The 273556-nt window shown below is 48.2% G+C and overlaps 9 protein-coding genes and 1 long non-coding RNA gene across 26 annotated transcripts; 7 read left to right on the top strand and 3 right to left on the bottom strand.

The window, feature by feature from the left end:
- Positions 1-10802: 10802 nt before the first annotated feature.
- On the top strand, positions 10803-79934 carry PPFIA3 (PPFI scaffold protein A3). Of its 7 annotated transcripts, none has more exons than XM_077313694.1 (30): positions 10803-11072; positions 23833-24149; positions 39367-39468; positions 41554-41718; positions 42515-42589; positions 43067-43147; positions 44261-44479; positions 45698-45844; positions 46319-46453; positions 46769-46852; positions 47354-47485; positions 48194-48256; positions 48453-48532; positions 49750-49894; positions 52934-53118; positions 54363-54585; positions 55628-55791; positions 58589-58734; positions 59278-59371; positions 60707-60788; positions 62867-63067; positions 66319-66381; positions 67160-67186; positions 69564-69739; positions 71239-71336; positions 71781-71956; positions 73077-73145; positions 73240-73411; positions 75964-76038; positions 78165-79934. In XM_077313694.1, the coding sequence occupies exons 2-29, from the start codon at positions 23913-23915 to the stop codon at positions 76020-76022; spliced, it is 3600 nt and encodes a 1199-aa protein (XP_077169809.1). In that variant the 5' UTR covers positions 10803-11072; positions 23833-23912; the 3' UTR covers positions 76023-76038; positions 78165-79934. The 7 variants fall into 7 exon arrangements, with proteins under 7 accessions (XP_077169809.1, XP_077169808.1, XP_077169813.1 ...); XM_077313693.1 differs by lacking the exon at positions 78165-79934 and adding an exon at positions 76310-78132 and having other exon boundaries at positions 55625-55791; XM_077313698.1 differs by having other exon boundaries at positions 10804-11072; positions 49834-49894; positions 55625-55791.
- Positions 79935-83404: 3470 nt separating this feature from the next.
- On the bottom strand, positions 83405-94592 carry HRC (histidine rich calcium binding protein). Of its 2 annotated transcripts, none has more exons than XM_077314871.1 (6): positions 92877-94592; positions 92420-92490; positions 88382-88450; positions 87814-87865; positions 85978-86014; positions 83405-85190 (listed from the first exon to the last, which is right to left on the bottom strand). In XM_077314871.1, exons 1-6 carry the CDS (start codon positions 94411-94413, stop codon positions 85154-85156), a joined length of 1803 nt encoding a protein of 600 aa, XP_077170986.1. In that variant the 5' UTR covers positions 94414-94592; the 3' UTR covers positions 83405-85153. The 2 variants fall into 2 exon arrangements, with proteins under 2 accessions (XP_077170986.1, XP_077170985.1); XM_077314870.1 differs by having other exon boundaries at positions 92868-94588.
- Positions 94593-94763: 171 nt separating this feature from the next.
- Positions 94764-100106, top strand: LOC143825861 (uncharacterized). The gene is made up of 2 exons (XR_013226989.1): positions 94764-95694; positions 99712-100106. It is a non-coding gene; the product is annotated as an uncharacterized LOC143825861 (long non-coding RNA).
- Positions 100107-103760: 3654 nt separating this feature from the next.
- TRPM4 (transient receptor potential cation channel subfamily M member 4) lies at positions 103761-137247 on the top strand. 2 transcript variants are annotated; one of them, XM_077314240.1, is made up of 25 exons: positions 103761-103911; positions 104012-104079; positions 105886-106063; positions 106603-106783; positions 107839-108005; positions 108609-108786; positions 110173-110237; positions 110340-110522; positions 112159-112258; positions 114310-114425; positions 115459-115803; positions 118680-118808; positions 122779-122908; positions 124547-124692; positions 125794-125906; positions 126690-126788; positions 127453-127806; positions 129021-129153; positions 129670-129844; positions 130586-130754; positions 132481-132662; positions 133747-133879; positions 135358-135430; positions 135992-136088; positions 136623-137247. In XM_077314240.1, exons 1-25 carry the CDS (start codon positions 103885-103887, stop codon positions 136625-136627), a joined length of 3546 nt encoding a protein of 1181 aa, XP_077170355.1. In that variant the 5' UTR covers positions 103761-103884; the 3' UTR covers positions 136628-137247. The 2 variants fall into 2 exon arrangements, with proteins under 2 accessions (XP_077170355.1, XP_077170356.1); XM_077314241.1 differs by lacking the exon at positions 106603-106783 and having other exon boundaries at positions 103819-103911.
- A 1032-nt stretch (positions 137248-138279) lies between these two features.
- Positions 138280-150698, top strand: PNKP (polynucleotide kinase 3'-phosphatase). Of its 3 annotated transcripts, none has more exons than XM_077314267.1 (17): positions 138280-138524; positions 139501-139640; positions 140690-140736; positions 140948-141379; positions 142321-142400; positions 142856-142913; positions 143003-143110; positions 143584-143655; positions 143779-143827; positions 144085-144155; positions 144973-145065; positions 145662-145758; positions 148558-148619; positions 148707-148816; positions 149163-149250; positions 149876-149937; positions 150345-150698. In XM_077314267.1, exons 2-17 carry the CDS (start codon positions 139511-139513, stop codon positions 150463-150465), a joined length of 1680 nt encoding a protein of 559 aa, XP_077170382.1. In that variant the 5' UTR covers positions 138280-138524; positions 139501-139510; the 3' UTR covers positions 150466-150698. The 3 variants fall into 3 exon arrangements, with proteins under 3 accessions (XP_077170382.1, XP_077170381.1, XP_077170380.1); XM_077314266.1 differs by having other exon boundaries at positions 138523-138651; XM_077314265.1 differs by lacking the exon at positions 138280-138524 and adding an exon at positions 138726-138933.
- Positions 150699-152050: 1352 nt separating this feature from the next.
- On the bottom strand, positions 152051-161907 carry RUVBL2 (RuvB like AAA ATPase 2). Its single transcript, XM_077314397.1, has 15 exons — positions 161783-161907; positions 160364-160412; positions 160113-160168; positions 159123-159264; positions 158797-158926; positions 158278-158344; positions 158035-158141; positions 157851-157944; positions 156423-156546; positions 154841-154935; positions 154635-154753; positions 153557-153676; positions 153277-153406; positions 152468-152582; positions 152051-152183 (listed from the first exon to the last, which is right to left on the bottom strand). Exons 1-15 carry the CDS (start codon positions 161795-161797, stop codon positions 152158-152160), a joined length of 1389 nt encoding a protein of 462 aa, XP_077170512.1. The 5' UTR covers positions 161798-161907; the 3' UTR covers positions 152051-152157.
- Positions 161908-163701: 1794 nt separating this feature from the next.
- Positions 163702-176886, bottom strand: BCL2L12 (BCL2 like 12). Of its 3 annotated transcripts, none has more exons than XM_077313598.1 (7): positions 176403-176886; positions 174856-175020; positions 172925-173301; positions 171237-171398; positions 169166-169266; positions 166307-166462; positions 163702-164755 (listed from the first exon to the last, which is right to left on the bottom strand). In XM_077313598.1, the coding sequence occupies exons 1-7, from the start codon at positions 176504-176506 to the stop codon at positions 164708-164710; spliced, it is 1113 nt and encodes a 370-aa protein (XP_077169713.1). In that variant the 5' UTR covers positions 176507-176886; the 3' UTR covers positions 163702-164707. The 3 variants fall into 3 exon arrangements, with proteins under 3 accessions (XP_077169713.1, XP_077169712.1, XP_077169711.1); XM_077313597.1 differs by having other exon boundaries at positions 166211-166462; positions 174856-175075; positions 176403-176878; XM_077313596.1 differs by having other exon boundaries at positions 166211-166462; positions 176403-176876.
- Positions 176887-183801: 6915 nt separating this feature from the next.
- On the top strand, positions 183802-197618 carry NR1H2 (nuclear receptor subfamily 1 group H member 2). 2 transcript variants are annotated; one of them, XM_077313595.1, is made up of 10 exons: positions 183802-184259; positions 187320-187438; positions 187862-187940; positions 188048-188194; positions 189463-189732; positions 189829-190073; positions 191881-192060; positions 193623-193722; positions 195661-195869; positions 197037-197618. In XM_077313595.1, the coding sequence occupies exons 3-10, from the start codon at positions 187901-187903 to the stop codon at positions 197181-197183; spliced, it is 1338 nt and encodes a 445-aa protein (XP_077169710.1). In that variant the 5' UTR covers positions 183802-184259; positions 187320-187438; positions 187862-187900; the 3' UTR covers positions 197184-197618. The 2 variants fall into 2 exon arrangements, with proteins under 2 accessions (XP_077169710.1, XP_077169709.1); XM_077313594.1 differs by having other exon boundaries at positions 183805-184259; positions 188045-188194.
- Positions 197619-213900: 16282 nt separating this feature from the next.
- On the top strand, positions 213901-244726 carry POLD1 (DNA polymerase delta 1, catalytic subunit). 3 transcript variants are annotated; one of them, XM_077314044.1, is made up of 27 exons: positions 213901-213968; positions 214749-214963; positions 215195-215308; positions 215952-216092; positions 216181-216306; positions 217523-217691; positions 218119-218233; positions 219834-219963; positions 220660-220826; positions 221701-221805; positions 223110-223250; positions 223397-223507; positions 225063-225254; positions 226583-226671; positions 227273-227389; positions 229084-229197; positions 230078-230225; positions 232031-232126; positions 233166-233303; positions 235282-235457; positions 236540-236692; positions 237764-237866; positions 239441-239573; positions 240962-241075; positions 242903-242955; positions 243217-243314; positions 244372-244726. In XM_077314044.1, the coding sequence occupies exons 2-27, from the start codon at positions 214759-214761 to the stop codon at positions 244466-244468; spliced, it is 3345 nt and encodes a 1114-aa protein (XP_077170159.1). In that variant the 5' UTR covers positions 213901-213968; positions 214749-214758; the 3' UTR covers positions 244469-244726. The 3 variants fall into 3 exon arrangements, with proteins under 3 accessions (XP_077170159.1, XP_077170158.1, XP_077170160.1); XM_077314043.1 differs by lacking the exon at positions 213901-213968 and adding an exon at positions 214015-214033; XM_077314045.1 differs by lacking the exon at positions 213901-213968 and adding an exon at positions 214136-214151.
- Positions 244727-250392: 5666 nt separating this feature from the next.
- SPIB (Spi-B transcription factor) lies at positions 250393-270087 on the top strand. Of its 2 annotated transcripts, none has more exons than XM_077314046.1 (6): positions 250393-250528; positions 254314-254341; positions 254832-254919; positions 258056-258258; positions 263596-263734; positions 268989-270087. In XM_077314046.1, the coding sequence occupies exons 1-6, from the start codon at positions 250413-250415 to the stop codon at positions 269285-269287; spliced, it is 873 nt and encodes a 290-aa protein (XP_077170161.1). In that variant the 5' UTR covers positions 250393-250412; the 3' UTR covers positions 269288-270087. The 2 variants fall into 2 exon arrangements, with proteins under 2 accessions (XP_077170161.1, XP_077170162.1); XM_077314047.1 differs by lacking the exon at positions 250393-250528 and adding an exon at positions 252721-253953.
- The last annotated feature ends 3469 nt before the right edge of the window (positions 270088-273556 follow it).

Here is a 273556-nt window from a genome sequence, read left to right as displayed (position 1 = left end):
TCACGAGCCCATCACTTGGATCCCAAAGTGCCCTTCTTGATCATGCTTCTCTCTCATGAAAGCAGAACCTGTATCTTCATGCTACTTTTTGTTTCCTTGCATCTAATTTGCTCCTTACAACAGTTTAATGTTTTGCATGCAAAGCAATAAAAATTGAGGTGGGGACGCTGAGGAGCGATCACATCAATGGGGTTGACATCCAGCTATGCCAGTCACCGAGCAGTCCCTCCACTGAATCACCAGGAGGCCTCAGGTCCCACAGAGCATTCAGGAATCCATCTGGATCCATACCTCTCAACAGGTGGGCCCAAATGTGCCTGCCACCCACATAGCGAGGAGGTGGCATACAATGCCGGGCCTCCAAGGCATAATTGTCTGACCACAGCACAGCATTCCTCGCTACCAGGTCCACTCACGCCCCTGTACTGAAGATCAGATCCAGGATATGGCCTGCCTGATAGCTGAGGCCAGGGCAGGGGTAGTCAACCTGTGGTCCTCCAAATGTTCATGGACTACAATTCCCATGAGCCCCTGCCAGCAAATGCAATTCATGGGAATTGTAGTCCACAAACATCTGGAGGACCACAGACTGACTACCCCTGGGCCAGGGAACCTTGAACGGCCTCTGATAGAAACTAGGATTGGGGAATACCTAGAGATTTGGGGGGGGGAGGAGTCTGAGGAGGGCAGGGTTAGGAGAGGGGAGGGACTTCAGTGGGGTATAAAGCTATAGAGTCCACCTTCCAAAGTGGCCGTTTACTCCTGATAAAGTGATCTCTTTAGCCTGGAGATCAGTTGTAATCCCATCTACTGATGTTGGTAACCCTAAAACCGTTTATGCACTGGGAACTTCACTGCCCCGGCTTTCATGCGGGAGCACAAATTGGGTGCGAATGAGGTACACCAGGCCAAATGCTCTCCCATGTGGGTGCAGGAAGAGGTGGGTCTACCTGCCATGACTAAAACTCCAGCCTGCAGCCTGGCATGAAACCTCCAGTGCGTAAACGGTCTAATAGAAACAAAAAGCCCTCCTTTGCTGAGGACATTTATATGCTTAAAGGCATTCCATTATTTCTTCTAGCATGGAAATAGGTAGGTCATAGATGGACAATCCACAGCAGAAGGTCAGCAGATGACACACTGCATTGGCAGGTAGATTTTGGACTGAGAATAAATTCTTAGCAATTTATGAAAAACTCTACATCCCACCTTATAAGTGTACCAGCAGTTAAAACGCGCTACTCTAGTTTATTCATTTCCTTCCCCTCTTTAAAGCAGATACCCTCACCTGAACTTAGAGTGGAGAAAACTATAGGCTTTTGCTTGGAAAATAAAATGGGGAGTTGTGTGCTCTCGTGTATGTGGTTTGTTTTAACCAAAGCCAGCACAAGGTATGTTTCATCAGCAGGAAGAGCTATTTGCAAAGTTTTGCTCAGCCAGTTCTGCCAGACTGCCTACATCTCCTGAGTAACAATTGGGGTTTGGTGTGTCTGATGTGGACATCTGGATTATGGTGTATTCCTGTCATGGATTTGGCTCATGGAGCTGAACACTTGGTCCTAAAAATGATATAAATCTTAATCTAGGCAACATCTGTCTTTAAAAAGATTTCCTGCCATCCATCCTCCGTCCCTATATAATTTTTAATGTAGTGAAGTAGTAAGGTGATAGTAGTAAAGTGCAAGCTGTGAGGCCTGGGAAGAATCATGGTGGGGCAAGAAACAGTTTGAGCATTTTCTCCCCACCTAGCTGAACAGCTCAAGAGCCCCAACATTCCCTTCTCAATTCTCTTCAAGCTTAGCCCCTTTTGGTTGATTTGCCAACTCATATTTTTCTACATAGCAAGAAAGTCCCTGGATGTGTAGAAACACCTGCCCTGTCTGTGGGTGGCCCGATTCCGTGTCTTTTGTGACTGGTAGAAGCTTCCCATGTTCTTATCAGTTGAACGTCTGAGTGCTGATCATGTAATATTTTGTGTCAGAGTCGCAGAAACAGTCAAAGAAATTTAGACCAATAGAAACCAATGTATTCAAATAATGCTGCAAAGTCTTCTGGAACAAGAATTCATCTCCTAAAATCCTGAAGGAATGATCACATCCTACAGGTGTCCCTCTGAAAGAGATTTAAATAAGAATGGGGTTATCAAGGCCTAAGGGTAGTTCTAACCCCTCCTTCCCAGCCAAAAACAATCTAGTAATTCTAGATTTTGCTAAACCTGAGATCCTGTCAGATTGCAGATAAACTGATCTCACAGTGCTTTGCTTTGATCTCAGAAACTCAGGTATTGGGAAGTTTCATTTAATTGTCTGTGACATGATTTACATCCCCTCACCGAACACTGTGAAACGGACCATGAAAAAGCAACACCACCGAGAGATCTACCTTCAAACTGGGGCACGTCGTTCATTCCCATTTCACTCTAGCAGGATTATCACCAAGGTTTCAGGCTCTACACTCAAGCTTCAATTGGAAAAGAGAAAGAGCCTACTATAGTAGAGTTTGGTGCAATTATATTTAAAAATGTATTTATTTAGACACATATACTCTGCTTCTCTCTCCGGTAGGGACTCCAAAGCAGCTTACATTATCATTCTCACCTCCTCAGTTTTTATTCTACAATTAGCCCAACAACAAACCTCTTAAGTAAGTTAGGCTAAGGGCCTGTGGTCACCCAATGAGCTCCCATGACAGAGTGGAGATTTGAACCTGGGTCTCTCACATCCTTGTCTGACAGGCTAGCCACTATGGATCAGAATGACTGTAGTAGAATAATCAGTGCTGTTCAGGCATTCTCTTCTCTCCAGCTTTTTCAAGCAAGGGCTTTGTGCTTTTGACATGCATATTATGTGTCTATGTTTGTCTGTGGGAAGCCTGCCAACCCATGGCATCTCCAGCAAGGGACTTTCAAGACAAGTATGAAGCAGAGTGGTTTGCCATTGCCCTCCTCTGTACAGTCTTCCTTACTGGCCTCCCTTCCAAGTACCAACCTGCTTAACTTCCAAGATCTGGCTATACCATGTTGCCTTCCCTCCTATGCTTATTACATAGGGCTGAAAAATTCTTTATAATCTGTTAATTACTGTATAGAATCTATGAGATGAATTTGTGGACACTTCTCAAGTAAAATTTGAAGTGCCCCAGTGCATTAGACAATTGAAATGTGGACAATTGAAATGTGGGCAGTTTTTGGAACCCTCTTGCCTGACCTCAGAACTCTTCTCTAAAGAGTCACTTGTTTTCTTCTGAGGGTGTGTCTGAGAATGTCAGAATGGTCATGCTGATACCTTTTTATTCCATACCCAGGACAGCAAGTGGAAAGAGAGCTTGTCAGCTAGATACTACAGCATGTCTCTTTCAACGTCCTTATATGTGGCCATGAAGTTGTCCCTCAGAATGCTTCAAAATCCTGGCTCCACAGTAGCCTTGGCCTTTGAATTAGAGAAGGTGGCAGGAGTCCTTTGGGAATCAGCAGATTCCATAGTTCCACCAACTTGTCCTGCCACTCCTTGCTCCCTGTGAAAGAGGAAGGTCACTGGAGGCAAGTCCATGCTTGCCTGGTGGAACCTGTGCTATCTAAGAGATGCAAAAAAAAATAAAAAAATAAAAAAATTCCTGGTATCTGTGAGCCCAGAAGATCGTTCTCTGTTCTTTTACAAGGTCCCATTTCCCCCCCTTGTACCACAAGGGTGGTGGTGGGGAGGAGTGTAATGATCCCATTTTGTCTCTTGTCTTCCACCTGCATATTTCAGGCCTACCTTTCCAGAAAAGCTGCTGCTCCCTGCCCAGTGGGTGTGTGAGCAATCCGCTATCCAAGTCAGTTATACTGGTTAGGCTGCCCTTAGGAGGCTAGTAGAGGAGGCAGGGAAGAGGAATAACTGGCTACTATGCCTAATTCTCTAGCAAGTGAGAGGAACCCAAAAAGAATTCTGGGGATTCATAAAAACTAAGGAAATGTAGGTAAGGCTCCTAAGGTAGAATAGAAAGAAATAGGGATGGCAGATAATTCTCAAGAGAGCAGAGGAAAAATCCTATATCCCTAGCTTGAATTTGGGTGGTATGTAAATCGAATGAATAAATAAAATAAAGATGTTGCATCTGAGTTCTCTTTAAAGGGTAAAAAACCTGAATTCAGTTACGTTTACTGAACCTGATTGTCCTAAAGCTCATCAGCATGGATTTAACATTCATCACAGCCTGTCTCTCCTTGCTAAGCAGGCCCTGTGGACTGGCAAAGCTATCATTAATACTTTGGAGTCGGAGGGAAAGTTCCCCTTTTCTGTTGACTTCTGACTTCATGTGCAGAGTGCCTAACTTATTCAACATGGCTTTGCACTACATCCAATAACATTTTTGAAATTTTGAAAACTTGAAAGCAGCAAAAGGGGACACTGCAGGCGGACAGCAGGCCAAGAACTGCCCACCTGCCTGGCAAAGGACCTCAGAAAATGCGCACTGCCCACCAGAAGAAGAACTTTGGCACTGTTGAGGAATGATGTGGGGTCGACCTCCTGAGAATTTTACATCATTTACACCCCAATTTTATCCTCGGTAGGGACTCAAATAGTTTGAACATTCGCCCTCTTCTCCATTTTACCCTCACACCACCAAATGCACAAAACCAGTGTTCAAAACTAGTGTTCAAAAAGTGATATTGTTGTCAATGACTCTGACCCAGAAACTCTGTCTTCCGGTCACACTTTGAGGAGTTTGTTTTGAAAGGTTGTCTTCACACAACTTCTTTTCCAGGCAGAAAGGTAGGTGATCCAATGAAGGGGTGACAAGGGGATATTTGGAGCTTCTGAAATGTTTCTCCTCAGTGACAAGTTCTCATTATGAAATGAAATCATGGAATTTCTCTTCTAGCTGGCTAGGCTATACATCACATTCCCAAGGCGGAAGCCTGAGGAGTAGAGTCCATCCCGTTTCTCTCAGAGACAGGAGTTTGAAAGGGAACACGCCTTTCTTTCACAAACGTGATTATTTGATCCTACAAGGGTAATTACTTTCTTGCCTCTATGATTTCTTCCCTAGCGGATCAACACTGCTACCTAATTTTGACCTAAGCAGGGGATACATTTATATCCCAGCCACATTCCATTATATAAATCCAGCATCCTGCAGCTGAACGCCAGCTCTGATAACAGGTTTGAGAGTCAGCTCAATTTAAGGACCGAATGAGACGGATCTTCCTGGACATTCTTATCTACATCGCATACCAGACCTGACCAATATTTATTGATTAAAACAATTTATATCCTATCCTTACATACAGAGAAAAGACTGAGCCCTTATTATCAAGATAGCAATTTTCAAAAAGGAAATCCAAAATGAGTATTATCATTTCCATACTCATAAGTCCATGAGCATCTCTATTTCTTTAAGACCATGAAATCTGCACTTTAAAAAACAAGACAGTCCAACCTACAACTAATAATCAAACCCTTCTTTAAAATGACCCTCTTGAGCACATAGTGGAGCACCAGCAGCAATGGTATGAGGCCAGGAGGAGGCCATTTCAGGTCTGCAGTGCTGGTATAAGGAAGGTCCTTTCTCTAGCGGCCACACTGCATTTCAGAGAGTGGCAATTCTCTACTGGAGAAGGTTGTCCATAAGATACTATGGTCCCCAGGCCATTTACAGTTGTAAAGTTTACACCTGGCACTGAAGCTAAGTCACAGACTAGAGTGGACAAAGTAGGAATATTATGGGCTGGACCCAGCCAGCTTTTTCCAATTCTCCCTTTACAGCAGTCCCACATAGCTTTCAAGAGGATGGTCTCATGACCCACATATACCTTTTTTTAGGTGTACAAAGGAAACTCCTGCTTCTTTACCAGTGGAAGAGCTGGCTGGGCCCAAACCTATGGCTGCTGATGGCTTGTGCTAAGCAACAATTCCAAACACTCTTCAAAGGCAGCCCTGCACAGAATGTATTACAGTAGCCTAGTCTGGGGCTGGTAAGCTATTGGTGACCCTGGCCAGATGCCTTCTGTCTAGGAAGGGGCTCAGCTGGCAAATGACACCGGCCGGTGTCACGTGGTCCAATGATGTAGAAATGAAATCTTCATATTAAAGAATTTATTTTTTAATGAGCATTGTCTAAAATTAACATATTGCTGCTATGGAGATTGGTTTGGACTAAAAAGGAGATTTTAAAAAAATAACCAGACACAAAAGGAAACAATGCCAAACAAGGAGCGTCTGGAAGAAAGACTGGTTCATGCAGAAGAGGTTAGAAAGCGACAAGCGTCTGTACAAACAGAGAAGCCATTTCAGATTTCTGAGCAAGGAACTGAAGAGTTTTCAGTAGTGGGGGGCAAGGTCTGTAGCAACGGATAAAAGGCCCTCCCTCAGATATGCTGGGGCTGGGATAGGTGGGACAGCCCTTCAGTGGCTGCTCTGCTATCTACAGAACCGGATGCAGAGGGATGCTGTGGGGGAGGAAACAGCCTGCTTTATTTATTTATTTATTTATTTAGATTTCCATACCGCCCTTACCTACGGCTCTGGGCGGTTTACATTGAACGTTGCGGAATGCTTACATGGAATATTACAACAATGCAATAACAGTCATAACACAAGGTGGTGTAACATAGTCGTAACATAACATGGCAGCCTGAACACTATTATTAACAGAACCACAATGACAATGGCAGGTCAGATGGGTCGGTCATGGAAGGGCGTCTGAGGGGGGGCAGCAGATGTTTGAGCCGGTTGGCCTCACAAAAATGCCTGGTGGAAGAATTCCACAGCCAGTTGGAGGTGGCAAAGCGTAAGGCTCTTCTGGGGGTATAGGCAGGGAGGTGGTCTCTCAGATACACTGGGCCCAGACCATGTATGGCCTTAAAGGTGATTACCAGAACCTTAAGCTTAATCCAGAATTCAACTGGGAGCCAGCCAAGTTATTGCAGTGCCAGCTGGATCTGGGATCTCCATGATGTCTGATTGGGAATCCTGGCCGCAGTGTTGTGCACCAGTTGTAGTTTCTAGGTCAAGGACAAGGGCAGGTCTATGTAGAGCGAGTTGCAGAAGTCCAGTCTAGAGGTGACCATCGCATGGATCACTGTGGCTAGGTGTTCTGGGGCCAGGTAGGGAGCTAACAGCTTGGCTAGGTGAAGGTGGTAAAATGCCAGCTGTTCTACCTTTGTGACGTGGGCTTCCATTGTAAGGGAAGCATCCAGGATCACGCCCAGGTTCCTGGCAGAGTGAGTCACTGAGAGCTGCACACTGTCCTGGATGGGCAGATGCAGTTCCTCGCTTGGTCCCTTCCTAGCCAACCACAGGACCTCCAACTTATTGTTTATTCCAATTCCCTTGTGGAGTTCCAGCAGCTAGCAGGGGCTCATGGGAATTGTAGTCCATGGGCATCTGGAGGGCCGCAGTTTGACTACCCCTGCTCTATGTCCTGGTTTTTGGCCCTCCAAGGCAACTGGTTGGCTGCTGTGTGAAACAGGATGCTGAACTAGATGGACTACGGGTCTGACCCAGCAAGCTTGCGTTCTTATAATCACAGGGTGTGTATATATCACAAACTGACAGTCATTTCATACCATGTCTGGTTTCTCCCAGTTCGAGAGACCTAGCCTCAAACATAGAACTACATTCTTCCTCAGAGTTCTCAGGGAGAAAGGATAAAGCCACTGGAGATCTACATCAAGTTGGGCAGAAATAAGAGTGTTCCTGAGGAATCATCACGGATGGTCTTAAACATATGGCAGAAAAGACATATTCTTTAATTCGAGCAATAATAAAGAATCCATCTGCCTCTTCCTTAAAGTGCCTAAAAGGTAAATGACAAATTGTCTCCTTTTCCTTAAGCCCCGTCCACAAGCACCAGAACAGGGAATATGCATCCTGTTTAGCCAACAGTAGTAAGATATCGAATTCTGCCTAGCCACATTAACGATTAAAAAGCTTTGATAAATGGATCTCCGTGGACAGAGGCAGTATACCTCAGAGGACGGGGGAGAAGATCAGGCTTCTGGTTGTCGCTGTTGGGAACCACATGCCTACGTAAATGGAGCCTTGAACATATTACATAGAGTTGGATCACTGATCTCTGTGTCAGCATTGCCTGCTGTTCTCCAGGGACTCAGGAGGAATTCTTTTCCGAAGCGCACTACTTGATTCTTTAAAAGAGATGCCAGACATTGAGCTTGGGGCCTTCTGCATGCAAGGTGGGTGTCCTACCACTGAGCCCTGGCTCCCCTTCAACGCAGAAGGTGCCTGTACTGTGACCCATGGCCAAACTATCAGGATCAGACTTGCCTACCCTGGCTGGCAGCCTCTTTCCATCGTTTCATCCTTTTGAGCTCAGATGCCAGGGACTGAAGCTGGGACTTTCTACATGCACAGCCATCTCCCAAAGTATGATCTAGGAAAGCTATTCTTCTGGCTTTTACCTCCTCATTTGGGACATTTTGATCTTCCTTCAGCCGCATGTTTCTGATCAAGCACATACTTCTAAGAATGTGTACGGCTCCAGTGAATATTTTCTTGAATGAGAATGTACACCTCCCTAGTGGTTCTTTTTTCTGTTGACAGTATGAGGGAGTCCTACCACTTTGCCACAGTTGTAGAGTTTTGCTCAGATCCTGTTTCCTTCTATGCCACTGCATCCTTCAACATTCTAGATTGCGTGAGTGCTCGGGGAGGGCGGTATATAAATCTAAATAAATAAATAAATAAAATAAATTGTCTCTCACACGTAGTTGTGAGTTCCTACATTGTGCAGGGGGTTGGACTAGATGAGGCCCTTTCCAACTCTTATGACATGCGTGCATTATCCAGGTTGTATTATCTGGTATTAGATTCCTTGCCTGAATTTTATCTGAGCTGGAATACTGATCAATGTTTGTCAGTACTCTCTGTTAACATTCATATATTGCCTCTGCTTACACATGTTGGAGCTTCTTCAGGTTGTTCATAGAGTTATTTCATGTCTTCACTCTCCCAGATAATGTTTTTAATGGGCTAAATCATTACTCTTCAGCACATTCCCACAGGGGAAAATGCATTTTACCATCACTCTGAAAAGAAAGTATTTTGTCACAAGGAAAAGATAACCTTGGTTCTTTCTCATAGCTAGCACACCAATAGCAAATAGTGTAAAAGGCACAGGTGTTTATTGGCTAGTACCTGTGACATCATCAATTCATGATTTAATTTCTTAAGGCACTGAATGCTTGGGAAACCTCCTAACACCATAAAAAAGAGGGACCCAACCTCCTTCTTGTAATGATGTCCTGCAATTGTATGCACTCTTCCGCATCTTTTTCCTATTTAATTTTCTTTCAGTTGCATTATTCACAGACCGTGTACCCTCCTTCCCCCTCCAGCAAAGGAACTCATATTTGCCCTGTTTGTTAACGTGAGCCTTGCCCCTTGATTCCTCCAGTATATTTACACAAGGCCAGACTACGATTCCACTGATGTTGATTCAGAGCTAGCATTTCTACAACACCAAGCATAAAATGTTTTATTTTCCCCCTGCCACCTAGAAAGGCCCTTAATGATGCATAGTTTGCTGCTTCCCCCATGGATCCTCTTCTTGTGTTGCATTGATTTGCAGTTCTTGGGCTTCATGTATTGATTTTTTTTTTTTGCACCTTCCCATAGAGCATGTCATGATATATATTTCCATGTAATTTCCTGGAGTCTCTCCACTACCACACTTCCTCTACAGGGCCCAGCAACGAATGCGTGATTTTGCAGGGCTTTGTTTCATGCTTCTTCCCAGTACAAATGGATTTTCATAGGCTGTTGCATGAAGAGATACATTCCGTGAGGATGATGGATGTGTTTCTCTAGGCTACGTTGACTGACACGTTTTAAAAATGGATTGAAGCCTTTTCCACACCGGCTTGCACAAATTGGTGCATTTCTCAGCAGCACGTGGCTTAGTACGGTCTCTCTCTCCCCCCCCCCCCCTTTTCAGGTTCCCTTGAGGTGCATGTGTTGCTCTTTCCCTTGAGTAAAACTGACTGGTGCATCTCCTTGTAGTTGGTGACTTGAGACATTTTCTCTCTGGCGCATGGACTGGTGCATTTCCCTGGGCTGTTTCGTTCTCCCGGAGTCCACGGAAGAATCCTTTCCCGCGATGTACAAGGAGTTGTGCATCTGGGGGCAGTGGTGTATGTGTGTGTGTGTGGGGGGCATCCACACAGTATCCACATAGTGTTGGGGGCTCCCCTCCGGAGTCCTGCATTTTCTCAGGTGTAGATGCCTTTTCCAGGTGACACATGCATATCATCCCCCCCCCCCCCAAGCTGCATGAATCAGTGCATTTCTCTCCTCGCGCTCATTTGGTGCATTTTCCCCTCCAGTGGTGCAATGTCTCACCCGTCGTTTCCGGACTGTTGGGTGCCCTCAGATTATAACACAGATTTAGACGTTCCCCTGGATCGTTGCATTGATCTCATTCATTTTTGTTACTCTCCCCTGCCTCCCCCCCCCCTCCTTTTACCTGCGATGCATCTGATTTTTCTCCTCCTCCTCTTTCTTCCCCCCTCCTTTTCCCCGAAGAGCCACCGGATGACATCATCCTAAAACCCAGCCCCGCCCACCGGCGTCCCCAATTGGCTTCCCCAGGCCCTCCCCGCCCATCAGCCGGCCTAGCCATTGGCTGCGACTCTTTGCCACTCGGAGCCCGGCTTCCCCCTCCCTTCCCCACGCGTGGGCGGTGCCTCAGGGGCAGTCCCGGACCTTGCCGCGTAGTCGTTGGGCAAAAGCCTTGTCAGTCAGGGGTCTCTTAAAGGGGCAGGCGCGCCCAGGTCTGCGCGGAGCGGAGGGGCGGGATTTTCTCCTCTCTTCGCTCTCCGGAGCTGCCTGGGCGGGCGGGGGGCGCCAGGCGGTGGCCGACCGGCCGGCCGGGAGGGAGGGAGGGATGCCGAGGCTGGGGAGCGGGATCCCCTTGGAGGACCGGCATCGCCCCTGAAGGCCGCCGGGGGGGCCACGCTGTGGACAGCATCAGCCGCCCGGGTCCCTCCTGCATCCCTCCCGCATCAGCACCGCCGGCAGCCGCCGCCGCAGCAGCAGCACGAGCGCCGCCTCCCCCGCCTGCTGCAAAAGCAGGTAAGCGCCGGGCCGGCCAGCCCCAGCCCCGGGAACCCCGCGCCGGCCCCCGCTGCAGTCCTGCGCCCCGGAGGGTCCCCGGGGCCAGCGCCGCCTCCCCCCCCCGCCCGCCCCCGGTCTTCTGCATCCCTCCCTGCCTCCCTCCCTGCCTCCCCCAAAGGCAGCCCTGCCCGGCTCCCGCAGCTCCGGGGCGGCCGCTCCCGACGACGCCCGCGGCGTGGCTGCCCTCCTGGCCAAGCGGCCGCCTCCTGCCGCCCTCCACCGCCCCGCGGCACGCTTGTGGCATGCCAACCCCGGGCGCCCTCCTGCCTCGCCCGCACCCTTCCCCGGGGGGCTCCCCCCCCGCCCCCGCCTGCCCTGCCTCCTCGGGAGCCTCCCGACCTCCACCTGAGCGCCCCTCCCTGCACCCCACGGCCGGGGGGCGGGGGGGGGACGGAGTGCTGTTCCTCTGAGGGCCCAGTGGCAACGCCTCCAGTCCCCCGGCGTCTCAAGCAGTCCCCTTCCTGCTCTCCCCCATCAGATGTCCCACTGAGTGACCCCCCCCCCCAGACACACACACACAGGGGCACTCCCTGTGCTCACCCACCGCTTCCTTGAGGCCTGCCTTCCTGGCATCCAAGCCTGTCCCGCTTTCAGACGACCGTCTTCCAGTCCCTGAGAGCAAATGCCCTCTTCCCTGACGTGACCCAACGTGCCTATTTCCCCTTCTCCCCCCCCCCTTCCTCCTTCCTCCTTCCAGCCTGTTTGGTGCTCTGCTCTGCTGCCCCCACTTCCCTCTGAGCGGCCAGGTGTCCCCACTGCCCCCGAATGCCCCCGTGACAACCTGCCCCCCATCTATTCCCGGCCGTCTTCTCTCCTGCAGGTGTCCCTCGTCTAGAACTTCGGACCCCCCCCCCCGTTTTGCTGACCTTAATCCCCCATCCAGTTTTTCCCATAGTCCGCCTGCCCAAACCGGCCTGCCACAAGGTGTGCTGCATTTCCACACAGCTCCCTTCTCCAGCAAACCCTATTTCATCTCTTGTCGAGCCCCCCACCCCTTTTTTTTCCCTTTAGGTTCTGCTCCTCATTCATTCTCGCCAGGAAGCACTTCTCACCCGACCTAATTCCACCCCATTTGTTTTTTCCATCCCGGTTCCCTTTGGTTGGCCTAAACATGCAGTCCTGTCCCTTCCTGCTCTTTATTTCCAAGCCTGTCTACTTTGCTCCTTGTTTCTTTCTATGCTCCCCACCCTAGGAATGTTAAGGGTCCAGATCCTGCCTACTAACCTGCTTGGGAATCCTGCCTCCTGCCCCCCCCCCCCCCGACCGCCCTGTTCCCTCACTGATTCTGTTATCCCCCCATCAGGCAGGCCCAATATCCTGTTCTTCCCACTTCGTTTCTATTGAAACAACGTTTGCCTTTTCTCGTGATCACCTGGGTTGGATTCTTTTTAGCTTGCTTTCGCAGGCAATTGTCTGCTTCTAAGTCTCTTTCCTGTATCTTCCCACCCAGTAGTCCTGTCCCTTGGGTCATTTGTGTCTACCAAGACACCCTTGGTAAAATATATTAGTCCACCATTTCTTTATGGCATACAGAAACATAACATGTGCTGCCTTTGATAGCATGTCAAAACCGCTGGTTTCGGGTGTTGAGTGTCAAACCTCCAACTCTGGGTGGGGACCAATCAGCTTTTCTTTTAGGAAAGAGGGGAGAAGTTCTCATTGAGCACCCCTAAAGGCCATATTGGGGACTGTGGGATTTCCATGGACAAAACCCCATAGGGTACAAAGGCTGTAAGGAGGAGGAGACTTGAGTGAGATTGAGTGGGAAAGCTGGCTGGATCAAACCGTATACACGCAGCCCTCTGCTCCCAAGATAGGTTTCTTTATACACCCATTAACATTGGGAGGCTGCTTGCTGTGAATTTCCAGGGGGACACATCCCATTCCTATGCAGCTGTTCCACTGCATCTGAAGTACAGCTGGCTATTGCAGCGTTTCTTTACTGTCTATTTCCCACCTCCACATTTTCAAGCTTGTTCATTCTCCTTTGCTATCTTGCACACATGTGTAACTGTAGCACTGATGCAGGAGTGTACGGCAAGATTAACACGATGCCACTTCTTGTGTTATGGTTGGATACCATGTGAGAAGCATGACAAGTGTTCTGCATGCACAATCATCGTGTGGGCTGTTAGAAGGTGTTGATGTAAAAACATGTTTGTGCAAGTGGATTGAAAGTGATGTACTTCGCTGATACACATACTCAGTGATGTGTACTCATTCATTTGCACGCATGTTGCAATACAAAGAAAATGTGCGCCAATGCACCTGGGAACATGTGTAGGTCTTTCACATGTCCTCAAGTAGCAAGATGTGTCATCTCCGTTGTATCAGCATGACTGCTGGATGCACAGAAGTGTTGGAAGATACCAATAGGTGGTTCACAGCATCAGTGTGTGCATTGTATTACAGTGTGCAAATTCTGTTTGTACAGAGTGCACTGGAGCATGTGTGCTTCAGGTGTGTGTCATGTGCACTAAAGTAGCACCATTAGGCATGAAGTGTCTAGAGACATGATGCCAAGGTGAATGTGGCTGGGCATTATGCAATTCCGATTAGATTGGCCAAGCATAAAGACAGCTTCTTTTTTAACTCAGCACAGTTAAGCTACCTTCAAGTTGTACTGCAATGGTGCATACAGATGATTAAACCGACAAGTATGTTTGTTTGCACACTGTTGTAATGTGAAATCTCTTGTATCTGCACATGAGGACCAGTTATGAGTTGGATAGAGATTAAACTTTCCAGTGGCAAAATGGAACAAATTTACAAATTTATGCATGGGATGGAGAAGGTAGAAAAAGAAGTACTTTTCTCCCCTTCTCACAATACAAGAACTTGTGGTCATTCAATGAAATTAATGAACAGCAGGTTTAGAACAGATAAAAGGAAGCATTTCTTTACCCAAAGAGTTATTTACACCTGGAATTCACTGCCACAAGAAATGGAGGTGGCTACAAGCATAGCTTCAAGAGGGGACTGGATAAACATTCATAGCAGAAGTTCATCAGTGGTTTCTGGCCACATGGTATACTTGGAACGCTCTTCCTGGGGCAGTGATGCTTTGTATTCTTGGTGTTTAGGGGGCAACACTGGGAGGGCTTCTGGAGTTCTGACTCTGCTGGTGGACCTCCTGATGACGGCACCTGGACTTTGACGTCTTGGATTGGATGAGCCATTGGTCTGATCTGACATGGCTCCTCTTATGCTGTAAACGTTCCTGTCTCCCCCCTCCCATCACAGCTACTTCTGGGGGAAGACAAGACCCTGAGAAATGGCAAGGAGGAAGGAGGAACTGAAAGGATCTCCAAGTTCAGTCTAGACCCAACCAATGGGTGCTGACTTCTGCTTGCATAACATGGACATCTTTACTCGCTGCAAATTTCAGGGAATTCCTTTGATGTAAGCATGTGTCTGGGTCACTTGTCCATCTGGAGCCCTGGTGAGCAAAGCTGTTCATGTAAACAGCACCACTGCGTCTATGAGGCTGTCATGTACCGTCAGACCATCGGTCCAGGTAGCTTAGCTCTGTCTATTCTTGAGTGGCAGCTGCTCTCCAGGGTCTCTAGCAGGTGTTTCTCAGCCCAGGCCACCTGAGATGCTTTAGCTAGAGACAGGAGGGACTGAACCTGGAACTTCATGCATGCGATGCTTTGCTTCTGAGCCATAGCCCATTTCAACCCAAGGATCATGCATTGGCGGAGCAGACTGCACGCCTCAATGGATGCAGTGTTGTTGGAATGCCATGCCTTCTTCCCAAAAGATGAAGATTTTAAACACAGGCGGAACTAAGGGGAGAATTATGTGCTATGCATAGTTCCTTGATTATCCCCCCCCCCCAACTTCTTTTAACAGAATGCAGCTGCAGGGACTGCTATTTAAGGAGGAAGGTGTGTGTGTGCAGGGGGAAGGGAGTGCTATTTAACTCTTTCTCCTTGGGATCTGATGAAGGCAGCCTTGGCTCACAGAAATTTATGGTGGTAAAAAGTGCTGTCAAGTCATTACGGACTTAAGGCAGCCCCATAGGGGTTTTCAAGGCAGGAGATCTGCAGAAGTGGTTTGCCATTACCTGCTTCCGTGACATGATCCAGGTAATCCTTGGAGGTCTCCCATCCAACCCTAGCCTGCGCTGACCTTGCTAAGCTTATGAGATGTGATGAGTTTGGGCTAACCCTGGGCTATCCATGGAAACTTATGCCGTGGAATATTTTGTTGGTTTTTAAAGTGCTGATGGATTCCAGCATTGGTTCCCCATATGAAACTCTCTCCTTATGCAGTTTTCTTACCCAAACCTCATTCACAAGTTGCTTTTATACATGCTGGGGGTGAGGGTGGAGGAATCTCCCCTTATATCAGCCTCCTCTTTAAAACTGCTGAATTTTGTGGGGGAGAAATCACAAAGCTGTTCATAATGTTCCTTTTACTGATTTTGTTCATAATTCTGTTTGGAAATGAGGAGTCTTTTCAACTAACTTGGAGGGCTTGGCAGCAAAGGCCAAGCTGACAAGCAGAAAGGCTGAGTCAAGGGTGCTGCTGAAATACCTCTTGGTTTCTGAACTGTAACTCTGAGGACTAGGAACCTGATAACTTTGCTTTTAATCTGTGAGATCTTAAAAGTGTCTGCTCTTTTTGCTTGGAACTGGATTCAGTGTATTTGATGCATCTGCATCTTGTATTAAGTGTATGATTTGGGTGCCAGGGGCATTTATATTCAGCAGCGTTACTTTATGTGCATGAGAGACGGAACAAGAACCGCAGAGCATGTATATATGCATGCTTCTGCCTTAATATCTCTTTTAGGCTCGGGATCCATAGCTCTGTGCATTAATATCTCAGGATCTTGCCACCTCATCTGCAAGGGCATGTAAATGAGGCATGGGATTTAGTATAGGCTGGTCTGTGGTGTGCTTGCCCAGGAGACCCATCTGTTGCCTATATCTATGGCCCCCAAAGTTTGACTGTTTCATGTATAGTCCCATCTGCCCTGACTATTTCCAAGTGGTGGGCAGGATCCATGGTCCCCTTAGGTAAGGTTGCCAGCCTCCAGGTGGTGGCTGGAGATCTCCAGGGACTATAACTGATCTCCAGATCTGTTCCTGTGAAGAAAATGACTGCTGTAGATGATGGGCTCTGTGATTTTATACCCAACTGAAACGCCTCCACTCCCCAAATCTGCAGATATTTCCCCCCAGAACTGGCAACCCTGATTCCCTTTGACCACCTCAAAATGTGATGCTGGGGGAAACAGGGGACCTACATGGTCAAAACCATCTGTGTGGTGAAGACGGGATTGGGGAAGATAGAACCAAAAAGCTGGTTGGATCCTCCCTCTGTCTGTACCAGCTGCTACTTTGCCACAGATGGGTCTTGACACTTTCTGCAGATCAGAGAATCATAGAATCATAGAGCTGGAAGAGACCTCATGGGTCATCTAGTCCAACCCCCAGCACTATGCAGGACACTCAGATCCCATCGCTCATCTACTGCAACCTGCCACCCCCTTGAACCTTCACAGAGTCAGCCTCTCCATCAGATGGCTGTCCAGCCTCTGTTTAAAAATCTCCAAAGATGGAGAACCCACCACCTCCCGAGGAAGCCTGATGCAAGAGGGACTGTGTGCCTGCACAGACCTTTCAGTATGCAAAAATGTGAGGGTTTCCAATGTTTCCCATCATGCTTTGGGGGTCCAGTGATTTTCATTGCTTGGAAGAGGCACTAAGAGAGACATATATAAATCCTTTGACTTTTATGGATTTACATATGTCTCTATGCAGGGCTTAACTTAAGCCAGGATTCCTTAAAAGTTCAGCCCTACTGCTTATTATCCATCATAGGACCAAGCCCTCTAACAGGCAAGAGTTCTTTTATTCATTGCGCTGCATCACTCTAGAACAAGCAGGGCTGATTTCTTTCCCAGCCTCTGGAATTAATTTTTCTTGTGATTTCAGGATATAATCGGAGCGTGCCTAAGGCTTTGATCTGGTCACTGTCTGCATGAGAGACTTTCTGTGACCCTAAAAATGCCTCCTCCATCTCCATGTTGGAGAAAAGGTTTGATATGAATGAAATTATAATAATTCCTTTGGAACACCTTGGAATTCTGGGAGAAAGGAGCATCTCTGGCTTGGTTTAATGTGACTGTATGTGGCTGTAACCAAAGAGGGAGATTGCAGGGTTGGATCCTGAAGGCCAAATCTCATCCTGTTTCCTCCAGCTGGCTGTGTGAAAAGAGAGATTTATGGGAAAGGCCAGTAGCATGGTTTCTTGTGGCCATGATTTCTACCCAGCAACACTCTTTAAATATTCAGCCATGTCACTGTTTGCCTCTGTTCTCAGAAAAATCACTGTGCAATAACTTACCTGCTGCTCAGGGTTGTAATTCTTACTCACCTATGAAGCTGCCTACTGGCTAGCTCAATATTATCTTCTCAATATTATCTTCCCTTAAAGTCTCAGACAGAGGGCTTTCCCCAGCTCTGTTGCCGTTAACTGGAGATGCCAGGGACTGAACCTGAGAACTTCTGTATGGGCGTTGAGTGCTTTATCACTGAGTTATGGCTCTCCTCAAGTGTATTTGTTTAATTTTGATATTAGTGTATAGAAGGAGAGCAGATTGGAAGCCATGGGTGCTGTTTGTGGTTTCAAACTCCTGATAAGTATACTTTAGTTGCATATTAAGACTTAAGGGAGTTTAATGACAGAATATGGTGTTTGGGGAGTCCCATTCCCTGGAGGTGCTCTAGCAGAGAACCCATAGAATACTTTAGGTATAGGATAGCTTGCCATGGAACAGGTGAGATGAACAAGTGTTCATGTGGATGGTGTCTATGGACTGGGATAAATAATATTTGTGCTTGCACAAATATTTGCATAGGGTGATTGTAGGAAGACTATGTCTAGCAAAGCAGGGTCTGGATGGCTATCTCTGAGTAGGAGAGATCATGCAAATTTTTGTTCAGCAATTAATTTTCCCAAAAAGCATCTTGAAGAAACTGAGGGACGGGGCTGTAATGGGTATTTCAGGTAAGCATATAGGGGCTCTCAAGTTCAGATTATTTCAATACAACAGCAGCCCCTTAAGTCAAATCAGGAAAAACGAGAAAAACGAGTCTTCTAACCCCCTCCATTGCTAACCTTATGGGAGGGGAAGTGTCCAGAAAAAAAGCACCGGTGAGGTCAATTGGACATTATGTTAGAGTTGTTGCTCTAGGCTGGGAAATACCTGGAGATTTGGGGAGTGGTGCCTGGGGTGGGCAGAGTTTGTCCTTGGAAGGAACCCCAGCAGGGTACAATGCCATAGAGGCCACCTTCCGAAGCAGCCATTTTCTCCAGGGGAACTGGTTTCTGTCATCTGGAAATCAACTGTAACACCAGATCTTTCGGTGCCACCTTGAGGTTGACAACCCTACATTATGTCCCCCTTTTATGCCAACCTAGGGATTAGCTACCTCTGGTTATATAATGTATGCTGTTCCCAGTGATAGTTGTTATGTGAAAAACGAGGCATGCAGGTGTGTGATGGACTGTGACATGAGGGATTTCTCCTCAGACTGTTTTCCTGACATGGAATGGCAAACAGTCATTCCCCAAGGCCTTGAGACCCCCTTGCCTCATGGTCCACGTTGCCCATGTTGCCCTCACATAACTGATTTTTCAAGGGAGAATATGCTGAAAGTTCTGCTCGCAGCACTGATAGAACCATGTCCCAAACCCCAAGGTAGGGAGAAGAAGACACATTTTTTGTGGTCCTGGGTAGGCTAAGAGGCTTCCAGATGCAGCAAGCTTTGATATGAAAGCCATTAGAAGAACTGATTTTCTGTACCACACTTTTTATTACCCAAATGAGTCTCAGAGCAACTTACCATCATCTACTTTTCCTCTCCCCACAACACTCACCCTGTGAAGCAGGTGAGGCTGAGAGGGCTTTGTAAGAACAGTGACTGTCCCAAGGTCACCCAGCTGGTTTCATGTGGAGGAGGAGTGGGGAATCAAACGTGATCCCCCAGATTAGAGGCTGCTGCTCTTAACCACAACATTAAAATGGCCCTCATTAGACTGAAGCCTGGAGAAAACTAGAGGCTGACCTGAGGTATGATAACACAGAAGGATATGCCCTTTTTCCAAAGCTAAACACTCCTTAACTCTTTTCGTCTGTCACGGTTCTGTTGGGTCAGCATCCATAGGGGCGCACGCACATGTCTACGAAAGAGTTGTGCGTATATCTACCCATTATATAGGGGGTGTCAGTCAAATTGGGAGCCACCCAATTAGTGGTTGTGTTAGAACATTGAATTAGGACTACCTTCAGAGACCCACTCAGTTACAAAGCTCATTGGGTGACTTTGGACCAATCCATCTTTCTCAACCTAACCCCCTTTACAGGGGTGCTGTGATGATAAAATGCTATGATGATAACCCCCGTGAAGCAAGGGCAGGATAAAAAAAATATGTACTTATTTTGGTAATTCCAATCTTTCTCCACTTTTCATTTTATCTTCACAACAACAATCCTGTGAGGTTGGTAAGTATGAGATAGGGATTGGCCCAAGGTCACCTGACAAGCATCCTCGGCAGAGTATGGATTCAAACCTGGGTTTTCTGTCCTGATCACTATGCCATGATGGTATTGTGATAGATACATCGTTGTAGTGAGTCTTGAACCAGGAACTGTACTGTGGGCTGAGGGAGAATATGGCTGAGAAATATGATTCTGGTCTTCAGAATGAGCAGGTTCCAAGGGAGAAAAAGAGTTATATGCCGCTTTTCTCTACCCGAAGGAGTCTAAGAGAGGCTTACAATCGCCTTCCCTTTCCTCTCCCCACAACAGACACCCTGTGAGGTGGGTGAGGCTGAGAGAGCCCTGATATTACTGCTCGGTCAGAAAGAATATCACAGCCCTGACGAACCCAAGGTCATCCGGCTGGCTTCATGTGGAAAAGTGGGGAATCAAACCCGGCTTGCCAGATTAGAAGCTGCTGCTCTTAACCACTACACCTTGAGTGGTTGCAGAAAAGCTATTCTAAGCATGGGGAGCAGTCTGACTAAAGAGGCAGTGAGCCAGGAGAGGCAAGGTGGGGGAGGAGAAGTGCAACATGGTTAACCAAGTAGCATTGTAGGGTCATAGAATCATAGAATCATAGAGTTGGAAGGGTCCTCCTGGGTCATCTAGTCCAACCCTTTGCACTAGGCAGGACACTCACAACCCTATTGCTCATCCACTGTAACCTGCCACCCCCTTAAGCCTTCACAGAATCAGCCAAGTGCTACAGAAAGGATGGCAAGAATTCATTGAAGGAACTGCCAGCTACCCCGAGTTAGGAGCCCTGTGTCACATATGTACATTTGGTAGTACAAAAGAGCCAATGCGTAGACACATGACCAATGAAACCAGACTCTAGTTCATGGAAATGTTCAACTATATGTGCATTGAAGAAGAAGAAAAGTTGGGTTTTATACTCTGCTTTTCACTACACGAAGGAGTCTCAAAGCAGCTTACAATCATCTTCCCTTCCTTTCCCTGTAAGTTAGGCAGGTTGAGAGAGCTCTGAGAAACTGCTCTATGAGAACAGCTCTAACAGGACTGTGACTAGCTCAAATGACTAGCTCAGCTAGCTGCATGTGGAGGGGTGGGGAATCAAACCCTTCTCTCTGGATTAGAAGCCACTGCTCTTAATCACTGTACTAAGTGTAACAAGATTTACTGAATGCACATATTAAGAAAAATCAGTTTGCATAGATTGTGCATGGATGCACTTGTGCACAGGATTACTGAGGGAAGCCAGTTGACCATTTCAGACATGAATGTGGCTTTGGGCCAGACCTGGATAGGCCGTGCTAGCCCAATCCAAGACCAATTTTGAAGAGGGGCGGGCTAGAAATGCCTAAATAAATAAATAAATAAATAAATAAATATCAGAAGCTAAGCAGGGTCTTTGGGTTGGAGACCTCTGTCGAAGTCAAGGGTAATAGCAAATCACCTCTGAATTTGAAAACCCTACAGTCACCACAAGTCAGCTGTGACTTGTCAGCACTCTCCCCCCGCCCGCCCGCCCGCCATGTGTGTTTGGGTGAGAGGGAATCAGGGAGGAGATTTCACGGCCCCTAAGAGCTTCCCACTGCTGGCCCTCCCCGAGAACCATGCTCAAGTAGCCCTCCTGTCAAGCTCAGCCGGCCTGGCCTCCAGCAACGCCCTGCCCTTGTTTTGTCTGCTCTTGATTCTGTTCACTGTACGCCCTGTCAATCCTCGGCTTTGCCTCCCATGACTGAGGAGACGAAGAACGTGAGCCTCCTGGGCAGAGACTCTTACGTTGTTCTGTGCAGGGCCTGGCAGGTTGTCAAACAGGGAAAATGCTGAGTCCCAACAGAGGCTGCAAATGCAGCTGGCTCGAGGCCAAGTCGGCCCTGGTCCCTGCCCAAGTTCTTACTGCCCTTTTAAAATCTTGCTTGCCCTTTGCAAGGGTCCGTGGAAGTGTTTTGAATCCCTAAAAGTGCTATTCAAAGGTACAATACGAGACCAAGTTTATGGAGTTGACAAGCTGACTGGCATCCTAAGTGTCTAAAGCCACCCAGGTACTGTACCAGCAGGGGTTGCCAACTCCGGGTTGGGAAATACCTGGAGACTTTGAAGGTAGAGCCAGGAATGGGCAGGATTGGGGTGGGGGATGGATAATGCTATGGTGTCAAAAACAGCCATTTTCTCCAGGGGAACTGATCCCTGCCACCTGGGGATGAGCTGTAAAACCAGGGGATCCGCATGTCCCACCTGAGGACTGGCATCCCTAGATCCGGCTAAGCTGGGCGTTGAATCCCGGTTCAGCAGGCCCATGTCCTATACGTCTGAGGGTGGGAGCAGCACAGGGAATGAACTAAGCTTGAGGTTACCACCTTGGAGCTGAGAAATTCTTGGCGGTTTTGGGAGTGGAGCTTGGGGAGGGGGAGGGGCCTCAGTGGGGTATAATACCATAGAGCAGGGGTAGTCATCCTGTGGTCCTCCAGCGAATGCTGGCAGGGGCTCATGGGAATTGTAGTCCATGAACATCTGGAGGACCACAGGTTGACTATCCCTCCCAAAGCAGCCAATATCCCCAGTGGAACTGATTTCTGCAACCTGGAGACCAGTTGTAACTCTAGAAGATCTAACCTTGCTTCTAGGGTTGCCCCCCCCCGGAGGTGGGCATTCCTGCTACCAGGTGCTGCCCCCCAGGCAGTCTATCAGTTCGCCAGCAGGGGGCCTTTCCAGTAAAATAAAGGTGCTCTAGGCCAGTGGTCCCCAACCTATTTATCACCGGGGACCGGTCAACGCTTGACAATTTTACTGAGGCCCGGGCGTTAGTCTTTTGCCGAGGGACGTCACCACCGCCGCCTGAGCCCCTGCTCCACTTGCTTTCCCACCAGTGCCCCTGACTTCCCGCCGCCCACTGGGGGGCGCTGCCAGCAGCAGCTGCGCAGTGCCAGGCCGAGGGGGAGGCCCAGCCATGGTGGCTGCTGGAGAGCACCAAAGGTGAGCCAGCGGCAGAGTGGCAGGGCAGCCCCCGATGAAGCAGCCAGGGAGAAGGACGAGGAGGAGCCGTGGCCCGGTACCAACGGACTGGTACCGGACTGGTACCCGTCTCCGGACCGGGGGTTGGGGACCACTGCTCTAGGCGACATTGCTGCCATCTCACAGGAAGTGAAGTCATTGTACCAGCTACTTCTGGGTGATGCTCTGGTATTTGGGCAAAAATTCTATAGTGAAAGCAGGTTTTCTTTAGAGTTCTTGCCTAAATACCAGTGCATCACCTGAAAGTCTCTGGCATGTTAATGTTACTTCCCGTACAACATCATTAATGTGGCCTAAGCTGCCTTCTTTCTAATTTCCATCTCATTCAGGGCCAGGAGGGCCCTGTCAACTCTACAGGCTTCGTATGTCTTCCTCAGGACCATGAGGACCCCACCATGAGGACACCATCACATTTAACTTGGCTTCCTTCTATGTTTGCGGGGGAAGATCAGGGGCAGGAATTGTTTCTACCCAATGACCAACTGCATTGGTAACCCCGGTCAGATGGAACTGAGCCTACATGAGGAAGTAGGGAAGATGCTGTTCTAGGAAGTCAGTTCCCCCAAAGAAGGGAAAGGAAGTGAAAGGGAGGGTGGGGTTGGGATGGTGTCTGGCAGCTCTAGTTCCCTAACCGGTTGAACCTCATGCCTGCTCTGTGACTGTGCTTACTTAACCTATCCACCCAAAAATTTAATCTCAAGCTGTTGCTTCCTCTGAATTTTCTTCCTCTGGAACACCCCGCTGCTGTGCCAACGTTTTTGCTTGGAGGGGTGGTAGCAAGAATTTAATATTTACTATCATTGGCATCTCTTGATTCTGTAATCTGCAGCCGTAGCAAGTGTCTGCATGTGCCCTCAAGTCACCTGCTCCCATGAATCCTTGCTGTGAGTGTCTCCTGCCACTAGCCTACTTCCCCAGTGCAGCCTTTCTGTGATGGAGAGTCCAAGAGTTCCAGGCTTCTGGTGGGTCAAGGTTCAGTCTGTCTTTGGCTGCCCTTCCCACTCAGGGATTTGGGTTGCCTTTTGTTTTCCATGTTCTTCCATGTTCTTGGAATCACCAGTTCCAGTTCCCATTTACCTACATCCTGTGTTCCACTGCCATTTCTTCACTCTCTCTCCAGAGAACTCTTGGGGTTCCAGTTCTGTGGGTTGTTTGATGGATATTTCTAATTCTCTGCAGGACCAGGGACTAAGTTCCCCTCACCACCGCCTTCTCCTTCCTGAGGAGCCCCCTGGGAGGCCCTCCCCACCCAACTTGGCATGATGATGTGCGAAGTGATGCCAACCATCAATGAGGACAACCGCCGCGGCTCGGCCTACGGGGCTGACGATGCCAACTTTGAGCAGCTTATGGTCAACATGCTGAATGAGCGCGAGAGGTTACTGGAGACGCTGCGCGACACACAGGAAAGCCTGGCCACCTCGCAGCTCCGCCTACGTGAACTGGGCCATGAGAAGGAGTCCCTCCAGCGCCAGCTGAACATTGCCCTCCCACAGGTCAGGATCGGGGACAGTGGGGAGGGGCTAACATGTTGTGGGGCTGTTGGTTGGAACCTGAAAGCATTGATAGCTGTGATAAGTCTGAGGGCACTTTTCGCTGTGTGGAGAGTTTGCCTTCCAGAGGAATTTGGCTGCTCTTCTGGCACAACTTCAGAACTGCATCCGAGAAATACTATGTTTGCATTGCTCCCCAGTGGGTGTGAATAGCTTGGCCCATAGTGGCCACATGTGAGTAACAACAAGACAGGAAAGTAGCTCAATAAACTCGTTGGCCACAGGTGAGACGGGATGCTGGACTAGATGGACCACTGCTTGGATACAGGGCTTTTATGTCCTTACAGGGAAAGGGGGATTTTTGGATTGAAGGGAAGCAGTTGCAACTGCTATGTCATGCTGGGTTTCAGTGGAGGAAAGGGAGAAGAGCAGGGATGCAGGCCAGCAGCCTCGGTGGACAATGTGGGAGCAAGTATATGTGTGGACCCTGGGTTCGTCTGTTCCTTTCCGACTTGCTGCCGCCTCTGTAGCCGGGTCAGTTTTTCATGCTCTCGTGTTGATGCACTGGTTGATATGCATGTGTCCCAAATGTGGCGTTCTTTTCCGCTTCATGCTGGGGCAAATGCATAATTGGAGGGGTTATTTTAATGCTATGGGGAAAGAGCTTATCTTCCCATTACCTGATGATGGGTCTCTTGCACCTTATTTAGTCTGGCATTGTTACTGGTCTAGTACTGTAATAATAATAAAGAGATGTCTGGCATTAAATATGCCGGGGGTGGGGGGTGGGGGGTGGGGGCTTTGGCCTCAAAGTTGTCATGCAGAATGAATGAGACTCATGTTGTCTCATTTGTTTTGCATGGTTATTTTTGCCACCAAAACAGAGATGGGACTGCAACGACCGGGTCATCTGAGCGTTAACCTCAACTCAGTTGTTGGATCTCCCTTCCACTGGCCCGTTTCCCCCAGATTTTATGCTCACCGGTGTGAGAAGAAACCCTATTACTCACAAATCACAAGTTATTTTTAATATATCCTTTAGATATTGACAACTTATAAATTGAGATATATACTATAGACATAGGAGGTAGTATCTTGTATGGCTTTTAAATCCTGACGTGTTATCTGTGGCAGGTGGAGCTGGCCTCTCAACATTTCATGGAACCAGGGGTCAGAGAGAACAAGGCATGCCCAGTTAGAGGACAAAGTGGGGTAGGGGGGAGGACACAATGGCTGAATTACCACGAGGCTGTTGCTTTGCATTGGTGCTACGTTTTGGGAAATGTTGACATGCTCCCAGCCTCCGTAGTGGAAGATCCATTTTTTTCTTTGCTGTCCATTCTTGAACAAGATAAGTTTTTGTGGTTCATACTTGTGGTGTATCTGCTGACATCCAAAACCAGGGTGGGAGCCAAAAACATCATGAGTCCAGTGGCACTTTTAAGACCAACAAAGTTTTCTTTTGAATTTCTTTTGAATTTAAGCTTTCAAGTCCATGCACACTTCTTCAGATTCATTGAAGAAGTGTGCATACACACAAAAGCTTATATCCAAGATAAAACGTTGTTGGTCTTAAAGGTGCCAGTGGATTCAGGCTTTGTTTTGCTGCTTCAGAGCAGCCCAGCTACCCACCTGATCCTGTGATAGAAGTGTGTGTTTCATGACTGTCATGGGCACCTACTGGATAATGTCCATGGCCTCAGTACAGATATTACTTTTTTTCTCCTTGCCTTTGTGATTGTGGGATCCTTTTAAGGGAGTTTTGTTTCAATCTGCGGAAACTTGAGTGAGTTAATTTGAGTGGATAAATTTGAATTGTGGGGATATACGGTAGTTAAGAGTTGAAAGTATGCTGCTAACAACATTTGAAGCTGTTTTGTTCCTGGCATGTTACTGTGTAATTAAATGAAAATATCTCAGATGGACTTTCCATGGGAAATTTATGAACAGATCTACCATTTTTTTTTCATCTTAAAAAGCAGTGATGGGTTCTATTGGGGATCAAAAAAGCTCCCTACTACTAGGTCAACATCCGGGATCCAAATCCTCCCCTGAACTGCTTTCTTTTAATGTAAAAGAAGGTGTTGAGTGAGCCAATCATGGATCACCCATGTAAAAAATGGCTTGTTCCTTATTTAGCACTCACAATTACAATGAGTAATTTCTCATTTCCTTCTGATGTAAAAACTAGAACATCTCAGGCAGATGTGATACTGGGTGTTATGTGAACTTTGATTTTTTTAGGGGGGAAGACACTGGGATCTCTGTTCACCTCTGAAGGTGATTACCAAGACCATAAGCCTGATCCGGAATTCAACTGGTAGCCAGTGCAGCTTTTGGAGAGTGGGCTGGATATGGGCCCTCCAGGGTGTTTCTGTGAGGACCTTGGCTGCTGCATTCTGGACCAGCTAGAGTTTCCGGAGCTGGGATAAGGGTAGGCCTGCGCAGAGCAAGTTGCAGAAATCTATTATAGAGGTGACTGTCTCATGGATTACTGTGATTAGGTGTTCTGGGCCCAGGTAGGGTGCTAGTAGTTTAGCTTGACACAGGTGGAAGAATGCCAGCTTTGTTACTCTTGTGATCTGTGCCTTCATGGAGAGGGAGGTGGTAAAGATCACACCCAAGTCCCTGGCTGAGTGTGCCATTGATAGTTGCATCCCAACTAGGCAGGGTAATAATGCTTCCTCTCTGGGACCCTTCCTACCTAAGATTAGGACCTCCATCTTTGAAAAATTGAGTGTAAGAGAACTCTGCTTCCAGACATCTGTCTAATGAGTCTGGGGGTGAATCAGGGCAGCCATCCATCAGGAGGAAGAGCTGGTGTCATTGTCATGGTGATGACATCCCAACCTGAACTTCTGTACCAGCTGGCCAAGAGGGTCCATGAAGATATTGAATAGAATTGGGGAGAGAATCATTTCTGTGGCACCCCACATGGGAGTTCGCAACAATGAGATTGGTTTTTTCCAATTGTTATCCTCTGTTCTTGACCATGAAGAAAGGAGATCTACCACTGAAGGGCTGCCCTGCGTATCCCAGCACTGGTGAGGCAGTGAGCTAGCAGCTCATGATCAACTGTCAAGCGCTACTGAGAGGTCTAGTGATATGAGCAGTGCCAACCTGCCTTGGTCCAGCTGGCAACAGAGGACATCTATCAGGGCGACTAAGTGTTAAACTTTGTCAAACAGTCTGTTATGATAGATTCAATGAGTAGCTGTGTTGGTCTGAAGTAGCACAATAAAATAAGAGTCCAGTAGCACCTTTAAGACCAACAAAGATTTATTCAAGGCGTGAGCTTTCGAGTGCCAGCACCCTTCCCTGTCATGTAAGAAGATCATAGTCTGACGATCATAGTCTGATGAAGGGTACTTGCACTCGAAAGCTCACGCCTTGAATAAATCTTTGTTGGTCTTAAAGGTGCTACTGGACTCTTATTTTATTGAGTCAGTTATGAGTGATTCATGAGTCAAGTAGTAGCATATTACCTGGGAGTTGCTGGTGGGTGTGGGCCTGGGCCTGGTGAGCTCTCCCTCAAAGGTCAAAAGAGTCCTGGAAAGGGGCCTGCCCCTTTCCTTTTGCTGACAGAGACCAAGGCTTCAAATGGCAGGAGTATTGTAGTTGCCTAGCAACTGCCACAGAGGACATTTGTTTCTTAAAGATACAGCTTATGATTGCTACTTCTACTATGGGTGGTGGGGGTGGGGGTTTAACCCTGCAGTGTTCTCTGTTAGATTTCATCTTTCTTTGCAAACCTCTCTCTTTCTCAGGGTTGTAGAAAGATTTGTCTTATATATGACTACTGTTTCCACCTTTAAGTATCTACAGAGATTCAGCCACATTGAGAATTGCTTCTGATTATGTTGAGCTGTCTTTCTGTGAAGTTTTGTTTTAGAGATTAGCATTTAATAGTGGTATGCCCCATTCCACCACCTCATTCAGCCGCACACGTTGGCCCAGCCTTCTCTGTTCATCTGTGCTACCTTGGATGTAATCACCGTGGACAAGCTGTGTTGCATTTTTAAAGTGAAACAGTTCTATCTTGGGCCAAAAGTAATGATAAAATCATTCCAATTTCTAAAGATACCACTAGGGTTGGGTGCTTCAGCGCCCAAAGTGGCCGTTCACTCTCGATGTAGCCAGTGGTGATGGCTGCGTCGGGAGCAAACAGCCTCAGCGGGTGCCGAAGCACCCAACCCTAGATACCACCCATGTTCCTGGAAAATGGGGCAGACTCCGTGGGGTAGACGGTGCTCAGAAGAGCTACAGGTGGCATGTCAAAGAGCACCTGAGCCACTGAGTGTCGGTGCTGGGGTACTAAGCAGGATATTGCTGCCTGTGTTCCCAACAAGTGATCATTTGTGAAGTCCAGCAGGAGACTGTGTAGCACCCCTGTGTAGCACCTCTGAAAACAAAGCAGTTTATAGTCTGAAGTTATTAGTAAGATCCATGGTGACGTATTATGTGGGTTAGGGCAATTTGCTAGAAAGCTGCAGTGTCCCAAATGGACCCATTATGCATGGCGGCATCCATGTTGGGCTGCTGCCGTTCTGTTGCAAAAGGCGCCGCTGTCCCCTGATTATACACGGGGGCGGAGCTTCCCCAGCGCACGCTGGCTGCCCTGGTGCAATGGACCTGCGCATGCAGCGCGGGGCTGGAAGCGCCAGGAGTGCTCTGAAGTGGCAGCAGCGGTGGGGAGATCGGTGGCATGGCCCCCACTGCACCATGGTGAGGGTGGGGGGATGCCCCTGTCAGCTCCGCGGAGCTGGCAGAAACGAGAGGCATCCCTGGAGGTCAGGAAGCCCGGCCCCTCTGATTATACACAGGGCTGGCCTGACCCAGCCCTTGGCTGCGCCCACTGCGCTCCCAGGCCCACAGAAGAATCAGCGTTTGTTTAACACGGGTCTACCGATGGCCTGAGTCGGGCCAGGCCTCGGATGGTGGCGATGTCGGGCATAATCGGGGATTTTCCGTGAAGCCATTTTGGGTGTTCTCTGGTCATGGTTTTGTAAAGGGAACACGGAACAGTCACAGTTTGCTTTGAGACAGGAGAAGAGTTGACTAACCTTTAGAAAGCAAGATAAATACCTCTCCATCTATATTCTGTCTTGGAGGACCCTCTACCTTTAATTAAGAATTAAAAAGATAAAGACCTTAGGAGGGCAGTAAAATTAGATGGCCTCATGTGTGCCCGGCCTGGACCACAGTCTAATACAGGGCTCAGCTGGTCGATTAGAATTTTGTGGCTGTCATTTTGGTTCTCCCACCCTTGCTTCTGAGTAAGTTCTAAACCCCCGAGTATGAAGATCCTGAAAAATGTGTTGGCAGTTTTTTGCTAAAAATAAGCCTCAGACAATCTGGATGGTTGGGGTGATAGTACTGAAGCACCAGTTTGCACAGTATGTGTGTTTTAAATCGCTTTTTAGCAAATTATACAATTTTAAAAACATGTATGAACAAAATAAGGCATTTATTTCTGGATTGACTTTTTAAATATACTTACACTTAAAAACACAAATGAAGATTTCCATATGAATTCCCCTGTTCTTTGACCCTGGTAGAACAGAGCTGAGGATTTTGTAGCACAGCTGAAGATGACTGAATATGGTAGATGTACCATATTCTGGCATATTTATTTTCAGATTTGTGGTATAACAAGTGGGCTTGGTGAGTGGTATAACAAGGGCTGGATAAGAGGGGCAGTTTCCCCTGGCATAGCCTGGAGGGGAACATCAGAGATCTCCTTGTAAGTGACCTGATGGCACAACAGCATTGCTGGCACACCCAAATGTAAGCACAGATGAATCAGAAGTGGGTCAGGAATGGGGTGCCACTCCCCTGGGGGAGTCCTGACAGGGTTGTAACAGAGCTGGGTCACCTGCCTGCAAGACATGGTGACCTGATGGGAGAAAACTGCTGGTAGTACGCTTCATGGCAGTGGCCTTTGACTACCAGAGCCCAAGATCTGGTTAGGCTTCTTCCTAATGTAAACAAATCGTATTCTGATCCTAATTGGACTCTGTATATTGCTGAGAATGGGACTACCTGCCAGATTATGGGTTTGGCATGGAATTCAATACCGCACCGCTGCCCCAGAACTGAATGGAGAAAGGCGTGCCAACAAAGGATAAATGCAAAGAGATATGCTTGAACCTGAGCCTGCTCACAACAAAGTGAAATTCAGCCATAACAAACGCAGAATGACAAGGAATAGCCACATAGACAAGTATAAAGACGAGAGAGTTCTGGTTAGGGAATTGCTGGAGGAGTCTGAAGTTACAGCAGTTTATTAGACAAGCTGAATTGGAAATCTGGTCTATACACACAGAAGAACATGATCATTCCACTTTGTATAGGTGGGGGGAGACTGTTGTATGGCACAGTAGAAAGGTGCAGGGTGATCAGTGGCTCCCTGATATGCGAAGGGGACACTGGTTTGCAGGGAGATTTTTAAAAAGATTTTTTGAAGGAAAGCACTAAAGATGGTGTCCCCCTACCTCCAGACTGGATTGGTATAGTCTCCTTATCAGACCTTTTTCTGTTGTATTCATAGATATCACTGCAGTGCTGGGGCACAAATGACCTTAGCGAGGGTTAACAACCTAAAGGTGGAACCTGGAGTTATATGCGATCTCCAGAGTTCGGTTTCCCTGGAGAAAATGGCAGCTTTGGAGACCGACTCTATGACAAGGGTGGCCAAACTGTGGCTCTCCAGAAGTCATAGAATCATGGAATAATAGAGTTCTTCATACGTCTTGGTCTCCAAACCTCTCACCATGTTTGTTGCCCTCCTCTGGACACGTTCCAGTTTGTCAACATCTCTCTTCAACTGGGGTGCCCAAAACTGAACACAGTTTGACTACCCCTGATCTAGGGGAATATGTCAGTGTTGTTGAATTGTGACCACAATGCCATGAAATTGAAGAAAATTGCCCAGAAAGTCCAACCTAGTCATTTAATTTCAAAAGGCAACATTTCTTAAGAGGTAGGACTGGTTCAAAGGAAGCTGGAAGTACAATTTAGAGAAGCCTCATATCTCTTCAAGAAGCTTGGAGGTTATTTAAAACCAACACAGATTAGAAGAATAATGTACAAACAAGCCCTGAAGGATGCCAGTGTGGTTAAACAGCAGAGACTAGAACCTCTGTACCTGCATTTCAGGGCCAAGTGGCTCCATGCTAGGGTTACCAAGTCTGACCTGGGAAATTCCGGGAGTTGGGGGGGGGGGTCCCTGGGAATGACAGAAACTGGGGAAGAAAAAGCTCAGTGAAGCCTTTGAGTCTGCTGTCCAAAGCTCCTTTCTTCAGAGGAAGTGATCTCTGTAGCCTGAAGATAACCCTCCTTAGGGTGGCCAGCTCCAGACTGGAACATACAGGAGTTTTGGGAGATGGAGCCTAAGGAGTGCAGGGCTTGGGAAGGGAGGGGACTTCAGTGGGGCATAATGCTATAGAGTCCACCTTTGAAGTGGCCATTTTCTGCCATTGAACTGATCTCTGTTGGCTGAAGATCAGTTGTACTCAGGGCTGCCAGTCTCCAGGTGGTAGCTGGAGATCTCCTGGGATTACAGCTGATCTCCAGGTGACAGAGATGGAGAAAACAGTTGCTCTGGAAGGTGGATTCTATGGCAGGGGGTGGCCAAACTGTGGCTCTCCAGATGTCCATGGACTGCAAGGTCTGTGGCCCCTGCCAGCTGCCATGGAGGCTCATGGTAACTGTGGTCCATGGACATCTGGAGAGCATAGTTTGGCCACCTGTGACATTATATCCTCCTCCAAAACCCTGCCCTCTTCTTGCTCCACAGCCAAAATCTCCATGTATTTCCCAACCCAGAGCTGGCAACCCTAGCTGTAGTCTCTGAAGCTCTCCAGGCCCCACCTGGAGGTTGGTAACTCTAATCCATGCTGAAACCTTTATTGTACAGACATCTAGATTTTAAAACTGAAACCACCTGAGAAGGAATTAGTCTGTCCTTGCTGGGGGGTAAACGGTAATGCCTGGGGAAGGCACTGGCAAGGCCACCCTGTACTGAGTCTGCCAAGAAAACGCTGGAAGGCGTCCCCAAGGGCCAGACATGACTCGGTGCTTGCACAGGCGATGCCTTTACCTTTTCCTTCCAGAAGAAGCTCTGTGTGCAGAGCACTTTGTAACAAAGAGCAAATCTCCTTTCCAACCTGTTGTGCTAAGCATGGATTGGCTGTCCCTTGTGACAATCACAGGTTCTGCTCCCCCTTCACCCTGACCAACCTATTAAAGCTCTTGTCTTTTTCCCCCTCAGAGGAAAACGGGGGCGGGGGACAACTTTAAATGGATAGCTATAACTAGACTCTTGAATGTAAAAGGTATTATTTATTTATGAAACAAAAGGTGCCCAAATAATAGGAAGGGAGAGGACAAAACTTTGCACTGAAGCCAACGAAGCAGGGTAGGTGGAAGAACTTGGGCCGTTGCAGAAGAGTCCACACCCGATCTTAGAGGGAGGTACACCTGTCTTCACCCTTGGAAGCCTCATAGAAGTCTTGAAAACAAATCTTTATGAGAAAAGCCTGAAGGAGTAGGGCATGCTCAGACTTGGATGAAGATTAAACTTTGACTGAGATAAGGGGCGGTGGAGGAGATTTCTTCTTCCACTGCCCTACTCCAAAAATAATGGATGTTGGAAACTAGTGGAAGAAGTTTTGTTTACCTCCTGAAATGAGTTCTGCTTTGCTTCTTGCTGTTTCTTCACACCCCCTTCAGGACAGATCCTTTTGCCTCTTCGTGGCTGCTTTGAAAAAGGAGACAATTGTCTAATTGTACACCTAAACACCATTTGCCATTTCCATTTCCTGGGTGTATCCTGGAGGGAGAGCAACAAGCAGTAGGTTTAAGATGAGGGGGATTCTATTTAGGCTGAAACGTTAGCATGCTGAACTGTAAGGAAGCATGCAGACGCGCATGATTTGAGCTGTGGGGCTGCTCGTAGAAGGTATTCATCTTTTATTCAAACAGACAACCGTCACTCCAGGATCCAGCACAGGAAAAACTAGTTCTGCTTGTTTGCTGTAGAAGTCGGCTGTATACAGCATGGATTGACTGACACTTGTGATGTAACAATACACAGTCCCCCCAGGCATTTATTCAACCTTTTAGAAGGTTTTTTTTTTAAGGCAACGTATAAATGTTCAGTCGAAAGGAGTAACAAGTGGTGCTTAACCAAAGAGCTGACAGTCTACCTGAAGGATGTGTGCATTTGTGCGTGCACATGTGTGCAAAGCAAATATTGATTGGTATGTCTGTTAAATGCTTTGGGAAGGCAGAAGGAACATGGTCTCACCTGTGGCAGGAAAATCCACAGAAAGTCCTTTGTTTAGCTACCTTTTACACAGCATAAGGAGAGGAATGGGAAGGCGACTGTAAGCCGCTTTGAGCCTCCTTCGGGTAGGGAAAAGCGGCATATAAGAACCAACTCTTCTTCTTCTTCATAAGAGAACTGAGCTGCACAAGCGATCAGTTGCCCAAGATGCTTATAGAATATGGTTGGGAAGCATAGCTGTGTACCTGCCCACCCTCTCCCTACCTCCTCTAGGCCTATCATTGGACATCTGAGGGGGTGGGTGGAAGTCGACATGACCATATATATCAGCGGTCCGCAAGCTTCCACTTGCTGCGGACCGCTGCGGCGTAGTGGGCGGAGAGGGCAGCCCAGGGTCCCACGCATGCGCGGCAGCCCCAGCGCATGCGCGTTTGCGCCGCCGCCATGCCGGCGGCCGCAGCTTCCCCTCCCGGCCCATCTGGGCCACGAGCAAATCGGCCGCTAAAGCTAAAGCGGCCGATTAGCTTGCGGCTCGGCAAGCTTCTCTTCCCTCCCTTCCCGAAGCGAGAAGCTTGCCGGGCCGTGAGCTAATCGGCTGCTTTGGCGGCCAATTTGCTCGCGGCCTGGCGAGCTTCTCGCTTCGGGGGGGGAGGGAAGAAGGAGCCACGGCCCGCGGGTTGGGGACCACTGATATATATCACCCGATAAATGTTTAACAATTTTTATATCAGCTCCCACACATTTGGGAAATGCTTCCAGTGCGGTAAAGAAACCCTTGGGTTTTATGAAACCCTGGTTGAGAAAGCCTGATAAAAGCCGATTCCGCACGGGGATGATGCCCTGACATACCGTTCGTCCGGAGGCCCACCGTCAGCCCAACCCAGGCACCCGGAAGCCACGGAAGCAAGGGACCCTGGGCATCTCCAGTAGGCAGCCAGGGCACCAATGGGGCCTCTGCCAGTGCATGGCCCTGTGTCAGGAGACAATCCAGGTTCCGCAGCAGGAACAGTGATGGGCCTTCCCAATGTACAGCTACCCTGCACCCTCACGTGTCTGCAGTGTTGTGGGCCGTGTTGGGGAAACGTCAGCGGAACATATACCATGTTACGAAACTCCGGACCACTTCCTCCCAGCGGAAACGCCAGGGGGCAGCCCGATGCTATGCCCTCTGTGTGGAATCGGCCCTAGAGGATCTTTTTCAACCCTGATTTTAGGACAAAGTTAATTCAATAAGAGATAACTCTTTGCATCAAATTTGCCAGCATATCTGGATCTCTTCTTTGTGTTTGGGACTGGTAGATTAATATTCTCCTCTAGTGTGTGGGTAGATACTATTGAAATGTTATGTGCTGTGGTACCTTGTTCTGGGCTACTCAACTGATGGATCGTTTTGACTGTGTAAAGTGCTGTTAAGTCACAGTCATGGCAACCCCAGCTAGGGGCTTGCAAGAGGTGGTTTGCCATGGCCTTCCTCAGCAGAGTCTTTGTTGGTGGTCTCCCTTCCAAATACGGACCCTGCTTAACTTCTGAAATCTGCTGAGATTGGATTATACCGTGCTGGCTTCCCTCCTGATGGATCATATTAGCAGCATCAAAATCACATTTTGGAAGGGGAAAGAAATGGGAAGGGAAAGGTAGTTTCATGGGGGCGGGGTGGAGATTTTTGAGGGAAAATTATAAGCTGCTTTGTGTTTTCTTGAAAGGAAAAGCAGGATATAAAGTCCCTAAATAAGAATGAGCCAAACTTGCGTTATCTAAGTGGCTCTCTTTCTCCCTCTAGTGGATGGCTCCCACATTGTTCTAAGTGGAAATTTCACTGCAGCCAAAGTTAGGTTCAAATGATGCGTTTGAAAAGGCCACATTTCCACTTCTCCATGCCATTTTATAGGCACAGAAAGCAATGTGCCAATGCATTTAATAAAACTAAGTCATCCCCACTCCCTAAAGTGCTCTATTCAGATCTAATTCAAATTAGACAGAAATGCTGCCCTAGGATTCTAGCTCAGGGCTGCATGATCCAGGACTATTCTACAACTGTTATTAGTTGATGTGGGTCAAGCAGTGTATTCTTATTTTGTTAAGTACTTCCTAAGTACCTCTTGCATTTCTGTCCCCATCAAGTATAAGGAATGCAGCTCACCAACTGATAGCCAATGGGCCAGATTGGTTCCCTCCCCCTCTGCTGCATCCCCACCCCCACCCCCAGGTAAGCAGTTGGGATTGTCCCTTGAGAACCTGCTTAAGTCTGAAATATGACTGGCAGGGGAGTCTCTCATTCAGAAAGCAAAGTTGCCACTGCCTCTAAACTATGACAGGTTTTTAAAAAAAAGAAATCTAAAAGGTCTTTGAACTACCTCTTTATGTATAAACTTTTAAAACCTTGCTCTCTAGGAATCTTCCTGATGCAGCTTGCAATGTAAGTATATAAATACACATATTAAATAAGATCCAGCATTGGGGGAAAACCTGGCCCATTATATAAACAGAACACAGACAGCTTAAAATAAAAGTTCCTGAACTAAAATAGTGCTGGGTGAAAAAGGAGGTTTTGGCTTAGGGCCTAAAAGAAAGCAGTGAAGGCAACAGGTGAGCCCCCACACCCTCAGCATTACACTCGACAGGGGCCACTCCTGAAACAGGCCTGCCTTGGGTTGCCTCTGAAGGTGGGGGTAGAGAGGGCAGGACTTGTGCGCAACGGGTCCCTCTGATTTCCACTCTCCTGAGCGGAGCAGTTCACATCTTGAGCAGAATAGAATTGTTCTACAAGTGTGAGACCCCGCAGGGCTACACAGACTGCTGCTGAGTGGATCTTAGAATCACAGAATCATAGCGTTGGAAGGGACCTGATGGGTCATCTAGTCCAACCCTTTGCAGGACACTCACAACCCTATCGCTCCTCCACTGTAACCTGCCACCCCCTTGAGACTTCACAGAATCAGCCTCTCCTTGGGGTAATGAAAGCCTCCCCCCCCACGCTCGGTTTTGAGGGAATGGTGCTTGTGAGGCAGTTCTTAACTGGTAGGCAGGCCAAATGAGCAGAGGCAGAGATGGCTTTAAAATTGTGTGGCATTATTCTTTGTTTTTGGTTTTTATGATGCTCATGCTTATTTTATGTGTTGGAACCTGACTTGAGCCTGGTTTGAGGTAGAAAGTCTGTCTCAAAGTGAACAGAATACACATGAAAGAGGGTAGTTCAGATGCTTCCATGGCAATGGGGTGATAGGTGCGGGCAGTGAAGTGCTTACTCTGGAGTAAGGGTGCATAGGAATTACAGCCTCACAACACTACTCCTTTGCCCCAGTGAGATGCTGGTAAGGTGCTTTGGCACCAGTGACTTGCCATACAGTCCATCCTGTTTCCCCTCCTCTGGATACTCTTTTTTTAAAGCCAGCCTTTCTTTGGGGAAGCCCTGGGGACTGGGCAGGGCCTGGGAGACACCCCACTGACGCTCCCAAATCCAGTCAAAGCTTTCTCTCCTCACTTCCTCCTTTGCTGGAGACTCCTGCCTCTCTAATGGCCCTGATCTTGTGTGTGTTTACTCTCAAGAAAGCCCCACTGTGTATCCCCCCAGGGGCTCATATATGGTGGGTAGTTTTAATGTTGCTGGCCACTTTAACTGTCTGGCAACTAGGGTTGTGTGCGGCGGCGTCCAAATCAGCCGCTCCAGGCTGCCGCATACAGCACCTCACCATGGGGGGGGGGGAGTGCGCACCTCCCCCCCCCCCCCCGGTGTGGTGAGGCGCTGGCTGCGGCGGTCTGGAGCGGCTGATTTGGATACCACGGCACACAACCCTAGTGGCAACTGAGCTTTCCCTTGGTAGATTTCCCTGCATGTTCCCCACCTTAGCCCCACAGCCAGCAGACCCCCTTGGCCAACACTGGTGGGAGGTTCTGTTTGTGTTTTAATTGACGTATCATTACAATATTGTGACTGTCATATTCTGTCACATCTTAAAATGAAAGGTAAGTCTCTGGCACCTTTCATTATGGAGATACAAGGGGGAAGGTGTTCTTTTTTTTTAAATGAAAGCTGGAAATTCAGAGAACCTGACAGATTGTTAGAATGTTATAGCCATGTGCCAATTGCTTTTTTTTAAAATGGTGGTGGATGGGAAATTGCATTTGCAGGGGACTGAGCCTGGGGAAATGGAAATGATATAGACAGGACCAGGGAGATGCAGATTTTCTGTCCATGTGGGAACCACCCGGATTTCGCTATGGTCATTCCTAAAAGATCACAGCTAAGCAGGTTTGGGGAGGATCACAAGAAAGATAGAGAAAACCCAGGATGCCCATGGAGGCACCAATAGTATCCAAATCTGGGGAAATAACCTATGTGGAAGTGAACTTAGGTACTGCCTGTAGAGATTTGTCTAATTTTGGCTCTGCTCCTGGCTGTTGGGCACCCCCAGGCTGGGGTAGGGTCAAAAGGTCAGTCTCTGGTCTCTGGGTAATCATGAGAAAGACAGGGTTTCTGCAAGTAGCTGATCTCCAGAAACCTTCCTGGGTGAAGATAAACTGGATAACAATGGGAGGTGTACATAACTAAGCTTCTGCAAACCTTTGTGTCTGTGGATGTGTATTGTATTTTCTGAGCTGAAAAACTGCATAAAAACCTTCACCTGCTGAAGGAGCAAAAACAACACAGAGAGAAACAACCCGCTCTGGAGCAGGCAAGGAGAGAGAGAGAGAGAGAGAGAGAGAGGGGGGGGGAAGCCTCCTGCCTGTCATTACTTGAACTGACCAGGGGCTGTTTTACCAGTCACCAGAGCTTGCTGCAGTGTTCCACAGCCCAGAGATGTGCTCCAGCAGCCCTTCTCCTTCTGCTGTGTCCCTTTACCCCCAACAACCAGGGTGAAGCCAAAAAAGGCTCAGAGGTGCCTGTCAGGGTCCCCCACATCCTCAGCCATTTTGTTTTGTACTGAAGTTGGATGCAGGCCATGAGCCAAAGGTCTTGCTTAAACGTCCCAAATGCCTCTGTTTTGATGGGAAAGCACCACTGGCAAAATAAGTAAATTTCATGATTGAAAATCCATGATTGAAAATCTGTTCCACTATATATTTCTGGTAAGGGCTTGAAGGAGGAGCTGGTCTCATGGCTTAAGTGCCACTCAGTGCTTAGCACCCACTCAGGGTGGCTGTCCCACCCCTCAGTGCCTCCTCCTCCAACCAACTTGCCTGTCCGTCCAGCGGCCAGCCAATCGCCTTCCATCCCCCACCCCTGACCACCCCCTCCTCCTTCCACTTCCCTCTAATGCTTGGAAGCTACAGATCCCTGCCGCATGAGAGCTGCCCCGGTCAGTGAGTTCCCTAACATCTGCCTGCAGCCTTTCCAGGTCCGGGGGGGGGGCGTCTGCAGAGTTCTTCAATCCATCTTTCTAATCTAGCGCCCGTTGTATTCCTAAATGCAATGGGCTTGGCCCATGGTAACTTAATGTTTTGTTTTACAAATGCTAGCTCAGATGGCTTGAAGCAGATAACAAGAAGTAGTAATTTAGGAGTTTTCTTACCAGTACTCTATCCTGGCCCATGCACATTGACTTTCACCCCTACCCATAATCCTTTTGTTGTTGTTGTTGTCATGTGACCTGATAACTTATGGTGACCTGGTAGGGTTTTCAGGACAAGAGACTTCAGAGGTGGTTTGATATCATTGCTGACCTCCAGGTCATGATCCAGGTATTCATTGCAGGTCTCCCATCCAAATACTAGCTGGGGCTGACCCTGCTTAGCTTTCAAGAGTTCACGAGATCAGACTATCCTGAGCTATCCAGGTCAGGGATCCTTACTCCAGGGAAAGCACATTATCTACTCAGTTTTGCCTTTGAAAATACGTAGGTTCTCCAAAGTCAGGGACTTTGATATGCAGAAGAGCATCAGCACGGCAGGGGAAACAATATTTTGACTGTCCCCTTCATAAATGCCCTCTAGGAATTTGCTGCACTCACGAAGGAGCTGAACTTGTGTCGGGAGCAACTCTCTGAGCGCGAGGAGGAGATCTCGGAGCTGAAAGCCGAACGGAACAACACACGGGTGAGCAGGGCAAGGGCTAGGGTTGCCGGGTCCTCCTCCCCTTGTGTCAAAAGATTATAAAGATAGAAAGATAACCAGCCAACCTGAGGGCTGTGAACGGAGGGGGTATTGTGCTCCCCTTCTTCTTGAGAACCCGTCTGTAGGCTGTTCTAGGATGGAACCTCAGTAGTAATCCCTAGAACAGGGGTAGTCAAACTGCGGCCCTCCAGATGTCCATGGACTACAATTCCCAAGAGCCCCCTGCCAGCATTCGCTGGCAGGGGGCTCTTGGGAATTGTAGTCCATGGACATCTGGAGGGCCGCAGTTTGACTACCCCTGCCCTAGAAAAATGTACTTGCAGAGGCTTGGAAATGACTTCTTTGAAGCAGAGGACATCAGTGCAAATGAGCAGATGCCTTACTTGCCAGAGCTTAGTTCTGGTTTTGAAATCACATCCCTGAGCTACTCTACATCAAGTTCTTACCCAGAGGATAGAAGCTGGTCTCAGATTTGGGGTCTGGTCATAGTTCAACCATAATGATCTGCATGTTGCTGTCTCTAGGATCCTGTTCTCTGACCTTCCTGAAGTTCTGGTAATGAGACAGTTTTTAATTCATTACAGTAGTGCCGCGGAAACAGCAGAGGCTCTGATTTAGACCTTAGGGCTGCCATCCTAAGCGTTCTTACTAACAAATGCTACTACATTTCTGAGTGTGATTTTATTTGTTTATTTCACATATCCCCCACTTTTCCCCCAATGGGGACCGAAAATGACGGACAACATTCTCCCCTGTCTCCATTCTGTCCTTACAACAGCCCTTTGTGGTAGGTTAGGCTAAGCATATGTGAATGACCCAAAGTCACCCAGCAAGCTCCATAGCAGAGTGGAGATTTCAAGATGGGTCTCTCAGGTCCTACCACCCAGGCTATCCACCTCTCCACGTGCTGAGGAACCTTAAGTGAGTCCATAAGAAACCCTTGGGGGTCAGATATCTTGGGGCTCAACCACTTGTCCATCATCATCATTTTGTTTTTATGGCCCGCCCTTCCCAACTGGCTCAGGCACATAAAAGCACAAGCATTTAAAACTTTAGTGCCTTGATGAGGCACATGCCTGTGTATGACTCACAGAGATAAAGCAGAGTTAAAGCTCTTCTAAGGCATAGTCTAAGACAAGGGCGGGCAAACTGTGGCCCTCCAGATGTCCATGGACTACAATCCCCATGAGCCCCTGCCAGCGAATGCTGGCAGGGGCTCATGGGAATTGTAGTCCATGGACATCTGGAGGGCCACAGTTTGCGCACCCCTGGTCTAAGACATAGAAAGGCGTAACCCTGCATTGTTAGTGTGTTTTCTGTTCTTTGAAATTGTTTATGTCTGAACGATTCACTTGGTCTGCCTGTCTCCTGCTAGAATGCCTAATGGACGCATACATCTTCTGTGGTAGGAAAGAGCTATCTTCTGCCCCTCAATGCTGAATTTTAACATATCTTTATAATGTGTGGATTCATTGTTTTGTTTTTGTGGGTTTATTAGATTTCTGCAGGCATCATTTTAATGTTCCTCAAGGGTTCTCTTTCCTGCTCTTGGGAGTATTCCTTCCCCACTGTCCTGATACAGCCCATGTAGGGATGCCGGGTCCCCCCCCCCCCAACATTCCTAGGAGCAGCAGGTTAAAATGCCTACAATTGACAGCATGTCCCTCTAGGAATCATTGGAGACTCTATGGTTTTACCCAGAGTGACATGATATCACTTCCAATTTCCCCAAAAGTCACCTCCCAATGCATATGATGCCAGTGCCCCTCCATGTCCCAGCCCCCTGATCTCTTTGCTGTTGCCACGAATGGCCTGGCAAATCTGATCCCACTTTTGCGTGAGTTGACAACATTCTCTTGTACATCCCCCAGAATATTTACTGTTCATGGGGCGGGTAGCCAATTGGAAGAGAGCAGGAGAAGCCATTTTAGGGGGGGAACATCTAGATGGTGTTGCAGGAGCTGTCGAAGTTGAGTTGTCTGATCTCCTTCTTCAGCTACTTGCCACTCTATCATCTCTCTATCAACCCTTGAACTCCTTTGTCTTGTGCGTCTCTCTCTCTCTCAGCTACTTCTAGAACATTTGGAATGTTTGGTGTCTCGACACGAACGCTCCCTCCGCATGACGGTGGTAAAGCGCCAGGCCCAGTCACCAGCTGGTGTCTCAAGTGAAGTCGAAGTACTGAAAGCCCTCAAGTCTCTCTTTGAACACCACAAAGCCCTAGATGAAAAGGTGAGGGAAGGGTGGGAAGACTGATGTCAAGACAAGGGTCTCAGATCCTAGTCCTCTGGGGGGAAAAACCCATACAACACTGAAGTCCCCAAATGCACCTGTTCTCTCAACATCTGCTGGTTTTGCTGCTGGGAAGGGGGGAATTCAGGAGCCAATTCTGAGCTTTGCGTCTGGTATTGGGGAACTGGACAACATGTGAGGGGCACGAAAATCCTGAGGCCTGTTGCCACAGATACTAAAGAGTCAAGACACCGAAATGCCAACCAGTTTTTCTACTGAGGCAAAAGGGCTCCATCTGGTTCTGAAAACAACTATGCTTGGGAATCATAGACAAAATCCTATGCAGGACTGGATGGCAGTGAAAAGAAGAACTGGGGAGAATCACCTTCTTCTCACAGCACAACAGTTGGTGAGGATCCAATCCAATCACATGGAATTCGTACAGCCTGCGAAGAAACAGAATCGGTGTCAGGAACCCTCCCCAGTTGATGGGCTGCATGTGAGGATAGTACAGGGCTTTCTCAAGAAGGTGGTGAAGCTTTGGTTGTGCTAAACCAGGGGTAGTCAAACTGCAGCCCTCCAGATGTCCATGGACTACAATTCCCATGAGCGAATGCTGGCAGGGGCTCCTGGGAATTGTAGTCCACGGACAACTGGAGGGCCGCAGTTTGACTACCCCTGTGCTAAACAAACACATGTACCACCCTGCCAACAGACACACCCCCGGAGAGGCAGTGATTGTGCGGCTAAAGAACTTGGCTGTTCCTGATGCTGACTCCTCTCTGTTACGTGGCAGGTTCGAGAGCGGCTGCGTGTGGCTTTGGAGCGGGTTGCTGTATTGGAGGAGGAGCTGGAGATGTCCAATCAGGAGGTATGTAGCGGATCACGTGGGTCTGAGATGTGCAAAGCTGTGTGCAAACATGCACATGAACCTTAGGCAAGAGAGTTCAAACAGGGCAGGCCAGTGACTTCTAACTGATTAGCAGGTGAGGTCAACATGTGGGGCTTAGGGGCCAGGTGTAGGATTGGTGCGAGGCCAAATTCTATCAGAGGGTTGCCACAGTACAGAAACGAATGTGTGGCTGCAAGTCCACACCAGTTCCGTGACCCTTGAATTAAACTGTGGTGTGGTCGGAAGGGATTGCTGGACTAAAGAAAATACGGGACCCTCCATGTCATTTGCTAATGGATCTTGTGATCCCACAGACTGTAAAGGTTTCTCAGTGCTTCTGAACTAACTATTTTGACCCAAGTCCATGGCCACCTGCCTCTCTCATTCCATGATGTCCTTTCTGGTTTAAAATATTTGTGTGAGTTCTTTCTTTATGTCTCCCCTTCTCGTGTGCAGTCTCTGACTCTTCGAGAGCAGCTTGCTCGACGTCGCTCCGGCTTAGACGATGGTAGCAAAGAGGGTGATGCCCAGATTTGTGTAAGCAATGCTTTATTTGTTTGTTAGATTTTTAGGCCACCCTTCTCCAACAGTCGTCTCAGGGCAGCTAACTACATTTAAAAGATCATGCATAAAATTATAAAATAATTTACAGTTAAAACTAATCAGTTAAAACCCCATGCTCCATCACTACTCCCAAAAGAGCCTAGGAGCAAATCAATCTAAAATTCAGTTTACCTTCCCAGGCTCGGATGGGGGGACTTGGGGGGAGGCATTCTGAGGTCAATGAGTGTTCGCCTTGGCCTCAACCATATGCCCAATGGAAGAGTGCCATTTTGCAGGCCTCTTAGAACTTTGACAGCTCTGATGAGGCCTGGATCTCTACTGGCAGCTCATTCCACTAGGCTGGAAGGGAAACTGGAGAGCAAGGCTTTTGGCATGGCGGAATCATAGAATCAGAGTTGGAAGGGACCAACCCCCTGCACAATGCAGGAATTCACAACTACCTGCCTATCCACAGTGACCGCAATTTCATGCCCAAGTGATCCCTCCCACCAAAAATCTCCAGAATCTAGCCTGGCCTGGAGGAAAGGGTTGAGATCAGATTTGGAAGGTTGCTTGTCTTTCCAAAAAAGGATGAGTAGAGAACTATAGCAGGCTGAACCTCCCCAAATATAATCTGGGGGCACCTACTGAACCAACAGGTTTATAAGCTAGAATAGAATCAACCCATTTGTGTTTCAGTTTCCATGTCATGTGGTTGCCAGTTATGAAGAACCCAGAAGATGTTTTTGTAGAATTGGGGGTATCCAACTAACTCCAGACCATTGTGGTTTGCATGAGGAAGTAGGAACAGATCACATGGTTGTGGGTCAGATGCATGGGAAGGAAAGCATGGGTGATATTTGTGACCTATGACCACACGTGAAGCTGCCGTGTTTTGAATCAGACCATCATTCCACCAAAGTCAGTATTGCATCCTCAGACTGGCAGTGGCTCTCCAGGGTTTCAGGTGGAGGTCTCTCACATCGCCTACTATCTCATCCTTGAATGGGAGAGGCCGGGGATTGAACCTGGGACCTTCTGCATATAAAGCCGATGCTCTACCACTAAGCCACGGTCCTTCCCTATAATACTATCTTTCCTCTCCAGGCCAATGGATCAGGCTCCCTTGACTTGGGGCGCGGCGGACGTGAATCTGAGCTCGAAGAGGTTCTGGAGCGCCAGAGAGGAGAGCTGTCCCAGCTGAAGGAACGACTGACCATGTTGTGCCGGCAGATGGCTGAGCTTGAGGAGGAGTTAGCCACAGCCCAGCGGGACCTCATCAAGTCTGAGGAGATCAACGCCAAATTGCAACGAGACCTCAAGGAGGTAATGGCAAAGCCTAAGTCCAGTTTCCTGCAAACAAACATCTTTTGAAATCTCATTTGCTATCAAAACAACTCTCCTTCCAGCAGCTTTGCCATTGTAAAAACTTCTAGAGAACAGTCCAAGAAAGGTCATTAGAAAAGGTAACCCAGGGCGAAATGAGATGTGATGGAAAAGATTTGGATTTTATTTTAAGCTAATTAGCAGCTCTGTGCAGCTCCTTAAAAGACTGAGGAGGGGTCTCTGTGAGAGAAATTTAACCCTTTCCTCTCGTGCCTCTTCCACAATTTTCTGTGTAGATACAGATTAAGTGGGTGGGGTCATTGAAATTATGGAAAAGACATAAAAAAGGAAGGGGTAAAAATTCTCTCCCACAAATACCTGCCCCTAATCATCAACTGCACAGGCCTACTAATTAGCTTTCTGGTTGCCCCATTATGATAAAGACACATCCAATTATGTGAATAGAAAGAAAGAAATTATTATTCTCCATGAACTGTAGAACTGCAGATATGTTGATGTCATCTAAATAAAATTGACTGAAAATAGGTCTGGGGAAAACAAAAGAAAGCATTTGAATGATCTATTTAGCATATCATGTCTTGCCTTTCGGCTGTAGGCTTTACAGAGGACTGGCCCTGCAATAGTAACAACAGTAAGTAACACAAAACACCAGCAGATAAAACTAGAAGCAGATTAGCCAGGTGTCCTGGAAGTTGCTGAAAGCCGGAAGAATCTCTTCCCATGTCTTCCTCAAAGTCTCCACTGTATGGGCCATCTGAACAGGGAGGAAGTCTCACGGATCAGGAGATAGTGCAGAAAAGGAACTAAGCCTGTGCACCATCTGTCTCGTCTTCGAAGGCCTCCAGTGAGGACCTTAACAGCTGGCCAGGTTCATATGGGAGCCAGTGGCCCAGCATGCAGCAGCCATTTCCATGTCACCAGAGTATCACCTTGCGCACACTCAGCCCACTCTATCATAGAATCATAGAGTTGGAAGGGGCCATGCAGGCCATCTAGTCCAATGCCCTGCTCAACGCAGGATCAGCCCTATCTTAGGGGTGTGTGTGGCACTCGACATGCTGTTTCCTTCACCAATGAGCAAGTGAGGGATCTGCACTGGGGTTTCTCGTGTTTCGTTATAGTAGGGAGAGGAAGAATTGGTGCCTGCCCTGTTTCACGTCTTCATTGTTCCCTTCTTCCACGTGGTGGGGATGACAGGCGTTAGCCCAGCGGGAGGACATGGAAGAGCGGATCACCACGCTGGAGAAACGCTACCTGAGTGCCCAGCGGGAGGCAACTTCTCTTCATGATGTCAATGACAAATTGGAGAATGAGCTGGCCAGTAAAGAATCCCTGTACAGACAAGTGAGTCTCGACTGCTTTTCCCTTCCTGTAGTGCATAGACAGATAACCTTGGCTGCTCCCAGCACCTCCCTGCTCTCATCTGGCTGTTCCAAGCACCCTCCCTCAGACTTGCCGTTGGACAGCAGCCATCTTAGCTGGAGTTTCATCTTTCTGGCATCGTGTCCTTTGAACTTATACAATGCTCAGCATGTGGCTGCCAGTGGCTGTCTCCAGTCGAGCTGTTTCCCGGTCGCTTGCCAGCTCTTCCCACAGCTTTCTTTAGTAATCTTCACTGATCTGGGCTTGGGAAGTCTACTTCCTGCTTGTTCTAATATACTCCTTAGTTGCACAGGAGATTAAGACTGGCTTATCCCCCCTGCACCCATGTTACCCCTGGTTTTTAGTTCCCCATACTGAAATTCACTGTTGGAAGGTGGTTTGTGGCCAGGGCCTAGAGTTGCTCCTTGACAAGTGCATTTCCCTCCCTCTGAGCAGAGTGAAGAAAAGAACAGGCAGCTACAAGACTGGCTGGAAGACGCCAAGCAGAAACTCCAGCAGACCCTGCAGAAAGCTGAAACCTTGCCGGAGATAGAGGCCCAGCTGGCCCAGCGAGTGGCTGCCCTCAACAAGGTGCTGTGCAAAATGGGAGGCCATTCAGTGTGCAAGTAGGAGATGTCTGTCAAAGTCAGAAATAGGGATGAACATAAGTAGAGCCTGCTGGATCATTTGGTCCAGCTCCCTGTTTTACACAGAGCCAACCAATTACCTTGAAAGAGGCTGAGGAGCTTCAACTGATGTTGTGTCCTGGGATTCGGAGGTTTGCTGCTGCTCTGAATACAGAGAATCCCTTTATTCACCATGGATTTATAAATCTGTCTAACCCCCACAAGGCTCTGTCAGACAAAAAGTGGCCAGACTTAAAATTGTCATTCTTCCCCTCTCTAGGCAGAAGAGCGGCATGGGAATTTCGAGGAGCGCCTGCGTCAACTTGAGGCCCAGTTGGAAGAGAAAAACCAAGAGCTCCAACGGGTGAGGGCCTGATGGGAAATGAGAATGGCGATAGGTGGGCAGCAGGAGGTATTGTTTAAGGGAATGGGTGTCTCCAGTTGGGCCTCACAGTGTGCCTGGGAGAAAGAGAAGCTTCTCTCGGAGGTGAGCTGATGGGAACAGCCAAGAAGATAGATGGCAGGTGTGATCTGTTAGCTAGTGAAGTGGGTCTTTGGGTTGGAGACTAAGGTTCAGATTCTTGCTGAGTCATAGTGGAGAGGGAGGCTTGGACCCATCTGTAGGCCTGCTCATCTGTACCATAGTACTCTATTTCACATAGTGCTTAGGTATATGAAGTTAGCACAACACAATAGCAGGAGGAGAGGAAAGAGGAAATGGAACGTGAGCAGCACGAGATGCTGGTACAGCGGGGAATGTTTCTGACCGCTGAGTGGGAAAAGCAAAGCAAGGGAAATCCATGTGCCGGAGAAAAGATTTCCTCTATAGCTATTCACGTTTTCTGTACCCTCCCCTGAAAAACAGGCACGTCAGAGAGAGAAAATGAATGATGAACACAACAAGCGGCTCTCGGAGACGGTGGACAAACTGCTGTCGGAATCAAATGAGCGTCTCCAGTTGCATCTCAAGGAGCGAATGGGGGCCCTGGAAGAGAAGGTAGGGATGTGGGTGTGGGGTGTGTTTATGCATGCTGATGAGAGTAAGTCAGGGTTTGGGGTGAGATGTCCTTCAGAGCATGTGTGGGTCCCTGCGGCCCCCCATGCCGGTCAGCAGGGGAGAGCCCTGATTGCGGCCAAGAATTTCTTGGAGGAAGTTGAGATAAAAATGCATTAGATGAGAGGAGGAATAAGAGGCAGAAGGGGGCCTTACAGGAAGTGCTACCTTGTCTGTGGGCTGGAGGGAAAAGAGAGAGTGAGAACAGATGCCTCTTGCATTCTAGGGGAGGCCTTGGGGGCAGGTGGGCTGTTTGAGACCCACCCAAGCAAGTGCAGAGAAAGGAAGGCAGATGGCCCTTCATTCTCACCTGTGTCAGACCCAGTCAGATTTGACTCACAGAAGCTGGGAATGTTGTTGGTTTTCAAGGGGCTGCTGGATTCAAATTTTGTTCCACAGAGAAGAAAGAGGTAGATGTGTAAAGCAAGCAGAGGAAATGGGATAAGGCAGGACTGTGTTCTTTCTATGCCAGCCTACTCTGTCATGTGGCTGTGTTCACTTAGCAGAGGAAAGTGAGCCTGGCTTGACCCCATTGAGGGTTGGGGGAGTTTGAAGGGAAGGAAATACAAATTTGCAGGCTTTCGGGAGCATCCTGTCGGGAGTCTAGTGGCCTTGCTCTCATTCAACTGTTCTCTTTCCTTCCCTGGCAAGAATACGCTGAGTGAGGAAATTGCCAACATGAAGAAAGTCCAGGATGAACTTCTGGCGAACAAGGTGAGGCCAGGGGCAGGCGGCTGGGGGTGAGTTAGGGACTCTGAAAAGAGGGGGCTGTGCTGGTTTGTGGGGGAGGGGAAAGAAGGTGCAGAGATAGGGAAGCTTCAAAAACAGGCAGAGTTATGATGTGTGGAGGGGGGGGGGCTTGGAGAGCTGGGTTCTGCTTCTGACAGTCTCCTTTCTGCGTGGGTGCCAGGAACAACTACTGGCAGAGATTGAGAGGATGCAAATGGAAATTGACCAGCTACGTGGACGCCCGGTTTCCACTTACTCTCGGTAAGAAAGCTTCATCCACCCCTTAATAATAAATAACTAGTTTAGGATCGCCTCTTCCCTCTGGTATATGAATTTCTCAGGAAGCAGTAGACCAGGGGTGGCCAAACTATGGCTCTCCAGATGTTCATGTACTACAAATCATGAGCCCCTGCCAGCATAGACATCTGGAGAGCCACAGTTCGGCCGCCCTTGCAGTAGACAAAATGTTTAGGACACCCCTGTCATGTAGATCACCCCTGCTCCCTGCTACGTGTGGCTTCCTTTCCCACTCTGCATGTGTGTCAGGAGTCCAGCAAAGAGGCATTTTGAATGCCTCTTTGGCTTTTTCAGTGCAGAGCTGAGGTCCCTAAACTTTTTGCGCCCAAGGGCACATTTGGAATCCTGATACAGCATGGTGGACGCAGCCACAGAATGGTGGTCTCAAAATGGCCTCCACAGAGGGCGGAGCCAGCCACAAAATGGCTGCTGCAACTTACCTTCAGTTACACAGTGAAAATCATTGTGTTGTGGTGACAGCTGCTTCCAGGAAACATTTTGTAAATCTGCACAAGCAACCAGAACTAGGATTGTGTGCTTCAGTGCGGTTCGGCCGCCTCGGCAATCACCGAAGCCTGAAGCGGCACATAGGAGGCCAGTGTGGAGAGGAGGGGCGGCGGCACACCGGCTGGCAGCCACATTCAGGCACACTCTGCACCTGCGTGCAGCCACCACCACCTCCTTTCTTCTCTGCACCACAGTGCTGGCCGCCTCTGGCTTCGGTGATCGCCGAGGCTGATTCAGAACTCCAGTGGCCAATTCCAGGGGCCTTACTAGCCCCACTTTCCAAAATACTTGGTGGGCACCAGAACGCATGTCAGCGAAGGCTATGGCACCCGTGGGCAGCGTGTTGTGAACCCCTAGCACAGCAGGCCTGTGGTGGGAGCAGATAGTGCTTGCTTGGAGCAGAGCAGGACGAGTAGGAGAGAGTCCCTTGACCACTTGTCATAGAGGTTACATTGTTGGATGCGGATTGGGGAGAATCGGGTTCAGATCTAGAGGACTTTGGGCTCGTCGCCATCCCTCAGCCTTAACTGTTTCATGGGGTCGTCAGGATGGAGGAAGAGAAAAATCCTGTACACTTGAGCTCCTTGGAGGAAGGACAGAACAAAACAGATATTTCCTCCCCTCCTCTACCTGATCACTCTTGCTCACGATCTTGTTTTTCCTGCTCCACGGAGGTCTCTGCCGGGCAGCGTGCTGGAGCTGCGTTACTCCCAGGCGCCAACGCTGCCCGTGGGGGCCCACGTGGACCATTACAGCAGTGCTGGCGTGGCAAGACGTTCAAAGAAGGGTCGCTGGTCTGTCAAGGATGAGGCCACCAAGGTATGAGATTGCTGTGTTTGGGCTTGATATGGCGGTAGAAGGGAGAGAGAGCAATGGGGATGAGACTTGTCATGTCAAGATAGTATTGCATTATTTCAGCATTCATAGAATCATAGAGTTGGAAGGGACCTCCTAGTCCAACCCCCTGCACAATACAGGAACTCACAGCTACCTGCCTAACCACAGTGACCCCAATTTCATGCCCAAATGCCCCCCCCCCCAATCCAGAATCCAGCTTGGCCTGGAGGACATTCACCTACCAACCCACAGCAGCAATTAGCAATTCCTTGGGATGCATGGAAGGGCCACAAGAGCCAAGCACTGACACAGTCCCTTCTGCCCACCCACTCACAATCTATCTAAGTTCACAGAATCAGCATTTCTGTGTGGTGGCGATCTATACTCTGCTTTAAAATATTCCAAAGGAGGACAACCCACCACTTCCCAAGGAAACCTGTTCCACTGAGGAAGTGCTCTTACTGTCAGGAACTTGTTCCAGATGTTTAGCCAAAAATCCTTTTGAATTAATTTCAACCCCTTGGTTCTGGTCCGACCCTCTGGGGCAACAAAAAACAGCTCCGTTCCATCTTCTATATGACATCTTTTCAAGTACTTGGACATGGCTATCATGTCACCCCCTTAGTCACCTTCCCCATTCCTATCCAAAAGTACTATCCTTTTCATGTTGTGCTGCTTTATTATTATAATTTTTAAAAGAGGTAATGGGGTTTGAGCTTTGCAGTAAGTGTGGAGATTAACTATAAACTATTTGCTTTAGTTTATCATGCCCTTCTTAATTTTGGAGGTGCTTATGCAGAAAACAGGGGTGTCGATAGCCATTGTGGGTTTGCATAGAAGGACCAGAAGATTTTGGATTATTTGGACATTTATAGTGGGATGGGGAAGCAAAAAAGGAGGGGGGATTCTCCATGGCCGACTTGCACATCTTGAAAAATGCTGGAAGGATAAAAATAAGTAATTAAAATTAAAAACTCCAGAAAAACCCCAGCAGCTGCCAATTAATCACAGCTGTTGTAGACTTGAATACACACCACTGCTTGTGCCACACATTGCAAAGATTTTTAAAATGTTGTGGAGGAAGAGGTGCCTGAGTGCCCACCTTTATTTGCCTCTTTCTAGCTCTTTGGTTGTTGGGAAAGAAGTGTGTGGGGGGGTGGGGGTGGGGCGTTAAAAGGAATAAGATTGCTTTGGTAGGTCATAGGAACAAAAGCAAGTGCAGTGGATTATAAGCATACAGCATGTGGGGATGCTAAAGGACTCCAGCATGGAAGCGCACTAGGATACTCCTAGGATGTGGCAAGCCAACACAACACAAAGTTAAACCTCTCTGTTAAACCATGCAACAAAAATGAAGACATACAAGCAACGTAGCATTCTTGTACGCACATAGTTCACAATTTATTTTTACTGAAGAATGTCAAACCCAGGGAGCTTGTGGGCGCAGATAGGCATGCCTTGGTAACAAGACTGGGAGAGAGGAAGTGTAGCAGGGGGCTACTGGAAAGTGTAAGTGATGCCATGGATCATGGGAAGGTGCAGGGATTCACAGGAAGTGATAGAGTGTGGTTAAGGATGCAGTGGGTTGAGTACGAGGGACACTGGGGAGGGAGGAGGGTATACATAACTAGCCTGATCATAGATTTGCAGTTGTCTGTGTTTGTTGGATGGGAATGACAAGCTGAAGGTGGGGGAGGCTGTTGAAGCCAGTCATAGAATAGAATCATAGAATCATAGAGTTGGAAGGGGCCATGCAGGCCATCTAGTCCAACCCCCTGCTCAACGCAGGATCAGCCCAAAGCATCCTAAAGCATCCAAGAAAAGTGTGCATCCAACCTTTGCTTGAAGACTGCCAGTGAGGGGGAGCTCACCACCTCCTTAGGCAGCCTATTCCACTGCTGAACTACTCTGACTGTGAAAAATTTTTTCCTGATATCTGGCCTATATCGTTGTACTTGTAGTTTAATCCCATTACTGCGTGTCCTCTCCTCTGCAGCCAGCAGAAACAGCATCCTGCCCTCCTCCAAGTGACAACCTTTCAAATACTTAAAGAGGGCTATCATGTCCCCTCTCAACCTCCTTTTCTCCAGGCTGAACATTCCCAAGTCCCTCAGCCTATCTTCATAGGGCTTGGTGAAAGTCAAAAGAAAGTCAAAAGAAAACCAAGGTTTTTAAAAAAGGAGTGGGGATGACTGTAGTTCTGAAAAAGGACTGAATGGGTCAGGAGTGTCTAGTGCAGGGGTAGTCAAACTGTGGCCCTCCAGATGTCCATGGACTACAATTCCCATGAGCCCCTAGGAATTGCAGTCCATGGACATCTGGAGGGCTGCAGTTTGACTACCCCTGGTCTAGTGAGAAACAAAGTTGAATTCAGCCAGTTTTCCAGATTGGTCTTACCTATATGGTCCTGTTACTACAACCACCTCCCACATGGCTTTTGTTTATGCAGGCACCATGATCCCCACATGGTGGTCAAAGGAGACTCCTTCCTCTCTTTTCACCAGCTCTCTTTAACCCATTGCCAGGATCTATCCCAACCCACCATCTTCCTCCTCCAACACAGATGAGTCAGGGCAGACCCTGGGAGACACAAAGGCAGTTCCCAGGCAGTGATGGGTTCCTTCGGCAAAATGGGCTGGATATTTGGGAGGTCACATCTGAGGGGTGGAAAAGGTTGTAATGTGGTGGGTGGAATGCTTTAGTGGTTATTTCTCTTACCTATTCACACATTCTCCCACACACAGTAATTTTTTGTCTCTCTTTTTTCCTCCCCCGTTCCTGTTGGACATCCTCTTGGTGAGTCTTGATGTCACTTTTGGGGGGACTGAGGCTCCCCCAAAGCAAAGTAATGCTGGGTGTCAGAGACAGGGGAGGGGGAGGTGGTCACAGGCTCTGCTATAAGCCTCTTCCTGCCCCTTTAGTAGTCGCAAGGTGTTTCTTTTGTGGAAGACCCTTAGCAACTGGGCCTCACTCCCTCTGTTGTCTTTCCCCTGTGGCTCCTGACAGGTGATACCCATCCAGGAGTGGGAACGGGCCCAGCAAGCAGCTGGAGACCCTTTTGAAGGCGGGTTGGATGGCTCAGACGAAGATGAGCGAGACCCCCTGTTCAGCTCGGCTGACCTGCTGTCCCCCAGCGGGCAGGCAGATGTGCAGACCCTGGCCATCATGCTACAGGAGCAGCTGGAGGCCATCAATAAGGAGATCAAGTGAGTTATTCTGACCAGGCCTAGAGGAGCCTTTCTGCCACAGGCTTGTGTGCCAGGATAATGATTCTTATATCCTGCCCTTCTCAATAGACTCAGGGAGGGTAACATCAGATATATCACAATATTATACAAATTTATTATTATCATCATCATCATCATCATCATCATCATTAATACAAGGACATGCTCTTGGTCTTTTTGGCTCTGGCTCCAACCTGGTCACATGGGTTGCCAGCTGAGATTGAGGCCCTGATGGAGCTGTCGGATTTCCACAGGGCACGCAAGGCAGCAGTCTTCCACCAGGCTGATAGTTGAGGCCAGGGCAGCCCAGGGTTATATCAGCCTCCCTCCACCTCCTCTTTCTTGGCTCCCCCTGCTTTTTGTATCATCCTCAACCAGGGGTAGCTGGCAGAGGGCGTAAGGGGATGGGGGTGGGGGGTAGGAATGGGATTTTAAATGGGATTTTATGTATCTTACCATATTTTATTTAAATAAACTGAGTTTATTGAATGTTTTTTATTGGGAGAGGTGGGATCCAAATTTTATTATTATACAATATAGAGAGTATTACTTAAATTAAATACTTGTTCTTTTAAATCATTAAAACCATTGTTAAAGATCATCCACCTTATGGTTTTATCTAAATGGGGGTGGGGCGATGTTTACCCAGTGGAGGTCTGGTGGGCTCTCAAGCAGGGAGGACGGCATCTTCATGACGACATTTCTTGGCTCACCCATCGGCCTGATGGAACTGCTGTGTCTTACAGGCCCTCTGGAATTGTTTAAGGTCCCGGAGAGCCCTGATCTCATTGGAGAGTGTCCCACCAGGCCAGGCCTTTTCAGCCCTGGCAGAGGCCAGTTTTACTTCTTTGGGACTGGGGATCCCACACTCTCTGTTCCTGCCCAGTCTTCTATATCCTGGTTTGAGGTTTTCCAAAACATTCCAATGCTTCAAGACTCCCCCCCCACACACTTTAGCTTGTAAAGCCTTCTGGGACTGTGTTGGAGCCTTCCTCCAAAGTGCTCAGCCACAGCACATCACCTCTGGTAAACATCAGTTTTCAGCCTGACGGGCTGCATGGCGTGGCTTGTAGATGGCCTTCAACTATCTCCCCAACTACACTCCTTCCTGACCATCCCTGAACCCTCCCAGCGCACAGCAAATGCATGTCTCTGGTTGTCTCTGGTTGTTTTATAATTGCTGACACTTTTTTCTCCCCCCCCCCCCCTGAACTTTCTGTAAGATTGATCCAGGAAGAAAAGGAATCCACCGAACAGCGGGCAGAGGAGATAGAAAGCCGGGTGACCAGTGCCAGCTTGGATGGCTCCTTGGGCCGATACCGCTCGGGCGCTTCCATTCCCCCCTCAGTCACCAGCTCCACTCTGGCCAGCCCCTCTCCTCCCAGCAGTGGCCATTCCACTCCTCGCCTGGCTCCCCACAGTCCTGCTCGCGATGGAGAAAAAATGGTATGTTGTGAATGGGAATGGGCCTGGACCTTAGGCCAGTCCCACTGGTAGTGCCCAAACTCGGACGGGATGCCATGCCTCAGCAGTGAAGCATCTGCAGAAGGTCCCAGGCTCAACGCCAGGGCCTCCAGTTAAGAGGACCAGGTATCAGGTGAAGTGTAAGGCTTCTGAATCTGAATCCCTGGAAAGCAGCTGTCGGTCAGTCAGACTAGACTGTCCTGACTGTGGTAGACCAGCGGTGTAAGGTGTCAGTCATGTGAATCCTACGGAGTGCATTGAAAGTTCTCAGAAATTTCTGAAGTTCTCAGAAATTCTGAAAGCTGCTCCATACTGAATCAGACCATTTTTTGCATCCAGTTTGGCTTTGAGGCTGGTCCTCCCCAGCAGTCCTCTGGAGACCATTTATCTCTAGATGGCAGGGACTGAATCGGGGACCCTGCCCAGCCCAGAAAGTGCAAAATCATGGTTTGTTTTTCTCGGAGCTTAGTCTGTGAAACCAACATGTGGGTTGTGCATGATCCCTGACATCTGAGTGTGCTGGTGTCATTGCCTTTGCTCTGACTAGCTTTCATTGTAGATGGGGAGTGCTCAAGGGCAGTGCTAGGGAACAAGCCAGGATTACTTCAGGCTCCTTGCATTTGTACAGCATGTGAAACTATGGGACCCTCCCACTGACCCAGCAAGGCTTGTGCTGTTATTCTCCCATGGCGTGTCCTTCCCAGAGGATGTGGCTTGTCTTTGTTGTTTGAACCAAACTGTCTCCGGCACGAGACCCCCTTTTCACTCTAATCTGACTGTGGCACACAATAATCTGTTGTAATCTGGTGTTGTGTGGGAGCAGTATTATGCGCAGGGCCCCGTTTTAGGAACAAAGCATTGAATTAACCCGCTTTTAAGTACAATCCCGCTTTATGGGTCCACCTTTGGGCTGCAAATTTCCACCCAACTTTCATATCACATCCCCCTCAAGCCTGAGTTGATCCCAGGTCTGTGAGTGTCCCCCTAGTGAAGCCTCTCTGTATCCTTCTGTCTTCCTCAGCAGAATCATGTTGTCAAGGAAGAGGGGCGAGGGGCTGAGGAGAAGGCCCTAGCTCTGTGCGAACCCCCAGCTCCCTCCACCCCCCGCACAATGCGCTTAGAGCGCATGACCCAGGCCTTAGCGCTGCAGGCTGGATCGCTGGAAGACGGGCGGGAGCTGAGGACCAGGTAGGTTGTAAGTAGCCATCACTTAGAAGTTAAGGTAAAGCTTATAAATACTCTAGATTGATTGTTTGGTTTTGCCTCTAACACTGCCCACAATTCTGGCATTCTAGGTAGAATTCTGGCATTCTAGGCATGACTCTTCCTCTCTGAGAGGAATAATTTTTTTTAAAGCCACTGAGCATATTCAGATCCCTTTTCCTGTTCTTCATGACTGTGCTTCCCTTCAGATGAATGAAGGTTTTTTTTTTAAGAACCATAGGCATGCAGATTGCTTTACCTTTTAACATGGAACCATCTTCCCTTTTCCTTCTTTTTCCATAGATTCATCTATCTATTTTATAGAGGGAGGGTTTTAAAAGTAGCACGGGTGGTTGTGTTGGGGTTTTCTTAGGGACTTAGCTTTCCACATTCCTTGAAAGCAGCAAAGGGGATCATGGATCATAGTTGGAGGTGTGCTATAAAGCAGGGGTAGTCAACCTGTGGTCCTCCAGATGTCCATGGACTACAATTCCCATTGGCTCATGGGAATTGTAGTCCATGGACATCTGGAGGACCACAGGTTGACTACCCCTGCTATAAAGGTTATGATATGGACTTATGAAGTGTAACAAATACACTGTCAAAATTAACCAAAGTGATACAATTAAGAGATGGGAGAATGGGGAAATTATCCTTTTTTTAAAAGCTGGGACCATTTTTGAATTCTGGGCATGAGAATCACAATTACTATTGGATTAGTCTAATTTTTAATAATTTCCTTTGGGTTAGTATTTTACTGCTAATTGCCTTCTGGTTTTCTGTTTTCCTGATAATGTAAATTAAAAATGAATAAACATTTATCTTTCTAAAATGCTTATTGCCATGAGCATAGCCAGAGTGTGCCCTTCTTTTGAGAGGAATAATTTTTTTAAAGACCCATTTAGACCAAAAAGACCCATTTTAATTTTTTTTAAATAAGATATTTTTAAGATAGAAAATACGTGTGCAGCTCTGTGCTCCGAGCTGCATAATGTGTCCTTTGATGCAGCTAGCATAAAACACAGGGACACTGCCAGGTAGGAACTGCATCCAAGAGGGAATTTCTGCCTGGCGCAGCGCCTCCTGACTCTCACAGGGGCATAAAGGTTGCAAAAGCTGAGGTGAAGGGTAGCTTCTGAAACTGAGGTGACGGAGTGGGCTGGGTGTATAAAGGAAAGCAGGTAGCCACACACAGGAGGCTTGTGTTCAGGAAAAAAGGGTGGCAGCCATCTTATAAAGAACAGTCGCTGGCAGTAACCTCTGCCCCCTGGTCAGGCACACTGAGAGCAAAAACTCACATGAAGTCAAAAACAAATGTGTGTGTGTGTGTGTGAGAGAGAGAGAGAGAGAGAGGACAGGTGTGCCAATTGCGGTATAATGATTTAAATAATATCTTAGACACCCAGGTTCAAATCTACCACGCACCTCCATAAATCTTGAGTGACCTCAGGCAAGCCGACCTTTCTTAGCATAGCCTACCTCACTGTGTTATGAGTATGAATAGAGGGAGTGGAGAACAGTATATGCTGCCCTGAGCTCTGTAGAGGAAGGGCAGGATAAAAAATATAGGGGTACTCAAACTACGACCCTCCAGATGTCCATGGACTACAATTCCCATGAGCCCCTGCCAGTGTTCTCTGGTAGGGGCTCATGGGAATTGTAGCCCATGGACATCTGGAGGGGTGCAGTTTGACTATGCCTGGATTAGAGAATCTGTTTTAGCTACCAGAATACAAGGCACATTTTTCTGGCTTGTGTTCGAGGATATTCAGCTATACCGACCGGCTCCTGCGGCCCCAGCTGATCTTCTCAGTAAAAGAGACCTCCTCAGGGCAACATATTCTGGGGAGCGAAATTCATTGCTTGAGTGGCTCAGAGCCTTATTAGCCTAACAACCTGTCGGTTCCGCCCATCAATTGTTAGGTTTAAATGACAGTCAGTCATTTAGACAGTCCATTTTGCTCCTCCCCATTCCAAGTGAAGGGAAGTGAATGGATGTTTTGAATGGCTGCCTGCCATTTAAAACACCCATTTTGCTTCCCCCTACTTCAAAGTGAGAGAAAGTAAAAATGAGCCAGCCCAGGATCAGTGAGGCTGGTAGTGAGCCAGTTTGGTGTAGTGGTTAAGAATGGCAGCTTCTAAACTGGAGAGCCAGGTTTGATTCCCCACTCCTTCACATGCAGCCAGCTGGGTGACCATGGACTAGTCACAGTCGTGATAGAAGCTGTTTTTACAGAGCAGTTTCTCTCAGAGCTCTCTCAGCCTCACCTACTTCTGTGATGGGGAGAGGAAGGGAAGATGATTGTAAGCCACTCTGAGACTCCTTTGGATAGTGAAAGGCTGGGTATAACAATAAACTCTTCTTCTAGAAGCTCAGCTGCCTGCTCTGTGTTCAGATTATTTCCAAAGCCATTCTATTTTTGGGATTCGAGAATATCAGGAAATGCTGTTATTTTTTGGGTTTGGTATACTTAAACTTGAAAAATACTGTCTGGAGTATGTTTTCTGCACACTTGTGTTCACCTCCTTGTAGACCATGATTGAGTGGAAAAGTGGCATACAAATGCTTTCAGGTTTTATTTATTTATTTATTTAGTTAGTTAGTTGAGAACTGGGACACTGGGAGTTTGTGAGGTTGGCACTGGGTTTTGTTTAGAAATTGTTTGGGGGGGAAAAACAACATGGGAACGAAAGACACGCTTTTAGGGTTTGGGGTCACTGTGAGCAAAGGAACATGTTTTCAATCCCTGTCTTCTCCCTTCTGTACCTTCTGTTGACACAGCATGGGGTCAGAAATCACCAACAGCAGCCAGGATTCTTTGCACAAATCCACCAAGAAGAAAAGTATCAAATCCTCCATTGGGCGCCTCTTCGGCAAGAAAGAGAAAGGAAGGCTGGGACAGTTGGGCCGTGAGTCCCCTTCACTTGGTATGCTTCTCCCACCCAGAGCTGTGGCTGTATTTCTGCTTCTTTTCCCTCAACATCATTTTCTACCTTAAAAAGAAATGCTGGACAAAACCCAACTGCTCAGTCTCCTGGCAAAACACCATTAGTGAACAGGTGCTATACCCTTTCCCCGACGTACATCCCCCCACCCCGAATCCTGCACTACCCGTTCTTTTTGTGCTATCTGCTGTCTTCACAATCTCATTAGATTCCTCTAGGTCAGGGGTAGTCAAACTGCGGCCCTCCAGATGTCCATGGACTACAATTCCCAGGAGCCCCTGCCAGCGAATGCTGGCAGGGGGCTCCTGGGAATTGTAGTCCATGAACATCTGGAGGGCCACAGTTTGACTACCCCTGATCTAGGTGGCCATTATGGTTGGCAAGGACAACAGGAGCCATAGGAGTAGCATGGCCTGGCTCCTTATACTTCTGCTTTGCCTTCTACTCAGAAACACTATTTTGATTATGGAAAAGATTAGCAGAGTTGAGTGTCGGGGTGCATACCTTCTCTCTCTTTCTTTACAGCTGGGACACCATCAGATGAGATGTCACCTGGAGATCCCCTGGGCCTTTCTAAGCTTTCTGGACCTGTGGATAAAGACCGGAGGAACAAAAAGAAGTGAGAAGGAAGGGGGGGCAGGGCAAGGGGGATAGAAAGGGTCACCAACCCAAGGTGGGATGTCTGTACTTGATGTTTCCTGAAGAAACCGGGAAGTGTTCTGCACGTGATTAGGGAGGCTCAGAAATGGGGGGGAGGCAAATGGAGACTCTTTCTTTGTTTTCTTGAAGGGGGGAGAGGATCAAAGAAGTCAGAGGAGGAAGGAAAAAATCTTTTCTTTTCTTGAAGGGGGGGGGGATCGAAGAAGGCAGAAAAAAAATCCAAGATGGACATAAGTTAAGAGAAATTAGGGGCTTCTCCTTTAAGGCAAGTTTGTCACTTGACCACCTGTGGCTAATCATGGGTCCTCGGAGGAGAGCCCAGATTCAGAACAGGCTTTAAATATTGAGGGTTAAAAGCACTCTAAGATAGTGCACAATAAAGGTAAGGTCACTCCAGATCAATCTTCTTGCTGCAGAAGGAAAATTTAAATCGCCCCAAATCCAAACGGAAATCGCATTGTGTAGAGGGCAGGGACTGAATCGACCTGGGATTGGAATAAAAGCTTGGTGCAGATTACACCCAGAAGAAAGCCTGCTAGCACAGGATGGGCTTCACTTATCCAGGTTGGAAGGGACCTGGGGAATTCATCAGGAGAGCTTTAAACTGAAGCCACAAGGGGAAGGAGACATCCAACATAGGTGTTCTAATGGAGGAGAGCAAATAGCAGTACAAAATACAAAACAGTAAAACACTATATAAGATTGATTAAAAGTTCCCAAATACTTCCAGTGTTCAATAGATCCGTCCTAACCCTTATACATATTTAGCCAGGGACTTCTGCAGCGGCCAGAGCAGGAGAGTGCACTGGGACCATGGGGGAGCTGAACGGCTGCCCCCGTGGTTTCCCATTTGGCCAAGAAGCCCGCTTGCCGCCTTGCAGAGGGGGCTTCTCAGCCCAACGGGAATGGAGGCCCCCACCCCTAGGGCACTTACATGTGTCCTGGGGAGCGTCCAGGGGCAAACTGCCAGCAATGGCGGCAGAGAGCCCCTGGCCAGCTAGGTGGGCGGGAGTGGGCGAAGCGCGTGTCAATTGGGCCCTTCCTCAGACAGACCATGCCCACTCTCTGCCCACTTAGCTCTTAGCTAGTTATTATAACAGCAAGCCCACTGTTAAAGATGAGCAGGAATATAAAATTGAAACTTTTAAAATGCATTAATGCTGACCAGAAAACCCGGAGCAGCAGGCCAAGGAAAGATGAAAGAGAAAGGAAGTGTTTGCTCAGATGGAAGTCACAGGTTTTGAGATCATCGCCTCTTTGCTTTCTTTCTGAGTTTGTGTCTGTTTCTTCTCAGGCACGAGTTATTGGAAGAAGCTTGCCGACAGGGCTTGCCTTTCGCTGCCTGGGATGGTCCCACCGTTGTGTCGTGGCTGGAGGTAAGGAGGGTGGAGGGAGAGGTTTGAATGATGGGCTGTGAGGCAGAACTGACACGAGGGAGGGGAAGAAAATGACACCAGTTATGTCAGAGCAGAGCTTCATGGGCAGCTGAGAAGAACACAGCTGCAAGCCAGTTCACACATTGTGCAGGGACAAACTTTGGTTGGCCATTCACAGCATATTTCTAGGCAGAGTGATTCCGGTCTAAACCCAATGACATTTAGCTGGCTTAGACTGGAGTAATTTTGCACAGGATTTCCACAAGAAACCGCAGCCAGTCCTGACTAGTGTTTTCATATGCGTTTGAGTGGGGGTTTTGCATGTACTTAAAACAATCGGACACAATAAACACACTTGAAAGCTCCGTGTGTTTAAGAGGCCTTGAGTGCACCAGTTGTGTAGAATAAATGGACATGAAGGTGAGGTCAGACTAGTGAAACAGGACTGATTTGAGTTCTGGATGAGAAGACAGTTACTTTGCAAGCGGCTACAAAGGGGGCTGCCTCCTACATAGCATTTAGATATCCTGGTGTAGATGATACATAAATCCTGGGTTTTGGGGTGAGAAAGGAGGTTGGAAAGATATACCTTGGTAAGTGGCAGCATGTAGTACCTGGGCATCCAGGAACTAACTCTTGCATAGCCCATATAAGCTCAAGACACTGGCTACAGGAAAGATACATGCACCCAAAGGAGTGTTGCTGCTCCAGCACTGAGGCATAGTCCCCTGCACCGGATATGGAAAGTGACTGGAGGGAGAGGCCAGGGACAGGTTTAACTTGCCAGTTCCTGGTGGCCTGCCCTGGAGGGACACTGGTAACTGGGGGCAAGCTGAGTCTTGTGTCCACTGGCAGTGCAGGGGCCAATGGCCTCCACTTGCTTCCGGGCTGGTCACACATCCTAATCTGCCCCAGGGAAAAAGGAAATAGGAATTATATGTTTGCTCCAGTTCTTGAAGCTGTCAGTTCAGCTTTCTGCTGCTGCCAGTTTACTTTTCCTCTACTTCTTTTAAAAACTGAAAGATGCCAGAGTGAGGACAGAAGACATTGCCCTCACTAACAGGCATCTTATATCTTTTATGCTGGGATAATGCACTTTGAATATGCAGCTGGATTTTCCTGTGCGGTACAGGAAATCCCCTTCTAAAGTACATTGAAAGTGCATTATCTAACATGGGCAGAATGGGCCCAGGGTCACAACAGCTGATGTTGTTCTCCTTCCTTCCCTTGTATCTCCGCAACAACCCTGTGAGGCATAGGTTAGGCTGAGAGTGATTGCGTCAGGCTCAAGGTCGCCCTGTCAGCAGTCTTCTCCCACTGCCCCTTCTCCCACTGAGGGGCAGCTTAAGGCAAAATCACCCCTCTGTACATTGCCTTAAGCGGAGGGCACTGCTTGTGCCAAAGTGAGCCAAAATGGATACAGTCAGGCAGCAGTTCCCATGGCGGCGTAGAGATTAGAACCTTGGCCTCTCAGATCCTAAGTCTGAGACTATAACCACTGTGCCACCCTGGCTTTCTTCTGATTTGCAGAACTGCCCTCCCTCAGACTCTCCACCATACAGAAGAAATGTCTATTGGAGATGAATACAATTCAGCCATATTGAAAGAGCCTTAGATGAGCCTTTGTTCGATTTTGTGCCTTAGATCAGGGGTAGTCAACCTGTGGTCCTCCAGATGTCCATGGACTCCAATTCCCATGAGCCCCAGGGGCTCATGGGAATTGGAGCCCATGGACATCTGGAGGGCCACAGTTTGACTACCCCTGCCTTAGATGAGTCAGAACAGCACAGAGTTATGCCCTTTTACGTCCAATGATGTCAGTGGGCTTGGCAGGAATAGCTCTATTTAGGATAGCACTTTGAAATTTCCTCAAAGCTACAACAAAAGCTTTCCATGATGGTTTCACTCAGCAGGTCTACTATGTCCCCCTAATTACTTGAAGAATGGGAATCAGAAGCTTATTCTGCAGGGCTCTCAAATAAGACAAAGTAAGAAATAACTGTTTTTTCCCGAGCTATGAAAGCACAGCTTCTGCTTAAACGCATGTGTCTCCCCCCCCCCCCATTTGTCTCTGTCAGCTATGGGTTGGCATGCCAGCCTGGTACGTGGCTGCCTGCCGTGCCAATGTCAAGAGCGGGGCCATAATGGCCAACCTGTCAGACACGGAAATCCAGCGGGAGATCGGCATCAGCAACCCCCTGCACCGGCTCAAACTGCGCCTTGCCATTCAGGAGATGGTGTCGCTCACCAGTCCCTCCGCCCCGGCCACTTCCCGCACGGTAAGCCAGGAACCACTTCTATCATGACTCCCAGAGGGGGCTGCAGGAGCCAAGAGCTTATTTATTTATACTTTAACTTTTAGACCGCCCCTCCCCACAAGCAGGCTCAGAGCGATTCACAACATACACATACAACAAAACCACTTTGAAATATAATAATAATAATAATGCATTTCACCATTTCTGCTTCCACTATTGTCTTGGTGGCCATTCTGTCTTCACGCCAACGTGGGGTGATCTCCAAGTGCAGTGGGGAGGCTGGAGTAGGAAAAGGACCTGAGAAGGGGAGGCAAAGAGAGGCCCATGGCTGATCTTCAGTCATCACCATCATACTGGCCTCAACCAGTATCCACTCACATTTCTGTTTGTTTGTTCAGTTAAATATTTCTAAACTTTTCTTTCTGGAACCCAGGGTAGGTTACAATGTGGAATAAGGGAACTTCAAAACAAAAGAAGAACACAGTTGAGGACCAAAAAGCAAAACAAAAAAGCTCACAGTTCCCTCTGGAAAACAGATTATTATTATTAATAATAATAATTAGATTAATTAGATTAATTAGATAACAAACGCATTGAAAGAAATTCTGTCTAAACATCTAGAAGAGGTTCCTGACCGTCAGAGCGGTTTCTCAGTGGAACAGGCTTCCTCGGGAGGGGGTGGGTTCTCCATCTTTGGACATTTTTAAACAGAGGCTAGATAGCCATCTGACAGAGAGGCTGATTCTGTGAAGGTTCAAGGAGGTGGCAGGTGACAGTGGGTGAGCAAGAGGGTTGGGAGTGTCCTGTATAGTGCAGGGGGTTGGACTAGATTGGGGGTCATGAACTCCTGGTCTGCAGCCCGGTGCCGGGCCGCGAGAGCCTCGCCAGTGGGCCGCGCTACTCTCTCCCCGCCCACCCCCCGCAGCGAGAAGCTCACCAGGCTGAGAGCAAATAGGCTGCCAAAGCGGCCGATTAGCTCACGGCCCGTCAAGCTTTTTGCTGCGGGAGGGAGGGAGAGAGAAGCGCGGTTGCCGGCATGCCGGCGGCGTAAACGTGCATGTGCTCGCCCTCTCCCCCCCACCCCTTGGCAACGGGCTGCAACCTCAAAAAGGTTCCGGACCACTGGACGAGATGCCCCAGGAGGTCCCTTCCAACTCTATGATTCTGTGATTCTGTATTCTATCTACACATTTGCTGATTTATTTGAAATACTTATATCTTGATTTTCTCCCAGTCAGCAGAACTCAAAGCGGTTTACTTTAGTGTTCAAAACAAATACATTGCAATCTTATGGCAGCAGAAATATTAACAAAAGGAAGCAAAGCATAACTTCCCTTCTGGGGTCACCAGAAGCACACTGGAAAAGCTCTGCTTTAGAGAACGTATGAAATCTCTACACGGGCAGAGTTTTCTCAGGAAGCCCTTCCAAGATCCCAGGGGAAGCCACTGAAAAGCTCTGAGCCCCAGCAGCAGCTGCACTTACTGACCCAAGAAGAGGAACTGCTAAGAAACCTTAGACCAGGGGTAGTCAAACTGCGGCCCTCCAGATGTCCATGGACTACAATCCCCAGGAGCCCCTGCCAGCATTCGCTGGCAGGGGCTTCTGGGAATTGTAGTCCATGGACATCTGGAGGGCCGCAGTTTGACTACCCCTGCCCTAGACTGATGATCGGAGTTCCCTTCTGAACACTGATGGGTGGGTGTGGCCTGCAGATGGATGCCCTTCAAACCCTCATGGAGGGCTTTTACTCACATGTCATTTCCTCTTGTGGGCCCCTACTGCCCCCCCCCCCTTTTCCCTCTAGTGGTTGCTTTGATATTTTGTATCTCCAAGTGCTCCGGAAAAGTGAGAGATACAGCAATGAAATATTGAAGTGACCACCAAAGGCAGCAAAACATGTGCAGAAAAGGAAAGAAATTCCCCATACAGTATGGCATGTGAACAATGGAAATAAAACACGCAGAAAAGCATTGAAATAATTCTGTTTTACAGTCCTTCCAGAAAACTTGCTAATAAATTTTCCAAGGCGCTACTAGAAGATGGTGGATGCTTTAAAAAACAAAAACAAAAATTTTACAAAATAGTGAAGGCTAGCGAAAAGGAATTTACCTACCCTAGTCTAATTCAAGCAGCATGTTTAGCACAGTTGAGTCTGAGCTCATCTGGGCTTGGGAGCTAAGCAGGGCTTATTTTATTTATTAACTTATTCTGCTCTCTCAGCAGACTCCGGGCCAATCACAGCATAATTAAGATCACATATCATTCTAAAATACAATATAAAATCTAGTTAGGTTAAAATTTCTAGTACAAATTAAACTGTAATATTGCCCATAACATTCCTAGCATGTGGTTGGGGAAGCAGCACGATCTGAACCTCCCTACGGCAGCCTTTCTCAATTTTTTAACCACTGAGAAACCCCTGAAACATTCTTCAGGTTTCAAGAAGCCTCAGAAGTGGTGCGATCATGCTGAATATGGTTGGGGAGCAGAGCTGTGGACACGCCCACCTGGGGCCCCTCCCCTTCCCAACTCCTCCAGGCCCATCATTGGCCATTTGGGGAGGGGGGTCAACATGACCATATATGGTCATATCACCCAATAGCAAATTTAAAATGTATGTCTATAGAATCAATTCACTCCCACCCATTCAGAAAACCCTTCCAGGGCTATTAAGAAAGCTCTGCTCTAAGGAGTATAGTCTGGCAGATGTAGAGTCAGGTGAAGAGGCCTATGAGATCAGTTGTTGGTTTGCCACAGTCAGTCCTTGAATGGAAGACAACCAAAGAAGAGAGTGTTGCTACACAGTGGACCAATTGATGGAGGAAGCTCAATGACCTTGGGGGTGAGGATGTGGTTTAGTGGTAAAGCATCTGGTTGACATGCCAAAGAGCTCAAGTTCAATCCCAAGCCCCTCTAGTTAGGCAACGAGTGATGGGAAGACCCTAGAGCAGGGGTAGTCAAACTGCGGCCCTCCAGATGTCCATGGACTACAATTCCCATGAGCCCCTGCCAGTGAACGTTGGCAGAGGCTCATGGAAATTGGAGTCCATGGACATCTGGAGGGCTGCAGTTTGACTACCCCTGCCCTAGAGAGCTACTTCCATTCAGAGTTGGCATTACTCATCTTGACATAACAACGGCCTGCAGCTTCACGTGTTCATTGGAACTGTAGTACAGGTTCTTAATGGCGGAGGCAAGCCTTCAAATCTGCGAGGCTGGAATGTTTTAAAATATTCATAGTGTCTTTCACTTTCATTGCTCCCCTGGCCAGTCTACCGGAAACGTGTGGATGACGCATGAAGAGATGGAATCTCTGACAGCCACAACAAAACCAGTAAGTGATAGAACTGTGTTGTCTCCATGCCTGTTGCATTCCCCTTTTGTAACGATTTTCAAGCTATCACCTTGCAGTTGCCGGTGTCCAACTTCTATATGCATAATGATCTGCACATAGGAAGATGCAAAGATGCCACTATCTGTCAGCTTTATACCTCTTCCTATTACTATTTCTGCTGTGGAAGACTGAAATTGTTGATCCTGATGCTGTCAGTGGAGTTTCCAGACTGAAATTCCATAATAAGGTGGCCTTCTCTGGAATTCGAAATAAGGATCTACTATTCTGGAAGTGGAAAAGATAGGTTAAGGAAATAATAACATCCTTTAAAGTAAGGAATTTCTGTACCTTCCCTTGCTTTCTTTTTTAACTGTTTGGTTTTTCTAAAAATAATAATTCTGATTGTTTGGTGCCAAGTCAGTTTGCTTTGACAATGAAGGAGTTCAACTGGAGATATGTAGTAGGAACAGGTTCTGGTGGGTCACCTCTTGGTCTGAAGCAGAAGAACAAAGTTGGATTCCATTGGCACCTTTAAGACCAACAAAATGTCATTCAAGGTATAACCTTTCATGTGCAAGCACACTTCTTCAGATATTGGAAGCAGCTTACACCTTGAATGAAACTTTGTGGGTCTTAAAGGTGCCCCTGGACTCAAACTGTTCAGTGGTAGGAGCACTTCCCTTTTTACTTCCGGCATTACCAATAGAATGTGAGAACAGTGTGTGTCTAATCCTGCCTTTCTGCTTTCTTTTCTGCTTCACATTTAACCTCTACCCAGGAAACAAAGGAGATCAGCTGGGAGCAGGTAGGGGAGGGATGTGTACTGCGGCCTTCTCTTTTCTTGCATGCCTCTCTGTGTGTATGTGTGTGTATGGGGGAACAAAGGAGATCAGCTGGGAGCAGGTAGGGGAGGGATGTGTACTGTGGCCTTCTCTCTTTTTGCATGCCTCTCTGTGTGTATGTGTGTGGGGGGGGGGAAGAGGGGAATGTTTAACAGCAGGGAGTAGGCTGAGAAGCCGGGACACCCACTCATGGCCGCCTAGTGAGTCAGTCCCATGCAAGGCAACATGTGAACTGGGGACATGCTCACACTCACTCTCAGGGAGCCATCTGAAGCAGGTCTGCTCAGAAGTAAATCCACTGTTGCTCGTTGGGGGCTTACTGCCACTGCAGCATTTCAGCTTTAGCTGCTGTGCCACACTAGCTCTGTCCAATGTACAGTTGCCAACCGGCCTGGAAGAAAACATCCTGTCGCTTTCATAGAGGCTTAATGGGCAGAAATGTGCAGGTGAAACTTTTCAATGCATGGAACTAAATGACGTCACCTGGCACCTGCAGATTAAACTGATATCTGAAATGACATCTGGAGGGACCACTTTAAAAATTGGCAACTCCATATGGTTGGTCAGCAGTTAAAAAAAATATTTTCATAATTCCCTCCCCCCTCCCCGTGTTTGCAGAAATCTATACCTGAGCTCTGCCTGACTTTCCTCTGCAGATTTCTTGATCCCTACTGGAGGTGGGGCATCCATGGCTGTTCAATATATAATAAGGCAGCTTCATAGGTTTATCATGTGACTTTGTTTGGAGCCATACAGTAATGAACTGTACATGCCTCCTCTATCCCTAGCATACAATGAGTGTTGTGAGAATCTGCAGTATATGAATGGGGAGACTTGGCATCCATTGGTAGATCTTGTGGTTTTTTGGTCCCAAACTAGAACAATGGATAGACTGTAGACAGTGGGAACCTCCTGCCCTTAAACTGAAAATAATTTCTTTTCATTTCTGTAACTTGTTTGAGGCTATCCTGGGTTTGTACCCACAGGTGGATACAAATATGATCACAGGTGCATTTGATTTCCTTGTTTTTTTATTAGTGGTGGGAGAGTACGGGTAGAACCAGAAATCTATAGGTCTCCTTTGCATGCTGTTTGAATCATTTGTTTTCTTTCTAATGTGTTTTCTTTCTCATTGTGCTCTGGCAATTGGCCTATTCTTCTTGTACTTCCTAGTTTTACAGAAAGAGGAGGCCACCTGTTATTGAGCATTGTGGGATATTGTACAATAGCTATTATATAAATCACCAGCAAATACACTGACTTGTATTTGCTTTGTTCCAAGAGTTTCATAGACTAGTAAGAGATTGCATGAGTACTAGGATGATGTGATCATTAGAGCTTTATTTAAGAGTCACTCAGCCATTTCTATATCACCCCAACAATTGGGGTTTGCCCAAGTGTGTTTACTTTGATATTTATATCCTGCTTTGCTCTCCATTGAGGATCCACAACAGCTTGCAACGTTGTTTTCCCTTTGTATGTGTTAGTAAATAACCCTGTGAGTTAGTTTACTTTGAGGACCAAACTAGACCTTACATTTTGGGGCAAGTTATACTTAGTCTTCCCTGACCCAACTTGTTTTCCCCACAGTCACACAGCAACCACAGGGAATGTCATTTTAAAGATCAGGAGTCCTTTCCCACTTAAAACCACGGCATGGGAGGAGGAGTTCCCTCTCTGACCATTTTGAGAGGCTTATGTGTTCCTCAGCAGGGTGTTATTTACCTGACCTTGGAGTTACACACAGACTATTCTGAGCACATGTTGCCCCAACATTGTATACATATTCTGCCAGGTGCTGTTTCAGTTCCTGAAAATGGGGAGAAGGGGGAAGGAGTCCCTTCTTCCCACACAACACAGTTCCAAGCAAAAAAAGAAAAGAAAAATGCTCCTTCTGAACTTTAAAACAACATTTCAAAATTCAGCTTCTTTATGACTGCAGGGAACGTGGGTTGGGTTGGGGAAATCCAGATACATGTATCCCCCAAAAACATCTGAGAGAGAAAGAGTGAAGGGCCCAAGGTCACAGTCCTTGACAGATTGAAGATTCACAGCAAATTTTCCCAGATCCCAGTCTGGTGCTGTAACTGCTACACCAGGCTGTCTGGCTGGTCCATGTGGTGAGCCTTAGTGGCAGAGTGGAGATTTGAATCAAAGCCCCTGGGTCATGTTCTGCTGGGTTAAACAGAGCCTTCACACATAGAGGAAATCTGTATGGTAAAACAGGGAAAGACCAAAAGTTGAAGGAGTGAGGTGAGGATGAGAAAGGGCCCTGCCAGAAGTCCTTTGCCTCATCTTCTCTCTCACACACACGGCGTCCTTCTTCCTCTGTTGCTGCAGATCTTGGCCTATGGTGACATGAACCACGAATGGGTGGGGAACGACTGGCTGCCCAGCCTGGGTTTGCCTCAGTACCGCAGCTATTTCATGGAGTCGCTGGTCGATGCCCGGATGTTGGACCACCTCAATAAGAAGGAACTGCGGGGCCAGCTTAAGATGGTGGACAGCTTTCACCGGTGAGGGCCAGGGAGGAAGAAGAGTTGAAAATTGCCACGGTTAAGGCTTGTTTTATACTAGAGGTATAACGAAGTTGCAGAAGAGATTACCTGTTCTGGTTGTACCAATATCTGCAAGGGATTCTGGGAAGTGTGAGACTGCTGAGAACTGGTCAGAGATATTCCCTTCGTCTTTATGGTGGGCAACACAGCTCACCCCCACCTTCATACCTGATTCAGATGGAAATGGAAGTCTGGGGGCATTACCAGTGCCCCTGTGGGATACAATCCATCTCACGCACACTCTGGAGAAAGCCTCTTCTCCCTTTCTTCCCTCAGACATGGCTGCTGCTGAGGGTGAGAGGAAGCAAAATCTTTCTGACGGCATCAGTATCTCCCAGAGACTCTTTAGCACCTCTCCACCTGCATAGGCCACTTTGTAACTGCATCTCTGCTGCCAGCTTTTATATTGGCATGTTACCAAACTCCAGGGTGATTTGTGTATATTATGTCTGGGTGGGTGTGTTCCTCTCAGGTGGGACATTGCTGCGATGGAGAAAAAGAACATCATTGCTGAAAAAGAAAAAAAAAGGAAACCTCCGACCATTTCTGGAAGTTATATTTGATTTTAAAAAAAAACATAGCTGGATGTGATTAGAAGAAATATCTGGAATTACTAGTGTGAAGGCAGATTGTTGCTGTTTACCAGGGCTACAGAAGTCCATTATCCTGGGATGAGAAGTATTAGGCAGCTATAGCTCCAGTTATACTGAGCAATATTATAATGCATTTGAGTTTTCAAAGTGCTTCACATGTATAATCCCAGGGATCTGTACAACAGGCAAGTAAGGCAGGACACTGCTTCTACTTTCCTTGTATTGTAGAAGAAAAGAGATGCTTCTGGTGAGAAAATTAAAAAAATAGTTGGAGGCAGAGGTGAGAGCTGAACCCTGGCCCAGCTCACTCTTTTAAGAACATAAAAGGAGCCCTGGTGGGTCAGACCAGTGGTCCACCTAGTCCAACATCCTGCTTCACACAGTTGCCAACCAGTTGCCCTAGACCAGGGGTAGTCAACCTGTGGTCCTCCAGATGTTCATGGACTACAATTCCCATGAACCCCTGCCAGCATTTTCTGGCAGGGGTTCATGGGAATTGTAGTCATGAACATCTGGAGGACCACAGGTTGACTAGCCCTGCCCTAGAGGGCTAGGCAAACAAGGGACAGAGGCTGAAGACATCCCCTGATGTGGCCTTCTGATACTGGTATTCAGAGGTTGCCTGCATCTGAACGTGGAGGTTCCTTTTGGCCACAGCGGCTATTAGCCATAGAGAAGCTGCCTCGGCCACCTTCATCCATCAAGCTTGGTATTGTCTACACCACCTGGCAGCTCTTCTTCAAGGTCTCAGGCAGTGGAAAGTTTAATTGGAAGTAGCCAGAATTGAACCTGGGAGGCAAAAGCATGTATTCCACCACTCGTATCCAATCTACAAGATATATTTTCTGCTTGTATTTGTCCTAGGGTGAGCCTCCATTATGGAATCATGTGCCTGAAGCGTCTTAACTATGACCGGAAAGAACTGGAACGGAGGAGGGAAGAGAGTCAGAACCAAATCAAAGGTATGGTTGGACCTATTGAACAATATTATAATGCACTTGAGTTTTCACAGTGCTTCACATGTCTTATCTCAGTGATCTGTTGAGCAGCCCAGTGTTTTTACTTTCCTTGTATTGTATACCGCCCTCCCGAAACTGGCTCAGGGCAGTGTGCAACAATAAAATAACAATAACACAAGTTAATTAGTAAAATTTAAAACCTTTAAAGTCACATCCCGTAACGTTCCATATTCAGCAGCAGCATCAGTCTAGGTCTTATTTCTGTTGCAATATCTGTTCAGTGATGTTCTCCCTGGTGGGTTCTCCATTGGGGGCCCATTTGATCTTATGGAATCTCTGGCCCCACCCAAGAGATTCAGAGTGAGGAGGACATCATTGACACAGCAGGACTGAGAATCAAACAGGAGAGACCTTGCAGACCTCTGTCTTCTTTTCCTCCCTTTCTAGATGTAATGGTCTGGTCCAACGAACGTGTTATGTGCTGGGTGCAGATGATTGGACTAAAAGAGTTTGCCAATAACCTGGTGGAAAGTGGGGTACATGGGGCCCTCCTTGCCCTGGATGACACCTTTGATTGCAATGACTTGGCCCTGCTGCTGCAGATCCCTACACAGAACACACAGGTCAGGATCAGTCCTGGGGAAGATGGATAAGGTGGGGAGAAGGACAGAGAACCCAGGAGTGAACGGGAGGGGAGGGAGAGAGAGAGATGATCTGTCCCTGGTGCTTCCTTGAAAGGTGATAGGGCAGCCCTGGAACCTTTTCCATTGCCTAGCACAAGGGTTGGTACCTTTTTGCAATTAAAGAGCCAAACGAAATAATCGCAAGAGATCTAGAAAGAGCCAGGGTGAGAAAGCCCATCTGCTTGACTGCTAGCCATGTCTCAGAAGCCGTTTGGCCCCCAAAGTACACCTTCTCCTTCACATACTGCTTGTTCTGCCATCCCAGGTACCCCAGCTAAGGGCTCATGAACAATGCATGGGGCAGAGAAAATGGATACAGAGAATCCACCTCCTACTAGACCACCCAAATGTGTTGGTGGGCAGTGGATTCAAGACAGACAAAAATAACATCCTTCACACCACAGAGAGTCATTTTGTGGAATTCACTGCCAGGGGACATAGCGATGGCTACTGATTTAATAGGACTTAAATGGGGAATGCCCTGGCCTGGGTAGCCCAGACTAGCCTGATCTTATGGGATCTTGAAAGCTAAGCAAGGTCAGCTCTGGTTAGTGTTTGGATGGGAGACACCCAGAAGTCCAAGGCTGAGATAGGCAGGTAGACAAACACAAGCCACCTCTTAATGTCTCTTGCCTTAAAAACCCCGTGGAGTTGCCATATGTCAACAGTGACAATGCAAAAAAGGAGGGATTATGCAAATTCGTACAAGGCCAGCTCATGAATAATTAGCCATAATGGAACCAGTACTGAGGGGCTGCAACAGAAGTAGGCTTGAGCTTCCACAGCCTGCTTATGGACCTTCTGGATTGGTCACTGTGGAATAGGATGTTGGACTAGTCGTTGGGTGGCCAAACTGTGGCTCTGCGGATGCCCATGGACTACAATTACCATGAGCCTCTGCCAGCATGTGCCACCCCTGGAGTAAGTGAGCAATCATACCTGTCCTGCTCCTCTTCCATTCTTCTGTGGCAGAGGGATACACCTTGTAGAGCAACAAGAACCAAAGAGGGGGAAGAGAGTCCAACACATTTTTGTAAAAACTTCCTCCATTTCCATTTAGACTAGGCAGATTTTGGAAAAAGAATTTGGGAACCTCATTTCCATGGGAACAGATCGGCGACTGGATGAGGTGAGTTTATCCTCCTTCACTCCTTCACACCCCTCCCATTTTTGCAAGGTCATCCCAGCTTACTCATATGCTTTTTGATTCTTGCCTTTCTCAGGACAGTGCCAAGACTTTCAGCCGTTCCCCATCCTGGCGAAAGATGTTCCGGGAGAAGGACCTCCGCGGTGTCAGCCCTGATTCAGCTGAGATGCTGCCGGCCAATTTCCGCACAGCCTCCGTGGCCTCCATTACCTCACCCGGGGTGCAGCTTCGTAAGATGCAGCCAGAGGGTAAGCAAGGAGCCACTGTGAGAAACCCCACCGGAGCCTATCATGAGAAACCCCACCGGAGGCATTAATTTTTGTGTTCATTTCCCTCAAACCTGCTGGTATCTCTTTCTTCCTCAGCATGTACAGAATTTCCTTCCTCACATGGAATGAATAATTGAGGGCAGCCACTGAATACTTTACAAATGTAACTGTTGATTGAGTCTCGTAGCACCTTTAAGACTTACAAAGTTCGATTATTCTTTTTAATAATAGTTTTATTTAATTTCAAAAAGAACAATAATAGATATAAATGAAGACCATACAGAAAAGAACCATAAGAAAAACCAAAGAAAATACTAATACTCTGAAAATTTATTCATTATTCTGATCATTTTTTTTAAACATAATTTTTATAACAATTCTCAAGTCTTCAATTAAATTATCATTTTACATATATTACAATCCAAAAATGTAATTGAAATCTTCATTCTTCTCCCCCCCACACTTGAATTACTTTAATGTATTTCGTTAATTTTTTCAAAATCATAAATTGCCTTATTTTGTTTTTCCACTTATCTAATATGATATTTCCCGCATTTTTACAATTTGTAGCAATTATCATTCTGGTTGCTACGATGAGAAACATGACCAATGTTTTCTGCTTACAGTGAGCATTACCGTTCAGGAATAAATTAAAGATAACTAATAGAATTGATGGATCTAACTTTTGTCTTATAATTTTCCGATCTCTATGAAATTCCTCCTCCCCCCAAACTCACTTCCACCACATGTGATCTGACAAAATTTATTCAAGGTATGAGCTTTTGTGTACATGCATGCTTCACCAGATACCTGAATACATATTTGAAGAAGTGTGCATACACCTGAGTAAAACTTTGTTGGTCTTAAAGGTACCACTGGACTCAAACTTTGTTCTGCTGCTTCAGATCAAAATGGTGACCCACCTAATTGTAACCCCATTTGCTTTCTGGAATGAAAAGTCCAAGCACTTGCCTGGAAAGCTCAAAGTCGAAAAAGCACACACCACTGTGGAAAAAGGGGCTGGCAAGAGATGCCAAGGTCCCTCTGACACGGATTCCCCCTGGGCCCCGTCGTATCTCCCAAACATCATTCAGAAAACAAATCACAATTTGCCTGTTACTAGGGTGACAAAAAACCCTGGGGATGTTGTTGCCATGAATTAAAGAAAAATGTTGGATTGTTGTTGTCGTTAGTTTTAGTGGTTTGAAACTGTGATTTATATCTGTTAGCTGGCTTGGTGGGCAGGAGGGCAGAATGTCAAGATATAAATGTTGTTCAATAAATAAATCAATGTCCCCCCTTTTCTGTGCCCCTGGTGGGCAGCTTGTACCCAAATAGGAGTGGGTGGGTAGAACAAAGTGGATTGTTTGCCTTGCCAGCATAACTTTAGATCCTCTTATCCCTGCATGACTTTTCGCAGCTCGGAAGGGTGAGTGCTACATTATAGTTACCTTTTTTCTCTTCTCTTCTCTCTCTTCTCTTCTCTTCTCTTCTCTTCTCTTCTTTCCTCTCTTCTCTTCTCTTCTTTCCTCTCTTCTCTTCTCTTCTCTTCTCTTCTCTTCTCTTCTCTTCTCTTCTCTTCTCTTCTCTTCTCTTCTCTTCTCTTCTCTTCTCTTCTTTCCTCTCTTCTCCTCTCTTCTCTTCTCTTCTCTTCTCTTCTCTTCTCTTCTCTTCTCTTCTTTCCTCTCTTCTCTTCTCTTCTCTTCTCTTCTCTTCTCTTCTCTTCTCTTCTCTTCTCTTCTCTTCTTTCCTCTCTTCTCTTCTCTTCTTTCCTCTCTTCTCTTCTCTTCTCTTCTCTTCTCTTCTCTTCTCTTCTCTTCTCTTCTCTTCTCTTCTCTTCTCTTCTCTTCTCTTCTCTTCTTTCCTCTCTTCTCTTCTCTTCTTTCCTCTCTTCTCTTCTCTTCTCTTCTCTTCTCTTCTCTTCTCTTCTCTTCTCTCTCTTCTCTTCTCTCTTCTCTTCTCTTCTCTTCTCTTCTTTCCTCTCTTCTCCTCTCTTCTCTTCTCTTCTCTTCTCTTCTCTTCTCTTCTCTTCTCTTCTTTCCTCTCTTCTCTTCTCTTCTCTTCTCTTCTCTTCTCTTCTCTTCTCTTCTCTTCTCTTCTCTTCTTTCCTCTCTTCTCTTCTCTTCTTTCCTCTCTTCTCTTCTCTTCTCTTCTCTTCTCTTCTCTTCTCTTCTCTTCCTCTTCTCTTCTCTCTTCTCTTCTCTCTTCTCTTCTTTCCTCTCTTCTCTTCTCTTCTCTTCTCTTCTCTTCTCTTCTCTCTTCTCTTCTCTTCTCTTCTCTTCTCTTCTCTTCTCTTCTCTTCTCTTCTCTTCTCTTCTCTTCTCTCTTCTCTTCTCTTCTCTTCTCTTCTCTTCTCTTTCTTCTTTCCTCTCTTCTCTTCTCTTCTTTCCTCTCTTCTCTTCTCTTCTCTTCTCTTCTCTTCTCTTCTCTTCTCTTCTCTTCTCTTCTCTATCTCTTCTCTTCTCTTCTCTCTTCTCTTCTCTTCTCTTCTCTTCTCTTCTCTTCTCTTCTCTTCTCTTCTCTCCTCTTAGGGAACTCATTAGGTAGCCAACGGGCAGACAGTATGTCGGTGCGAACGTACTCCTGTTAATGCCAAGCCAGCGGAGGTCAGTATGCACTAAAAATGTTTGCCATTGGTCGAACTCTGGCAGCCCAGAAGCAAGGAAGGGTTGTTGTACCTAGGTGGTGCTTTCTGAATCCATGGGGAGGGATTTGCAAAGGAGAATAAGCAGGTGGCAGGCAGGTGCTTGACCTCTCCCCTGCCTATCAGTTCTCCCCTGCAAATATCCACTTGGCCCTTTTTCTCAAACCAGAAATGAGCCTGGTTAGAACGATAAAGCATTTGCAGGGGAAAACGAGCCCTCTCCTTCCTCGCAGGCCAGCCACCAACTAAGTGCCCCCCCTCATCCTTCTACAGTCATTTTCTTAAAGCCTTCTCTGCTCTGGAACTGGAAGTCAGAGGTAAGAGTCTTGGGAGGAATGAACATTGACAGGTAAGAACCAGAAAGTCCAGAGTGATTTCTCAGCAATTCCTCCCATGGACCGTTTATGCACTGGGAACTTCACTGCCCCACCCCCCTATCAGGAGCACAAATGGTGGGGGGCGGATGAGGTGCATCAGGCCAAATGCTCCCCCATGTGGGTGCAGGAAGAGGTGGGGCAACCTGCCACGACTAAAACCCCAGCCTGCAGCCCGGCATGAAACCTCCAGTGCATAATCGGTCATGGGGAAGCACTTCCTTGTAAGTGCTTTGACCCCAATTCCTCAGCCTTTCCTCCTCATGGGGCTGGGTCTCCAGATCCCTTGTCATCTTCGTCACCCTCTTCTGTATCAACTCCATCCTGTCCACATAATTTTGGAGGTGAGGCCTCCAAAACTGCACACAGGACTCCAGATGCAGCATGATGAAAGCAGGATACAGTGGAACGTTGATGTCTTGCAATTCAGATGTTCCTGGTGGAATGCTGTGCCAGAAGACATGAAAGTCCTGCGGCACCTTCAGCAGTTCCACCAGGCTTGCAAGATAGAGCTGTTTCACCTATGGTTGAGGGCAGAAATAATATACAATTATGCTGGCCTCTCTGCCTGACTCCCACCAAGCTGAGATGTTCTACTTTAGATTGAATGACTCTCCTCCCTCTCTACCCCATAGAGACAATGTTCCAGTAAATTTTAATATTTAATATTTATTGTTAATTTAGGGTTTTAAGGTATAAGATTTTAAAGTAAGTGTTTCTGTTTTAACCTGAACTAATTTTAACTTTTATATAGGGATTGCATTGAACCACAGAATGCAATCTGCCCTGAGTTCCCAAAAACAGGGCAGACAATAATCCCATAATAAATAAATAATCCCAGCAATGTTGGGTTGGAACCAGGCCTTCCCTGCAATGATGCCTAGGTAGGCCTTAGGGCGGCCAGGATGGGGGGATGCATGCATACCGATAGACTCCTAGAGTTGGACGGGGCCAGACAGGTCATCTAGGCCAACCCTCTGCTCAATGCAGGATCAGCCTCAAGCATCCAGGATAAGTATCTGTCCAGTCGCTGCTTGAGGACTGACAGTGAGGGGGAGCTCACCACCTCCTCAGGCAGCTGATTTCTCTGCTGAACTATTTGGTGAAAAAAAAAATTCCTGTTATGTTAGCCGGTAACATTCTAGACATAGTTTAAAACCATTCCTGCAGGTCCTGTCCTCTGCTGCCAACAGGAACCGCTCCCTGCCCTCCACCAAGTGACAACCTTTCAGTTATTCAAGAGAGCCATCGTGTCCCCTCTCAACCTTGAAGGGCTCTGCAGGGCTTGCAAAACAGAGCAGTTCCTCCAAGCTTATGGTTGAGGCCTAAAACAACATCTGAATTTTGCTGGCCCCCCTATTAATGCTGGGGCTAGCGTGACCCTCCCACCTCCTGTCTCCTTCTCCGGTAGCAGAAGAGCTAGGCAATTGTGAATTGGTGTTTTGTATTTAAATTTCAACTGTATTTATTTAGTAGATTTGCATTTGATCTATATTTTCTCTTAGATGATGATTTTATTTGATGGAACCCGCCCTTATTCTCAGGCAATAGGGTGGGGAAAAAGAGAATTATAAGCAAATAAAATGAAGAAATCAGCAGCCTGCACTTTTGCGGGATGTCTGAACTGAGCCAGGTGCTCCCTCTCATCCACAGCAACAGCAGGGCTGCTCATTCCTGTCCTGTCTCTTTCTGCCCCAACTTCTTTCTCCTGTAGACAACGTCCTGGGTGTGTCTGCTCACCTTGCCTTGGACAGGAGGACTTCTGCTGCTGCCCCACCTTCCTCATCACACACTCTGAGCTAGACTGTGGGGAGCTGCTGCTGCTGCTGCTGCTGCACAGAAGGAATGTGGGGGAGCCCAGGGGGATGCCGGAGAGAGCCAGGGCGTGTTCTCCCCGCCCCCAGTCCCCTGTTTTCCTCGCAGCAATGGCTTGTGGCCACCGGCGAACTCCAGGGACTAAAGCTGGGGAGGAAGCCTCTCCCCCACTGTGCAGGGGAACTGGGGCTTCAACTCTGGTGTCTATTTATTGTTGTTGTTATTCCGGGCAGGGGTGTAAAGAATGTGAACAGAAATATTACACACACCCCCACCCCTACTCTGTTGCGCTCTGATATGTCCGTCCCCTCTTCCCCCTCCCCAAAGGGTCCAGGGTGGGGGGGGTATCTCACCTTGCCTTCCTGTTGCCACGGATCGGACCAACCAGCCCACCTGCCCTGGGAACCCAGTCTGCTCCCAACCATCCCAAGGGTGCTAAATGTTCCATTGGCACTTCTGCATTGCTGCTACTCTGCCCTGTTTTCACCTCATGAGTCCCAGGAGGGCATTTGCTGCTCAAAGCCCATTTCTTCCCCCCTCCGACCTCTTCCCCAGGCCTCATCTTAGCAATAGGGGGGAGCGGGCAGGAAGCAGATCATCTGTTTTTCTCCCGAGCCAGGATGGGGAGTCAGGAGAGAAGCACTGAATCAAGAGCCATGCCCACACATGGCAGCAGTTTCCCCCTGCAGGCTGATCCAAAGCTATGAATTTGGGAATGCCTGTTATCCGTAGCTACTGCCTCCCCCCCAGAAGCAGCTGTATCTTGGCATATATAAGGAATCCCGTTCTTAGAAAGCCACAGCCCTCCCACCCCCCTTTTCCCTCCCAAGTTGCGGCTCCATGCACACTACCCTCTCCCCAACCAAGAAGAAAGGTCTGGATTAATGGAGTGGAAAAACCCTCAAAGTGTGTGGGGGGTGGGGGAGCCGGAAGCTTTCTGGTGTGGTGGTGAAATTATGCCAGAGGGAAAAATGGCAGATCTGGCTCGAGGGGCAAAAACTGTCATGGCAGAATGTGGGGGAGGGGATTAGCTCTAAGGGGGTGGGAAGGAATAGAATTTTCAAATTTCAGATTTCAATCCCCAATTGAAAGGGGGATATCTCAGCCTGGAATTGGGCACTACACCTCTGGACTTTAAAGATATGGCACACAGACTCCTGCCCTCCAAGACAATTGTAATATAAGAGTTGTATTTTCTGTGTATATCTGTGCTGTGGAATCTCGTGTAAATTGAATTTTTTTTCTTTTTTTGAACCGCCGTTACCAGTTCTCTGTTAATTTAACAATGTATCGGTCCCCCCACCCACCCCCTCTCCCCTGCACGCCCGTAATTTTCATTTGATGTTTATATTTTCTGCCTTCTGGGTTTTTTAATTTTTTTTTAATTTTATTTTCTGGGGAAGGGTGTGCTGGGGTGAGGGGCAAACCAAAGGGGGTTGTTTTGCATGAAGTGGGGGAGAAAAAAAATACAATCTTGACAAAAAAAAAATTCAGGCAGATTGTAAGGGGCAGACAGGAAGCTGAGGTACAGGAAGAGAAGTTCTTCCGGTGGGTTCAGTGTCCTGTTTGCCTCGAGGTGATGGGGGGAGAGGAAGGGGCAGAAGTGGCGTGAGTGACAGGAAATGTTTTAAAAAAATGACAAAAAGAAAAAAAGTTTGAAAACACTGACCAGGATGTGCAGACGTTTGTTTCATTCAGGAACAAGGACCTCTGCCAGAAGAGGCAGCCTCAACAAACCCAGGCCAAAGGGGCCCAGGCGCGATCAGTCGACCCTCACAAGTCTTTCCTGAGAGCAAGCCCCACTGAAAAGACCTGAGCAGGTTTCTGCTTAGGATTGGTGTCTCAGATCCAAGACTGACTGGCCTTGGTGTGGATGCTGAAATCCACCTAACGGGGTCACCAATCAACTGTCAGCAGGGGAGGGATTGTGTCCTGCTGGGCTGATTCCCTGGGGAGGTAAGAAAAAAACAAGACTTGGTAAATGGATTGCCCTCTCCCACAATTCAGATTATCAGCCTGATGTATCTCCACTGAGTGGGCAGTGACAGAAGATTGTTCCCTCACATCTCCCATGGCCACTGTCTTGGGCACAGCTCAGGGTTCCCTCACAGATCCCACTGCCAACACTGTGAAGGGTTTTTTGTGGTTTTTTTAATACTTTGCAGGAGACTCTGGGAATCTCTGACCACACATTCATCTTAAAAGCCTGAGGCTGTTTCACCCCTTGGCATCATACCAAGAAACAGCACAAAGGATGGCTTTTATCACAAAGAGCTGATCTGTATTTGATGACTGTCATTCTGTGGAATTGTGTTTGCTCCGTCAGTGGGCACACACAAGCTTAGCATGCAGAAGGTGCCACATCATACATTAAAGCAGGGGTGGCCAAACTGTGGCTCTCCACATGTCCATGGACTACAATTCCCATGAGCCCCTGCCAGCACATATTGGCCCATGCTGGCAAGAGTTTATGGTAATTGTAATCCATGGACATCTGGAGAGACGCAGTCTGGCCACCCCTGCATTAAAGGGTTGTTGGCTGCAAGTGTTGGAGAAGACCGTCAGCTTTGTCACAAAGAGAAATGAGCAAAGTCGAGTATGCTGAAACCACCATCTTCCTGCCACATTCATATTGCAACAAGGATGATCTGCTTGGTTTGACTGTGCAAAGAGGATCAAGATCTTTTTTGAGACATAGAATCATAGAGTTGGAAGGGACCTCCTGGGACATCTAATCCAGCTCCCAGCACTGTGCAGGACACTCATAACCCTCTCGCTCCTCCACTGTAACCTGCCACCTCCTTGAACCTTTGCAGAATCAGCCTCTCCGTCAGATGGCTATCCAGCCTCTCTTTAAAAATCTCCAAAAATGGGGAACCCACCACCTCCCAGGAAGCCTTTTCCACTGAGAAACCGCTCTGTCAGGAACTTCTTCCTGATGTTTAGACAGAATTTCTTTTGAATTAATTTCATCCCATTGGATCTGGTCCGTTCCTCCAGGGCAAGAGAGAACAACTCTCTATATGGCAGCCTTTTAAATACTTGAAGATGCCCTCTCACTCGTCTCCTCTCAGGCTAAATAGAACAAGCTCCCCCAACCTTTCCTGATACGTCTTGGTCTCCAAACCCCTCACCATCTTTGTTGCCCTCCTCTGGGCACGTTCCAGTTTGACAACATCCCTCTTCAACTGGGGTGCCCAAAACTGAACACAGCACTCCAAGTGAGGCCAAACCAGAGCAGAGTACAGCGGTGCCATCACCTCCCGTGATCTGGACACGATACTCCGTTTGATACAGCCCAAAATCCCATTTGCCGTTTTAGCCACTGAGTTACACTGCTGACTCATGTTCAATGTATGGTCTACTAAGACTCCGAGATCCTTTTTGTGCATACTACTGCCAAGACAAGTCTCCCCAATCTTAAATTGGTGTATTTGGTTCTTCCTACGTAAATGCAGAACTTTACATTTGTCCCTATTGAACTTCATTTTATTCAGTTTAGCTCAGTTCTCGAGCCTTACATGTAGTGGGTGTCCACTAACAGTGCAAGGGAGAGCATGTATGACCCACAAGAAACAGTGTGCAAGTTTTGGTACATGCAAATGCTCCTCTGAGTTTTTTTCCAGGAGTTGCTTTAATGAGGCTGTGCACCCGTGGTGAATATCGTACCCGGGTAATTGCATATCCAGAGTATCATGGATAATGGGCACTGCTAGCTAGTGGGTTCCCCATAGGTGTGACTGTAATGTCTGAGAAGGACTTAAGGTGGCAGCACAAGGCAGGCCTATGTTCCACACAGATCCTATTCAGAGAATTCCAAACTAGCCATAGGCTGCTCTTGTACCCATGGGGCCTTTTTTTCTTCTTCATATAAATGCAGACACATCGTGGAAAATAAGGGGCAAAGAAAAAATAAATCCACGACCCTTGATCATGGTCAAAGGATGGGAAATAACACCTCTGAAAACATCACCGTTCTACAATCATTGCAACTGTTTGTGCAAATATCCCCGGGGTGAACAAATGCCCCTCTTCTGGGAGGTGATATGGCCTCAGAGGGGTAGAAAGACATCTGCTGAGTGCAGCACTCTCCAGTGGCTTTTCGAACAAGAGATTGGCAGCAGTGCCCAGGGAGAGTGGCATTTGGGGAACTCAGAGGGGATGCCATGCTGTAAAGTCTGCCTGTGGAAGCTGCCCTTCCTTCTAGGAGAACAGAAGTCTGAAGTTTGGAGCTTTGCTCCAAGAGAACTGTAGGTCTCACTTGGAAGCTGGAGATGCTAGCCTTGAACAGTACTTTTCCTGGTGGTCAGAAATCCTGAGTGATTAAAGATAGAACTGTTGCTGTGTGATAGAATAGATGCTTCACATACAGAAGGTCCCATGTTCAACCACCAGGATCTCCAGTTTAAAGTATTAGGTAGTAGCCAGGTGATCTAAAAGATCTCAGCCAGAGACCCTGGAGATTTGCAGAGCAGACTGGGATAGATCAGTATAAGGCAGTCTCATGTGTTCATTTCCTATTGGATCAAATCAAGCGGTAACGACGTGTGTCAGAAGCAAGAAAAAAAATTATTCTCCAGGAAAACAAAACAAAAAAGGCATCCCTAGCAAGGGTGAGGAAAGGAAATTTTGATTGGAGCCAAAGCAGACTCCCTAAATGTAGCATCATGAGAGAAACCATGAGGGTTGAGTCCAAAGTTTTGGCCTCTTCACATTGTGTTTGTCTTCCTATGTTCCCTTCCCTGCCAAGGGCGCCATGAGGCCAATGTCAGCCCAGGGCCATCTGGCAAGGAAGGCCTTTGAGGCCGGCTCCTCCCCCTGGCCTGAAGCTGACCACGATGTCTCAGGAGGGACACAAAATGCCCTAGGCGATGTGCCAGGCAGCCATGCTGCCTGGGGCATTTCTTTTCTGTTTAGAAAAAAAAACGTGATCCTAAACATGGAAAAAATGGCCCCTGCCACCCCCGCCCCCCACATGCAGCAGAACCTTTTTGCTCCAGCTGCCTTGTCTAGAGGCAGAAATCCAGCACAGGGAGAGTGTGCTGGTGAAAACAGCCCCCCGTGGGTACACAGGAAACGGTGGGGCAAACTTCCCCATTCGCAAAAAACCAACAGAATGGGTCTAGGTATCAAATAAACTATTATAAACCCAGCTTTTAATTTTGTGTCATAGGTACAAACAGGAGTGACTGCCGGCTTATGCAGAAGGTAAAATTTTTGTGAGGATATGGCACCTTCACAAAAGAAAAAGAAACAGAGCCCAAGGTTGTGTGAGACAAGTCGGTATTAAGGCCATTTTTATAGGTCAGATTAAGGGTTAGTTCATAGTGGTACCTTTATTACTTGACAATTTCAGTTATCCAAGGAATGAATCAAAATGGGTTAAATTCTCATATACCTTCAGATAATGTTTTTCAATGGAGTCTCCTCTCAGTTCAGATGTAATGCAAAACTACAGTGTACTAGTTTAACCTTATCTGAGCCCAGGTTACTTCAGTGCCTATGGTTAGTTAGGGAGCAAAGTTTCAGTCCAGTGGCAGCTTTAAGACTCAAGTTTAATTCTGTGTATAAGACGAGTTAGTTTTTATACCACACTTTTCACTGCCTGAAGGAATCTCAGGGTGGCTTCCAATCACCTTCCCTTCCTCTCCCCACAACAGACACCATGGAGTAGGTGAGGCTGAGAGAGCTCTGACAGAAGTGCTGGGTCAGAACAGCTTTATCAGTGCCGTGGCAAGCCCAAGGTCACCCAGCTGGCTGCACGTGGGGGAGCGGGGAACCAAACCCGGCTTGCCAGATTAGAAGCTGCCACTCTTAACCACTACACCAAGCTGGCTCTCCAGTGTGTGTACTTTCCTGTGCATGTGCACTTCTTCAGATACATTGTATGAGAAGGTTTATATCCCTAACTAAACTTTGTTGGTCTTAAGAGGACCACAGGATTCAAACTTTTTTCTGTTGCTTCAGACCAACCAGCTCCCCACCTGAATCTATGGTTAGGATACATCTGAAACTATGATTTTGTATGATGAAGGGACATGGATATGATGACTCTCAAAATGCAGAGATAGTCAGAGCAAAGGCAATGAAGTAAGAATTTTTTAGGTAAACCAGGATTTGACTGGTTGTCCATGAGGGGAATCCTGGTTTGGTAAAAATAAACCATGGTTTTGTGTTAGTCTGAACTGAGTTGGAGTTTCTCACAAAAATCTCATGATCGACATAAATGTACACATTATTCCACAGTTTCTTCAACTAACTGCGAGTGACAGTTGGCCTGTTGCTCAGAAGTAGGCCACACAAGTGTCACCAGGCTCTAAACAACTGATTGAGTTAAGTTAAAACATGAAAGCATGTTGCTAACTAGTACCTCAACCAACATGAACTCCCTTCCACACCCCTAGCTAACTCTTAAGAGCCAAACGTCATATGATCAGTACTTTTTGTGAGTTTTGTCTTTCCGGAGAGATTTTCTAGGTTATTTTTCATGAAATCAGCAAGGGAGGATTGGCTACGGAAGAACTCCTTAATCCTTAGTACTTCCTGCTGTTTATACACTAAGAATAACCCTTCTCAAGGGCTTTTACACCTCTTGGGAAATATGGAAACCCCAATAGGGAACCCCTCATGTTTCCTCCACAGATCGGAGTCCACTTGAGAAGGGCAATTTTTAGCAGACAAAAGGTGAAAAAAGCTACTGTACAGGGAACCCCTCTCTTTTTCACCCGTAGGAAGAAAAGCAGAGGCGAGGAGACATTTTGAACAGACAAATTGGCGGGAAAGGGGGAAATGTGGAGTGAAAATTACAAAATGGTTCACCATGTATAGTTTGCCCCAAAAGGTAGGGTTCCCTGCTCCCACCCTTTATGGCCTCTTCACTGGGGCGTTTCAATGTTCCTGCCGCTCAAAGATCGTGGCAAATGTCCTGAAAGAGAGAGAAGAAAGAATTGAGTGCCTGCTGTTGGCTTAATTGCATTTTTGCTATTCTTCCAAGGAACTCTCTGTGTTATAAGTGGAATATCCAGGCATTTCTCCCCACCTAGATGGGTTTGGCCATAGTAATCTCATATGATCAACATACTGGGAAGCTGAGGGCTGGCAGAGGATTTAGCAGGTCTGCCATTGAAACAATATTTGAGAGTTTAAAACCCACATTTTTGATACAGAATATCTGCCGGCTCTTGACTCTGTCCACCAGCAGAAACTGTCCTGCCAAATATGAATTGGGGGGGGGGGGGTTAAGCAAATAGTTTCTCCCTAGGATTAAGGTTAACAGTCCCAATTACGATGTGTAGGTAGGAAAGCTGGATGATGAAGGATAAATATTGATTCATTTGAACTGTGTTGGAGGAGAGTTTTACTGATAATGTGGACCACCAAGAAGACACATAAATGAGTCTAAATCAAATTGAACTCCCCCTCAAAGCTAAAACAAGTAAACGAAGGCCGTCATACTTTGGACACATGATGAGAAGAAAGGAGTCATTAGAAAAGACAATAATGCTCTGAAAAGTGGAAGGCAACAGGAAAAGGAGAAGACCCAACCTGAGATGGATCTATTCAATAATAGCCCTCAGTTTGCAAGTCGTGAGCAAGGCTGTTAAGGACAGGACATTTCGGAGGTCAATTATTCATTAAGTAACTAAGTCAGAAGCTATTTGATGACACTTAACATACACACACACTGAATGGGGCAGAATTTTGGTACTTACTGAAATAAGGCTCCTGATAACTCATCTACAATACTCCCTGCAAAAGATAAAACGGAACAAATTGGACTTTTGTTACTTTGAGTTTACAATTCACGCTGCCCTGAGCACACACCTTCTCATTAGAAAAAAGCTGTGATCGTCTGCATAACATCAGTACTGTAACCTTTACAAAGTCTATGTCCTCCCAATGAATGTCATGGCTGAAGCAGGATTGGCCTGCTAATCCTATTCCCTTCTTCCTTTTTTGCTTCAAGACTGGCACGTCAGCTTGGTTCAAAAATTAGATGAAACCCTGGTGTGGCCTAACCATGACTGGCTGGAGGTGAGGAGAGACTTGGCCCACAAATGATAATTCAAATCCTGGTTTTCCTTAAAAAAAAACATTCCTGCTGTTGCCTTTGCCCACTTTTGTGATATTGCTGACTCTGTGACAGTTCCAGGAGCTTTCACCTCTCCTATGCCCATCCCCAGGCCCCTACTGGCACCCCGCTTCCCCCTTCCCCACCTTCTGCCTACAGACTTTCTCTAATGGCACTGGGCAGCATGGCTCAACAAAATACTTGTATTTTAAACTTTGTAGCTTAACTTTTTGGTTTAAGGTGACCATAGTCCACGGATGGAAAGGCGGGACGGGCCACCACCGCCACCCCTCCCCACTGCCGCCAGAGCTGCTTCCCCTCGGCCCAGCCAGCACGCTCACCATAGTCTGAGATGCTTCCCCCCTTCCCTCTTCCCCCGCCAGTGGAGCCACTTCAACGTGGGATGGAGGAAAACTCGGGTGGGACATGGAACTTTTGCACCCAAGGCGTGAGTGACCCGCCATTTTTGGGTCACCTGGTCACCTTATTTTGGTTCCTAGCTGGACAGCATGTACCAGGCAGTGCAAAAATACTACCACTCTGTACCACCTATACTTTCTTCCCCAGTGATGCTCAGCAGTGAGTCTGGCAAGGTAGCAAGGAAGCATCAAGCAGAAGACAGGGAGAAGGGCATGCAGGTAGTAACTACCTGGTAGTTGGCAGCAGGACAGGCATGTGAGCAGCAGGTTGGTGACAGGATACCCCACAGAAGCCCTAGGGCCAGTCGGGTGGCCCACCTCAGGGTATGCTTATGCTGGACTTGGAGATTTGCATTTGAACACTTATTTATGGGAGGGGCTGTGGATCAGTGGTAGAGCACCTGCTTGGTATGCAGAAGGTCCTAGGATCAATTCCTGGCACCTCCAGTTAACAGGACCAGGTGGTAAGTTATGAACAAGACTGTTCCCTGAGACACCTGAGAGACACTGCCAGTCTGAGAAGACACCACTGACCTTGCTGATTCAGCATAAGGCAGCTTCAGGTGTCATTTATACCTTGCCTTTCCCCCCAATGGGGATACAAAGAGGCTTACATCATTCTCCTACCATCCATTTTATCAGAATGACACTTTGAGGCAGGTTAGGCTGAAAGAAAGTGAATGGGGCAAGGTCTCTCAGATCCCAGTCTGACACTCTAACCAGACTAACTGTGATTCATGAACTTCAGGCCACAGTTTCCTATTCTGGACCCATTCTGCACACGCTAGATAATGTGCTTTCAATGCACTTTTGAAGTAGATTTTCCTGTTCTGCACAGGACAATCCAGCTGCAAAAGCACACTGAAAGTGCATTATCCAGTGTGTGCAGAATGGGACCTGGTTTGATGCATCCTAAATTAGTGCAATAGCCACATTTGGACAATCACAGTAACTACAGTAATTGTGTTTGCAAGATATCTGAGCACAGCTGAGGTTTGATGTTTGTAAGCCGCTTAGGATCAACAAGCAGGGTACTGAGCAAAAAAAGAAACACTCACCAGGTGTACAGGCCGTCTCACACACAGGGCAAACGTAACAGTAATGGCAGTACTGTAAGAAAAGGGAGAATACAGGAGGGGGCGGAGTGAGTTATTGAGAGGGCATTGCTATGATACTGTCCACAGAAACAGGAGGGGATTGGATCAGGATTGCCAGATCTCCCCTGGCCAACAGCAGGTTGCCACTTCCAAGCTGGGAAATACCTGGAGATTTGGGGGTGGAGCCCTCAGTGGGGTGCAATGGCATAGAGCCCACCCTCCCAAGCAGCCATTTCCAACAGGGGGAACTGATCTCTGTCACCTGGAACTGAGCTGTAATTCCAGGGGATACCCAGAGCTGGCCTGGAGACTGGCATCCCTAGCCAGTCTCCCAATTCACTTTCTTACCGTGCAGGTCTCATGCATACAGCTCTCAGGATCCCCAGCATAATCTTTTAGCATGGCTATTCCTTTTCACCAGCAGGAGATCTTGTTGAATCTACCCTAGTGGTCCTTTTTCGTCCTTCCAAAGGGGGTGGGGGCAGAACGTCAAATTTAAGGGGGTGGGGGGAGCGCTTGTAACACCAACCTGGCAGCTTCCACAAAATTCTCTGCGGTCTCCTTCTTTACAAGGGCACTTATCACACTCATCACAATGCTGGATGGGGAGAGAAAAAAGACAGGTGTGCATATGAGAGAGAGAGAGAGAGAGAGAGAGAGAGAGAGAGAACACCCCCCCCCACACACACACTAGAGCACTTCAGGCTTGCACAGTTCTAAAGCAGGAGCCATGTGATTCTGTTATAGTAAAGGTAAACAGGCATCTACTGACACCTGAATGATGCATACGTGGTTCATCTTTGTGGTACCACCTGTCTCTTCTGGGTTTCTCGTTGGACTCCAAACCCAACAAAGTGGGTTGCCAGTTCTGAGATGGGAAATACCCATGGGAAATATTTTGGGGGTGGAGTCTGAGGAGAACAGGTTTAGGGGAGGGGAAAGCCTTCAGTGGGGTAAAATGCCATACAATCCACCTTCTAGAGAAGACATTTTCTCCTGGTGAACATTGTCTCTGTCGCTTGGAGATGAGTCGTAATCCCAGATCGCCAAAGAACAGCTGAAGGTTGTCAGCCCCCCAAAAAATCACTCTGGATAAGACAGAGCAGCTACTCTTTTCCAAGCCCCACCCCCTTTGGAAACTCCACCGGCAATCTTGAGATTTTTTTGTGCAGGCCAGTTCACCCCCAATTTGCCCTTTAAAACAAGGTGTTTTAAGCAGGGATTCCTGAGTACAGTCCAGAGACTCCATTTCAATTCATGGCTGAGCTGGGAAGCCGGGCAAGGAGGCTTCTCCTGTTTCTCCTTCCCTCATCGGCTTTAGCAGCAGCACACAGCCAGCAGGAGGCAAAGGCACAGGGGAGGGGCAGGAGAAACCACAGGCTGATCTTGTGTATGCAGAAAGTACCCTTGCTGGGGCTGATTTAGAGGGACCCCACAGGGTTTTCAAGGCAAGGGACTGTTTGGTCATTCTGTTCCTCTGCATAGCAACCCTGGATGTCCTTGGTGTCTTCCAGCCAAATACCAACCAGGGCCAACCCTACTTAGCTTCGAAGACCTGATGAGTCCAGGCTGGTCTGAGCCATGTCAGGGTGGCAACAATAACTGAAAGGCACATGAGGAATTGCCAAGTTGCAGTCTTGGCCACCCCAGCAGCAGGAGAGAATGCCGCTAACACCACACTTCTCAACTTTGAGGAAGGTAGCAAAGGTGTTGGTGAAGAAACAAGATGGAGGACACAGGGGACATGCACAATTGGGAAGCTGTGATCTGTCAGGCCTACAGCTGTTCAGTGCCCAAAGTTCTAGGCTTCCCTGTTTTATTTACTGGAAGTTTCTTCACATCATTGGCCCTGAGAAAAGCTTTGTCTCATAGAATAATGGAATAACAGAGTTGGAAGGGACCTCCTGGGTCATCTAGTTCAACCCCCCACAATACAGTAGCCCAGGGGGAGTCAAACTGTGGCCCTCCATATATCCACGGACTACAATTCCCAAGAGCCCCTACCAGCGAATGCTGTGATGTTTCTGCCAGCTGTTTATAATGCAGGAGCCCTACCAATGAAAAAACAAATTGGCAGATTTATACACTAGATCAGGGCTAGTCAAACTGCGGCCCTCCAGATGTCCATGGACTACAATTCCCAGGAGCCTCTGCCAGCAAACGCTGGCAAGGCCTACTTGAAATTGTAGTCTATGGACATCTGGAGGGCCGCAGTTTGACTATCCCTGCTCTAGATGTTAGTCTATTTATTGATATCTCAATGTTCTCCCAGCTTGGTGCAATGGTTGGCAGCCTCTCATCTGGAGAGCTGGTTTGATTCCCCACTCCTTCAGATGTAACCAGCTGGGTGCCCTTGGGCTAGTCACAGTCCTGTTAGAGCTGTCCTTACAGAGCAGTTCTGTCAGGGGTCTCTCAGCTCCACCTACCTCACAGGGTGATGGAGGTGGGGAGAGGAAGGGAAGACAATTGTAAGCATCTTAGAGACTAGTGTAGTGAAAAGCAGGGTATAAAAACCAACTCTTCTTCTCCCTCAGTGGGATCCCAAAGTTGCTTACAACATTATTCTCTATTTTATTTCCACAACATCCCTGTGAGGTAAGTCAACAGGAAAGCCAGTGGGCCAAGGTCACCTAAGAAGCTTCTAGGGCTGAGTGGGGATTCAAACCTGGGCCTCCTAAATCCTAACCCAGCACTCTAACTCAGCCTTTTTCAACCTTAAGATTGTGGAAGTACTGCTGAAATATTTTTAAGGCTTTGAGGTAACAGGAAGTGATGTCAGCTGGCCGTGCCTCCCTGCCACCCCCACCCCCACCCCTGCGAAATGAGAGGAGCCTCAGCTAGCAAAAGTCTCTCCTTCCTACCCCCTCCACATCCATTGTTGGCCATTTTGGGAGAGTTCTGGGTCAACCTACCCAAATAAGGGTAGAATTCTTTTAAAATTAAATTTAAAAACTTTGTTCCCTTTTTGCTTGGAGCCAGAAATGGCAGCAAAGGGTATGGTGGGGGGCTCTCCTCATCTGCCATTTTGAACCCCTCCCCTCATGCTGAGGTATGATTGAGGGGCCTTCTCAGTACTGTGGTTGGGAAACCTGCGCTAACCACCAAACCCTCCCCGGCTGTCTACATCACTCTCTCCCAACCTGAACTTCTGTAACCACTAGTTCAGGGGTAGTCAAACTGCGGCCCTCCAGTTGTCCATGGACTACAATTCCCAGGAGCCCCTGCCAGCGAATGCTGGCAGGGGCTCCTGGGAATTGTAGTCCATGGACATCTGGAGGGCCGCAGTTTGACTACCCCTGCACTAGTTGTTTAACACTGCATTGTTGCTTTCACTGAAAGGACCATAGATGCTCCTTTTAGGCCACATGGAAGCGGCTGACATACAGTAACCCATCTTTTGTCTCCTTCACAGACAGTGGGAGTGATGACTCAAAGTCACTTTCCTGTTAACAACTGGAGAGCTTTCAGACAACTAAGTTGAAGTTGGATTCCAGCTATCACCTTTTGTACAATGGAGCGCAGAAATAGCCCCAAGCACAAGTGGTGTTAAAAGGCAGGTTCCTGGAAGAGAGCAGTCTAAATGGGACCGCCATGTTCAGATGCTTCACACCTCTGAATATTAGTTGTTGCATAGGGGCAACAATGGGTGGAAGCTTTGATCTCTGTGCCCTAATTGTGGGTCTTCTAGGGGCAGCTGGTTGGTCACTACGTGAAGCAGGATGCTAGACTAAATGGACCATCAGTCTGATCCAGTACAGCTGCTTTAATATTCTTAAGGATTGCCATTGTTATGGGCTTTCTTTCTACAGTTTTAGGTGCAGCCAAGCACAGGAAAATGAAATAGGTGAAATTTTACCAGATATGGAAAGACACTGGTTGAAACATTTAATCTTGACCTTTCAGGGTAATATAAAAGCAAAGAAGTGGGGCTTGCAGCACCCCCTCCCCCAAATTATCAACCACTGCCAGACTCCTGGCAACAGAAATCACTGATGAGGGTTGTCTTTTGGCCTGAAGGAAAATGGCTTGTCTCTTTAATAGAAGCTTAATAGGAGGCTATTTGTCCTGTGATTTTATTTGTTTCTAGGCCAAGAAAAACTTCAGCTGCCCATTGCCACATCTCTATTAAAGGGGCAGAACATTTTTCTCCAGACCAATTGACATGAAAAGTATTCAGCACAGGGCCAGAACATTTGTAATGTGCATGCTTGCGCTGCATTAACATATGCAAAATCCGGCAGACTATTACCAAAGAAAGAACAAAACTGAAAAAGCCTCAGCCTAGCTAAGCTTTGGTATTGCCAGAGAGATGGGGGCCGAATTCTACCTCCCCATCAAGGATCTAAGGAGGGTATCTTCTGAGATCTGGTTCCAGGGAGAGCTAATGAGGAGGCTGTTACATCTGACCCAGAAAGAAGGCAGAGAGGAATCACAAGATAACTCAACCATTGGACTAGGACATGAATGGATAAAGGTATGGGTTATGCATCTCTCATGAGCAGGCACCCTGGCTTTCAACAAAAAAACTGTTCTACCAAGCAAATTCCACTGAAATTCCCCTCCTCACCTTGCAGAATTTGCAGTAATGGCAAAGAGATCCCTCTTCATACTCATCGCCTTCATCATCATCATGAACTTCTGCAGTAGAAAAGAAATACACAGCTAAGGTTGTCAAAGGTTTTGTAATGGGGCAACTGGAAAACATGTAGGCCTAGAAGGTGAGGGCTGGAGAACACAGGAGTGGGATGAGTTACAAAGTTCACAAAAGGTTTGAAGATAATATGGTATTTTTATATAGCTCTATGGAGTTGTCAGTAAAAAGTTAGGGAGTAGGTTCTCACAACTGAAACCACAGTATGTTGCCAACAAGGGGGGGGGGATTCAGCTAGAGCAGAGGATGCTGGGAGTCCAGATGTCTAGCTTTTCATGGCACCTCAGTTTCTCCTAATGAAAATAAACACAGTCCCATCACATCCCATCTGCTTATCCGCAGAATAACACAGGGTTTTGCTCACCTTCTTTACCTTTGCGGTGCTTCTTTACTTTCTCACGGCCTTCATGTTTGCGATGCTTTTCCTTATGCCTTTCCTCCTCATCATCACCATCGTCATCATTGTCTTCCTTATCAGCACGGCGATGATGATGGTGCTTTTTATCCTTATTATTATTTTTTCTATGATGATGATGTCCACCATGGTGATGGTGTCCATGAGCTTTTTCATCCTCCTCTTCCTCATCATCGTTGTCATCGTCGTCGTCATCATCATCATCATCATCATCATTGTCATCATCCTTTTTTCTATTAAGGTGTTTACTATGATGTTTATGGTGGTGGTGCTCGTTGTCGTCATTGTCATCGTCGTCGTCATCGTCGTCGTCGTCATCGTCGTCATCGTCGCCATCATGACTGTGATGGTGATGGTGGTTACCGTGATGTTTATGAGGATGGTGATGACGTTCATGTTCATTGTCATCATCATCATCGTCGTCGTCATCATCATCATCATCATGTTGGTGGTGATGGTTACCATGATGTCCATGAGGATGGTGATGATGTTCATCTTCATCGTCGTCGTCGTCGTCGTCATCGTCATCGTCATCATCTTGGTGGTGGTGGTGGTGGTGACCGTGATGTTTATGAGTATGATGTTCTTTATTGTCGTCGTCGTCGTCGTCGTCGTCATCATCATCATCATCATCATCATCATCATGGTGATGGTGGTCACCAGGCCTATGATGATGGTCTTCATCATCGTCATCATGGTGGTGATGGTGATGATGGTGGTTACCATGGTGTTCATGAGTGTGGTGTTCCTTGTCATTATCGTCATTATCGTCATCATCGTCGTCGTCGTCATCATCATCTTTATGTTCATGGTGGTGGTCATGATATTTATGATGTTGGTGTTTGTCGTTGTCGTCATCATCATCATCATCATCGTGGTGGTGCTGGTGGTGAGGGTGGGGGTGGTAATGATGATCACCATGGTATTCTGGATGGTGGTGTTGGTCATCATCGTCGTCGTCATCATCATCATGGTGATGGTGGTCATCGTGGTGTTCATGATGGTCATGATGGTGTTTAATTTCTTCACCAGTGTCATTATCATCATCATCATCATCATCATCATGGTGGTGGTGATGGATGGCTTGATGTTCATGGTGGTCCTTTTCATGGTCATCATCATCATCGTTATCATCATCATGATGGGTACTGGGATGGTGATGGTGATCTCCATGGTGTTCATGATGGTGGTGATGATGATGATCATCGTCACCATCATCATGATGAGGGGAGTGACTTCCTTGGTGATGTTCTGCTTCATGATGATGAATAGCATGTCCATCACTGTCATCGTCATGATCATCATCCTGGTGGTGTTGCTTGTGATGACTATGTTCATCCTCATGGTGGTCAGCATGATGCTCTACATCTCCATGGTGATGGTGTTGATCATGGTGGTGGTGGTACTGCTGCTCATCTCCCTGTGCTCTGGGGAGCTGAAATGAGCATAGCAAGATGAGAAAGAAGCCTAGTGCCCAGGCCTTCCAAGAAGCCATGGCAGAAAAGATTATAAGGGAGCAAAAGGTTTGCACCCAGAAATCTCAGTAGAGTTTCCAGAACAAGCAAGAAGGAAAGTCACGCAGCACAGAAAGAGATCTAAGGGGTGCACTCCACAGTTTCCAGCCCAGGGTTTGTGTGAGCGACGTCTGCAGCTGGCTTAGATTACCCTTCAGTCTTCAGCCAATGGCTCCCCAGCTCAGCCTCCAAGATAGATGAGAAAACTGAGCCATGGCCCCTGCCATGCCCTTATATGAGGTGGCTGGGCTGGAGGGGGTGGGGAGGGGAAAAAAGGGAGCTAAGCTGTTTGCCGAAGTGCCAGGCTATTATTAGCCATCAGGAGCAACTGCATCTCACTCCCTTCAAATGACAGGGAAGTCAGCAGAGAGAAATAGGAAACAGGATGCTTGGCTTCTGGGAGTTTGGGGTTGGTGGTCTTGTGGATAAGTGGAGGAAAGACTGATGTGTAGGAATTGTAGCAAGAAGAACTTGGGCTGCCCTATTTTCTGTAAGCAGTAGGATACTTACAGTGCTGTCATAACTATAAGCCTGTTGATTTCAGTGGATTCAGAAGCATGTAGCTCTGTTCAGGACTGCACTGTTAGAAGATGCTATTTGGATGATATTAAAACAGGCTGGCTGGTCATTGGGGGGAGGAGAGGATTCCTCATGAGTTTTGTTTAGTTGAATGACATTCTGCTGATTTTAATTGTTAACTTTGTATTTTTGCTTTATAGTTCACTTCAAATGGTAGGAAACAAGTGCTTGTAACTACTCATCCACTGCAATAAGAATGATTTTTAGTTGTTACTTCTGGGAGAAAGAGAAGAGTAACACTGCTGGGAAAGCAAGGCTTGTGGTGCACTGGAAGACACAACCGGTGGGTGTTGTGAAATTTATCAATGTCGAAGGATAGGTGACTTGTGAAAGGTCTGGGATGTGAGGCCAAAGTGGCCACTTCTGGGTTCTGGGACGGAACTGAAAGAGTCAGTAGGAGAGAGGGGGGGATGTTCCTGAGTGTTTTATAAAGAGGCAGAACGAGCTGTTGGGGACACACATTCCCCACAGTGTTAGGAATGTGCTGATGGGTCCCAGTGGCTGAAATCCAATCTATAGCGCTGGCGGAGGTCTATAAATACCTGCACTGCACTGCTGTGGGTCTGAGGGGTTAGTGGTGTCCAGTTCTCCAGATGACGGGGCAGGAAGTTTGCCTGACAGGACACAATCCAACCAATGAGTGTGATCCCCGCTGGCCCCCAGAAGACTACTCTGTTGCCCAGGTATGGTTGCTGCAATAGATACACCAGATATGCCAGAATAAAGGCTGAGGGACAGCGCCTGCAGGAGGGCAAAAAATAATAGAGAAGGGTAGCCCCGAGTGACTGAAGGAAAAAGCCACTTAATTGCCAGGCATTGTTCCCATTCATTTGGAAATGGAGTCTGGCAGTGCAGGCTGTGCAGGATGGATTTCGCTGTGAGGGAACATGACATAGAACCAAGGGAGAAACAGTTATGTGGCCTGAACAACACTCTGCGATAACAGTGAAATGCATTGAAATTTAAGTATTTGAGGGGGCAGCTATTTTCTGAAAGACCTGCCTGTTGGATGGTAGGGCTTATTATATTGATGTAATGGTATAGTGCTATAACTATTACTCATTTCTAATGTCCCCCCCCCAAGTGAGGGGGGGGGGAAACGGCCACTGTGGGGAACTGGAGCATGAACAATATAGAAAATCCCATCAGATGAAAACCATGCTGTCACAGCTGTATTGGCCTCTGGCTTGGCATCAGCATGTCCTCAGGTGAGGCAGCAGCTTGGACTCAGGGCTCCTGGCAGGGCTCCTCTGCCCTCCCCCGGACCCCTCACTGGTGAGTGCTCTCTGACTCATGCTCACGGAAGCATGTGCTGCCCGGTAGCATCAGAGAAAGGGCTGTGAGCAGTGTAGGAAACTGTGGGCATGGGCTATGGGTAAGCTTGACAACCTCCAGGTGTAAGGTGACCAGATTTTAACATTGGTAAAGCGGGACACCATTGACCGGGGGGGGGGGTGTTCTTGATTAAAAATTTGGTCTATATGGAGCAACAAAATTTTTCATAAAACGCATAGAACACAAAAATTATATTGTAATATTTATTTTTTACTTGCAACATAAGTACAATTTGCCAGGTGCCCCCAGATGTCCCTCCAAAAGTGGGACAATCTGGTCACCTTATCCAGGTGGCACCTGGAAATCTCCAGCTATCACAATTGATCTTTAGATTATCAGTATCCTTGAGAAAATAGCTGCTTTGGTGTACAAACTCTATGGCATTGGATCCTTCTTCAGGCTTAGCCATTCTGTTAGCTGGAAAAATCCTCCCCCCCTGCAATAACCGAATGCATACACTGAGTATAAACACTAGAACTGTTCAGACATACTGAGATGCAAAAACACTGCGTGATATGAACTTCTAGGGCGGTAGTTCTCAACCTGGGGGTTGGAACCCCTTTGGGGGACTAATGACCCTTTCACAGGGGTCGCAGCAGGGCAAGCAGCTTGCCCGGGAGATGGCGCCATCCACACTACAGCCTTGCGGGGTAGATCGAGATAGAGTGTTCATCTGTCTGGAGCAGTGGAAAAGAGCGAGATCGGCATGGTGGGACAAGAGGCAGAACTGAACTGAGAAACCCCAGGGGGAAAAACAATTTATATACAATCCTGAACAATGGATTTCCACGCCGTTGGTCAGTTTTGGTTTAATTTCTGCGAAAGAGCACTTGCATAACTTTATGGTTGGGGGTCACCACAACATGAAGAACTGTATTAAAGGGTCGTGGCATTAGAAGGTTGAGAACCACTGGTCTGGGGGGGGGGGGTCATATTGGGAATTGTTCCTTGAATGGTAAAATTCATTAATCTCCCATGACCGTTTGCATACATTGCAATGACCACAATGAAAATTGCCATGAGGCAAAGTTCTTAAAGAGGTATCATCCCCAATGTCCCCAGGGGTGACTAGTTCCCCGATATTATGGTTGCGTCTCCAAGCTAAAATACATTTCTCCTCACAACCTGGAATGTTAGATACTCGATGCCAATGATAATGTATTATAGTTTTTAGCTGGTTAGCATAATGTGAAAACTCAAAAGAACATGCAATCCTGTCTGTAGCACGCTTTTGATTGTAAACCAAAACACTTTCTCTCTAAAAGCCACCCTTTTTCGTGCTGCTGTTACAGCAGACTCCAATGAATGCCAAGGTGAACTGGTCACTTGCTCTTTCAAAATCCTCAAAAGACGTATTATTGCATTTATCTTAGATTATTGCAATCTTAGAAAGTGTCCCACTGGGAGACTTAACTTCAAATGTCTGGGATGGAAAGATTCAAAATGCAACAATGTGTTTCTATCAGCTGGTTTTTGGTTTGTAGACACTTTGAATTTGCCATCATCCCCAATAGTCACCATAGTGTCTAAAAATGGTATTTGCTTTAAGTCATTTTGTGCCACAAATTTAGTAGTTTCATTTTGTTTATATCCCATGTATAAAAATCTGGGAATTTGGCTATGTCAAAATAAATAAAATGTCATCCAAGAACCTAGTCTAAACACCGCCCGCGGCGCCACAGGCTCCCCCCCCCGGTGGCCTGACGCGACGAGAGGCGCAAAGCGCCTCTCGCCGTGTCAGGCCGCCGCCAGACACAGCCCCCGGCAGTCGCGCGGAGCGCGGCTGCCGGCGTCTCCCTGCCTCCGCCGCCGCCGCGGCCTTCTCTGCTGCCGGGGCCTCCTTGCCGCCACCGCCCTCCCTGCCGCCGCTGCCGCCACCTCCCTGCGTCCGCCGCCGCGGACAGCCTCCCCCGGCGCACGGAGCCGTCCGAGACAGCCGTCGCCGCGGGACACCCTGCTTGGTGAGTTCCTAGCGCCCGCTGTATCCCTCTTACAGCGGGCTATCTTTCTAGTATAAAATAAAACGCAGTCAAAAATGGATTTTTATGTAGATTACACAGCCCAGATTTTTCTATTTCTAGTATAAATAAATCAGGCACAATTGCCAGCCCATTGATAATTTTTATTTCATCATTCATCAATTGTTTATCTAAAAATTTTGCATATTGTATTAGATATCCATGTAACCTTCTATCTATTGGTATATGCACAAGAACACTTAAAGTTTGTATAATGGAACATTTATCGAGGATTAACACTCACAAAATGGAGGCTCCACTATTGGAACTTTGGAATGAATTCAAACATTCACTGGACGATCTCATATTTTTGGCATCGAACAAATAACACCCTGACAACACCAGAGAGTAGACACAGCCCACAGATTGTTACAGAGGAGAATGGTTTTACATATTCACATTAGACACTGTAGCACCAAAGGTTTCGAATTCTACATGGGATCCTTCCTATTTCTTGAAACTGAATAAGGCGTATGGCCCTTTAAGTGCAACTCGATTATCTGCGCCTGGGATGTACCTATTAGTCAGGGTGGCACACTTTTATACTGGCATGTATTGCCATCCTTTTGAGACCCTGCTCTGGTGACTGACTATACGCACAGGATTCTTCCTATAATTTTTTGAACCAGTGGCTGAATTGATACTTTGACATAGGTGTCTCTAGCAGATTCTGATAATATTAAATACACACTGAAGACATGGGTTACATATAATGGATATTTTTATATTCTAGGGTTATTTTTCTATGACTGAAAATTTTGAGCGTGCATTCAAATATTGACTAAGGTATGCTTAAAGGTAACAGTAAAGGTATCCCCTGTGCAAGCACCGGGTCATGTCTGACCCTTGGGGTGACGCCCTCTAGCGTTTTCATGGCAGACTCAATACGGGGTGGTTTGCCAGTGCCTTCCCCAGTCATGACCGTTTACCCCCCAGCAAGCTGGGTACTCATTTGACCAACCTCAGAAGGATGGAAGCCTGAGTCAACCTTGAGCCAGCTGCTGGGATTGAACTCCCAGCCTCATGGGCAGAGCTTCAGACAGCATGTCTGCTGCCTTACCACTCTGCCCCACAAGAGGCTCATAGTATGCTTAGAGTTGGTTATATTTGATCATGTTATAATTTTTATATGTAAATGAATTTATTGTAATTGTGATAAATTGTACCTGCAGGAGCAAGCCACTGATGAAAGCTTGGCCTTGTGAAAACGAGAGTGAACTCCATACCTCATTCTGGCTGGCTATGGGATTATTAACAGTATTAACATATTGAGGAATAGAGACTTTTGATTAAAAGGACTATTGTACAGCTTAATTGTCATGCCTATTCTTCACCTTCACCCTCCAGGTGGTGGCTGGAGATCTGGAGAACATGGCTGGTGTAGAAGGTGGACTGTCTGGCATCACACCCTTACAGGTTCCCCTACAGGTTCACTTTGACCTTCCAGGACATTCAGTAATGGACATCAAAGAAGAACAGACTGGAAAGGAAGATTGTAGAAATACAAGTTATTACAACACTCAGAACAATGGAATACCCAGGACTCAAGAAGGACATACATTTCTTATCTCACCACATATGCTAATCTCATTCAATTCTTATATCCACATTTCTTAGAATCCCCTCTTCTTTATTTTTTTATTTGGGACAATGTGACTGCAATGTAATGTAAGTAGTATGTAATGTAATTCAGAATCTAACTCTCTGGTCTCAGGACAAAATAACAAACTGAGCACCTTGTCGCTTGTGGGTCCGCTTCCATGCTTGAGTGGAGACAGATGAGGCAAGCAACTAGTCTCTTTTAATTATTTCTTTTTACAACTGGGCAGTGTCTGCCATTAATTACTAACATTGACAGTTTTATTTCTCCAATGTTTGTGAACTGCAACTGAACTCAAAAGGACTGATTGACTGTTTTACAAAAGAATTATCATATTGCACAATTTGGACATCATGACACAGTTTACTAATTTGCTACTGTTGTGTATGTGGATCTGCCCAGGTCTGGGGCAGGATCCAAACAGATGCAAAAGCAGCCAATATGCTGTGAGGCTGCCCACTGAAGGAGCCAATCCATTTAAATCAAAGAGCCACAGCTGAGCCCGGCTTTCTCAAGAGCAAGTCATGTCAGACTACTATTATCTATTTTTTTGAAAGAATTACTGCCTTGCTAGATCAGGAGAATGCTGTGGACCTTGTTTACCTTGATTTCAGTGAGGTTTTTGATAAGATTCCACCTGATATTCTTATTGACAAGTTGGTAAAATGTGGCATGGATCCACTTACTGTTAGCTGGATCGAGAACTTGTTGACAGATCACACCCAAAGGGTGCCTGTTAATGGTTCGTCATCTTCTTGGAGCAGTGTGACAAGTGGAGTGCTTCAGGGATCTGTTCTGGGCCCTGTGTTGTTCAACATATTCATAAATGATTTAGGTGAAAGAATAGAGGGGTGCTTATTAAACTTGCAGCTGATACTAAACTGGGAGCGGTAACAAACACATCAGAAGACAGAATTAGGATAAAGGATGATCTTGACAGGCTGGAAAACTGGGCTAAAATAAATAAAATGAATTTTAATAGTGAAAAATGTAAAGGTCTACATTAGGTAGGAAAAATGAAATGCATCACTATAGGATGGGTGAGGCTTATCTTAGCAGTAGTAAATGTGAAAAGGATCTGGGGTTTTTAGTAGACCAGACAATGAACATGAGTCAGCAGTGTGACTTGGTAGCTACAAAGGCAAATGGGATTTTGGGCTGTATTAAAAGAAGTTTAGTGTCCAGGTCATGTGAGGTAATGTAACCACTTTACTCCACTCTGCTTAGACTTCACTTGGAGTACTGAGTTCAGGCAACACAAATGAAAAAGATGTAGAGAAACTGGAGCGCATCCAGAAGAGGGATACAAAGATGGTGAGGGTTTTGGAGACCAAATCATAAGAGGAAAGACTGAGGGAGCTTGGTCTGTTTAGCTTGGAAAGAAGGTGACTAAGAGGTGATAAGATAACCATCTTCAAATACTTGAAGAGCTGTCATAGAGAAGATAGAGCAGAGTTGTTTTCGGACCAGAACCAATGGGTTGAAATTAATTCAAAAGAATTTTCGGATAAACATCCAGAAGAAGTTCCTGATAGAGCAGTTCCTCAGTGGAACAGGCTCCCCCAGGAAGAAGAGTTCGTTCTTATATGTCACATTTCTCTACCCGAAGGAGTCTCAAAGTGGCTTACAGTCGCCTTCCCTCTCCTCTCCTCACACCGGACACCCTATGAGGTGCATGAGGCTGAGAGAGCCCTGATATCACTGCTCGGTCAGAACAGTTTTATCAGTGCCGTGGTGAGCCCAAAGTCACCCAGCTGTATGTATGTGGGGGAGCACAGAATCAAGTCCAGCTTGCCAGATTAGAAGTCCGCACTCCTAACCACTACACCAAAGTGGTGAGTTCTCCTTCTTTGGAAGTTTTTAAGCAGAGGCTAGATAGTCATCTGACAAATGCTGATTTTATGAACTTAGGCAGATTGTGAGTGGGTGGGCAAGAAGGGATGTGCCACTGTTTGTGTCTTGTGGCCCTTCCTTGCATATCCAGGGAACTGCTAATTGCCACTGCTAATTGTGGGAAGGGATGGAATGGTAGGTGAATGGTAGGCCATGCTGGATTCTGGAGATTTTTTTTGTGGAGGGATCACTTGGGCATGAAATTTGGGTCACTGTGGGCGGGCAGGTAGTTGTGAGTTCCTGCATTGTGCAGGGGTTGGACTAGGGGTAGTCAAACTGCGGCCCTCCCGATGTCCATGGACTACAAGTCCCGTGAGCCCCTGCCAGCATTTGCAGTTTGACTTCCCCTGGACTAGATGACCCTGGAGGTCCCTTCCAATTCTATGATTCTATGAGCCAATCGGGCTTAGCTGCAGGAGATCCTTTTTTGTACAAATTGGATATGCTGCTGTTTTCTCAGGGGATTTCAGTCTTGTTGCTTCCTTCAACCACTGAGATCCATTCTTTCCTATGAACCCACATATTTTACACTGGTGATGAAGGTGGGATCATGCTTCTAGGTACAGAACCCTGACAAACAATCGCCTACAGCTACTGAATCACTAGAGCAGAGCCCTGCCACCAAGAAAGGACAAGCCGCCTTGAGACCACCGGTACCCGACTTCCAGGGAAGGGACTGTCTGATTGCTGAACGGGCTGCTCAGAGAGCAGACTCAGCAGAGTGAATGCCATGGCTACCTTTGGCCAGATTGAGCCCTTTGATCTCAGCTGCCAGACCTGTTGGCAGTCTATGAGAGGCGATTCCACCACTACCTTGTGGCCAACGGAATCACCGACAGAACAAGGAAATCAGTGTTCCCAAGTTTGTGCAGGCCTGATTCACATGACCTCACATAAGATCTCATTGCTCCAGACAACGGAGACAACGTGGAATTGGATGAGATTGCCCACGCCTGCAGGAACACTGCAACTCCCAGCCAGGAGAGATCGCCTGCCCCCACACGTTCTTCCAGCGAGTACAACAGGAGAGTGAGTCTCTTGCTGACTTCACTGAGCCAGTCGGGCTCAGCTGCAGGGGAACCTTTTGTGTACAAATTGTATATACGGTGGGGTTTTCTTGGGGGATTTCACTCTGGTTGTTGCTTCCTTCAACATGTAGTCACCATTGGTATCAATAAAGAACTGTTCGGTTGCCTGTTTTGCAGGCAGTTTTGCAGGCAGTTAAAGGATCTTGGATGGCAGGTATTGGCAAAGATCTTCCTCTATACCCCAGAGATCGGCTGCCAGGCAGAGGAGACAATACTGAGCTAGCAGACCTCATGTAGGGCCTCCAGACTCATGTAGGCCCCCCTCAAGTACCAGGAGAAGATGGGACGGGGGTGCAGGGCTGCCAGATCCATGTTGGGAAACTCCAAGAGCATTGGGGTAGAGCCTGGGGAGGCCAAGGACCTCAGTGAGAGAAGAGCAAGCTGGTTTTTCTCAAGGGTGTCTCAGAGCGGCTTACACCCTGCGAAGTAGGCGAAGCTCCAAGGGAACGGTACCTAGGCCAAGGTCACTCAGCTGGCTGCATGTGAGGAGTGGGGAATCCAACCCAGTTCTCCAGATTAGAGGCTGCCGCTCTTAACCACTATAGCAAGCGGGAGTACAATGCCGTGGACCCTGTCCTCCAAAGCATCCCTTTTCTTCAGGGGAACTGATCTTTGTAGTCTGGAGATGAGCTGAAATTCCAGGGGATCCCCAGACCCCACCTGGAGGCTGGCATCCCTACACCCATGTTCTGACACAGCATAAGACCACAATCCAGGATAAGTGCACAGCTTCACAGAGGCCCTGTGATCAGAATCCAGCTACTCAGACTCAGAGGTGTTTATCCGGTCAAGCAAGTTCCTGAGCTGGGTGTGGTGTACAGTGCTGCCGGGGGGTTGGATCTCCATGCTGTTCTCTCACTCTAGAGGTGAAATGCCGGGGAAAGTGCCTGGTGACTCCTAGTCCAGGCTGGCACTCACCGGACCCAGCTACTTGAAGTGATGTTCAACCCCACGCAGAAGGACCAGGTAAGAGGGCCCTCAGACTGGGGCATTCACAGGTGGAGGGATGGGAGCCTGGGCTGTAGAGTTGCTTAGAGTTTTTCCTGATCTCTGATTTCCTCCCCAGGCGTGGATCCCCAAACTCTTCAAGAAGAAAGTCTGTACAGCTTTTATTGAGCAGCCGAGTGAAGTGGGGTGAGTGACCCTTGGTTCTCCTGTGAGGTTGATCCCCAGTTCCTGCCTTGCTACCACCACAGCTATGAATGAGAATTGAAAGGAGGTCTGCCTCCCAAAGCAAACGTTGACACCCCCTCCCCCCAATCACGCACCCCTGGAATCAGGATGGCCTGCCAAGTGTTTTGTGGAGAAGGCTACATGTAAAAAATGCTCCAAAGCAGAGTATTCTCCCCACCCACCCCTAAGGAGGCAGGATATACATCTCTGCTCCCAGTGACCATGTTCACTTCCATGCTGTCACTCAGAAGACCAATTCATCCCGTCTCCTGCTGTGGGGAACTGCAACATCTGTCTCCCAGTGCAGCTTAGATGGCTTTCCTGATAATTAATTCTCTTTTTCCCCATAATCTCTAAATTCTAAGCAGACTCTCATGTTCTTACCATCTTCACAGTGTCAGTGATTCCCACTGAAAGCAGGCTTTGCAATGAAATATCTCTGATTGTATGTCCTGTATTTTATAGTCTTTTATATTACTGTTTTCATTCTCTGCCTCTATACCCAGATGTAACATGCCTGCTAACACACCATACATCTGACCAAGTTGCTTCTGGTCTATTAAAGCTTATGCTGTAATAAATTTGTCCGGCTTCAAAATGGTTATTGCTTATAATTATACAAGCTGCCCCAGTAAGTTTCACGGTTGCCAGTCTCCAGTTGAGGCCTGGGGATTTCCCAGTATTACAACTGAGTTCAGTTTGCCTGGAGAAAATGGCTGCTCTGTGGCATGGGTACCCTGCTGAGGTCCCTCCGCTTCCCCAACTGTGCCCCCCCTGGTTCCATCCCCCAGATCTCCAGGTGTTTCCCAACCCAGAGCTGGCCACCCTTCTTGCCCCAAGCTTCTGTGTCATTACAGGGATCCATCACCTACCCTGATCCTTCCCTCCTCTCTATCTAGTACCTTTTGCTTTGCTAATGCCATCCTAGGACAGATCCATAGCCGCCCTGCAAGCTTCCTAGCAGAGTAAGGTTTTGAAGCTGGGTCTCCCCAAGGTCCTATACCACACTAACTCCCAGTCAGATTTAGGGATGCCAGCCTCCAGGTGGGACCTGGGGATCCTCTGGAAGTGCAGCTCCTCTCCAGACTACAGAGATCTGCTCCTCACCTTTTGCAGCTTTTAAAGACCAATCTCCATAGAGGAAGATCTGACCACAGATCTTAATAGAATCTGTAAATTGGCCTGTCTCTTCTTTCCCCTCTCATCCACATATCCTTCAGTTACCAGCCTCTGTTTTTTAATGTCCATATCCTCCTTCTCTCAGCATCCTCTAGTGCTGAATTGCATCCTTTCACTTCTGCGTGGCTCGCCAACTCTGGGTTGGGGAATACTTGGAGATTTTTAGGGTATAGTTTGGGAGGGGGATTTGGGGGGGGAGGGCCACACTGGGATATAACGTCATAGAGTCCACTCCCCAAAGCAGCCCTTTTCTCCAAGAGAGCTGATTTGTGTCACCCGGAGACGAGCTCTAATTTGGGAGACCTCCAGTCTGCACATTGCGGTTGGCAACCCCCCTTCCAGGGCATGTTGTCTGCCTCAGAGTATCTCTTTCCTGTCCCCCCTTATTTCAGAATGAGCTTCCAAGCTTCAGAGTCAGCATCCTGAGGTGCTCTGAAGGTCGAACGTTCAGGCGGAAGTAAATGCCGTTTGTCTTTAAGGGCCGCTCTAACTGTGCCGCCATAGACTAACATGTCTGCCTCTTGCGATATCAGTGCTGAGCCCGACATCTCTGCTGGGATTGCTTCCCACGCTCCCCCCATTCTGCAGGGACTCCTGCCTGTGCCAGTGTGGAAACGCTCGCAGCAACCATATCTCTGTAGCCACAGAAGATGCCTTTGGAGAGGCCATTGTCAGCAAATGGGTCTCCGCTCAGCACACAACAGAGAGACCCACAGACGCCTATGGAGAGGTGGAGTTTGTGGGCACAGGGCGCAGGCCCAGCAAGGTGAGCAGACCACAGAAAGGGGAGAATTATGGGAAGAAATGTTTGGGATGCTAGGGAAAACAAGGGCAATGGCCATCTCTGTTGGAATATGCAAGATCTGCTGTGGGCATGATTCAACAGCATAAAAAGAATAGCTTGCGGGGGGCAATGGAGAAGATATGTATTTAGCATAGTTAGCTTAGGCATGTCATAGAATGTTCCAAAGAATCCTCCAGTGTCCTGATTGGCTCCTGGGAAACTTCCTGCTCCTTTGAAAGCACTTCTTCCCTCAGCAGAAAGAATAACTGCAGACAACAGTTAGAACAGTCAGTTAGGTCTCTACTCTCTCTTTTTATAATGCAAAGAAGTTTCTCTTCACAATAAAACGATTTCATTCTGGTGCGGTGCTCCTCCTCTGCCAACCATCTCTTGGCTTGATGACATAAAAGGCTCCAGAGCCGTTAAGGGAGGGCTAGTCCAGAGATACCGCCGTGGAGGGCTGTGAGACAAGACCTGAAATCTGCCTGCTAAATTCTCTCTCCCCTTTTCCCCTCTGCAAGTTCATTCGCTTGTCAGACACGTCGAATCCCGCAGCTGCTTATGGCCTGGTCACGAACCACTGGAAAATCCCACACCCGAACCTGGTGGTGTCAGTGGTGGGGGGAGAAGGAGAGGTGCGGGTGAGAGCCTGGCTCAAGGACGTGCTGCGGAAGGGTCTGGTGAAAGCGGCTCAGAGCACAGGTGAGGCTTTTCCCGGCCCTTTCAACAGTCTGTGGGCACACTGGCACCTCGGCTCCGCTGGCACTGGGGTTTCCGTTCCACTGGTGCCAGAGATCTCCTGATAAGATGGGAAGGCTAGACAGGCTGCGTCTGCATCGTGCCTCTGCTGCACCCCCTTTCTGCTCACTCCTGACTGAAAACGAGGTTAGGGTTGCCAGCCTCCAGGAGGTACCTGGAGATAAAATAGGGGTCACCGTGGGTGGGGGAGGTAGTTGTGAGTTCCTGCATTGTGCAGGGGGTTGGACTAGATCAGGGGTAGTCAAACTGCGGCCCTCCAGATGTCCATGGACTACAATTCCCATGAGCCCCTGCCAGCTAAGCCTGGCAGGGGTTCCTGGGAACTGTAGTCCATGGATATCTGGAGGGCCGCAGTTTGACTACCCCTGGATTAGGGGATTGGATTAGATGGTCCTTATGGTCTCTTCTATGTCTATGATTCCCTATTGTGTGTGTGTGTGTGTGTGTGTGCCTTCAGATGATATGGTTCAGGGGCACAGAGAATCATATAGGTAGAAACAGGTGTCTATTCTGAAGGGAGTAATTGTTGCAAAGAAGAAATCATGAGTCACAGGTGCTGTGCATAGCTTTCTCTGAGGGTGGTTTTTGTTTGAAGTACCGTGTTTATGTAAGTGTATCTGTGAGACACACTAAAAGTGTATCAAAGTGCACAATGCAGGATCTGTAGGTGGGTGTGCATGCTTGAGAAGGAGGGTGTGGTTATACAAATAAGGACACTGGGCTGTTTGAGAAATAAACTTTGGTGTGAGTGACAGGGTGACCTTTGTCCAGTGGGCGTGTCCCAGGGGAAATCGTGATTTTCCCCATCCTTCTGCGGCTCTTTCTCAGTCAGGAGAATATCCACAATATCCACTCAGCCAAATGGCCCTAGAAAACACTCCATCTCTTTCTTCTTTAATTTGAAGATGGACAATTGATTTAACATTGACAAATCTGCATGATTATTACAATTGTATAAAGCTCGCCACCGGTCCACACTCCCTTTCGTTTCCCCTCAGGGGCCTGGATCATGACGGGCGGCCTCCAGGCCGGGGTGGGCAAATACGTCGGAGAAGCCGTGAGAGACCACACCACCGCCAGCACCAATTCCAGCACTCACGTGGTGGCTATGGGCATTGCTCCGTGGGGCATGGTTGAGAATCGCCGTTGTCTTGTAAACCCAAAGGTACTGTTTGTGTGGGGGTAGGCAGGAGAAACTCTGGGTGGACACAAAAGGAATACATAGAAGATGGGGGGGGGGAAGGAAAGTCATCATATGCACCTGGGTGATTGCCTAGGGCGCCAGAGGTGAATGGGCCCCCAACCCAGCCCTGTCGTTGTACTGACCCAGCCACTTGTCAGTGGGGATACCCAGTCTCAATGGGTAGCCCAGGGTGAACCAGCTCCCTCCTTCTGCTGTGGGGAGGAGGGCAGGCAGGGGCTTCCCCACTTCATGACGAAGGGGAACAAAGTCATTCCCTGGGGGTGTGAAAAAATCCTTGGATTCGCCCTGCATGGAAGTACTTTCTGGAGGGGATGGATCCAAGGCCTTGCCGTTCCGTTTCTCCCCCCATCGCCTGAGGCATCCTGCATGGTGCAGTGGCTGTTGCTGAGTGATACTGGGCCTGCCACACACCCTCCGCCTAATTCGCCTCAAAGGGATGATGTTATGGTGAGGACAAGGTGGGTGACGGGAGGAGAATCGTCTTCTGTGCTGCTTTGGGTCCCCAGTGGGAAGAAAAGTTGAGTAGAAACGGCTACATGAATGAATGAATGTTTCTTCCTGAAGGGTTCATTCCCGGCACGTTATTCCCGGACAGGACCTGCCAGCCCTTCCTGCCCTCTAGATGCCAACCACTCTGCCTTCTTCTTGGTAGACGATGGGACGACGGGCAAGGCAGGTGGGGAGGCTTCTTTCCGTGCCCACCTGGAACGCTACATTGCCCAGCAAAAAGTGGGAGCTGGAGGTGAGAGGCTCTTCCCCTGTACTGTAAATCAGGGGTGGTCAACCTGTGGTCCTCCAGATGTCCATGGACTACAATTCCCACGAGCCCCTGCCAGCATTCGCTGGCAGGGGCTCATGGGAATTGTAGTCCATGGACATCTGGAGGACCACAGGTTGACTACCCCTGCTGTAAGTGATATTTACCATCAGATGCTGTTTGAATCCCCACTCTGCCTTCAGTTTCCATAGTCCTCTGCCTAACCTATAGTGCAGGGGTGGCCAAACTGCGGCTCTCCGGATGTCCAGGGACTACAACTCCCATGAGCCCCTGCCAGCACACACCCTGTTTGGCCACCCCTGCTTGAGGACAGAGAAAAAGAACTAAGTACACGTCATGAAGAAAAGGCAGAATAATTTTTTTAAAAATACATTACTTGCTTCCAGTAATATTGCTGTATGATGGATGATAGTTGTCAAAGGGTGACTATAAATCATACCTTCCTTATTTGGAATGATTTCCAAAAACGTTCTCTACAGGTTATTTTAAAAATCCTGTACTCCTTGCTTTTTTTATTCCTTTTATTCCTTTTCCATTCCCCTTAGCCAGCTCAAACACCACCCATCAGTTCTGTGTGCTGCATTTTCTGCTTCAAACTGTACACTGTAGCTCTCCAGCACTCTGCTTCATTACATTTTAAGTTCACGCCAACTGTGAATATGGTTTGATTTGAGAATCCCAGAACCACCATCTAGTAAAGTACTTCCCAGACATTAGATCAGCCTTTCTCAGCCTTTGTACCATCCAGAAGCCCCTGAAACATCCTGCAGGCTTTGAGAAACCCTGGAAGTGATGTCAGCAGCCCATGCCCTCAGAAGTCACATGTCACCAGAAATGACATCACTCAGACACTCTCACTGCATGTGAATCACAGTGCATCACCCCCCATGCCCCTAATGCCAGAAACGGCCCAGAGACCGACTCCTTCGGGCTGAGAACAGGGCCGGGGCAGGCATCTGTCACTCCATTGCCCCCACCCCCCACCCCCAATGCAGTTAAAATCAGAGTACTTACCTCTCTTGACTTCAGTGACTACCACATACCATGAGCCTTAACCAGCATGGACATGTCACAATCAATGTTTAAAATGTTTAAAAATATATTTAAAAATCAATTCCCCCCCCCATTGGTGAAACCCTTCTGGGGACATGGAGCAACCTCAAGGTTTCACAAAACCCCTGTTGAGAAAGTCTGCCTTAGATTGTGGTATACTTACCACATCTGGCAGGAAAGTAGACCATGCACAACCCTATTAACCCAAAACACTGATTCATTTTTTAATTCTAGAATTTGTCCCTCCCAGGCCTATGTTGTTTTCACTCCCTTGCCTTATTCCTCCCCCCTCCCCAGGTGTTGGGAGTATTGAGATTCCCGTGTTGGTGCTGCTCATATGTGGGGACTCATCCATGTTCAAGGTAATGAATATGGGGGGCCTTCGTGGCTGGGAACCCTGCCCTAGACGGTTCTCCCAGGACTCCTGTCCCATGTCAACCACTTCTGCTTTCTCTACTACACAGCGTGTTTCTCAGGCTGTGCATTCCTCCATCCCCTGCCTGCTCTTGTGTGGATCTGGAGGGGCAGCTGACTGCTTGGCTGAGCTGTTGGAAGAGACACTACCTGGAGAGCCCCTGAGGGCAAAGGCACTGGAGAAAATGCAAGGGAAATTCCCTGACAATGAGTTGGCAGAGTTGGCGGAAGAGGTAGGAAAGTTTCCAATTAAGGGCTTTGGTTCTTCCACTATGAGTTCTTCAGAAGAAATGGAGATATCTTAGGGGCTTTCCGCACCGGGATCCTTGTAGCAAATTGTTTGCTGAACGAAAAATCGCCATTTAAAATAGTGCAATTCGTCATTATGCATACCTGACTTTGTAGTGGAATCCAGTTGCGTTTCTATCATTTCCCACAAGCTTCCGGTCTCAGCAAAAATCGCTAGACAGGAAGCGCTATTGCCAAGCTCGTCCCGCCCCTGGCCGTCAAGCAGCCAATGGGCAGCCGTTAGAATGCTCCCATACAGCCCCTTTCCCTTTAAGAAAGGTTTAAAAAAAAAAAAAACACCCATTGCAACGAATATGTGTTGATTCGTTGCAACGAGAGACCCATCAGCTGGCAGGTGTGTTTGAGCTGTCGTTTCATCGTTGCCACGCTCCCCCCAAGTGAAAAAAAAATCCCCCCCCCCCTCACGGGCCCGATTTTCGGCCGAAAACAGTGTAAAAAATAAAGGGAAAATACATCAGCAAACGTTGTTTGTGCTTAGTGACTAAACAGCTCTGGGGAGGGACTGAAGCCGGGGAAGCCTTTAAACAGGCTTGCTGGTGGGTTGAACTTCGCTCGCTCGGAGAAAAAAAAATGGCGATCGCTTCGCCGGAAGATCAGAGGAGAGAGCCAGGGGGAGGGACTTTGTAGAAACCACAACAATGGTAATGCACAGAACTTTCCCGCTAGTGTTGCAGATTGGTTGCAGGAGTGTAGCGCTTTCTGGAGGGTGAATCCACTTTGGGGGATTTCCCTGAAAGCGCTACAAGGAAGCGCTTTTTGCGGATCGGTTTCAGGTGTGTGGCAGATTGTCAACGACGTTGTGCATAATGGCAAATCAGTAGCGTTTTCAATTGGCAACCATTGTGCGATTTTGAAGGTGTGCGAAAAGCCCCTTATTATTTCACCTGGGCTGATTTTGCACTTACTTTGTTTATTCCATTGTGGATCCTGCTGAATTTGGGTCTTCCTCTACCCCCCCCCCCCGATTGTGGAAGCTCAGAAGGGGGGTCAAGTGCAGCAGGAGTCTCTTTTCTTGAAGGAGGGGTTGGAGACAGCAGAGGAGGGGGGGAAACCAAGAGTCAAATCTCTGCTGAGAGAAGTTTGGGCTTCTGGAGCACAGTCACTTTAAGGAAAGCCTTGTAACTGGGAATACTTTGAACTGACACCCTGGCCAATCAGGGAAGACTTCCTTGGAGGCACAAGGCAGAGTTATTTCACAAAGAGCAGAGATCTGCATATTTACTGATGGCGGTTTTTGAAATATTGAGACATATCCACTCCAGGATATTGCGGGGGAAAGGTAGGGTCACCATGAATTAATCATGTTTGTTGCAGAGGGAAAAATTAAAGTGCCTAAAATCAAAATGCAAATCAAATTCAGTGTAGATGGGAGGGATTCATTCAAACTGGGACTGGGTAAAAAGCCCTGTGCAGATTACACCCTGGCATCCTGAAACGTGCTTGCTGTATCTCTGTGTGGCCAAGACCTGATCAGAGGGCACTAGAAAATCTTTTCCTGGAAGGAAAGCATACCTTTCCTGGGAATTCTACCAAAGGGGTCTCCATGTTTTCTCTCACTAGGTAGAACGAATTGGGGCCAGACGAGAACTAGTGACAATCTACTCTGACCATGAAGGCCTGGAAGAGTTTGAAACTGTCCTGCTTAAAGCCCTAGTGAAAGGTGAGTATCTGACCACACACTTTCCTCATTGGTCCTTCACTTCATGGTTCCCCCTGCCCATCAGTTCCTTTAAACTAAAACCCAGAGCTGACTGATGATGCGTACTGTGACTTCAGTCCCTAAACTTTAGTCCTGACCTATGTACTCAACATGAAAGCTAGCATTTGTTCCCATGAGTCCCTAGGTAGCTCATTCATGAGCCACACTTTGGCATCTGGAGATCCTGAGGATGTGCTATCAACAAAAAGAAAGAATATTGAAAGGTGACATTGTCTTAATCTTTGGGGGTGGAGCCAGGAGTGGGCGGGATTTGGGGCGGGGAGGGACCTCAGTGGAGTATGATGCTATGGAGTCCATCCTTCCAAGCAGCCATTTTCTCCAGGGGAGCTGAGCTCTTTAGTCTGGATGAGCTCTAATTCCAGGGGATACCAGGATCCCTAGCAACTGGCATCCCTATCTGTAACAAGGTCCAATTTGTCATGGTAAGAATGAGCCAAGGAATCTTCAGCAACACAGCTCCTTCCTTATCTCTTCACACACAGAACTGAGATTGATGATTTGCTGGCTTGAAAAAAAAACGAAAGTTGTTTCAATTTCCAACTGAGGTGTTCTTACAAAAATGTGGCTTGTTGCTGACCTACAGTCAGCAATTCCAAACGCTCACCTACAATGACACTCAGGATCTGTGTTCAGATCTCCAGTTGTATAATGGAACTATAACTCAGTGTGGATCAGGGCTATTGGGCTGGGAATGGATAAGTTAAACCCCGCCAGTGGGAATAGCCTCCCCAGGCTCTTTAAGCTCCAGCAGAGGAATAGGATAGGTACCCTTGCAGGCCCCATCTTTCTCCCCAACCACGGCTTAAACAAAGTGAGAGGTTTCCCTGCTGGCAACCATGCACTTTTATCTCTTCATCCCCAGCACTATCGTTCCAGTCCATCTCTAGCGTCCCCAAGCTTATTGTCTGCAGCTCAATACCAACATGGTTCCTTGGTGTTGTTTGTGAGGGTTGGGGGAGGTTAGGGAGGTTATAGTGGGTTGGATTGAGGGCTGAGAGGGTTAGAGAGGCAGTTTTTTCTGGGATTAGTGAGTGGGGTCATAAATATGCCAATGCTACCTGGCTCTAGCTCCTCAGGGATGGCCTCCCGAACTTCCCCCTGGAACCACTTGCAAGGTATTTGGAAGCCATGACTGGGTGGTTTGAGCAGAGCTGCCTGGACCTCAACCCCTCTAAGATGGAGGTCCTGTGGTTGGGAAGGGGGCAGAACAGGAAGAGCGCTTACCCACCCTGGCTGGGGCACAACTGACCATTGTTAACTATGGAGGCACAGGTCAAAAAGGTAGCCCACTGTAAATCTTGCCAAATTCTGGTTGATTTGAACCTGTATCTACAGCCGTCCTTTCCCCCCAATTTTAAACACTTCTACATTTGCATTGTTCCAAGTAGAGCACAAGGCTGTTTGTTTATCTTTCTTTTCCTGCAGGAGTGGGCTGGGGGGGGAGAGGGGAGGCAGCAGCCTCATGGAGAACAAAGAGGAGAAAGTGAATCCAAGAGGCAAATCTGTACTCATAGAAGTGTGGGCTTTTGGAGCACAGTCACTTTAAAACATCCCAAAATGAGGGCAAAAATATGTCTTGCGAGGGAATGGCAAGTAGGAACCAGACAATCTTTGAACTGATGCCCTGACCAATCAGTGACAGTGACTACTTCACTATGTCAGTGTTGAAGGCATGGGGCAGGAAGTTAATCATGTGAAATGCAGAGATCTACACTTAATACTGGGGCTCTCAGAGTGGTTTCCTCAAATGTAGCGAGTTATATCTGCTCCTGAATATCGTGGGGGAAAGGTAGTGTCACCACAGATCAATCATAGACGTTGCAGAGGGAAAATTTAAAGCGCTAAATATCAAAATGGAAATCAAATAACGTGCAGATGACTTTCTTTAATTCAGGGTCACCTGGGATAAAAAGCCCAGGGCAGATTCACCCCAGAGCTGTCTAACACAAGTGTGAATGCACATGTGTGTGTGTCTTCTCTTCTGTTTGCAGCCTGTAGGCAGAAAAGTGAGGCTGCTTGCTACCTGGATGAGCTGCGTCTGGCCGTGGCCTGGAACCGCGTTGACATAGCCAGCACTGAGCTCTTCTGTGGGGACATAATCTGGGAGGTACGTCAGCCGAGGAGTGATGAGAGGCTCTCAGACTGCCAGAAGGACAGAGAATGAAGATAGGGTTACCAGCTCACAACCTGCCAGAGCCTTTTTATTGGCATATAAAACAGACAAAATTAAACAGGCAGAGGCATAACTAAATAGAAGATTAGAATGTATATGACAAAAATAAGGACAGGTGAAATTGGGCAAACTAAACGGATAACTAAAAACAAGATAAAAATGCTTACAACAGGAAACAGGTTCTAATTCTTATTATGCCGCAGCTTTATGGTGCCTTGCAAAAATGCTACCTGTTGTTTCAGGGGGGTGGTTATGCAAGAGAGAGGAAACACTGGAGGAATCAGAAAGGAGGAGAGATGGAAGAGCTTCTCCTTGGCAACTCTCCCATTTGGGAATTTTAGTTAGGGGGCACTGTCAGATTGTAAATGTTTTGATTTTAAACCTTGTATGTAGAACGCCAGACAACCTGTGTGCCTACAGGTGTGCTCCCACAGAGTGGGGCTGTGCTGTAGGGAATAAATCTTGGTGGTGCTAATGTAAGCAAGGCCAGAATAGCTAGTTCCAGGGGTGGACAAAAAGGGCCCTGCCTCCCAGCCCTGTCCTGCAACAGAAGGGAAGGGAAGGGAAGGGAAGGGAAGGGAAGGGAAGGGAAGGGAAGGGAAGGGAAGGGAAGGGAAGGGAAGGGAAGGGAAGGGAAGGGAAGGGAAGGGAAGGGAAGGGAAGGGAAGGGAAGGGAGGCATGGTCACGCCTGCCCCCCATGAAAGGCAAGGGCCAACCAGGGCTTTCCTCACTGGCCTTAATGTCCCATCTACCGCTTGCTAATTCTCTTTAAAGCTTTTAAATTATTAGCTCATTTAAAGCATCAGGAAAGGATAGCTGTAGGTAAAATATAGGACAAAGAGGGAGGGGTAGCCCCAATGGCCTCGTGGGGGTTACAGCATTGGGTAGGCAAAAAGTTTGATAGCATAGCAGTGTCCAGGGACAGTGGCCTCTAACTATTATCTTTCCCCCCTCAATTTCTCGCAGCCCCACCTATTGCAAGACCCGATGTGCGATGCTTTGCTTGGGGACCGCCCTGAACTTGTGCGTCTCTTTGTGGAAAATGGCTTGGACGTTGGGCAGTTCCTGACCTGGGGGCAGCTGGAGAATCTGTATGCGGGGGCTCCTGAGGGCTCCCTGCTGCACTATCTTCTGGAGCGACGCCATGGCATAGCCCATGAACCCTCTTCACCCCCAGAGTACCTGCTATTAGATCGATCTCTGTCCGATTGCCACCTGTCACAAGTGGCCCGAGTCCTGCATGAACTGCTGGGAGACGTCTGTGTTCCCTTTTATGCGGGGCTGCATTTTGCCGGCCAGAAAGGGACAGGGGTAAGTGGTGAAGACGCTCAGCGATTCAGTGGGAAGATCTGAAAGACCAACAAAACCGAGTCTAACATAAGCTTTCTTTAGCCAATGCTCATTTCATCAGATACAACCGTTGTAATCGGGAATTATCATATGTGATTATTCAGAAAGCCTTTTTGGTTTGCTAGTCTGTTCTGGGTTTGAATTTTCGTCCCCCCTTGTTTTAGTTTGTTTTCTAGTTGTGCAGAAAGTTCCATGAGGATATCAGCTGGGTGGTTCGGGAGGTGGCGGGACTGAGCTGAAAATGCTAGATGTATTTCTTTGTGATGGGTATATTTTTAAGCCAGCTGAAGTCCAGTTACAGCATTTTGTATAAAAACTGCATTTAAAATGTACCGTATTTATTAGGGACCCTTTGACCTTGCCCTTCCTACAGGTAGCTCAGGGTGGTATTCATTGTATTCCTGCACCTCCGTTTTATCCTCACAACCGCTTTAGGGGTCGATGAGGCTGAGAGCGTAACTTCTGTCACCCACCAAACTCAGGATCTCATTGTGGCTCTCCCAGAGGCTGGTGCAGCTCTCTGAGCTGGCTCATATGGTTCTCCAGAACTAAATTAAAATACATTGTTATTTCAAATATAAACCATAAAATACATCAAATTCAAATCCAAAAATCCTTTAATGGCATATAAAACATCATGAGAACAAGGGTAATTCATAATTATAATTAATTGATAAAAAATTACATAGTCTAGATAAAACAAATAGAAGAAAATAAAATAAGCAGTAACCAACAGTAGATTCCTCCAGAATGCCCAGCAATCAGTAATTTCCACCAATTGTAGGTGCCCCTGGTCTAGACCTGATTCTTGCCTAGCCGACTGTCCTTTTGTATCACAGTAGCCAAGAATTCGGCCACCAGTTCCGTTATTTCCGGGGACCTATCAGCTAACAAATGTCTGGTTATTCTGTCCATAGGGCCAGAAAGGTCCATCGTGATAGGGACAACCAGTCGTTGTCTAAGCAAAGAATGTGATGGGCAATAGAGTAGAATATGTGGCACTGAGTCAGGCTCTAATTGGCAAAATTTACAAAGTCTGTTCCCAATTGGTACATTGCTGTATCTGCCTGCTATGATAGCTGATGGGAAGATGTTTAATCTAGCAAGCATAAAAGCACGACGATGGAGTGGGTTAATAAGACTTTGCATATAAGTAGCTCCCTGACCTGTGTTGGAAGAAAGGCCGAAGAAGCGGGGGGAACAAGTCCGATTGATTCCCGCTTCGATGGTCTGTCTCTCAATATCACGGATTCTCTGTCTAATAATACTGTATATTTGAAACTCCTCATAATTAGCCAGAGGCTCCAAGTTGATACCCAGAGTGTGAATTTTATGTTGGATCTGCTAGTACCATTTAGAAACAAAAGGATCACTTAGCAGATCGTACAAGAGACTATTAGGAGTGGAGCGATAATGTAATTTTATCCAGAATTTGATAGTGGATAACCATGCTCTAGATGACAACAGACCAAGACCCAACTCATTACAAAGGGTGGCAAGACTAATCATATTTGGAAGACCCAAAATACGACGAAAGAAAATTGCAGCTATACGATCCACTTCATCATTCAAAGACTCGATCCAGATTGGTATCCCATATAAGAGTTGATTAACAACCTTCGCCTGAAAAATCTGGATCGCTGCTGGCACAAACTGGTTCCCACTACGAAAGTGAAAACGTGAGACTGCACTTAACTGGTTCTTTGCTGCGGCAAGTGCTGCTTTCCGATGCAAGGACCAATTCATTTGGTGGTGAAAACTAACGCCCAAGTATCTGAAACATTTTACTTGCTCCACAGGATTTCCATCTGCTTTCCATTGGCTGCATTTCCAGGTCTTAGAGAAGATCATTATCTTACTTTTATCAAAATTGATAGACAGGCTGTTTTGGGAACAAAAGGATGAGAATGCTGAGAGTAGACGCATGAGCCCAATTTTAGAGATGGAAAGAAGAACTGCATCGTCTGTATACAACAAGAGAGGAAAAGGGTGGGATTTTAACCTAGGTGCGTGACCTTCAGATTCAGCCAATTGATTAGGAAGACCTGCTAAAAATAAATTGAATAATGATGGGGCCAGAAGGCATCCTTGTTTCACTCCTTTAGTGACCGGCATCTTTTCAGTTAAGGAACCTTACTGTCAAACCTCACTTGACAGCTGTTTGAAGTGTGTCATTTATGAATTAGGAAAAGCAATCACCTGTCCATTCCCAGAGCAGCTAATTTATTCCATAATAGGGATCTATTGATGGAATCAAATGCTCCCCGTAAATCAATGAAAATACATCTATATCAGTATATCAGAGTAATGCTAATTAGTTATCCAGTTATGTTGAAGCCATAACTTTAGTTTAAGTTTGGAGGTTGGAACTTACCAGCTTTTCTTCTGGAAAGAAAGGGATGAGGGGTTCCTTTTGATCACCAAAAAGGCTTTGTAAGGATCATGAGATTGGTGTGGACAGCAGCTACTGTTGGTTTCAAAATACCCTTTTAGTTGACCTCAGCATATATGAATACTGAGTTATGAGAGGAAAAATATATTGGAAGCACTGGATTTCCAGTAATACAATTATAACGTTGTTGTCCAAGTGGGGATTCTTTGTTTGCCACAGTGTTAGATGGAAGTGGAGCACCAAAGATTGAAACCTCCATCAGCCCTCGCATTTGCTGGGCAAGCTCTCTCTTGGGCTAGCCCACCTCACAGGGTTGTTGTGATGGTAAAATGGAGGACTGCAGAGCCATGTGTGCTTCCCAGAGCAAGAGAGAGACGTAAGTAGAGTGTGCTTGAGAATATTTCATATGCCATGCTGATGATCCCCTCTTCTCTTCTTTTTTAAGACCAAAGGACTTTCACCTAAATCTGAGGCATTGTACCGCACTGAGCTCTCTCCACACCCTTGGACCGACCTGTTTATATGGGCCGTGTTGCTGAACCGTGGAGATATGGCCATGTATTTCTGGGAAATGGTGTGTATGGTTCTGATCAAAGTAACAGTTTATATTGGCATGCCAACCCCGGGTTGGGGAATCCCTGGAAATTTGGGACCTTTGTAATGTATAGTTAGACCCTAAGTAGATCTTTATTATCCAGAGCAGTGGTCCCCAACCTTTTTATCACCGGGGACCGGTCAACGCCTGCCAATTTTACTGAGGCCCTGACTTCCCACCGACCACTGGGGGGCGCTGCCAGCAGCAGCTGCGCAGTGCCATACTGAGGGGGAGGCCCAGCCATGGCGGCTGCTGGAAAGCACCAAAGGTGAGCTGGCAACAGAGTGGCAGGGCAGCCCCCGAGACAGCAGCCGGGGAGGAGGATGAGCAGGAGCCGCGGTCCGGTATCGACTAATCCACGGACTGATACAGGTCACTGGACCGGGGGTTGGGGTCTGCTGATCCAGAGGACTACACCTCTGAATGACCAAGTGCCTGATATGAAAGGAGCACAACAAAACAAGTGACAGATGTGTTTTCTAGCCTGACGTTGCCCTTACGGAAGACGTTGCCCTTACGTTGCCCTGATGTTGGGCTCTGACCTGCCGCATTTCTTCTCTTTGCCTGATTATTTCCCATTTGTTGTCTTTCCTTAGTGTCTTCCTTGTTTCTCCACACTTTCTGAAACTGAGTCAAAAGGTGATTTGAGAAAGCACACAGAAACAACAAGGAAAACACAGAAAGGTTTGGGGAAGCTTAGAGAGAAACTGCTGCAGATCAGTATTTAAACCTCAGAGAAACATCTGTGTGGAAAGACTATGGATGCGGTGATATCACCTGATTGTGGAGTCTGACTCTGCACCCCAGATGAGCAATCGGAAGATTTTATGACAGCTGCTCTTCCTCTCCCTGAATTTCATAATCTCCCCAGTCCTTATCTGATCCTGTAATCTCTGCTCCTGAAGTCATCGGAAGTGACTAGCCTAAGCAAGTCCCTTCTGCCAGTCACAGGGGGTGTGATCCAGACGATGGCCTCACAGGCTACATGTCTAAGAAAGTTGGCAGGAGAGCTCGGCAGAGATTTGGAAAAGATTGGTATAGCTCTAGGCTGGGAAACTGAGATGAATACCTGGCTATATTTATTGGGCGTATTGCAGACACGGGTGGGGAAGGTGGGTGGGGGTCAGTATACAGTACCCGATGCCATTGTAGTCATTGCTTCTCTATGTTCTGCACCACGGGGGTCTCCAGTCTTGAGGATCTGCCAGGATGATGCATAATCCACTACTGAGAGATAACTCTTTGGTAACCCAGATGAGCAATTCATGAGCCTTCTAGTTCTTTCCCTTCCTCCTCCCCATTATGTATCCTGTCTGTGGCAAGAGTCTGCCTCAGGTTTGCTCATCCTACTTGGAAGAGGCAGCTCTATAGAGTGTGGCCTGGTTTGTGGTACAGATTGGCCTTTCATTGGAAGAAGAACTGGTTCTTATACACCGCTTTTCTCTACCAGGAGGAGTCTCAAAGTAGTTTCCAATCACCTTCCCTTTCCTCTCCACACAACAGACACCCAGTGAGGGAGGTGAGGCTGAGAGAGCCCTGAGATTCCTGCTCGGTCAGAACAGCTTTAGCAGTGCTGTGGGGAGCCCAAGGTCACCCAGCAGGCTGCATGTGGAGGAGGAGGAGGGAATCAAACCAGGCTCATCAGATTGGGAGTCGGTGCTCCTAACCGCTACACCAAGCTGGTACTGCCACTTTGCATGTGGCCAAGTGCCATTCAGAGAGAGTCTGTACTAATTTGGCACATTTTACTGTAATGTCTCTTTCTTTTCTGGACCAATGGCATACATATACATTTGTAATAACAAGCTTCATTATCAGAGTCTTTATTCTTTGACTCAGCCAATGCAGCTGGCATGTAACTAAGTAATGATGCTGTCTTTTCTCTTCCACAAAGACTGTTCCTGCCACAGTCAGCTGTTAGCATGTACAGCATTTAACTGGCCATTGGCTTTGGGCTAATTTTGGATCATGAAAACTTAACAAAGACCTTCTTCGCACAATTTCTTAACTAGAACAGACAACATGACTATCTAGTGCTGCACTAACTGTTCTGCAAACTTACTCCTTCCACCCTGTGCCGTGCACAGGGTACAATCCCTTGCAGGTGAACAGGCTTGTCTCTCTGTCCCCACTAAGCACTGGACTCACTTCAGGCATAACATCAAACCAAGGTTTGACTTTAACTTAGGTTAATCTGTCAAAGCAGGCTGATCGGTATATCTTGCTTTGCCTGGACAAATGCTCTTTCCAGTGCCTACCCTGTGGCCATCCCTGGGGCCTGGGAGTAAGGCCTATTAGGCACACACAGTTCACTGCAGTTTTCCCAAGAGGTAAGCTTGATGTGGGATCCTGTGCCCCTCTTGTGTAGCATTCTTTTTCCCCTGGTGTATTTATTCTGCAGCTACAATTAAAAAAAAATCACTTTTCTAAATCCGGGTGGGAATGTCACTTGAAATGTGTGTGGGGAGGGGGCGGCATGCAAAGGTTTTTTTTTTTTTACTGCAATTGCATTGTCACAGCTGCACGGTAGTGTCCAGCAAACGCCTTGAGGTCCGGTTGATGTGTGTGCATTTTGGCATTAGCTCATTGAAACACAAAGTAACCAAGCAAAAAGGGGAAACCTGATGTTGAAGCTGACAAGACTGTTTTTGAAACTGACAAGCGGACATAACACTCTGCTTTCCATATTGCCAAGCACTAGATTCCCTGCTGTGTTATCAACCACTGTGGAAAACGTATTGAGTGTACAGAATGTAAAGTAGAGCCCAATGACACCGGCACTGCAAACTTTGACCATTGGCAACAAGTGTGTGCATGTGTGTGCCCTCACTTGTGCAGTCAGCTGCAACTCCACCATTTGGCAGTCTCAGGGCTGCAATCTGTAGGGGGCGCAGAGTCTTCTGGCAGAAGCTCTGGAGAGCTCTTTTTGGTCTTGTGCCACTAAACTGGAAAAAAAACTGACAATTTCACGGATGCCCTAGTGCAGCTGCACAGTAACACTTCCTTGCCTCCCCTTGCAAATGTGTGTGCTTTTCTCTTTGTGATTCTTGAATTTGATCCTATGCACTGGTTGTGACCTTGGCAGTTTTCTAGAGCCTGTCTTGTGTGGGTTTCACTGTCTCCTCCAAATGGATCGATCCGAAGCGATTCTTAAGCTGCAGTTTGCAGGAGGCCAATGTGGCTCCAGCACTATTTTCATGTTAGGCTTCCAGAGATTGCCAAATGGTTCCCCCCAAAACTATGCACACTAAAGCATTAAAGGGAGAAATGTTTTCAGAGTTTTAGGATTCCCAGCCCGGTGTCTGTCTCTTTACATCTCATGCCAATTGCATTTCATGCCAACAACCCCCCACTTTGTTTGCATGTAGCACTGAAGTCCTCTCTCTCTCTCTCTCTCTCTCTCTCTCTTGTACTGGGGGTGCTGCTGAATGATAGAGATTGGCCTCCCTCCAGTTTCTTGCCCTTTCTATTGTGTCTCTCTCATCCTATTTTGGAGACAGTCTGTACTGATTTGGCATGTTACCGTCATAGCACTGTATTTCACAAACATAAAAAGAAGAGTAGGTTTTTATACCCTGCTTTTCTCAGCCTTAAGGAGTCTCAAAGTGGCTTATAATCACCTTTCCCTTCTTTTCCTCAAAACAGGTACCTTATGAGGTTGGTGGCGCTGAGAGAGTTCTGAAAGAACTACGACTGGCCCAAGGTCACCCAGCAGGCTTCCTGTGGAGGGTGGGGGGGGGATCAAACCTGCTTCTCTACATTAGGGTTTGCCACTCTTAAGCACTGAGGTCACAGAGCTGTTTTTCTTTTTGTCATTTCTGATTTTGATAAGAGTCTGATTAAGCAACAGATTAACAACTTGGGCAAAAAGCAGGGTAGAAATCAATAAACAAACAAATAAACAAAATGCATCTTCCGCCACTGATGGTCCTTCCCTTTCCCCCACTAGGCTCCTGATGCTGTGGCTGGGGCTCTGGTAGCAGCACGGATCCTCCGGGAACTTTCACACCTGGAGACGGAGGCGGAGGAGGCAGCATCCATGAAGGCCCTGGCGATGCGCTTTGAGAATTTGGCCATAGGTGCGAGAGAAGCAGGAGTGGAACCAGAGTGAGGGTGAAGTGGGATCTGATTGGGGTTATCAGGAAGATAGCTAGGAAAATAGCATTTTCCCCCTAGGTACAAAATCTGGGGAATCTTTATTTTTATTATTATTATTATTATTATTATTATTATTATTGTTGTTGTTGTTGTTGTTGTTTAGATTTATTTCCCGCCACTCCCTGTAGGGTCATGGGGGGTCAGAGTAGTCTTGTACCCATTAAAATACCCACTAAAAGACTTTAAAACGATCCCAACATGGCGGAAGCTCTCATTATTCCCACCCCCTGCCATCAGAGCGGCAAGGAGGGTGGGGAGGAGATCTAACTTACTAGGTCCGGGGGGGGGGGGAGAGAATGCTGGCTCTCATTCGCTGGCCCCGGCCTCAACCAAAAACCTGGCGGAAGAGCTCCGTCTTGCAGGCCCTGTGGAAAGCTGGTAAATCCCGCAGGGCCCGCAGCTCACCCGGGAGCTCGTTCCACCAGGTAGGGGCCAGGACCGAAAAGGCCTTTTCTTTTAAGAAAAGATTTCAGTAGTTACTGTTCTTTAATGGGTTTCTGGTAAGGGCTCCATTGTTCAGTGCAGTCTAGTTATTCTGTTGTATCCCACTTCCAGTGACCTCCAACCATCTTCCAAACCCTGCTGCTTTCTGTCTCTTGACTGTTCCTTTAAGAAATATACCAAATGCTGCTGCCTGAATTGTTAGGTTCACAAGAAGGCAAGCAGAAACATCAATTTATAGTGAAAGCTGGTGACAGTTATGGGATGCTAGGTTTGGGCGAATTCAGGCAATTCAGATCCCACATTCGGGAGTATGATGCTGCCCAACCTGGACTGAGCGCATTCTGATGCGTCTTTTTTCCCTAACTGTAAATGGGTGTGAACGTGTCTTTATGGAACGATTGCCAGCACTGAGAAAAGCATGGGGGTGGGGGAGTGTGGCTCAATGGCAGAGCATTTGCTCAGCATCCAGAAGGTCCCAAGTTAAATCCCTGGATCTCCACTTTAAAAAGATGAAGCAGGAGGTAATCTCAGCCTGAAATCCTGGAGGGCCACTACTAGTCCAAGTAGACCAGCCTTTCTCAGCTTTTTAACCATGGAGAAACCCTGAAACATTCTTCAGACTTTGAGAAACCCCCAGAAGTGGACCGATCAGGCAGAATATGGTTGGGAAGCAGAGCTGTGGCCACACCCACCTGGGGCTCCTCCCCTTCCTGTCCCCTCCAGGCCCATCATTGGCTGTTTTGAGAGGGTGTGTGGGGGGGAATACAGGTCAACATAACCATATATGGTCATATCACCTGGTAAATGTTTAACAAATTTTCAAGAAACCCTGGTTGAGAGACCCTGGAGTACCCAGGACTGATTCAGTAGAAGGCTGTTTCATGTATTCCAGGTGGCACATTAAAAAGGCTAGATCAGGACTGCTGTGTCTGTGAAGATTATTTTAGATAATGCAGAGTAGGGAGATCATACAGATACTTTGTGACCCTGTACTTCCAAATGTATCCCTTCCTCCCCCCCTTTCTCTTTCTTTCTTTCTTTCTTTCTTTCTTTCTTTCTTTCTTTCTTTCTTTCTTTCTTTCTTTCTTTCTTTCTTTCTTTCTTTTCAACTCCAGGTGTGTTCAATGAATGCTACCGTAATGGTGAGCCACGGGCCTACAAACTGCTAGTGCGCCGTTCCCATCTTTGGGGTGGGGCTACCATCCTCCAGCTGGCTCACCAGGCAGATGCCCGCCTCTTCTTTGCCCAGGATGGTGTTCAGGTATGGCTATGGGGCTGGGGCAGAGGGCCAGAGCTCAGAGAGATCGTGCTTGCAAAAGCAGTTCCATAAGGAGACATGTTGTTTGAAAGCCCAGAGGGTTGCATGTTCTATTCTGGGCAGGGTCTTTTGTCTTGAGAGCTTTGAAGCAAGTAACATTCGGGTGTAGCAGCTGTACCACAAAGGTGGAAGATGCTGGCTGGCTTGACGTGTGTATGTGCGTGTATGAAATGCTGTCGTTCCTTCTAACTTACAGTAACTGTGTGTTTTAATAACCTCCTAAGCATCCTGTCATTAACAGCCTTGTTCAGATCCTGAAAACTGAAGTCTGTGGCTTCCATCAGCCAGTCCATCTCGTGTTGGGTGTTCCTCTTTTCCTGCTGCCTTCAGCTTTTCCTAGCATTATTGTCTTTTCCATTGTCCCTTGCATTCTCGTAGACTGATTCCGCAGTTATGATTTGTTAGCGTGTTTCAACCGTTTCAGATTTTAAATGTAGACTCTGAATTTGTGCCTGGCATTCTGCATCTGTGGTTTTCTCCCTTCGGGGATCAGGACTCCATTTGCAGCATGTGTTTTATATTTTCGTCAGGAGCCACCTCCCGTCATGCCTCCCCCCCTTCTTCGGTCTGCGCATGCGCTTGGGCTGAAACACAATACAAAAATTGAAATATCTTACCCCCACATCCCTCAATTCCCATGGCACCCGAATCACCCAACGAAGGGAGGGGGGAGTTCTTATGTTGATGGGTGCTCAATCACCAGGCATGCATGAAGCATATTGGCTGCCATTACACAACTGTTTTTCTGCACAAAAGTTACTGAGTAAAGTGTGTTTAGATGTTGAAAGGGGAGACTGGGAAGGCAGGAGGGGATATGGAGTCCTCTTTTTTACTTTTGGAGCATCCCCAAAAAATAGGCTTTACTGCAAATCTGTGTTGTTAACACAATCATGTTCGGAATTAATTTAAAACTAGGGACAAAGCCTGTTGCATTCAGCAATACAATGGGCACTACATGGAGCTGGTTGGCCATTGTGTCAGCAGGATGCGGGACTGGATGGACCATGGGGCTGATCCAGGAGGGCTATTCTTATGTTCCCACAGTCTCTGCTCACCCAAAACTGGTGGGGTGAGATGGATCAAGGCACCCCAGTCTGGAAGCTCCTCCTCACCTTCTTCTGTCCTCCTCTCATCTTCACTGACCTCATCACCTTCAGGTGAGTGTGTTGCCCATTTCACGGGGCAGAAGGAGGGTCTGAATCAATCCTCCCTATCCTCGTGGGCAGGGCTTCCCTTTCCCCCCTTCCAACTACAGCTGACTCATGGTGACCTCTGGGGTGTTCAAGGCAAGGGATGTGCAGAGGCAGTTTCCTGTTGCCTGCCTCTGCATAGCAACCCTGGTATCCCTTGATGGTCTCCTATACAAATACTGACCTGCTTCCTTTCCAAGATTTGATGAGTGTGGGCTACCCAGGTCAGGGTGGAAGGTGCCTCCCCTCCTGCAATATAACACTGTATTCAATTTAGAGTGTATTCTGCAGTCACCTGTCCCAGATTGGAAACACCACTGAACTGCAGTTTGCCCCACTGGGGGACCTTTATGGGTCCCGATCCCAACCTGTATGTTTACCCCAGTGTGGCAAGTGGATGCAGCCATTCCTGGTTGTGAAGCTGGCGTGGAGAGAAGCTATAAAACCTTCTCCAGCTGTGTCACCATCCTGATCCAGAGGGGGCCTATTCATGGAGCTCCCAGCATTGCCCTTAATAAACCAACGCCAAGAGTTTTCTCTCTTAAAAACCCACTTAATAGGGTGTCCAATCACAGAATGGCCTATTTGGTAGCTAAGTCTGCTCTGCAGGGAAGAAAGTGAACTCTCATTTCAGTGGGGCTTTGGGCTTGAGACTTTCAAGCAAAGAACAGGAGACCCTCAAAACTGCCGCCTCTGCTCTGCTGCCCGGGGCACGCAGGCATCTCACGCCCTCTGGTCTCCCTTTCACAGGTCTTTGGATGATGACCTCCGATTAGATCCTTCCCAGCCCAAGGAGCTGGACAACCTCGACACAGATGTGAAAACGACCATTGGAGCCATGATGTCTGAGTAGGGGGACTGGCCTTTCTCCGGGGACAAGGGCTGGGGGGAGGAGAAGGGGGATTTGCTGGGGGGAGACGACAGGGGTAGGAGGCAGACTCTGCCAGACGCCTCTCATGCCAGGCAGCCCACCCTGCCCAGTTCCTATTGACACTTCTGTCCTGCCAAGCAGCCCTTCCCCACATGCTAAGTAATGCAGTTTCCACCTGCTTCTGGAAGTAGATTTTGCTATTTCACACGGTAAGATCCAGTGTATGAAGGCATGCTTTACGTTTTCTGCACAAACATTCACTGGAGAAGGGCAAGACTTGGCCAGGCGCCCAGGAAAAGCAGTCCTTGTGAGAGGGCTGCAAAGGAGGCAAGAGCGGTTCTTTCCTGGGCTTCCGCTTGGCATCATGGTGCAGCCCTTCATCTTGCAGGTCAACCACACCTATTTCAGGGATATTGCAGGGGATTCCCTTCCCCATGTGGAAGCTCTGTTGCTGCTGGAAATGCTTTCACATTACTTGGGAGGGGGCATTCTTTCTCCCCCTCCCCATGAATGTCATGATATGCCTGAAATGTGAAGTCTCAGATGTACCCCGGATCTTTTGGCATCCCTGTCCCAGTCTTTACCCTCCTCCCAAGAAGCACTTCCACCTCTCATCCTATTCTTCGTCTTTTTCTCTCCCAGGAACACAGATCCTCCTTGCCTACCCTCCCTTCGCCGTTTCTGGTTACGGCGCTGGCGCCAGTTCTGGGGGGCACCTGTGGCAGCATTCCTGGGCAACGTGGTGATGTACCTGCTCTTCCTCTTCCTCTTCTCCTATGTCTTGCTTATGGATTTTGCAGCCCCGCCTGCCGGCCCTTCGGCCTCGGAGATTGCTTTGTACATTTGGGTCTTCACGCTTGTGTGTGAGGAGGTGCGGCAGGGCTGCTTCGTGGGGTCCCAGCCCCTGCTGCAAAGGGTACGTCGATACCTGCAGGACACGTGGAACCAGTTTGACATCACAGCCCTGCTGCTTTTCATGCTGGGGGTCGCATGCAGGTGAGCATCTTCTGGACTGTGAGGAGAGCAGTAGCATTTCTCCCTAAGTCTGGCCACTGTGCCTGCTGAGAATCCAAGTGACATGAACAAGAAAACCACATAGTGCAGTTTCCCCAAGATTGCAGATGGGGGGCGGGGGGATTAGATAGTTGAATCCTACTTCATATTAAAGCAAATCTCCCTTCATATGGTAGGTAGCACATCGGGGAGAACACTAGGCTAAGTCCTCCTTTGTGATCTCTGTCTATGACCAGTGAGGCTTCTGCTTGGAGGAAACATCAACATGCTGATCTTCACCTGCAGTGGTGGAATCTTGCTAGAGGCTTTTAAAGTGGTTATGTGGCTTCCCCCCCTTCTCATGTCCTCGCTTGTGTATTCCTGTTGCTTTACGGTTTTCCCCCCTCAGTTCTGAGTGTGTTTTGCTCCCTTTAAGCAGTGGTCCCCAACCCCCAGTCCGGGGACCGGGACCGGTCCGTGGATCAGTCGGTACCGGGCCGTAGCTTCTCTTCGTCCTGCTCCCCAGTTGTTGCCTCGGGGGCTGCCCTGCCCCTCTGCTGCTGGCTCACCTTTGGTGCTCTCCAGCAGCCACCATAGTTGGGGCTCCTCCTTGGCATGGCTGCTGGCAGCGCCCCCCAGTTGAGGGTGGGAAGGCAGGGATGCTGGCGAGAAAGCAAGTGGAGCAGGGGCTCAAGCAGCAGTGGTGACGTCCCTCGGCAGAAGACTACCCCCCCCAGGCCTCAGTAAAATTGTCAAGTGTTGACCGGTCCCCGGTGATAAAAAGGTTGGGGACCACTGCCTTTAAGGATTGATTCAATATTACATGGCTTTATGTTTGGCCTAAATTCATGCGGTTTTAATCTGAGGGGAGATATGTCGGGCATAAAGACCTGTAATATGAAATCAAATCAAAATCAAAGCAAAAATGAAGCAAAAAAGTGCAGGACGGATTCCTCCCCCTGAAGCGACAGGCGGAAAAGAAGAACGAGGAAAGCCCTGAGGGTTGGTGTCCAGCCTCTCCGTATTCACAGATACTGCCACCTGCTGGCTGTTAACATACAATGCGCGTTTCTGAACTCCAGTGCTTTAACTTTAAAGCACTGCATGAGATTTGGGAGGTCAGGCTCTGGAGAGGTGGGGGAAATACGGCTTTTTTTATAATGCAGGTAGTATAACTGTCCATCCTTTCCCCTCTTACTCCACTGTATGCCTCACAGGCTATTCCCGGAGTCATTTGAATCGGGCCGCACCATTCTCTGCCTGGATTTCATGGTCTTCACCCTTCGTCTCATCCACATCTTTGCTGTTAACAAGCAGCTGGGTCCCAAGATGATTATCGTTGGCAGGATGGTGAGAGGACACAGGAGATGGGTCTAGAACAAGTGGGCAAAGAAAGGGACTTTTGCATATGCACAGTGGCTTTCAGTTAGGTTGGAGAACAGACGTGGGTACCAAGAGCATGCAAAGGGCTCTGGGCATAAATGAGAGTCCATGTTTATAATATAATTGGAAAACGGCAGCTAAGTGCACTGAGTGTGCAGGAAATCTGGATCCAGGCTTATTTGAAAGCAATGGGTTGCATTCATCCTGCCTGTCAGGAACAACTCTGAGGTTTGATTTTTTGGGGTGTATTGTTGCACAGATTATTTCCCCTGATTGCTTCATTTCTTCATTCCTCGCATGAGCAATGTAGCTTCTCCTTGATTAACAGCAAAGTTTAGATCAGAAAGTAAAATGAATTGGAGTTAGGGAATAAATGCCTCCCTACTTGTCTCCCAGTTTATCTCCTTTCTCTGCAAGAGGCATGTGGGGAGGGAGCCTGAGGGCCTCTCCTAACTAGTTGCTCTGTCCATGATCTCTCTACAGATGAAAGATGTCTTCCTCTTCCTCTTCTTCCTTGGGGTGTGGCTGGTGGCCTACGGGGTTACTACTGAGGGGCTTCTGCTCCCGCATGACCGACGTCTCCCCTGGATATTCCGCCGGGTCTTCTACCGGCCTTATTTGCAGATCTTTGGGCAGATCCCGCTCAATGAGATTGACGGTGCGTACTCTGGGGGTCCCATTCTGCACTCTGGTGCTTGAAGGAAAAGGAAAAAAGTGTCCTTTTGTGCCTCTAGCTGGAGGGCCCAGGCTAGCCCATCTCATTAGGTCTCAGAGGCTGAGCAGTATTTGGATGGGAGACCACCAAGGAATACTGCTGTTGCTGTGCAGGGGCAGGCAATGGCAAGCCACCTATGGCGTCTCTTGCCTTGAAAGCCCCAGGGGGCTGCTGTAAGTCAGCGGCTATTTGATGACAAAACAGGAAAACGTTTTGTGCCGGTTCACTGCTCTTCAGGGGTCCCTGGCAACAGCCTAGTCCTAGCTTATTGGGGTCTCTTGTGCCAGAGAGGCTTTTGGAGGAACCGCAGAGAACCAGAAGTGTATCTACAGAAAACTGTGCTTATGGGCAAGCACTGAAAACCGCACCCCTGTCCAAACATCTGGCACTCTTAGATGTAATATCAGCTGAAAAATACAAGCTTGTTGATCTTTTAATTAACAAATTAAATTATGGCACTACATGGATTTTGCCCCCAATTGCAGACTACCTCTGTCGTTTGATAATCAAAGACATCTGAACAAAATTCTTTTTTCACTATCTGAGGATAGGTTGAAGGAAATTACTAACTGCTCAGTGGCACTCCCAATCACGTGGCGCCCTGGGCACATGCCATGCCTCCCATGCCTTAGCTGAGAACGGTGCCGTTCTGACATTCCCCTGTTGCTTCTCTCCCTGATTCAGCTGCTCTGATCGCAGCGGCGAACTGCACCTATGACCCTGTAGCCATCCTGTTGGAGGAGGCCCAGCCGTGCACCAACACCTACGCCAACTGGCTGGTGCTCATCCTCCTCGTGGTCTTCCTGCTGGTTGCCAACATCCTCCTCCTCAACCTGCTCATTGCCATGTTCAGGTAGGGCTGCTGCGGGTGCTTAAGCCCCACTGGGATGGGTGGATTGAAATTTTGCCAGGGAGGCAGGGGGAAGCAATAGAGGCAGAGTATTTTGTCCTGTGAGGAGGTGAGCTCTGACTCATGAGAGATCGTGCTGCAATAAATAAATCCCTTATAAATGGGATCAGACAATTTCATGGAGGAGGGCTACTGGCCATGGTGGCTGAGCAGAACCCCCACGTTCAGAGGCACTCCTCCTGTGAATCCCAAGGCCAGGAGGCAGCATCAGGGGAAGGCCTCAGTGCTCTCCAGAGGCTGGCCAGTGTGTGAGACAGGAGGCTGCACTAGATGGACCCACACTGGTCTGATCCAGCAGGACTCCTAGGTTCTTACAAAAATGGTCAGTCTTTAAGGTGCTATCAGACTTCTGTTGTGTAGAGTTCATTGACAGCCAGTGTTTGATCTTTCCCTTGGGGATACCTGCAGCAACCCCCGCCCCTTTAAAAGCATTCATTTGCAATCAAGCACACAAATGCAAGTAGACCCCATTGTTACCCCAAATGCTCAAATAAAATGTGGGGAATTGGCTGTGCTATATTTTGCCAGTGTTTACTAGGTGATTATGCCCTTTGAGGAACTCAAGGCTTTATTAAGAAAACAAGATACCAGACAAACAATACACAATTGCACTAACACGTGTGTGCAGAGAGAAATGAGGTAGGAAATGGCCAGGTTTCAGGGGAAAAGGGGGCAGCAAGAGTTACCGATCTAGGCATGGGGTGCACAGAAGGAGGGAGTCAGAGCCACACGAATGAGCCGGCGCCTGAGTTGGGTGTCTGGTGGGGATCAATACGAGGGAGACTGGTCACCAGAGAGGTGTTTGGGGAGCCCAAATGGAGGGTTTTATACCCTTTCCCTAGGTTAAAAGTCATGTAGGTGGGCTTTAGACAAAAAGGTGTGGTTTCCCTTTTGACTGTGATGACAAAATGATTTGATTAATCTAGGATGGCAAAAATCAAACAAGTCAAAGAGGGGAATCTGGGAAATTTTGGTCCTGGTTTGAAATTCTAGTATCTGGGTGAATAGAACAATAAAGCTCTTGGCAGGCTGGCATGATATTGGGGACAGGAAGGGGGTCCCGAGATGAGAAAGCGACTTCTGAAGATGTGCCGGTTCCCATGTTAGCAATACAATGGCTGGCATGGGGGAATGCCCGGAAGGAGGATGCCCTTTGAAGGTCAAAGATGCATACGTGCTTCCCAGTCAGGGCAAGGATGCAGAGTCCATGAGGGAGGTCTCTTGGCCCTGTCATGTCCACAGATGCTCTCATTTAGAGTGTATCGTGCTACTGGCCTGACTTTGCTTTTGCCTAGGCCAGAGCGAATGTCCAGAGTATTGATTGCAGAGGCACCAGGGTGCCCTTCCAGTCCAGCAAGGAGGTCTCTTCTCAGGGGCAACAATCCAAGGTCTATTGCCATTGGTAACTCCATGGTATTCTGCCAGCTAGCTAAATGCACACACACCAGAAAAAAGAAGTAGGTTAAGGTATCACCGCTCTCAGAAGAAGCAAAATCACCAACTATGTAAGTGAAAGTCCAAGACACAAATGAAGGAAGAAAGCAGAGTGAAGGAAGGCCCCTGTGAAGAAGCAGAACTGGGTGGGAAGTAGGCTGGAAGGAGAGATAATCCAGGACAGCCTGTCTGTGGAAATGGCTTCAATGGTCTGGTATTTCTGCCCCCAACCCAGTTATACATTTGCCAAGGTGCAAGGCAACAGCGACACCTACTGGAAGTCCCAGCGCTACAACCTGATCCTGGAATATCACAGCCGCCCAGCATTGGCTCCGCCCTTCATCATCCTGAGCCACCTGCATCTTTTCATCAAGCACCACGTCCGCAAGGTGCAGTCTGCCAAGGGACGCCACTTCCGTGAGTGCCATGGGCAACGGTGGGAAGAGCCATGATGGCGGAGATTTAGGGTTGCCAGCTTTGAGTTGGGAAATAACTGGAGACTTTGGGGGTGGAGCCTGGAGTGGGTGGAAGTTGGGGAGGGCAAAGTATAATGCTATGGAGTCCACTCTCCAAAGCAGCCTTTTTCTCCAGGGGAACTGATCTCTGTTGCCTGGAGATGATCTCCAGATGAGTTGGCATCCCTAGAGCACTCTCAGGTTTTCTTGATGAATTAACTGTGTCTCTTTAACATGACTTCTTTGCTGGATAGATTCAGAGGGGAGCCATGCTGGTCTGCAGTAGAACACCTAGATCCTGGCCTTTGAAAAGGCCAGCTATAGCTTATCCCCCCCCATCCCACCCCAAATCCTGTGAGTCTTTAAGGTGCCTCTGGACTCTGTTCTAGCTGTTCATTCCTCAGTCAGTGTCTTCACTTTTCTCTACAGGAGACTTCAATAACCAATTTTCTCTTTGCAAGGAAAGGGATGGTTCAGTGTTTTTTTAACAAAGCAATGTGGAATAATGGCTAGAGTGCTGGACGAGTATCTGGGAGAACCAGGTTCACATCCCCCCTGTGCCATGGAAGATTGCTGGGTGATCTTGGCCAATCTCACACTCTCAGCCTAACCTACCTTGCAGGATTGTTGTGTGGGTAAAATGGAGATGGGGAGAATGTTGTAAGCCATTTAGTATTCCCATTGGGGAGAAAAGTGTGGTATAAATGAAGCAAATAAGGCAATTCATTTTCGTGATTGTACATTTGTGACTGTGTTAATAAAACGTGAGAGGATCTGGATGAGTAAACACTTGCTTTGGCTGCAAAGAGAGAAGCAGTTCTGAAAGCCTCCTCTTCCAGACTCAGAAACTGATCCATCCCGGATCCCCACAGGAAGTAATCCATTAAGTTGAAGAGCAGATGGGGCTTTAAGGTGAGGAGGAGAATGTAAATGGTTAAGGAAAAAGGACAAGCGTGAGTCAGAGCAAAAAAATAAACCAAATGAACCACCTTTCAGTGAACTTTTCACCATGATCCACGTCTTGCCAATGTTTTGTTTTTGCACAGTTCTGGAACTTTCTGAGACCCAGGATGCCCAGCTACTCACATGGGAGTCCGTGCAGAAGGAAAACTATCTAGTGGCTCAGAAACGGCAGAAACGGGATTCTGATACGGAACGGCTCCGGAGAACCTCTCAGAAGTGAGCATAAGAGAGCCAATGCCAAATGGGTGGGTAGGTTGGGGGAAAGGACCAGCACGCAGGAGATGTTGTTAGGGAGGAAGCTCTACATTCCAGTTCCCTACTCTGCTGGAAGACTGTTGCCTTTTCTCCTCTTTGAAGAAGTTCTTCTAAAATGGCAGCCACAGAAAAAGAAAGGAGAAGGCCAGTTTGGGGGAAGGAATTTGATGGAGGCTAAAATGGGAGAGAGGTCTGGAGAAACTCAGGGAATATGTAGGTCTCCTGAAACACCACACCATCCGGGGGACTGCGTCACGATGGAAAAACAGGGTGGGCAAGAGAGACTGAAATGTGGCATAGTCCTGAGGTGAATTGGGCACTACATGCATGGGAACTGAGGAGAACCTGAGAGCCAGTTTGATGTAATGTTTAAGAGTGGCAACCTCTAATCTGGAAAGCTTGAGGTTGATCCCACCATTCCTCCTCCACATGCAGCCAGCTGGGTGACCTTGGACCAGTCAGTTTTCTCAGAGCTCTTTCAGTCCCACCTGTCTCACAGGGTGTCTGTTGTGGGGAGAAGGAGGGTGGATGACTGTAAGCCACTTTTTAATACCTGATCTTGAGACAGGCTCTCTTAGCTATACCTGCCCTGTGTGCGTGTATGTGTGTGTAACAGGTCAAGTTACAGTCAAGTTATGGAAACTCCAGAAAGGGGTATTCAAAGCAAGAGGTGGTTTGCCATGGCCTTCCTCTGCATCTTTCTTTGGTAGTAAAAGTAAAGGTAAAGGTATCCCCTGTGTAAGCACCGGGTCATGTCTGACCCTTGGGGTGACGCGCTCCAGCGTTTTAATGGTAGACTCAATATGGGGTGGTTTGCCAGTGCCTTCCCCAGTCATTACTGTTTATTTGCCAGCAAGCTGGGTACTCATTTGACCGACCTCAGAAGGATGGAAGGCTGAGTCAACCTTGAGCCGGCTGCTGGGATTGAACTCCCAGCCTCATGGGCAGAGCTTTCAGACAGCATGTCTGCTGCCTTACCACTCTGTGCCACAAGAGGCTCTTCTTTGGTACTCTTCTAAATACCGATCCTGCTTAACTTCTGAATTCCGAGATCGGACTATGCCATGATGCCTTCCCTCCACCTTCCTCTCAGGGAGCACAAAAGCCTTGTGCTTCTTGTGAAAAGGGGAGAAGATAAAAATGGATATAGATAATATGACAAGGTTGGGGGTTGGGAACTGATGTGCCGAACCTCAAACGTCTGCTTGATCAATTGGATCCAGCTCCTCTTTGGTAGAGATGCTCGGGTTACAGTTCTGGCCACCCAACAAAGGAAGGGGACCTGCACTAAGAGAGCCAAATGTTTAAGCATGGTGTGTGGAGAGTACCGTTGAGAGTGTTCATGACGGGATTGCTGTGTGGGAAGGGAGGGTGGGTGGCCTCTGCAGCAGCACGGACAGGGCCCCTCTTTTATCCGCCTGACTCTTCTCACCCTGCAGAGTTGACCAGGTCCTGAAGCAGCTTTCAGAGATTAAGGAATCAGAGCGTCGCCTGCGGACCCTGGAGACAGAGGTACCATATGAGGTCATCTGAAGTGCAGCAGGGAAGAGATGAGAACTCCTTTTGCAACTTTTTTACCATTGGGAATCCCCTGAAACATTCTTCAGGCTTCAAGAAACCCCAGAAGTGGCGCAATCATGCAGAATACGGTTGGGAAGGAGAGCAGTGGACACGCCCACCTGGGGCCCTTCCCCTTCCCACCCCCTCCAGGCCCATCATTGGTCATTTTGGAAGGGGGTCAACATGACCATATATGGTCACGTTACCCAATAAATGCTTAACCAATTTTAAAAGTATATAAAAATCAATTCACTCTCACCCTTTCAGGAAAGCCTTCCAGGTTACTGAGAACCCCAGGATTTCACAAGGCCCTGGCTGAGAATGCCTGTGCCAGGCGCTGGCAGCATCCTAAAGGGCAGCTGGGGAGAGAAGTGTGATGGGAAAGGAGCAGTGGGGAATTGGGGGAAGCAAAGACTTGTGCTGGAGACCTGAGAAAGGAGCTCCCCCAGGAGACCCTTCCCTCCCAGAGGCAGCAGCTCCTCCTCACTTATCCCTTGGCCTGTTTTTTTTTAGATGGAATATTGTACCACTGCCCTGGCCTGGATGGTTGATGTTTTGGCTCAGAGTGACATTGCCAAAGGAAGGAAGGCTCCTCCAGCACGGAAGAAAGGTGAGTTGCTGCCAAAGTCCCCAGAGGTCCTTGAATGGAAGTTTAGTCACTTGACACTCAGAGAGCCAAGTAGGTGTGGGCTCAGAGCCCTCTGGTGGCATGGCAGGAGGGGGAAAGCAGGGAAGGTGGCAGCTGATGGGTGAAAGTGGGCATAAAATTTCTGTGCGGATATTCCATTGTTGGTATAAATGGCTCTGCCCAAGGGCTTTTGGCACCCTAGGCTAGCAGGGGCTCCAAGGGGCCCCAAGCTGCCAGCCCATCTGGCATTCCTGGCAGCAGTGCTGCGGCCAGCACATCGCATGGCAACCTGCCTCAGTGCATCTGGCCCCTTTGGTAGATTGCATAATGCATCCTAGTGACTCTGACTCTGCTGCAATGATGACTGGCAAGCAGAGAAACTGGCAAGCCCTATGGATGCAACCTGTTTCATGTCCTCCATCAGCCACACACAACTTGGCAAGCAAGTTGAAGTGCAGAGCTCTCTTGTGACATAACCATAGTCCAAAATTAATATATTTCTCTTTTCCCCTATAGACTGATTGTCCATGCTGCCACAGGAAGAGCCAGTCTTCATTTCCAGAGGGCACAGCGCTTAAGTCACCCATCACCCTCAGAATCCAGATGACACGGACCTGAGAGAACTGAGCACAGCCCAACCCACTCAGGACCTTATGAGAGGGGGCTTAGAAACTTGAGATTCAATCTTAATCTTGTCAGTCCTTGCAGAGGCACAATTTACAGCCTCAAATCCTCCTGCCTCATCCACAAAAACCTGTCTGTATGCTAGAAGCCTCAGAAAGGGGACTGGGAACCATTGCGTGAACTCAGAAATCTTGCTGCTATTGTCCTGGCTGCGGACTTTTTATAAAGTTTAAACACCTCAATAGATGGATCAAGGGTTTTTTTGTGCGTGTTTTTTTTAAAGTACCATACATACCTGAAATAATGCCCTCCCTGTTCTATGCAATCTTCCAGACATTCTTGTGAAGAATGCTTGTAAAAGATGCGACCCTATCAGAAAAGATTCCATTTGTCCCCTCAAAATCCCCAGCTGTGCTTGCTTAAGAAATACAACTTTTTCTCATGCTCCCTATTGCAGCAAATAACAGAATGAAAGTGAACCGATGTTTTAAATGTTTGAATGATTTTGTTATTTTGTAATAGACTTAACTTTATTAATAAATAATAAAACTTTATTAAATTATTAATTAAAATATTCTAAAAGTCTCTAATGTTTTTGAACAAGAGTTTGAAAAGTGTAAAAATGAATTGTTCCAGCCTTCCCATCTTTGCAGCAGAGAAACCAGCTGGTACTTGAACCAGGAAGAGAAAGGTATATTCCTTAAATCCAGAAAATTCTCGTTGGCTTCTGAACCTAGAATAATTGTTTGGAAGAGGAATAGGCTTTTCTCGTCCCTAAACACTACAAAAGTTCCTGTCTTAATTTTCTTTTCCACACGATTGTTATGACCCGGAAGATTTGCTTTTTGGAAGTTTGCTTTTATGACCCAGGTGTTCTAGAGGCTTTTTGGCCTGGTCAGGGATAATAAAGGTGCAGGATTTCTGTCTTTTCACTCTGGCTTTCCCTGCCCCTGCAAGAGATTCTGTGACTAGGTAACTATAATATATATACCTATATATAACTATATGGGTAGCTATAATTCCATAACTCTTAATTGTTTTTGCTTTTATTACACACAAATAAAGGGGGGGGGGTGAAGCTGTAGGCTGCTCCACCGCCATTTATTTATATTTAAATAAAATGTGAGTAGCCAATGGAGGGCTGGGCTACTAAACTGCATGCTTTAAGTGGTTTCTGACCTAGTGTTTGCAGTATTCCTATGGATTCCCTTCAGAACAAGAAGTCTCTAAATATGTAAACAATTTCTGGTTCCAACATTATTTTGCCCCACCTGGTCTGCTTTTACACCCTGACTATCCTTGAGGATACAGGCGGCCAGTGTGAGGCAAATTAAACTCCTTGCCATCCAAGCATATTTGGTTCGTCAGCTGTCTCTTCATCACTGCGGGATCCTCTTGAGCTGCATTCCGACGGGGTGAGGCGCTCGTTTTGTTTTCTCTACAATGCTGCCTCCTCCAGCAGTTATGGCAAAGGGGTGGGAACTAAAATTCCCGGAACCACAATGAAAGACGTCGTGGGCAGCATCGGAGCACTTTTCACACGTACTAAGCAAAAGGATCGTCGTGCCCGAAGAGGGGTAGAGCTAGCAAACCTGGGATCATAAACCAGGCCGCGCGTGTGAGATTGCATCCCTTCCATCCTTTCTCTATAAAAAGTCCCACACTGGAACTGGATCTAGAGGGAATTCCCTCACTCGGCACGGCTGTGCGCTGCGGGCGAAAGGGGCTGAACATAGAGTGCCCAAAGCCTAGAGCGGCGTGGCTCAACACCCGGGCTTTCACCGGAAGTTCAGGGTGAGACTTTTGTGGCGTCTATTTATGTTTTCCCCACACATCGAATTCAGGTTGGGAAATCTTTTTTCTTATCCCAACGGGGAGCATTTCAACCTGACCAGGTGATTGGGTTGATCCCACTATAAAGGTATTACCTGCAAGATGTTTTGGTCAGGGGAAGAAATAAAGTCTGCTTCCGGCTGGGATCACTAAAAGTGCAACACCGCTGCTCTGGCTTCCTGTGCTGGAGAAAGCTTCCTAGTTGTGCTGTCGGGTCTCATGCTGGGCTCAGTAACCGTATTGGGGGTAATAATTGGAGGGTGTTTTAAAGCTGGGTGCAGCGCCTCTGCTTGGATAGGAGGATCCTTTCAGAAGCTTCCTGTTATGTTTGCAGTATCAGCCCATGTTTGTCTCTGGGGTCCCTCCTAAGGTAGAGTGCTCCCTCCTTCATGTCTGTATTTCAGGCTTTGGATTAAGTGGGATGTAATTCTGCTTTTTCTCAGATTTGAAAAATGGCCATCTCCTTGGGGAAAAAGTACACTGTGAATTATAATTCCAAATGGGTGTCTCTGATAGTCTGTAGCAGCAGAATAAAACAGCAAGTCATGTTAGGCATTATGTTCTACTCCTTTGGGCATTAGCCCGGTTTTAATATACAGTGTCTCCATAAGTAATAGGTATAACTGCTTTTCATCCTTAGAAGCAGCTTGCTTCATTTTTTAAAAATCCCTAGATCACAACCTGTTTCTCAAATGTTCTCTATGTTTTCTCTACCCCAGTCAGTTGATGATCTTTCTTTTCCTTTGTGACACCACTCATCCAAAGTTTAGGATTTCTTCCTAGCCAAGAAACATTTCTCTTTTCCTTGATTAGAAATACTTCACTCTTAAGGTTGCAAAAACAAATTTGGAGAACTGATTTGTGGAAATTGTGGATGTGAAGATCTGTGCAGGATCCTGTTTTATTTATATCCATAAGCAATTAGTTTTGCTTGCAGGTTACCCTGAATGATGCGGTGCCTCCTCATCAGCCAAGACCAACGCCACGATCCAATTCATCTGCCTGATGGTGTGATGGTGATTCTTGGCAGGGGACCTAAGACTCTTATCACTGATAAGAAATGTTCAAGGACACAAGGTAAGTATTGTTACTATTATGATTGCCTATCAGCAAACTTCACTGTTTGCACCATAAATGAATTATAGAGCCCTCTTTTCATTGTGTCTGACCTAAGCAGTATATTCTAGTGGTTCTTTGTATTCCAGGATTCTGGTATCTCTATAACTGTTTGTTGTTTCAGAAATACATTTCAAGTCCTCACTGCTGCAGAGAACTACCCCAACCTCTGTCTATGAGGTTGGCAGTTTGCTTGATGTGCTTTTGATGGTCAAATGGTAGTTGGCATTTTTCTGTATAAAAGATAAATTTGTAAGTGATAATGGTCAGGTAGGTTTGAGAGTAGGAAAGAGGGGTTTTTGTGTGAAATATATATGTACAATTTGAATAACACTATCAGAAATGTTGTGTGTTGTTGAACAGACCAAAGCATGGACTAAAATCTCCACTCAGACTTTAAATTCACTGAATGACTATAGGCCCATTGCCCTTTCTAAAATTTTCTACAAATTTTACTTTGCAGCATTGAGGACAGAACAATGAAAAATCCATTTATGCTGCCTCAAAGCAGTGGGGCACAAATTGTACTCATGCTGCTCTCCCTGTACACCCCTCAGTGTTGTACTGTTAGATTCAGGTGGGTAGCCATGTTGGCCTAGAGCAGTAGAACGAAGTTTGAGTCTAGTGGCACCTTTAAGTCCCAAAGTTTTCCTCTCAGTATAAGCTTTCGTGTGCTTTATTCTGAAAAAATGTGCATGCACACAAGGACTTAAACTCAAAATAAAATTTTGCCGATCTTAAAGGTGCACCTGGACTGCTGTATATGCCCAATAGACATGGTTCTGTTTTCTATTTTGAGATGCAATTTATCCGCGTAACTATAAACAGTTGCCCAATTTATATTCCATGCAGAAGTTTGTTCTCTTTGCTTACATTAATTCAGGATCCTATTTTTCCTTAATATAACATAGAATAATCTTTGGGTATTATTTATCCAGAAAAGTTGGATAGAGATAACCTCTTTAAAAGACAGCCCTCGAGTATAACAGTTTTTGTTTTCTCTCTTGCAGTGGAGTTACTGGCAAATTATGCCTACAGATCTGTAAGAGTTACACAGGTAAGATGGGACAAGATCAGCATTTCTCAGTTTTTCAGTGCAGGGCAATTGATTCAGAGAACAGCTTTCTGTCTAGCAGGGAAAGGGTGAGCGTTTGTGTTGCTGGTGAGGGCCACTTTTCCATCTACAATACAGATGAGTCTGGGGAAGGGAAATTGCTGGTATAACTGGCTCTGAAGCTGTAGCTTCTACTTTTTTGCTCTGTTGGCAGCGGGGGATAAACCCAACATCAGTGGAGGAGATACATTTGCATTGTGGCGACAGCACAACTCTCCAAGAGGGTGAAACGCTGTGCTTAGTGAATGGACTGTACCATTACTGCATCCGGTTTGAGCAAGATTCCCGTTCCCCAAAGAAAACTGTGCGGGAGTACTTCAGCCCGCGGCGCCCCGTGAAGGAGGATGACAATGTGGCCCAACCCCCCAAGCGGCCCCGGCCCTCCAGCCCTTCTGAGGACGAAGATGACGACCCTTCTGTGGTGGAGAAACTCAGACAACTGCAGGAGATGGCTGCTCTGGTGGAGCAGGCACAGGAGCCTTCCCCACAGGCACTCCCAGATCTGCCTTCCCATCCTCATGACTCATGGGAGGACTTGGGCAAGCTTTTGGTCTTCACAAAGAAAGGAGTGACGCCAAGTGCCAAAGTAAGACCTACTGCTCTGGTGGGTGGGTGGGAAGGGCTGTGGCTCAGTGGTAGAGCACCTGCGCTGTATGCAAAGGCCCCAGGTTCAGACCCCAGATGATGGGAGAAACCTCAGCTTGAGACCCTGGAGAGCAGCTACCAGTCAGAGTAGACAAGACAGATGTAGAGACCAAAGGTCTGACTTGGTAGGTGGCAGCTTCATGGGTTTGCGACCGAGGGCTTACGTTAAAGAGGCCTGGAGCAGGTAATATTAGACAGGAGCTGGGAGCAATCGATATAAATCTGTCCAATAACTGTTTCTCATTCTTCATCACTCTTGTAGCATAGCTGAGGGACAGAATCAATGGTGGGACTGTGTAAAGCCCTGGATCTCTGCTGTAGAGCAGATGGACAGTGTGGAATTAAGTCTGTCTGCTGTTCCTACCAAGTTCAGTGGCCACCCTGAGGGGCTGATGTTGATTTGCTGCTCAAGGAACAACAGAATCTGCCCACCCCAAGACCCAGAGATCATAGTGTGGACCTTAGCTGCTACATTATTATTATGCTATTATTATGAATATTATTTTTAACTCTCCAGTGCAGGCTCATTTATGGACTAGACTTAGGAGACCTGGGTTCAAATCACCTTTCTGCCCTAAAGTTTGGGCCAGTTACTCGTCTGGCTCCAGCCTACACCATCAGGTGCTTGTGAGGAAGGGAGAACTGTATACGCCACTTTGAGGAAGGAGGACATAACTGTGTACACCCGAGAGAGTACTAGATGTGGAAGGATCCAGTTCGCCTCATACCCAGAGGCTGACTGAGCCTCCCCTTCCACCAGTCCTTGTCTTTCAAGTCCCAAGACAGAGTGGAGATATTTTTCTGCAGCAGGAGACCCGGAGGGCCTTGTGTGTGCATAGCCAGACGGGTCTGCTGGCCTGATCGCTTTGCTTCTCTCCTTAGATTGCAGGTTTCGATTTAGATGGAACCATCATCACTACGCAGTCTGGGAAAGTGTTTCCGACAGGCCCTGAAGACTGGAAGTAAGTCAAGAGCTGTGGGGGGGGGGTGCTTGGGAGAAATCAGCTTGCCCTGCATGGGAAAGAGCAACTGCTGGCCTTTGCATGGATGTTAATGTTATACTTAATATATTTATTGAAATCTTGCTTTTTCTCCCTGATCAGGACCAGATTCTGGATGTTGTGTTACTGTACTTTTCTGTTCAGTGCTCTAGTGTTCCTACTATTTGGAAACTCTTGTTTTCAAATGATGTCGGCCGATTGGAAGCTGTTGCTAGATTTCTTGCATATGTTTTTAAATTATCTTTGTCTTTATTGTTTTATTGATTTGTTCTGTTCTTGCTTTATACATAATCCCACCAGCCTGTGGTTGGAGGGATTGAAAATGAAATAAAGTCCCTGGTTATAGCACTGCCCTCCCTGTGAGCCGCGTGCAGAGTGGCCCATGAGAGCTGGCCTAAATCCTTTGTCCTTTGCAGAATCCTGTACCCTGAAGTCCCCCGTAAGCTGAAGCAGCTTCTGAGTGAGGGCTACAAGGTAGGCTTCTTGGCCTGCCCTCTTCCCTTAAGGTGCCCCTCGTTTCCTTTGTGCCCCTGCTCAGTGCCCTGTTCTTCTCTGTTCTTCAGGTTGTGATTTTCACCAATCAGCTGGGCATCAGCCGGGGACGCCTCAGGCCTGAAGTCTTCAAAGCCAAGTTGGAGGCTGTGGTCGAGCGGCTGGGGATCCCCGTACAAGTAAGCGTATCCCACAACATGTTTTGCAGTGGAAAGGAACTGATTGAGGTGGGAGGAACACTAGTAGAAGCAGCATCTGTAGAGTTTCCCCCCACTTTTCATTACCCGAAGGAGTCCCAAAGTGGCTTCTGCACACCTTTCCCTTAGTCTCCCAAAAACAGACACCCTGTGAGAAAGGTGGGGCTGAGGGAGCTGAGAGAGAACTGTGACTGGCAGTTCCCAGCTGTCTCCCAGCTGTCAGCTTGTGGAGGAGTGGAGAATCAGATCTGGGTCTCCAGATTAGAGGCTGCCGCTGTTAACAGTCTCCAGGTATTCCCAACCTGGCAACCCCAGGTCTGCATTGCCCTTCCATAGAAGCTAGTCATCATTGTTAAAGGGCAGACGCTTCCCAAGTGCCCCCCTGGGCCCGATGTGTGAACAAGGAGTGGGGTGAAGACATCAGTGCCACCCCCACTGACCTCCTTTTCCTGCAGGCCTTTGTGGCTACTGGCTCCGGCATTTATCGCAAACCTGTCTTGGGCATGTGGGACCACCTGTGCAAAAAGGTAACTAGCGGGGAGGGTGGGGGGCAGGGTTGGTTGGGGAGAGGGGGCGGGGCCCGCTGGCTGAGGATGAGAGGGCTGTGCTGCTCTCTTGACCCCGCCCCCTTTCCCCTCCTGTCTTCCAAGGCCAACGGTGACCTTTCAGTGTCCTTGAGCCAAAGTGTCTACGTGGGAGGTGAGTGAAGAGCTAAAGGATGCTACCCCTTAGAGGGGGGATTGCCCTTAGAATTCCGACCTGCCAGTTGTCAGAAGCACTCTGGGGCACGAGAAAGCGGACTTTGGGCTGTCGTGTTCCTCTGTTCAGGTCTGGTTGCCGGCCTGGTTCGTTCTGCGTTTCAAGGTCCAGTTCCAGATCCTGGCTGCAGTCAGAGGATTATGTTTTCCAGCTGGCAGCGATGTGTTTGTCGATGGCTGTATTCTCCCTGTCTGTAGATGCAGCTGGGCGTCCACCAAACTGGGCTCCTGGGCAAAAGAAGAAGGACTTCTCATGCAGCGACCGCCTGGTATTTCTGAGTTTCGCGTGTTTTCTCATGCCCCTCCTTTGGACCGGCCCTTAACGTTTCGGCATCCTTAAAAGAGGTTTAATTGAGCTGGCTTGACATACCCTCTTTCTTTTGCACTCATCTACATTGAGGGTTGTTGTTGTTGTTAAGTGTGAAGTCGTGTCCACCCAATCGCGACCCCATGGACAATGATCCTCCAGGCCTTCCTGTCCTCTACATTCCCCGGAGTCCATTTAAGTTCGCACCGACTGCTTCAGTGACTCCATCCAGCCACCTCATTCTCTGTCATCCCCTTCTTCTTTTGCCCTCGATCGCTCCCAGCATTAGGCTCTTCTCCAGGGAGTCCTTCCTTCTCATGAGGTGGCCAAAGTATCTGAGTTTCATCTTCAACATTGAGGGTACTCAGTGTATAATTTTCAGTCCTTGGGGGTAAGTGGGATGTAATTCTGCTTTTTCTCAGTTTTGAATAATGGGCATCCTTTTAAAAAGAGTTGGGGAATGGTGAATGGTGTGGTGAATGGTGGCTGTGATAGGCTCTGGCTGCAGAATACAGTAGATCATTTAGTAATGCATTATGTTCCCCTCCCCTGATTGTTTGGCTGGCTGAAGGAGACCGCCTGTTTTTACTGGCACTCAGTGTGATTGTTCTTACACTGGTGGTGTACACCTTGTACTTCCAGGGGCAGCATGTGTGCCATGTGCACCATGTTTTATGGTGGTGATAGAACGTGTGTGTTCTTCATGCATTTGTCACCCATGCTCTGTGGATGCCCCTCATCCCAACGGATGCCTGTTCTTCTGCTGCCCCTCCTTGCAGTTTGCTCTGAACGCTGGCCTGCCCTTCAAAACGCCTGAAGAATATTTCCTGGGCTGGAAAGAGGCTCCGTTTTCACTCCCCGCCTTTGATCCAGTGAGTAGTTTCTCAGTCACTCCCCAGAGCCTTGGGGAAGGGAGCAGAGATGCCCTTGGATGTACCCCTGGGCTCCTACCGGATGGGCCTCTGGTAGGCAGGGGCGAGTCATCCCCCAGCAGCCCTGGCCAGACGACAGAGACCTTTTGGCTCACGCCAGAACATCCCCACCTGGGACACTCCTTTCTGGCTCCTGACTCTGATAGGAGGGCTGACGGTGCTGCAGTGCCAGCAAGAGGGAGCAAACCCATTCCAGGAGGGGCTTTGCCTGGGGATCCACAAGGCCTTTTTCTCACTGTCAGTCCCTCCAGAAAGTGAGAAGATTCAAGGCCTCGGCTCACACGCTTTGGGGCTTAATGGGCCACGGTCTCCTTTACCACCCATGCAGACCACCTTGCATCTTCCTTTCTTGGGAGAGACCCTCTTCCGTAGGGATCCTGAAGGCTGCATGTGCCTGGCCCCTGTGCAAAGAGCTGTGGGCCTTCCCTAGAGGGAGTTTGGGAAGGATGCCAAATAAATAGCCTGGCACCCCATGGCCCTGCATTGGGAGCTGTTATAAAATCTTTCCTCCAGTCATCTCTCCTCCCCCTCCACAGCGGGCACTGGACCCCAAAGCGCAGCTGTCTGATCCCCCGGATGCTTCCCTGACCTCCTCCTCTCCAGAGCTGGTTTTGGCGGTTGGCTTCCCTGCTGGTGAGTAACCCCACCTGTGCCCTGCTTCTGACGCCCTCCTGCCTTGCCAGCTGCTACATGGAGCTCTTGCCTGGTTTCAGCAGCAGCAGCAGCAGCAGCAGGAGGGAGCAGCGAGGGAAAGATTGACTTCTTTTGCCACTCATGGATGACCTGACCTTGCCCTGCCTGGGGAGGAGGGGCACTAATTTGGCTTGATCCCAGCAAGATCACTGTGCCCCTTGCAGAATGGTTCCAAGCCAGGCTCAGCTTTGTGCAGGACAGTTGCCTGCAGTGTAGCCTGTTCTGGTCCTCAGCTCAAGAGGTTTGGGAAATGGAGTGGGATGGAGGATACATCATAGCGGTTGATACAGATCAAAACATCCACAAAGAGGACCCACTCGGGGGGGTAGAGCACAGAGACGTTACAAATATTTTATACAAATACAACCAAAGTTGTCCATCTCTGGCCGCCTAGCAGCTCCAGGGGCGATTCACAAACGGTCAGTTTGGGCTGAGATGAGTAGGGAGAACCAAGCGATTGGGTGGATTGGGGTGGTGAGAAGGTGGCACTAGAACAGGGGTGCTCAACCGCCACTGCTCCGCAACCCCTGCATCAGGGGTGGTGGCGTTGTGCACACATAGTGGCACACACACACACGTGTACCTACTCTAGGGGTCACGGGGTGGTGGTGGCGGCCAGAGCAGCGGCGGCCAGGCGCTGGCCACCTCTGCGCCGTCTCCAACCAGCGTCACAGGAGTGGCAGATGGAGTGGTGGCGTCAGCTTGGCACTGGCTTCCTCGGTGCTGCCCGGCGCAGAGGGGGCCAGCGCCATGTCACTGCGACCCCCCAGGAAAGGTCAAATGACCCCTTAAGTGGTCACTACTCCCGGGTTGAGAACCGCTACACTAGAACAGGGGTAGTCAAACTGCAGCCCTCCAGAAGTCCATGGACTACAATTCCCATGAGCATTTGCTGGCAGGGGCTCCTGGGAATTGTAGTCCATGGACACCTGGAGGGCCGCAGTTTGACTACCCCTGCACTAGAAGACACAGCTCATCTAGTTTGACGATTAGTGTGCTCAAATCATCCTGGTAGGTTAGGAAACAAATGCGTTTTCTAAAAGTGGGCGCTGAAGCTGTTCCTTTGGCTGTTCTGGCTGCCTCGGTGTTTGTCGGCAGCTGTTAAGCAGGTGTGTCAAGGAGGCTGGACAAGCTTGTGGGAAGCGGCTGCAAAAATATTTATTTGCTTCCTGCTATCCGCACTCCCTTGCAGCTCAGAGCGGTTCACAGAGCACATATAATCCAACACAGTAGTTCTGGCACAAGCTCAGCAGCTGCATCAACACCAACAGCACGGAACATGTAATCATTCACTATTTAATTGTTAACATGTGGACCCAGCAGATGGGTCAGATCAAAATTGCCCCACACTGCGTCCAGCGGGCATATGTGATAGGAGGAGGTTCTGGAGGCCCAAGTAGATGTTGTCGGTTCGCTGGCCTCAGCCAAATGCTTGGCGGAAGAGCTCCGTTTCGCAGGCTCTTCAGAACTGGGCTACCTCATATTGTGGGGGGAGGGGGTGTCCCTGGACCGGGATGCCTCAGGGTCTGCCTGCAGCCACCCAGACCCAGAGGCCTGATGCTGTTTTACTCAGGCAGTCCATCAAACTTGGTATGGGCTACTCGGGACTGGCAGCAGCTCCCCCAAGTCACAGGCTACTGCCTCAGTCTTTTTTGATGGGAGATACCGGGGAGCAGACCTGGGGCCTTCTGCACGCCAAGCCAGAGGCTTTTCCATTGGGCCACACACCCTCCTTTCCTCATGGGTGTATTTCTGGGGCTGGGCTTCCTTGCAGGGCACCTCTGCTGGAGGTGAGACTTCTGGGTATTTTTCAACCCTTATTTTTTTGGGGGGGGTGTGTCAGGCTTCACCTTTTTGGCTTTTCAGTGCTGTGTTTATTTGGAGGAGGGTTGTGGTGTCATTGCTGATTACCTTCCTTTGTTTTGCTTTTATGGTTTAACTAGCTTCAAAGCCTATTCCTAAGAACGGGCCCTGAAAGGGCCCCCTCCCCTGGCCCCTGGCCAGGCAGCTTAAGGTGGCTTTGGGCCACAGCTCGCAGCCAGATCAAGTGAGGGGGGGGAGTGGGGGCTGGGCAGCTTGTTAGCAGGGCCGGGACAGAGCTCCTTAGCAGGCAGTCAGCAGGCCGGGAGGCCCTCATCAGTAGGCCCAGCCTAGCAGGTCAAGAGGCCCTCGTTAGCAAGCCCTCCACCACGACCCTTTGCCCAGGGCCTCTCCCCTTACCTGCTGCTGGCTCCAGGCACTGCGGCATCTGAGAGCAAAGTCGCTAGAGTCCAGGGTCGGAGGGTGGGAGCCATAGGGGCAGGGCCAATCAGGGCAAAGCTGGCTGCACCCTGATTGGCCCTATTCCAACTTGGACAGCCAGACACGTTTTAGGCTGTTTTAGAAATATATAGATGAATAAGTATTGGTTTCCATGTAACTATTATTGTGGGAAGGGCTACTTATCAACTTCCTGGTATGTTTTAAGTAGGACAGTGGGGTATATGCTGGGTTTATGGTAGGGTGGGGCACTTCAGCCTCTGAAGCAGCCTTTCCAGCCTGAAGCAGCCAGCGCAGTGGTACACAGGTGCATGTCTGCATCGACTAATGTGCCAGCACCAGAAACACCCCCCCTGTACTGCTGGATGCTTCGGGCTGGAATGGCTGCTTTGGTGGCCAAAGCACCCAATCCTAGTTTATGGTATTGCCAGCATCTTCCTTTGGCTTCCTCTTCCCTTTTCTTGCTTCATCCCATTATAGCCGGCAAATCGACATTTGTGAAACAGCACCTGGTTGCGGCTGGTTACGCCTATGCCAACAGGGTAAGTGGAAGACCAAGCCTCCCTGCCTCCCTAAATCTTTCCCTTTCCACCTTCCTTGTGAGCCTGTCTCTCTTCCCCGATTCCCAGGACATTCTTGGTTCGTGGCAGAAGTGCGTGGCTGTCTGCCAGTCGGCACTGCAGGCAGGGAAGAGCGTGGTCGTGGACAACACCAATCCGGACTTGGAGTCAAGGAGCAGGTAAGGGGGGAGAGGTTGGCTCAGGAGGGAGCCAGACACACCATAGCTTGCCTTCACTCACTCAGTGACTATCTTTTTTTTTTGGGGGGGGGGGGGAGCTGCTGCCAGGAGGATTTTTAAAAATCTGCAGACGATCGGGAGGCTTGTTGGGCAAAAGCCCCACACATTTCCTAAACACTCTTGGCAGACATCAGGAAAGGTGTCAGTGGGCGCCACTTTGGGGACTTCTGCTCTACACTAATAATTCCTTGTAAGTGGGACAAGTAGTGCTGCTTGGGTGCAGCAGGCTGAAGGGTGGCCCCCAGAGGAGACAAGCACTGTGCACTTTGTGCCTTTTTCCTGCCAGGTACATCGACTGTGCCAAGACGCTTGGGGTTCCCTGCCGGTGTTTCCTTTTCACAGCCTCATTGGACCAAGCCAAGCATAACAACCGAGTAAGTGCCTTGATTGGGATGGTGCTGAAAGGGTTCGTGGCTCCCATTCCTCCAGGACCGAGCGACACCGGGATCACCACTTTGATTTGACGTCTCTTCACTCTCTGCACTTTCATCCCAGATTGTGTGGGAAGGGTGGGTGGGTGGTGTCTGCAAACATAGGTCTCTGCAAGTGAACCTGTACAAACCAAACCACAGAGCTGCCTTCTTCCCAAGCCAAAACGGCTTTTCTCCCTTTGGCAAAGCAGTAAAAACTGACTGTGGCTAGTCTTTGAACTCCTAGATACGTTCTGGCCCTAGACATGGCTTTGCTAAGTGATTCATGGCTTGGCATCCTATAAAGAAATCCTCTAGATTGACTGGAGGGGGTTTCAATGATTCCTCCTCCTGTTTCGACCCCGCCCCCCTGGTACCCCCTCAGTACTACTCAGTCCTTTCTGGAAGTTGACAACTGTTTGTGCCACCACTGCAACTGCTGCAGTCTGCCAATGTGCCTGTCTTAAATCTGCAAAATAGCCTCCCATCCTTAGCCTCCCACGTGCACCCAAGATGGGAACCGTTTCATGTTTGGATTTAAAAGAGCAGTACTGGAGGGGCTACAAAGCACTCTCGTTTCTTTTTTCAGTTCCGGGAAATGACAGAGAAGGAGCACATCCCCGTCAACAGTATTGTCTTGAACACTTATAAGTGAGTTTCTGGAGGAGGGAGGGTGGGCTTCGTTTAACTTGTGGGCCTGCCACCATCCACCTGGCTCCACTTTGTTGCTTCTCCTCTTTCTCATCCTTCCTAGTCCAACTAAAACATTCCAGCATCCACAAAGATTGGCTCAAGTGTGGAAACACAGCGTGGCTCACAAGATATGTCTTGAATTTCCATAACTAAGTTTTCATTCTGTTAAAAATAGGCAAAGTACTAGTTCTCATGAGTGCAGGAATGCGGAAAAGTCTCCTCTGAGCTCCAGACTCAAAATGTAACGATGGATTTCTAGCTGTGTGACTGTTCAACACCACAGTCCCGGTCAAGTGTCATTACAGGAAGTGGGACTGAGGGGGGGTGGGGTGCATTGGTTTAAGCACTGTCTTTGTCCTTCACAGGAGTAAATATGTAGCACCAACGCTAGAAGAAGGTTTTGCTGAAATCATAAAGATTAACTTTGTGCCTCAGTTTGCAAACCCAGAGCTGGAGTCGCTCTACCATCAATTTTCAGAAGGATGACAGCAGTGCGGCAGTGCGCCAGCCCCTGGACGGCCCCTCACAAGCTGTCTGAAGTACACTTCCCCCCTCCCCCCCCCCCCCAAGGTATGCTGAGGGAGGTACTCCCCTGCTGGTCAAAAGTGGAGTCACTGAGATGGTCCTTGGGCTGGTCAAACAGCAGTAGAACCTGACTGTTCTCTCTCCTCTGCAAAAAGTCTTTAAAAATTAATGTGAATTAAAGTTAGGAACCCAAACCTTGCTGCTTTTTCTTTCTTGGCAAAGGCTGTCAAAGGTACAGCTCGTGAAGGCCTAGCAAAAAAGACAAGATGGTACGAACCCCCAACTTTGATTCCTGCCCCCCCATGAAAGGAGCACTGAGAAAAATGACATGCTCTCTTTTGGAATGAATGAAATGCTTTAAGACCATGTTTTATTCATTTGAAAGATGTAGTGTTGAAGATTTCAATGTAAGGCAGTCTACAACATTTGAGGACCTCTTGGGTAGCCTGTAGACCAGGGGTAGTCAAACTGCGGCCCTCCAGATGTCCATGGACTACCATTCCCAGGAGCCCCCTGCCAGCGTTTGCTGGCAGGGGGCTCCTGGGAATGGTAGTCCATGGACATCTGGAGGGCCGCAGTTTGACTACCCCTGCTGTAGACAGATACAACACGACACCCTAAGGTGCCATCTTTACAGGTGGCACCTCTAGGGTCTAATGTTGGATTGTTTTTGTTTTCTTTGATCTTGGAGTGATGCTTGCCTTCTCTTGGTGACTTTTTCTAGGGTAGAAGAGGGTGAAGCAGCTTTCTCTCAGTATGGGGGAGTAGATTTGCATTTATTTATCACCTTTATTTATACTCCCCTTTCTCCCCTGGAGGGGGCCCTAAGGGGTTTACATTCTTGTCGCCAGCTGCCTTCGATGGCAGAGCAGAGATTTGAGCCGAGGGAATCCAGAGCCTATTCCAGCATTCATCTGGCTACTGTTCCATAACGGGCAACAACCAGGCAAAGAGAACCTGAGAGGGGAGCATTCAAAGTGCTGACAATAGTTTGGAGGAGTGTTTCCCAACCGTGGCACCACAAAGGCCCCTCAATGGTACGGTGGTGTGGAGTTTTCAAAATGGTGGCAGGGGACAGCCCTCCCACCCTGTGCCTGCTGCTGCTTGCTCTGAGCGAAGAAAATGCTAAAGAAAAATTAAGTTTCTACCCCTATTTGGGCAAGTTCAATAGCCCCTCTACCCAAATGGGCCTGGAGGGGGTGGGAATGGGAGGAGCCCCAATCATTTAAACCTTTGCTGGTCAAGGCTCCTCTCACTTTTTTGGGGGAGGGGAGGGACTGGCAGAGAGGCATTGGCAGCTGACATCACCTCCTGGTACCTCAAAAGCCTGAAAAATATTTCAGCCATACCTCCTTGGTCAAAAAGTTGACCAAGGCTGGGTTGGAGGGAGGCAGGCTGAGTACATAGAGTGCATTCCCTGAACAGCCGGTTTAGTCCCCCAGATAATAAAGAAGGGCTCTAGCTGAGCATCCCAAGGGCACAAGCAGCTTTCTAGGGAGTGCCTGCCTCCTTCCAGTCTCTCCCCAAAAGTCAGACACAGCAGGACTTCTCCAAAAGAATTTATTTTACAAAAAAAAAACCCAAACCCCCCAAACAAGCCCCACACAGACATTCATTCATACATCCAACTAGAGTCTGGTATCCCAAGCTGCATCATGATGTGTCCATGGTCTCCCCCTCTAGAAAAGGAAAAGCAGAGGTCAGCGGCTGTTCCACCCTGAGCTGGAGGTCTGAAGGCATGCTTTCCAACATCACTCAACGCAACCAAGTCCAAAGAACCACACAGTTGAGCCCCAACCCGTAAGAGTAACAAGCCATGGTCAGGGAGCCTTAATCAAACGGCGTCTTCAGTATTAGTACACATTGCCCCCCCCCCTCCTCCCAGCACAGTAGCAAGAATGCTGAGAAGTCCCTGACTTGGGTGGAGATGAGTTATTCTCTTCTCCCCCTGATATTTACTCACTGAGTTCATTGAACATAAAGGCGTCCTGGTATTCTTTCATGTACTGAGTGGATCGGGATTCATCCAAGAAGAGTGAGTATACACGTTTAATGTCGTCCACTTGAACCTCTGTGCCCTGTGGGTGCCAAGGGAAGGGGTAGGGTGAGAGAGCTTCTTGGAACAGAGGAGATAGCTAAGCAAAAGGGTTCAGAATTGCAAAGAGAAAAGACAACCCAGGCCACCAATGGCTGCTTGCTAGACATCAAAACTGAGGAATCTGCTCCCAATCTCCTTCTGGACATGAGCAACTGCTCTTCAATCGCCCACAGAACAACAGGCTCCCAATCGCTGCAAGGCATTGATACCCCTGACAAAATCCAAGATTCCTGGTCTCTAATGTAAGCGTGATTAATTATCGAGACTGCTGGTAAAGTTAAGAACACGCATGGGAAGGGAAGCTCCTAGTATAAACATGCACTGGGCCCCAAGAAAGGGGAGTCATGGGGTTTGCAAGGACAGAGAAGGGTAGCAGTCGTCTTGGTCAATATGAAGATCTTGAATGCTGGTCTGGTTACAGTAAGTCAAGGGACTTTGGATGATTCATGAGTTCCATCCCCACAATGGCCTGACCCGGATGGCTCAGACTGGCCTGATCTCATTAGATCTCAGAAGCTAAGCAGGATCAGCCCTGGTTTGCATTTGGAAGGGAGACCACCAAGGCAGGGTCACTACTGGCAAACCACCTCTGAATGCCACTTGCCTTGAAAACCCTCCGTGGTTGCCCTGGACCACGTCTTACATCCACACCAGCATCCTCTGTTAGTGCTCACCTTCCGTTTCCGGCACACCAGGCTGGCTGCCGTGATGAGCTGGATGGCGTAGCGCAGGGAGGTCTCCAAACCGATGCGGGTCAACACTGTGTAGGCGTCTTCATTCATCTCGACATCTTCCTCCTCACACCTGCAACAGAATACAGAATGTGTTCAGAACACAAGGGGCTTCCTGCCCACCACAGGGATGCTGAAATAGAAAACCAGTTGTGGTTACGGAGAAGAAAAATGCTGTGCAGGCATTCCCACCACCAGCTGGAATTCAACTTGGCTCCCTCACCGGATCTTCAGGATCTGCTTGGTCTCCTTGTCGCTGTACGGGGAGGTGGAGATGATGAGCAGGCGATCCAGCAGGTCAATAGGGATCCCGTGGGGGCTCTGGTAGTTAGTGCCACGAATCCTGTGCGGAAAGAGAGCAAGAAATGGAAGAGGCCAAACCAGCATTCCTACAGCAGCCTGTAGGAGTGCCAAAATATCATTTGGAATACTGTGCCTGGTTCTGGATGGGGCACTTTAAAAGAGCTAGACCAATTGGAATGGGCCCAGGGAAGGGGAGTTGGTCTGGTAAACAAGTCCTGGGAGGCAAGGCTGAAGGAACTGAAGAGGTTGAGCCTGGAGGAGTAGGCATGCTCTTTGCATACCAAGCACATGGAACAGAGCAGAGGCAGCATATTCTCTGCTGCTAGCCTAAATCTGATAGGTTTTAGTTGCAAGGGGGTTGATTTGGGCTGGACAATAGAACTTGGGTGAGGGATGGGCTTTCCCATCCCGAAGGTGTCCTAGCAAAGGCCGGAGGACCAATCTGGAAGGAATGCTCTAGTTGGACTACATGGCCTAGAAGATCCTTTTGAACTTGGGAGCCAGGAGTGAGGGACAAGAGAAATACCTATGGTGGAGGGACACCCTCAGCACTGCTGCCAGGGCTCCATACCAAAATCTCCTTTGTATCACATTTCAGACTGTAAGCTGCTTGGGGCAAGGACCAGTCTTCTACTCTATTTCACATTTCTGTGACACAAAGCACTTACACACAGATGGCATCATCTCATTTCAATTGTCTCCCAACCTTATAACCAACATCTAGCACTGTCACTGCCTCCCTTTAACTGTCCACCCACGTAGACTCTTAGACAACATACCCCAAAGCATAGGGTTGTGCGCTTTGGTGGTTGAAGCGCACAACCCTATGAGAGCAGACCTCCTGCTGTGGCCTTGTAAGGGAAATTCCTAAAAAGACAATAGCTGCAGAACCCGCAGGTGGGAAAACCTGGGTCCTGTAGCTCAGGACATGGAGGCATTCCCCTAACCAATCCCCTGGTGCCTGGGTGGCTGATGGCCTTTTTCCTGGCCCTGCCCACCTGGTGATGCCTCGGTTGGTGGCCATGATGAGGACGGGGGCCATGTCACTCTCTAGGGCCCGGTTCAGGAAGGAGAAGCACTCGATGTCCAGCATGTGGACCTCATCGATGAACAGAACCTGAACGGAAGTGGGAAAGACACAATGTTTTGTTCAGGAGAGACAGCTGGAACCTCAAGCTCCCCTATTCTGATGGAAGGTACTCACCCCTGGAATCACCTCAGCTTTGCCCTCCTCTCGCCACTCTGCTACCTTGGCGTTGATCTGCTCCCGCACCTCTGACTTTATCTCTCCTGTGTCACCTGGGAAGAACATGGAATGCAAGGCGCATGAGGAGCAGCTTCCAGATCACCGCAGCCTCTCTCACTATTTGAATCAGAGTCCAGTCATGTAAGGAGTTCATAGTCTCAGGAAGAGCACTTGCACTCAAAAGCTCACGCCCTGAATAAATCTTTATGGGTCTTAAAGGTGCTACTTCAGACCAACACATTTGAGTTTGCAACATAATCCACTAGAATCTCCATTCCACATTTTAGATGTTCATCTGAAGACTGGTTAATGCTGCTCAAGCAACCTGTTTGCAGCTCTAGATTTCCAGGGTAATAAGAGCATGAGAGAAACGCCTGTCCCCTGCCTTCAGAGCATCCTCATGGAAACACAGTCTAACTGGTGCTAACTGTTCAAAGTTATTGCACTAATCCTGACAAACAAGCCTGTAAGGTAGGTCAGTACCTAGTGAAGGATGATCCATTAAGAGAGACACAATTTGGCCACCCCTGCATTTGGACAAATGGGCCAGAACCCCACCAACTCACTATCCACAGCCCCCTCCTCCTGCCTCTTTCCTGCAACATTAACACACAGGAAGTTGGCTTCTAATGAATCACACTCTGAACTTCCCAGGGTTACAGACAGAGATCTTTTGCCTGGTCCTTTAACTGGAGATGCCAGGGATTGAACCTGGGACCTACTGCATACTAAGCAGATGCTCTAACAGAGCCACAGCGATCCTCCAGTCAGTCTGGGGGTGGCAGGCTGCCAGCTAAGTCAGTCTCTTTGTCTTCAACTCAGCCCTGCAAGCAAGCCACTGTCCCAGCCACACTGGTATGTTAGTGATAGGAGCCACCCTTATGGCTCCCTCTGATTGGTCAACAGATACGTAGGACTCCAATGACCAAGCATTTTTTTTCCTGGGAGAAGGAAGGGGAAGAAAAAACAACAACCAATCAGGGACTATTTCAGACCGAGACATTTTATGGCTATCAAAGCCCAAGTTAACTAGTGTATTGTCTCTTTAAATCCTCAATTTGCTTCCCTGCCATTCAGAAACAACACTATATAACAGAATGAAAATCCTGAATATTCTTTTTACACAAGCCGAGCCTCTTGTGGCGCAGAATGGTAAGGCAGCAGACATGCAGTCTGAAACTGCCCATGAGGCTGGGATGAGGCTGGATGATAACAAATAAATGTTTCTTGTGTCAAGCATTCCCTTCAAAATGTATTCTAGTTTAGCAGGAGAAAGGGTGGTTAGAAACCCTCTCTGGGCTAACTTTTCTACGTATGTGGAGTTTTGATTTATGGGTTAGCATTCTTTGGTTTTTACAGTAATATATTAATGCCTAGAGTATTAGTGCTGGGCGTACAGTGGACATTTGACACTCCTGGCTCTCTGCAATCCACAGGCTGAGTACCTCACCCTTAACAGAATAATCCAGCAATCTGGCCCTCCTCCTCCCAGCACTCCACCTTTTCTTCCTCCCTCCCAAGTCCCTTCCCAGCCTCCTACCAGAGAAGAGGGCCAGGAAGCCCTGTGTGCGGCTGTTGATGACGTCAATTTCGTGCAAGGAGACTGTGTGCACCACCTCCTTGCGCTTCTGCAGCTCTCCGTCGGGACACTGCACAAACTTGGTCTGCGGGGCGGGGGGGGGGGGGTGCAGAAAAAGCCCTTAAGAGCCATCCTTGTGCATCCATCCAAAGCCTGGTTTCTCCCTCCAGAAGTGGACATCCCATTGTGTACATAAGTCTGCTTCCTACCAAATCAAGGACCAGAGTCCCATCAAGCTGAATATGACCACTCTGAATGGAAGTGGTTTCTTTTTAACCAGAGTTGCTCAAGAAGAAACCTGTGAAGTCTAGCTTGCAAAGTACACAATCAAGTACAACAATATAGGCTAGATATCAGGAAAAAGTTTTTCACAGTCAGAGTAGTTCAGCAGTGGAATAGGCTGCCTAAGGAGGTGGTGAGCTCCCCCTCACTGGAAGTCTTCAAGCAAAGGTTGGATACACACTTTTCTTGGATGCTTTAGGATGCTTAGGGCTAATCCTGCGTTGAGCAGGGGGTTGGACTAGATGGCCTGTATGGCCCCTTCCAACTCTATGATTCTATGAATCCACTGTGGGCTGGAAGAGTTACGAGGGATGCCTCTTGCAGGTTACAACCCATTTTTCCTCTACGCAGAATGTGAGAGGGAGAGGTCTCCCTCAACATGGAGGCACAGATCATGAGAGTAGCTTGGCTGGTGTCCTTCCATCTAAGCCAAGCCGAACTATCAGTGCCCTATCTGGCCCCAGATCACCTAACCACAGTGATCCATGTGACAGTCACCTCTAGCCTGGACTTCTGTAAGTCCATTTGCCTTCCCTTATCCCTGAGGTGGAAACTGCAACTGGTACAGAAAGTAGCAACTTTGGTCCTCACAGGAATAATACCTTGGAGGGCCACATTTGGCCTGTGCTCCGACAGATCTGCAGCCTGGCCTTGGCATACCTGAAGGACTGCCTCTCTGCCTATGCTCCCTGAAGAGCACTCCATTCTGCACATTTCCTCTGGTTGGTGGTTCCTGTCCCCATTTGGCCTTAACCAGGGCCAGGATGTTTTCAGTCCTGACCCCTTCTTGGTGGAATGAGCTCCCAGAGTAGATCAGGAGCCTGTCCAAGCTGGGGCCAATGACCCTAAAACGTCTATTCCCCCCCCCCAACGTACACCTTCCTAGAGACATCCACCCTGGGAAGACCTACTGGCAGTGACCAGTTTCTAGGTGGAAAGACAATAATTGATGCTATTAGATGCTGCTAAACTATTAAAAGGTCTTAAATTGTTGGATTGTTATTTGTGTTTTAATTGCTGTTATTGATAATTTCTGCATATACACCGCCCTGAGCTGATCTCAGGAGGGTGGTCTAGAAATGTAATAAATGATAAATATTAAGGTACCTGTGAACCCATGGCATCGTAATCCCGGGCCCGGGTGAAAGAGCGCCCCAGTTTGGTAATCTTCCCCGTGGCTTTGTCAATAGTGATAACGTCTCTGCAGAAACAGAAGGAGAAAACTTTAGTACTGGGGCCTCCTTCATGGCGCTGTTGGTGAGATGCCTCCTGGTTGCCTCCGAAGGCTTACCCAGCCTGCACCTTCTCCTTGGTCAAGGACTCAATCATCTTTGTGCCTAAGTCGTAGATGGTCTCCATTTCAGTCGTTTTCAAGGTCAGCTTCCCCACCTTGGCACCCTGCAGTGAAAAGGGAACAATTGGCATCTTCCATGGAATGCTACTTGGAAAAAGAAGCCTCAATACCCCGCAGCAGCAACACATTTTAGCAGGGGTGAAAGAGTCAGAGCCTTTCCCATGTCATCTTTTGACTCACCGTGCCGGTGGCTGGGCGGTCTATTTGGATCTCGACCACTTCTCCTTCAATTATTTCTGTTTCCTCTCTGTAGGGAAAAGGGAACACACAGATCACCAGGGAAGGAGGGAGGGACAGGCAGACAGCCACTGCAGAAGTCCCCATCTCGGTTCACCTCCATCCCACAGAAACTGAAAATATAGTTGGGAAAGCAAAGAAGCTGGCAGGAACAGCTTTCTCAGTAGTTCCAATTTCAGAAACCCTAAAGAGGCCGGCTCCCGTTTTCTTTTTAATTTTTAAAACTTAGAAATCAAGCTGTTTACTAAAACAGCATGAAAAGGTAACGTGCAAAAAACGCTTACAAAAGCTAAGCCATCAAAATCACAAACCCCACCCCCCTGATGGTGAGCATCCACAACACACTAATCTTCCAAAGAAAAAGCTTAGACTCTAGGCTACCAGCCCTCCTGCCCAGGAAGCCTCAGTCCTTCACTCCTGGCGCAATCTGCCAGCCAAAAGCCTTTTGCCTGCTGCCCTCACTTGATGCGGACGCCAATGGAGCGTCGGAAGGCCTGAGTCAGCGCCTCGGTCTTGCTCATCTCCAGGGAGAAAATTTCGCTGCCGGCAATAGCTGTGAAGGGGGTGTCGAGACCCAGTGCCTGTGCCATCCCTAGGAGGAGATATGAGAGCAGTTATGGTACTGGTGAGAATGACAATGAGCCAAGAACTCCAATCACTGATATAGCAGTAGAGGAGTCCAAGGAAAGAGCACTTGAAATGACACCCCCTCAAGTTACACAGAGAGCAACAGGCATATCCCCATTTGAACTGTTAGCAGATTGCTGTTTTGAAGTTCTGTTCCTTACCCATGGCAATGGCTGTTTTCCCTGTGCCCGGCTGGCCCGCGATCAGAACAGCCCGACCAGCAATTTTTCCCTCCTTGATCATCTCCAGGATCACACCAGCAGCACGCCGGGCAGCCAGCTGGCCTACCATACCCTGGGATACCTATCCAGGGTGGGAAAGTAGGTAAGTACATATGAAGCAAGCTGAGGCAGAGTCCAACTACTCACTACGCATGTTCTATGCCGGTTGGCAATGGCTTTCAGGAGACTGAGGAGAGAAATTCCTAGCACCTGCTACCTAACACCTGCCCAAAACTAAGCCTGGGACCTTCAGCAAACAAAGCAGATGCTCTGTTTCTGAGTCATGCCTTCTTTCCTTGAATGCCAAATAATCTCACTTCCATCCCCCAAGAGGCATTTTCCTGTTATATAGTAAGTTGCTATCCTGCCTTCTATTTTCATCCTTATTCTCTAGTACGTGTTCTCACTCTTCACCTCCTACCCCCTTGTAAATCTACATCGAGACTCCTTGAAATCATCAGCTTCCCCTTTGAGCCTGTCTGGATAAAGATTTACAATCCCTCCATTAACACCTTCCTAACTGCCAGCCATGGGGGCAGTTTTGTGTTCTCATTTGTACCCCTGCTCAGGTGCATAAGAAGGGAAATGGAGTAAACTTGTGCATTTTCTGCTGTCAGTAAACCTCCTACATTAACTGGCCAAAGATAGCCAGAGGTGGTGACAGTGACAGAAATTAGGACCCAGGATCTTACCTACTTCCTACCCAACCTCCCCTTTATCTCATACGACTGTATCTAGGGAATCTGAGACAAAAATCAGTGATAACTGCAGAGTTTGCATGTGTGAAGAACCTAACTATAGATAGTGTGATACTGAGTTGAACCCTTCCAGACATCCCCCTCTGTCTGCAAACATACTGCAAGCCTCAGTTATTCTCTGCCTGTCAGATTTCCTCCTCGCCACCTCCCAGAAAGCTCCTTCTCCAGGTACCTGTCTGGGTTCCAAGGTATCATCCAAGCCAAGCCCTCGAATGTGAGAGTGAGCACCTATGAACAAAAGCAAACAATTACAATTGGGGGGAGATTGCACAGCACTGAACGCATAGGCTTGTTTAGCCCTGCACTCTTCATTGATTGATCACTCATAAGAGTCCCCAAAGTCTGCTCAAGGAGGGACTTGACAGATAAGTGCCTTGTGGGGCAACAATAGAGGCAAGTGCAAGAAAGTGAATGGAAACTTACCAATGCGCTCAATGCGGGTGACATCTCGAACTTCAGGGACCTTGGTAGCCTGGAGACAGAGAGAAATCAAGCCTGACTTAGATGCCAAAACTCTGGTTCACAGCTAACATGTTTGGAAAGAGCTAGAATATATTTCCCTTTACATCAGGGGTAGTCAAACTGCGGCCCTCCAGATGTCCATGGACTACAATTCCCAGAAGCCCCTGCCAGCATTCGCTGGCAGGGGCTTCTGGGAATTGTAGTCCATGGACATCTGGAGGGCTGCAGTTTGACTACCCCTGCCCTACATTGACATTTATGCCAGACACCTGGACTGGAAAGAAAGTTTCACAGGTGGAAGTGCACCAAAGCTGGTTCATGCATCCTCATTTATTCCCTCAAACCACCATACCCCAAACATCTCAGCACCAGCTTTCCTATCACCTCTCAACACCCTCTTAGCTGTGTACCCTCACATGTGTGGCAGTCACAAAGTGCTAAATGCCGAAGTGGCTGAGGCAGAACAGGGACAGGTTAGTATTAAGGCTGAGAGGAAGACTCCAGCCATGGCTAAATCTATGAGCCCATCTAGCCCTGCTCTGATTAGCAACATATCTACAGTCTGGCACAGAAAGTACACAAGAGCCCTGCTGGTTCATGTGTTCTAGCTGGGGATGCCAGTCCCGAGGATCCCCTGACTGGGGATCATCTCTAGATTAAAGAGATCTCCTGGCTGCTTTGAAAGGTGGACTCTATAGCATTATACAACACTAAGGTCCCTCCATGCCCCAAATCTCACCCACTCCACCCCCAAAGTCTCCAGGTATCTCCCAACCCAGAGCTGGCAACCCTAGTTCTAGCAACCTGTTTTGTACAGAGGATCACGAGGGCACAGGGGTCCAGGCCTTCCCCTAACGTTGCCTCTTAGCATTGGTATTCAGAGATTTGCTGCTCTTTCCTGAGAGCGGTCCGGGGGGCCTGAACCTTTCTGCATAGCAAGTATGTGCACTGCCGTGTGCAGGCCAGGAAAGTGGGCGAGGCCTCGACCAGGGTCAAGTCAACCGCCGATGCTCCGCCGGCGACGGCAGCCCTACCCACATTTCCACGCGAGGAAGCCTTTCTCAGCCCAGGCAATCCTCTGCACGCTCACTCACAGGCCAGCCCGACCCGAAGGCAGTAGGGCTGACTTCCGAGCAAACGTGCAGGCGACAGCGCTCCCCGTCGCCAAGCCAGGCGCTCGGAGTCCCACGGGCAGGGCAGACCGCTAAGGCAGCCAGACTGAAAACACGCGGGAGACACGCGTCGCACGTGAGAAACGATGAGCGCGTGTGGGGGGGGGTCACCATCTAGTCCTGCCTCCTCCCCCCCACCCCAAAAAAGAGTGCTACGGAAGAAACAGGGGGAAATATCCAGGTTATATTTCCCAGGGCCGGCCCTCACCGCCGCCGTTGCCATGCTGTTGCTGTCTCCGTCTCGCGCCGTCTCCAAGCGCCCGCCCGCCCGCCGGCTTTCCCGACCGCTCCGGCAGGCCGGAACCGGAAGTGGCCTCTCTAGGGAAGGGAAGCCGGGCTCTATGATCGGGGGAGGTGGGGGGAGCCGGCTCCAGCGCCGCAAGGGTCGAGGGTCCCGCGCGCAGGTGGCGGGAATCTAGCGGCTCGGGAAGGTCCTCTCTGCCACAGAATGCCGATTCTTCCAAGCGCCGCTGGGGCTTCCCTGCGAAGAGGCCGCCGTCCGCTTGGCGGATTCCCCTGCTTCGTTCTCACAACGGCCCCGCGAGGAGGCTCGGGCGAGAGTGGCTGCCCGGGAGGGTCCCCAGCGCTGGCGCGGGAAATGTCTGGAGTTTAGCGGACAGTCTGGAGCAGGGGTAGTCAAACTGCGGCCCTCCAGATGTCCATGGACTACAATTCCCAAGAGCCCCCTGCCAGCGAATGCTGGCAGGGGGCTCCTGGGAATTGTAGTCCATGGACATCTGGAGGGCCGCAATTTGACTACCCCTGGTCTGGAGGGAGCAGAGCCCAGCGAGGATATCATGCTGTGCACAGTGGAGCTCCCATGAGGATGGACACTCGGGGTGGGACCTTGGCCCTGGACAGAAGGGTCGTTCTTCCTGAGCTCCACATCGGAAATCCTTAACACTATTTCGCTCCCTTATATATTTGGGAAACAGCCTCCTGGGAGGAGACTGTCCAGGGCCCCGTCCCTCATTGGCCCTCCCTCCTTGCCTGCTAGAAGCCTTGTGGCTGCGGACTCCATTGTTGCCCACGAGGAGAGGCATCGACAGGGCTTTGCGGCCTAGAGGGAGGGGGAGTTTGCAGCCTCCCCGCGGGCCACAAAGCCCTGTCTGAGCTTCCCATTCCCTTTAGTCAAAGGGAGCCACGGCCACCCTCTCACGCCCTGCCTGCCACCCCTTTCAAAGCCCATTTTTAAAATGGGCTTTAATACTAGTTACATATTTCTTGTTTTATAAGTCGTATGCCACCAACCAGGTCTCATATTAATACTGTGTTCATTATATGAAGTTAACATGAGGGCAAGGTCAGCAATTGATTATGTATTTGCTAATTATTCTCTGCTCAGAATTCTTGTAATGTGGACATTTTTTATTGTACCTGAAATATTTCCCATGCAATTCAATCTCTAGTGAATACGAACAAATCCAAATTTGTTTTTCTTATCTCTGGAATGTGTTACCCATTTTCATTGTGCTGCATGTAAATTTACTCTTACACTTCGCCTGTAAGTATAGACTGATTGTTTCCATTTCGTGATATATCTGAGGAAGAATGCACGCACGCAGAAGCTGATAACCTTGAATCAAATTTGGTTGGTCGTAAAGGTGCCACTGGACTTTAAATTTGTTCTGCTGCTTCAGACCAACACGGCTTCCCGCTTGAATATATGCATATAACATATGTATGCATATACCTTTTTGACCACTGATGAAGCCCCTCTGAATTGAAACGTGTTTGGTCTATGGCAGGGGTAGTCAAACTGCGGCCCTCCAGATGTCCATGGACTACAATTCCCAGGAGCCCCTGCCAGCATTCGCTGGCAGGGGCTCCTGGGAATTGTAGTCCATGGACATCTGGAGGGCCGCAGTTTGACTACCCCTGGTCTATGGTCATAACATGTGCAATGATTGAGACTATGTGCAATACTGCAGTCTTCTGTTTGAATGTTTTTAATCTTCATGTGCACTTATATATGTGTATTTTAACTTTTATATATTTATGTATTGCTCAGTCATAGAATTAAAATTATGATAAAAATCTCAGGCAGTCCCATGGGCTTCATATTGGACACCTGTGACACAGAGGAACACCAAAAGAAAGCAAGGATATAGATACAAAAGTCTTTTAACAGTTAATTTTTAATAAAAACATCTTTAACAAAAAATCACAGTCTTTTCAAGGCACTACTAGTGTCAACAAACACACATACTCCCTGAGTTTGTGGGCTACTTTCTGTTCATGGAGCAGCCCAAGCCTATGCAGGTTTTCCTGGCAGGCAGTCCCCTTTTAACTTGTTACCTTTACAGTACTTTAAATAGAGAGGTTTGAAGTCTAAGGGTACTGCCCTAATGTACACTTGGCTATTTACCAAGGTCAGTTACACTTCCTTTTGTGGAAATGTACACCTGATCATGTTCAGTTATCAGGTATAAGACACACAAAATGATTTAATAATAGGAGATATGTCTCTTCTGTGGAATCCCATAATTCACAGTTACCATTTCATTCTAAAAACACAACTAGGTTGCCAGTTCTCATCAATGTAGAATTCATTTTTTAAAAAGTGCATCTAAACAACCACACAGTAAGTTTAAAAAAATGATCTGTTAAAATTATGTCAGCTTTTCTCTTGGCTTTTGCTTACTGGTTTCTTCATTCTTTTTCCTAAGAGTTACAGATCTCCTTTCTCAAGAGAATTACACATTTTAGAAAAATAGATCACTAAAAGCTGAATGAACAGAACCACAACAAAACAAAGCTAGTGGAAACTAGTCAAATTGCTCCAAGTTAGCTGCATCTGGGTTAATGCATTCCTAAACAGAGTTATCCCCTGAATCCACTGATGTCAATGAGGGTATAACTTTAGGATAACACATGGCTCATCTGCAAGTGCAGAATTCTAGACCTGAAGATTTAGAATTTTAGCCCATGACAAATATAAAAGTCTGCTCAGTGCTAGGAAATCTTGGCATGTCTCCCAACGGGAGAAATAAAGGAACTTTTAATCAAAGATTTAAAAAATACCCCCCCAGGTCCCAAGTGTATACCCTCAATCCTAAGAACACTGGTCTTTTCTGGTACTGGTGGGACTTGGAGCATACAGATCCCATCTCCCATCCCTCCTATGTGAGGGTTAATCAATTTGCAGGTCAAAAATCTCATCCTGGGCCACGATGTTCTCCTGGAAAGGAAAGAGACAGACATTAGGATCATAAGTGGTCAAAGCGCCTTTGAATATCATACGCAGACCAGGCCATCCGTGGTGTCTGTGCAGACAGCAGCATTCCAGACCATTAGGATTGGCATCCAGGGCCAAGGCAGCTGCAGCAAGGCTAGGATCAACAGTACAGGAGAAGGCAACAGAATCACAGAATCATAGAGTTGGAAGGGGCCACACAGGCCATCTGGTCCAACTCCCTGCCCAACACAGGATCAGCCCAAAGCATCCAAGAAAAGTGTGTATCCAACCTTTGCTTGAAGACTGCCAGTGAGGGGGAGCTCACCACCTCCTTAGGCAGCCTATTCCACTGCTGAACTACTCTGACACTGAAAATTTTTTTCCTGATATGTAGCCTATATCGTTGTGCTTGTAGTTTAAACCCATTACTGCGCATCCTCTCCTCTGCAGCCAATGGGAACAGCTTCCTGCCCTCCTCCAAGTGACAACCTTTCAAATACTTAAAGAGGGCTATCATGTCTCCTCTCAACCTCCTTTTCTCCAGGCTGAAAATTCCCAAGTCCCTCAACCTATCTTCATAGGGCTTGGTCCCTTGGCCCCAGATCATCCTCGTCATTCTCCTCTGTACCCTTTCAATTTTATCTATGTCCTTCTTGAAGTGAGGCCTCCAGAACTGCACACAGTATTCCAGGTGTGGTCTGACCAGTGCCGTATACAATGGGACTATGACATCTTGTGATTTTGATGTGGTGCCCCTGTTGATACAGCCCCAAATGGCATTTGCCTTATTTACCGCTGCATCACACTGCCTGCTCATGTTTAGTTTACAATCCACAAGTACCCCAAGGTCACACACAGTGTTACCTAGAAGTGTATCCCCCATCCAGTAGGCATGCTTTTCATTTTTCTGACACAGATGCAGAACAGGCATGGCTTACAATCTGTTATTGCCTCCATGACTTAAACAGCTACCAGCTGAGGCCAAGTCAGGTCCTGAGATGCTGCCACCACTGCCGAGGCCTTCTTTGGTCCAGCTGTATCTGTCCAAGTCCAACCCTCTTCCCCTCCCCTCTCCAATTTTGTCTCTACCATCATTTTGTACAGGTAGAATCATAGAATCATTTTTTACAGGTAGATGGTATTTTTTTGGCACTTGAATCAAAAACGGTCATTTGTCTCTGCTTGGTATGATTTTTCCTTACGATAACCTGTAAAGCAATTCACCTAGCTCCACTTTAGACACGAAACCAAAACAAATAGCCCAGTTTACACAATTTATAAACAGGTGGTTCTTCTGTGTGAGAAGGCCATATTTTTCTAGATCCCTTTATCTTGGGCAAAATTGTGTCTGTTTTTCTGTTTCTTGCTTGTGGATTTGCCGGTTTTAAGGCTATAAATCTATTTGTATACCAAAATAGATCAGCCTTAAAATCCAGGCCTGTGAGTTTCTCCACATACCCAGCCCCCTTGCTGCTGTAGCCATGGTACAAACATATCCATATACTGCAAACTGTAGCCCATGAGGGTGTGCACGGTGTGGCTGCTGATGCCGACCACTTTTCGCGTCAGCTCCATGGTGAGGGCTAGCTTGGCCAGCTGCGGACTGGAGATTCCAGGTGGGGAGCGGGAGGTGAAGGCCTCAGCCATGCGGGAGAAGCTGCGGTAAGACAGTCGAGAGACGGTACTCCGGAGCAACGGATCTGCTTCGATCTGACATTGCGAGAAAAAGACAGTGAGAGTTAGGTGTTGGGGTGAAGCCTGCGAGGGCAGCTCTGGTTTGAAATCACAAGGGCCTGCTAAGAACAAGGTCCACATCAAGAATGTGTTTAGAGGAAGAGTTGGTTTTTATACTCTCCTTTTATTTATTTTTACTATCCAAGGGAGTCTCAAAGTGGCTTACAATCATCTTCTCTTCCTCTCCCCAGAACAGACACTCTGTGAGGCAGGTAAGGCCGAGGGAGCTCTGAGAGAACTGACTGGCTCCACATCGCCCAGCTAGCTGCATGTGGAGGGGTGGGGAATCAAAACCAGTTCCTCCAGAGTAGGGGCCGCCATTCTTAACCACAATCCCACACAAAGTGTGCAGGCCCAGGTTTAGGGCTGCTTGACTCTTTGCTGGATTCCACCTTCTGTTAGCAGCCGCTGATCCATTCGCAGGCCATGGAATTCACAAGAATGGCTGCAAAAAACTGCATCTTATTAGGCTGGTTTTTTATTAACAGTCCACCTTTCTCGCTGAGACTCAAAGTGGAGTATTTTGTTTTATTTCATTTATACTTTTTTGCTTATACCCTAATGGGGACACAAAGCTTTCTTACATTATTCTCCTCTTCTCTACAGTATCCTCACAACAATCCTGTGAGAGAGTCTGAGAGTGGGTGAATGGCCCAATGCTATCCCTTCCATGGGCGAATGAGGATTTGAACCTTGGTCTCCCAGATCCTAGTCTGACATGCTGACCACTACATAACACTGGCTTCATTATGTACAGAAAGCAGCCTTGAGCCGTGGGGCAAAGAGGAATATAAATATTTTAATGTAGATAAGGGGTGGCCTTCCTCAAAGAGGGACAAGCATTCAGGGGGAAAGATGAGCTCTTCCCTAACTCAAAAATCACTGCTTGTAGACATATTCCTGACTGGGAAAGAAAATACCGATCAATTCCCTGTTTTATAGAAACATAGAGTGGAAGGCACCTCATAGATCATCTCGTCCAGCCCCATGCAAAGTGCAGGAAATTCACAACTATCTCCCCCTGCTTCACTCCCCAGTGACCCCCTCCTGCTCTGTGTCCAGAGGAAGGCAAAATATCTCCAGGATCCATGGGTTAATCTGGCCTGGAGGAAAATTCCTTCCTGACCCCAAACTAGCAGTTGACATTACTCTGGGCATGTAAGAAAGGGCCATGAGAGCCCAGCACAGGTTCATCCCTTTCCATCCTCCCTCTCTATGATCTGCCCAAGTTCACACCATCAGCCTTGCCGCATGTAATACTGAGCTACACGTACCCCAAAAACAGAGTAAAATGTCCCTGCATTGTGCCACAGTAAAGAAAAATGCTGTACGTGCAAGCAAGGAGACTCTCATGTTCATCTCCAGCCTGAAAAAAGCTTCCCTGCAGATTTGTATATCAGGGAGAAGGCTTCCAGTATACATGCGTATGTGTTCCATGCTGGACAGGTTTGTAAGCAGTAACTAGCCTACTCATCTGTGGCAAGTAAGAACTGTTCCAGGTCAGCAGATTTGCTAGTGTAAACTGGAATTGAGGGCCAGGGGTTGCAAGGAACAATACCCCTCAGCTTGGTAATAAGGATTTGATATGCAAGAATCAAAAAGTGAAGTTTTTTCATGCTGTACAGTTCAACATGATCATCTGTATAACTGCCAGAAATCAAACTATTACAAACACAGGTAAAGGAGCTGGTTGAAAAGCTGGAAATCCTGTATGAGAATGGATTTTTTTCTGTCAGTCCCAGGAAACTGATAGATCACAGATACAGGCACATTAACAAAAAACATTTTGTGGATGTGTCACTTTTGTGACCTAATTTGCCAAGCTTGTATAAAAGAAGAACAAAGGAAACGGAGAGGACAACATGGATAGAACTTACTTGAAAACATGTGTTCCCTGCCTTCCACTGAATGGCTTTCTGCAGCTAACAAGCAGAAACTAACTAAACCATCCAACAAAAGAACTAGTAAAAAACGTTAAACAAAATATCAAACCAGCAATTTCCACCATAAACTAAATACCCACCCAAAGAAAATGTCCTCTCAGACCAGCAACTTCACTGGAGAGGAACACAAAACTAATTGCCTGCAGTATTTTCAGGAAGACTGTTGGAAAAACAAGTCTTACATGCCCTCCTGAAAGACAGTAAGGACGAAGTCTGTTTCATCAGGCCACACAAGAAATGCCTGCTCTTGGATGAAGGCCAGGTAGGTAAAGGGAGTGGTAGAACCAACAGGCAGAGAATACTGGGCAGATCTTTGGTGGCAAGCAGGTTCACAGTGGGAGAGGCAAAGCAAGGACAATAATGCAAAAAGCAGAGATTTCCCCCTACCTGAAAGATTCAGTGGAAGAAGCAGGCTTGCAGGTAGAACTCAGACAAGAAGGAGGTAAGCAGAAAGACAGCTAACCACACCCTCAGGTGCCTGAAAATAAGAACCACCTGTGCAAGGTAGCAGTGACTGGGCTGGTGCTTTCAAGTCCCCAGGTAGGATGTTCCCTTGATCCCAGAGGTCCTTCAAAGGATATGCTATTCCAAACATAAGGATTGGCCAGCACTACAGAAAAGGAGTCCACAGAGGCCAAGATCAGGTGAGTTTGTTTGGAGTACAGAGACTATTAGAAACAGAAGCAAGCGGAGAAATTCAGCCTGCCCGCCCTGTTTGCCGTAACTCTGCAACTACCTCCTTGTTGATGATTCCAGCCTGTTCTTCCAGGAGGGCGACCAGTTTCTGGAGGATTTGCTCTTTCTCATTCATGCCTCCCTGCAGGTCAAGCGAATTAACTGAGAGTGGAAAGAGCAATTGTCAACCCCAGTGCAATTCCAAAATGAAATCTAAGTATAACAAGGGGAAAATCCAAAGTAGAATCTCATAGCATGGCAGTAATTATTATCCTGAAGGAGATGCCTGGATCTTGTATTCAGAAAATTCCAAGTCAGATTGAACCTAAATATGAAATCTGAATCTCCCCACTAATGTGGCTTTCCTTCATTGTCACTAAAATCCAGCACGGGATGTTATTAAGAGCAACGGACAGGGTGGTCCTGATACTTATGGCCCAGTGTCCCATGGTGTAGCCCCCAGGTAGGGATGCCAGCCTCTAGGTGAGACTTGGGAACTCCAGGTGAGACTTGGGAATCTCCTGGAATGAAAGCTCATCTCCAGAGGTCAGTTCCCTTGCAAGAATATGGCTGCTTTGGAGGTGATCTCTATGGCTCTGTACCCCACTGAATTCCATGTTCTCTTTGGGCTCAGCTCCCAAATCTCCAGGAGTCTGGCAACCGTGCTCCCACCACCTGCCAATGAAAGGGGAGACCTGGCAACCCTACCCCCAAGATACTGTCTTGCCCACCAATGGGTTTCCTGGTGCTGGCCTGCTTCTTGAATCTTGGGAAGGAAATCCAAAGCATCTTCAATGGAACATAAAAAAAAAAAATCCAGGGAGCTTAGGTTATTCCCAGCCAGCGACATAGTTAGCAAAATGCTGAGCTTATCCTGGGCAGGCAGGTTCCAGCTTTGTGCCCTCAGCTTGGCCAAAGAACCAGACCGTCTTACTTTCCTTACGGGCACCCCCTCTGCCCCCTTCTTCGGAAACGGAAACCAAACAGCATCTCTTCTTCAAAGCAAAAAGCCAATTGTGGCTGTCCTTCACTGCTTTTGTGTAGGAGATTCTTTACCAGAGCTGGAAAAGAGCACCCGTTTGGAAGCGGCTGCCTCTATCATAGTAGGATAGCTGGCCAGGAACCCCCCAACACTTTGCGATTGGCCCCAGGAAAGCCATTTTGTGACTGCCCCATCTGCTTGTAAAGGGATCTGCCTTGATTTGTCAGTATTCCAAAACAGCCCGCAGTCCCAATGTAATGTAAAAACGTATATATATCCCACCCTCCCCAGAAGGTTCAGAGTGGGTAACAGAATTATGACATCACAATAGAAATAATACAATAACAGTGATATAAACAATCATTAATATTAAAATTCTAAAATATAGTTTATATTCAGATTAAAAGATTAAAGCATCCAAGAAAAGTTGCTTTAGGATGCTTAGGGCTGATCCTGCGTAGAGCAGGGGGTTGGACTAGATGGCCTGTATGGCCCCTTCCAACTCTATGATTCTATTATTCTGGCCTCCCTGCCCAAAACATCAATAAAATTACCCCCATCAACCACCGAACAGACTTTTATGACCCCTCTCACCCAAGAGAAAGAAGCGGCGTTTTAGAATGAATTCAATTTTAATCTGAATATAAACTATATTTTAGAATTTTAATATTAATGATTGTTTATATCATTGTTATTGTATTATTTCTATTGTGATGTCATAATTCTGTTATGACATCAATATCAAGAATCTTGATATTATTTCAGGCCTCAGCCATAGGCCTGGCAGAACAACTCTGTTTTACAAGTTCTGCCAAACTGCCCCAGGTCCCTGATCTGACCAGGTAGAGCAGGGGTAGTCAACCTGTGGGCCTCCAGATGTTCATGGACTATAATTCCCATGAGCCCCTGCCAGCATTTGCTGGCAGGGGCTCATGGGAATTGTAGTCCATGAACATCTGGAGGCCCACAGGTTGACTACCCCTGAGGTAGAGCATTCCATTGTGCCAGGGCTGGGGTCAGAAAGGAAGGGGAACCTCTGCCTATAACACATCTAGATTATGAAGCAGGGCTGATTTATGTGAGCTCGGAAGGAGAGCTTTGGACAAGGAGGGTGGGTACACAGACACTCCCCCCCCCAGAAATCCAGTACCTGAAGTGCCCGATGCAGCATTTGTGGGAAGAGAGTGGGAGTGGTCTGTGGGAGAAGGAAAGCCTTTTCCAGCGGAAGGGCTGATCAGCTGCTGCTGCTTTACCAAGTGGTCCAGTTTCTGGGCCACAAGCATATAAAACTCGGTTTCCTCTGCCTCATTATCTGGAATAAAGGATGAGAAAAAGTTACTGGCTCAGAAATCCCAATTCTACCTTAACAGCCTTTTAGCAGCTATAACCAAGGGATGCGAAAGAAACAAAGCGAAAGCACGGCCATCACTGGTGAAAGGGTAGAAACACTTTGTGAGTTAAACACAGTTCAAAACGAGCAAAAAGGATGCAGAAAGCCAGGTTGCTGATGATGGATGCAGTCTTCCTGCTGTGCACATTGGAAGAGGTTAAACAGAAGAGGCGGACGTGTGTGTAAGTGATGCCAAAAATAAAAGAATATTTAATTCAACAAAGCGTGCCTCTAGAAAGTTTTCTCTCCCCTCCCCCCCAAAAAATTAGGAACAATATTAATTTACTCATTTATCAAAGTACTCAGCCTCTTCGGCGCCCATGGAAGTCAATGGCACCATAGGCTATAATGGGAATGTCGACATTCCCACTTTTCCCAGGGCCGGGGGGGGGGGTGAGGTACAGCCTCCAAACATTCAGGGTAGCTCTGGGAGGTCCTTCCCTGATTCCCCGCCAAATTTCAAAATGATTGGTCCAAGGGGTCCACATTTAGGGGCTCCCCATTCCTTCCCTTCATTATATCCAATATTCTTTTATTTCTGGCATCGCCTACACGCGTGTCCACCTATTCATTGCTCCAGGAAGTTTGCCATTTAAAAAAAAAAAATTCTTCTCCCGGGAACAAGGGAGAGGGAGGCAGGAGTGAGGGCGGGATGCTCCAGATGACTTTAATGCATTTTAGCTTCCATATCTTCCTTCTGCTGGTTGCCTGCTGGTTGCTCTCCGGTCAGTAGCGTTTTTTAGGGTGGTGAATCCACTTTTTGGGCTTCCTATAAAAGTGCTTTAAAATGAAGGATGTAGTGAGCAGTCAGCGGGCAAGATGTTGGGTGTGGCCGATGTCATGTGAAGGAGCCAGAATATTCAGCTTGCATTTGACTGGCATGACACAACATTTAAAGGGTGCAGAAATCCCCCTGAAGATGTAAACAATTGCAGGGATAACACAAAGTCCTTATGGAACTCCTGACATCAATGCACTGCAAGGAGGAGGCACAGAAGACAGAGTTGGGGCTTTGGGCTGATCCTGCGTTGAGCAGGGGGTTGGACTAGATGGCCTGTCTGGCCCCTTCCAACTCTATGATTCTATGATTCTAGGCAGAAGTAGTGGGGAGAGGAGGGAAACAAGCAGCAATGGGCGGCGGGTGATTGGAAGTGACATGGGGAAGACGGGGGGGGGGGACGGAGGCAGCCAGGTTGTCAAGACAGAATGGAATAACCTGCCAAGTGGGGAGAAAGAGGAGGGCGAAACAGAACCAGCAGATGTGGAGTAGCATTGGTAGGGGGCAGAAAGGGATTTTCCCTTCCCCATGATTCCTAACAAGTACCCATTTGTATATGATTACATTTCTAGCTTTTCCAGAGTTAGAGGTGAGACATGGGAATTAAGACATGTGTCTCTGAAGCAGGGAGAATGCCAACTAGGAATCACAAGGTTTGACGTTTCCTTACTGGTTGCCTGGCACTCGGGCTGGGGTTTCTGGCCAGCCAGAAGTTCATTGCAGTAGCAGGGGGTAAGAGGCAAGGAATCAGGGCGCTGACTGGCCTCTGCAGGGCATCCTGTCTCCCCTGAAAGAGTCCCCTTCTTCCGCAGGAGGCTCTTGAAGGAGAAGGTGCGCTTCTGGCGGGGCCCCTCCCCTGCAGACTTGGACCGCTTTAAGGAGTTTGTGGAGGGAGGAGGGCCATCGGGGAGCCTTCGGGGGCTAGGCTTCCGCCGCAGCAGCCGCTTGATACTGGTACGGAAGCCATGCTTGCTCTCTTCCACGCGGTTAATCTCCTCGTGGACATTGGTCCATGCTGGACAGTTCGGGGCATGTTCAGTTGGTGACCTGCAAAAGAGGGTAACAGAATCATGGAGTGCTGACCCCTCAGCCTGATGCACCTGAGGCCTGATGCAAAACAAAAGGGAACTGCAAAAACAAGTCAGGAACCTGAAGGCTGAACAAAAAAATATTAAAATTAGAATACAAATATTTATTATTTAGTGCACAATAAGCTTAAGAACAGTATCTTTAAACAGCCCCGTGGCGCAGAGCGCCACAGACTAAATAAAGCAGTAAGGGAGGGAGGAGTTAGGGCGGGCCCTGTCCGGGATAAAAACTCGGAGGGGCCATCCTGCCCCAAGCAACCAATGGGGAGCCGCGCAAAGCGTGGCTCCCCATTGGCTGCTTCACCCGCCCAGACAGCTACGGGTGAGGGGTGAGCCGCGCCGCCTTCTCTCCGCTGGCCGGGAGAAGGCTCGAGAGAGCCTCGGGTGGGGGGTGGGCCTGCTCTCAGGCCATCTAGGGCCCATTTCATTACAAAGTGAAATGGGCTTTAGATCTAGTTAGAATATAAAAATCCAAATCTGTGCAATACTGCATGGACAATCTCAATGATTGCACACGGTATGACCAGAGGCCAAATATGTTTTGACGCAAAGGATCTTCTCAAATAAATTATAATACATGCACACATCCTTAACACGCCCGCGGCGCCGCGGACTAAATAATTCGCTAAGCCCTCAGGTGGAGGGCTTTGTCCGTGATGAGGAAGGGGCCGGATTGGCCCCTTCCTCCTGACAGACCATTGGCCGGGCCAATCGGCAGGCGCAAAGCGCCTGCCGATTGGCCCGGCTGATTCCTAGCCTGCTGAAGGAAGCAACTGCGAGCCGCGTGCAGCGCAGCTCACAGTTGCTTCCTTGAGGGCGGCCTGATGCGTCGGTAGGCGCGAAGTGCCTCCGACACGTCAGGCCGCCGGCAAGGGAGCCCCTGGCAGCCGCGCTGAGCGCGGCTGCCAGGGGCTCCCTGCCCAGCGGGCTGACGCTGCGAGAGGCGCAAAGCGCCTCTCGCAGTGTCAGCCCCCTGATAAACGGAAGTCCGGCAGATTCTACCTCCAATAAAGTATACTTGTTTAGTTGGGGGGGGCAATATGACACTGGGGTGGGTGACAAGAGATATCTTGCCTGAGCCCCCCAAACTTGGATCCAACTTTACATTGGCCCAATCCTATCCCACATATTTAAATTTTCTCACAAATATGGGGGGGGGGGGAAATAACACCCTTTTAATGTCTGAAATCATACAACTCAACCATATCAAGAGAACCGGCTGACAGCTTGAGCCAGGCACCTGGTGAACTCACTGCAAAATGCTCTGTCTTCCACCACCCTCACCCCTGCCCAAAGAAGCCAGGCCCCCAAGGTCCTTGCTAGCCATACACTGCAGAACTCATTCTCCTCAAGGTAACCTCTCGGGCCTGCAGGGCTCCTCTGAGTCACTCTTGAGCTGGAGAATCCAGGCTTTCCAGATCCCAACCCAGAATTTCACCCATTTCCATTCCGGACAGTCCAGATCAAAGACTCTGTATCATTTCCCTTCACAGTTTGTAGCCACGCCTGTTACCTGTACATGTAACTTTGGGGGTCATGGTAGGTACGGCCCACATGACCTGGGGGGCCTTCATCTCTCGGCCTCAGCGCTCTTTGTAGAAATGCTTCCAAGATTCGCTGGGTCTCTTCTCTCACCTGCTCCTGGGACCGGGGTGGGTCCGGGCTTCCTGCCATGAGCCTGTAAAGATAAGAGCCATGTGTGGAGTTCCAAGTCCTGCCCATCTTCCGTCATCCTCGTGGAGGGGGAGAAAAGGGAGTTCAGTCTCCTTCCTGCAATCCATCTCTATACTTTCTCTCATCCTTGGCCACTAGGCTGTTGATCAACAGACCACCCCCTGCAGCCCTTCACATAGACGTTCCAAGCGTTCGAAAGGCCAGCTCCCCCTCCCCCAAGACCACACCACCTGTTGCCCCACAGACCAACCCAATGCCCGCCAACATGCAAGCACGGCACAACAGAAAATCCCAGGTGTCCCAAGTAAGCAAGCCCAGCCACACCATTGCTAGGGGTGTGTTGTTCAACACACCCCACCCCTGTGCTCCTTGAGTCAGTGTTGTGCAGCATGCAGTGTGTCCACCTGAGTTTGTCCCCACTCTACCATTTTATTTATTTATTTATTTACTTACTTACTTACTTATTTACTTACTTATTTATATGCCGCCCTCCTGGGGGCTCAGGGCGGTTTACATAATAACATAATACATGGAACAGTCTAGAAAACATTTGATAAACGTGCAATAATATCTGATAATTAGAATCATAGAATCATAGAGTTGGAAGGGGCCACACAGGCCATCTAGTCCAACCCCCTGCTCAACGCAGGATCAGCCCAAAGCATCCTAAAGCATCCAAGAAAAGTGTGTTTCCAGCCTTTGCTTGAAGACTTCCAGTGAGGGGGAGCTCACCACCTCCTTAGGCAGCCTGTTCCACTGCTGAACTACTCTGACTGTGAAAAATTTTTCCTGATATCTAGCCTATATTGTTGTACTTGAAGTTTAAACCCATTACTGCGTGTCCTCTCCTCTGCAGCCAGCAGAAACAGCATCCTGCCCTCCTCCAAGTGACAACCTTTCAAATACTTAAAGAGGGCTATCATGTCCCCTCTCAACCTCCTCTTCTCCAGGCTGAACATTCCCATTGTAAACATATAACAGTATAGTAGTGTAACCAATAAACAAAACAACAGTGCAACAATACAAACAGGAAGACCACGGCCATGGAAGACCGTGGGGTGACCTGGGCCAGTCACTCTCTCAACCCAGTTGACCTCCCTCACAGGGTTGCTGTTGTGATAAGGGGAGTGTTGTCCGGAGCCAGTTTGGCTGCCCAAAGCAAAAAGGGGAATTATTTGCTTATAGTGTGTCATGGACCCGGGAGAGGCGAGGACTGTCCGGCAGGCAGGCAGGCAAGAGATGTTGGGAGGTGGCTGAGCACTGCCATCCAAAGACTAGCCGGGGTCGACCCTGCTTATGTTCCCAGATCTGACAGGATCGGGCTTGCCTGGCAAAGCGGGATTTAGTAAGCGGGCAAAAGTAAGTACAGCCCCCCCAGAGCATCACCTCCTCGCGCCTCCGCCCCGCGCGGCAGCCGGGCCGTTCAGCGCCCCGAAAGTGCTGCGGCTCCCGCGGGCCACTTCCTCCTCCGCCGGGCCCGCTCTGCTCATGCGTCCGCTCGCGCCGGCTTCTCTCCCGCGCCCTCCAGTCGGAGGCGGGCCGGGCAGCTCCTCCGCACAAGCCGCGCCCCCGGCGCCGAAGTCGGCAAAAGAGCCGGGCGCGCTCGGAGCGGAGGAGCCCCGCAGACGGCTGCCACGGGCGCCAACGCTGGAGGCGCCCTTTCCCAGGGGAGGCCGGCGGAGGCGTCAAGGTTGCCCCCGGGTGGAAATCCCGTCCACGACCCGCTGCCCCTTCGGATGAAAAATGCAGACTTGCAAACGATCGCGCGCCCATTGCTGTCTTTGGTTCCCGACGCGTTCAGAGCACAGTCACCTTTCTGCTTCAGGATCGGGCCACGGGAGCTGGTCGAAGGCCCTTTCTCATATGGGGTTGCCAGCTCTGGGGTGAGGAATGCCTGGAGACTTTGGGGTGGGGCCCGGAGGGGGCGGGATTTGGGGCGGGGGGGACCTCAGTGTCTATCACCTCTTGCCTGATCCTGTGAAGTGGGCCTGAATCCTGGATCGAACCTGGATGCCGAACAGAATCTCCACCCCACTCTTAAAGCAGCATATTTGTTTAAGAAATTGAATTTGGGAGTTGGGTGAGCTGCTTGCAATTGGGAGGGTCCATTTCCACAGCTGCAGGAAGGCATAAATTGAACAGCAGGTACAAACATGGCTCAAGTAAAAAAAAAAAACCAAAACAGGGGAGGGGCATCCACAGCAGCCCGGGCTGTAGCACAATAAATCAATAACTTTTGCACCTCATTGTCTTTTGGCTCCATTGCATACATTTCCCATGCAAGAGAGGCAGTGTGGGGCAGTGGATCAAGTACTGGTGTGAATCTCCACTTGGGCCCTGGAAGCTCACTGGGTGACCTTGGGCCACTTGCATACTCTGAACCCAACCTACCTAACAGGGTTGTTGTGAGACTAAAATACAGAAGAAGAGAACAATGGAATCTGCTTTGGGCCTCTGCTGGGAAAAAAGGCGAGGTTGAAATGAAATTCATTTTTAAAATCTATACACATATATAGCTGACAAAAGTTTTGAACAGCTGATTCAACACCTGCCTATGAATGTTACAATGAATATTTTGGGAGCCTAAATCCGTAGCTGGCTAACTTCGCTCACCTGCAGGAGCATAAGGTATGTACTATTAACTGTTATTCTTGTAAAAACTTTTTAATTGCTGTCTTGACTCAAGATTGTTGACTTAATCAACATGCATTTTAGTAATGCATTTATAGTGACAAGTACATCTTAATCAGTCCAGTTTGCTGGTTTAAAACCTCAAGTAATTCACTGTGCACACAAGTGTATTTTTAAAGTAATTCCACAATAGGGAAACCTCTAAATACATGAACAATAACTGTATTATAATTAAGCTGTGACCACTGTAAGAAATGGTAAGAGACTATAAAGGGATCAGCAGCTTCAAATGGAGATGGATTCATATTAATCAATGTTCTATTCCTTTGTTTTAAGAAGTTTCTCAGGTTTCTAATAATTAGTTTTGCTTTTGTTGTAAACATCCATTAATAAAACATGGCTATACAGTGTGCTATTTTTGTCTTTTTCTTGCTTTGAATACATTTTAATAAGAATGCTAGAATCATAGACAAGAAAAGGACCTCCTGGGTCATCTAGTCCAACCCCCCGCACAATGCAGGACACTCACAACCTTATTGCTCATCCACTGTCACCTGCCACCCGCTTGAACCTTCACAGAATCTTCCTCTCCATCAGATGGTTATGCAGCCTCTCTTTAAACATTTCCAAAGATGGAGAACCCACCACCTCCCGAGGAAGCCTGTTCCACTGAGAAAACACTGTCAGGAACTTCATCCGGATGTTTACACGGAATTTCTTTTGAATTAATTTCATCGCATTGATTCTGGTCCGTCCCTCTGGGGCAAGAGAGAACAACTCCATCCCCTATATGGCAGCCTTTTAAATACTTGAAGATGGACTTAGGGGTGGACACTTTGGCCACTGAAGTGGCCGTTCGTGCCCAGAGCAGGCAGTGCTGCTTCGGGTGCGAACTGCTGCTTCGACAGCACCCAACCCTAATCCCCTCTCAGTCATCTCTCCAGGCTAAACAGACGAAGCTCCCCCAACCTTTCCTCATACATCTTGGTCTCCAGACCCCTCACCGTCTTTGTTGCCCTCCTCTGGACATGCTCCACTTTGTCTACATCAGTGGTCCCCAACCCACAGGCGAAGACCTTGGCGCCGGGCCACGGCTCCCTTTCCCCACCCCCCGCAGTAAAAAACTTCCCAGGCCGCAAGCTAGCGGCCCGGGAAGCTTCTTACTGCGGGAGGGGGGGAGAGGGAATCAGGGCCGTGCCCGCACAATGCGCATGCGCAGCCCGGCCGCACATGCGCCATGCGTGGCCGAAATCGCGCATGCTCTGCACTTTCGCGCATACGCGAAAGTGCCGCACATGCACGATTTTGGCCGCGCATGCACAAGGCGCGGGCGGGCAGTTGCCCTGCCAGTCCCCAGCCTCAAAAAGGTTGGGGACCACTGGTCTACATCCCTCTTCAACTGGGGTGCCCCAAACTGAACACAGTACTCCAAATGAGGCTGAACCAGAGCAGAGTACAGCGGTACCATCACCTCCTGTGATCTGGACACAATACTCCGTTTGATACAGCCCAAAATCACATTTGCTTTTTTAGCCATTGAGTCACACTGCTGACTCGTGTTCAATGACTCCCAGATCCTTTTCGCACATGCTACTGCCAAGACAAGTCTCCCCCATCCTATATTGCCTTGTACGGTTTTTCTTATCTAAATGCAGAATTTTACATTTGTTCCTATTGAATTTCATTTTATTTTGTTTAGCCCACTTCTCGAGCCTATCAAGATCATCCTGTATTCTGATTCTGTCTTCAGTTGTCTTTGCTACTCCTCCCAGTTTAGTATCATTTGCAAATTTAATAAGTATCCCTTCTAATCCCTCATCCAAATCATTTATATATATGTTGAACGACACAGGCCCCAGGACAGATCCCTAGGGCACTCCACTTGTCATTCTTCTCCAAGAGGATGCTAAACCATCAACAAGTAACCTCTGGGTACGATCTGTCAACCAGTTATTGGATTAGAATCCATACTGCATTTTACCAACTTGTGAACAAGAACATCATGTGGAACCTTATCAAAAGCTTTACTGAAATCCAGATAAACTATGTCCACAGCATTCCCCTGATCCAGCAAGGCAGTCACTTTCTCGAAAAAAAGATATGGTTGGTGTGACATGACTTGTTCTTGTGAGACTTGTTCTTGTCCTGTGCTGAGTTTTAGAAATCACAGCTCTCTGTTTCAGCTGCTCAAGGACCGACTATTTGTTGATTTGTTCCAAGATTTTGCTAGCTACTGATGTCAAGCTGATGGGTCAGTAGTTACCTGGATCCTCCTTTTTCCCTTTCTTGAAGATGGAGACAACATTCACCTGCCTCCAACCACCTGACCCATCACCTGTTCTCTAAGAAGTGTCTAAAATAATGGACAGAGGGTCAGAGATTACATCTGCAAGATCTTTTAGTATCCTTGGATGCAATTCATCTGCCCCAGAAGACTTTGTTTCATTTAAAGAAGCTAGGTGTTTATAGATTACCCCCACAGGGATGCTAGGCCACCATTCCCATCCCATGTTGTGCTACATTTTTGCCACACTGAGCACTATTTCCCTCACAAGAGAAGACTGAGGAGAAACAGGAGTTGAGCAGTTAAGTCCTCTCCATCATCTAGTATTTCACTTTCTTTTCCTCACAGTGGCCCTACGGAGTCCCTACTCTTTTTCTTATAACTAAAGAACCCTTTTTTGCTATATTTAGCACTTCTTGCTAGCCTAAGCTCATATTGAGCTTTAGCTTTTCTAACACTCTCCCTATAATTATTGGTTATTTGTTTATGCTCTTCCTTGGTAATAAGGCCTTCCGTCCATTTCCTAAATGACTCTTTTTTATTCCTCAAATCCTTTGACAACTGCTTGTGGAACCACTTAGCTTCCTTAGGCTCCTTCCATCTTTTCTTCTCAAGGGAATTGTTTGCTATTGAGCCTTCAGTATTGCACTTTTAAGAAACATAAAAGGGGCAGACCTATTTATTCTTCTACTCCTATGTGTAACAGCCTTCCATTTAATACCCTCCTGTGTTTGTTGTGATAACTTTCCCTCCTCCTGCACTTGCTCTCTCAAGAGTGCTTTATGAGTTCTGCCCAGGAACTCTTCACCCTCCTTCATATTGATATGGATTATATAGATTTGCGGAACACAACTGAGTCACACACACACTTTAGCTACAGTCTGTCCATGGTTCATTCTTAGGTCAGACAGAGTGCATTTTAAGTTCATTAATGGCTGCTTTTTTATCTCTGAAGGTAACCTTGAATTTGTCAAAAGTGGAATGTAGCAGCTATAATTGCTACAAAACAGGAGATTTATAGCACCTGAATGTAGTATCTCTCTCTATATAAAAAAGTATATGAAATAAGATATATTCGTTGGTGATAGGTTAGACTGGGAGCCCTCCGCGTAACCTGATTGGTTAGAGCAGGGGTAGTCAAACTGCGGCCCTCCAGATGTCCATGGACTACAATTCCCAGAAGCCCCTGCCAGCATTCGCTGGCAGGGGCTCCTGGGAATTGTAGTCCGTGGACATCTGGAGGGCCGCAGTTTGACTACCCCTGGGTTAGAGGGACAGATAGGGAGTGAGCTTCAGGATACCTCATGATGACGTATCCAGGTCTTAAAAATGAGCTGCACCTATGCAGACTTCAGAGAATGCTCCAATTAGCTTTCTTTCCATGCTTGCAAACATGTATTCTAAATAAATCCTCTTGCTGCTTAGTTATCTTTGTTGTGGTCTTGTAAATTTTACACTGCATGGTCCATAACAATACGCTGCAGTGTAGTCAAGCATTCCTCTAATCCCTGTACCTTCTCCTCCAGCAGAGCCACTAACTTATACTTGCTGCATGTGCAAAAGCCATCACCCTGAGGTAAGAAGACAAACATGCCGCAGACAGGACATATCACTACCTCAGCTCCTTCAGGCATCATGCCACTTTTCCACTGGGAGGAAAAGGAAGTGAAATAACAGATGAAGGAGAGGGCTTAACTACTCAACTCCTGTTTCTCCTCAGTCTTTTCTTGTGAGGGAAATACTGCTCAATGTGGCAAATGCTTCTGAAACAGTCCTGAACTTCACTGTATCCTTTGGCTTGATCTGGCAGCAAAGAGCAAACGGCCAAGAGCCCTTCAGCTCTTGCCCTTCAGCTCCTTTCAGTGCCTTTTGGTTTGACCCACAACCCAAGTGACCTTTAGCTTTTGTAGTTTGGCACATGCCAAAAGCAAGAGCCTTTTATAGCACAAAGGCCCACCCAGCAGAGGGCGGAGCTAGCAGTCAGCTCCTGAGATGGCACTTCCTCCTTCTCCCAGCTACTTGTGATTAAAGAGAAAGTGCTATAATACTCAGCCAGAACACTTTCATTATTTTATGCTGGGCAAGATACAGTATCCCATCCAAAATATGCCAAATAGCAAATGGAGTGCTGTACTAACACACCCACAGGACCCACTCTAAGCTTCAGGGTTCTTTCATGGCAGTAAAATGTTGACTTTTTTTTAAGGATGCATCCCATGGAGCAATAATATGCACCAATTTGGGTGGGCTTAGCGTGGAGTAACTCTATGTAGGATCACACTGTCAGACAGCCACATTGATAACTTAGAGCCTCCATTCAGCTTCTTGAGAGCCAGTTTGGTGTAGTGGTTAGGAGTGCAAACTTCTAATCTGGCATGTCGGTTCGATTCTGCGCTCCCCCACATGCAGCCAGCTGGGTGACCTTGGGCTCCCCATGGCACTGATAAAGCTGTTCTGACCGAGCAGAGATATCAGCGCTCTCTCCACCTCACAGGTGTCTGTTGTGGGGAGAGGAAAGGGAAGGCGAATGTAAGCCGCTTTGAGCCTCTTTTGGGTAGGGAAAAGCGGCATATAAGAACCAACTCTTCTTCTCCTCCTCCATGCTCTGCCCATAGCAGAAGTGCCATCAGCTTACATCTAAGTCTCAAATTCACCTTGCCCTATGTGTTTGTGGCTACAGGTATATAGAATCACAGGTACAAATAACATTGCAGTACAGTTAGAGCAAACAGATATAAAACTGGATTTCCTAAATAGATTCCTACAGCATTTCTGCCCGATATGAACAGAGACTATTATGGGTGCTTCTCTGCATGTTCTCCTTTACATCTCCTTTACCCTCTACATCTTCAGGGGAAGAGCATGTGCACATAGAACATGTGCACCCAAACACTTATATCCAGAATTAAACTATGTTGGCCACTAGACTAGAAAGGTGCCACTAGACTCAAACTTTGTTCCTTTACAAATGTTAATTAGTTCTATTCATCATGTTTCACACTACATATTCCTGTTTACTATACTCTGGCCATCTTCTGCATTTAGGAATGGTTGGTTCACCATCAGAATGGACTGATTGCTCTTCGGTTATGGTTTTCAAAACAGGCTAAGCTTTGCAACATCTTCCCACTCCTGTCCGTCTATTATTTATGGCTTTACTTGCAAATATACCTGCAGGGTAGTCAAACTGCGGCCCTCCAGATGCCCATGGACCACAATTCCCATGAGCCCCTGCCAGCGAACGCTGGAGGAGCGCAGTTTGACTACCCCTGTGCTATTGGATGTACATGGCATGTATCTCACGAAGATCTCATATAAAGGAAGCTTGAATTTCAGAGAGAAACTGAAATAACAAATCGCATGACCAACATGTCCACGACCACTCTGTTGCCAGTTTTTCCCAGGGAAGGTTACTCTGAATGTGGATGCTGTCCCAGGAAAGCACAGAAGAGCTATTTTTATACGCTACTTTTCACTACCCAAAGGAGTCCCAAAACGGCTCACAAACACCTTCCCCTTCCTCTCCCCACAACAGACACCCTGTGAGGTAGGTGGGGCTGAAGGAGCTCTAACAGAACGGCTTTGCCAGAGAGAGAACTGAGAGAACTGTGACAGGCCCAAGGTCGCACAGCTGGCTGCATGTGGAGGAGTGGGGAACCGAACCCGGCTCTCCCGATTAGAGGCTGCAGCTTTAAACTGACTCTCACATTCTTGAGAAGATGAATCGATCAAATATCTTTCCGTCAGTTTAAAAGACGCCCCGCCCTTCGAATTAACAGGGCAGCCATCTGGCCATTGTTTTCGTTTCCAGCGTCAATGGCTCCCATACCTACGGGCCCTTCTTCGAAGCAGCACAGGTGTCCCGAGTCGCAGAAGGGAAGGCCTGCTTTGCGCGGCCAGTGACGCCCCCGCTGCGCGGCCAAGCACAAGACCGTCCCGTCCTACGGCGACTGCTTCCTTTGGGGCGCAAATGAATGCAAATCCCCGGGGCCTGCATCGCTGAACCGAATCCAGACGCAGACGATGCGAGCGCCGGAGTGGAGCGGCAGGAGATGCCAGGCGCCCGGGAGAAAAGCTGAGCCGAGCGACCTGCGCCTGTCTGAGCACGGCCTGGAGAGCCAGGCGCTGGACGCGCAGCTGAAGCGCACACGAGCCTTAGCGCGCAAAGCCGGCGAACCGGGGGAGGAGGCGCCTGCTGCCGAAGGGGCGGCTTTCCCAGGCTGCCAAAGGGAAGTGACGCCAAGGCAGGGTTCCCGGAAGCGCCCTGGCTCCTCTATTGCCAGACAAGTGTTTTCACTTTTTGCCAAGTGGACGGTGCCGCCGGAGAGGTAAAGGCGGCGGAAAGGGGGGGAGGAGCGAGAGTCCGGGGACGCAGCCGCTGGGGCGGGGGGCTGGGATCAGATCGGCTGGACCCCCAACCGGAATGCAGCCGATCCGCGGCGAGAAGCGCCTTCCTTGCCCGCATCTGTCCCGGTCGCACTCCCCCGCGCGCCGCTGAGTCAAGGGACTGCGGGTGTGGGGGCTCGAACCTGTCCCGCAGGTCATCGCCGAGGGCAAGGAGGCTCCGCTGGTCGGATCCTGCTCCCCTTTGCTCTAGAGGAGGGAGGAGAAAGGATGAGATGTGGCGCCGTTTGCCCTGATTCAGATCCTAACTTTCTGGAAGAGATTTAGAAGGGGATGCATGAACCTTTTCCCCATTGTCGTTCACCACAGCTGTGGGGGGAATCGTTTGTGAGTCAGCTGTGATCGAGCCCTTCAGCTGTGGGATCCGGGGATCTAGGATCTGCTGCGTTGTGCAGCCCCTCCTGATGGGAAATGCTTCAATGGCAGTATTAGTATAAGTGAACCAACAGTTTTACTTTATTGGATTTCTTTATGACCCTCCCCCCTTTCTCCTCCCTGGGGACTCAAAGCAGCTCCTGCGTTTTTTGGAGGTAGATTAGGCTGTGAATGTGGGACTGGCTCAAGGTCACCCAACAGGTTCCCTGACGGTGTGGGGATTTGAACCTGGTTCCCCCAATCTGAGTCTGGCATTCTAACCGCTACATCACAGTGGCTTTCAGCAGTCAAGGTTAAAACCCACACCCTCAGCACATGGACCACATGCCTAAGACTATGTCTGGGCACCAGCTTTCCCAGCTGGCTAGTGTTGGATGGGAGATCCCAAGGGACAGTGGGGTCATGAACGTCTCTTGCCTGGATGGGAGACCCTCAAGGCAATTGTAGAATTTCTCGACTATTCTACACATGCCAGAATGAAACATTCCGTGCATTAGAAAATGATCCTGATTCCACTTTTGCCACAAACCCATCAGTTGGCCTTTGGCATGCCACCCTCTTAGCCCCTCATCTACAAATCAGGAATGAGAATACTGGTCTGCCTCATGTGGCTGTTATAGAATAGTAACAGGTGCACATTAAGATCCTTACATAGCGCTGGCTGGGTATAGTAGCTAATGCAGCGAATGCTGGCAGGGGATCATGGGAAATGTAGTCCATGGACATCTGGAGGGCCGCAGTTTGATTACCCCTGAGCTAATGTGTCAGACAAAGTCCTGGGAAGCTCAGGTTCAGATCCCCTCTGTGCCATGAAGGTTGCTTGAGGGACCTTGGAACAGACTCACTCAGGCTGGCCAACCCCACAGGGTTGTTGTAAAGGTAAAAAATAAGGACAAAAGATCGATCCTGAGTACCTTGGAAGAAAGATGAGATTAAATGTACCAACTGCTGCAGCTTGTAAGAATTGATTCCCAGTGTTTTGCAATATGTGAAGTGCTCTATAAATGCTAAGTAACACTATTTCAGCCAGCCCGATCTAGTTGTCTACCACTTGTGCTAATCTGCACCACAGCCCTGAACAGGATTCCTGAGAGAAGCATCTTTGACGCCACAGATGGAATTATCTCTTTGCATGTATCAGATACCCTTTCTTGCTTGAGGTGGCTAGAACATTGTAGGAGTGGCCCCTTTTAAACTCCTTCATTGTACATTGGTGACTTTTTCTGCTGTTTATTTATGGATGTGAAAACATGAGTTATTTCCTTTAGAAAGCATGGGGCAGGGCTGAGGATCATATACCGCACTGAGCCTCAGGGGAGGGTGGTATATAAATATATAAATAAATAATAGTTATCCTAATGAGAAGAAAAAAGTAAGTGTTCTTTCATTTGATCCATGAGACACTCCAACCCTTCTATCCAACCCACAATACCTTTATTGACTGAAATGACTCATACGTGCAAAAATTATATTTTTTTTGTGGTTTTGTTTTTAGAGATGAGTTATTTCCTTTAGATAACAATAGTGCAACACACTGAGAGCTAATTGTTGGTAGCTTCTCTTATTTTGGTTTTGATTACCCCTAATAGATGTCCCTGGATCTGTAAGTGCGTATTGAATTAAGGATGTAAAAAGCGAGCTAGGTGAAGGGGTTGGAGTGTCAGACCAGGATCTAGGAAAACCATGTTTCAATCCCCACTCTGCCATGGAAGCTGACTCTCAGTCTAACCTACCTCATAAGGTTGTTGTGAAGATTAAATGGGGAAGGGAAAGAGAAGTGTGTAGCTCCTTAGAAGAAAAAGCACAGGATAAAACTGTACTAAATAAATAAAGAGTGGTTAAGAGTGGCAGATTCTAATCTGGAGTACTGGGTTTAATTCCTCCTCCACTTGCAGTCGGCTGGGTAGCCAGTCAGTTCTCTTAGAGCAGTTCTTACAGAGCTCTCTCAGCCCTACCTACGTCACAGCATGGCTGTTGTAGTGAGAGAAAAGAAAAGGTGTTTGCAAGCCATTCTGGGAATCCTTCAGCTAGTGAAAAGCAAGGTATAAGAAACCAGCTCTTCTAAAAAGCAAATTATCTTCAGTATTTCATACATTTATATAGGGAACAGGGCTCTAGTTCTTGTCTGTGAAACTTTAGGGAGTGTTCATTATGCATTGTACTGGTTTTAAACCACTGTTCTGCAGTTTTATAACTGCTGACAGAAAACCTTGCTCCTCCTTTGAGGTTGCTCGCTTGTAACATCACCCCTGGGGACTTGGGATCTGATTTGGGATTTGATTGATGGGCTGGCAGACCGGAGGGGTGAGGATGGGTTCTGAGGCAAGGTTGTAGATTGTAATTTTGTATGTTTTTATTGTAATTTTATTGTTGTTAGCCACTGCAAGATGGCAGGCCACGAGCGGCCGCTTATGAATAGAATAAATAAATAACCCTCCTTTTTCTAGAGCATTCCCTAATTTTGTGGTCTGGCTTTTATTGCATTCTGCATCTTTCTATTGGGTTGTTTTTAATTGCATCATCTGCCTTGAGATTCAGCGAGAAAAGTAGACTGCGGATGAAGTAAATGAAAGAAAGAAAGTGACTTCAGTGTCCCTTTCCGTTTGCAGTTCTTCCTCAGACCACAACCACTCGCCCTGGCCCCACTCCACACCCCTGACTGTGGCCCCATGAACCCTCTTATGTGGACCTCATTCAGCTGAGTCTCTTCCCCACCGTGGGAAGAAAGGTGAGGTTTAGGGAAACAACTCCTTGCAAGCCCTTTTCACCACACTGTACGTTAGAAAGGAGAGCCCTAAGATCTGTAAGTGTGGGTGGGAGTGGAATGTGTGTGTGTGTGTATGGGAGAAGAAATGTTATGAGAACTGAGACTAGGGTTACCAGCTCTGAGTTGCGGAAAACCTGGAGACTTTGAGGATGTGGCCTGCAGAGGATGGGGTTTGGGGTGGGGTGGGACTTCAGTATGGCATAATGCCATACAGGGAGGACCAGGTTGTCCTCTTCAGGGCCTTGAATTAGCACCTGCCCCCAGTTACAAGATGCTGGGAGACAAAGTGTGCCTTTATCCCTTTTCCTGGGGAGATGGGGGAGAAACAGAGCTCGGGGGACAGTGTGGGTTTGGTTCAACTCTCTTTTATCTACCTGGCTCTAGGGCTACGTTATGCAATGTTGCTGTGGCTGACACCCTGAGATGGCCAAAACAGGCACTGATGAACTTCGGTTACCATTAGGTAAGCTCCTAACTGACAACTGACCCACTGGCCAACTACTGAACAGAGTTGGGCTTTTCAAGTATCAGATATTTCCTTCTCTCCTGTTTCTCATTTGTAAACAGAAGATGGAGAACCCTCTCTGCAAGTCAAAGATGAGTGGACGGAGACCAAGCCGGAGGCTCTGAACGCCGTGAAAATTGAGACAGTTTGCACAGATGATGGAGAGAGTTCCACACACAGCGCGGGGGAAAGGGACTCGGCTTTGGGTCCAGGTGATTGCATGCAAACTGAATCCTGGTTTCACAAGCTAGCTGCAGTTCAAATGAACTCCGATTCTGCATTATGTCTCAACTGAGCCACAGAGCAGACATTCTAAAAGATGCTCTATTTTGCCTCCTATAAGGACCAGACCTCATTGAACTGGGGACCTCTGCCTGGCTCACTTGATGTGTAAAGGCTGCCTTCAGGAGGAACATTTAGATCAGGGTCCTGGAGGAACCTTTTCTCTTTAAAGCCAGCTTGATGTAGGGGTTAAGACTGGTGGCTTCTAATCTGGAGAAATGGGTTTGATTCCTCCATGTGCAGCCAGGTGGGTGACTGTGGGCAAGTCACAGTTCTCTCAGAGCTCTCTCAGCCTCACCTACCTCAAAGGGTGCCTGTTGTGGTAAGAGGAAAGGTATCATAGAATCATAGAGTTGGAAGGGGCCATACAGGCCATCTAGTCCAACCTCCTGCTCTACGCAGGATCAGCCCTAAGCATCCTAAAGCAATGTGAGTGTTAGCCACTTTGAAACTCCTTCAGGTAGTAAAAAGCAAGGCATAAAAAGCCAGCTGTTCTTTTTGGGCCATTTATCTGGTTAAATAGGTGCCTAACCCTCCAAGATGCTATTAGCTTTGGTGTGGATAAAAGACCATTGAGGTGCCTGTCCCCTTGTTTTATTTTCCTCCTCTGACTTTTCTGTGAGAGGAGAATTTTCTGTCAGAAGAATGGTGTGTCGGCAAGTGCCATGGTCCATATCATCTTACTCACCCAGAGTGCTATGAGGCTCTCTTCCCAGCCCTGTTGGTTTGTGTTCAAAGTGCCTGGCTTCTGCTTCTGCCCACGAACATTGGCTGAAGTGCGTGAGTGTGTCATGGCTGAAGAGTTTATAAGCGCTTGAAGAACAGGTTGTCTGCCAAGGAACTGAGCTTTGCCTGCTAGCCCAGGCAGAGACGGCTTCTTTTAAAAAAGGGCTCCTTTGGTCATCAGTAAATGGCTATCTTAACACCCACACAGACTTCCATGACTGCTTTTCCCATATTTGTTCTCCTGGGCAGAGGAGGGGAATCTGATGATGGATCCCCACTATCATTATTATAGCATGAGGAGGGTAATCTTGAATAAGTTTCTTTTTCCCCTTCTTTCAACTTCAGTTCTCTTTTGGGGAAAATGGAGTTTTTAAGGTTAGAAGCCTGTTTTATGAGTGACTTTGCAGCTGTTACAACGTGCAGAAATTGGAACTGATGTTTCCTTGTTGGTTTTGCCTCCCCTCCCGCCCAGCTGAGGAGCCAGCCCGCAAGCGCAAGAAGGGCCCTGCCCCAAAGATGCTGGGGGACGAGGTGTGCAGCGTGTGTGGGGACAAGGCATCGGGGTTCCACTACAACGTCCTCAGCTGTGAGGGCTGCAAGGGCTTCTTCCGGCGCAGCGTCATCAAGGGGGCGCAATACGCCTGCAAGGGCAGTGGGCAGTGCCACATGAACATGTACCTGCGCCGAAAATGCCAGGAGTGCCGCTTGAAAAAGTGCCGGCAGGCAGGCATGCGGGAGGAATGTGAGTGTGGGGACATGTGGGGCTGGGAGGAGGGAGAGGGCAAGCGAGAGATGCGCAGCTGGAACTCAGGGCTGTGTCTGCATCATTTCTCCTCAGTTGTGTTATCCGAAGAGCAGATCCGAAAAAAGAAGATCCGTAAACAGCAGGAGGGGGAAGGGGCATCAGGCGGGGAAGCGGGCAGAGGCGAGGTCCTTCGGGTGCCCCCACTGCCCTGCGATCCTGCGCTGCTCCAGCCTGAGCCAGCCCCCCTCACCCCCCAGCAGGAAGGCATGATTCAGCAGCTGGTGGCCGCGCAACAGCAATGCAACAAGAGGAGCTTCAGTGACCAGCCCAAAGTCACGGTAATCTTTGACGATTTGGGAGTCAGGAGGATGTATAAGTGCCCCGCTGATGCCTCTTCCCATCCTGCAGAACTATCTTGGCCTAGACCAGGGGTAGTCAAACTGCGGCCCTCCAGATGTCCATGGACTACAATTCCCATGAGCCCCTGCCAGCATTCGCTGGCAGGGGCTCCTGGGAATTGTAGTCCATGGACATCTGGAGGGCCGCAGTGTGACTACCCTTGGCCTAGACATTGAGCCGCTATGCATAATTTGGAGATGGCCATGAAGTAAATAGTTAGGCCTTTCCCCACTGCTGAGGAGTCTGAAGAGACAGTAAAGCGCATTTGATCTCCGGGGTGTTTCCGATTTCCTGATGGGATATATCCCATCTCTGCCTGCCTGAGCCATTCTGGGAAGGGAGGCTGGTTTGTGTCACACCAGTCATTCTTTCATTGAGGGAGAAGATGCCTTCCTGAGGAGACAACGAATGGAGAGATGGTTGGTTGGAGGCAGAGGAGTGGGTTGCACCAGCTTCTTTTCTCAACACTCCCCCCCCCCCCCCCGCTTGCCCTTCCTTGAGCAAAGCTAGCAATCCCGTCTGTAACCACTCATCTTTCTAAACCTCTCCTTATGGTTGGCTCTCTGACGAGGTTACCTGAGGCAGTTGTTTCAGGCAGCAGATTTTGGGGGACAGGTGGGAAAACACCCCTCTCTGCAGACTTCCTCGATCACAGATAGGTAAACCGTCCTTTCCCTCCGCTCCAATCTCTTCACTCGTGCAACTGTGCAGGCATGCCCGCCCTCCTCACGCAGACTCCCACCCCCCCATCTCTCACTGGAGTATGATGACTGGCACAGTCAAACTGCTTGTTGATTAGCCTCAAGGAATGTTTAAGAAGAACAAAATAGACAAAGAGGCAATGCCTACACTGACTACACTGTCAGCCTTTTCTTCATCTAGACTTAGTAAGAAAACAAGCAAGATGCTGAGGGGGCCTCTGGAGGGGGGGGGGTGGAGACAGTGAAATTCAATGTGCTAATGCTAAGAAAAATGGGGAGCCCTGGGGATCTCTGCCCAGGAATCTGGGTCTTGGGAGTCAGAATATGGGAAAGGGAGAGAGCCCCTGGGCTTCTGTAAGAGGGGGGGTCAGAGCGTGTGTGTGCCCATGCATGCATGGCACAGATTCTTGGTCCCCTCACTGCTTTTGCCCATGAGATACGCAATCTGTTACTTGTCAATAGGAAATTCTCACTGAGGGGGGGGGGATGAACAAGGAATTTGGAAAACGGCTAAGTTCTTGCGTGGGTCAGATCACAGGCTCCTGTATTCTTCCAGATTAAGGGGAGCTATCAAGATTTGGGAGCTTTTCCCTTCCATGACCTTTGTCCAATCAAAGAATTTCCATACAGATTGACCCTGAATCCACAAAGGTCCCCTTAGCCCACACTGTGGTGCTTCTTAGGAAGCTAATTGCTTGTGAAAAGGTATCCTGAAAACAGTGCTACTTTCACTTTCACATCATCATACTTTTATTCAGTCAATTGACCATCCTCCCCCCCCCCCAAAAAAGAAACATATAGATAAAATAGGAATTAATCGCACAAAAAAGGCATAGAGCATGTCTTGCTGGTCTGGATAAAGAGTAGGGCATTGTTTTTTCTAGCCAGCGTTCCTTTGGTGGTAGGAATTGGGGGCAGAATGTGGAGGGGCTGGGGGTGTTGTGTGTGTGTGTGACCACCGGTCTTGTCGGTCCCTTCCCAGCGTTGCCTCATCCCTCCTCTCTCTTTGTTGCTTCCCTCGCAATTCCTCTGCTTCGTCTCCCAGCCGTGGCCGATGGGCAGCGACCCCAACAGCCGGGAGGCCCGGCAGCAGCGCTTTGCCCACTTCACGGAGCTGGCCATCATCTCTGTGCAGGAGATCGTGGACTTTGCCAAGCAGGTGCCCGGCTTCCTGCAGCTCTCCCGGGAGGACCAGATCGCACTTCTCAAGGCCTCTACCATTGAGGTAAAGGAAGGCGGGGTCCCAGCGATCCGTTCGAGGGCTTAGCAGGGTTACGTCCAAGCCTAGGACTGTCTGCGCTCTTCCCGGGCACCCCCGTAATATGGCTGGATCCTGTTGTTGTGACTGACAAGTGGGATCTTGTGTCCTGATAGAATTGGATGTTCTGCTTCTGAAAGGAGGCCGTTAGGGAAGCAGTGAAGATTGGGGGTTCCTGCATCTGTGAGTGACCCACAAGAAAAGATGAGCTGATTTTTTGGTATCCCACTTTTACTATCCAAAGGAGTTCCAAAGTGGCTTACAGTTGCCTACCCTTCCTCTTCATAAACCTGTGGGCTGTGCCACCCACAACTGCTGATGCATCATGAAGAATACACACACACAAAGCCACCATGTTTACAGAGAAGGCTGAAAACCCCTTTACTGTTCCTCATATGCAGGATTCGATTGATTTGTTATAGCAGTGGTCCCCAACCTGCGGTCCACGGCCCGGTACTGGGCCGCGAAGGCCATGGCGCTGGGCCGTGGTTCCCTCTCCCCGCCCCCCCCGCAGTAAAAAACTTCCCAGGCCGCAAGCTTGCGGCCTGGGAAGCTTCTTACTGTGAGAGGGGGGGGGGAGAGGGAATCAGGGCCGCGCCTGCGCAGCTGGGCCGCGCATACGCACATGCGCCATGCATGGCCGAAATCACGCATGCGCTATTTCGGCCGCGCATGTGTGATGCGCGGGCGGGGCAGTTGCCCTGCCGGTCCCCAGAATAAAAAAGGTTGGGGACCACTGTGTTATAGAATCATAGAGTTGGAAGGGGCCACACAGGCCATCTAGTCCAACCCCCTGCTCAACGCAGTATTAGCCCAGAGCATCCTAAAGCATCCAAGAAAAGTGTGTATCCAACCTTTGCTTGAAGACTGCCAGTTGTTATAGATGGTATGAATTTCCTAACTTATCAACGTTATGGAATAGATTGGAGAAGATATATCAGATACATCATGGTAAAGGATCCTTTTTAAATGGAGTGGAACTCGGCCATCTTGGCCCATTTCTAAAGTCTCAAGTGATGTAGCTCAAACTCAGGAGTGGATCCTGCAAGCTTTTTCACTCCGTCCCTGTTTCAGTCAACCGTTTTTCCTCCCTTTTCAACAGTAGAAAAGCTGGTTGGATCCAACCCATGATTTGGCCTAGGCCAGGGGTAATCAAACTGCGGCCCTCGAGATGTCCTTGGACTACAATTCCCGTGAGCCCCGGGGCTCATGGGAATTGTAGTCCATGGACATCTCGAGGGCCGCAGTTTGACTACCCCTAGCAGAGGCTATTGGGAATTGTAATCCATGGAAATCTCAAGGAGCGCAGTTTGACTGCCCCTGGCAGGGGCTCATGGGAATTGTGGTCCATGGACATTTCGAGGGCTGCAGTTTGACTACCCCTGGCCTAGGCCTGGGAACGGAACACAGTGCAAAGGGAAAACAGTGGAGAGTTCTTTAGGACTGTGATGTTGCCTGTCTGGTTCATTGTTGGATGCTGGGCATAAGCAAAGAATAGCAGGCAACTTCACACCTATTTGTTTCCCCAGATCATGCTGTTGGAGACGGCACGGCGCTATAACCACGAAACCCAGTGTATTACATTTCTAAAAGATTTCACCTACAGCAAGGATGACTTTCATCGTGCAGGTGAGACGGGTCAACGTACAAAGTGCTGGGGGTGGCTGGGAGTCTGTTCCCAAAAAAGGCTACTCCTTGGGACAGCTTGCCAGTGGAAATTTACCAAGGAAGGAACCTCCCCTCCCTCCCCCAAATTGCTACTTCTGCACAGTGCAGTCCTAAACAGAGTTACAGACTTCTAAGGCACACAGTTTGAATTTGCTGCTTGGACTTGCTTGGACTAATTCTCTTTCTCGCTGTGGCTCTGTTCCCTCTCGGCTTCAGTCCACGGGGTGTCCTGTGACCCCTGGCACACAGCTGTTTCTAGCTTTTTCATTCAAGCTTGCCTAAATCCCCTGTGCCCTGTGGCTTTTGTCCACACAGTTCCAGTAATCCCCAGCATAGTTGTTCTTTGGGGAACAGTCCTTTAACACAAGCAGAAAACCTGGTTGGGTCTGACCCATAGCCATTTCAAAGGGTCAAAAGCTGCCCTTCTTTCACCAGTGGAAAAGTGGTTAGGATCCAACCCATTGACTTTGGTGGGCTTAGAAGGCATTCGCTGGCAGGGGCTCCTGGGAATTGTAGTCCATGGACATCTGGAGGGCTGCAGTTTGACTAACCCTGGTGTAACCCTTCTTAGTAAATAATCCTTGCTTAGGATTTGCCTAAGTAACCCTTGCTTAGGATTCGCACCACAAGAAACTGCTGTCCAGGAAAGCTCCCCTTGCAAATAAGACTCCTGCCAGCATTGTGACGATGGTCTCTCCATGCATCTGGTAAAAGGACATGGTCAAGGCTGCAGTGTTTCCAGATCTGGCAAGCTCCTGCTCTTCTTTCAGCCGTCTGCTGGGGTGGCACACTCGCCTGGGTGGTACTATCCTCCAGGAATTTGGAATGCATTCTACTATATTTTTCAATGACCTTTTTCTTGTATGTACACTCCTGAGAGCAAAAGGGGTGTATCTGTTTCAGGCCCTCTGACTCAGTGGGAACTTTGAACCTCCATGCTTTGGTAGGCCGTTAACACAGCCCTCCATAGTGAAATTAGTTTTCTTCTGAAAAAAGTATATAGCAAGATTACTTTATGATGATCACGCTTTGCTCTGCTCTGGCTCGGCCTCACTTGGAGTTCTGTGTTCAGTTTTGGGCACCACAGTTGAAGAGGGGTGTAGAGAAACTGGAGCGTGTCCAGAGGAGGGCGACAAAGATGGTGAGGGGTTTGGAGCCCAATACGTATGAGGAAAGGTTGAGGGAGCTTGGTCTGTTTAGCCTGCAGAGAAGGCAACTAAGAGGTGACAGGATAACCATCTTCAAATACTTGAAGGGCTGTCATACAGAAGATGGAGCAGAGTTGTTTTCTGTTCCCCCAGAGGGTCAGACCAGAACCAGTGGGTTTAAATTAATTCTAAAGAATTTTCGGCTAAACATCCAGAAGAAGTTCCTGACAGAGCAGTTCCATAGTGGTCCAGGCTTCCTTGGGAGGTGGTGGGTTCTCCCACTTTGGGAGTTTTAAAGCAGAGACTAGATATTCATCTGACCGAAATGCTGATTTTATGAACGTAGGCAGATTGTGAGGGGGTGGGCAAGTAGGGATATACCAGTGTTTATATCTTGTGACCCTTCCCTTTAATACTCAGGGAATTGCTGATCGCCACTGTGAGATGGCAGGTGATTTTCCTCCAGGCCAGGCTGGATTCTGGAGAATTTTGGTGGGGGGTGGGGGGGATCACTTGGGTCACTATGGGTAGGCAGGTAGTTGTGAGTTCCTGCGTTATTCAGGGGGTTGGACTAGATGACCCTGGGGGATCCCTTCCAACTCTATGTTTCTATGATTTCCTGCCTTTGGTTTCTGGTGTTAGTCCCTGTTAGTTTCTAGCAGGGATTTCCCTGGCAGTTGCCCTTTTCATCCTAGCAGGCAAGACATACCCTTTTTTTGTTCTGACTTACTACTTTCACCCCTCCCATAAGGTCTGCAAGTGGAGTTCATCAACCCCATCTTCGAATTCTCCCGGGCCATGCGGCAGCTGCAGCTGGATGACGCTGAATACGCCCTGCTCATCGCCATCAACATCTTCTCTGCTGACCGGCCCAACGTGCAGGACCACGGCTTGGTGGAGGCCCTGCAGCAGCCCTACATCGAGGCCCTCAGTTCCTACATCCGCCTCAACCGTCCGCAGGTGTCTGGGCTGGGCCCTGGGGAAGGGGGGTGGAGGAGTGCGGTGGGATAAAAGCATTGAGACACCGGAATCATGAAAAAAGGGATGAGGACCAAAATCGCTCAAGTTTCAGAATTCAAGGCTAAGCTTGCTGTTACGACAACATGTTGGTCTTCAGCCACTCTCACTCTCTGCTGATAGAATAAGAAGCCTTAAGCCTGAGGAGGTGTTTTCAGTGATTTGGCAGGGGAAGTGAAAAACCACCCCCTCCCTGCAGATTGGAACCACCCGTCTCCTCTCTTGTGACTGGATAGGGTGAATAAGCCTCTTCCCAGGAGGTCATCATAGCGACTGGAAGGTGGAAAGGCTCCAGATACGGGATCAGAATAGCGACATTGGGAAATCCTTTGAATGAAAAGAAAAGTGACAATGGCATACATGGGGGAAACCTCTGCCAGAGTACAAGGTCTCCCTCTAAATCCTTTAAAATGTTTCTTGGGCACCACTAGATTTGAAGCTTAATTATAATACTTAATATTTATATAGCATATTCTAGTTTGCATTCTCTCAGTAATTTTTACAACAACCTTGTATTGTAGGCCAGTGTTATTTCTGATGTGCAGTGGGAAGGCTGATAAGAAGATCAGATCAGTGATTTTTTCTAGGCAAGCATCTGCTTTCCCATGGCCCCAGAAGGCCATCGAACAGGGTATCATGTCCAAGGTCTATTTGCTCTTAAATGTTAGAGGGGACAACTTAGTGGCAGATATTTTCCCCTCCTCTTTTTAAGTTAATTTTTTAAAAACACTGTAGGAACGGGCTGGATCTCATGGATCTGTCCTAACAGAACAGCAGATCCAGCCTGTTTACATCCAATAGCGTTAAGCAGACCATAGCGGAAGCATATTGACAGTCAGGGACTTTCAACCAAGCAGCCTCTAATCTGGAGAGCTGGGTTTGATTCCCCACTCCTCCCCATGCAGCCAGCTGAGTGACCTTGGGCTAGTCACTGTTCTGTTAGAGCTGTTCTTGCTGAGCAGTTCTGTCAGAGCCTTACCTCCCTCACAGTGTGACTGTTGTGAGGAGAGGAAGAGAAGGTTATTATAAGCTGCTTTGAGACTCCTTTGGGTAGTGAAAGGTGGGATATAAAAAAAGAACTCTTCTAAATTTTCCATACCTGTCCCACAGGACCACCTGATGTTCCCGCGCATGCTGATGAAGCTTGTGAGCCTGCGGACCTTGAGCAGCGTACACTCTGAGCAGGTCTTCGCTTTGCGTCTTCAAGACAAGAAACTTCCACCGCTCCTGTCTGAGATCTGGGATGTTCACGAGTAGATGTCTTGGGGGGGAGGGGGTAAGGAGAGGCTGCAAACCCTCCCTCTGATGTACACTTTTCCAAGCCCCAGGAAATCATGCACCCTGCAAAGGATTCTCTGAACCTCAATATAAACTTGTAAGCAGAGGACTGCGGTCCAGACAGAGGAACTACAGCAAATGGCTACCAAGCACTTCCCCCTCCTCGTCTAGTTTCTCCCATCAAGCGCTCGCCTCCTCCTGATTTGGGTTCTTTTGTTTTTTTAGGGGGGGAGGAAAGATGCGAGTCACTTGTGCTTTGGGGTGAGTCGAGGGGGAAGATGCAAAGGGACTTTGCCACAAAGACTTATCCCTCCTGATGCTCGAGGAATGAACACCCCCCTCCCATTTGGTTTTCTCGTCTAACAGCACCCACCCACACCCTACTAGGGAAGGGGGGAAGTATTGCTCGGGAGGGAGGGAGGGAGGGGGTTGCCATATGCCTGGTGGGGGGCAGCCCAGAACAAATAAACTCAGTCCTGATAAACCAAATGTCTTGGCCTGAGCTCATGATATGTGAGAATGGAAAGAATCCGGGGGTGTTACTTAATGCCTTTGTGGAATGACAAGCTTCATGCGTTCATGAGGTAGAAATAGTAGTTGAACTCAGGATTATTTTGCTTCTGATAATAATACCTTATAATTTAAGGTTACCCCCTCCAATACTTTTACTGCTTGGGAATTTATCTCCTCTGACGCTCGTCTTTAGGAAACCCAAGAGGAGAGCAAATTGCCCTGCCACAAAAGGCAATCCTTCTGCCAAGGATTTTAGCCAGTTCCGTCTGCATGGGCTTTAATTTTGGCTCTTAAATATTAAACTGAGCTTGATCTGAGCAATAGGCCAGTAGCATCGGTTGCAAATAGAAGTGCTGAATGATTTAAGCGAATAACAAATAGATACATTCTTGGTGGGTCCCAGAACCACTGGCCAGTGTGCTTAAGGAGTCCGAGCCCCTTGGTTCTTCCCCTTGGGCTGCAGCCAGGCCTGCATACTGGCAAGCAGTTGTCACTGTTCCCTTCCCTGCTAGCCTTTGACTGGGAGGGAGGGAGTGGCCTTGTTTTGTGTGTTGATGGGCTGAGGAGGACTGGGAGCCAGAGAGGCAGGCCCTCAGCACTGTTTGGGAGCTATAAGAGATCTGGCTGGGGTACGTCTAGTTCCCAGGAGTATCAGGCCTCCAAAATAAGCTGGAAGAAGGAAGAGAAGGGAAAATTGGAAGGCTGGCAGAAGGGAAAATTGGATTCTGGATTCCCCAGTCAGAATATTAGAATGGTCTCTTAGAGAATTGTTGTAATATTAAGTGGATCTTACCCTGCCCTCAACAACCCCTGCAATTCCTGGCTTGGAACTCCCCAGTTAAAAATTTGTGGGAAAACCCAGCTTTGGAATATGGGGAATTCCTCCTTACAGAAACTATCACAGTGGCCACAAGGGGGCATTTAAACCCCACAAATTTTCTAACTTGTCTTGTTGATAGCTTTGCCATGTCATTTGGTTGGGTTTCCCCTCTAGCTCATTAATTGGATCTAAACGTAGTTTATTGGCTTAAGGTAATTTAATGTATATTTGTTGCCAAAGAAAACAGTTTTAAAAAATACCCTTTAAATTCCCTCCAGGAAGTGTCTATGCTGGAAAGCATCAAACTTCCAAGCTGAAAATAATATATGCAGCTAGTCTTCATTTTGCATAATGCTGCTTTGTCAGCCTATTGAGAGGTTCTTGGGTATTTTTACACACACTGAAATTGTTATCAGAGGCAAATGGGTGTGGCACGGCAGGGGGGTGGAACAGAAGTTCATTAAGTCATAAAAGACAGATAGCAAGGCTGCTCATGGACAGGGAAAATTATGTCCAAAGGATGAGGGATTTTTTTAAAGGCTTGTTGGCGACCCTAGACATGGAAATTTTATATTGTGAGTGAAAATATGTGTGCTTAGCAGTGCCTGTACAGTATATTTATTTCAGGATCGAGGCTGTGACCATTTTGGCACAGAACTGCCTAGTTGACTCAAGATTTATTTATTTACTAGGTTTCAAAGCCAAGCACCAAGCACACCCAGTGCCCCAGGGAGGCAGCGGGTGCACTCCACAGGCTCGGAGAAGCCATCCCCGGGCCTCTCTCCCCCTCCCCACGGAGCCCGCAACTTACCGGATTGTGGCTGATGTTCCCTGTGGGGAGGGGGGCTAGAACTCCCGGGTTGCCATAGACTGGCCCCGCCCACTCTCTGCCCACAACAGCCTTAGCAAAATATGTTACCGCTCACCGAGCGGTTAAAGATTTGTTTGATGTATTACCCACCTCTATCGAGCAAGTCGTCTAGGTTTTTTGGTGATTGTTATAACCAAGCATTCCTTGGAATATTTCCACAAATGTCCAGCCAGGCTGTAGCTAATTGGAATCTTGAAACTGGTCAAAGCATGTCTGTCATTCACAGGACACATACCCCTGGCAAAGTCAGAGAATCATAGAGTTGGAAGGGACCTCATGGGTCATCTAGTCCAACCCCCTGCACTATGCAGGACACTCACATCCCTATCGCTCATCCACTGTAACCCGTGACCCCCTTGAGCCTTCTCACAGAATCAGCCTCTCCGTCAGATGGCTATCCAGCCTCTGCTTAAAAATTTCCAAAGATGGAGAACCCACCACCTCCTGAGGAAGCCTGTTCCACTGAGCAACCGCTCTGTCAGGAACTTCTTCCTGAGGTTTAGACAGAATGTCAAATGTGATAATGATCTTTGTACTTAACAAAAGCTTGAAAAAGCCTTAAAATATAGAAGATGGCAAGGAATAGATCCTTTTTATAATGGCCAAATGGCTTTTAACTGAATTGAGTGGGACAGTCCCCACCACCCTAGAGTTTGGAATGAATTTCCTTTGTATATAAGGATAGATTAAAGACTAGTATTACATGCACCAAGGGAGAACTGTGGCTCTGTTGGAGAGAGTATGTTCTGTGTGCAGAAATCCTGAGGTTCAATCCCCAGTATCTCCCATTAAAAGGATCAGGTAGTAGGTGATCAGAAAGATTTGACCCTAGACCTTGGAGAACTGATTCTTGGCAGAGCAGATAACGCTGACCTTGATCTGGCTTGCGATCCCTTTAAACACCATCTCCAAACCCTGAGTTCACCCAGAAGGCATTTAAAGGGAATGCTACCACTTTAAACCCCCTTCAGCTACCTGGCAATTCCAAAAAATCCTGATAATTTTGGGGGCTCAGCTATTTTGGATAGCCAAAATATATCAAAATCTATATCCAGCTGAATTAATACCCCAGGTATTTTCAGGAATTTTTTCAGCCCAGATTAGCTGCACACACCTAACGTGACCTTAACAGACAAATGTCTTAACTTGGTATAAGGCACCCTCTTGTGCAAATGAAAGAATACGGACTGAATACAGTTGCCATACACTGTTCTTGAGGGACAGACATGCATGTGAGGCTTTTGGCAGAAGGTGCCATAGAAAACACCAAACATGCTGGCCACTTAAATGAGCTACCATTTCCTAGCCTGTGATTGCTTTGTAAATTTGGTTTTTTTTGTGTCATCAAAGCCCATGAAGTACATAGGTACATGACAAGATTTATGAGAAATTATTGTCTCATGAACATTTTGTAGGAGGCAAAAAACGTCGAGCCTGTTTTGATGAGTTGTGCCACTTAACGGACAAGGTTCATTTGACAGAGAATTTTGTGAGTGTCCGTCCTTTACTCCTCAGAATTTGGGGAACAGGGCAGCCCTCTTGCTGAGGAAAAAAGGACGAATGTGTGGGTAACAGGGGAAACAACAGTAATTGGTCCACAGAGTGACTGAACTGAAAGGACGGCTCTGGAGTTCACCGTGGAGGGGAAAGCTAAGGGATGTGTAGCCAGCACATCCCTTGTATGTGTAGCCAGCAACAACCACCCAAAAAACCAACACACGTTGCCACTGTTCTCTCACACTTTCCTCCTAAGGAACTAATTCCTAACTCTGGAGCTTCTTGCTGTTGCAACGAAAGTGGGGAACATGTACCAATATTTCTAGATGGGAACGTTTGAAATTGAAACAGGAACTGACCCAATGCGAAAAGGGCAGGGTTTCAGGAAGGGATGTGGTCACAGGGGCTGAGAGACTGGCAGGCCTGCCGAGAGAGCAAGGACCTCCTTCTGCAGTAGTCGGTACGACAAAGGAACGTCCTGCTTTCTGTGCAGCTTGGTTTCCCAGGCCGAGGAGGAAATTCCTGGAGATTTTGGGGTGGAAGAGCAGGGTTTGCGAGGGGGAGGGACCCCTGCCATAGAGCAGGGGTAGTCAACCTGTGGTCCTCCAGATGTCCATGAACTACAATTCCCATGAGCCCCTGCCAGCAAACGCTGGCAGGGGGCTCATGGGAATTGTAGTCCATGAACATCTGGAGGACCACAGGTTGACTACCCCTGCCATAGAGTGTACCTGCCAAAGCAGCCATTTTCTCTAAGGGAACTGATCTTTGGTCACCTGGAGATGAACTGTAATAGCAGAATATCTCCTGGTGCCACCTGGAGTTTGGTGGCCCTGCCTCAGACTGTAAAAGCTGGTACTATTGACTGTTTCCTTGTTTTAGAAAGCAACAACCCTGCAAGTAGAAAACTAGCTAGGGATACCAGCCTCCAGGTGGAGGGAGGCTGGAATACCTGGAATTACAGTTTATCTCCAGACTACAGAAATCTGTTTCCCTAGAGGATGGACTCTGTGTCTTTTTACCCCTCTGAGGGCCCTGTCCTCCCCAGGCTCCACCCCCAAATCTCCAAGAGTTTCCCACCCGATCTGGGAATCCTGCCCCCCCCCCCATCTCCCACGAATAACCGGGGGAGGCAGACAACCACAATGTGCTCTCTACTTGTCCTCTTCTAGCTCTTTCTCCTTGATGCACTATATTTTTCCTTGCAGAGATGTTCTTCAGAACTGGCTCCCCATTTGCTTGTGGTCTGTATCGGCACAGTCAACCCACCCTACTGCCTCAGGATTTCTACCATCTTGTTCTCTCACATGGGGAGACCTAGCCTGAGAGGAGGGAATGGGTTTCTGTTTGATCAAATAAGGGGGACATGAGCCTGCTAGGGAATGCTCCTACTGCTGTCCCAGGGACAAGGCAGAGCTATCCAACATGTGCAGTTACCAGAATCTCCTCATTCCCAAGTGTGAGAACATGATGCTGCTTCATCATCTTGGACTTGGCCTAATTCTCTTGCAGATCAAAATGGAAGACCCGTGAAGACATTTGGAGGCAGCTTGTAACGAGGTCAGGAATGGATGACTAAAGGTCCAGCTGTGTCTGGAGTTCATCTCATCCCCCACTGTTGGCAGGTGCCACTGGGGGAATTCTGTCCTCTGCATTTTCTGTGGGATCTCACTGAATATTCCTTCTTTGTGCCAATGTATCACCATTGTGTAATGTTGACCAATCCTGCTGTCAGACCAGAACAATAGACACACAACCTGCCCCGATGATGTGGTTTTAGAGCACACTCAGTTTTGTCTATCACTCAGTTTTGATTCTGTGACCTTGAGAATTCTCTTCCTTGAGAATTTTCTCCTTTCCCCCCCTTTTCTGGGAATCCAAGGGACCAGGGGATCCCCCACATCCCTCCTTCCTTCTATCCAAACTCTTCAACTAGGGACTTTCCAAGCTCTTATGGCTGTTATTTTTTTTCTTGAAAGAAGTATCAACCGCCCTACACACAACTTTAAACTCCAGGAGGGGAGAAGGACCTCTTTATTAGAAGCCACCAGTGCAGGACAGAGAATTAGAACAAAGTTTGATTCCAGTGGCCCCTTTATGATCAACAAAGTTTAATGCTGGATATTTAGTTATTTATTGCACTTGTATACCACCCTCCCCTGAGACTCAGGGCGGTTCATATGAAAGGTAAAGGAACTATACATCAAACTCAGATTTTCCCACCAAATAGAAACAACAGCTATGAGAATGACAATAACAGCAACAAAATAACAGTTTGACGGAACAACAATCAGACATCAAGGCGACTAGCACTGTCTCTACCCCATGGTCAGGCAGGAAACCTGGCTGAGATGGGTCTAGGACTGAAGCTTCTTCCAGGAATGCCAATAGTTGATCCACGGCAAGAAATGCTAAGGGCAAGATGGCTTGATAGTTGTCAGGCTCTTGCGGGTCCAGAGATGTTTTTTTCAGTAGCAGACGTACCACTGCCTTTTTAGTCCCTCCAGGAATTCTCCTGTTGTGCATGCACGCAAAAGCGAATACCCAGAATTAAACAATACAAGTTTGTTTAATTTAAACCAATGTGGAAAGTATAGAGGGGTGGGTTGCAATGGGGCCCAAACTGGAGAATAGTGACTAGCCTAGGATAAATGCCCTGGTAGGGTGGATATTGTAACCCAGGTCTCCCAAATCCTAGTCCAACATTCTAACAACAACATTGTTATAGCTAGTTGAAGAAATCCCAGTCAATTAAATGTAGATGTCAATTTACAGGAAGAATTAGGTTTTATACCCCTTTTTACCACCCAAAGGAGTCTCAAAGTGGCTTACAATCCCCTTCCCTTCCTCTCCCCAAAACAGACACCCTGTGAGGGAGGTGAGGCTGAAAGAGCTCTGAGAGAACTGCTCTGTGAGAATAGCTCTAACTGGACTGTGAATAGCATAAGGCCAACCAGCTGACTGCATAAGGAGGAGGAGTGGGTAATCAAACCTAGCTCTCCAGATTAGAAGCTGCTACTCTTGTCCGCGACACCAAGCTGGCTCTCTGGAGGGGCTGTAGCTAGGGTTACCAGCTCTGGGTTTAGAAATACCTGGAGGCTTTGTGGGTGATATTTGGGGCGAGGAAGGACCTCAATGGAGTATAATGCTATGGAGTCCACTCTCAGCCATTTCCTCCGGGGAGACTGATATGTATGGCCTGGAGATTAACTATAATTCCAGGGATCCCCAGGTCCCATCTGGAGACTGGCACCCCTAGCCATGGCTTAGCAAGGAAGCATCTGCTTTGCATGCAGAAGGACCCAGTTCAATCCCTTCTAGTTTAAAGGATCAGATAGCCAGCTGGTGGTGAGGGAGACCTCCCTGCCCGAGACCCTGGGTCTGAAATAACAGAACTTAAAACCAATAGAACAAGTCCTGTAGCACCTTTAAGACCAACTAAGTTTAATTCTGGGCATAAGTTTTATGTGTTTGCATACTTCTTCAAGTACACTGAAACCGACTTGACTAACCATTACATATAGGGATGTGTGTGTGTGGGGGGGGGGGAGTTGCCAAAACTTGGAGTCAAGCTACATAAGTAACTGAGAGTTAAGTATAGCTAAGATTGGATAAAAGCAATTGGTAAAACTTGTGAATAGCCGCAAATTAGTGTATAGTCTAGTCTAGTCTCGATAACAAAAGAGTTAAGAAACAGATGTGAGAACTGAGTGACTTGGCACGTGTTGTGAGATAAGAACTCAGGGCCATTCTGCACAACCGCCTATGTAGCTAAATGTAAGCACTAATTAATAGCAGCAGGTCTTGATAACACACACAGCCGTCCCTACCAGAAAAAAGGCTCTCCCACTAGCACTGCTTTCGTTACCCACAAGTTTTTGGTCTCACTGGAATCGCAACAAAGGAGGTGAAACTTTTCTGCACTTCTTCCCACCCCCGGCCGTCAATCAAACAGAACAGCTAATGAAATGTTGTGTTTGTGCTCCCGAAAAGCCCCTTTCCCTCTAAAAGCTTTTTTTTAAAAAAACGAAAACACCAGTAGCAACTAATATTTGTTCATTTGATGTATCAGAAGGACCTTTTTTGCTGGCGTAGGAGCTGGCGCTTAATCGTTTACACGCTCTTTAAGTAACCCCCCCCATAGGTGTAATTTCTGGCCAAAATTATGGGAAGTGTCAAACAGGGGGCTGTATTGTGCTTGGAAACCTCAAAGACAATTGCAGAAGGGAGCTTTGTTTTACCGTTAAGTACTTCTGAGTTGCTTGTGGAGGGACTTCAGCCGAAGAAGCCTCGCTTATTTGTTGCTTTCGCCGGTTTAAGGGGAATAAATGGTGATTGCGTCCCCGGAAGCTCAGGGGCCAGAGTTAGGGAGGAGACATTATTTCTTCCAGTATATTGAGAACGCACATGTCTTTTTTGGATGTGTTGCAGGTTGTTCTCAGGAGTGAAGGGTTTTCGTGGGCAAATACACTTTTGACGATTCCCCGAAAAGCGCTACATCAAAGTGCTTTTTGCAGTAGTGTTGCAGGAGTGTTGCAGATTGTGTACAACATCGTGCATAATGTTAAAAAAAATAGCATTACACAACAGACTTCAGCTACATTAACATTGTGCGGAAAGGACCTCAGTATTTCTGTTAAACTCTGGGTGTTTCATTATCCTGTTCTAGTCTGTTTCTAAAACTCCTTTGCAATAAGACAACTACTTTGAGGTTTCCCCCCGCCCCAAGAATATCCTGGGAGGCTGAAGGCAGTCAATGAAGTTGACTGAGGACAGATGAAAGAAAATACTTCTTTCCAGCAAGTGATAAAAATGTGGAATTTGCTGCCAGGGGATGTAATGATGTATACTGTCACTGACAGCTTTAAAAGGGGATTAGACATATTAATGCAGGAGAGGCCTACACCAGAGTGGTGAAGTGGGTGAAGACTAATCTCTGGAGAATTGAGTCTGAGCCCTCACCCCTCCGCATGTAGCCAACTGGGTGACCTTGAGCCAGTCAGTTCTCTCAGAGCTCTTAGCCCTACCTACCTCACAGTGTGTCCATTGTGGGAAGAGAAAGGGTAGGCGATTGTAAGCCACTTGGAGTCTCCTTTGAATATTAAGAAGTGGGATACAACACCCCCCCCCACACACACTCATAGCTGTTCTCCTAAAGGAAACCTCCAAGTTCAGTGGCTGGGAACCTCTGAATCCCAGTGCCAGAAGGCATCTTTAGGGGAAGGCCTCAGTTTCTATGCCTTGTCGTTGGCCCTCCAGAGGAACTGTCTGGCCATTGTGGGAGACAGGATGCTGGATTAGAAAGACCACTGGTCTGTTGCAGGAGGTCTCTTAAGTTACTATTATGACTGCCAGGTCCTTACTGACCACCAGGGAGGGGGGAATGTTGGGGGTTAGGTTGCTAGATCCAGGTTTGGAAACTCCTGGAAATTTGGGGATAGAGCCTGGGAGGACAGGGTCCACCTTCCAAAGCATCCATTTTCTCCAAGGGAAGTGATCTCTGTTGTCTGAGGATGAGGTGTAATTCCAGGGGATTCCCTGGTCTCACCTGGACGCTGGCTTCCCTTGTTCTTATGGAAGGCCTCTTGTTAAGTGGCAGTAATGGAGATGATTTGCCAGCTGTCTGGGGTGGGTTCCCTTGATGCCTGACTGCCTGAGGGAGACAGACCCTGGTAACATCCATCTGACAAGGGCCCTGAGTCACCATCTGGTGTCACATGAGCTAAACCCATACCATTTGCAGTCCTCAGACCCCCATCTCACAAAGGACCATGACAAATCTCTAAATCCTGGGTGCCGTTTTTGCAAAATACTGTTTCAGTTTTTGTACCACATACCTTATTGCTGGTATCCAGTCACAGCAGCTGATGCACTGCGCATATGAGCCCGTAGGTGGGGATTATGAACGTTTATATCCTTTCTGACATGATACCCTTCCATCTGAAGTACTAATTTATTCTAAGATTTGGGGAAAATGATTCAGCTAAGTCATTGCAAACAGCCATATTCTCTCTGTATTAAGCAAACCTTCTCCACCAAGGTCATAGTTAGATGAAAATTTTCTTCCCTAAAATTAATAAATAGAAAATTGCATGGGGCGGGGGCGATGAAACAAAGGATGCATTTCTTACTTTAAAACAGGGGTAGTCAAACTGTGGCCCTCCAAAGGTCCATAGACTACAATTCCCATGAGCCCCTGCCAGCATTCGCTGGCAGGGGCTCATGGGAATTGTAGTCCATGGACCTCTGGAGGGCCGCAGTTTGACTACCCCTGCTTTAAAAGATTGCCATGTGGTCTATTTACAGTAACCAAAATGAAAACACTACTGCCAGAGTGGTTTTAACTGGTTAGCGCAAAAAACATGTTTGGTGTAAAAAAGGAGGCTTCTTGGATTGGATCCGACTGGCTTCTATGCTGAATAAAAGCGGAAAGGCTGGCGGTGTCTCCCTCTGACCACTGATCCTGGGGGTTGAGGGTCCAGCATGGACAAGAGCCATCTGGGACAAGGGGGTGGTAAGGAGGTGAACTGGGTGAGGCTGGCTAGATCCAACCCATGCTAACAGCAAAAGATCTTTCGATAAGGGGAGCCTCACACAGAACAAAAGCAGCTGAACTATAAAAGATTAACAGGATCTGATGACAGGTCAACTGAGATAACGAACGTGTAGGTGTATGGGCAGAACGCCAGCTGGGGGGAAAGTCTACTGGGAAACATAAATTTGAGGGACTTTCTAGTCTATATTTTAATCCTTCTCTTCTGCAATAATCTTTTGTGTATTTTTGGATTGTTAGTCCTGCTTTCAGTGGGAGGGCTTTGTTGAACGCAGGTGTCTTATTTTTTAGTGTTCTTTGCATTTTCATCCTGCCACAAATCTGGAAGAGTCCCCCCTCCCGGATAAGTAACATTCAAGCAAAAATGTGACATGACCAGGTTTTCTTCTGGTGACTAAGGGAGAAGATGTCCCTTTTGACCACCAAAAGCAACACAATAAAGGTAGATTCAGGTGGGTAGCCATGGTGGTCTGAAGCAGAAGAACAAAGTTTGAATCTAGCGGCATCTTTAAGGTCAATACAGTTTTAGTCAAGGTAAAAGCTTTTGTGTTGATCTTAAGGGTGTCTTTGGACATAGAATAAAGAAAATGTGTTGAGTTTGAATGAAAAAGATGGCTGAATAAAAGGAAAAGAGGGACCTAGGAAGTTTCTCTGCTAGCAGAAGAGGGAGGGGGAGACTACTCAAAATGGCCATGATAGGAACCATGGAAAAATCCCAGAGATGTTATAAGGAGAGGAATGCTGTATATTAGAGAGAAAACCTCACTGAATCAAAGTCTCTTATATATATACAAACTGGAGACAAACTGGAGCGTGTCCAGAGGAGGCCAACGAACACGGTGAGGGGTTTGGAGACCAAGACGTAAGAGGAAAGGTTGGGGGAGCTTGGTCTGTTTAGCCTGGAAAGGAGATGACTGAGAGGGGATCTGATAACCATCTTCAAGTATTTAAAAGGCTGCCATGTAGAGGATGGAGCAGAGTTGTTCTCTCTTGCCCCAGAGGGACAGACCAGATCCAATGGGATGAAATTATTTCAAAAGAAATTCCATCTAAACATCCGGAAGAAGTTCCTGACAGTTAGAGCGGTTTCGCAGTGGAACAGGCTTCCTCAGGAGGTGGTGGGTTCTCCATCTTTGGAAACTTTTAAACAGAGGCTGGATAGCCATCTGACGGAGAGGCTGATTCTGTGAAGGCTCAAGGGAGTGTCAGGTGACAGTGGATGAGCAATTGGGATGTGAGTGTCCTGCATAGCGCAGGGGGTTGGACTAGATGACCCCAAAGGTCCCTTCCAACTCTATTATTCTATGATTCTAAACAGGGTCTATCATGTTTAATTACAATTTTTTCTAACCTGGATTGGTGTTCAATGCTCCTTTTCTGACATGATAGTACTAATGCATACAAAGAAAGCAAAGCAAAAGATTTTACTGAATTTGGATGGAGACCGAGGAAAGAGATCTAAAGGTAGACATCATGCATGCAACTCTACATGCAAAAACACATTAATCTGCCTCCACTGAATCAGAACAAGGCCAGTGTGCAGGGAATTAATTACACCCTTGGCCAGGAAGTCTAGACCAAATAGTTAGGCAAGCTTAGAGTCCAAAGAGTCAAAAGCCAAGGGAGTCAGGCAGGGGTGTGGAGTCAAGAGCTGGCCTGGGGTCAATAACGAAGACAGTTTCAAAGCCGTACCACAGTCAAGTAGCTGGAGAGCAGAGTCAAAAGCCAAGCCAGAATCAGGAACAGACTCAAAATCACAAACCAGAAGTCAGTGCCAAGCTGAAGTCAGGAACCAGGAATGAATTCAAGAGTCAACCTACAGTCAGGATCCAGGATCAAATGGGCAGTTTTGCTGCAGTGACCAGGAACACCAAACATCTAGCTAGACAGGCAGGGAACACACACATCCACGGAGAGGCTTATGTACACCTTGGCTGGGTGGGAAGTCGATCACAGAGGATTTGCAACTGGACCTAGTCCTAATCTGAGAAAGGAGCCTCAGCTGGGCCCCATCAGGACTGACAGCATGCTGACAGCCAGGCCAACCTTCTGACAGCTGTCATTGGTATGGCAGCACCATCACTACCGAGCCAGAGAATCTTCCAAGCGGGACAGGGCGTTGCCCCATGATCTCAGGGCTGCTGGCATGAAGGGTGAGTGGGAGCCTGGCTGGGCCCAGACTTCTTATCATCTGAAAGATCGGCTGGCCCTGGTCCTCAATCCCGTCTTTGGTAGGGAGGGCTATTGGTGGTGCAGGAGCGTGCTTGGCCCGGGTAGTGCACCTGGAACAGCTACGGCCTCTGGACCACCCTCTGGAAGCTCAACAGTATACAAATATAATTATAAATAAATATAAACAGGAGGTGCAGCAGGTGGGGGCATGACAGGCAGTGTTGTATACTCTACCCAGAAACAGCTCCCTAGGTAGTACACAGTGCTGTTTATCATTAGTTGCTACCTGGTCCTATTAACTGGAGATGCCAGGGACTGAACCTGGGACCTTCTGCATTTCTAGCAGATACAGTTCCTCTAACACAGCAATTTCCCCAAGCTACAATTCTGTTTCAAACTAATGACGTTTGTGTTGCATAAATGTGGCCTCAGGACCTTCTTTGACAATAGCCCTTAGCTTTGGAGACGTCATTTGTACGTGATGCTACCATACACTGAATCAGACCCCTGGTCCACCTGCTCAGGCTGGTAACAGCTCAGACTGGTAGCAGCTCCCCAGGGCTTTCCTGGGGAGCTTTCTAGTACCAGTCTTTCCTATCACACTTTACCTGGCCTTTTAACTGGAGAGGCCAGGGATTGAACCTGTGACTTTCTGCATGCCCAGCAGATGTTCTTATCACTGAGCCACAGGCATTCTCCCATCCATATATTCATCTAAAAAGTTAATTAAACCCAGAATCCAAAATAACCTAAGTATAGCACTGATTGGTTGCACTTTCTGTGTTTGTTTGCTTTTTCTTGAGTTTCAGTAAGGGGTTATTTGGTTTGCTCCCTCCACCTTTCTTCTGTGCTTTTTCTGGACATAAAGTATAGACATGTCTATCCAATCATTTATGTGTAGAGCCAGCTTGGTATCATGTTTAGAGCAAGCTTTCTTAACCAGGCTTTTGTGAAACCCGGGGATTTCTTGACCGCCCTGGAAGAGTTTCCCAAATGGGTGAGAATTAATTAATGTTTATAAATTTTTTAAAAAATGAGTTAAATATTTATCAGGTGATTTGATCATATACGGTCATGTCGACCCACCACCATCCCTTCCCAAAATGGCCAATGATGGGTCTGGAGGGGGTGGGAAGGGAAGGGGCCCCTGGTGGGCATCTACACAGCTATGTATCCCAACCATATTCTGCACTATTGCGCCACTTCTGGGGTTTCTTGAAGCCTGAAGAATGTTTCAGGAGTTTCTCAATGGTAACAAGTTGAGAAAGACTAGTTTGGCCTCTCAGACTAGGATCTAGGAGACTCAGGCTTGAATTCCCATGCTACTTTCCTTCCATTATCTGAGCAGTGATTTGCAGCCCATGAGCCCAACTCTATGCTAGGTTTGAATAATCATCTGACATGATAAAATCAGAGTCCAGTAGCACCTTTAAGACCAACAAAGATTTAATCAACCCTTCGTCAGACTATGATCTTCTTACATGACAGGAAATCTGACATGCTTACTGTCAGCTATTGCCCCAGGTCCCCACAAGCCTATAAGGCAGATCAAGCTGAGAATAATTTGCCCAAAGACACCCAGCAGATTTTGGACTCAGATCATTCACAGCCTTCCATCTCAGTATTGCAACATCCTGTGTTGGGACACTAAACTCCTGTGATTTCCACCAAGCATTTCATGTACACAACCAGGTTCATTTACCAGTTAGGCCCCTCCTCTTCTGTGTGCCTCAGCAATGCATTTGACGTAAAAGCACAAAAAAAGAAAAGGGAAGTCTTTTTGCTTGAAGGGGGAGAAAAGAGAACTTTTTTTCACAACTTGGGGATTTTCATGGGAAACAAACATACTGCTCAGCATTGGGCAGACTTCACGGAAACCTACCCAACTGACCAGATCTCACTGTGGCACAGTTGTCACTGTTCTTCTGTGTGCAGCAGTGGTTAGAGACTCTGACTAACAGGGGTGGCTACACTGTGGCTCTCCAAGATGTCCATAGACTACAATGACCAGCATGCTGGCAGGGGCTCATGTTAATTGTAGTCCACAGACATCTGGAGAGTCAGCTTGGCCACCACTGAACTAGAATATGGGACACTCAGGTTTGAATGCTCACTCTACCATGGAAGCTTACTGGGTAACCCTGGGCCAGTCATACAGTAGAATCCTAGAGCTCAAGGGCAATTCAGGCCATCTAGTCCAACTGCCCACTCAATGCAGGTTGAGCTTAAAGCATCGAGGATAAGTATCCCAGCCGCTGCTTTAAGACTGCCAGTGAGGGGGAGCTCACCACTTCCTTGGGCATCTTATTCCACTACTGAACTACTCTGACTGTGATTTTTTTTCTCTCTGATATCTAGCTGGAACCATTTTCAACGTAGTTTAACCCCATTATTGCGAGTCTTATCCTCTGCTGCCAACAGGAACCACTCTTGCTTTCCCTGTCCTCCTCCAAGTGACACCCTTTAAAATACTTGAAGAGAGCTAACATGTTCCCACTTAACCTCCTCTTCTCCAGACCGAACATTCTCAAGTCCCCCAGCCACTCCTCATAGGGCTGGGTCCTGAGGCTCTGGTTCATCCTTGTTGCTCTTCTGCCAGCTTGGTCTAGTGGTTAGGAATGCGGACTTCTAATCTGGTGAACCAGGTTTGATTCCGCGCTCCCCCACATGCAGCCAGCTGGGCGACCTTGGGCTTGCCATGGCACTGATAAAGCTGTTCTGACTGAGCAATGATATCAGGGCTCTCTCAGCCTCACCCACCTCACAGGGTGTCTGTTGTGGGGAGAGGAAAGGGAAGGAGAATGTAAGCTGCTTTGAGACTCCTTCGGGTAGAGAAAAGCGGCATATAAGAACCAACTCTTCTTGAATTCTCAATTTTGTCCATGTCCTTTTTGAAGTGAAACCTTCAAAACTCCAGGTGGGGTCTGACCAATGGGACTATGACATCTTGCAGTTTTGATGTGATGCCTCTGTTGATACAGCCCAAGACTGCATTTGCCTTTTTTACCACAGCATCACACGGTCTACTTATATTTTACTTACACTCCACAAGTACCCCAAGCTACATCACAGGGTGGTTGAAAGGGAGAACGATATAAGCAGCCTAGGGTCCTCACTGGGAGATCTTGAAAGCTGAGTCGGGTCAGCTCTTGCTAGTAGATTCAGAAAACCTTTCTTGACTAATATTTAAATGGGCGATTGCCAAGGATTACCAGGGTTGCTACGCAGAGGCAGGCAACCACCTTGACATGCCTCTTGCCTTGAAAACCCTATGGGGCTTCCATAAGTCAACTTGACTTGACAACACTTCCTACTAGGGTTGTGTGCTTTGGCAGCCAAAGCGCACAATCCCACCACCATGACTATCCTATCTTCCAGCTTGCCTAAATATAACTGGAGTCCAGCAGTACCATGAAGAAAAAGAGCTGTTTTGTTATGCCCTACTTTTGTTATGCCCCTGGGTGGAGAGTTTAGCGGATTACAATCGCCTGCCCTTCCTCTCCTCACAATAGACACCCTGTGCTGTAGGGGAGAGAGCTCTGAGAGAACTGGCTGCATGTGGAGGAGTGGGGAATCCAACCTGGTTCTCCATATTAGAGTCTGCTGCTCTTAACCACTACACCAAGCTGGCTCTTCAGACAATTTATCACAGCATAAGCTTTTGTGAGTCAGAACAAACTTCATCATGCATGGAAACATTCATATTTATAGTTAAAGCAGCCTGAAGCGGCAGAACAGAGTTAATTGACCAACGCGGTTTAATTCTGGTAAGAGCTTTCGCGCGCGTGCGCATTTCACCAGACACCCCAATTTAGACTGTGTTGGACTCAGACGGCACAGCCCCTGCTCTGTAGCGCCCCTCTTCCAATACAGTCCCGCCCCTCATTGCTGCTGCCGACTGAGCCTGCATCGCACAAGGCGTCTTCGAGGCGCCAACAGAAGCAAATACAAACCCTTCCCGCTCTCTTTTAAGGCCGCCCCCCGAACGCCACGCGCGCGATGACGCCACGCCCCCTCAGCCGTCCTCAATACGCAGGCGGCGCTTCGCCACAGGTCCCGCGGAACCCGTTACCCACTAAGCGCACGCGCTGTTTCACCGCCCTTTCTTGACCCACTCTAAATATGGCGGCGGCAGCCCTTGGAGAGGCGACGCATGCGCACTGCAGCCGCCCGTCGCGATCCCAAAAGGCAAGTGTTTCGTTGTGCGTCACTCCCTGGGCGGAGAAAAATGACGTCTTGGAACAACGATGGCCAATAGGCAGGGGGTTGGTATGGCAACAGGGGCGGGTGGAGAAGCTGGTTCCTCCCCTGAACTTGTTGGCGGGAGACTGCGTAGAGGTATTGAGCGGTGTGGCGAACGAGCAGGGGGTGTCTTGCGACGGGGGTCAAGGGGGAGGGGGAATGTGAGTAGACCCCCGGGGGCTTCCTGGAGGTGGGACTGAGGGAAGCTGCGGGGGTGGGTGGGTGGGGGCGCTGGAGGACGGCGGAGGGGCAGTAGAGGCCCAGGGAGATACAAACGGGGTAGGACAGGAGGGGGCCCCTTGGGAAGGGGGGCAGTTGCTTGAAAAGTGAGTGGAGTGTCATTAGGAGATCAGGAGCCTGCTCCCCCACCCCTACTCAAGTGGGTGGTATTGGGGGGGCACAAAGGAGGAGGGGGTTCTGAGGCAGGAAGTAAAAGCGTTAAACAGGGTCTTACAGCCTTGGATAAAACTTCTTGGGGTTTAAACTAAATTAGGAAACTATTCACTGGCTTCCTGTGATATACCCTGGTTCGTACTAAATTCTGTCACTGGCCCCTCAGTTTACCTGTCCTCAGTGTGCAAATGTATCAAGCCTTCTGTTTGCATGTTTCACAAAATGTGTAGTTTCTGGTTGGCACTCTGCCTGGAGAAGGTGGAAGTTGGTGCCCCACTGGAGACCAAGGGGGCAGAGAGTGAACAAGAAGGGGTACAAAATGCTGTTTCAGTTTATATGGATTTTTTGATGGGGGCTGGCATCTCTGAGTGTGGTGTACATTGCCTGTGTGACCAGAGGCTGAGGAGTAGCTTAATTTAGGCGAGGGTAGTGGTTGGCCACTGATGCCTATTGGTCCTTGATGGCATTTTTTTACTCTCCCAGGAGTACCAAGATGGAAAACAAGCGGAAGGCCTCCCAAGGGGGCTCTGGTGTGGGTGAGCTCACTCTGTCACAACGGAAGAGGCCTCGTGGAGGAGATTGGGAAGAGGATGGACCATCACAGTTTGAAGAGGAGCTGGCTTTTTTAGATGAGGTGGAGGCTGAGATGGCTCTGGAGGCAAAAGAAGCACAGGGGACATCTGATGACATCCCTCTAGGTGAGATTGATAGGTGTAAAATTGGAGAAGGTTCAGGAATGGCCTTACAAAGCAGTAAGCCAGCTAAAGGAAGTACTGTTCAGTCTGTACTGGTGAAGTACAATTGGGTTTTGAGTGCATGCATGAAGGAGGGCTCTTTCTATCAGACTGAATATTTTAGGAGAATAAAAATCTGAATTAGGCAGGGTGAAGGTTAATGCTGATGTTTATTTCCCCTGGATTTCTTCGAAGATAATCTCATCTCATCAGTGCGGAATCCCAAGTGGCAGAGGCCACCACTTCCCAAAATAAACCCCAAAGAGGACGCTTTGTGTTTCCAGCAAGTGGAACTGGATTATTATGTGGGTGAGTCTCAAAAGATTGAGATGCTGGTGAGAAAGCCTCAAAGGTGGTGTGGGGAAGAGATCAGCTGGGTCCCAAGAAACCCTGGCTCTTTCCTTCCTTCTATGAAAAGTTTGGGGAACTAGATAATTCCCTCTCCCTTGCTAGACAATACCTCTACTAATGCAGGGGAAGTCTAAAGTTATTCCAGTGCAGGGGCTTTTGGCAGCTACAATAGCCTCACAGTATCCATAGTATTGCTTGCTATAGGGAACAAGCCCTGGAATTCCCCCCAAAAATTATCATCCTGTTTCTCTGATTATTGAGTTGTAAGATGATGTAGAAAATGTGTATGAAGGTATGTTTGGAAATACCTGTACAGAACATTAAAATCTGCTTTCATTGGGGTGGTGAGGGACTTTTTATCCTTCATAGATGCAAAATAAAATGAGCCATATCTGCTAAGAATTATATATGAGCCTGGAGAAAACTGCTCAGTTATGTTTGCACTCCTACCAATCCACTAACAAATAGATTGCATACACAACTGATATTTTTGGTTATTTATGGTTATGATAATGCAGATATTAAATGATGCTGATAGCAATATTTGCAAGGACGTTAGATATTCAACAGGTGATACAGTCTCCCTTTCTTCCCGAGACAGGATCTCATGTGCCTGGATTCCCAGGATCCACCCAGGGTCAAGTTCCAGTGCTGCGGATGTTTGGTGTCACCATGACTGGCCATAGTGTCTGCTGCCACATCCATGGCTTTGCCCCTTACTTCTATGTGCCAGCCCCGACGGGTGAGTGGGCAACATAGTAGTGGAGGTTTCTCAGCCACCCTCATGACTCCCAATGATTGTTCCCCCTCCCTTTCCATTTTTTCCCCAGGTTTCCAAGCGGTGCACTTGTCTGATTTCCAGCGGGAGCTGAATACAGCCGTCCTTCGGGACATGCGGTCTAACAAAGATGGTTTGACTCAGGCTGTTCTGGCGGTGGAAATCTGCAATAAGCAAAGTGAGTGAGTGGGAGAGAGTGCGTGTGCAGGCCCCCCTCTTGAGGGACACGAAGATGGCTAGCAGTAAAAACATAATAAAACATGTAATAAAAACAATTAAAACCAAAAAGTAAAGTCCATATTGAAACTACCTAAAGAATCATTAAAACGCAGGGCATGAAGGAGAGATTGTTGAGTTGCATTTTCATAGGGCTTTAACTGTCAGTGGGTTGAATCCAGCCATCTCTTTTGTTCACCCTCACCTAATTCTCCTCCATACTTCCTCTCCTGCATGACTTTTGTACAAGCAGTATACAGGTTAGTTTTTTTGGCCAGTCAAAGGAGACCCCTTCTTCTTTTTTCACAAGCAGAAAAATTGACTGGATCTGACCCATTTTCTCTGCCAGTGCAGAGACTGCTGCCATTGTATCTACAGTGCTCTGTGGCTCAAATTACTCATTTTCTTTCAGTCAGGGTCAGGATAGGACTGACCCTGACTGAACAATGATGAAGTGGAGTGCTGGTAGCTTGCATATAAGCCATGCCTCTAGTAGCCTGTGACAAATAAGCAGCCATTTTCAAACTTTTGACCATGGAGGAACCCCTGAAATAGTTTTCAGGCTTTGAGGAACCCTGGAAGTGATGACAGGCCCCTTCAGAGAAGTGGACACAGTAGTTGATGTGGGAGCCAGCCAATCAATCAGTCATTTACCATTTCCATTGTGGAGAAAGTGACTAGGCCTGTAGATCAACAGGAGGGGGGAGGGGGCTCCAGTGCTGTCTAGTGGTGCCAATGGCCATCCCTGCCCTAGAGGGAAAGTTTTGCAAAAATTGGTGTTTTGTGGGGAGTGGGCTAGTAAACTTTTAGGAGCAGCCTTTCTCAACTATTTTTTTTTTACCGTTGTGCAACCCCTGAAACATTCTTCAGATTTCAAGAAAGCCCAGAACTGGCACGATTATGCAGAATATGGTAGCTTGTACATGCCCACCCCTTCCCCCCCTCTCTGAGCCCATTATTGGCCATGGGGGGGGGAGGTCAACATGATCATATATGGTTATACCACACAATGAATGTTTAACAAATTTTAAAAATATGATGCCAATGTGGAAACCATTAACATCAGTGTAAATGTAAGGGAATGGGGGGGGTCTAAGGAGTTTTAAATAAGGGGTTCCTTGATTGTTCTAGGATCTGAATTCCTCAATTCAGGCTACCTTTGCTTTCCTCTTCCTTAGGCATGTATGGCTACCATGGGCAACATCTCTTATCCTTCCTGAAAATTACAATGGCGATGCCCCGACTGATTGCACCGGCCAAGAGGCTGCTGGAACAGGGGCTGCGGTGCGGGTCGCTGGGAACACACAACTATCAAGCCTTCGAATCCAACATCGACTTTGAGATCAGGTAGAGTTGCCCTTTGGATCAGCTGGCTTCCCTCCTCATCTTGCTGTATCGACAAGCAGAGTTTGATGCATCCTGCAGTTTTGACAGGGAAGTGCACCTAGTCCTGGCTGCTTGGAAATACGTGGCATTGCCAGACAACTAACCCAACAAAGTTGGTGGTGTTAATGTGCATTTCCATGCCGCTTTGAACGGGTATTGTTACTTTAGCATAAAAAATAACAGATGGGACCCTGCAAAGCTAGGAGGCTGAACATATCTGGATGAGGAGCTCTTTGTATTGGCATCTATGGGGGACTTGATCACAATTCTGATGCTTCTGATTAGCATCCCTCAATCCTATGCCTGAGTCTGGCATGTAGGGAAACTCTGAATTATTGGCCTCCCTCTCGCCCGTCTCGTCTTTCAAATGCATCTGTTTCCAATTCAGGTTCATGGTTGATTGTGATGTCGTTGGCTGCAACTGGATAGAGTTGCCTGCTGGCAAATATCGCTTGCGGCAGGAACAGCCTGCTGGAGAATCCAACAAAGAGAACCTGCCCAAGGTGATGGCAAAAGACCAACAAAAGCAACAATACAACAAAGCAGCAGTATTATTAGAATAAATAAAACCAAAACACAGCCAACTCGTAAAGGAATCAATAGAGCAAAGGTCACAAGAAGTTGATAACACAATATTAAACATTAACATTTTAATTAACATTAAAAGCAATGGAAGAGGAAATTTAAGTGTTTGAGTGAGAAAGCACCCTTATGCACACAATATTGATGATAATTACTGACATTAGTGCAGGCAACAACCTGTATCCTACCACTCCACTCAGGAAATTTAGCTCTTTTCTCCTAGTGTTTCTTCAACAGAAGTTCTGTTGGAGAAAGCCTTTACACTTTGCCAAGTAGAGTGTGTAGGGCACATGCCACTATTTTAAGCTGTCAGGGTCTCATGGTAATAGCAGGCCATGGACATCTGGAGAGCCCCAGGTTGGGCAGCCCTGCTTTCATGTATTGGATAAGAGCAGATTTCCAACCAGGGTTTTATATTCTGGGTGTTTTGCTTAGAATGTGAAACCCACGATTGGTCTGTTAAGAAAGGAAAATAGGGCTATGCCAGGCAACTTGCCAGCAAGCCAAATAAGGCAAAGAGATGTTAGGTAATAACAAAGCCCGTACTTGTTCTACTGCAAAAGCTAACACCTGGGGGATCAGTAAACTCTCTGATCCCACTGATGAAACTTTTAACAGTGAAATGCACAGGTGGCTTTGGATAATAAAGTTGTTACTACACTTGATCTTGGCCAAAAGACCGAGAAGATGTTGCCTAACATCTCTTTTCCTTACTTGGCTTGTTTGTCTGCTAAGACAGTGGTCCCCAACCTGCGGGCCGCGGCCCGGCGCCGGGCCGCAAAGGCCATGGCGCCGGGCCGCGGCTCCCTCTCCCCGCCCCCCCCCCCCCCCCGCAGTAAAAAACTTCCCAGGCCGCAAGCTTGCGGCCCGGGAAGCTTCTTACTGCAGGGAGGGCGGGGAGAGGGAATCAGGGCCGGGCCGCGCCTGCGCGGCCCGCGGGCGCGGCCCGATCCACGGGCGCGGCTCGCGGGCGCGGCCCGATCCGCGGGTGCGGCCCGCGGGCGCGGCCGGGCGCGGCTCGCGGGTGCGGCCCGATTCGCGGGTGCGGCCCGCGAGCGCGGCCGGGCGCGGCTCGTGGGCGTGGCCCGCGCGGTCCCTGCGGGCGCGGCCCAATGCCCTGCCGGTCCCCAGCCTAATAAAGGTTGGGGACCACTGTGCTAAGAGACACAGAAGAGCTTGTAAATCAAATGTGGCTGAAGGAATACCTGGTCAGGGTGTGGGGAAACCAGCAGTGATGTTAAACCTGTGTGGAGTATCAGACATAGTTTGGCCTAGGGTGAAATTGCAAGAGGAACATTTTGTGTGTTGTGTGGGAAGGGGAGTCTGTTTTAAGGGGTATGGCCAGAGTCTCGCGGAGAGCTTTTCTGGAAGAGGCGAGTGTAGCGTACTTAGGCGTTGGCTGAGGGTGGGGTCAATCAGGCTAGCAAAGCATAGAAATATCTTTGGGTGGAAGACCATTCTTAATGAGTGTTACAGAACATATTGTTCATTAATGCCTGCTTTTTCTCTCCTCATCCGTAGGTATCACTCTGTCAGCTGGAAGCTGATGTGGCCTGGACAGATTTCATTAGCCATTCACCAGAGGGAGAGTGGCAGTGTATCGCCCCCTTGCGCATACTTAGTTTTGACATTGAGTGTGCTGGACGCAAAGGTATCAAGGAAACTTGAGGGAATGATGTGACGTGGGGAGAAAGATTTGAGCATGGGGCGTGGGGACATTAGAGTCTGAGACCCGCTGGATAATCCCACAAGGGCCGTCAGTGCAGCAATGTTTGAAAACTTTGAAATAGCCCTCCTTTATATTTCAGAACAAATTGCCTGGGAGGAGCAGAGCTGTTTGGCAAACAGTGCATTTGGTACTGAAATGGCTGTTCCTTAGGTCAGCCTTGCAAAAAAGGAAAAGTGGTTCCCAGAACGTCTGTTGCAGGGTCTCTTGAATGGTGGCTCTGGCAAGGTACTTCCTCAGAAGGAACTGACCCATGTGCCGGATGAGTGACTAATTGCAAGACTGCCACAGCTGATCAGCCACAAACTCTTTGAGGGAATGAAACAGTTTTGTGAACATGGCATGTTTAAGGACAAAGAACTGTATCTGTTAGGCTTAGGCATGAACAGCTTTTGTACTTAGTTCTCAGTGGAAGGGCACTTCCGATCCATTCTGAGACTTCACACCAGCACCAGTGACAAAGTGCAGGCTGAGTGCTCCAGGGGTTACTCCTTGAGGCACATCTGTTCTACGTGAAACAAATTGATGGCTACACCACTAAGTGACCAAGTATGTGCCCACCCCACTGCTGTCAAAGACATTTCCAACTGGTTAAGGGTTACTTCCTGTGTTCTTGCTCAGGTATTTTTCCTGAACCAGAAAAGGACCCGGTGATCCAGATAGCCAACATGGTCCTGCGCCAGGGGGAAAAGGACCCCTTTGTGCGCAACGTCTTCACCCTGCAGAACTGTGCCCCTATTGTGGGTTCCCAGGTGCTCTGTTTCGCCAGAGAGGAGGAGCTGCTGAAGGTAATGGTGTAGGAAGGCTGTTGCTGGCTGGGCAGAAGCGAGTTGTGGAGAGAACCTGTGTGAGTGCAAAGGGTAGTGGAAGGGTATGGATGTGTGGTATGTTGGTACTGTTTCTTTAAGAGCAACTCCCAGAGTATGAAGAGTTTTTCAGCTCCACTGCAAGATAACTAAGGTGCCTATCCTGTCCCTAAGAAACATGGAGGCAGGAAGCCAATTAGTAATCTTGGGGCAAGAAAGCTCCAGGAATTCTTGAAAATAATAGCGAGGACCTGAAGAGAGCTGCAGTTACCTGGCCTGCATGAGGAAGGTGGGATGGAAGTAGGAATTCTAGAAATATTTCAAACCACAAGTGTTTGTTGAGGAGGAGGAACTTGTAGCTGGGCTTGCTGCTTCTCGTTTCCATTCCTTGTGCTTCTTTTGACCTGGTTATACCCCTGAGAGCTGAGGAAGAGGGTGCCGCCTCAGAGACTGGGAACCCGGCTTGTTGGAAAGGGAGGCTCTTTAATGCCATCACTTACAAGGAATTGCAAGATTAAACATGGGGTACATTTCAACCTGTTACTCTAATGGGGGCTGGATAATCTAATGGGGGCAGGTTTCTGACCCGGGTTTTATATTCTAGGTGTTTTGCTTAGAATGTGAAGCCCATGTCTGGTAGGTTAAGGAGAAAGGAAGTGATTGGCACATTGGGATGACTGGCAGCTGTTTCTGATCAGCCTCATAAGCCAGTGAAGAAGCTTCCCCAGCTTTAGTATTCAAAGTCTTTGCTGAATATCTTGCTTGTTGAATCAGGCTGTGTCGTTTGCTCAAAAATGGCCTCTCTTTCCTTGGCCAGGGTTTTCTCTGTCTCATGAACATATCCTTTTTTTTTCAGGCCTGGGCAGAATTCATACGAGTTGTGGACCCTGACATCATCACTGGTTACAACATCCAGAACTTTGACCTTCCGTATCTTATAAACCGTGCTCAAACCCTCAAGGTAAACCCTGCTGCTTTTGGTTTGCTTTGAAGACAATGGAAGCAGGCATTCTACAAGGAAAACACATTCTACAATGAAAACATTGAAAGCAGGGCCTTCCAACCAGTCAATGAAGCAATGACCAAATGTAGGAGCACAGTCAAGTAATACATAAACATCCAAAAAGAAAAATAAGATTGGATGGTGATATTATAAAGTGAGAAAAATCTAGAACATCTCAGTGGCCTGAGAGCAACCTAATTTGGCAGCTATAAGCCAGTCAATATAGCAAAACAACACAGCTAAACCCCCATCCAGTTTGGTGTAGTGGCTAGGAGTGCGGACTTCTAATCTGGCATGCTGGGTTCGATTCTGCACTCCCCCACATGCAGCCAGCTGGGTGACCTTGGGCTCGCCACGGCACTGATAAAACTGTTCTGACCGAGCAGTGATATCAGGGCTCTCTCAACCTCACCCACCTCACAGGGTGTCTGTTGTGGGGAGAGGAAAGGGAAGGCGACTGGAACCCGCTTTGAGCCTCCTTTGGGTAGGGAAAAGCTGCATATAAGAACCAACTCTTCTTCTTCTTCACCCTACATACACAAAAGAGATCAGGGGGAAATTATTGTGTCAGAGACAGGTCATGGACCTCATCAGACCAGCCAAGAGATGGTGAGGAAGGAGGGGAAGAGTTGACTGTGTCTAGGCCAGGTGATTACCTGCCAGTCCAAACAGAAGCCAGGAGAACTGGGATGCTGTGTGTGTGGTTGGGGAAGCAGTCCTTCTGGAGAGGTTAATTGGCTGTAGCTGCTGCTCTTGGTGGAGAAGGTATTATGGGGCTGGGGCTCTTGAAGTGGGGTCCAGGGTCCAGCCAAGGGTGTTGAAGAGGGCTCCAAAGATTAGTGGTCCAGAGGAGTCTGGATAGAGTGGAGGAGAGATGGGTATGTGGAGATGGAGTGTAATGATGCCCCCAAGAGCATTACCCTGAGTGAATTCCAACATGGTGATCCCTGGCCCCCAAGACATTCATCTGGCTGCAGCCAGAGCCAGGGCCTTTTCGGCCTTGAGCCTAGCCTGGTGGAATGAACTGCCAGTTGAGATCCAGGCTGTGACAGAACTGTCAAAGTTCTGCAGGCTTTGTAAAATTTCCCCAGTACTCCTGATGCTTGCTGCTTTCTCTAGAAGCCTCAAATTCAGGCTTCTTGTCTTACCCCTACCTGATGTTTCCCATGCGGGCACCCATCTCTTGCTGCCTGTTCTGTCTGTAACCTCTGCCCCTGCTCCACTTTTTGGCTGCTCACCAGCCACTTCTACTACACTCCTAGGTCTCCATGTTTCCCTTCCTGGGTCGCATCCCTGCCCGCAAGTCCATCATCCGTGACTCTTCCTTCCAGTCCAAGCAGATGGGCAGGCGGGAGAACAAAGTCATTAACATTGAAGGCCGGATCCAGTTTGATCTGCTTCAGGTAAGGTTGAGGGTGCCAGGTGGATGACTGCCAGTCGTGTTCTACGAATGCATGAGTGGAGGCCAGCAACAGCTGGGTTCAAGCCTGTCATTTCGTTTGCTGGATGGTGCTGGCTGGCCTCTCAGCTTGTGTCTTCTTTCTCCCAGGTTCTGCTGCGGGATTACAAATTGCGCTCTTACACACTGAATGCTGTCAGCTACCACTTCCTGCAGGAACAGAAGGAAGATGTGCAGCATTCCATCATCACAGACCTGCAGGTAAAATGGGTTGGCAGTCGGGCCTTGTGACTGGTCAGCTGTCTTCCCTCTTGAGCAAATTTATATGGTGGTTTTTATTTCCAACTATTATGGGCTTTGCAGAATGTGTGACTGGTTTTATTTGACTGCCCTGACATTCATAGCACCTTGTTCCTGAAAATGGAAAAATGCCCATGCAAATGTGTCCCCCAATCCCAAATTTTCATAGAAGCCAGGCAAAGGAAATAGCCTGTCTCTTATGAAAGAAGTCATGTCATATCCTTTGTATGGAGCCCTAGCTCAAAACAAGATTCATACCTTTAGAAGCAGATTTTTCTGTTTTGCCCAGGATAGTCTAGCTGCAAAAGCACATGGAAAGTGCATTATCCAATGTGTGTGGAATGAGCCCAGGCTGGTGAAATTTCATTCATTTATGCCCTGGATTTCTCCCCTGTGGGAGCACAAGGCCACCTACATCGATGCCTTTCCCCTCCATTCTATCCTTTCAACCACAGCTCTGCTAGTTTAGACAGGGAGAGACTGGTCTGGATTCAGACTAAATGTTCCATTACCATGTTCCTGTCCCCCCCTTGAACTGCTGCCCACTGGTCTCCACGGTAGGTAGGCTCTGAGGTGCAAGATTAGGGCAATCTGCAGACGGATTGGTAGAAATTGCAATTGGTCCAGCTCAAGGTCACCTAGTGAGCTTTCATGGCAAATGGGGGGTTCAAAACTGCGTCTTCCAGATCCTAATCTTACACTCTAACCATGAGGCAATACTCACTCATATAGATCAATTTTGCATGGCAACTTTGTATTTTTTCTCTGCCCCCTTGATAATTTTCCCCCACCCCATTAATTGGCACATGTTGCATTCTTTCAAAACATAGAGTTCTTGACAGATGTTGAGAACTCTTTGATGTTCTTAATTACTCATAACTCCAGTTCTCAGAGCTCCCAAGAAGAAAAGAGGTAACAAGAAGCTGTCATGATTTAAAGCAATAGCAGAGGCATTGACCTTCTCAGAGCCAGTTTGGTGTGGTGGTTAAGAGGGGTGGCCTCTTCTGGAGAACCATTCCTCACTTCTCCACATGCAGCCAGCTGGGTCCTCCACATGCTTGCACCAGTCACAGTTATTTCAGAGCTCTCTCAGCCTCACCTACCTCACCGAGTATCTGTTGTGGGGAGAGGAAGGGAAGGTGGTTGTAAGCCACCTTGAGACTTCTTCAGGTAGTAAAAAGCGGGATATAAAAAAAGCTCTTCTTTAAATGGCAAAGTTTGTGAACTGCTTTCTGTATGGATAGATTTAAATGGGTAGGCATGTTGGTCTGAAGTAGCACAACAAGAGTGCTTGCATAAATGTTTGTTGGTCTTAAAGGTACTACTGGACTCTGATTTTGTTGCGCTTTCTATATGGAAGCCGAAGCCTGCATCAGTCCTAACTTGTTCCCATACTTGTTAGTATATGCTGAGGCACAAAGTTGGGGCAGTCTATTAACTCAGTTCCTTTTTGTTCTGTGGATCATGTTGCTGCTTCTGAAATCTGCAAGCCGCTTCTTCCCTTTCCCTTCTACAGAATGGTTCAGACCAGTCACGGCGGCGCCTGGCCGTGTACTGCCTCAAGGATGCCTACCTGCCCCTGCGGCTATTGGAAAAGCTCATGTGCGTCATCAACTACATGGAGATGGCGAGAGTCACTGGCGTCCCTCTCAGCTACCTCCTGGCACGGGGTCAGCAAATCAAGGTTGTCTCACAGCTCCTGAGGCAGGTAAGGGGCAGCGGAGGTCCCCAGGGACACATGTCGACTGGGAGCAAGGGAAAGCATCATCTATCCCAGTCCCTTTGATGATTCAACAGGTGCCTGATTCTGATGTAGAGATCCATGTCCAGTTTTTTTCATCAACTGATTTCCAAGGCAGCTTATGACATGATAACATGAGAAATTTGGCTTCAGGTGAAATGTGGCTCCAGACTCATTCTCTTGTTAGTCTCTTGTGGCTCCAGACTCATTCTCTAGTTAGACTGGCAAAAAGAGGGACAGGCAAGCATGATGCCAAAGCTTCTTCCAAGCACTTTGATGCTACTGCTGATCTTTCAGTAATGTCAGGAGGAAGGCCCCAGTAAACCCCCTTGAAAACTGCTCCTCCCTCAGGGGTTTCCAGATGCATGTGTAGATTACCCATGTGTAGATTACCACCCTGTAAGATTGATTTATCATATGGCATGTGTGGTGTGGTGTAGCCAGGAGAGCCGAGGATTGTCTGGCAGCTGGGCAAGGAGGTTTGGAGGTGGCTTGCCATTGCTTACCTCTGCGTCATGACCCTCGTGTTCCTTGGAGGTCTCCCATCCAAACACTAGCCAGGAGCGACCTTGTGTAGCCTCCAAAATCTGATGAGTTTGGGCTTGCTGGTGCTAATAATTGCTTTAGACAAAGCACCCTTGAAACGTGGCTTGGAGGTGGACCATTCTTCATTTCTTCACTGAGCCATTGTGATGTCGTTGGTTAGGGTATCAGACTAGGATCAGGGAGACCCAGGTCCAAATCCCTATTCTGCCATGCAAGCTAGAGGGGTGATCTGGAGCCAGTCTCAAGATCTTGGCCTACTCTACCACACAGTTGTTGTGAAGGTAAAATGGAGGAGAGCAGTATGATGTAAGCCTCTTTGAGTCACCATTGGGGAGAAATGTAAAATATAAATGAAGGAAATAAATAAATAACAGGCAGCTCAGGCAAGCGAGGCAGGTTAGAGGCTGCTGTCTCCTGAGCTTCCTGCATAGACAGACCTACAAGCACAAGCCGTGTGGCACTGTTCTATATCTCTAGTCCCTATTCGGCTGGGGGCATTGGCTGTTCTCTGTCAGTGATCAAATGACAAGCAGCTGATTGTGGCATCTGCTCTAGTCTTTCTAAGTGCATTTTTCTTGAAGCATGCTTTGGCTTGGGTAATGTGCCATGTCAGTTGCCCATCTTTTTATCTTGTCTGTGCAATAGGCAGAGAGCTGAGAGTGGTGGGACAGACTCATGCGGGGATAACCTCATGGGTTATGGGAGAATAGCTAGAAGCCTCCAGATCTGCCTCTTCTCTGTACCCAAAGGCCATGAAGCAGGATCTGTTGATGCCAGTGGTGAAGTCAGAAGGCGGGGAAGACTACGCTGGAGCAACCGTCATTGAGCCACTGAAGGGGTAAGTCCTGCGGGAACTGGTGCTGGGGGAAGAGTCTTTGAGACCACCTGCTCTTGCGAAGGGCTGCATGTTTTCTTCTTGCCCTGCAGTAAGTGTTGACTGAGCTCAGCCCACCGAAAGTTACTGCAGGGTGGGTTCCCTGCAAGGGAAATAGGTTGATGTCATGAGTGGGCCCGAAGGAATTTGTGAAGATGGGAGAAGGGAAGCATGGACTGAAGGCAGCCTGGGTTTGGGGTGGTTCTAATAAGGCTGAGGAATGCCTAATTTTTTGTTAAGCCCTCATTGTAATCCTCAGACTGGAGACTGAAATTGCCACTCTGCCATGGAAGCTGATGTGGTAGCCTTGGACCAGTCACTCGAAGGGTGTTTGAGAGGTTATAATGGAGGGGGAGAGAAACTATATCCACTCCCCTGAGCTCCTTGCAGATAGAACAAATAATAGATAAGAATTTGGCCAGAGGTGGAACATGGATTCTCCAAAGGTTAGGTGGGCAGGTAGAGTAGGGTATTTGGGTTAAATCCAGTAAGATGCGGAGGAGGAATATGACCAGTTCCCTCCCATCTTTCTCTCTTTTTTTCTCATCCACCCACTCCCTATTAGCTATTACGATGTGCCCATAGCTACCTTGGACTTCTCTTCCCTGTATCCTTCCATCATGATGGCGCACAACCTGTGCTATACCACACTGCTGCAACAGGGGGCAGTAGAGCGCTATGGGTGAGTGACAGAACATTCTTGAATTGGTGCTTTACCGAATTAGTAGAGTGGGAGGAGCAGAGTCAGGTTGTGATGGTGGGGGAGTGGACACAGGGTGGGGAAGATGTCCTTGTCTTATGAATTTTTAACAATTAGTTAATATTTATGGCTACTAATAACACATTATGAAGAACATAATAAAAATGAATTGACTACAAAGGAAGGACTAGTAGTGATAACCACTGGTGTCCCAAACTAGGCCTACTTGGATCAGTGAGTGTTTATGTGGTCACATCTTATAAAATCTGAGTAGTGGGTGAAATACAATAAATAATAAATAAATAATTTTAAAACTCTATTTACAGTATTTGCTGGTGTATAAGACTACTTTTCTCCCCTGAAAAACATGCCTCCAAGTGGGGGGGTTGTCCTATACACCGGGTGCACTTCAGTTGGGATAGACATAGCTGCCCATAGTGGCCCCTAGTACTGTATTTTGAGTGGAAATGTTGGGGGGTCATCTTATACGCCCAGTCGTCTTGTACGCCGGCAAATACGGGTATTTTAAAAACCAGGATGGAGCTGTATCTCAAAGGCCTTTTTGTGGATTTTCTGCTTTGTTTTTTGCCCAAAGAATTTTTTAATTGTGAAATTAATTGTGTAAAATGGATGATCAATGATTTTGAGTCAGGAGGAGATTTTTGTTCAAGAACAAGAGATCTTGGGCATTATAGTAGTGTTTTTATGAGGTATTTTTATCCTGTTCCAAAATGCTGCCATTGTGGATTTAGTACACATTAAGAGCAACAAAATGCGCTCCAGTCTTTCTTTGGATATCATTTTACGATCAGACCTTCCCACTAAAACTGTAGATGCTTTTAATGTTATCTTACAGCCTGTAATGTCTTCTATTTCGATTCATACTTCCCCAGGAATGTTTTGTGTTTCAATTAATGCTTCCCTCAGAATTACAAGATCTTGGGGCATTGCCACTAAGTGTGTAGAAAAGACTTTTGAAACATTTAAAACCAGTCTAGAATGAAAAATATCTCCCCATATCCAAACCATTACAAATGTTGCCATAAAAAAAACATCAGGATTCCTTCCTCATACCTAATATGACAACTGCATAGAACATGGGCATGGGGAAAGCCAGGCTTTTCTGAAGCGAAATATCTTTCATGTTCCAAGGTCAACAGGGGGTGGTCATAGCCAATGGGCAACAAGGGCAGCTGTCCCAGGCCCCACATATGGGGAGGCTCCTAGCTGCCTAGAGGCCGGTGCCCCTCCCAGAAGAAAGGAAAAAAGGAGCAGACTCCTGCTTTCACTTGTATTATTCCTCCTGGGATTTGGACAGTTAATTTTGGGGGTAGCTCCTGCCCACTTCACACAAGGTGAGTGCCACACCTTGAATAGTCCTGGAGGCTGGGGGCTGCCAGTGTGGTGGTAGTGAATCTGAGACCCCATCTGAAACTTCTGGCCCCAGAATCACTAAAACTGTCCCTGAAGTCCTGCGGGATAGTCCTCGAGGCCCAAGAAGAACTTGGCTCGTCCTCCTCTGCACCAGGATCCCAGTGGGAATTCAAGGGGCACTGCTACATAAATATGGGACTATTTGGGGGTCATTAGAGTCATTAGAGACAGGGATGAAGATGTACAATAGCAAGACTCCCGGCTAGCGTGCCCTCTGATTGAGTGTTACCTTTCCCTGCTAGGCTTTTGCCAGAGCAGTTCATCCGCACCCCGACCAGTGACCAGTTTGTGAAGGCGTCTGTTCGCAAAGGGCTGCTGCCTGAAATCTTGGAGAACTTGCTGGCAGCCCGCAAGAGGTGAGGCAGCGTGGGGACCTCTCTGGGTCTTAATAGGGAAGGGCACAGACGAAGGATGAGCTGTATCTTGATAGCAAAGTCCACCCAGCCAAGCCCAGTCCCCAGTGCCTCCAGGGGTAAGGATGTCCAGTAACAGGGCTGAGAGAGATTTAGATTTATTGGAACACGGCTCCATGCCAGCTACAAAGCCCACACAAGTTACAAAACCTTAATCCAGCTAATCATGACGAGGGCTGAGAGGGAGACCTACATGGACCACTTGTGGGCCTGGATGATGCCATACTGGGGTGGTTTGGCCATATCTCAGTCAGCTTTCAATATTCATATGTGGGATCCAGATTCTCTGTAGTGAGGAATAGGGCAGCCAAGGTTTTGGGGTTTCTGTGATGGAGATTTAAGGAGGAGCAAGGAGGGTATAGGTTGGATTTGGAGCTGTTTGGAAAGGGTGGGTGAGCGATGGGTGAGAGAGAAGTCAAGAAAGGATTGAATTCCCTGATTGGTAGTTGGAATACCCAGTTGGGCCTGTAGGATAGAATATTTGGGCTTTTGACTGGGCATGTGTGACAAGAGGGTGGAATCCAGTTGTTATAATCTTTCATGTCACCTACTTCCTAGTTCTTTAACTGGACAGGCAGGGGGTTGAACGTGGCACCGTCTGTATGTGCAGAACAGAGGCTCAGTAGCCACAGCACTTTTCCAGCATAATAGAGGAGACTGGGCTTTCACTCTCCTCACCCCCTCTGTCCTGCTTTCAATTTAAAAAGACCCCCTCCCCCCCAATACTGTCTTGGTGTTCAGAAAAACAAGTGGATCCCCTACCATATCCAGGATGACCTTTACTCCGCTGTCTGATCTTCCCTTTTTGTCATGAATGGCACAGGGCCAAGGGAGAGCTGCAGCGGGAGACCGATCCGTTCAAGCGCCAGGTATTGGATGGGCGGCAGCTGGCCCTCAAGGTCAGCGCCAACTCCGTTTATGGCTTCACTGGGGCCCAAGTGGGCAAGCTGCCTTGCCTCGAGATCTCTCAGGTAAGCCCAGCCTCCCTTTCGACTTTAGCAGGCGCCGAAATCATGACTGATCATGACTCAGACGTGGGAAGCGGCTCTTGCTGATCCCCCCATCTGTTATGTATTTATTTGTTTACTGTATTTGATTTCTATCCCACCTCTTTCCGTAGACTCGTGGCAGGTTACATAAAATCAGCCCATTGCATATCAGCAGAGGGCACCTTAAGTGAGCCTCTATATTTGCTGTCTCTGCAGCTGACAGAGCACATTCCTGCTGGTGATCCTTGGCCATACCTGACTATCTGCAGGTGGTTTGCTGTGATTTAGGAAGCATCATTAGAAAAATACCCTCAAGTTCAGCATACAAACATTTCCATGCTGCATCAGCATCAGGACAAAAAAACAAAAGGAAATAGCACTTTGGACAGCGCATTATTGACTTTATGGAGTCATAAAGAGGGGGCAGTTGCCATTAGTTCAGGTTAATTTTAGAAATAGTTCAGGAAAATGCACAGGGGGTAGACAGGGTTGCCAGCCTCCAGGTGGGACCTGGGGATCCCCTGGAGTTATAGCTCATCTCCAGGCAACCGACATCAGTTCTGCTGGAGAAAATGGCTGCTTTGGAGGGGGGACTCCCCAGCAATATCCTGCACTGAGGTCCCTTCCTGTCCCAAATCCCACCCACTAGATCTCTGTAAAACTGCTTGTGGAAGACCTGATAGCTAAATGGGAGCTTCATGTATTGAGGTGGTGGGACTTGAATCCCATGGAAGATTTCTGTCTGCCTAACGGCCCTTGCGGAAGCAACAGAATGACACCTTCCTGTCTGCTTGATCTAAGGCAGGGGTGGTCAGACTGCGGCCCTCCAGATGTCCATGGACTGCAATTCCCATGACTCCTGAGAATTGTAGTCCATAGACATCTGGGGGGGGGGGCGCAGTTTGACTAGCCCTGATCTAAGGGAAAGCAATGGTGTCCCCACTATCTTTTCTGTCTGCGGGAGAGTATGTAACAGGAAGCATTTCTTCTGATATGATCTCAGAAGCGGATTTAAGTCATAACATGCCAATGGCCAGCTGTGCATTCTGCCACTCCCATATGTGCATGGTTATCGCATTAGAAATGATACTGAAGTGTCATGTGCTGTTGAAACCCATGCTTGTTTCAAGCAGAACTATGTTTGTTTTCCTTTACACTCCCCTGTGGCTGGGAGTATACAAGCGTTAGCATAGTAGGACATTTTAAGATATAAGAAGACAGTGTATTTCAGCAAACCCACCATGTAATTTCTACCTGCATTGGGCCTGCATGAACCTTACCCAGCAAAGGCAATCAGCATAATAAATACTTTATTTACTTCATTTTGATTTTGATGCTTTTCTTCCCAAAAGGGACTCGGAGCACAACCTTTTGAAGTGAGTTAGGCTGAGAGGGCATGACTGGCCTAAGGCTGCCCAGCCCAGCCAGCTTCTATGGCCGGGCAGAGAATCAAACCTGTGTCCCCCCAGATCCTAGCCTAACACTCTTAACCACTGCACTACACTGGCTGTTACTTCTTGAAAACGCACGGTTGCTGGCCGAAGGAACAATGGTTTTTAAAAATGCATGTTCAGTCCTGCAGAGCCTGCAATAGATTAGTTCTCAGGTGGAAAGAATTTCTGAAGAGGTGACAGATCAGCTGTACAGATGTGTGTTGTTTGGGAGAATCCTGTGGTTGTGCTGAGGGGGAGAGACTCAGTTGAGTGCAATGATGAACTGGAGACTCCTGGAGCTCTTAAAGTTTCCTGACAAAATCCAGCATCCCTCACTTTCTTCCCTGGGTGCAGAGTGTGACTGGATTTGGCCGCCAGATGATTGAGAAGACGAAGCAGCTGGTGGAATCCAAGTACACCATTGCCGGGGGTTACAGTGCTGATGCCAAGGTAGGAAGGAGATGGGGGGAGGGGGCTCCCTGTGTAACGGTGGGCAATGGTGGCTGCCATAGACAAAAGACAGACTCTAGCTGCCATCGTCCTAAGGGGGAGAAGGCAGAGAAGTGCTCCAGGCTGATGCATTAATAAAGCCCCTCTTGTCCTTTGTTGTTTTGGCCTTGCTTTCTCTCCCCTTGCATGCTGTCTTTGGCAGTACTGATGTCTTCAGAATGGCCACTGGGAGTGGAGAAAGCTGTCCCAGAAAGAGTTGAGGAGTGGCCATGTGGGTAGTCAGCCTGGATGGAGGGGGGGACCAAAGTGGCTCAATCATAGAGCATGTTGTTCACTTGCTGAACATCCCAGATTGAATCCCTGGCACGTGTGGTTTAGAGCAGTGGTCCCCAACCTTTTTATCACCGGGGACCACTCAACGCTTGACAATTTTACTGAGGCCCACTGCCCTAACGCTCTCTGACTCTGGTCGCTATGGTAATGTTTAAACATCCCTTCAAAATAAGATACAGACACGCCACAACAATGAACATAAGGAACATTTTATTTTCATGGAAATTCTAACTCATGACAATGACAGATCAATGGGAACCCTGAGCTTGTTTCTCTGCAACGAGATAGTCCCATGTGCGCCTGCCAGATCGTGGATGAAGTAAAGGGCCGGGGGGGGGGGGGGGGGAGAAGGCGTCCTTCACTGCCCATCTCCAGTTAGTCGACGGACCACATGTGGTCCGCAGCCCACAGGTTGGGGATCGCTAGTTTAGAGGACCAAGAAGCAAGTGATGTGAGAGAGCTCTACCTTAGACCCTGGAGGGCTATCATTATGCTGCACTATCTAGGGTTGTGTGATTGGCCGCCGAAGCACACAACCCTAACGGACACTGACTGGCTGCAAGAGGAAGATTTTTTAAAATATTTCTGTGGCAGCTCGGCCGTGGAACTTGATAGGGGGAGTGGGTGGTCTGGCTTCTCTGTAACGGAGCCAAGAAATTTCACCATAGCTTACAAAGCCTCCATTTCGGTGTCCTTCAACTCACAGGTGGTGTACGGGGACACGGATTCGGTGATGTGCCGTCTGGGTGTGTCATCGGTGGCTGAGGCAATGGAGATAGGCAGGGAAGCGGCTGCTTGGGTCTCCAGTCATTTTACACCCCCCATCAAGTTGGAGTTTGAGAAGGTGAGTCAGGCTCTTTTTGTTGCCTTGAAACCCCACTGTTTGCTGCCTTTGAAACCCCACAAAGTTATGACGCTTTTCAAAAATTTGAATCTTGGTTTTCCTTTCGTTGTCCCTGCCACTCCATGAATGTTGGGCTCTGTTCCTGCTGTGCCCAAAATGTTTTTGATGTGCTTAGAGCTAAGTGGGGAGGGACCAGGTGCTTCTGTGCCTCTGATGTTGGGAAGGCAGCAGGACGGACAAAGCCTGCCTTTGAAACTGGGCTTGTAGGGTGAGATCATTAGCTCACTGTGCTGGCAGGACTCATGGGACCTCTGGGAAGCCACAGTTTGGCTGCCCCTGACCTGAATACTTGGGAGAGGTAAGAAGATTTTTCCGGGCATTCTTCAACATCCATTGACTTTAAGGAAATGTTTTGGTCTCTTTTCCCTCTCTCCTAGAATCTTCATTTAAAGCAATTAAAAAAAAATTATACTTGTCTTCCTGAGGCTCAAAGCAGGTTACATTGTGATAAAAAAAATTGTTCGTTCGTTCGTTTACCACCCTCCCTTTTAGCTCAGGGTGGTTTACATTGTAAGTCTCATAAAGCAATACAGTCCAATAAACATCTTACATCTTACAATAAACATCTTACATTGTAAGTCTCATAAAGCAATACAGTCCAATAGACATATTTAATAGTGAAACTTGTATCGAACAGTGTAGTTGAACAATCAGTAACCAACAATCAACAGTTTAGTTTGTCTGCACTGTGGTTCTGTTTTCCTGTTGGTGCATTCGATGGGAGCTTCTGGTTGATGGTTGGTGGCTTGTTCACTTGAATTGACCAAAAACCCAGTCAAAGAGCTCTTTTTGTAGGCCTTGTGGAATTGTTTTAGCTCCGGTAGGCTCCTGATGTCGTCTGGGAGCTCGTTCCACTAGGTGGGAGCCAAGACTGAGAAAGCCCTAACTCTAGTCGTTGCCAGATGAGCTTCCCTGGGGTCAGGGCTGACCAGTTTGTTGGTGTTGGTGGAGCATAATGCTCCTTGGGGGGGTATAAGTAGAGAGGCAGTTTCTCAGATACTCAAGGCCCAGACTGTGTATGGCCTTGAAGGTAATTACCAGAACCTTAAGCCTGATCTACTGGTTAACTGGTAGCCAGTGCAGCTGTTGGAGTGTGAGCTGAATGTGGGCCCTCCAAGATATTCCCATAAGAACCTGGCTACCACATTCTGCACCAGTTGGAATTTCCAGGTCAGGGATAAGGGTAGGCCCACATAAAGCGAGTTGCAGAAATCTAGCATAGAGGGTGACTATCACCTGGATCACTGTGGCTAGGTGTTCTGGGGACAGGTAGGGCACTGGTAGCTTGGCTTGAGGTAGGTGGAAGAATCCCAGCCGTGCTACTTTTGCGATCTGTTCCTCCATGGAGAGGGAGGAATCAAAGATCACGCCCAGATTCCTGGCTGAGTGTGCAATTGACAGTTGCCCCCCATCCCCGTTGGGCAGTTGCGCTTCCTTGCTTGGCCCTTTCCTGCCAAACCACCGGCCCTCCATCTTTGAAGGATTAAGCTTCAGTAGTTTTGCTTGAGCCAGCTTTGGCTAATGAGTCTGGGGTGATTCAGGATGGCCGTCCATCATGAGGAAAAGCTGGGTGTCATCGGCATACCAAATCTAACATTCACTCATCAGAAATTCACCCATCAGTTACCTGGGTCTTCTGCTGACTGGTAAACATTTCTCCTGTTTAGCCTTGCACAAAGAATCGGATGGTTCTCTTTGAAACAGGAAGATCACTAGGTTCCTGCAAACATCTGTTTATACAAACATTGTATTTCAGTGCTTTCTTTTCTTGTTATTATTTTTACAAAGTTGATTATTTCTACAACTCTGGTTTAGATATATGTGTAGCATCAGTGGTGTTGCATACTCTATCAATCCTATCCGGCTTGTAGTCATACACTGTTTTCCCCCCGTTTCCTCAAATCTGCCGGCCTTCCAGGTGTACTTTCCCTACCTGCTCATCAACAAAAAGCGCTATGCCGGCCTGTACTTCTCATCGAACCCCGACACGCATGACAAGATGGACTGCAAGGGCATAGAGACTGTGCGGCGTGACAACTGCCCCCTTGTGGCCAACCTCATCAACACCTGTCTGCAGAAGCTGCTCATTGATAGGTCTGTGGGTGTTTGTGAGCGTCCCCCTCCCCCTTCAAAGTGCGGTCTGATAGCCTGATCCAGGACATGCTGGGCACCTCTGAGGCGAGATGGTGGCAGGTGCATACTTTGGGTCAGGAGTTGAAAAATAGTTCCAGTTCAGTAGATCTAACAAACTGTAGAATATCCATCCAAAGCAGCAAAATGATTGTTCAAGCAACCAAAAAGAGATGGGAGTCGGGGGAGGGGGAAAACGAGAAGAACTTGCAAGGGCTGTGTGTAAAGTCTGTGAAGTCACTTCCAGCTTATGGTGTCCCTATGAATTGACATCCTCCAAAACATCCTGTCATTAACAGCCTTGCTCTGGTCTTACAGAATGGGGCCGTGGCTTCCTCCGTTGTGTCAATGCATCTCATGTTAGGTCTTCCTCTTTTCTTGCTGCCTTCAGCTTTTCATAATAATGATAATACAAATAATAACTTTATTTTTATAGCCTGCCCTTCCCTTTCTGTCAGAGGTTGGGGGGGGGTCACCACCTCCTCATCAGTGCGCATGCATTCTGGGCCTCCCCTTTGCATCAGCAGCAGAAGACACCTTTGCCTCTGTCCCCACCACCTTCTCCTTCTCCTCCTCTGCCCACCTCTTGCTCAGCTGTGATGCTGGAGAAGTGGCCCTTTGGGAAGAGTGAGGAGGAAAGGAAGAGAAAGAGAGGGAGAAAGGCGTTACGTGTAAAGTGGAGGGGGTGAGCTGCTGATGGAAATGGACAGTAGAAGGAGGTGGAGGCTGGAAAGGGCAGCCATGAAGGAGCAAGAAATGATTCTTGAGCGTAAGGCTGTCCTGCTGGCAACAAAGGTCAAGGCAATTTGTGCCACAGCATTCCCCATTGCCATGTATGGGTGCGAGATTTAGACACTGGTGGAAGCTGACTGGAAGGAAGTGCTGGAGAACAAGATAGAGAAGTACCTAATTCCCAAAATTGTAGATCACCTGGAACGTTGATATAACTCCTGACGTCTACCACCACTCATACTTTCTTGGTAGCCTGTTTTGAGAAAATGGCTGTGATTTGCCACAGGCTTGTGCCTCCCTCTCTGCCTCTTCAGAGACCCCGCAGGTGCTGTGGCCCACGCCAAGGAGGTCATCTCTGACCTGCTGTGTAACAGAGTTGACATCTCGCAGCTGGTGATTACCAAGGAACTGACTCGCACAGCAGACGAGTACGCGGGACGCCAGGCCCACGTGGAGCTGGCTGAGCGGTAGGTTGTGGGAGGCCATTTTTATTCTTACGAAATCTTTTTATAGGAGAGTGGGAAGGGTCCCTTGAGTCTCCTTTAAGCTCCTTGACCCAGGGAAGAAGAGAGGAGAGCTCTGAGTGATGGCCCTGCCTGGACCCTCTTCTCAAGATCCAGTTGTCAAGGGGGTGGCTTTGCAAATGTCAAGGGGTGGGCCGTTCAGGAAAAAGGGTATTGCTGCTCATCCGAGGTCTTGAGTCTTGCGTTCTTCCCCACCTGGTGTCTTTTGTCTTGGTGAGAGCCTGTAATCACTTTTTTTTTGGGGGGGGAGGTGTGTAGGTGTGGGGGAGGCCAACGAGGCGTGACTAAAGGGAAGGGCAGAAATAGCAGTGGCCGGGTCCCAGCTGCAAGTGGAACCTCCTGAGACGCCCACCCCTGTGCTCTGGGCTTCCTGTACTGACTGTGGCTGTCTCATCTGCTGCACAAAGGCTCCCGGGGCGGCCGGCTGGCACTTTCCTAGCTTGTCTGCTTCGCTGCCCCTCTTTGCAAACAAGATCAAGGCACTCGCCGCCCTGTGTCATCTGCAGGACTCTTGTGTTTCATTCTCTGTCACTTTGCGTCTCGGCACAATCTCTATTCTGAGGTTACATGTCCCAGTATAGCTGTGCTGTTAACACAGTGTCATGTTTGTTTCCAACCTCCTACGTTTATCGCCTTCAAAAACTGTTCTGAGCCTTGTCCCTAGCTGTTGCTTCAAGTCGTTAGCCTACAACAGGGGTAGTCAAACTGCGGCCCTCCAGATGTCCATGGACTACAATTCCCAGGAGCCCCCTGCCAGCGAATGCTGGCAGGGGGCTCCTGGGAATTGTAGTCCATGGACATCTGGAGGGCCGCAGTTTGACTACCCCTGGCCTACAACATCCCAAGCCTACACATGGGCTCTGAAAAACAATCATTGATGCCTGATTGGCAGCACTGTCTTTCTGGCTTATAGGCATCCTTAAAGGGGTCTTGTTTCCAGGAAGGACATGCGCAGTCCGGACAGAGGTAGCCCTTCCTACCATCTTCAACTCTGCTTATGCCTTTTCTCCATAGGATGCGCCGGCGAGATCCCGGTAGTGCCCCCAACTTGGGGGACCGAGTGCCTTACATCATCATCAGTGCTGCCAAAGGAGTTGCGGCATACATGAAATCGGAAGTGAGTCGGGGCAGGGGAGGGAGGGGAGGGAGGGGGATTGGATGCGCAGTCAGGAACAAGCGCGGGCTTGCGTATTCCCCCATGCATGGGCAGAAGTGTTCGTGCATAACTGTTTGCCTGGAGAATAATGACGTTTATTGTCCCAGCAGCCTAGCCCAGAAAGCGGTCAGTCACTGGGGCACTTGGGGGAGGAAGGCAGGTGGGTAGCTGCAGGTCTTAAGCGGAGTTCAAGAAGAAGCTTGTAGTGCAAATGCTCAAGTCCTTCCCCTGTTTTGAATGACTTGGGTTACTGTCTGCAAATAGCTCTAGCTTGAGGTTGTGCTAGGGTTGCCAGGTCAAATTGGGCTGCCAGCAGAGGCTGAGGCTGCCCTTTCTGAGAACTCCCCAACATGCTCATGTCACCTGGAAGTGATGTCAGCAGGTGACACGAACTTTTCAGCAAAACTCTATGGTAGGATTTGCTTCAAACACCAATGTGTTGCCTTTGTCTCCAGTGTGCAGTCATAACTTCCAGGCGACATCCACACGTTGGTATGTTCTTCTGGGTTTGAGTGAGTTGGGGGGCAGGGGAGTGAGGTGGGTTCAGAAATTGGGGGCCCCTGCCCTGATCTGTTGAGTCAGACCTTTTGTTCATCAAGGTCAGCATTGGCTGGTCTGGATGGCACCAGCCTTCCAGGGTCTCTGGTGGAGATCTTTCCCTTTGCCAGTCCCCTGATCCTGATCCTGAGGCCTTGAGAAGCTAGCATTGGCTCGTGGTTGGACTATCAGTCTAATATTTGGGGGGCCGAAATTCGAATCCCCATTCTGCCATGGAAACTTGGGCCAGATGCACCCTAACCTACTTCACAGGGTTGTTAAGAGAATAAAATGGAAGCAGAGAGAACATTGTAAAACGTAAAACTACTTTGGATCCCCACAGTAGTGTATAAGTGAGCTCTTCCTGCAGGGCAGGTGTGCTATCGCTCAGCCAATCCCCTATCCAGTCCTAAGAGGGGGTGGAACCAGCCAGCCTTCCGGTCAGTCCCCCTTCTTTGTGCAAACCACATGGCCCCTGATTTCCAGCATAGCCTTTTCAGGTGGTCAGAGGCAACCCTTCCTCAACCGCAGATGATCCCAGTGCAAGGCTTTATCCAATACGTTGTGTATTTGTGCAGAAGTAGACCTCATCCCATTGCTGCCCTCTTCCTTCCTGCATGCTGCTGAAATGATACATTTCAGACAGGAGTTGAGCCTCCAGGCAGATAGCTGGAACCCTTTTGTTTGTTTGCTTATTTGGAGTGCTGGAGTAGATCTCTGAGTGCTCTGCCTGCCCTCTCACGTTCTCCGTGTTCTGATTTAAAAGCCATTCCTATTTAAGGGCTCTCTGACAGGCCTGATCTCTGAGGCCAACCCGAGTTCCTTAGTTATTGCTTGTTGCCTGCATCTGTGAGCATGCTCGTGTGCTTCTTTTACTGAAGCCTCCCTTTTGGGAGCCATCGGGGTGGAAGCGGTTGGGCAAGGACTCTGCGGAGGAGGATCCTGCAGAGGTCATCTTCCTCACTCGCTGCCCTCTTAGGCTAACTTTGTTTCTTCAGGATCCGATCTACGTGCTGGAGAACAACCTGCCCATCGACACGCAGTACTACCTGGAGCAGCAGCTGGCCAAGCCGCTCCTGCGCATCTTTGACCCCATCCTGGGAGAGAGCAAAGCGCAAAACATTCTGCTGAGTAAGTGTGACACCTCTCCTGCAGCCGCGGCAGGGCCTGGCCTCCATGTCAGGGAGCAAGGAATGGAGGAGACATGGCTTTCAGTCGCACCTTTCCTGTCTGACAGTGTAATTTGTCCGGGATGGATGTGCGCTTCAGCTGAGCTTGGCCACCTCAGCAGTCACCGAAGGCCAAGGCGGCGTGCAGGAGGCCAGCACCATGGCGCGGACAGGAGGGGCAATGGCCTCCTATGTGCTGCTTCAGCCTTCGGTGATCGCCAAGGCAGCCAAGCCAAAGCGCACATCCCTCTAATGCATACCATCCCCTGGTTCTGTGTTCACAGCTGGCAGTGCCGTGAGAATCTAGACATCCCTTAAAACTGGGCAATCTGGAGGGCAGTTTCCCCCTCTGCCTTCTGCATGTTGAACCAGTGTGCCTGCCTGTTAGCCAATAGTGATTCACCCTGCAGATGTTTCATTTTTTATAAAAAATTACACTTAAATTGTTGCCTGGGCGTTTGATCTATTTTTAAAAAGATTATTCAGCTTTTCTTTTTTTGCTTGGGGGGGGGGCTTTGTGACATCACCCTCCCCCCCTCAGCATAATGCACAGCCAGCATCTTCTGCAGACTGGTTTCCCCTAAGTGGGGAAAAGGAGATTGCATATCTGACCACAGCCTGGCAAACGCGCCTCCCCGAGCACTGTAGCTCCTGCTTGTCAAGCGCCTTTGCCTTCGCACCAGCTCTTGTCTATGATGGCAGAGCGCCCAGAACATGTGCTCACGCCCTGCACCCCAAAGGGAGGCTGGAACACTCTTACACTGCCCTGACCTCCGTGAAGTGTTCTCAAGGGGCTGCCCAAGGGTGTAGACCAGGGGTAGTCAAACCACGGCCCTCCGGATGTCCATGGACTACAATTCCCATGAGCCCCTACCAGCGTTTGGTGGCAGGGGCTCATGGGAATTGTAGTCCATGGACATCTGGAGGGCCGCAGTTTGACTACCCTTGGTGTAGACCTTTGTTGTGTTTGGACTCTTCCTGGACCTTGCCCCTCTTAGGAAATGGAGGGAGGGGGGTTGCTGTCCCCAGGTATGAGCCTCACCTCTCGATGAGCAGGTGAGGAAAGTGAGAGGGACACCATGGTCTCTTATTTCCAACTTTCCCCATGCTGTTAAACCCTTCCCATGGGCCGTGCGTGGGAAGGGCTCCCTAGCTGTTGGAGGAAAGGGGGTGGATCTAGAAGGACTCTCTTGACTTGGCAGGCTTAGAGGGCTCATCCTCTGGGGTGCTGTTAGAGAGACTTTGGGTCCTTTGTCCCATTTGAGGGGGGCCTCCTGACCCTCCCTGCCGTGTCACGTGGGGGATGTGGAATGGAGCATGCGTGACCCTCTTGACTTCCTTCCCTTGCAGAGGGGGACCACACCCGCTGCAAAACGGTGCTGACGGCCAAAGTCGGGGGGCTCATGGCTTTTGCCACCAAGCGAAGCACCTGCATCGGCTGTCGGGCTGTGCTCAGCCACCACGGTGAGACCCTGTCTGTGGCCATCTTGCCTGGCCTGGTCTTTTTTTTTTTTTTTTTGCCGCCTCTTACCGACATAAGTGCCCTTCCCCCCTCCCTGGCTCCTTAACAGCAGCGTGTGTTGTAAGTTCCTATTGCCGGAACTTGCCACAGAGTGAGAGAGGATCTGTGTGCGTTGACTGAGCTGAGCTTCTGTAACCAACAGGAAACCCCTCTGACAGATTAGCACACACAGATCTTGACCTGCTGGTCTCTCCTGTCCCCAGCCGTTCTTCAGCTCTCCACAAAATGCCCCCCCCCCCTTCCAGGCTGAAAATTACTATGCCTGGGATGTTCAGCTGGGGCTAGGGTGAGCACTGAGAAGGAAACATGCCCCCCCCCCCAGATCCTCCATGGGGGCATGCTAGCGTCTTCCTGAAATTTTGATCTGCCTCAAGAGTCCTCTTATTTATTTTATTTATCTGTTTATTATGTTTGTATACCGCCCTCCCCTGAGGCTCTGGGCGGTTCACGTGGAACAAACAATACACAGAACTTTGTTTCTTCATAATAACATATAAGTGGACTGATAACAATAACAATAGCAACTATAACTGAAAGTAACGTTCTAATTCACAGCAGTTCAACAGGTCCATGGTTCAGGTGTTTGGGTTCTTGGAAGGGAGGTTCAGAGCCCTGCAGATGCTATTGATTCCAGTCGGCCTCAACCAATGCCTGGTGGAAGAGTTCTCTCTAGCAGGCCCTGCAGAACTGTTTAGTTCCGTCAGAGCCCTGATCTCCGGGAGTTCATTCCACCAGGTGGGGGCCAGGACAGAGAAGGCTCTGGGCCCGGTTGAGGCCAAGTGGGCTTCTTTTGAGCCAGGGATCCTTAGCCGGTTGGCGGTGGCTGAGTGTAGAGCTCTTTTGGGGGAATAAGTAGAGAGGCGGTCCCTCAGGTATACTGGGCCCTGACCACGTTGGCCTTGAAGGTAATTACCAGAACCTTCAACCTGATCCAGAATTTGACTGGTATCCATTGCAGTTGATGAAGGTTGGGCCAGATGTGGGATTTTCACGGTGTTACTATGAGGACCTTGGCAGCTGCATTTTGGACCAGCTGTAGTTTCTGGATCATGGTTGAGGGCAGTCCTGCGTAGAGTGAGTTGCAGAAGTCCAGTCTAGAGGTGACCGTTGCATAGATACTGGCTAGGTGTTCCAGGGCCAAATAGGCTGCTAGTAGTCTGGCTTGGCGGAGGTGGTAAAATGCCAGCCGTGCTGCCTTTGTGACCTGGGCTTCCATTGTGAGGGAAGTATCCAGGATCACGCCCAGGTTCCTGGCGGAGTGAGCTGCCCATCCAGGGTGGGCAGGCATGCTTCCTCGCATGGGCCACAGGACCTCCATCTTTGAAGGACTGAGCTTCAGACGACTTGAGCCGTCTTGTCACTGCTTCCAGGCAGCTGGCTAATGTTTCTGAGGGAGAGTTAGGACGGTCATCTTGAGGAAGGATGATGCTTGGGACAGGTGTCCTCACAAATCCCATGATCCTACCAAGCAGTAGATGCATTCACAGTGAGCCAGGAATTATTGACATCAAGTTACTCAAGTCAGTGAGCCAAGCAGAAACAGAAAGCGAAACATCTTTTAAAACAGAAAGTGAAACATTTCAGAATCGTGATGCCCAAATATAGAGGCCAGTCACTTACTGACCAAAAGTAAAGTCGTTCACCAAATCTCCCTTAGGTAGCTCCCACACTCTTGACTCTTGGGATTCATATGTGTCAATTCTGCAGAGAGGAACCTCACAGTCCTAAGTGAGGGGGACAGATTTTCTGGTTTGCTTTTCTCCTTCCAGGTGCTGTCTGCAAATTCTGTTTAGGCCGCCAGTCTGAGCTCTACCAGAAGGAGGTGAGTAGATCTTTGGGGAGGGCTGATTTAGTTAGTGGTAGATGGGTAATGGCTGCCTGGCCAATATTTTGGGAGTCCAAGAACCCTCCATATTCTGTACAGAGTGCAGAATCCTATGAGTTAAGGGATGAGATTGTGGAAGCTGTGCGTATTCTGGGGAGGTGGATGAGACTGGGGAAATGAAGTGCAGAGGAATGTTAAAGGAAAGGAGCATAATTAGCCCTGGGTTCTACTAGCTGCTTTCTTTGATCCTCTTGACAGGTAGCCCATCTGAGCTCCCTAGAAGAAAAGTTCTCGCGCTTGTGGACACAGTGTCAACGCTGCCAGGGCAGCCTGCACGAGGACGTGTTGTGTACCAGGTGAGGACCAGATCGCCCACCACGCCCTCACAGAGCGGCCCCGGTTCTTGTCCTGTTCCCACGGGGATATGGGCTAAAATATGGCTTTATACCACCCTGTGATGTTTATACCTGCTTATCAGACAGGTCCTCAATCAGCAAACAGATGGCTCCCACGAAGAGGCATGGTGGCGGGGGGGGGGGGGGGGGGGGAATGTCAAACCTGGTTTTATTGCCTTGATAAATACAGCACCTGTCAGAAGGCTGCAGAGCCCTTCTGCTCCAGCTTGGAAGATATCAACTGGGTCACCTGGGTTTTCCTGAGAGGGGAGGGAGGTTTGCTAATGGAGGGAGAGAAGCAGGGTCTGCACATGCCGGCAGATGGAGGTAATAGAACAGAGCAAACCAACTGAGATGACAGGCGGAATGTACTCCTTTGGGGCAAAACTGCCAATGTTAAATATTCTTTGAAGGTAACAAAAGTGTCAAGGAGTGCTACTAGTTAGGAGTATCAGCCCCAAGTAAGGGAATTCCTGGAGATTTTGAGGGTTGGAGCCTGGGAAGGGCAAGGTTTGAGGAGGGAACTCAGGGGAGAGGAAATGCCAGAGTCTACTCCGCAGAGTAGCTCTTTTCTCCAGGGTAAATGAATGTTATCGGAACTTGGGGAGATCTACAGGCTCCAACTGGAGGATGGCAACACCAGACCTTTGCAGACTGGGCTGGTTCTCTCCCCCCCCCCTTTTGTTAGGAGAGTCGCTTTAGAAAATGCGATTTGCTAGATGTTGAGATAACCACCCCCACCCCCAACACAAACAGGAAGAGATGAGCCAGGACTCTTGGGTTCTCATGTCTTTTCCACCAGGGGAACCTAGTTCCTTGTTCTGCTCTTGCCCCTCCCCCAGCATCCGTTGTTCTTCCACCAGCCCCATAGAGCAGGGGTAGTCAAACTGCGGCCCTCCAGATGTCCATGGACTACAATTCCCATGAGCCCCTGCCAGCATTCGCCATAGAGGCTGTCAGCTCCTCAATCTTCTCGTCTCGCCCCAAACTAATTACCCTTTTTCTCTTGTCCCCACAGTCGGGACTGCCCCATCTTCTACATGCGCAAGAAAGTGCAGAAGGACCTCGATGATCAAGAAGCGCTGATCTCACGCTTTGGCCCCCCGACGTGGTGATGCTGCCGCTGCCTCTTCCCCACTCAGACTGAAGCTCCGCCCCCAGCCCCAGTCAGAGTGTGGCCTGGGCCCTTGCAGGAGAAAGTGCTCCTTGTCACGAGACGCCGGTCAACGCTGAACCTCCTTCCAGGTGTGGCATCCACAGCCAATGAAGAGGCGCTGTGCGCAGTGTGTTAGTCCCCTTGGACTGAGCATTTATGTGGACTTGTCATGAGTTTCTATAAATAAAAGTTTTCTTAATCCCCCCCCTCCCCCCGATGTTTGAAGTTAATTTGGGAGACGATGCAAGGAGAAGGAAAGGTGAAAAAGGAAGTTCATCTAAACTACCATTGACTCACAGATGATAGCGCAGAAATCATTTTAATGCACCACAAATGTAATTGTGTGGTCACAACACTTGGAAAAATGCACCCTCTTAAATGCTGCCCTGAGGGCTGCAACACCCACCAAACACCCACCCTAGGGGGAAGCAACAGGTTGTTTCTATTCATCTGCCCTTGTACATCTTATCTCCACTTTCCTCCAAGGAGCTCTTCTTTCCCCATTTTATTTTCACAACAACCCTGCGAGGTGGGTTTGGCTGAGAGTAAGAAGCCTGAGGCCACCCGACAAGCTTCATTTGTTTATCGTGGTTAGTATATAATCACCATGTAATTATGTTGGTCTGAAGCAGCAAAACAAAATTGGAATCCAGCAGCACCTTTAAGACCAAGAATTTTATTCAAGATACAAGGTTTCGTCTGCATGCACACTTCATCAGATACAGTGAAACAGAATGACAAAGGATGCATGAACACAAATGCTTATTTGTGACATTTTTATTCTGCCCTCCCAGGTGGCTCCAGGCGGTTCACAGAGAACACGAGTCCAGTATATCAGATACAGCACAGGCTCGTAAAACACAGTAATGGCATCAATAATACAGAAACATTTAACATTCACTGTTTAATGTTTGGACCATGGCCCAGCAGATTGGTCAGACTGAATTTGCTCCACGGTGTGTCCAGTGGGCCTAGCCGTTATGGGATGTTGGCTTGGCAGAAGAGCTCGGTTTTGCAGGCCCTGTAGAACTCTGCTAGTTCCGGCACAGAGAATACCTTGAATAGTTTGGTGTAGTGGTTAGGAGAGCGGACTTCTAATCTGGCGAGCCGGGTTTGATTCCCCGCTCCTTGTCCACATGCAACCACCTGGGTGACCTTGGGCTCCCCACAGCACTGACCGAGCAGGAATCTCAGGGCTCTCTCAACCTCACCCACCTCACAGGGTGTCTGTTGTGGGGAGAGGAAAGGGAAGGCAAATGTAAGCTGCTTTGAGACTCCTTCAGGGAGAGAAAAGTGGCACGTAAGAACCAACTCTTCTTATAAAACTCTTGGTCTTTAAAAGTGCCACTGGATTCAAACTTAGTTCATAATTCTGTTTGTTTTATGAGTGATTTGCTAGTAATCCACAGAAAAGGAATCCGTAGTTAGTAGAAATGATGACCTGGATTGTCTCTGGAGGAACGGACATGTGTGTTAAGTATGGGGCAGCCAGAGCCAAGATTCTTGTATTTCCTAAGGGAGTAATTGTGTAGGATGATGTGACTTAGGGAAGGGAGGGGGGAATCCTCCAGGCTCCTGAGTCTTTTCCGCCTTTCAGCACAATCTTTAATCTTGGTCATCCTCTGAAGGCCATGGCCTGTGTGTGAGTGGGGTGGGGGAGGGTATAGCAGAGGATTTGTATGGGAACCTGGTCGTGGACTAACACAGCTGCCCCCCCCCCCCACCGTGGCAGTCTTGTCACTCAGAGTCTTGCTGTGCTTCCAGACAAGTTTCTGGTCCTTACGGTGAAGCATTGTGGGTTGGATTTCTGATCCTCGGGACAACTTTCACTGTGTAGATCCTGAGTGGATTCCAAGATCCCGGTTGCTATCTGCATCTGCACTCCCCTCCCTCTGTTCCCTTAAACCTAGTTCATTTTCACTCCTCCCTCTACTGCTTCACCGAATGAGATAAGGAAACCCATAAATTACTCTTAATGCTACTTAATGCTGACTGAGTACTTGGTGTAACCCAGCTTTTGCAGCCCTTATCAACAAACTGCTACCAAAGTAAAGTGTATGCTTTGAGCTCAAGAGGGTTAGTATCTGAAGAAGTATGCATGGACACAAAACAACTGCACTTCATTGGTCTTAAAAGTGCCACTGGATTCCAAGTTCGTTCTGTGGGAGAGGGCTTAGTGCAGGGGTAGTCAAACTGCGGCCCTCCAGATGTCCATGGACTACAATTCCCAGGAGCCCCCTGCCAGCATTCGCTGGCAGGGGCTCATGGGAATTGTAGTCCATGGACATCTGGAGGGCTGCAGTTTGACTACCCCTGGTTTAGTGTGTCAGGCTAGCCTCTGGGAGGGGAAAGTGCCATCAAGTTGCAGCTGACTTTCTGTGAGCTGGGAGGCTTTTCAAGGCCGGAGGCTTTCAGAGGTGGTTTGCCCTTGCCTGCCTCTGGACTTCTTTGGTAGTCTCCTGTCCAGGTACCAGCCAGAGCACCCCTGACGGGCTTCCATGTTTTGTTGAGATCTGGCTAGCCTGGACCATTCGTGAATTCAAATCTACACTTGCCTATCGAGCTTGCTTGGGTGACCTTGGGCCAGGCACTCACTCTTAGCCTAGCCTAGCCTACCTGGCAGGGATGTTGTGAAGGGAAAACAATGTAAGCTGCCTCGGTGGAAAAGAAATATGAGACACACCTCTCTGACAAAGTTCCACTAGAGCCCCAACAAATTCCCATCCCAGCTCAACCAGGATTCCTTTGGACACATTTCCCATGCATAGACTCAGAATGAAAAATGGGAATAATCTCTCTTGCAGGGTGATTCTGAGAATTGCGACTCAACATTTTATTTCTGCAACAATCCCTAAGAACAGTCTCCAGCATTCTCAAGAGGTATTTGGTGGTTTCTGGCTTCAATTTATGACCTGGATTACCCCACTACTGTGCTCTGCCTTCTCCTGCTCCATCTGCCTTACCAGTCTGGTGAGGGCAGTTATCAGTTAAGGGATTGAGTAAGGAGCAGCAGCGTGAGGGTCTTGTTAAGGTGACAAGTGACGGGGGTTGGGGGGGGATAGCCGCTCTCCCATTGAGCAAGGGCCCTCCCCCAGGGCGGATGGAGGAGCCAGGGCCCCAGAGATAGTGAGGAAAGGTGTCTTTAAGAGATAAGTCTGCAGATTCTGTTGCAAGTCCAGCCATTCATGGGAGCTCCTTGCATGAACCTGATGCAAATCTGGGGGAAGTCAGGAGCAGGGGATGTGAGCTCACCAAGAGCCCTCTAGAAGGAAGTTGGCACCTTTAAAACCAACAAGGTTTTAGTTCAGGGTATAAGCATTCATGTGCATGCACACTGTCAGCTGCATACTATATTGTGAGGAAGTGTGCTTGCACACAAAAAGCTTATATACCTTGAATAAAACTTTGTTGGTCTTAAAGGTGCTGCTGGACTCAAGACTTTGTTCTGCTGCTTCAGACCGGCAGGGATACCCACAGGAATCCACGACTCTTGTTGTATCTCACCTCTTTGTATGTAAACTGCTGGGTGGATAAGAGAAGCCGTGTCTCCCACGACACACAGAGTTGGATTTTCTGGATTTGCATTCAAGATCTGCTGCGGGTTTCTTGCTTTTTCACGGCCACAGGCACGAATATATTCTCTCTCTCTTTGCTTTCATTAGAATATGCAAAGTCTCAGACGGCATGATGGTTCCTGGCAGGAAGCACCAGGGCCCTTATCTCCCCTGCAATTTGTAATGTGCTTAAGCCACCTCCCGCCCTGGTCTCAGGTCTTTTGCTTGTCAAATTATTTTATTTTGAAAAAAACAGATACTGCTTCTCAGTGGTATGCTCCAAGCAGCTCGCAAGGTAAAAAACACTATAAAATCTTTAAAAAAACAAAAAACAGAAGAATTGTCAATATTTCCCCTTTATTATCAATATTATGATCAGTAGTCTATTATTAATATGAGAACAAGTCAGGGGCATAAAAATGGCAGCAAAAAACTAAAATTCCTACTTTGCAGGAGGCCAGTTGAAGCTCTCACAACTCATCTCTTCCTCTGAAGGGCTGCATGCTTTGTTTGTTTGTTATATTTGTAGGCAGCCGTCTCAGGATGGCTGACAACAGTTAAACCTCCATAGGTCAAGCCAGGAGTGGTTTAAGGATTCCCGGGGCCCTAGCAGAGGACAATTAGGGCAGGACCAGACAGACGTGAGCACTGTCCTTGAAGATGGGAAAGGAGGGGGGGAGGCCATGGTCCTCATCTGCATGGAACTGCTACATGTGCTGTGTGGATAAACTGGCCCTGGATGTCACTAAGTGGCCTCAGCCATAGGCCTGGTGGAAGAGGGTCCTTTTACAGGCCCTTCAGAACTCTGACGGTTTCGAAAGGGCCTGGATCTCTGCTGCCAACTTGTCCCATCAGGCTGGAGCCAGGCATGAAAAGGCCCTGACTCTGGGGGAGGCCAGTTGCACTTCTCTGGGCCGGGAACCACCAACAGGTTGGAACTGGCAGAGGGAAGTAGTCTTTGGGGGGTAAGAATTGACAGGAAGGGGGCAACATCTAGGAGCAGCAGCTTCAGCACAGGAGCTGAACAAGGCACATTTATTTGTCGACCTGATGCCCTTTTAAACAAGAGTCTGAACCGTTCTGACTTTCTTTGGAAACGACCATTAAACCCATTCACAGAAAACAGCTCCTGGCCTACTGAGACCACCAAGCTTAGACAGCACACCTCAGTGGGGATTCCCAAATGCCTTTGGCTGACCACTCCGAGCAGATTTACTTTGGGTCTGATCCAGCAAGACTTGGATCCTCTTAATGTACCTGTCTAGAAGAATATTTTTAGTAGCCCCTAAGAACAATCTAGAGCCTCTTGTGGCGCAGAGTGGTAAGGCAGCAGACATGCAGTCTGAAAGCTCTGCCCATGAGGCTGGGAGTTCGATCCCAGCAGCCAGCTCAAGGTTGACTTCCATCCTTCTGAGGTCAGTCAAATGAGTACCCAGCTTGTTGGGAGGGGGGTAAACGGTAATGACTGGGGAAGGCACTGGCAAACCACCCCGTATTGAGACTGCCATGAAAACGCTAGAGGGCGTCACCCCAAGGGTCAGACATGACCCGGTGCTTGCACAGGGGATACTTTTACCTTGACCTTTAAGAACAATCTAAGTTTCTGTGTAGCAGTGGTGGGCATGAGTTCTAAAAGAGCTCAGAGTCTTTCCTGTGAGTTTTGGAAAATAGGTGAGGAATTATACGGGACTTCAGTGCACCAGGGTCAAGAAGCAGAGCCTCTCAACAGAGGCGACAGCAAACTCGTGTCCCTAAGGCGGATTATCTCACTTCCAGGATTCTTATGCCTTAGGGCTAGAGATTTCAGCCTCCTCTTTATTTCTGGGGGCAAACAGAAGCCCTCACAACCCCCCCCCCCCGGGGCTTCACATCCACTCAGGCCTTTTCGCATCGCCTGCCTTAGGGGGCTGCGGCCAGGACAGAGCCGTGCCAGGGACCGGGTGCCGCCCTCCACCTGGGAGGCAGGCCTGTCCAAGGGGCTTTTGAATGAGACCCGAGGCGAGGCGGAGGGGCTCTGACGGGCACCAGCCTAGCCGCCGCACCTCAGGGCGGCTGAAGACTTCTCCCCACGGGGTGGGCTTGTGCCCCACCGCCTCGACGGTCGTCTCCCCCCACGCCCCCTTTCCCTGGGCCGGAGCGGCGCTGGCCGTTTCCTTGGTCTCCCCCCTCGCCTTCCTGGCACCGTGTGGCACCCTCATTGCGTAAGGCCAGCCGGCCTGCCAGCCCCGCCTCCCCGTCGGTCGGGGGAATTTTGGTCTGAGATCACTCCACCCCCCCCCCACCCCCCTCCGGCGGCCGTCGCGCTCTTCGCCCGCCCGCCCGCCCTCCCTCCCTCTCTCTCTGGGCAGGATGATATATAAATCCCCCCCGCCCAGCTGCAGCCGACAGCGGGGGAAAAACGACGACGAAGCCCGCCTGCTGCGCCCCTCGCCCCGACCGAGGATGTTGGACGTGGAGTACGCGCAGTGAGTGGAAGGCAGCCGCGCCGGGAATACAGCCCCCCCCCCCCCCCCGAATAGCAGGCAATATTTAAAAAGCGTGGTCTCTGGGCATGTGCAAAGTGGACAGTCATCGGCCCAGCTCTGTGACTGGAGGGGCTGCTTGTCACGAACCCGGCTCCTTTTGGGGCGAGGGGCGGCAACGAGGGCCCAGGCAGGGACTTCCCGCTAGACGCGGGAGCGGCCGGACTGTGGTTCTCCAGATGCCCGTGGACTACAGTTACCATGAGCCTCTGCCAGCGTGGTCATTGCCTCGATGCTGGCGATGCCACATGGTGATTGTAGTACCTGGACATCCGGAGAGTTTGGACCCCCCTGGCTGCGGAGGCTTCGCCGGCGTCCGACGGGGCTTGTTCGGGGTGGGCTCTGCCCGCTGCTCGAGGCAGGCGCGGGGGAGCGGGCGGCCTGCCAGGAGGAGGGTGGGGCGAGGGCAAGGCCGGGCCCCGGAGTCCAGTGGGCCGCCTTTAGACGCCGCCGCCGCTCCTCGCCAGGCGGCTCGCTGCAAACCGGCGCTCGCCGTCCGGGGAAGCGCGCGGGGGTCGGCCCGCTCTGCGCAGAAGCGAATGCGGCGGCCAGTGGGAGATGCGGGCCTTGAAATCCTCGGGGGCCGAGAGCGGGCCGGACTTGGGGCCGGACTGGGGGGCGGGGGGGGGAGGCTTGTGGGGTTTTCTTTCGGATCTCGCGGGCAGGTTCGCCGTGCGGTGTGGGCCGCGCGTATTTCGGGGCGTGCCTCCAGCTGTGTTTTGGTGGCCTCTTCCAAGGCTGAACTGCTGGGCTGGGATGAGAACAGCGCAGCAAATTGGCGCCCAACAAGAAAAGTGGCACTTTCTCCCCACAGGACCACGTTTCCTATGGGGGGAGGAGGAGACCGGTGGAATCTTCTTTTTCCGTTTGCGAGAGAAAAGTGTTGCTTAAAACAGAAGCCCCTTCCCTCCCCGCCCCTCCCCGCCTCATCCGGGTGGCTTTTTTGTTGCTGTTGCTTTTCTGTTAGGTGGTTTATGCTGCTGTAACTTTCTCCCTCTCACTTTCCCTCCCTTTTTCTGGCCTTTTTATGCAAATGCTGAGGCCTGCAAAGATGGGGGGGGGGGAGATTTGCATATTTCCTTAGCTCAGAAGCGTGTGACTGTTGGTGGACAGTGCTGGCTGGCTGCCTTGGAGGGGGGCGTGAAGGGTGTGCACAGCTTCTGTGTCTGACATTCTGCCCCCGGTTATTATTTTTGCCCTCCCCATGAGTGAACCATCGCACTGTGTGGGCCGCAATGCAATATAGTTGTTGAGAGCATTGGCCCAATGTTTGGGGGACCCAGTTTCAAATCCCCACCCAGATCTGAAGCGCAGTGGATGACTTTGGGCCTATCGCTCTCTGAACCCGGCCTATCTTACAGGATTGTTGTGAAGAAGGGAGGAGACATGGAGAGCCAGCGTGAGGTTGTGCTGAAAATGTCAGACTAGGAAACCTTGCTGGGTGCCCTTGAGCCTGCTGTATTTTCTCAGCCAAATGTTCCTCGCAGGGTGGTGGTTGTGAGAATACAAGGGAGGACAGGAGAGTGATGTTGTAGCCCTCTGTGGGCACCCTTTGCGGACAAAAAGCTCGGCATTAATATCTAAACAAATTCTCTCCACCCAGTCAGCATTCCCTCCTTTTCTTATCACCCGCCTCCTTCTCCCCACACCACCCTTCCCTCCTTTCTGTTTCCTCCCTCTTCTAATTTTCGCATTTTAATCTCTCAGGTCCCTTCCACCGTATTTGCATTCCCAGAAATTAGGAAGAGGTCTCTCGTTTGTGATCCTGTTTTGTTTGATTTGTCTCTGTCAGGCTTTGAGAATGCAAAGTGCCTCACAACCCTGGTTTTGTCCAAAGCTATCTGGGCCAGATTGTTAGTCTGTTCTGCCCCCCATTATGGGGTGGGGGGTGGGGGGTGGGTTGTAGGTGTGCCTGCCTTGAGGCCCTCTTCCAAGGCTGCATTGGGCAGGATTAGAATCCAGGTGACAAGCCCAATCACCAGCCGCCACCCCCACCACCGTTAAGATCCCTTGGTATGAATTGATTCAGTGTGCCTCTAGTCCAGGGGTCGTCAACTGCGGCCCTCCAGATGTCCATGGACTACAATTCCCATGAGCCCCTGCCAGCATTCGCATTGTAGTCCATGGACATCTGGAGGGCCGCAGTGTGACTACCTCTGCCCTAAACGGTCTGGGGCCAGCATATCTGCAGGACTGCCGCTCCCATTATGCCCCCGAAAGCGCATTATGGTCAGTGGACCAAAATCTGTTTGGGGTCCCTGGCCCCAAAGAATGTTCTTCCAACGGAGATCAGGGCCCTGCAGGACCTTAATCAGTTCTGCAGGGCCTGCGTGATAGAACTATTCTGTTAGGCCTATGGCTGAGACCGGGAATACAATATCCACAACATCTAATTGGCTGGATGGGTGGGGATATTGAAAAGTTGGATGGATGGGGATATTGAAAAGTTTTTAATGTAAAATGTTATTTTAAAGTCTAATGTATTTATCAACTGATGTTACCCATGCTGAGCCTCAGTGGAAGGGCAGGTTAGAAAAATAAAGACTTATTTATTTAGTTACATTTGGTGCTGATTTCATTTTTCAAGAACTTGAAACTTGGTCCAATGAAGGTACTATAGCTGAAGAGGACCTTGTGGGATCCAAATGCTGAAAGAGTAGCTGTAATGAATTTTTTTAAAGTCCTCTGGCCCTGTTTCGTTGAGCGGTCAGTGCTAGGAAGGCCCAGTTTCAAATCTTAGAATAGAATCATAGAGTTGGAAGGGACCTCCAGTGTCATCTAGTCCAGCCCCTGCACAATGCAGGAATTCACAACTACCTGCTCACCCAGTCGCAATCTGCCTTTCATAAAATCAGTGTTTCTGTTAGATGAATATTTAGCCTCTATTTTAAAACTTCCAAAGAGAGAGAACCCACCACCTCCCAAGGAAGCCTATTCCACTGAGAAACCGCTCTAATTGTCTGGAACTTCTTCTGGATGTTTAGCTGAAAATTCTTATTCAAAAGAATTTCAACCTATTAGTTCTGGTCCAAACCTCTGGGGCAACAGGAAACAACTCTGCTCCCTCTTCTCTATGACAGCCCTTCAAGTATTTGAAGGTGGTTATCCTGTCACCTCTTTGTTGCCTCTTCTCCAGGCTAAACAGACCAAGCTCCCTCAGCCTTTCCTCATACGACCCCTCACCATCTTTGTCGCCCTCTTCTGGACACACCTGAGTTTCTCTACATCTTTCTTCAGTTGTAGTGCCCAAAACTGAGCACAGAACTCCAAGTGACTTCTAGGGTTGGATCCAGTCAACTTTCTCTGCTGGCCTCCAAAAAAGACTATACTTGGAATCACGGGATTTGCATGAACAACAACCATACAGGGTGGGGCATGTGGCTTAATCTGCTAAAGCCTTTTTTATGTTGGAATGAAAGCCCATTGACTTAAGTGGGCTTTGAAGGATTGTACTGTAAAATCCATGGAGAGCTCTAATACTGAGTCACCGATTTTGTCATTCCCCCGTCTTCGATTTTGTCATTCCCCTGTCTTCCCCCCCCCCCCACACACACACCTGGGCCCTTTGTTACATTTTGTACCAGGACTCACCTCGCAATTATAGTTGTAGGAAATTCTTCCCAATAGTTGTAATGGACAGAAGGGTGACAGGGAGGAAAGAAGGGGGGAAAGACCTACTTTGGCCTACAAGCATGTCATGCATCTTAATTTACCTTTTCTTTCCACAGGTTCGAAGGGTCCCAGTATGGCTATACGGTAAGCAAGAGGTTCAGTTCTGTGCGCACTAATAGGTATCGTAGAGCAGCGATTCTCAGACTTTAGCATGCTAGGGATACCTAATCCAATTTAAGTTTTTCCGTAGGCCGTCCTCAGCACTGTCCTTCCTTCCTTATCAAATTTGCCACACATCCAGTGTCCTCCTTTCCATGCCTGTAGGAATCACTGTCTTCAAAAACAATAGGGAAACCCCTATTTAAATGTGAATTCAAGTTCAGTGTTTGTATTGTTATCTGCTTGGAAAGGAAAGGGACTCATCTGTTCTTACAAGGACATGTAAACCTTCACGAGTCCCCAGACCGTAGTTTGAGAAACCCTTGTATTGTCAGCCAGGATCCTTGAAGATCTCCTTGGAGGGAAGAAGTCAGACTGGGGTGAGCTTCAGCCAGGACTTCGTGCCCCAGCTTTGGGAAAGTTTGGAAGGATTTTTTTTTTAAAAGTGGCTCATCATGTTTCTGTGATTCCTTAGTACCCCAGTGGCAGCATCTATGATTTGGACCCCTGCAAGCAAGAACTCTCTTTTCCTTCCTGCCTCGGAGACCCCGACAGCTCCCCCGGTAAGTGGGCTTCTTGGGGGAACCTGCAAAGAGCAAGCGCTGGGGTTGCCGGGTAATGGAGTTTTGTAAATAATGTTCTTTCAGGGCCAGACTGGAGGGACATTGGAGACCTCATTGGGTAAGAACCACAGCAAGGGAAGGGTTTAGATGGGTGGCCATGTTGATCTGAAGCAGCAAACCAAAGTTTGAGTCCAGTGGCACCTTTAAGACCAACAAAGTTTTATTTAAGGTATAAGCCTTTGTATACATATACGTTGTCAGTTACACACTATATCTGATGAAGTGTGTTGTTAGTTGCGAAGTCATGTCCGACCCATCGCGACCCCATAGACAATGATCCTCCAGGCCTTCCTGTCCTCTACCATTCCCCAGAGTCCATTTAAGTTTGCACCAACTGCTTCAGTGCCTCCATCCAGCCGCCTCATTCTCTGTCGTCCCCTTCTTCTTTTGCCCTCGATCGCTCCAATCATTAGGCTCTTCTCCAGGGAGTCCTTCCTTCTCATGAGGTGGCCAAAGTATTTGAGTTTCATCTTCAGGATCTGGCCTTCTAAGGAGCAGTCCGGGCTGATCTCCTCTAGGACTGACCGGTTTGTTTGCCTTGCAGTCCAAGGGACTCACAAGAGTCTTCTCCAGCACCAGAGTTCAAAAGCCTCAGTTCTTTGACGCTCGGCCTTCTTGATGAAGTGTGCATGCACACAAAAGCTTATACCTTGTATAAAACTTTGTTGATCTTTGGACTCAAATTTTGTTCAGCAAGGAAAGGAGTTAACCTTTCTCATCTTGTGGCTTTACTATTATTATTATGTGTGATGCACAACAGTAAAAGCAATCACACAGTTAATAACAAAACGTAAACATTAAAGTCTTTAAAATCACATATTTCTCCCCAATGTAGTAGTAGTAGAAGAAGATTTATTAAGTCAAGTTGACTGTTTAGATAATACACAGAAATGAAAAGCTGTAAAATTAATAATAATAATAAGATAGGATTCAAAATATTATTTACAAAAAGTATTAGAATATTAGCACAATATTAAAAGAGACTAGATTTAAGGCCCACTGTAGGCCCAATGCAGCGGGCGCTAGCAGGCAGGCGGGTGGGGGTGGGAGGGCCCCCCCACCCCTGCCCCCCTCGAGGCCCTGTCTTCCTCCCAGGAAGCCTTCCCCCCCCTGAAGCCGAGGACGGGCCAAGTATCCAATGGGGAGCCGCGGCTCCCTATTGGCCACTTGGCCCAGGAGTGACACTCCAGTACAAAATGTACTGCTGGGAGGGAGCCCTCATCTCTGTGCATTCTTTTTTGGGGTGGGCATTGGTAAGTGTGTAACAAAGAGACTAAAATATGGAATCTGCTGCCAGAGGATGTAGTGATGGCCACAAGAATAAGCAGCTTTAAAAGGGGGCTAGATATTCATGGAGGATAAGTCTATTAGTGGCCATTAGCCATGGTGACTGAGGGGAGCCTCCACATTCAGAGGCACTAAACCTTTCAATCCCAGTGCCAGGCGGCAACATTAGGGGAAGGCCTCAGCCTCTCTGCCCTGTTCTTGGCCATCCAGAGACATTGGTTGGCCACTGTGTGAGACAGGAGGCTGGACAAGATGGATCATTGGTCTGATCCAGCAGGGCTCTTCTTATATTCTTTTCAGAATTATTGCACGGGTTAATTTTTTCTATCTTAGGTAAAACTTAACTTTAAAAACTCCATAACTTAAAAAGGGCATTTTTCATCAGCTTTTTACAGCAGAGGAAATCTAGTAAGTCTGATAACCCCTGCACGTTTTAGAGAAGTACCCTCTCATGGAAAGAGGTGAAACTGCAAGCTTGCTGCTGGCCTTTTGATGCTGCGCCCTATGCAAAGCGATGATAGCCAATTTGCACGACTCCTGGCCTGCAGCTGCCAGCAACTCACAGAAGAGTCTTTGTGCCTTGCGTGGAGCACCCCTTCCTCCACCTGTGAGAGCCAAGTGCACCTCAGAGCCAGGACCCCTGGGTTCTTGGGAGGGGGGAGGTTAAAGCAGCGTTTTAGCCCACACAGCTGTCTGCTCACATTGCTCAGTGGATGTGCCAAGTTGAAGGGAGGGGCGAGCCTTGGAGTAAGCAATGGGCATATATTGGGAACCCCTGGCCCCTTCCTTCCTTCCCTGTCTGCCTTTCTTGTTGAGCCTCAAGGCAGATTACAAAGGTAGGAAATGATGCAATATTTTAAAAAGGTCTTGGGTATGCCATAAGCAGTGCAGAAACTGGCTTCCAAGAACGAGAAGGCCCTGCCCTTTGCATGCTTTTTCAAGGGCCACCTGGATCATGGAAAGGCCCCAAGAGCCAGGGAGGTCTGTATCTGGCCAGTGCCAAGAAAGAGTATCACAGCCAGCCTCCGGCCCCTGAAGGGAGGGAGAGTGGTAACATTCAGGCTGCCATCCTCCAGGTGGTCACTAGCTGGACATCTCCTGGGATTGCAGCTGATCTCCAGGTGACAGAAATCAGTTCATGGGAGAGAATGGCTGCTTTGGAAGGTGGAGTCCATGGCTTTCTGCCCCATTGAAACCCTGCCCCCCTTAGCCCCCCCCCAAAAAAATCTCCAGGTGTTTCCCCAATAAAATGGAATTGTTCAGAAGGGTGCTTTTATAAAGGGAATAGTGGATTATGGGAATCTTTCTAAATTATCTTGTTCTGACTGCATTGTTTTCTAACAATGTAAGCCTAAAAAGGGTTACACCCTTGTAATCCCATTGATTTCAGTCAACTGAGAAGGGTGTAAATTTGTTTAGGATTTCACTGCCTGTAATTCCGTGTTTGCATTATTTCTGATTCATCATACTATTTTTGTTGTGTTAATATTTTTTAAATCTTGAAAACCACCTTGAGCCTACTGAGAATGGCCTTCTATAAGTAAATCCAATAAAGGGGAACAGGAAGGAAGAGTGGTTTGAAGGGGCAGGGCTCTCAGCAAACTGTCACAAAAGTTCTGTGTCATTTAAAAAACCTCAATGAGGACTAGAAAGTTGAGTTTTTCACAAAAGGCAGCCAAATGCTTTGTCACAAATCTGCACATGTATAGAATGAACAGACTTGGACTATTTTTTTTTTAAAGCCCCAGTCTCTTGGATTCTCTTTCTGACTCAGAGCTTGCCTTTTCAGAGAGCGGCATGAACTGGCTAGAAATGCAGGAACCAGGCTATGCTGACTTCGAAGTGGGGCACTTGGCCCAGCTGCAGAATGTTCAAGTTTCCTATTTGCACAGCTCTTACCCCCAGCTCTCCCTGGAGTCAGTCTACAGCCAGGAGGAGATGATGCCCGCGCAGAACATGTGTCTCGGCTCCAAGGATGAGTTTAATACACAGGTGAGGGGGAATGCCTGGTGGGAAGATGGGAATAATGAGATTTATCTCTGGGATGGTCTAGGAGAGGGAAGCCAGGACTCCTGGCGGTCGGGCAGAAAAGTGTGGCATTGGGTGGGTGCTGTCATAGATTAATGGGGGACAAACTAGGCTCTGTTGAGAGAGATGTAACCATTGTAGGAAGCAAGGGATGAGCATAGCTATTTGTCGTTTGAGGAGGTATGGTGCAAGGGATTCCAGAAATCCAGGTGGATCTAGACTTGTGTTTTCCTCCTGTGTGGCTTTCTTCCTGTGTGAACTCAAAATGAATTCATCTGGAAGGACCAATTACTGTCCCTGAGGGCTGTATTGCTCAGGTCTAGCATTACTGTTCCCTATGGAAGTCCTGTCTCTCAGCTGTGATCCCCGTATATATTGGCAAGGCTGCAGGTCTACAAGCCCACTATGTCCCCCTACTCTAAATCACACAGACACACCCATTCAAGGGCTTTTTCCAGATGTCACACATAAACTTGTGCATGGTGGGGCAATTTAAATCAGGGGGAAAGCACATGAAGATTGGGATATGTACCTTTCCCCTCCCCCTGCTTATCTGATCTCAGTCTGATCCAGGAGTTTTAAAAGGGCTATCAGGATGAAGCACTCATCCGTGTAATGTTTAAGCTGGCCCTAAGATGGCCCTAAATCTTCCAGGGCGCAGTCTCCTTTTGCAGTAGGGGTTGGTAGCAGAAACTGTGGTTATCAGCAGCCTGATTAGCCTGTATTGGCCCGGTCTCATCACAGCCTGGAAGCTAAGCAGGGTTGACCACAGACGGTGGCCCCTCATCCACCGTTTCCAATGGAGGGGGGAAAGGCATGCCATCCCTTTAAAATGTAAACACTTCTTGCAAGCTGTGGCAGCAGGAGTGAACCCCAAAGGCATCCTAAGGATATGCAGTCCCCTTAAATGTATTTTCCAAGATGAGAGTTCACTCCGAAGGCATTTTAAGAGATGGAGAGGCCTTTAAATTAAGGTGACCAGATTGTCCCACTTTTGGAGGGACGTCTGGGGGCACCTGGCAAATTGTACTTATGTTGAAATTAAAATATATATATATATATTACAATACTATTTTTGCATTCTATGAAACTTTTTGTTGCTCCATATAGACCAAATTTTTAATCAAGAACCGCCCCCGTCAATGGTGTCCCACTTAACCAATGTTAAATTCTGATCACCTTACTTTAAATGTGTTTTAACTGCAGCTGTCTGGCAGTCCCAAAAATCCTGAATGTTTTTGGGATTTTTCAAGTTTGGCCATTTCAGATAGCTGTAACCCCCCCCCCCCCATCCAGTTGAATTAATTAATTTGGGTATTTTTTTTGCTTGGATTAGCCAACTGCATGCTCCTTGAACTCATTGAGGAGAGCTGAGATTGCTATGCAGAGGAAGGCACTTTGTCTCTCATGCGGAGTCTGTGGGATTGGGAGCTACAACAGTCTAGGGAAGGCTGGGATTTGATCCCTCTTCAGCCTGAACCAGTTGTGGCTCACCAACAAAGTTTGGAGAGTCATCTCTTCCTAGAGAATCTAGGATTCTGGATACCCAACATCCCCTTGCCCTAATGTGCCAAATTATACTCATCCAAATGCTCAGGATCCTTTTACACAGTGGTAGTCAAACTGCAGCTCTCCAGATGTCCATGGACTACAATGCGAATGCTGGCAGGGGCTCATGGGAATTGTAGTCCATGAACATCTGGAGGGCCACAGTTTGACTACCTCTGCAGATGACATGCGTGCTGAAATAAAAACATGCAGATGGGAATTGGCACGGGTGTCCTGGTCCCACCACTTGCCCACATGTGATTGTTGTCTTGCGATTGCAGAATCTGAATGTAGGAGAAGCGTTTGTAGTTGTGGAGCCAATGTGAGCCTTGGATATAACTAGATGCCTTTTAATCTCCTTGCTTCATTTGTATTTTACCTTTCTCCCCAACGGGGACCCAAAGCAGTTTAGAACATTCTCCTGCTCTTCACTGTATCCTCACAGCAGCCCTGTAAGGTGGGCTAGGCTGTGAGGGTGACAGGCTCAAGCTCCCCCAGCAAACTTCCAGGGCCAAGTGGGGATTCAAACCTGGATCTCCTAGATCAGGGGTGGGCAAACTGTGGCCTTCCAGATATCCATGGACTACAATTCCCAGGAGACCCTGCCAGCGTTTGCTGGCAGGGGCTTGTGGGAATTGTATTCCATGGACATCTGGAGGGCCACAGTTTGCCCACCCCTGTCCTAGATCCTAGTGCAGAACTCTAACCCCTACACTCTGCTGGATCATCAGGAGGGGACTACATGCAGGTGGGGCTGAGAGCAGTGCATTTCTCCCCACTCCTTCTTTAGCACATGTTTTCAGCAGTGTTGTTTGGCTAATGTATCAAGGCCTGGAGATCAGTCTGCTGTATTATTGGTTATCACTTTTTACTCTGGATATCACATCTGGTCCAAAATGTGGCTGCCAGAACACTGCAGAGGACTCCCAAATGCCTGGTGAACCTCTCTGGCTCAATGTTACGCTCTTCGGGGGGCATATTCGGAGAGGCGGAGATGCCAGGCCCAGACCTGGCATAATTGTGTTGACTTTGAACTGAGACGACTGGCCCAAGGGGTAAGGGAGTGAGTTACAGAAGTCCGGTCTGGAGGTGACCACTGCATGGATGACTGTGGCTAAGTGAACTGGAATTGGATACGGCGCAAGGAGCCTAGCCTGGTATAGATGGAAACAGGCCTCCTGAGCTATTTTGGTGACTTGCGCTTTCATAGAGAGGGAGGCATCAGGTATCACCCCCATATTCCTGGCAGTCTGTGTTGCAGTAAGTTGCAGACCATCCTGCCTGGGCAAGCATGCTTCTTCCCCTGGTCCCCAGCCACAGGACTGCTGTCTTTGAAGGGTTCAGCTTTAGGCAGCTCTGTTTTAACCAGTCAGTCATGGCCCCAGACACCTGACCAGTTGTTCTGGGGGTGGAATTTGGTTGGCCACCCATCAGGAGGTAGAGCTGGGTGTCATCTGCATGCTGGTGAGACCCAAGCCAAAGCCTTCAAACCAGCTAGGTCAGAGGCCATAGAATAATAGAGTTGGAAGGGACCTCCTGGGTCATCTAGTCCAACCCCCTGCACCATGCAGGACACTCACAACCCTATTGCTCATCCACTGTCACTTGCCACCCCCTTAAACCTTCACAGAATCAGTCTCTTCATCAGTCCACAAGGCAGAGAGCTAACAGCTTGTGATCGACATCAAATATTGCCATGAGATCTAACCTCACAAGCAGCACCGATTTGGCTTGATCCAGCTGCCTCCAAAGGTCATTCTTTAGGCGCAGGGGTGGTCAAACTGTGGCCCTCCAGATGTCCATGGACTACAATTCCCATGAGCCCCTGCCAGCAGGGGCCCATGGACATCTGAGGACCGCAGTTTGACTACCCCTGCTAGGGTAACCAACACTGTCTCGAGCCTGTGGCCAGGTCAGCTGAGCTGAAAGGGGCCCAGATTGAAGCTTCCTCTAGATGTGCTAGAAGTTGGCCTGTTGCAGCCTGTTCAGCTCCCTTTCCCAAGAACACTAGATGCAAGATGGGTGGGTAGTTGGTGGGGACCTGAGGGGACCTGATGGTTTCTTCAGGAGAGGTCAAACCACAGCCCCTGCAGCCCCTCCAAGAATTGCCCCAGAGAGAGAGGAAGGTTGATGATCTTTCAAAGAGTAGCTCCCACCCACTCATTGTTGGGTTTTTGGAGCCATGAGGGGCAGGGGTCCAATGGGCATGTGGTTGGCAGCCTGCCCACCTTGTCCTGGGACGGGCACTGGATGCTAGTGAAAGTCACCTTCAAAGACTGCCAAGGTGCCTCCAGTTCACTCTCTGTATTAACCGCTGGGGGTAGGTCATGAGATTTTATCTGCAAAATGGCTTCCAAAGGCCTCACAGCTAATGTCCCATTCCCTTACCTTTGAGCACCCTCCTTTGAGGGCAGTGAGTGATCAATTACTGTAAACAATTGTGCTGGGCACAAGCGTGTAGATGTGATGGAGCTGACGAAGTATTCTCTCTTCACTACCTTCCCCACCATCTCCTAGGCTCTCATAAGCACCCTGTGGCACATTCTCATTGCTTCATTGTGAGTCTTTCTCCGAACTCACTCTGGCTGTTTAAGCTCCCACTTTCTCTCATGCAGCTCTCCAGTATACCAGTGGGCCAGTTTGAGGTGGGGGCGAAGAGGATGTTAGGGAGCAATCTCATCGATGGCGGCCAACATCCGGCTATTCCAGTTGTTGACCAGACCTTCCAAGGGTCACGAGGGGTTTTGGGCTCCTGCAGAGCATTTAGGAAGCCATCTTGATCCATAATTCTTTGCACATGGGCATAAATACGCCCCCTTTGGAGGACAGTGTTATTGTTGATCATAATGAATCATTATGGATGAGGTGGCCATCTTTGTCTCTGTTCTTGTGCTTGTTTTTGAAATGGTAAAGTCTGTCCTCAGTGACTTTTTCTGCTCATTTTTGAGTTGACTGTACTAGACCTGCCCCGCCCTTCTTTGAAAAGCTGCAGCAGTGACCCCTCATAAAGGTTTTGTGTCTGAATTAGGGATGTGCATTTCGGCTCAGCCACCTTGGCGATCTCTGAAGCCCGAGGTGGTGCATACGCGGCTTCAGTGATCACGGAGGCGGCTGAGCCGAAGCACACATCCCTCATCTGAATTTTGAACTCCCTTACACGGCTGACGCCAAAAGGGTTTTTCGCTGCATGAATGCAAGGCAGCGAAGCATGGATGTGGCCATCTCAGAAACAGATGGGGAATGGGCAACTTTGACCTGAAAAATAGCTCCTGGGCAAAGGGTGAAACGCCCTTTCCTTACCCACCACAGATAAATTCAGGTGGGTATCTGTGTTGGTCTGAGGCTGCAGAACAAAGTTTGAGTCTAGTGGTACCTTTAAGACCAATGATGTTTAATTCCAGGTACAAGCTTTTGTGTGCACAAACAGTTCAGATGTATCTGAAGAAGCGTGCCTGCACACAAAAGCGTATACTAGGGCCTACTCTGCATACAATAGATAATACACTTTCAATGCACTTTTGAAGCTGCCAAAGCACATTGAAAGTGCATTATCCTATGTGTGCAGAATGGGCCCTGGAATAAACCTTTGTTGGTCTTAAAAGAGCCACTGGGCTCAAAGTTTGTTCTTCCACCATATTTCAATAAGAATTTTTTGGGTTGATGCAGCCACAGATCTCTTGCGGTGTGTTATTTGATTCCCTGGGCCAATTAATCTTTCCTTCACCCTTCTTGTTTGTCTTCTGACTTCCACAGATGTACATCCCGTATGATCAGTATTCTGTTCCTGGGGCTGTCTCCAGCCCGTCTTCTGAGGAAGAGGAATTTCACGTGGAGAGCCCAGCTCTCGAGGTGTCTGATAGCGATTCAGATGAAAATCTCTCGCCTGATTTAGGTGGGTCTCTCTGTCCCCCATTTTTAAATCCTAGATATTTCTGGGGCATATGTTTGCTACAAATCATGAATCATAGAGTTGGAAAGGATCTCCAGGGTCATCTAGTCCAACCCCCTGCACAGTGCAGGACACTCACAACTACCTGCCCACCCACAAGGACCCCCATTTCATGTCCAAGCGATCCCCCCCATACATCTCCAGAGTCCAGCCTGGCCTTGAGGAAATTCAACTACCATCCCACAGCGGCACTTAGCAATTCCCTGAGAATGCAAGGAAGGGCCACAAGACACAAATAGTGGCACATCCCTTCCTGCCCACCCAGTCACCATCTGTTCATAAGTTCATAAAATCAGCATTTCTGTCAGATGACTATTACCAGTTAGATCTCCCAGCTTCTGATCTGAAAGTTTTCAGGACCGAAATTGGGGAATATTCTCAGTGGCAAACCAAGGATGGTAGTCCAGGATCCCAGAGTGGTGACAAAGCTGAGCAAATGCCAGCATCCCAGACCAGCAAGGGGTACACAGCCTCAACAGAGTGGTTGTTCTCACTTTGTATGGAGCAACTGTCAGGGACCATATACAAGAATTCTTGGTTTCCCTCTTTCAAGCTAAGAGGTACCTCACTGGAGTTTTATGCAAGAACCTTCCAAATCCTGAAGTATCCATTGGGCTTATCATTCAGTGGGATGAACCACTCCCTCCCCCCCCCCCCCCCCCCGGTGCTGTGCTGGCTGCGTCAGGTGCGAACGGGCGCTTGAGACACTGAAGCGGCCAACCGTCCTCATCCACTCTGATTACTCTTTGGACCAGATCTTTTTAAAAACCAGCCTCTCACTGAAAGATCTTCATCCTCCTGTGCTGCCCCCTTCCGCTGTCAGTAGCTTTTATCAGACGCATCTGCCGTGTGGACAAGCATCCCAGTGCTGCCGATGCATTGAGTTCCAGTCCAACTGTTGTCGGTCTTTAAGATTCCACTGAACCCCTATTGCAGGGGTAGTCAAACTGCGGCCCTCCAGATGTCCATGGACTACAATTCCCAGGAGCCCTTGCCAGCATTCGCCAACGAATGCTGGCAAGGGCTCCTGGGAATTGTAGTCCATGGACATCTGGAGGGCCGCAGTTTGACTACCCCTGCCCTATTGTATTTTGCTGGCACGGCCTATTGCAGCTGGTGCTCGGGAATCTTCACTGCTACCCTCCCCAGGGTTGGCAGATTCCTGGAGATTTGGGAATGGAACCTGGGGAGGGCAGGGTTGAAAAGAAGAAGTGCCGTGGCAGGGTATGCCGCCTCCAAACACTCGATTTCTCCAGGGAAACGGATCTCCTAGTAGGGATCTCTAGGGATCACTGTAATCCCAAGAGATCTCAGCCCCGCCTGGAGGCTGGTTACCTGAAGCTTGCTTATGAAGGCTTCCAAATAGCACAGCGCCCATTGCCACACGAGAGGAGGAAAGAGCTAATTAGCACACAGGCCAATATTTGACTTGCATTAATGATTAAAAGCAAATTAGAAGTAGATGCAAATGTTAAGCAAAGGAGAAAGAAATGTACTGAGAATGCCTCCCTGGGACAAGGAATTCAGCCTGGCTCAGCACTGGTCTCCTTGCGGGGAGAATTCCCACTTCCTGACAACAGCATGGCCAGTCTGGGGTGGTCCCTGGCCTGGCACAGCTCAGGCCTCAGTTGGCCCACGGTTTTGCCCTGGGTGTCCACGGGGATTTTCCTGGGCCGTGCGTTCGCGGAAAATCTAGGCCATCCCCAGCGGGGCATTGCTCCCCCTATGAGCATCACTCCCATCATCTACCCCTCAACCGTTTTGTGTGTTTTTTAAAAGTTCAATTGCGTTACAACATGATTCCAAAGTAATGAAAGAGCAAACCCCCCCCATTTGGTTTCCTTGGTTTTAGTGAAATCTGGGACAGTCTACACATGTGTGTGTGTGTGGGGGGAAATGGCGTGATAACACAGCCCATTTTTTAAATCCCCTTTTGTGTGTTGTAACGGTTTTGTGTTACAACGCAATCCTGGTAACTTAAAAAAAATTAATTTGGACTTGGAGGGGGGCCCTCAAATGATGCTGGAATGTGATTGGGGAGTGCTTGCCACATCACAATGATTGTCAGCCTAAAGGAATGGCAGGAAGTTTCTACCTCCTGTCTATTGGCTACTTCATGGGGTAGCAAAAATCTGGGTTGGACAGGCGGAAGCGGGCCAAATGCGACCGTGTGCAGTCGTGGGAAGACTCAGGGGGACCAGCCCTGGACCGAAGACCACATGGTCCTCCTTTTGTTTACCATTATTATTATTATTATTATTATTATTTATTGGATTTATCCATCGCCAGTCCAACTTGTGGTGGTTTACAGTAAAAGAATAAAACCGGTAAAAAAACAAAAAAACAATAGTAATAATCTATTAGCCTCCCCTTACCCCAAACGCAGCCTGTAACTCCAGGGCACACCTGTCCCCAATATCCACCATCGTCCTCGGGAGAGGTGCCTCTGCCCAGTTGACCAAAGGCTGTGCCTCTCCAGGCGGCATCTTCCTGGCCTGGCCTCAACCAAATGCCTGGCAGAAGAGCTCTGTCTTAAAGGCCCTGCAGAACATGGATAGCTCCTTCAGGGCCTTCAGCTCTTCCAGGAGCCTTTCCATCAGGTTGGGGCCAGGACTTAACATTGAACATTTCTTGTAAAACAATATTAATTTAAAAACGTGGGGTCTAAGATCTTCTAAGTAAGCTGAATCTGTATTATTAAATATATCTCCGCAGTGCTTCCCAGCCTAAACTTAAAGCTTAACTAAAAGGAGACACCTAATGGAGTGGGTTTAAGTATAACAAATGAAGACTATATTTTATTGTTCTTTGTAAGTTCATACCATTATGTAGTTAATGTGGGGATTTCCTATGTATTTCCTCTGTATTATTAAATATATCTCCGCAGTGCCTCCCAGTCTAAATTTAAAGCATAACTAGGCACTTAATGGAGGGGGTGTAAATGTAACAAATGAAGACAATATTTTACCATTCTTTGTATTAACAACTTATACTGTCTTTCTTTTATATTTCTATCTTTATGAAAATAAAAAATATATATTAAAAAAAAAAGGTCGGGGCCAGGACTAAAAAAAGCCCTGCCCGAGGTTGAGGCTAGGTGTGCCTCCTGGGGGCCAGGAAAAAACAGTAGATTCATACCCACAAAACGAAGAGCCCTGTGGGGGGCATAAGGAGACAAGCGGTCCTCCAGATAAGCAGAGCCCAGTCCACAGATGGCCTTAAAGGTAAAAACTAAAACCTTGAACCTGATCTGGAAGCTAATTGGTGACCAAGGCAGCTGCCTCAGCATAGGCTGGACATGGGCCCTCCAAGATGACCTTGTGAGGACCCTCGCAGCTGCGTTCTGCACCAGCTGCAATTTCCAGGTCAGGGACAAGGGAAGGCCCATGTAGAGCGAGTTACAGAGGTCTAGTCTGGAAGTGACCCTTGCATGGATCACTGTGGCCAAGTGTTCTGGGGATCAGCCATGCTTGGCGAAGATGGAAAAATGCTGTGTGGGCTACCTTCGTGATCTGAGCCTCCATAGAAAGGGAGGCATCGAAGATCACTCCCAGAGACCTGGCTGCAGCCACAGCCATAAGCTGCACCCCATCCCGGCAAGGGAGGCACACTTCCTTGCGGTAACCATCAGGTTGAGCTACAGCAAATACAATCTATATCCAAATAAATATATTCTGTAGTGTACACAATAATGTAATTAAAAACCTAGGGCCTGACTACATTAAAAGTCATCAATTTTGCATGAGCTCTTCTAAATCTCTCATACAAAGTTGATAAATATCAAAAGACCCACATAAGACCGAAATATTAAGACCATCCTTAGAAACACAACACAAACTTCGGGTATGGCCCAGAAGTTGGAGTCAAAGATGGGGGAGGAAGCAGGAGCCAGTGGGCATCACAGGATCTACGAGGGCAGAACAGGAGGAGACAGAGTGGCAGGACTGCTTATGTAAGCCAAGGGGAGAGAGAAAGAGCCCAGATATAGCAGTGAGTGGGAGGAGTTGTGGGTTCATGGGAGCTTTTCATGCCGAAGGTCCCAGGCTCAGTCTGCAGCAGCTCTTGTTGGAAGGGTCAGGTAGGGTCAAGTGATGGAAAAGGAGCCACAGTGAAGCACAGACCTTAGTAGATTAATGGTCTTCTGATTGTAGCATAAAGGCAGCTTTATGTGTTCAGTGATAACCTGAGGAAGGCAGATTTGCAGAGGGGGAGATTCTGTATCATTCTCAGGGGAGGTCTCTGTGTCAAAATTTATTGTGTTGGCCATCCGAATGCCCTTAATAAAGTTTCTATGTTGCCCACTCTGCCAAATACGCAGCAGGCCGTGATAATGTTCTAAGCGGAGTGATGCCTCTGATCAAAGTTGTCTCCTCTGACTTGAAAACCTTCATTCTAAAACCACAGTGATGTGGTTTGGTTTGGTTTACGTTCAGTGGTGAGAGGTTTGTCATTTCCTCAGCACTGAGCTGTGATTGAATATTTTAAAACCCTGACCTGAAGAGAGGTAGAAATGTTGATTCCTGTATCGAGCTTAAATTTTTTGCCACCACACAGGAAAAACACCTAGTCAATAAAACCAGGGGGAATGTTAAATTTATGTTCTCTCATGGTTGCTGAAAACACACCCCGGGGCACGTGTCAGTTTTTTGCTCCTGTGTCTTTGGGCCCAACCAGCCTTTTTGCTCAACCAGTTCTCCAGCATGGTATAGTGGTTAAGAGCGGCGGGCTCTAATCTGGAGAACTGGGTTTGATTCCACGCTCTTCCATGTGCTGCCAGCTGGGTGACCCTGGACTAGTCTCAGTTCTCTTAGAGCTCTCTCAGTCCAACTACCTCACCGGGTGCCTGTTGTGGGAGAGGAAGGGAAAGGTGTCTGTTAGCCATTTTTGGACTCTGCTCTTCTTCACTATGTGCCCCCCCCCTCATGTGGCTTTAGTTCATGCAGGTTCCACGATCCCCAGCATAGATTCTTTGGGGGTCAGGTTGTCAGTTCTGGGTTAGGAAATACCTGGAAATCTGGAGGGTGGAGCCTGGAAGGGGAGCTTTCTGATAGAATGAGGGATGGGCATCGACAGCAACGTTTGCAGGAAGGGGCCGAAGTTGGTCCATAGTAGAGGAAGGCATGGTTCTCCCAGCATCCTCTTCAAGGTTCGCATTACCTGGCAGGGGTTTATCTGGGCTCTCTGTTGTTGTCCTCAGGGTGCCGCCGAAAGCTGCGTCTCTACCAGTTCTTGCTGGAACTCCTGGAACGGGGGGACATGAAGGAGTGTGTGTGGTGGGTCCAGCGTGATGCGGGCATCTTCCAGTTCTCTTCCAAGCACAAGGAGGTCCTGGCGCACCGCTGGGGGCAGCAGAAAGGGAACCGCAAGAAGATGACCTACCAGAAGATGGCTCGAGCCCTGCGCAACTACAGCAAGACGGGCGAAATCCAGAAGGTGAAGAAGAAGCTCACGTACCAATTTGGGACCTCGCTGCTGGGCAAGTCAGGACTCTCTTAAGTGGTCCCCCTTTCCAGGATTTGTAGGGACTTCAGAGAGTCAAATGAACTGATCCCAGCCCCTCATGTGTCCCCCTCCGAATCTGCACTGCTGCTTCAGAGTGGAAACTGCCCCAGAATTTTCTGTGAGGAGGAGATGGACTCCAGGGGGTCACCAGCTTCCAGGGCACATGGATCTGGGCTTCATGGGGGAATTGGGGCTGCTGGATTTTCTGGGGTGGGAAGGGAGAGGTAGCATTATACATTAGGGACAAGCTTGTGAATTAGTATTTCTGGGGGGGGGGTAGATTTTATCTGGATAATGGATCTATTGAAGTCCACTTCATAGTTTTTCTTTGGCGTGGGAAAGAGGCTGAAGAATAAGATAATTTTTTAGTAGGAAATGGATCATGGGGCTTGCCTTTCAGTGGTGAAGGAGGTTACTCTATGAGATGGGACTGGACCTGGGGATATTATTGCGTGTGGGTCAGGGTGAGGCCAAAATGTGAGTGGGGTCAGGAGGTTCCTACGTGACTCCATGGCAAGCAAGTCTGAGAATAGCTGATTTAACAAGGAAGATGTTTTGTGAGGCTCTATCTGGCCTGCTGGATCTTCTGGGAAGGGGATGTGATACTGTTCAGGTTCCTGGGGGCAAGGTACCTATGGAAATGCCTTCCTTGGAGTTTTGTATATAGTTAAGGTGTTTATTTAATTCTAAGGGTTTTTTAAATCCCCAAAGTTTGTACAAATCTGATTTATTTTTCAACGGATCTTTTCTGTATAAATTGTAAATTTGAGAATAAAAGTTTTATGAGCAGTTTACGAGAACTGTGTTTTGACACATGCGGAAGTGAGTCTGGGCAGACAAGACTGCATATCCTGACATTGTTGTTAAGGGGGACTAACGTCTAGTCAGACCAACACACAAATACGATGCATTTCTTGAGGTTTTCTTTCCAGTCAAGTCAAGCAAATCGTCTGGCCATTTTGAGTGCCGTCTATGTGTCTCTGACGTTAACACAGTTTTGGTCCTTCCCTTTGTCCATGAAGGTCAGGCTAACATGCAGTTCTCTCTTTCCTGTTTCATCCTGACAACGATCCTGTAAAGTAGGTAGAAGAAGAGTTGGATTTTTTACACCCTGCTTTTTACTGCCCAAAGGGGTCCCCAAGTGGCTTACAAACACCTTTCCCATCCTCTCCCTACAACAGACACCCAGTGGGGCTGAGAGAGCTCAATAATTTGCTCTTTGAGAACAGTCCTAAGGGAATTACAGTGATTGCCGCCACTCACAAACCCGCCATCTCCTGGTGGCTCACATCAGTAAAAACACAAAATAAAACAATAAAACAGATCCGTTAACCCACTCCACCCTACCCCGCCTACCCCCATTCTTCCTCCCATCTGTTAAGTCCCTAGGGCGATGTTATCAGGGGCAAGCTTCAGAGGACGGGCCCAGCCTCAACCAAAAGCCTGGTGGAAGAGCGCCGTCTTATGGGCCAGAGGAACTGACCCAGATGCAGCATAACTGAAACTGAAATGAACTGAGGGCTGGGAGCGATCGAGGGCAAAAGAAGGGGACGACAGAGAATGAGGTGGCTGGATGGAGTCACTGAAGCAGTCGCTGCAAACTTAAATGGACTCCGGGGAATGGTAGAGGACAGGAAGGCCTGGAGGATCATTGTCCATGGGGTCGCGATGGGTCGGACACGACTTCGCACCTAACAACAACAATAACAAGGAGGGCTGAATGATTGCAGAAGAAATATAACCCCGATTTTTCATGGCATGGATAATGTGCTTGGGAACCAGAAGAGCTGAAACCCCCCAGGGAAAACAAACTGGGAATGTGATGGAAACCACCACAGCAAAAAAGACGCGCCTGTTAATTTGGACCAGGGCTAAGCAGGGTGTAGATGGGATTTAGCCATTCTATCTTCTCTTGATTTTCCAAGCAAAATTATGTTCTCTGCACCTTTATTACCACATTAAAGCTTTAAACCATGTGTATGGTGAGAGCCTCTTGTGGCGCAGAGTGGTAAGGCAGCAGACATGCAGTCTGAAAGCTTTGCCCATGAGGCTGGGAGTTCAATCCCAGCAGCCGGCTCAAGGTTGACTCAGCCTTCCATCCTTCTGAGGTCGGTAAAATGAGTACCCATTATCAATTCCCCCCCTTGAGGTACACCCCTTGTCAAGTTTCATTGGATAGGCCCTAAAGCAACAGGTTGACAGGATAGGTTCAAATTTGCTCCCAGTAAAGGACTGACCTAACAGCAATTCTGCCAGTGAAGCCACAACTCGGTAGGTTTGGGCAGCCGATACATGCCCTGCCATGGCAACAAGACCCAATGCTCATCCTAGTAGGGTTGCCAACAAACTGGAGAGTAAAAAAACCATAAATAAATCCTGTATTTTTAATAGATGCTTAATGTGTAGAAATGGGCAGCTGAAGCTTTTCATGGTGGGCAGGTAAAGAACATAATCTTAGAAATAACACAGCAATTTAGCCTCTATTAAAAGGGCAGGACTTTATTTTCCCATCAGGCAGTTGGCACAGGGGGAATCCTTGTGATTTTGTCCTGAGCAACAGTCCAGCAGAGGACCCAGAATGGCTGCCACCCCACTGCCAGGCCTCCCGGCAGGCCCAAGCAAGGGATGAATCCTGCCCCATATGTGGTGCATGGGAGCTGCTGCCCGAGACCCGGCCTGAAAAAGAAAGGCAGACTATGCATAAAGTAACTAAATAATTTATAATTACACGTTCCAGTGTAATAATAAATAAAATAAATGAAAATCTTGTTTAAGAGTGGTTTTGGCCTGCTTCTTCCCACCCAACTTTGCAAAGCAGGCCCTGTTCCACCTCTCAGGGGTCCAACCCCGCCAAGTGTTCCCTTGGCACGCTGCTGCCTTCCCCGTAACACCTTTGGGTGAAAAAACACTGGCACCTGAGACTCCTACAGAAAGAGGAAAACGGTGACCTTCAATCATACCTGCACTCTGATGTTGCCTCCTGGCTCTGGGATTCAGAAGTATAGTGCCTCTAAATGTAGCAATTCCCCTCAGTCACTATGGCTAGTAGCCACTGATCCATAAATCTAATCCATTTTTAAAGCCCTTTATTCCTGTGACCATCACTACATCCTCTGGCAGAGAATTCCACATTTTAATTACTCTCTGTAAATAAAAGTTTCCTTTTGTCCATCCTGAACCTACTGCTCCTCAGCCTCATTGGATGCCCTCAAGGAGTAGTATTTTTGGGGAAACGTCTCTGTTAACTGTCTCCACTCCTCACATAATTATACAAGCCTGCTTGCTCCCCACTTTGTAGTCTCTTCTCTGAACTGAAAAGTCTCAAGTTCTTAGCCTACACTTGAAGTTGGGAGTTTTTGTCCCCTCATCTTATGCTTACTGAGAATGAACTTTGTTTTCTGCATTGTTGCCCACTCACCTAGTTTGTTGAGATCCTTCTTGGAGCTCTTCCCAGTCAACCTTGGTTTTCACCATCCGGAATAATGTTGTGTCACCTGCGAACCTGGCCACTACACAACTGACCCCTAATCCCAGATCATTTATGAATACATTAAATAGTGCCAGCTCCAATACTGATCTTTGAGGGACCCCACTACTTAGTTCCTTTGCTTGTGAGAACTGTCCATTGATTCCTACTCTTTGCTTCCTGTCATTTAACTGGCTTTTAATCCATAGGAGAACCTGTGCTCTTATCCCATGACTGCTAAGTACTCAGGAGTCTTTGGCGAGAAGGTGACCACATGCAGAATACATGGTAAAGTGCCACTTCAGGCATGCTTCATGTTCTCCCTGTAACTGTGACCCATGGCTCACAAAAAACCAGCAAGACAGGCATACATGCTTGTTTTCTAGCTATACTCCCCTCCACTTTTAGGATAGCATATTATTCAAGGATATAACTCCCTCCCACAGGCTGAAGGGGTGGCATCTGGAAGCTTTACCTCTTTGTTTTACTTAAATGCTTAGAAATGGGCTGTTCCTTTTGCAAATGCTTCCGGTTGGTTTGGGTTTCTCCATGCTCCACAGGGGGGTGCTAGGCCCTAACTTGAAAATCCAAAACTATGTCTCTCAAGAAAGCTTTAGTCCAGCTATTTTTCTAACATGTCCCAGTCGGGTTTCTGTTTTCAAAGGCTGCCAACCAGATTCTGGCCAGGGTTAAAGAACGGACTAATCTTTGTTCCTCCAGCCCAATTTCCACTAAATTGGGGTTTAATCTTTAATCTCTCAAACAGGAAGTTTCAAATTCTTACCCCAGAATTTGGC

The sequence above is a fragment of the Paroedura picta genome, chromosome 16 (assembly GCF_049243985.1).
Source record: "Paroedura picta isolate Pp20150507F chromosome 16, Ppicta_v3.0, whole genome shotgun sequence".
Classification (NCBI taxonomy): Eukaryota; Metazoa; Chordata; class Lepidosauria; order Squamata; family Gekkonidae; genus Paroedura; species Paroedura picta.
The sequence above is the reverse complement of the archived record's forward strand: the minus strand, read 5'-3'. Positions and strand labels throughout refer to the sequence as shown.

Bases quoted from the DNA above. Each gene is read 5' to 3' on its own strand.
- HRC (XM_077314870.1), bottom strand. From the start codon at position 94,413: ATGGCTTCTTGGAAGGCCTGGGCACTAGGCTTCTTTCTCATCTTGCTA. The intron at 88,451-92,419 runs GTGAGGAGGGGA...CTCCCCATCCAG, and splicing joins ATTACTGCAAATTCTGCAAG to CATTGTGATGAGTGTGATAA. The intron at 85,191-85,977 runs GTAAGTACCAAA...TCTCTCTTTCAG, and splicing joins TTATCAGGAGCCTTATTTCA to GACATTTGCCACGATCTTTG.
- NR1H2 (XM_077313594.1), top strand. From the start codon at position 187,901: ATGGCCAAAACAGGCACTGATGAACTTCGGTTACCATTAG. The intron at 192,061-193,622 runs GTAAAGGAAGGC...TTGTTTCCCCAG, and splicing joins TCAAGGCCTCTACCATTGAG to ATCATGCTGTTGGAGACGGC. The intron at 193,723-195,660 runs GTGAGACGGGTC...CCCTCCCATAAG, and splicing joins GGATGACTTTCATCGTGCAG to GTCTGCAAGTGGAGTTCATC.
- RUVBL2 (XM_077314397.1), bottom strand. The intron at 160,169-160,363 runs GTAAGTTTCCAT...TTTTGTTCATAG, and splicing joins CACCCGCATTGAGCGCATTG to GTGCTCACTCTCACATTCGA. The intron at 153,677-154,634 runs GTGGGCAGGGCC...CTTTCCGCACAG, and splicing joins ACCAACCGAGGCATCACCAG to GATTCGTGGCACTAACTACC.
- POLD1 (XM_077314043.1), top strand. The intron at 217,692-218,118 runs GTAGAGTTGCCC...TTTCCAATTCAG, and splicing joins AACATCGACTTTGAGATCAG to GTTCATGGTTGATTGTGATG. The intron at 235,458-236,539 runs GTCTGTGGGTGT...CTGCCTCTTCAG, and splicing joins CAGAAGCTGCTCATTGATAG to AGACCCCGCAGGTGCTGTGG.
- SPIB (XM_077314046.1), top strand. From the start codon at position 250,413: ATGATATATAAATCCCCCCCGCCCAGCTGCAGCCGACAGCGGGGGAAA. The intron at 250,529-254,313 runs GTGAGTGGAAGG...TTCTTTCCACAG, and splicing joins TTGGACGTGGAGTACGCGCA to GTTCGAAGGGTCCCAGTATG. The intron at 263,735-268,988 runs GTGGGTCTCTCT...TGTTGTCCTCAG, and splicing joins AAATCTCTCGCCTGATTTAG to GGTGCCGCCGAAAGCTGCGT.
- PNKP (XM_077314267.1), top strand. From the start codon at position 139,511: ATGATGCGGTGCCTCCTCATCAGCCAAGACCAACGCCACGATCCAATT. The intron at 148,620-148,706 runs GTAAGTGGAAGA...CCCGATTCCCAG, and splicing joins GTTACGCCTATGCCAACAGG to GACATTCTTGGTTCGTGGCA. The intron at 149,251-149,875 runs GTAAGTGCCTTG...TTCTTTTTTCAG, and splicing joins AAGCCAAGCATAACAACCGA to TTCCGGGAAATGACAGAGAA.
- TRPM4 (XM_077314240.1), top strand. From the start codon at position 103,885: ATGTTCAACCCCACGCAGAAGGACCAG. The intron at 108,787-110,172 runs GTGAGAGGCTCT...CCCCCTCCCCAG, and splicing joins GCAAAAAGTGGGAGCTGGAG to GTGTTGGGAGTATTGAGATT. The intron at 135,431-135,991 runs GTACCATATGAG...GTTTTTTTTTAG, and splicing joins TGCGGACCCTGGAGACAGAG to ATGGAATATTGTACCACTGC.
- PPFIA3 (XM_077313691.1), top strand. From the start codon at position 23,913: ATGATGATGTGCGAAGTGATGCCAACCATCAATGAGGACAACCGCCGC. The intron at 44,480-45,697 runs GTAATGGCAAAG...TGGGGATGACAG, and splicing joins TGCAACGAGACCTCAAGGAG to GCGTTAGCCCAGCGGGAGGA. The intron at 47,486-48,193 runs GTAGGGATGTGG...TTCCCTGGCAAG, and splicing joins TGGGGGCCCTGGAAGAGAAG to AATACGCTGAGTGAGGAAAT.
- BCL2L12 (XM_077313596.1), bottom strand. From the start codon at position 176,506: ATGAGCAGAGCGGGCCCGGCGGAGGAGGAAGTGGCCCGCGGGAGCCGC. The intron at 166,463-169,165 runs GTAGTTGCAGAG...TCGCAATGTCAG, and splicing joins CTGGAATCATCAACAAGGAG to ATCGAAGCAGATCCGTTGCT. The intron at 164,756-166,210 runs GTATGTGGAGAA...TTTCCTTTCCAG, and splicing joins TACAGCAGCAAGGGGGCTGG to GAGAACATCGTGGCCCAGGA.